The sequence below is a fragment of the Biomphalaria glabrata genome, chromosome 7 (genome assembly GCF_947242115.1).
Source record: "Biomphalaria glabrata chromosome 7, xgBioGlab47.1, whole genome shotgun sequence".
Taxonomy (NCBI): domain Eukaryota; kingdom Metazoa; phylum Mollusca; class Gastropoda; family Planorbidae; genus Biomphalaria; species Biomphalaria glabrata.
The window spans coordinates 770,457-1,011,783 of record NC_074717.1 but is presented as its reverse complement, the minus strand read 5'-3'; the positions used below and the strand labels follow the sequence as shown (position 1 = coordinate 1,011,783).

The 241,327-nt window shown below is 37.7% G+C and overlaps 3 protein-coding genes and 2 long non-coding RNA genes across 7 annotated transcripts; 3 read left to right on the top strand and 2 right to left on the bottom strand.

Moving 5' to 3' along the window:
- Nucleotides 1-5,485: 5,485 nt before the first annotated feature.
- On the bottom strand, nt 5,486-7,328 carry LOC129927473 (uncharacterized). Its single transcript, XR_008779086.1, has 2 exons — nt 6,791-7,328; nt 5,486-5,636 (listed from the first exon to the last, which is right to left on the bottom strand). It is a non-coding gene; the product is annotated as an uncharacterized LOC129927473 (long non-coding RNA).
- Nucleotides 7,329-12,298: 4,970 nt separating this feature from the next.
- LOC106052031 (uncharacterized) lies at nt 12,299-79,851 on the top strand. Its single transcript, XM_056035373.1, has 8 exons — nt 12,299-14,153; nt 36,783-36,884; nt 65,933-66,000; nt 66,818-66,880; nt 67,418-67,548; nt 69,395-69,446; nt 70,913-70,981; nt 73,781-79,851. Exons 1-8 carry the CDS (start codon nt 12,407-12,409, stop codon nt 74,738-74,740), a joined length of 3,192 nt encoding a protein of 1,063 aa, XP_055891348.1. The 5' UTR covers nt 12,299-12,406; the 3' UTR covers nt 74,741-79,851.
- Nucleotides 79,852-80,907: 1,056 nt separating this feature from the next.
- LOC106052030 (TOX high mobility group box family member 4-B-like) lies at nt 80,908-156,857 on the bottom strand. Of its 3 annotated transcripts, XM_056036029.1 has the most exons (11): nt 156,669-156,857; nt 147,497-147,607; nt 133,267-133,389; nt 102,483-102,883; nt 95,925-96,079; nt 95,510-95,645; nt 94,356-94,436; nt 92,333-92,444; nt 89,471-89,742; nt 84,971-85,086; nt 80,908-83,090 (listed from the first exon to the last, which is right to left on the bottom strand). In XM_056036029.1, exons 4-11 carry the CDS (start codon nt 102,858-102,860, stop codon nt 83,030-83,032), a joined length of 1,311 nt encoding a protein of 436 aa, XP_055892004.1. In that variant the 5' UTR covers nt 102,861-102,883; nt 133,267-133,389; nt 147,497-147,607; nt 156,669-156,857; the 3' UTR covers nt 80,908-83,029. The 3 variants fall into 3 exon arrangements, with proteins under 3 accessions (XP_055892004.1, XP_055892005.1, XP_055892006.1); XM_056036030.1 differs by lacking the exon at nt 133,267-133,389; XM_056036031.1 differs by lacking the exons at nt 133,267-133,389; nt 147,497-147,607; nt 156,669-156,857 and adding an exon at nt 117,543-117,962.
- Nucleotides 156,858-159,041: 2,184 nt separating this feature from the next.
- On the top strand, nt 159,042-161,443 carry LOC106076412 (uncharacterized). Its single transcript, XM_056034516.1, has 2 exons — nt 159,042-159,089; nt 159,790-161,443. Exon 2 carries the CDS (start codon nt 159,801-159,803, stop codon nt 160,734-160,736), a length of 936 nt encoding a protein of 311 aa, XP_055890491.1. The 5' UTR covers nt 159,042-159,089; nt 159,790-159,800; the 3' UTR covers nt 160,737-161,443.
- Nucleotides 161,444-161,648: 205 nt separating this feature from the next.
- Nucleotides 161,649-164,771, top strand: LOC106076413 (uncharacterized). Its single transcript, XR_001219370.2, has 3 exons — nt 161,649-162,841; nt 162,976-163,150; nt 163,969-164,771. It is a non-coding gene; the product is annotated as an uncharacterized LOC106076413 (long non-coding RNA).
- Nucleotides 164,772-241,327: the final 76,556 nt, after the last annotated feature.

Here is a 241,327-nt window from a genome sequence, read left to right as displayed (position 1 = left end):
CAGGCAGCCATCCTAATTTAATTTAACATGCAGGACTAGATTGACCTAGGAACACTTTTAGGGCGTAATCATTTTTTTTTTTAAGTATTGTCTGTCATTGATCCTCATAAGCTTTAGGTCATAGTCTCAATTGTTTTTGTTTTTATTGACTTCAGAAGAAACAGTTCGCTTGAAACAATTGAAAGGTGAAAATAAAACATTTCCAGATGTACAAATACAGTCATTGATTTCCATTTACTTATTGTCAAGCGATAGCAAGACTTAACCAGGCTTTGGTAATACTTCACAGTTTTAATTTGAATCTTCACCTATTAAGACTCATGTTGGGGCAATACCAATGACCAGCTCTCTATATTCATATTTGCTGTTAGCCTTAACTCCGCATTCAGAGCAAGCCCCATTCTATTCCTTGCCCAGATTTATTAAATTGTCAATTAAAGACATTTGCAAAAAAATTTTGCAAGACAAAACCCTTTTCAGTAATACTAGTCGGCAAGTGCCACTGATTTTATAACTAGAAACACTTAGATAATGGAACAGAATTGTTAAAACTATATTATTATGAGTGATTGTGATTCTGCAATAAAGGGGAGAGAATTCTCCTTTTTTTTTTCATTTTATTTTATTATGTGTTCACTCCCCTCAAGGTTGTTATTGCATGAAATGTGAATGTATTGGTCTTAAATAGCCTGTGATCTGTAATACTTCTAAATGGATTCAGTATAGCCTCTGGTCTGAAATACTTCTAAATGGATTCATCATAGCCTCTGCTCTGTAATACTTCTAAATGGATTAATCATAGCCTCTGCTCTGTAATACTTCTAAATGGATTCATCATAGCCTCTGGTCTGTAATACTTCTAAATGGATTCATCATAGCCTCAGGTCTGAAACACTTCTAAATGGATTCATCATAGCCTCTGGTCTGTAATACTTCTAAATGGATTCATCATAGCCTCTGGTCTGTAATACTTCTAAATGGATTCATCATAGCCTCTGGTCTGTAATACTTCTAAATGGATTCATCATAGTCTCATCTGTAATACTTCTAAATGGATTCATCATAGTCTCTGATCTGTAATACTTCTAAATGGATTCATCATAGCCTCTGATCTGTAATACTTCTAAATAGATTCATCATAGCCTCTGGTCTGTAATACTTCTAAATGGATTCATCATAGCCTCTGATCTGTAATACTTCTAAATGGATTAATCATAGCCTCTGGTCTGTAATACTTCTAAATGGATTAATCATAGCCTCTGATCTGTAATACTTATACTTCTAAATGGATTAATCATAGCCTCTGATCTGTAATACTTCTAAATGGATTAATCATAGCCTCTGGTCTGTAATACTTCTAAATGGATTAATCATAGCCTCTGATCTGTAACACTTCTAAATGGATTCATCATAGCCTCTGATCTGTAATACTTCTAAATGGACTCATCATAGCCTCTGGTCTGTAATACTTCTAAATGGACTCATCATAGCCTCTGGTCTGTAATACTTCTAAATGGACTCATCATAGCCTCTGGTCTGTAATACTTCTAAATGGACTCATCATAGCCTCTGGTCTGTAATACTTCTAAATGGATTCATCATAGCCTCTGATCTGTAATACTTCTAAATGGACTCATCATAGCCTCTGATCTGTAATACTTCTAAATGGATTCATCATAGCCTCTGATCTGTAATACTTATACTTCTAAATGGATTAATCATAGCCTCTGATCTGTAATACTTCTAAATGGATTAATCATAGCCTCTGGTCTGTAATACTTCTAAATGGATTAATCATAGCCTCTGATCTGTAACACTTCTAAATGGATTCATCATAGCCTCTGATCTGTAATACTTCTAAATGGACTCATCATAGCCTCTGGTCTGTAATACTTCTAAATGGACTCATCATAGCCTCTGGTCTGTAATACTTCTAAATGGACTCATCATAGCCTCTGGTCTGTAATACTTCTAAATGGACTCATCATAGCCTCTGGTCTGTAATACTTCTAAATGGATTCATCATAGCCTCTGGTCTGTAATACTTCTAAATGGATTCGTCTTAAATAGCCTCGGATCTTATAGTTAAAAATATGAACAATAAGGGAGGGGGGGGGGGTAAATGTACTTTTTAAAAAGTCTATGCTACAAAGGAATTTAAGAATCGCAATGGAGTCGATCGATATCAACTAATTAGTGTCGATGTGATATTTATAGATATGAAACCAAACAAGGGCATTAACCCCGGAGAGATAAGATTAATTTAACAAAGGGGCTATAACTTGTATATAAAATCGTTCTTTAAACACTCGATTTTTAAGTTCTACTTTAATATTGCTTTAGATCTTGGAAGACAACATTATTATATCTAGGGGGTATATACCTAGTGTTCTAACATCTTTGGCCACATGTTAACAGTGACGTTAGGCACCCAGCATATTCACCACTGAACTCAGTGGTGTAGCTAGGGTGGGGGGAGAATTTGAAAATCCCCTCGTACCCCCCATTTGAGGGGGGGGGCAAATTAGTATTTTTTTTTTACATTAAATATTAAATATTACGCAAAATGCAGGGGCCCCCAAAGAGGTCAAGGCCCCCAAATGATGGCAAATTCGTATATGTTGCTACGCCCCTGACTGAACGTGAGACGTCTTCAGGAGCAGCTCGCCGGATGCCAACTTTGAAAGGTTAAACCCGAAAAGTTTTAGAAAAGATGGTTAAAATGAAACGCATGTTCTTTACGAGCTACAAAAGTTATAAATAAGAGCTAACATTCCAACAAACCAGCTAAAAAAAAACTCTTATCTTATATAATACAGACGTTACTTCAAAAACGAAGATGATTACGTCCTACATGCGTCATGCATTCAGTCATGCATATGAACCAATGACCTAAATTCTGCCAAGTCACTGGTTTTCCTGGCTAGCTCAGGCAACCCATTCCATGCTCTAATAGCACTAGGGAAGAAGGAGCATTTGTACAAATTTGTCCTAGCATATGGAACGAGGAATGTGCCTGTATCTTATGTTAATGATCGGTTGTTAGCATGCAGCTCCAAATAGCTAGTAGGCTACAACTAAGCCAATGTTGTCTATTATATCCTGAATAAAAGACCTTTAAATATCTTAACAAACTTCTCTTGTGAACAAAACATGTATTACAATATTCAAGTGTTTAACTTGAAATGAGATACAGACCTAATAGTAAAGTTTAAAACTAATATTTAAACAAAATCTAACTCGCTACAAAATGATGTCTTTACTCTATCGCATCTCTGAATCGTCGGCCATCCTGAACAACAATTATGTCAGATCTTTTCATATTTCATCATTCTACGCCACACAGCCACCAACCAATCGCTTAAAGACCAACTGAAGAGGTTTTGGGGTCAGACGCGGAAACCGGTGTTATACTTTTTTTTAGATTCATAATGCTTAAAAAAACATACATACGAAATTTTAGACATATATTCTTTATAATTATTTAGATATAAGCAATTTAATGTGAGTTTTAGGGACTATTAAATTTCACAATCTCGAAGCCATTCGAGATCAGTATTTCCCAGACAACCAAGGTCGATGACGTAGTTTAAGGGAAATTAGGTCAAATTTTTCAGTTTATGGCTTAGCGTATTTCCCTATTCCTTTTTACAGGAATGCTAGTTTCTAAAAACAAAGGCGACTAAAACACGCCAATTTATAAAAAGTGGATGTTAGAGTTGGGGAAATTAGGTCAAATCACGCAATTTATGGCTTTGCATGTTAGATCTACTGTTTGTCGGCTTATTCTTGATCTAGTCAAGCGAACAGCGTTTCAGCCCAAGCAGTTTCGCGAGCCTCAGTTCACATGTTTCGTTATAGTCAAGTTACGCAATTTATGGCTTATGTTACTGCTTCAGGCTTATTCTAGTTCTAGATCTACTGCTTTTGATCAAGAGCAGAGTTCTTTTCTCAGATCATTAATGATGTACGAAGTAGATCTAAATTTAGATCTAAATCCAATTAGATGAAGTCTAGATCTAGTAATAGTAGTATTGGATATTTAGAGATAAGACCTATCTATTTAGACTGATCCGATCGAGGTGCTGGGCCTAGACCTAGAAAAACAAAGTTTAAAATTATATACTCTACCTATACACTTAATAGTGATTATTAACCTATAGTCGTCCCTAAATAGGCCCAATATGGGAAAAAAACAATTATTACAATGTGAATGTTGAGCTCATTCAATGTAGTTATTGTAGTATACGATTATATTTAGTTTGAATCTAGAGTCACGCACAACCCCGTACAACACTAGGCAAATAGCTTTAACTTAAACCATAACTTAGACTTAAAAGTAGTCTGATTTAGATCTACTAGTAAAAAAAAGTACTAGATCTAAATTTCTAAAAACTAATCTATAAGGCAAAAATTAGACCTAGATCTACCAATTCTATAATATTATTAATATACGAAATATGGATTTTATTACACTCTTATTTAAATATATTCGTACTGTATATTCGGGCCTATATACTTACATAGTTCTATAAATATATATCTAAAAATTAAAGAGTTTTTATTTATCTCACGCTTGACTCATTTGTTGATTGGAATAGAATCATTAGATTATTAGATAGTTAAGTTAGCAAGTTAATCTGTAACTGTAGGTAACAAAGTTTTAAATTGTGTTTAGACTATAAATGAAAGAGATTATCCTACTGGAGAAGGAGTTGTCGTTTTTTTCTTTTCTCTGGGAAGTCAGGGAAGTGGAAAATAAATTATAGTATCAATATAATGTTAAGTAATGCATATAGGCTACTGTTAATGTAATTATGCAACTCATTTTATTAAATTTTAGTAACCCAATTATTGCCAGTTAATCACTGAATATATATATTTTTTTTATTGTTATTAAAAAATGCAGAGCTATTCATAATTTAAAGTGTTTAATAAATATGGCTGGCAGTCGAGTCGAAAGATTAATGAGAAATGCAGCCCCAGCTGCAAACTAGATATTTAGCCGCGTCCAGCGAAGACATAACCATATTCAGCTGGTGGTCAATTTAAATGTTCTTTACGATGTCTACGTCTTCCCTCATCAGTGGATTTTCTTTTGGCCTCTAATATGTATTCCACGTAGCAATTTCTAATAAATAGCATCATTCGAAGAATGAGATCCAACTTATTTTTTAAAAATGTAACCCCTTTACAGATCAAGTCATCATTGCAATGGACATTCAGATCTGCATTAACATAAAAAATGATCAAAATTTGAATAGGTTTCGAAACGCAGAAAGTTGTGTGGTTTGCATTCCGAACTGTCTTCTCTGTGGTCTCAGGTTCAAACATTGACCACTGCCATTAACTAACATTCTGCTGGAGTTTTGGGCTATGACTTAATAATATTAAATCCTGATTCGAAACTTTGTCTAAACCTACCAAGTGAAAAGGAACATACTAAAATAATGTTGTGTGTATAATGAAGAACTCTATTAAAATGTGATTTTGTATTTACATTTATTGGTATTTATTATATAAAATAAAATTGTAGAATGTTTCTGTGATTTGTTTCACAGGAAATATTGTATTTCCAAAATGATGAAAGATCCATCTAGTAAACTTGTCTGTATGCCACATGTCATATATGTTTTCTGTAAAATAGATTTTAAAAAATTTATTTATTAACATTTATACTTAATTATGTATACATATATAGAACTAGTGGTTATATATATATATATATATATATATATATATATATATATATATATATATATATATATATATATATATATATATATATTATATATGTTATACTGATTATCTGATCTAACATCAACATCTAACTCTTATTGTTCTTAATAATAATAAATTACTCTACTCTAGGTCTAGGCAATCTAATATATATAAGACCAGGGCCGGTCTTAAGCCATATATATAATATGCCATAGGTTGCAAAGTTCGTAAAGTAAAGTTAATTTGATCGTAATCTTGTACTTAGTAAAGATTTAATAAAATTCAAAGTCGAATTTTTTTAAAATACGAAATCTTAATTTTCACTTATTATTATCCTTATTCCCACCCAGACTAGGCCCCGCGCAATCAGTTTCACATAGGGCCCCGCAATCGTTAGGACTGGCCCTGTTTAAGTTTAAGACTTAAAGAAATGTCACATGTGTTTAGTAAAAATCTGTATTTTATAATACCAATATAAATGAAGACTTATTATTTTTTTAGATCTAAAGTTTAGCCTTATTAATAAGTATAGTAAGGGCTAGTAAAGAGTATAAATATATTCTATATAGTCAATATAGATTTAGCTTAGGCTTTAGGTTTAGTCCTTGACTATTATAATATTATATTTATATCTATGAATAATCTTTATGCTATTGCTAGGACACTACTCACTAGGTCTTACTATTACAGAACAGAGATATACAAATTCAAGCATTAAAAAATGTTGGCGACTGGGCTTAGACTTAACATAGAGGCTAGTCTAGATTACTCTAGATCTACTTAAATTAGTTAAATCTACTAGTTTATAAACTATTACTAGTACTACTAGTAGTATTACTACAATTAGTACAATAATACAAGTCAAGTATTTATAAACTAGATCTAGTGAGTGACTAGTAAAAGTGTTAGAAGGCCTAGCTAGAATTAGAGATATAGAAAATAATAGATAGATCTAACCAATCTAACCATTTAGTTTTGTTATAATAACAATTATAATAGACTAATAGTATACTATTAGTATACTAGTACTATTAGACTTAGTATAGTCTAAGTATACTGTATAGTATACCTAGACCTAGTCCTAGATGATCTACTAGTACTTGATGATACTAGAGACTACTACTAGCTAGAGAGTAGAGTAGACTAGATCTATAGATCTAGATAGAAAAAATAGATCAAAACTGACAAAACTAGTGACTAGTCCTATTATAATCTATCTATAATTATATTAATTCAATAGTCTGCTCTAGAATATATTTTGAAAAAGTAGAAGAGTTCTCTTCAGGGCATTTTGGTGCATCCCATGATAAGTATCATTTAAAATTGTTGGACAGCTAGATTTAGATAAGTTTATCATCTGAATCGCTATCAATAACGTATCCAGCCATGTCTATTTTTATTTACATTTTCTCAGTCCATTACAATACGTCACTTCCGGTTTCGGCCATTGAAGCTAATTTTCAAATCTCGTTATTTTTTACACTTTCAAATTACTTTTTCTAATATAAATACGCTTTTCTAAAATCTCAAATTTTTAGGAACTAACTTTGATGCTATCTACTATCTAAATCAATCGCTATCTCAATTTCGAAAAAAACCTCTTCAGTTGGTCTTTAAGCTACACTCACCATCACCTAGAAACACACACACACACACACACATCATAACTAGTATATTGATTCATTCTATCTAGGGGAAGGGGGATGGATGTAACTTCAAATCGCAGAGACAGATAAGTGGATGGGCTTTGGAAACTATCCAGAAAAGTATAGTAGCCGGGGGGGGGGGGAGAGGGGGCATGTGGACACTGGAAATGACAGTTTATTTATTTTTTTTAAACTTTGACATTAAAAATTCGTTTGACTTTTTCTTTTTTTTTTTTTCTAATCTTTTTTTTTTCTCTTTCATTGAAGATTTCCATTTTCGACATTACAAGCAATTTGGTGAATCCGGTTTTCAGAATGCGGAAGTATTGAAAAGCGAAATTAGTAATACTAGTCGACCGGCGGCGTAGCATACGCCGCTATTTTGCGGGGCCGGCCATAGGCCACAGCAACCTATCCGATCGCAGTGGGCCCCACACTTTCATGGGACCCGAATCAGGACAAAGGGGGATGGGAGCGGGCAAGGTTTGATTAATTTTTAAACGGCAGTCTAGCGCGCAGGCAGCCATCCGTAGTGTGAACGCTGCTCTTGTGTTTTCTCGTGGACTATCCGCAGAAATAAGAGAGTAATTTTACTCTATGTAGCAGTCCGACCTGTTGAGGGAAGAAGAGAATTATATATATAGATAGTTATCATAGTTTACAATATCCTATGGTTACAGTTATATGCATATAAAGACCCATTTTTCCATTCACTATAACCCTTTATACTTTATAGTAACTTTATAGTAACCCACTTCATAATAATAATACAATAGCCACTCATGAGCGAGTTGGCCAGACCGCGGTTGTAAGTAAAGGCGTATCATCATTGACTGGAATGTGTCCAACACCCCCCCCCCTCCCCACCACCTTGGAATGCCGGTCCACATTTTTTATTGCCCCCCCCCCCCTCCCCCTCCGTTCCTCTATACAGTAACGCCCTACCCCGCCTCCTAGCACTTAACAGCTTGTCACCCGGCATTCCGATGTCTTCTTATTACAAAGAAACTGACCGTCACTTGGCGCGCGAACGGACCCTGGGGGGAACGCAAGAGCGCTCACCGGTGGGGGGAGAGGAGGGAGTGGCGCGGCTTTTCTTTTGTCTCGGATATTTTTCCCGTTTGAATTTTATTCCCACGATTTCAAGTAGTCTGCAGGGCAGAGAAAAAAAAAAGAGCAGGGTTTATTTGGGGAGAAAGGGAACAAAGAAGGGCAGGGGAGGTCTGTCATGTGACGGGGAGAACAATGTGAAAAATATTTCTGTTTTAAGGTAAAGAATGTTAGAAATGGAAAGGATGCCTATCGCATCAGATAATCCCCCATTAAAGAAACATCAAACAAAGTAGGCCAATAAACAACATATATATATCAAAAAAGAAGATGATTACGTCCTACGCGTCATGCATTTTAGTCATGCATATTAACCAATGACGTAAATTCTGCCAAGCCACTGGTTTTCCTGGCTAGCTCAGGCAACCCATTCCATGCTCCAATAGCACTAGGGAAGAAGGAGCACTTGTACAAATTTGTCCTAGCATATGGAACGAGGAATGTGCCTCTTTTGTTTTTGCCGGTAATTGCGATTCTATGTAAAATGTTTGTCAAATGGTTTACATGTTTCGGATGTTCCTTCAGAGCTGAAGATAGTTTACTTCCTAGTCCAAACCTCCCGCAGGACGACGGGGGAGGGGAGCGGGCAGGGTTTGAACTCTCGACCGTCGATAAATCCGAACGACAGCCCAGCGCGCAAACCGCACGACCAGGCAGCCATGTAGTATATATTATATATATTTTTTTTTCAATTTTAGGCCTAAATGTCTATAAATATTCCATGAGAGTAAATGAAAAGTGCATTGTATAAGTTGTCCAGTGTTTCTCATGAATACATTAGGGCACATTTTTTAACGGTTGAAAGTACACTTTTGCTGTAATATTCAAAAAGACTTGTTTTTTCTAAAAATCAATGAATGAAATAGTTACTAATTTACAGTCACTATAACATAAACCAAAAGATTGAAGCAAACATTTGAACTTAAAAAAAAAAAACAGGTCAAAAACGCACCATAAGATAGTAGGAGTTTTGAGCCAATTGATCGTTACATAAGGAGATAAAGCAGACTTACTTGGTCATTTTAGTTTCATGTTCCTGTTTGATTAGCAAAAAATGTTCTTTTAATATACCCTAATGCCACAGGGGATTTGAGGGGATGGGTTTTTAATCATTGCTGTGGATTTGGGGACGGGAGTGTTAGCTTATCTTATCAAATACAGACGTTAATTTAAAATAAAAATGATGATTACATCAACTAGATCAAGATCTATATCAAATTATAAATTGTTTCATAAAAGAGTTTTTGTTGGTCGCCTTCAGTTAAAGGACGACGTTACAACAGTTCATCTTATCATCTTATTAAAAATCAGCTATTCTGGGGAATGCGCGTTCACTTGTAATATTTATATAAGACTCGCATATCTCAAATATACATGTACCGGCATGCATAATTGACATAATACTATTATCAACGTGAATTCAAGAGGCCGTCTGCATCACTCACTTCCGCCAGTGTATTTCTCTATCCCATACTTCCCCGCGGCCATTGTACCCCCACCTTGTGATGCGTAGCATGAGACATAACTGAAGTAGGCCGTAGCCAGGCACAGCAGCATTTGCAAAACGCAAAACAATCTGGAAAAACAAAGACATAGTCCTCGACATTAAAATCAGACAGATGCGCTTCCTGGTCTTGGCCACATTTTCATATGCTTGCGAATCTTGGACGCTGACTGCAGAACTAGAGAGGAGGATCCTAGCAATGGTATTAGATACAAAGCACAAACGAAGAAATTAGAAACAGGATTAATACAGCCATTGGACCCCAGGATGACCTGCTAACTACTGTCAAGAAACGCAAACTTAAACTTTATAGCGTGATCACTAGGTCCTCGGGGCTAACATAGACCTTCCTTCAGGGAACAGTATCAGGAAAAAGAAGAAGAAGCAGACAGAAAAAGCGATGGGAAAACAACACCGAAGAATTGACGGGCCTGTCATTGAAAGAGATTCTATCCAATGCAAAAGACAGCGGAGAGGAGATATACTGTCAACAGATCACGTGTGGCGCCCAACGGTTCAATAGACTAAGGGATAGGTAGTGACATTGATGTTCCTAGCTGATTCGTGCTATAATTGGACTTGGGAAGAAGTACTTGTATGAATTTGTTTCAGCTTACGGAATAAGAAATGTGTTATCAGCCTTTATCTAGAGATCCTTCTGAGTATTTTATTAGGTTGATTTTTAAGTTATTGTTCAATTTTTAATGTATTTTTATTACAAGGCCTAGGCCTATTTTGAATTTCATTTTTCTGTCCTGGAGTGTCTCCAAGTTTAGTAATTTTACTTGAGTTAAATGTGAATATTCATTTTTTTAAAATAAATCCCACGGCTCTATTTTGCGTCTGTTAGAGTTTCTTTGTTTTGTTGAGTTGAGGGGGACCCAAACAGATGACGCACATTCTAGTATTGGTCTAACCAAAGTTAAACAGCGTTTTAGTTTTATGTTCCTATTTGATTTGCAGAAGAAAAATAAAGTTCTTTTAGTAAACCATAATGCCACAGGGGTTGGGTTTTTAATCATTGCCGTGGATTTGGGGACGGGGAGTGTTACTGAAAATATATAAAGATATACCATATTTAAAAGTGGATTGAGAAAGATTATTCTGTTATCTTATATATTACTAACAGTGGCGTTGCTAGGGATTTGGAGGCCCGGGGGCTTGACATCTTTAGGAGCCCCTGCATTTTTGACATGCGACATCATGACATGAGATAAAGGCGTATTATTTAATATAAAAACAAATTTCTGACACTCATTTTGGGACCCCCTCTCAATTGGAGTCCCGGGAGGATTTTCGAATTTGGACCCTCCCTCCCCCCCCCCTTGATACGACACTGATTACAGACGTTTCTTCGTTATGCAACTGCTTTTCCATTGATAGGACTACATTATTTTGTCGGTTATTAGTTTTAGCCGATGGCTTATATTAGCGAAAACGATACATTTCGAAATTCAAGCTAGGCTCAGATTTTGTAAATGAAAATTTCATTTTAACATCAATTGTCTTTTGAAACGCACTAATGTAATGGAATTGAGATGCTACAGAAGGATCCTTTGTATTACATTCACAGGCCGCATCACAAACCAAGAGTTTAGAGACAGGGCTACTGCAGCGATTCCACCCCATGATGACCTGCTAACTATTGTAAAAAGAAAATAACGCTAGAGCAAACTCGTACAAGTGCTCCTTCTTCCCTAGTGCCATTAGAGAATGGAATGGGTTGCCTGAATCAGCCAAGAAAACCAACGACTAAGCATAGCTTAAGTCATTGATTAGCATGCATGACTAGATTAACATTAAATGTTTAGGACGTAGGTAGGCCTACATAATTATCTTCTTTTTTGAAGTAACGTCTGTATTATATAAGATATGATATTATACTTTGAAAAAAATCTCTGCAACAAAATCTAGATCTATTTGGATCTAAATTCGATCTAAACTTGATTTTTTTTTCTTTTATCGCTAGCCAGATTCCACGTTAAGATTTTAAATAAGCCGCCTGTAGATCTAGATCTAGCTACTGTTGTATTTAGATCTAGTAAAGTTCCCCTTTCAGACCTTACGCTCTATAGGCCTGATGATGTAAATAGATCTAGACTGGGGGATACAAAATTTCCCTTTAATGTTGTTTGGAAAGATGTTTTCTTTTACGCTTGTGTGAATATGAAAAGAAACCCATCAAAGCCCCCTTTCCCCCGTTTCCTGGAGTTTTGTTTTGGTTTGCTTATCAAGGGAACTATATTTAGTCCCGCGCGCGCGGGCTGTGTGAAGCGGCTTGCACCTGCGCTGAGAAATGCGAACGGCATATCGCTACGCCGCCGTTCCATTGTGGTCGACGCGAAGGGGTTTTATTGACGACCTGTGTAGTTATTTACGGAATTCAACTTGTGGTCTCTATAATCTGAGGCCCCTGTCGAGGGTTATGGCACTCTACACTGGCGAGGCTAAGAAAGATGTTAATGTTTTCAGGGAAGGAAACCATGTTTATAGTATAACAAGTTTTAGCAGTTCTGGGAGTAGTTCTAGTGTTCAAAGTGGCAGCCCTGCTAGTCAGAGCCAACAGTGGCACGATGTGAAAATTAATGTTCTGAGTTCGAAGCTTGTGGATAATAATTCTTCGGCCAATGGTTTTTCGAATCCAGTAGGCGGGGCTAACGGTGGTTATCAGAATCATTCCGATAACGCACAGCATAAACACGGATTGTACTCGCCTGGATTTCAAGAACAAAGGATTACACATTCTCCTCATCAGGTAAGGGGTGAAGGTGAGACAACACACAGCGGAAACATGCACAGCACCGATCAGCGTGCTACCTTTGTGAGTAGCATCAACGTCAGGGATTCGAAGCCTCCGCCTATACCCCCCTCCATGTTTGGCGGGCATATGGGGCTGACCATCTCCACCGGGTCACCCGTTCACCACCAGTCTGTGTCTTGGCAGGGCGGCGGGAAGACGATGCCCCCCATGGGCGTGTCCATGGCTCCACCGTCGCCGGATATAAATCTATTGATCGGGAGCTCGCGCTACCCCGGCTCGAAGACCACATTAATTAACCCCACCGCGCGAAGCAGCAGCCCAGGGCAATCACAACAGATCAATGTGCCTGTTCAATATCAGACTGTCTACCATCACGGTCTGACGTCAGCGAATGGAAGCTCGAATTACTCAAGTCCTCGCTCGAGCATCGGTAGCGGGGATTCCAAGAGTTCGAGTCCTCGTACTAGCTTAACCAACCCGGCTTTGTACGAGCAGAAATTCGGTAGCCCTAGGTCAAGCCTGGCTCTAGTCAGCCCTCGCTCCAGCTGGAATTCGACTGGATTTGACTCCAAGCATTCTAGTCCCAGAACTAGTCTGTCCGGGCCACAAGATAGGATATCTGTTCAGCGTATTGTCAGCAGCCTGGATAATGATGTTTTTCGATCACACGCACACGGGCCCCAGTCACAGTCCTCCGTTCTGAGCCTGGGCCCCCGTGCAGTGCCTTTACTTGACAACAGGTTCAACGAGGCTGCGCCGCCTCACATCTACACCGATCCTCGCCAGAGGACCCTGCCCCCGCAGGCCTCTATAAGTGTTCACACATCCACGTACGCCACCAGCGTCAACGGTAATGGCATAATGCAGAACGGAGGTCCTCAAATGGTGGTGTCGTCCACCCCCGGCACATCTGTCTCTTACATCAGCACAAGCTCGGCCGTGAACTCGGGACCACCGTCTATCCCTGCGAGGGTGCCACTGAACTACAATGGCTCACCGACACACCAGAATTCAGACGCAGAGAAGGCCATCGCTGCTCTTACCCAACAACTGGAACGTGACATGAGCATCTCCGGCACCACGGCCAAGAAGAATCCGGACTCCCCGGGGCCTCAGATGGAGCCCCCTCCACCCTACCACGGCCCTCACGACGTTCAAACATCAGTCAAACATCTCAACCAGAATCAGCCACAGAAATCAAATGTCAAACTGGTGGCCCCAGTTCAGGGCATCCAAGTTCAGCCGGGGCCCTCCAGGAGTGCATCAGCCTTGTCCCCTGGCTTGAAGTCGCAGTTGGCGTTTCAGGTGACCCCACCCAAAAACAAGGGTCCCTCCGACGCTGAAAGGAAATTAGCCGCCCTCACACAGCAACTAGAAGAAGAAATGGATATAGCTGCCGGTGATTACTTTGGTAAGTTATTCCACACAGATCTAGTTACATCTAGGTTATTTATCATTACATGTTTATGTTAAATAGCTTTGGTAAGGAATTTTGAGTTGTTATATAAGTCATCCAATATAGTTACGTTTGGTCTATAAATAGACGTGTAAATAAGATCCCTCACATTAAGGTCACGTGATAGCCATCTTTCCAGAGATTAATTTAAATATGTCACAATACAACTTCCCCTTTTATTAGAAAAAAATAATAATTCAGTAATACTATGCTAGCATGGGGGCGCGGTGGCTGAGTGGTTAAGCGCTTGGCTTCCGAACGTGGGAATGGGGCTCTCAGGTTCAAATCTAGGTGGAATTTTTAATTTCGGGATTTTTAGGTCGCCCCCATTGAGTCCAACCAACTCTAATGGGTACCTGATTTTAGTTGGGGACAGTAAAGGTGATGTGCTGGTCACATGACACCCTGCTCGTTAACCGCTGTCCAAAGAAACGATGACCTTAACATCATCTGCCCTATAGACAGCATTCTTTAACAGCATAGTCTGAAATCGCATAGTCTGAAACAGCATAGTCTGAAATCGCATAGTCTGAAACAGCATAGTCTGAAACCGCATAGTCTGAAACAGCATAGTCTGAAACCGCATAGTCTGAAATCGCATAGTCTGAAACCGCATAGTCTGAAACAGCATAGTCTGAAACCGCATAGTCTGAAATCGCATAGTCTGAAACAGCATAGTCTGAAACAGCATAGTCTGAAACAGCATAGTCTGAAATCGCATAGTCTGAAACAGCATAGTCTGAAACAGCATAGCCTGAAACAGCATAGCCTGAAACAGCATAGCCTGAAACAGCATAGCCTGAAACAGCATAGCCTGAAACAGCATAGTCTGAAACAGCATAGTCTGAAACAGCATAGTCTGAAATCGCATAGTCTGAAACAGCATAGTCTGAAACAGCATAGTCTGAAACAGCATAGTCTGAAACAGCATAGTCTGAAACAGCATAGCCTGAAAGGGGAACTCTGTTCTTGTAAATATATAAAAAAAAAAGCTAGGACTTAGGATTAAAAAAAAAGAATAATCTGTTATGGTTTTTCTTTAGCACTAATGTATTCATTGTTGCGTTATTTCTGCTAGACATGTCTCCACCTTTCTTCGTGCACATAACAACTTGCTTCTATTACTTCTCGCTTATTACATAAGTGTGTAAGTGTAATCACTCTACGTTGATAAATGTGTAAGTGTAATCACTTCACTTTGATAGTGTGTAAGTGTAATCACTTCACTTTGATAGTGTGTAAGTGTAATCACTTCACGCTGATAGTGTGTAAGTGTAATCACTTCACGTTGATAGTGTGTAAGTGTAATCACTTCACTTTGATAGTGTGTAAGTGTAATCGCTTCATTTTGATAATTCGTGTAAATTTCGTATCAATAAAAAGACACATTTGGAAACACTTGAAATTATTTTTTAAATCTCCCGCTTCTTGTAGTTATGTGTAAGTGTAATCGCTTCATTTTGATAATTCGTGTAAATTTCGTATCAATAAAAAGACACATTTGGAAACACTTGAAATCAGTGCCAGAGTTTTATAAGTGGAGGCCCCTCTCATCTTCAAGCCTCAATATAAATACTATTACATGTATTAATAATTCTAGAAGCTTGTCATATGCGTGAAGAAATTAAGTATTTGTTAATTTAACCACCTCATTTCTCTAATTTTCTTATATTTAAATTGTTTGTTTCGTAAAAAAAATAAATTCTTAAAAAAATATGCACTATCGTAAATCCGGCCTTGTTCTGCCAGCTGCTTTTAGGTGTACAATTTATTTTTTTAAAGTGTATTTGGTCCTCTCATTAAAGTCTAAATAAGCAACCATCACATTAATCGTGTGAGCAACCATCACATTAATCGTGTGGGCAACCATCACATTAATCGTGTGGGCAACCATCACATTAATCGTGTGAGCAACCATCACATTAATCGTGTGGGCAACCATCACATTAATCGTTTGAGCAACCATCACATTAATCGTGTGAGCAACCATCACATTAATCGTGTGAGCAACCATCACATTAATCGTGTGAGCAACCATCACATTAATCGTGTGAGCAACCATCACATTAATCGTGTGAGCAACCATCACATTAATCGTGTGAGCAACCATCACATTAATCGTGTGAGCAACCATCACATTAATCGTGTGAGCAACCATCACATTAATCGTGTGAGTACATTAACCTCTGACCCTGTACACATCTTGAAGGAACATCTATTTTGGTTGACACTGCCCGTCATGTCTTTGTGTACTGATCAATTATCAATCAATGTTCACACCAGAACCCTTTCATCCGCGTTTTCTTTTCACATAGCTAGAAAGAGACATTTGTCTTTTTTAAGTTTAACTGTGGACCTTTTGTTATAGCCGTCTGACTTGTTGTACAGTGTGTTTACGGTAATCTGAACAAATACCATTGGGCCAGGACGAAATGTTTACTGTTTCTTAATGACGTCTGCTGCATGACTCTATGGATCTATATATTGTTAGAAGTACTGCTTTACACGATGTAAACAAATCCCTTTCACTCCGCCTCCCCTTCGCGTCAGCCTCTCCTCCCCACCCCCACCCCCCTCTCTCCCGTTTCTCCGTCGTCTGCTTTTTCCTTTTCATCATCGACTCCTGTGTTCTAGGTCAATGGTAGCAGACGTGGGCAGCCCGCGCGTGTTCACGGGAATCGTTAGGCTGGGCAGAGGCGTGGGGGGGGGGGGGGGGTAAGAAGGAAAAAAAAAGGGGGGGGGCTGTTGTGTGCTGTCTGTACTGCACATTTGCAGTTATGGATGGACCAAATGTGACCCAATATTCAACGGAAAGGAGGTCACGGTGGAAAAATTCACAAAGCAGGATGTTCTTTTTATTTAACGATAAAATGTCAGCTGTACGTTTACATCTCTTGTTCTAGGTGTAGACAAAATCTAAAATAAAAAAATTATTGAACTATTTCTAACTTTTATCGAGAATGAATATTTTGAGAATGATAATAAATCTGTCTAAAACTAGGAAATATTCTCCAGTATTTATAATTGGTGAAGACAAAATTTAAAATAAAAACTTTTATTGAACTATTTCTAACTTTCATCGAGAATGTATATTTTGAGAATGAAAATAAATCTGTCTGAAAAGAATAATTTCGGGCATCCATATAAATGGTGAAGACAAAAATTTAAAATAAAAACTTTTGTTGAACTATTTCTAACTTTTATCGAAAATGAATATTTTAAAAATAAATCTGATTTAACAAAAAAAAAAAAGTCTATAGATTTTTTTTCTCCCTTTTCCTAGGCTATTCTTATTAAGCCTAAGCCTACAAGTGGATGAAATAATTGATAGTAGATTCTAACAATTTAATTTGAACAGCTCACGTGACCAACATAGCTCATGACTAGATTGAGACATGGAAACGATTAGGACGTAATTATCTTCTCTTTTGAAAACACGTCTTGCAATTGATAAGTTAAGTTAATGTAGGCTTAATGTGCTAATTACTCATGTATATATATATATATATATATATATATATATATATATATATATATATATATATATATATATATATATATATATATATATATATATATATATATATATGGCTTGTCTTCGAGTCCGAAGATTAGTGAGGAATACGGTATTTCCCGTGGCTGCGCAGCCCCTGCTGTGACCTACATATTTTGCCACACCGGAGCAAGCATAACCATTACACATGTATACCATCGAATACGAGTTTTAATGGGAGAGAGTGTAATTAACAACGCTGTGACCAGCACAAATGTCTGCAATGGAATCATAGAACAAAATCATCACGGCAACCAGGGGACGTTTCTTTCTCTCTCTGAGCGAACGTACTGGAAGGTTTCTTTGTGACAAAGGTCGATGCACTGCATTACGCTGGCTCTTCGCCTTTTTTTTTTTTTGTTGTAACTCGTCGGCTTCCTCGATCTGGTATAAACTTTGTCACATGTAAATTATGAGTGAGTCTGGTGTGAATGTACACTTTGATTTCATATAGTTATAATGTTTTTTGTTTGGTGTAATGCACAAATTGTAAGACAAATTTCCTTACGGATAATAAAGATTATTATTATTATTATTATTATTATTATTATTATTATTATTATTATTATCACTAAGTTTGAAGATATTTCTTTTTACAAAGCTTATATCAACTCACTCTGTCTGTCTGTCTGGTAAAAAGTATGTACACGTTATGTCTGTCACGCCCCAATCGCGGATCAAGTTGAAATTTTGCACAACTGTTTATTGTTTCTGACAAGAATCGATAAAAAAAAATTAGAACAGATTAGTTAATATTGGTAATTAATTATTTTGTTTGGTATCAAACAAGAAAAAATAAATTGTACTTGACAGACGTGGTTGTATACGTTGAGTTAATCCCCTTGAGAAGGCTTGAGCCCTCGAGTTCTAATGGACCTCATTGACCAATCGTAAACAAACATTTAGTCACGTGATAATATTGATAAACAACGAAAAAAAAAACCTGTCACGTGATAGCCACTGTGTATTAAAATTAGATCGTAATTTGTATAGAAGAGTTAGAGAATCACGTGGCTAAATGTTGTTTGTTTACGATTGGTGAAAGAGGTCCATTCAAGTCATACACGTTTTTTTTTTCAATGCATTTAAAAATCGATCACGCCATCATTGACACAGATATCCCTTTCCCTCTCCCTCCCAGTTTCTCAATTAGTCTAGACAAATGGTAGGATCATAGCGTACTGAGAAAGCTAAAAAACATGAAATTGTGCAAAACAAAACAAAAAATTGGTTAGTCTAGATCTATTACAAATTTAATTACATGACTGATCCAAACTAATTAATACAATTACACTTAACTCTTTCTCTCCGTAATTATTTTTCTCGTTTCGATAGTATCATTCGTTTTGCTCATTTATATTTCACTATCCTGTTATGATTAAACTTCAATAACTTTTTTGATTGTTATCAGAATATGTTATATTTGGTATTGAATTATAGGAGAATGCATGCTCCATTTACACAACACAAATTACCTTTTTAAAATTCAATTTAGTTTAATGGGGGTCAAATCAACGTTGGCATCGTTACTTAGGAGAGAAAGAGTTAATATTAGCTTTGTTTTTAAAAAGGTATGTTTATGTTTTTCTTGCTTTTGTGATGTCCTTGTAAACTGTCTCTAAAAGTTACACTAGTTCATTAAGCCTTACAATTATGAAATTCGAACATCAATCACGGATGATAACTTTAATCATCTTCGGCTGGTCACGTGGTTGTTTCATAGGCTAAGAATGTAGTTCTGGTCACAGCAGACGAACATTCTCTCCCTGCCTAGTAAGAGAGGTCACACCAAAAAGAGTGATGTCATCAGGTGATTATTAGGATGCAATCTAAAAATAGATCGCCGCCTTATCGATCACTCTTTTGAGACATCCGTCTGACACGCTCGGTGTTTACCCAGAATATACCGCCCAAACAGTGTTGGTATGTCGTCTGCAAATAGCGAGGGACCGTTATCGCCATTCGAATATCGCTTACAGGCTCGGGTTACGCTGGTGTCGGTGACAGAACTCGTGAAAGTTTTGAAACAGTTAAAACCTAAAATGACTTGTGCTAAAAATAGTTTCGGGAAAACGAAGATTTCCGGACGAGGTTACTAATGGCGCCGCTAGGAGTTTTCATTGGGGAGGGTGGGGGTGTGTTGACGTCATCCTGTGTTGCAGACGATAAAGACCATTAAAAGGAAGCTTTGTTAACATCATCCCATGCTTTGTAAACTAGCGCGTCTTCCACTTCATGACACTGTAGTAGTCGCAAATATTGTTAGTATTTAAATTGATCATATATTTGATGCTATTATACTAGCATGCTTGGAGGCGGGTGGCTGAGTGGTAAAGCGCTTGGCTTCCGAACAGTGGGCCCCGGGTTCGAATCCTGGTGAAGACTGGGATTTTTACCTTCGGGATCTTTGGGTCGCCTCCCTGAGTCCGCCAAGCTCTAAATGGTACCTGACATTAGTCGGGGAAATGTAAAAGCTGTTGGTCGTTGTGCTGGCCACATGACACCCTCGTTAACTGTTGGCCACAGAAACAGATGACCTTTATATCATCTGCCCCGCTGACCAGAGAGTCTGAAAAGGGCACTTTATTCGGTGCACGCTGGTCCAGTTTCTTTTATGGACATATGAGGGGGGGGTATACCACATGAGAGGCTTCCGTGCTGACTTGAGGTGCTTATCAAATACAACCTAACTCCTCGAGTCTTAAATTATAGATTCGTGGTCCACATCGAGACTAAGACTAAGACTGCTGTTTGTGGTGATTACAAGGACCTATTTTTTTATATTATTATTTTTTTTACAATACTTCAAGCCAGAACTTCATGGATGAACCTGGTGTCACCTGGACACGGATCTTAAAACAACGGCCCAAACGATTTTCCTATAAATTTAGCAGTGGATGTATATTGCCGAGAAAAGAATTATTAGCTAGTTGGCCACTCTGGGAAAACTCAAGTTTGGCCAATATAATTTTTCAAATAAAAAAAAAAAAAAAAAATTTGGCTAGAAAAAAACTAGGTCTAGATCTAGATTCAACATCGGCTTTGAAATGAATATGACGTTCTTGGAAGGCCTATCAGGTTTGGGAATTTGCATTATTGATTCAATACATTAATGTTCAGGAGAATTTCGCGCATCGTCTAGATCAGCGGTTCTCAACCTTTTAAGCTCGGCGACCCCTTTTTACAATCCCCCATTCTGCCGCGACCCCCCCCCTCCTCACACAAACACAGCAATAGAAAAATAGACAATAACAATCCATATTTTCGATGGTCTTAGGCGACCCCTGGTAAATCGTCAATCGACCCCCAAGGGGGGTCGCGACCCACAGGTTGAGAACCCCTGGTCTAGATCTAAGAGCCTATCATTGGACTATTCTAAAGTGTCGTATATCTATCTATACACACCAGGATTTTTTTCTCAAAGTGAGGGAGGGGGGAAGAGAGACAGGGTAAAAATGACCCATTGATTTTTAATCTAACATTTACTAATTATTAAGAGAAAAACCCTAACTCTATAAGCTGTATAAAGGAGGTAGTGTCTTTAAAAAAAAAAGTATTTGTGATGTTTTCTTGTTTCAATTTTAAACGAAAACGACACTCTACTTTAACTCTTTCTCTCCTAATCGACGATACCATCGTTGATTTGACCTCCATTAATTTAAATTCTATGCCAAAAAAAAACATTTTCTGATAACAAACAACAAAGCGTTTGAAGCTTAATCATTACAGTGGAGTGAAATAGACATAAGCAAAATGAAGAATTCCATCGAAGTGTGGAAAAAATAATAACGGAGAGAAAGAGTTAACAAAACAGACACAACACAAAGAAGTTGATTGAGTGACAGACGTCTTGATCTGATTCCACGATTCCCTAGTCAACGGGTAGCGCGGAGACAGTCTGACAGAATGGGGGACGAACGAGTTTTTTTTTGTACCGCTCGGTTCGAGCCTTGGTGGACAGAAGCCGCTCACTTCGCGACAACTTGACGTAGGTATAGTGAGGCGGATGTCCTCTAAGATTGTTCCCCCTTTTTGCTGAGACATTTTTGTTTTAAAAAATCGTTTAACTATGGCAGTAGTATGTGTGTGTGTGAAACTGGAACAGACACAAATTAGAGCAGTGAGATTCATAACAAACGAATATTCACATTTGACTAGAGTAACACCTTTAGTAAAATCACTAAATTTAGAAAGCCTTCAGGATAGAAGACTTAAAAGTAAAGTAGCAATTATACATAAAACACTGAACCATAATCTTCAAATACAAAACCAAAACCTAATAAAATACTCTGAAAGACACAAAGATAAAAGCACATTCCTCGTTCCATATGCTAGGACAAATTTGTACAAATGCTCTTTCTTCCCTAGTGCTATTAGAGCATGGAATGGGTTGCCTGAGCTAGCCAGGAAAACCAGTGACTTGGCAGAATTTAGGTCATTGGTTAATATGCATGACAAAATGCATGACGCGTAGGACGTAATCATTTTCTTTTTTTAAGTAACGTCTGTATCATATAAGATAAGATAAATCTCTTATCAGAGTAATGGGTCGTCTCCCACTTACATCTAACGTTTGTAACAAGTTGGACATGTATCGGATTGTTCTGACCAGTTGAAGAAAATCTACTTCTTAGTCCAGACCTCCCGCGGGGCGTCGGGGAAGGGAAAGCGGACACGGTTCAAACCCAGGACACATCGAGACGACGTCTAGCGCGCATACCGCACGACCAGGCAGCCATCGTGAAAGTAGGTCACACAGTAAATTATTAGCTTGGCGATTATGCATCTGTTAATTTAAAAAAAACAAAAAACTACGGATTTTTTGTTTAGCTAGAAACACGCCTACTAACGCGGGTTTGGGGGGGGGGGTATCGGCAGCCGCTGACCTTCGACTTCTTGATGTGTTGGAGAAATCCCCCGGTGGTCAGACATTCCATGCGTTCCACCCTCCTCCCCCCGTTCTCCGTGCATTGTGAGATGATCCCTGAGAAAACGAAAAGTAGTCCTGTTTGGCCAGCGTGTCCAGAACACACACACACACACTCTCACAAACTAGAGCAGCACATGTCGGACTTAGGGACTGATTTGGGGAGAGGGGGGGTGTATGTCAACGGTTTGTGGAAAAGGGAGGGGGGGGGTCGAGCAACGAGTGTTGCCCAAATATGGCGGCATGATTTCATTTTTTTTGTAAAGTCTTAAAAGCTAATAAAAATAATAATAATATTCATCTTTATTGTCCGTGAGGAAATTTGTCTTACAATTTGTACATTACACCAAACAGAACATAGTAACTATTAAAAAATATGTACATTCACACCTGACTCACTCATACTTTACATACGAAAAAACGTTAAATATCAAATTGTTGCTATTTAATGATTTGATTGCCATGGGAACAAATGAGTGTTTGTGTCTTTGATATCGGTGTCTTGTATCTCTTTTGTGATGTAAAATCACAAAATCCTGACCCAAAGGGTGATTTCTTATTTCTAGAATCTTTTTTGCTTTTTTATGGATGTTTGTCTCAAACAACTGCCCATATGGGGTTTTTTTTTTTTTTACCAATGACTTAACCAGCAGCATTTAGGATTCTCTGGAGTTAATTTTTATTTTTAATGCTCAGATTGCCATACCAGGCAGTCATATTGAAACTTAAAATATTGCAGATATGAGCGTGATAAAACATAGCCAAAGCCTTTTCACTAACATTGAACGAGGACAGTCTTCTCAGTAATCGTAATCATTGCTGCCCTTTTTTGCTGATATAATAAGTATTTGCAGTAAAATTTTGTTTATTGTCTAGGATAGATGTTATGTCTAGTTAACTTGATGTCATTAAATACAAGGCTGGCGTGGAACAAATCGTCTGTTATTCTATAGTAAACTGCCGCTAAAGAAATGCGCAGAGAGCGAAAGATTACCGCCATGAGGACTTCGGCTTTGTCTAGGCGTGTGTTGTTACATTGCGTATAAAATATAAATTCACTTATTGTCGGGACGCTTTTTTTGAAATCACGACTGCCTTGCTAGAGAGGTTCTCAGTTTGCTTTTTTTCCTTGCCTGACTGTCAATGCAATTTTTTTTTAAAGTAGGTCCACCTTTGCTAGTGAGAAGTGGCTAGCGCTCTGTGACTATCTTTTCGATTATTTCTGCTGTATCGCCTGAGTCGTAGGCTGCTAGAATCTAAACATTGATCAGATGTGGGCAATGATATGTATTTTATTACTCCCTAATCCAAAAAGACAACGCTTTATTTAATAATTATTATCGTGTATGTATTGGTTATTTTCTTGGTGACTTATTTCCAGCATATAACCGATGATTTGGTGATAAGTTTTATTATCCGAAAAGACATTTGTTTTTCAGCTATATGTTTTACAGAACAAAGCAGCAACATTCAATATCTAAAAATAACACAGTAATGCTTGCAATACAATCATACATCACAGACATTTCAAAGTGGAATTTTTTTTTAAATTCGTCTTTTTACTTTATAATTAATCGCTAAAGAAGCGAAACTGTTTTTTTTTTTTTTTTTAATGTTGTATTATTAAATTATCATCCCGATGGTTAAAAAGACTCAAATCTTTATTTAGAAACATTTTTTTGTGGTTTAACAACTTTTTGAACTTTTTATTTCCGAGACAAAATGAACTCTTATCTCTTCAAAATCCATGGGCACATCAACCTGCGATGCCAGGTGAACGGGAAATTCCTCTAGAGAAAAGGGGGCCCCCACAGCCACATGTAAAATGTGTAAGGCGTTTTTTTTTTTCGGACTGATGGAGGCCAACAAGGGGAAAAAAAGGGGGCAGTGGAGGTAAAATAAATTTGTCGTCAAGTTTCTTCTTTTTTGTTTTTCTTTTTCGCGTGTGTGTGTGTGGGGGGGGGGTATTTATATTTCTATGCTAACAATTCTTCCCCCCTCCCCTTTTTTAAAATGTTTTTTTAACCGCCCCACTCCCCACTGTGTGATACATGTTTCTGTCCAAAATGACACAATCTAGGCCACCCTCCGTAAAATTAGGCCAATTGTAACATCTCGCCCACCATTGTGGCCATTTTTTTTTTAAAAAGCAAACCACGTGATTCAACGGTCTGCCTCCCTTGCGAACTGCGGATGTCATTTATTTCCATTTCGTGACATCACTACAATCTGTCACCTGGGTAGCGTGTGGACAGATTTATTACTTTTTATCTTGCCCTCTGTCATTGGCTATCCTTTAGAAATGTTTCTTGTCGTTCTTGAATTCAAATCTCAATTTTTATCTTTTGTTTGTTGATCCCAAAGATTTAAGTCACACATTACGATTACAGACACTGGAAATCTTTTCTTACCTCGGTTATTAAATTCATATTATTTTATTGCCAAATTAAATGGGACTCCCTCCCGCTTTCCTCCCGTTATAATGTTTTGTGATACTGTTTAACGATGTATTTCTGGTATTTGTTAATTTGAATATTTAATCTAATATCTCGAAGAAAGTTGAATCTTTCTGTGAGACTCTGGAAGCGAGACCATTCGTTACAGAAGGCCTGAACACTGACCTGCAACGTCACAACCTGTGGGCATTTTAGACCAATAGTTCGTCGCCAGGTCATTCGGACCCGTGACACCTATTTTCGATCCTTGCGGAGAAAGCTGGATGACATATTCTTTAGTTAGTCACGAGTGTTTTTAACTTGTCTGGAGTCCATTTGTCTAGCTTAACTCTATTTGACCAGTTTCATATCTCTTGACCTGTCTCATTTTTTTTTTTAAATATTCCAGTTCTTTTTTTTTTCTTTGTATTGAATCCGTATGCGAGAATCTGCCATCTTTATTGCTTTAAATATTTCATTTTTAGAACAAATCTGGTACAATATATTGATAGTGATGGTCCCCCCTCACGGGTACGATGGGACAGCAGAGGCATAAGGGTGGCTCCCACGTGGTGCTTGAGCTTCCGGCCCTACATGAAAGGAGGTGCGGAAGAACGTGCAACATGCCAAGACGGGTGTGAATAAATGAATCACTTAGTCAACGGGGGCCTCCGTTTGATCGTCTTATGAGCTGAGCCGAAGGCTCTTCGAGCTCAAAGTTTAAAAAAAAAAACTGTTTGGACGCCAAACAGTAAAAAGAAAACAACAAACCTATGAGAACACAGTTCTGTTTGAGAGAGACCCGAGTCAATGCCTATATAAAGCATTGCTGTTTCCAATGCCTTTGGCCCCCGACGCATGCTTGGCTGCACATGGCCGAAGGCCGAGGACACCGGGAGCCTCCGCCATTTTCCTTCGTTATACCAAGCTAACCGTGGGGGATTCGCCATTTATGTAACGGTCCCTTTGAGGAACAGCGCATGGATGTGTGACAGGTTTGTGGGGACTTTTTTACAACTCCGCCCGTGCAAGAGGTGGACTCTCATCTACCCGTGGGCATCCCCACGGGAGTTATGTTTCGCCATTCATTTAGCCTAGTTGCCCCCTCAAACAACCGTTTCCACCCGGGTGCCACGGTGAGGCAGAACAGCGTACCCGGGGACGGAGCCTCCTGACAGAGTGATCGGTGAAGAGCCAATTTCTCATCCTGGCCACGAGATAAAAGCCTTTCTCGGGTCACATGGCTCATAAAAGGGGCGTGCTTGCCTCGAACCATTTGGACATCTGAACCAGGTACAATATATTCATTGTATCGTGTTACAAAGCACCTACTCATAGGTACCGGTAAAAACAAACACAAAAAAAAGACGAGTTGTTTTGTAGCTGATGTCATGTTGTTGATGTTGCAGTGTAGCAATAACAGTACAGACTGCTACCCGGAAGACTCCAGTAACTCTCAGGTCTGTTCGTCACGCCCCAGCGCCCCCACTCCATGTCTCGAGTCACTGCTAAGTTTAGTTTCCTCCTCGCCCGCCCCCCTTTTCCTTGTTCATCTTTACCAAAAGTATACTCAGCCCGTTACCACGTTAAGCGTGGCTTGATTTTTTTTTTCCCGATGGAACTGGAAGTTATCTTGTAATGACATCGCAACACTCGACTCGATTCATTTCAAACTCGACCTTCAAGTTTTCCTTTAGCCTCTTAATTTTTTTCCACGCACCCCGCTCCCCAAGAAAACATAACAAATGTAAACGACCCCCCCCCCCCCCAGTAGAGCTTTGAACTAAGGCTGCCGTTATTCTGAACACGATTTAATAAGAAAAAAAGTGAGATAAATTAACTCAGGTCTGTCTGTATTAAACTCGATTCTGTCGGTTGTGAGACTATTAGCTTATTATTAACTCTTTCTTTCCGTAATTGGACCTCATTCACCAATGGACCTCATTCACCAATGGACCTCATTCACCAATGGACCTCATTCACCAATGGACCTCATTCACCAATCGTAAACAAACAACATTTTGCCGCGTGGTTCTCTATCTCTTCTATACAAATTACGATCTAATTTTAATACACAGTGGCTGTCACGTGACAGTTTTTTCCCCCGTAGTTTTATCAATGTGATCACGTGACTAAACGTTGTTTGTTTACGATTGGTGAATGAGGTCCATTGTTTTCCACGTTCCGATTCATTTTGTTCATTTGTGTTTCACTACCACAGCGGTTCTCAACCTTTTAAGCTCGGCGACCCCCTTTTCAATCCCCCACTCTGCCGAGACCCCCCACCCCCCACGCACACACACACACAGCAAAAGAGGAATAGACTAAAACAATAAACTTTTTCGATGGTCCTTGGCGACCGCTGGCAAATCGTCAATCGACCCCCCCAAGGGGGATCGCGACCCACAGGTTGAGAACCCCTGCACTCCCCTGTTAGGATTAAACTTCAATAACTTTTTCGTTTGTGAATCAGGAAATGTTATATTAGGTGTAGAGTTATAGAAATGTTATATTAGGTGTAGAGTTATAGAAATGTTATATTTGGTGTAGAGTTATAGAAATGTTATATTAGGTGTAGAGTTATAGAAATGTTATATTAGGTGTAGAGTTATAGAAATGTTATATTAGGTGTAGAGTTATAGAAATGTTATATTAGGTATAGAGTTATAGAAATGTTATATTAGGTGTAGAGTTATAGAAATGTTATATTAGGTGTAGAGTTATAGAAATGTTATATTAGGTGTAGAGTTATAGAAGTGTTATATTAGGTGTAGAGTTATAGAAGTGTTATATTAGGTGTAGAGTTATAGAAATGTTATATTAGGTGTAGAGTTATAGAAATGTTATATTAGGTGTAGAGTTATAGAAGTGTTATATTAGGTGTAGAGTTATAGAAATGTTATATTAGGTGTAGAGTTATAGAAGTGTTATATTAGGTGTAGAGTTATAGAAGTGTTATATTAGGTATAGAGTTATAGAAATGTTATATTAGTTGTAGAGTTATAGAAATGTTATATTAGGTGTAGAGTTATAGAAGTGTTATATTAGGTGTAGAGTTATAGAAATGTTATATTAGGTGTAGAGTTATAGAAATGTTATATTAGGTGTAGAGTTATAGAAGAATGCGTGCTCTTTTTATAGAACACAAGCTCGTCAACCGTCTTTCTCCATTCCTCTCTGTCTTCTGCCTTAGTTAGAAACCTCTTTCAATGGCAGGCCCGTCCATTCTTATAAAATACAGACGTTACTTAAAAAAAAAAATGATTATGTCCTACGAGTCATGCATCTAGTTATGCATGTGAACCAATGACTAAAATTCGGCCAAGTCATTGGTTTTCCTGGCTGGCTCAGGCAACCCATTTTCATGCACTAGGGAAGAAGGAGCATTTGTACAAAATTTGTCTTAGCATATGTCCTAGCATCTATAAAGGGACATCTACAACACTTGTCCGTTGTTTTAACTCTTTCTCTCCAGACTGAGGATGCCAACGTTGATTTGTCCAACACTCCGCTGTTCTATCGAAAACAAAATTTGCATAACGAAACTCCATTTCACTTCAAGGCTAGCGCTCTGTGGCTCATATGATTTAAAACTAAATCTCTTCCCATGGTTAATTAGGGTGCCTTGTGCCCTGAACAACTACCCTCCTCCCATTTAGGGAGGTAATTTAAACGTCCCAATGAAGGCGCGGTGGCTGAGTTGTAAAGCGCTTTTCTTCCGAACCGCGGGTCTCTGGTTCGATTCCCGGTGAAGACTGGAATTTTTACTTTCGAGATCTTTAGGGCGCTTCTGGGTACCTGACATTAGTTGGGGAAAAGTAAAAGCGGTTGGTCATTGTGCTGGCCACATGACACCCTCGTTAACCGTGGGCCACAGAAACGGATGACCCATAGACCACAAGGAAGGTCTGAAAGGGGAAACTTTACCTAAACGTCCTGATAATAATGTCAGCCATCACGAAGACTCGAACTCTCGTGGTTGGTCCAGAAGCTGATCGCTCTACCACTTGGCCACCTAGCCCTGTTACCTGTAATGTGTTATGTGACGAGCGTCCAGGCGTGGTGAGATCATCGCCTGGTCTGTAACATTGCGTCCTGACAAATCACTTTCAAAACTTCGCATCACGTGATCCTCCAGCCCAGCCTCGTTTTCATGTCCCACTTGATACTTTTTTTTTATACTCCCCCCCCCCGGACCAAAACGGCCTCCATATAAACACGACAAAACTAGCCTCTGTACTGTTAGCATATTTAAGTGTCGAAGATGTTTTTTTTTGTGTGTGTGAATAGGTGCAAGATTCGAACCGAATCAAATCTTGGTCGTAGTTTTGACAACCCCTAGATTATGTGGCTGAGAGCCTTAAACCGCTTGGCTATCTATCAAAGGGGTTTGGCTACCCCTAGAGAGCTCGAGATCGACACCCGACTCGATCAGAGTTGTGTTTACTAAGTGCCTAAAGGCAGTACGGAAAACCTTCTCCCTGATACCCCCTCTCAGGTCCACAAAAGAGATTAGACTATATCGCTCTGAGTTTACTATAAGCATGAAAGTTGCGCTACATAGAAGCAATTTAAAAAAATTACGACTATTCAGTCATTAGTAGCGACATTGAAATATTTTCTTTCAAACCAATATTCTACCAACTTTTTCAACATAGTTTTTTATTATGTTCAGAGTCTATCAGGTGTAACAGTAGCTTTTTAGAAAAATCTTTAAAATTTTTTTTTAACAGTAGCTCCTTGGAACTATTCTAATTTTCACCGTATTTACTTCGCTTTCTCTCGATAAACTTGGTACCTGAGTGCTGCTATTGTATGTTACATGTCATGTTTTTGTTACATGTCATGTTATCGTTACGTCATATTTTGTTACGTCATGTTTTGTTACGTCATAATTTGTTATGCCATATTGTTGTCACGTCATATCTTGTCACGTCATATCTTGTTACGTCATGTCTTGTTTCGTCATATCTTGTTACGTCATATCTTGTTACATCATATCTTGTTACGTCATGTTTTTGTTACGTCATTTTTGTTATATGTCATGTTTATTCACAAGTTCAGATGAAAAAGATCACCCAAGTCAGTGATACCCAACCTCCAGTACGTAGGCCATATCCAGCCCTTCGAAACTTAAGCCCCATAGTGTTTACTAAAGCGTCCAGGACTCTGCCTCATAGGGTTCGACTTTTGTTGTTGTTGCTGTGCAGTGATCCATGACATATCGGAAATGTACACGTCGAAAAATGTTGAAGATTCCCGACTTGCGTAAACACCAGCGCATTCAAGGGGCCGCATCGATATGGTCCGCGCTCTTCTCATGTTTTCCGGTGCCATTCTTACTGTTGCCATATTGTCCGTGATCCTGCCACTTCAAGTAAAGCGATTGAAATCTAGTTAAAGTCACAGTGTGACGACCCCACCCCCCTTCCTCCTTAATGTTTTAAATGACTATAAGATGACACATCGCCAGCACACAGCCCCCCCCCCCCAAAAAAAAAAAAAAAACTGGTGTCGCAACGACTCAGCTTAGAGCCGCGGGCGATGTCAACATGAACATGGGACTAATCCCACAACGTTATTGTGCGTCCCTACGCCGCTCCTCCTTGTTTTAAAACGTCTAATTATGACACAGTAAATAGGGGCGAGAGTTACGCCTAGGTCTGAACACATTCATGTTGCTGTCGGGATACAAAAAGGAATGAAAATTTTAGTACAAATAACAATACGATTAAGAATCGGTTATAAATAAACTGGTGAATATGAGATCAGTTTTATGTAAATTGTGGCTACCTTTTTTCATTCACACTTACTTTGTTTAAATTTTATCTAGTGGCTATCTTTCCCTTCCGCACGTTAACATAACTCAATCAATGAGTTAAAGCGATCAGACTTGATCAATGAGTTGAACAGACCAGACTTAATCAATGTGTTAAACTGACCAGACTTAGTCGTTGAGTTGATTTAACCAGGCTTGATCAATTAGTTATAACTGACCAGACTATACATATGAGTGAAATAGATTAGGCTTCGGTAGATAGTGAAGAGTTTAATAATGAAAGTTTGGTGGGGGTATTAAACGCAACTGAAGAAAGATTTGTAGAACACGAAGATTAACTCATTCCATCCATACCAAATCTTTGAATCTAGGTCAATAGGTCAGGGTTAGCAGACGTGGCTTTTCAAATCTACGATGTCATTATTAGATTTACAAGTTGATTAGTTGATTACTTTTCTTAGGACTTCTGTATCCATCAGGGCCGGCCTTAGGCTGATTTTACCGATTGCTCCAAAATTGGGCCCCGCGCCTGGCATGGGCCCCGCAAATTACATTTAGCATATCACTGTCAGTCATGGCTCTTGTCACAGGCTTTTAAAGATATAGGACTTTTAGGGTTAACATATTTAGGGTTATCGTACGATTTACGCAACTTTAATTAACCCACTGGCGCCTAGTGCTTTTATTGCTTCCAATGCATGTTGTGGGGGCGCGGTGGCCAAGTGGTTAAGAGCTTAGCTTCCAAACCTGGGGTCCTGAGTTCGAATCTTGGTGAAAACTGGTATTTTGAAATTTGATTTTTAGTGTGCCTCTGAGTCCACCCAACTCTATTTGGTACTTGACTGAGGAAAGTAAAGGTGGTAGGTCGTTGTGCTGGCCACATGACACTCTGGCAAAAGAAACAGATGACCTTAACACTATTTGCCCTATAGACCGCATAGCCCGAAAGGGGCACTTTACTACTTTACTATGCATGTTGAATAATATATGTTGATATAATGATCTAATTTATAGTAAAAGTAAAGTAAAACTGGCAACAGGGAAGTTTGAAGGGAAGTTGGGAAGCGTGGTCTAGAGGCTAAGTACGTTTGAATTTGGCTTGTCTTGGCTATGAAGGGGGCTCGAGGTTCGACACCCGACTCGGGCAGAGTTGTGTTTACTGAGCGCCTAAAGGCAGCACGGAAAACCTGCTCCTAGGTACCCCCTCCCCCCACAGATGAGATTGGACCAAAGCGCTCTGAGCATGCTATAAGCATGAAAGTAGCGCTATATAAAAGCCATAATTTATTTATAATTTAATAGTCGTTATTGTAAAAAAAAATATTAGAAGAGCATCCATTAATTAAATTGGGCTTTTCAATTTGTAAGACCGGCCCTGCTATCCACTTCATTTTGTCCAGTTCATGTATTTAAAAAAAAATTGTTAGATTACATATTCCGTTGACAGTTGTATCTAGCTGGGAGGACTTGTCAACTTCTTGTCATGCTTGTCAAGAGGGGCATGTTGGCTTTTAGTTTGATTTTCAAAGCTGACCTTTTTTTTAAAAAATTTGTATTCACGTCTGCTTTTCTATCACGTGACGAAGGTTTTCTCGACGCGTAGCTTAAGTGTTATCTCCCATATAGTCTATATTTTTAAACAATTGTTGCTGTTTATTTTAGTCGGTATTTTTTGTTTTTTTAATGTCAAAGATAAATCATAGCTTTTTATGTAGTTTTGTTGGGAAATGGGTGACCATAATGTAGAAGAAAAATCAAAAGCATACTTTTAAACCATATCCTCTGGACACACGCAAGTCGTCGTTATGATAGGTCTATTTATGTACTATGAAGTCATTTGCTATTTATTAATCGATCTCGTTCTGAATATAAACCCAGATTTCCGGCAATTTCGTTACCAGATTAACTTAAATATACTACAATAATTTGGTTATTTACATTAAGTTGCAATCATGTTGTGATAGGTCTATTTATGTACTATGAAGTCGTTTGCTATTTATTAATCAGTCTCATTCTGAATATAAACCCAGATTTCCGGCAATTTCGTTACCAGATTAACTTAAATATACTACAATAGTTTGGTTATTTACATTAAGTTGCAATCATGTTTACATCTCTCTCTCTCTCTCTCTCTCTCTCTCTCTCTCATTTTTTCGGTTTGATGGATTTTGGAAGGGGGTGAGGTATGTTGAAACAATAATTCGAATGTCTTCGAGTCTGAAGATTAAGAAAGAAGGCAGCATTTCACGAGGCTGTGAACCTACATTTTTTGAACAAATCTGACGCAGACGTGGCCATTGTCTGCCGGGGATGGAGTTTAAAGTTTTTCTTTGCGAAGCTCTGTGAACGGGAGAAGCAGACGACAAATAAGAAGTTTTTTTAAAAAAAGGGGGGGGGGAGGGAGGTTAACGGTCTATAAATAAATCTAGTATCCCTGGAGGCGACGCCTCTTTTTTTTTTTTCTCGAGTTGGGGAATTTATTTTTTTTTTGGCAAGCTGAACAGGCCGAAGGAATGACGCCATCTCGTGATTCTACTCTCTAAACATCTGGTTGTGATTGTAACAATGGCTTCCGCGCAATTTCCGAAACAATACATACAGCAGCCACGGTATGTATGTAGGTCAACGAGATATTTTTAATTCGTTCACTATATAAAGCTATTTATACTGATAGGCCGGGCCGGATTTACACTCGATAAGGCCGTAAGCTATTTGTATTCAACATTAGGCAATTTTTCTTCAAAATTTATAGTAACTATCCTTAAGAGAGATTTTTCACAGAACTGTGGGCATAATGCTCTAGCTTATGATACTGTAGGTAAATCCAGCACTGCTAATTGGGAAAAAAATGGATAAGAATTCTGTAAATTCAATATCTTAAAAACAACAAGTTATCTTCAGTTTAAGAATAAATAATACGAAAAGTAAAATAATAATTCCCATATTCCCGAGATTTTTTTTTACATCAGATATATAAATATTTGATTTAGATATTAGTCTTGCAAGAAAATGATTGGAATGTGTTCTTGTGTGTGCATGGTAGCGAATCAAACAGCAAGAGAAAATTTTACTTCGGTTATTCGTTATTAACGATATTATAGAGTCTAGAGTTCGGCCTAGATATCGACTTCTAGAATCTATAACTATATTTTAGTACATATAGGTTATATCGTGATACACAACTTTTTGAATTCTGGGAACTAGTTTACAACAGGAACATTTTGTTTAGAATAAATTGTTCCTTTTCTTTCTCTCTCTCTCTTTTTTTTCTCTCTCTCTATCTTTCAATTTCTCTTTCTTTCTTTCTTTTTTTTCTCCTTCTCTCTCTCTTTTTCTTCCTCTCCTTCTCTCTATCTTTCAATTTCTTTTTCTTTATTTCTCTCTTTTTTTCTCTCCTTCTCTCTCTCTCTCTTTCTCTCTTTCTCTCTCTCTCATATTCTTTCATTCGTGTTTATTCAGCACTTGTTTTAAAAACACACTTTCCAATCATACAACGATAATGATTTCAATTCCAAGTCATTTGGTCAGGGCGTTGACTTGTTCATAGTGTGATATGGCCAGGGTGGAGACATTAGTTATCATCAGTGATAATTCGAACAGACAGACTGATTTGATAAATCAATAATGCAGCGTCATAGGCCTACTGATCAGGAATTTGAACTACAGCGGAATAAGTCGCTGAACGCTAAATAAAATACATGAATGACGTCATATTAGATTTAAACGAAATTCCGGCTTGACCCCCACAGTAACATCTTTTTTTATCACAAACTGAATTTGCTGAGCACTGTGTGGAACCTGAATGCTTCGATAGTTTATTATTATTATTATAGCTTTTATATAGCGCTACTTTCATGCTTATAGCATGCTCAGAGCGCTTTTGGTCCAATCTCATTTGTGGACCGGTTTGGGGGGGGGGGTATCTAGGAGTTGGTTTTCCGTGCTGCCTTTAGGTGCTCAGTAAACACAACTCTGCCCGAGTCGAGTGTCGAACCTCGAGCCCCCTTCTAGGTAGCCAAGCGCACTTGGCCTCTCGACCACGCTTCCCACCATGTATGGTCAGTTTATGGTCATATAGTGAACACTCTGGTTTGGCTGTTGTAAATTTAAAAAAATAGAACCAACTTAAAGGGAAACTCCGATGGTTTTGACGCTAAATCTTTATATGTGTTTTGATTTACACATAATGAATATATTGTTCTTTTTTATATTTGCAATCATACTTTAGTAATTGATGTTTTTCTGACGTAATTTTCTTGCGTTTCCAAAATGGTCAGGTTTTCACCGGGTGTGATGTCAACCAAACCTATTAATTTAATCTAATGACTTACTGTATAACGGAAAACCATATAGTAAAGTTTACATTATCGTAAAAGAAATATATCTTCGTCTATGCAGTTAGATCTAGTTCTTGTAAGCAAAAAAAAAAAAAAAAATGCATGTTAAAAGAAGATTTACATGCTTGACTAACCACGGGAGTGTGTATTTTCTGGTTATATATTAAAAATATTTCTGGAAATAAATTGTACTTGACTGAGGTGGTGGTATTACTCCCCTTTATCGTCTGAGTCTTAGTGAGCACAAACCTGAAAACTAGGACGAGACTATAGAAACAATCTTCCATGTTCACAAGCTTTCCTATAGCAGAGTGTTACCCCCCTTTTTTAAAAAAAAAATAATGCTTTTTTTTTATTGTAAATCTGGAATCTAAATATATGACAAATTTAATTAATTACATGACTTATCCAAACTAATTGATACAAGTACGTTCAATATATGTTTGTATTTAATTATTTTCTTGTTCTTTAGTTGTGAATCTGGCCTCTTTTGAAAACAGTCATTACAGCTTTACATTATGTAAATATGCTTAATCTCCTCAGAACTGTGGGTCAGACACATCCTCTTTCATACTTTTACTTGTAATTTAATAATTTCTTAGAAAAAGCGCTCCACGAGATGAACCAGTGTTTTAACGGGTGAAGGAGGCCATGAATAATTTCTTAACATAATTTTAAAACAATAAATTAGTTTCAGTGTGTTTTTGAGTGAGTGTTTTTATCTCAAGCCCTCACTCTAGTGGAGTTTAATGATGATGATGATGATCTCAAGACTTTTGAACCAATTGCATACAATATTGCCCTAGGCTACAAAAATTAATCCCCTTTGTTACTAAGTATCATAAGTCAATGTTCTGCACCCAGAGTTACATCCCCTAATATGATGACGTAATGGAAGATGATGTCAAAGTGAGACAAAAGACATCATGAATGATAGTCGCCATTTTTTTAAATTTAAGTTTTATAAAAAAAAAAAAAAAAAAGGAAGATATTTTCAATTTGTAGCTACGCTGTTTGAATTTTTCCTGTTTGTGGTTTAAATATATTCTATATTATAATCAAACTATCACCGTAGTCCGACAGCATAGATAATAATATAATTATATAATTAATCATTACTTTTTATGTGTTTTACCTTTGTAAATTTAAAATCACCAGCATTATTTTTATTTGTTTGAGGCGCGGTGGCTGAGTGGTAAAGCGCTTGGCTATCGAACCGTGGGACCTGGGTTCGAATCTCGGTGAAGACTGGAATCTTGAATTTCAGGACGCCCCTGAGTTCACCCAGCTCTAATGGGTACCTGACATTAGTTGTGGAAAGTGAAGGCGGTTGGTCGGTGTGCTGGCCACATGGTACCCTCGTTAGCCGTGGGCCATAGAAACAGATGGCCTTTACATCATCTGGCCATATAGATTGCATGGTCTGAAAAGGAAAACCTACCTTATTGTATTTGTAGTGGGTCTAAATATAGCGCGTGTGACATGTTGTCCAGAGTGTGTTTACTGTTAGCGGCTAACGGATCGTGTAAACCATTTTCTTGTTTCATTTCCAGGTCAGTGTGTCACGTGTGGAGAAAAGGTGACCGGAACCAATGAGGCGTGTCAGGCCATGGGGAATCTCTACCACACCAAGTGTTTCGTCTGCTGCTCGTGTGGTGAGTACATTCCCTTTACTTTGACCTATCCCTTAGTCTGCTGGACCGTTGGGGCACCACGCCAGATTCGTAGACCGCCCTTCTCCATTCCTCTCTGTCCTTTGCCTTAGTTAGAGCCTCATTCAATGGCATTCTTTATGTTGTCCTCCCATCGCTTTCTCTGTCTGCCTCTTCTTCTTTTTCCTGGTACTGTTCCCTATAGGAAGGTCTTAGCGAGTCCGAAAATCTTGTTATATGGCAATAGAGTTTTAGCTTGTTTTTTTTTTTTTTTGTTTTTTTTACGATAGTTAGCAGGTCATCATGGGGTCCAATCGTTGCGGTAACCCTGTCTCTAATCTCTTGGTTTGGGATGCGGTCTTTGAATGTGATACCTAGGATCCTTCTGTAGCATCTCAATTCCATTGTTTCGATTCTCCTCTCTAGCTCTGCAGTCAGCGTCCAAGACTCACAAGCATTACTTGGACATTACTAGGAGCCCCCCCCCCCCACACACACACAGTGGTACATTTCTCTCTCTCTTTTGACCTAACTCTTATTGACTAAGAGCAGTGTTTTAGTTCAGATAAGTCACTGTCCAATATATGCATGACATAATTGCCAAGCGATCAGTGTTACCTTCCTCTCTCTTCTAACTGACCTAACTCTGATTGACTAAGAGCAGTGGTTTTAGTTCAGATAAGTCACTGGCCACAATACATGCATGACACAATTTGACAAGCGATAAGTGATGGGGAACTATTTGAGCCCATGGTACAATCTGATAGTGGACGCCAGGGGGACGGTATTCATGGATTGAAGAAAATTTTGCAGATAAGGGAACGTGGCTTTGGTATGTGTAGGTCTATGTAGATCTAAACCAGACCATGCGTTATCGAAGTCCCTAACACTTGCCTGCAACGTCACAACCTGTGGGCAGTTTAGACCTATAGCTCGTTACTACGCCGCACTGACCTGTGCTTTACCGCTCACCCACCGCGCCTCAATGCATGCTTTAAATATAAGTATTATTATTCATTAGTATTATTATTCATAAGTATTATTATTCATAAGTATTATCATTCATAAGTATTATTATTCATAAGTATTATTATTCATAAGTATTATTATTCATAGTTATTATCATTCATAAGTAATATCATTCATAAGTATTATTATTCATAAGTATTATTATTCATAAGTATTATTATTCATAAGTATTATTATTCATAAGTATTATTATTCATAAGTATTATCATTCATAAGTATTATCATTCATAAGTATTATTATTCATAAGTGGATCTTTTTTAAATCTTGCAAATAAAGTGTTGGGGGCCTCCACAAAAGTCCTGCCTCTGGGCCTCAACATCCTTAAGTCCGGCCCTGTATAAATCCGTCCAACGATATTTGTCGCCCTGTTCCAGTGTAATGAAGGCCAATGGAATACGAATTCTACAGTGAAGCATTCCTCTTAAATCGACTGTGGGAGATAGTATTGTACTTTCAGTACTATGTATACTATTGATAGAGAGAGAGAGAGAGAGAAAGAGGGAGAGAAAGAGAGAGAAAGAGAGAGAAAGAGAGAGGGAGAGAAAGAGTGAGAGAAAGAGAGACAGAGAGAGACAGAGAGAAAGAGAGAGAAAGAGAGAGAAAGAGGGAGAGAAAGAGAGAGGGAAAGAGAGAAAGAGAGAGAGAGAAAGAGTGAGAGAAAGAGAGAGAGAGAAAGAGAGAGAAAGAGAGAGAAAGAGTGAGATAAAAGGAGAGAGAGAGAAAGAGTGAGAGAGAGAGAGTGAAAGAGAGAAAGAGAGAGAGAGAGAAAGAGTGAGAGAAAGAGAAAGAGAAAGAATGAGAGAGAGAAAGAGAGAGAGAAAGAGAGAGAGAGAGAAAGAGTGAGAGAGAGAGAGTGAAAGAGAGAAAGAGAGAGAGAGAAAGAGTGAGAGAAAGAGAAAGAATGTGAGAGAGAGAAAGAGAGAGAGAGAGAATCGAAGACACTTCGGTACCATTTGATAGATTTCGCGAGCCTATTGCTGAACCTATTGCCGAACCTATTTCCTGTACCTATTTCCTGAGCCTAATCCACTCCCTCTAGCGACTCGTGTGTTTGTAGTTTGTGCTCCTCGCTAGTCACAGATTTGTCTACCTGTGAGGTGGATGAAAGAGCAGCCTCACGTCTAATACTCTTTGAATGCTAACATCTTACACACTCTCTCTTTCTTTCTTGCTTACCCTGTACGCCCCTCCCTTTACCCCGTACCACTCTCTCCGTTTATTTCTTCACTCACTTTCCTCAGCCCTCCTCCTCTCTCTCTTCGTCTTAATCTGTTTTATGGCTATAAGTTTCTCCCCATTTCTACCTCTTTCTTTCTTCCTCCTTATCACTTTCTTTCACTCTTCCCTCCTGCTTCTCTCTCTCTCATTCTTCCTCTCTCTTCCTATCTCTTTTTCTTTCTGTCTCTCTTTCTCGTTCTCTCTCTTTCTCTCCCTCTTTCTCTCCCCCTCTTTCTCTCTCCCTCTTTCTCTCTCTTTCTCTTTTTCTCCTCTTTCTCTATCTCTTTCTTTCTTTTTCTCTCTTTCTTTCTCTCTCTTTCTCTCTCTCTCTCTTTCTCTCTCCCTCTTTCTCTCTCCCTTTTTCTCTCTCCCTCTTTCTCTCCCTTTCTCTTTTTCTCCTCGTTCTCTCTCTCTCTTTCTCTCTCTCTTTCTCTTTCTCTCTTTCTTTCTCTCTCTCTTTCTCCTCTCTCTTTCTCTCTCTTTCTCCTCTCTCTTTCTCTCTCTTTCTCTCTCTCTTTCTCTCCTTCTCTTTCTCTCTCTCTTTCTCCTTTTCCCCTCTTTCTCTCCCTCTTTCTCTCTCGCTCTCATTTTCCTCCCCACCTTTTCCTACCTATCAAGTCGAGTGTGAGCAGTAATTCCACCTGCAGTGAGTACGTTACAGTTTGTTGAATGCCAAGAGGTGGCCCCCAAACATACGCCGCCCCCCCCCCTCTCTCCCAGCTCACGTGCTAATCTTGTTGACTCAACAAAATGGTTCTTCTTGGACAAAAAATGTAGTCCTCTCTTATGTATCACTACGCCTCACCGATTTACACCACTTCCCTTGCTATTGCCTCTATTACTGCCCCACATCAAGCTCTCTACAGTAGTGACGCACAAACTACGGCCCGTGTGTCATATCCGGCCCTGGGTCATATCCGTGACCATGTGGTATCCGGTCCTTTGAAACGTCAGTCAACCATGTATTATGAACAAAAAAAAGTTTCATTGAGCTTGGCGGTGATGAGGCCTGTGCTACGTGTGTCGGAAATGTAGGCTATTTAACCTTTAACCCCGGCCGGAAGAAGGTTGGACGCTTCAGTTCTACTCTCTAGTAACAACTCTAGTTAATCAAAGGCCACCTATGAGAAGCACTAGACCGAACATGCTCGTCTGAATCGAGATCATCGATACAGAAGGCCTGAGCACTAACCTGAAACGTCACAACCTGTGGGCAGTTCAGACCTATAGCTCGTTGCCACGTCACAGGTCTGTGCGACGAGCTATTGGTCTAAGCTACCCACAGGTTGTGCGTGACGCTGCAGATCAGAGTTCAGGCCTTCTATATTATCTATAACGATTGGTCTCTCGTCTGAATAGGCTCTTCTCCACAACTTCCTGTTTGACAGCCTGAGCTAAGCTTCCTTGTGGCGTCACTTGCCAACGACTTCATTTGTTCCACCCGAAAGTCCTAACGCATTTCACGTTTCTGCAAATGTAGTGGTCCTTAGAGCATGTTTTTTTTTTCTATCCCGAGTGACTGGGCTTTTGTTTAGGGTCACGGTTATCACTACGGGATGACGTGGCGGGGTCACATCATGTTTGACACGATATGGGCGTGATCGATAGACTCCCAGACTAGATCTAGTAAGTACAGTGCGTGATATGCTCGACCTGACCGAGAGGAATGGGGGCTCAGAGATAAGGCGTTCTAACGCTGTTTGCAAATGACCTCATACAATCACTGGATTCGAACCCGACTCCTGAAACGTCTGTTCCTTCTTTCTTAAACGTCCAATGTCAATGTCTTTCCTCTTTTCCCCATATTTCTTCTTTTTCCCGCCTAAATTTGAACTCATTTGTATTGAGAGATATAAAAAAGGATTCATTTTAATCAGTGGCGTAGCTGGGAATTAGCCATCATTTTGGGGGCCCTTAGGGGGGCTTGACCTCTTTGTGGGCCCCTGCATTTTGCTTAATATTTAATATTTGATGTAAAAAAACACTCATTTGGGGGCCCCCCTCAAGTAGCTTCCCTGGGGGGATTTTCAAATTCTCCCCCTCCCTTCCCCACCCTAGCTTCGCCTCTGATTTTAATGTAAGAAAATTATGTACTATTATGAAGAAAATTATGTAAGAAAAAAAGCAATTAATATTGGTTCCAGTCTTGTAGACTTGGTAAGCGGTCTCGTCTGTTAGTGAAAGTTGCTGACGCTCCTGTTACCATGGTTACTAAAAGGGGTCGTCACCTCAACTCATCTTCGTTTTAAAGAACTCACCTGGTTAGAAAGCGGTAGGGTTAACCTTGAACTTGACCCACTTTTCAGGGCTTCGGCGCGATAGAGGATAACAGCGAAATGGAAAGGGGAGAGAGAGAGAGAGAGAGAAAAGGTTTAAAGATTTACGAGAGAAAATGAAAGTTATTTGTTCTCTCCCCTTTTCTACTAGTCTATCTTTACGACAGACAGTAATGATTGAAACACTTTGTCTGGGCCTGGTCTGGGATGAAGTCTTCTGCTACAAAGTAGGGCGGTTTTTGTGTGTGTGTGTGTGTGTGTCGGAATCTATGTGATTTGGTTCTCTTTTAATTCCTTCATCACTTCTTTCTCGATGTTTCCTTCATTGCGTCTTTGTCACTGTCTCTCTCTCTCTCTCCATCTCTCTATATCTCTTTGCTTTCTTTGCTCTATCTCTCAGATTACGGCTTGATCTCTCTCTCTCTTTCCTTCTCTCTCTCTCTCCATCTCTCTATATTTCTTTGCTTTCTTCTCTATCTCTCAGATTACGGCTTGATCTCTCTCTCTCTTTCCTTCTCTCTCTCTCTCTCTCCATCTCTCTATATCTCTTTGCTTTCTTCTCTATCTCTCAGTTGACGGCTTGCTCTCTCTCTCTCTCTCTCTCTCTTTGGTCTCTCTCTCTCTCTCTCTCTCTTGGTTTCTCCATTTTTCTCTTCATCACTCGACATCTCTTTGTTTGTCTCTCTGTCTCTCGGCTGACGGCTCAATCTCTCTTACTCTTCTCTAGCCTTCTCTTTGTTTAAAAAAGAAGCTTCTCTCAACTAACTCTTGTCTGACGGATACACATTCTGAACACGTTAGTTCTCAAGTTGGAACTTTGCACAATTATTCATTGTCGAAGACAACACATGACTCAATAAAAAAAAAAAAAATTAGCCATATAGTTAATTAAATAGTGGTAATAAATCATTTAAAAAAAAAGAAAATATATCTTACAGCATTTAGAGCTGTGGCTGTAAATATGGAGTTATTCCCCTTAGCTAAGCTTTCTATTTAAAAGTATTCTGTTTGTTATTATCTGTGTACCCAATCAGCCAAATACTCACAGACACGCTTTCTGTCGTCTCCTCCAGCTTTTAGAATGATATTTTACAATGATTCGAGATATATTTGAACGTTTGTCTGGTCGTGTGGTCAGCGCTTTGGGCTGTCGTCTCAATGGTTTTTGGATTCGAACCCTGCCCGCAGCGAGAGGCGCAGCTAGGAATTTTTCCATCATTTGGGGGCCCGGGGGCTTGACCTCGTTGTGGGCCCCTGCATTTTGCGTAATATTTAACCTTTAATGTAAAAAAATTATCCCCCCTCTCTCCCCCACCCTAGCCACGCCACTGCCCGCAGCTATCCCCCCCCCCCGCCATCCTGAGGACAATTAAGGCTAGGTTGTAATAATCTTCAATTATGTAGGAATATTCGAAACATGTTTTTTTTTAATGAGTTATAATATTAAATATCACTGATGTAACCCCTGTACTATAATAGAAAGTATAAATAGAAAGTATGTATATATATATATATATATATATATATATATATATATATATATATATATATATATATATATATATATATATATATATATATATATATATATTCATGTTTAAAATGCCGGATATATATCCAGCTCAATGTATTCGGCCTTGCAATACGTGCTAATAAGTTGAACAGTTTTCGGGTCGTTGTCGGGTCAGCCCAGATACCGAGCAGTAGAGAATGTCGCCGTAAACATCACGTGATCATTTTGTAGTCCCTCCATTGAAAAAACAAAAGTGCCTGTCGATTTGAGTTTGGCTGTTTATGCGACATTGTTTGGTATAGGGATACCCATTCTCGATAGTTGTACACTTTGGTGATATGCCGCCATGTGCTAATGATTATTTCTTAACCTCCATTTTGACGGGTATATGACTAGTATTAATACTAACCATCGCTCTATAGAGAATTCTCATAAGTAGGCCTACGTTAAATGCAGTTACCTTCTCTTTGCTTACATTTCTGATGTTTTTAATATCCAGTTTACATTCTTTAGGTTTAGGCCAGTGTTTCTCAAAATGTGTTCCGCGGAACTTTATAGTGTTAGTTCCGCGGAACTTTAGTGTTCCGCGAGGCATTAATAGGTGTTCCACGAACTACTGAAATAATTAACTAGTAGGCCACTACCTGAATTAATCTCTCTAAAAAAAAACAAGCAAAGTGTTCCGCTAAATACTCAGAATGTGCGAAGTGTTCCGTTAGAGAAACTGTTTGGGAAGCGTTGGTTCAGGCGAATACAGTAGAAATAGAAAAAGAAGAGAGATTGATATGGCGAAATGTCGGGGGCAATATAATAGAAAATCATGATTTGGAAGCAAATATGCTAAATAAACAACGCCAAGGGCGCCATATTGAAACTTCACCGTTGCCAACTAAAAAATAAGAATTGCTTTGTGCTACAACGAAAAGAGCTAGAAGTTGGATTCTGATGTGCTGGAAAGTGCTAAAAATATTTTTTGTTATCTATATGCTTTAGAAATACATGGCTGTGTTGCAAACCGGATACACCACTTATGAAAATCTACCTGGGACATTTAAAACGATGATATGAAGTGACCAGGTCCAATTAGATCAGCGGTTCTCAACCTTTTAAGCTCGGCGACCCCTTTTTACAATCCCCTCACTCTGACGCGACCCCCCCCCCACACACACACATACAGCAATAGAAGAGTAGACAATAACAGTCCATATTTTCGATGGTCTTAGGCGACCCCTGGCAAATCGTCAATCGACCCCCAAGGGGGTCGCGACCCACAGGTTGAGAACCCCTGATTTAGATGCTAAGTAACTACTTTTATAGGTTGCATTTGAATCCGGGATACAAGCTCGTACTTAATAAGGTCAGTGTAAAGTGACCACTTCTCCGGCCTGGTGAGCACCCCTGGTATCCGCTCAAGAGTCTGTTGACCCAGGTCATTGTTAGATTTAGTGCTGACCCTTCACCTACACGTCTGCGCTGGAATGTCACTATGCGAACCGTCTCATATAGATCTGTGTCGTGCCAGCACCAAAAAAAAAATCAAGGCGCCATTTCATCGTTGCTAGGCAACCAGCATACAATTAATATACAATGAAATATAGTATCACTTTTCAGAAGATTACCTCCCTTGCACAAGTCACGCAACTTAAAGTTGCTGTATCGTGTCATTATGTCTGAATGCCTTTACGATTATAATACTACAAACTAAGAGACAGTATAATACTACAAACTAGGAGGCAGTATAATACTACAAACTAGGAGGCAGTATAATACTACACGCTAGGAGGCAGTATAATACTACAAACTAGGAGGCAGTATAATACTACACGCTAGGAGACAGTATAATACTACAAGCTAGGAGACAGTATAGTACTACAAACTAGGAGACAGTATAATACTACAAACTAGGAGGCAGTATAATACTACAAACTAGGAGACAGTATAATACTACAAACTAGGAGGCAGTATAATACTACAAACTAGGAGGCAGTATAATACTACACGCTAGGAGACAGTATAATACTACAAACTAGGAGGCAGTATAATACTACAAACTAGGAGGCAGTATAATACTACACGCTAGGAGACAGTATAATACTACAAACTAGGAGGCAGTATAATACTACAAACTAGGAGGCAGTATAATACTACAAACTAGGAGACAGTATAATACTACACACTAGGAGACAGTATAATACTACAAACTAGGAGGCAGTATAATACTACAAACTAGGAGGCAGTATAATACTACGAGCTAGGAGGCAGTATAATACTACAAGCTAGGAGACAGTATAATACTACAAACTAGGAGGCAGTATAAAACTACAAACTAGGAGGCAGTATAATACTTCAAACTAGGAGGCAGTATAATACTACAAACTAGGAGGCAGTATAATACTACAAACTAGGAGGCAGTATAATACTACAAGCTAGGAGACAGTATAATACTACAAACTAGGAGACAGTATAATACTACAAACTAGGAGGCAGTATAATACTACACACTAGGAGACAGTATAATACTACAAACTAGGAGGCAGTATAATACTACGAGCTAGGAGGCAGTATAATACTACAAACTAGGAGGCAGTATAATACTACAAACTAGGAGGCAGTATAATACTACAAACTAGGAGGCAGTATAATACTACAAACTAGGAGGCAGTATAATACTACACACTAGGAGGCAGTATAATACTACAAACTAGGAGACAGTATAATACTACACACTAGGAGACAGTATAATACTACAAACTAGGAGACAGTATAATACCACAAACTAGGAGGCAGTATAATACTACAAACCAAGAGACAGTATAATACTATATATAATATATATATAATACCCCATTAGAAGGCAAGTATTAACTGAAGTAATGGCAATCGTTCTTCTGGATAGCGAATCCCTGGCTGTCTATAACCCCGTGGACACCCCTGCCCCCCCCCCCCCCCGTGCTGTTGACGGTCGTTGGCTTGTAGCACCAAACTTCTGGCACTAAACTAACTTGTAAAACTGGAAATAACTTGAATGACTTCTTTGTGAGCAATATCAGTTATTACATTTGTTACGATATAAACACAATCAACTTGACATGAAATAAATGTACTAGACTTTAGTCATATTATAAAACAGTATTGTGAACAAATTCTAAATCACTTCAAAAAACACGTCTTTTCACTGAGGCGTTCTGAAATCGTCTCTCCTACCTAAGTCCGCTGACGACAATGCCGCATTTCTTGCATCATTCACACTGCGTGGATTATCTCTTCCCACCATCACCATAGAAACACACACACACTCTATAACATCCCGGATTCCATCGCTTGTCTTAGAAAAAAAAAAGGAAAACAACTTAAAACCGAAATTACTCTTTTATTTCGCTGCTCGACTCAATTCTTGCGATCTCTGTAAATCATAAAGCTATAAAAGATTTCGACTGGCCCCAATGACTTGGTTCCGCTTGGCCAATTGACATGGTTTTCCTCTGATTAGATATTGTTATAGAGAGCTGGGGTTTTCATAGGTACGTGATCTGATGTAATTACGTGTTTGCGGGGACAATGGCAGGTACAGAGGGTTGGAGAGTATATCTCGTGATTGGAAGCAGTTACTCGTTTTCCAGGGAGGAAACTCGTTCACCTTATAGATTGAAGTCTGTCCCCTGTTACATATTTTTGTACAGCCAAATAAGTAGGATACAGTATTTTATGTAGACCACTTATGTCGAAAATACTTATATGCAAAGAATGTTCGATTTAAAGAATGTGTTATCATTATAGGTTTCCGAGAGAGAGGGAGGAAGAGAGAGAGGGAGGGAGAGAGAGGGGGGTGAGGGAGAGAGAGAGAAGGGGGAGAGAGGGGGGAGAGAGAGGGATAGAGATAGGGGGGAGGGTGAGAGAGAGACATAAGGAGAGAGAGAGAGAGAGGTGGAGGGAGGGAGAGGGAGAGAGAGATATTAATGAAAGGCCGTTTGTAAGAGGGACTGTGTCCAGTATGAACAGATCCAGACAGGGAGGAAGAATCTCGAGCAGTGTCTGGGTGTCGGGTTCTGTTATGTGTTAGAACGTTAGTTTGTTCTTTGAATCGATTCCCTGGGACCAGCTTTTTTTTTTTGGCGGGGGGAGGGGGTATCTAAAAACTGACTCATGTGATTCTTTGTTCTCTAGAGGAGAAAATTTTTCGAAGGAGTTAGCGGGCATGTTGTTGGCTTGAATTGATTGCTGCCTGGTCATGCGGTTTGCGCGCTGGACTGTCGTTCCGATTTATCGACGGTTCAAACCCTGCCCACTCCCATCCCCCGTCGTCCTGCGGGAGGTTTGGACTAGGAAGTAAACTATCCTTCAACTCTGAAGGAACATCCGAAACGAATTTAGGAAATTTAGGCACCGGATATTTAGGCACCGCGTATTTACGGATATTTAGGCACCGGATATTTAGGCACCCGGAAATTTAGGCACCCGGATATTTAGGCACCCGGAAATTTAGGCACCCGGAAATTTAGGCACCGGATAATTAGGCACTTTTTGACAAGGCGGAAAATTAGGCACCGGATAATTAGGCACTCTTTAATTAGCGACCTTAATTTTGAAAGTAGTTTTAAAATGTTAAGTATATGTTATCCTTAGGCTATGGGCTATCGGTGACGTTATCAAAAAAAATAGCAACCATAACGATTCTAACTAAAGAAAAGCTGCCAAAATGGGGAAAATGACAATCATGAGAATGTGTGGAAACAAATGACTCCTGAGTCATTATATAATATAGACATCACAGCATTCAGGGGAGGGGAGGTAGAGATGATTCTCCGCTCATTGCTTCCGTCCATCACCAACCCCTACGGTTGACTGGTGAGTTTTTTTAAATTGATGATTATGCAAATTGTGTAAATATTTAGTTACTAATGTAAATACTTAGGATTAAAAAGTATTATAAAATATTTTTATTATGTTGGGGAGTGTTGGTGATAAATATAATCGCAATCGCCCTCTGCTTGTGGAAAAAGGAGGGGTCGTACTCTTAAAATGGGATGGGCTGGCCGGGGGGGGGGGCGCACACACTCTCACTTAAATGAGAGGATTTCTCGCAGGTAGATGTAAACTTAGTCGTAAAAGTAACGTAGTGAATCTGAAGGCTACACACTGGACTAAAGGGTATGGAAACACAAAGGTGTTAAAATGGAAGTCTGGGGATTATATTTTAGAGGCCTTCCAAAAACTTTGGTAGACACATTTCTGTTAAAACCATCATAATAATAAGAACAGTAATAAAAATAATAATATATATAAGGGAAATGAAGATAGTTAAATTTGATTGGCAGTTTTGAAAGTTAGGGAAACGAGTGTTTTTTTTTTTTTTTTTGTTGTTTTTTTAATATGTGTGTGTGTGTGTTTAATAATGAGTGTATGAAACCTTTTTTGTCGTTTTTTTTTTCATTCTGAAGAAAAAAATAATTGTATAAGGTAGGCCTACTGAATACAAAAGGAATGGAGGAATCATACCTTCTCGAAAATTGTAGTAAATTTATTTGGTTTATGATAGAGAAGGCGGGGTTAAATTGGAACATCAACAATCTTCTATAAGCAGAATAAGTATTAATAAGAGACCAATATTCCAAAAAAAAAATGATATTTACATTTTTAACTCATCTGTCTTCTCCATAAACTTTTTTTTTTAATTTTCAAAACATTATATTTTATCGTAATTTCTAGCCGTTTTGCGATTTCCATTGCTATTTAAATAAATATTATATTACATAAATCTACATATTATATCAATAAAAGTTAATGACCACATTTGAAGGACGTAACACACCTATACACTCCCACAATAGATCTTCCTAAAGGGGTTACCCATTAACAATATAAAAGAAGTAGTGTTGATAATAGAAATTAATGCTATTATAAAATATGTATACTACTTTAGTTTATCAACATATTTAATTCCTATAAGTAACGCGCGCAAATCCACCCTGCTCATTTCCATTCCCACTATAAGAAGACAATTTTCTCCAGACTTCCATTTTAGCAGTTATGTTCAATGCTGTACCCTGCCCTGTACTCCAGTGTGTAGCCTTGAGACTCATTGCGTCATTTTCACGACCTAGTTCAACATCTACCCGCCACAAATCCTCTCCTTTAGTGGGAGTGCGTAGAGGGGGAAGGGCTAAGGTCAGGAAGCAATGAGAAGAAAATCAACTCTACCTCCCCTTCCCTGAATCCTGTGAGGTCTATATTTTATAATGACTAATAAATCCGGAGTCATTTTTTCCACACTTTCTCACGATTGTCATTTTTTTCCTCGTTTTGTCAGTTTTTCTTTTATATCATGAAAATTCAGTTAGAATCGTTATGGTTGCTATTTTTTTGATAACGTCACCAATAGCCCATAGCCTAAGGAAACATATACGTTAACATTTTAAAACTACTTTCAAAATTAAGGTCGCTAATTAAAGAGTGCCTAATTATCCGGTGCCTAATTTTCCGCCTTGTCAAAAAGTGCCTAATTATCCGGTGCCTAAATTTCCGGGTGCCTAATTATCCGGGTGCCTAAATTTCCGGGTGCCTAAATATCCGGGTGCCTAAATTTCCGGGTGCCTAAATTTCCGGTGCCTAAATATCCGGTGCCTAATTATCCGGTGCCTAAATTTCCAGATACCATCCGAAACATGTAAAACATTTTACAAACAATTTAAACTCCACACTTAGTTCTGGATCTAGATTTAGATTTTGTACATGAATTTTTATCTTATCATATCTTTATATAATACAGACGTTACTTCAAAAACGAAGATGATTACGTCCTACGCGTCATGCATTTAGTCATGCATATTAACCAATTACTTAAATTCTGTCAAGTCACTGATTTTCCTGGCTAGCTCATTCAACCCATTCCATGCTCTAATAGCACTAGGGAAGAAGGAGTATTTGTACAAATTTGTCCTAGCATATGGGACGAGGGTTTTATAAAACACTCACCGTGTTCACAACGCTGACTGAACACATCGACCACTCGCTGCTGCTATTGTAGTGCGTGCGTGTGTGCGTGTTTCAGTGTGTGCGAAATTTGAGACCTTTCTTCTTTCCAACATAGTAGGCTAGTCATTTCTTGTCAAGTTGTAATCCTTTGCCCCGTTGACAGAAATGTGATTATTTTTTGTTATCTAGCTCAGTGATGTCCAACCCAGGACTCGCGGGTCATATCTAGCCTGTACGCGGTGTGTCGGATATTTAGTTGACATGGCCAAAAAATTCGACCTAGAATTTTTTTTTTTTTACATTTGAATAACATGGAACTCTGAACATCTCGGAAAATCTCGGAAAATCTCGGGCTTTGTTATTTCAAGGTTAGGTCTCCTTAGATAATTATACACTTTATTTCTCCCACACGCTTTATCGGATCAAGTTGAAACTTTAAAACAATTATTTATTGTACCTAACAAATCATGAATAAATTTAAAAAAAATTAACCAATGGACCTCATTCACCAATCGTAAACAAACAACATTTAGTCACGTGATCTTATTGATAAAACAACGGGAAAAACTGTCACGTGACAACCATCATGAATTAAACATGAGATCGTAAATTATATAGAAGAGATAGAGCACCACGTGGCTAAATGTTGTTTGTTTACGATTGGTGAATGAGGTCCATTAGTCAATAAACGTTTGGTTATTAATTAATTTGTTTGATATCGAATAGGGGAAAAATCTTTTACATCATTGAGAATTATAGTTGTAAGTGCGGAGTTCTTCCCCTTAGATAAGCTTTAAAAAAAAGTTTTTTAAATATATATTTATTGACTGTTTATCTATTTTGTAGTAACAGTGCACTATTCTTGTCATGCCAATATATTCTGAGGTTTTGTTCTCTGTTGTCAGCATTGACGCTAGTCACCACGAACGGCGAAAGAGGGAGATAACTCTTAATCTACTCCCAAGATAAACCAAGTGCCAGTTATAAATTCGAAATCAAGGGAGACAAGTTTATCTCTTTGTCTTTACGTAATCGCTAGAGTGGAGGGACTTTTGACAGATCTTGACAGAGGAAAAGTCGGGTCGCGTTATGCTGGGTCTAGGCTGAGCTTGGGTCCGCGTCGACCCGGGGAGGGGGGGGAGAGGGGCGGGGTAACTGAGGCACAGGGTGGGGAGGGGATGAAAGTGGTGTAAAGTTGACGGTGTGTGTTTGTGTGTATCTGTATGTGTGTGTGTATCGATGCTAGAGGCGAGCGCTGATCAAATGTGCTCCCTCTACTCTAGACCTAGATTGACTTGATGTTGTGGGAAAAACTGGCAGCAGTATGTAATGTTAAAACAATAACAACAACATATCATACTTGGACACTGGATTCCCCGGTCATTTCATCCCCGGTCATTTCATCTTTGGTCATTTCATTCTCTGGTCATTTCATTCCCGGTCATTTCATCTTTGGTCATTTCATTATTCTCTGGTCATTTCATCATATGGTCATTTTATCTTTGGTCATTTCATTCTCTGGTCATTTCATCATATGGTCATTTCATTTTTGGACATTTCATTCTCTGGTCATTTCATCATATGGTAATTTCATCTTTTGTCATTTCATTCTCTGGTCATTTCATCCCCGGTCATTTCATCTTTTGTCATTTCATTCTCTGGTCATTTCATCCCCGGTCATTTCATCTTTGGTCATTTCATTCTCTGGTCATTTCATCCCCGGTCATTTCATCTTTGGTCATTTCATTCTCTGATCATTTCATCATATGGTCATTTCATCTTTGGTCATTTCATTCTCTGGTCATTTCATCCTACAGTCATTTCATCTTTGGTCATTTCATTCTCTGGTCATTTCATCCCCGGTCATTTCATCTTTGGTCATTTCATTCTCTGGTCATTTCCATATATAGATATAGATATAGAGCTACTGTAAAATTTGTTTTTGCGTGTTAATTGAAATCGATACGGCTATTGCTAGTAGGTACAGAAGACGATCCATTGATTTGTATTGCTGTACATCATTTGTAGCTTCTTGGCCAGTGTTGCGTATTTCTTGAAGTTAGCGTTTATTAGAATAAATCAAAGGCTATATCAGATACCAAGGGCTTGCAACAATGTAAGGGGCGCAAGAGAAGGAATAACATATCAAAATGAATTTTACTGTTATGGAGTGTGTGTTTGCGTGTGTGTGTTTCCATGGTGACGGACAATGTTCGCGATTGGCTGTGAATGATGCACGAGAAACGCCATTGTCTTCTGCGATCTTAATCAGAACAGACAACTTCAGAACGTGAGACTGAAATAAGTGTTTATTGTCATCTTCTTCTTCCTCATCGTCCTCATTATTGTATTGGAGCTAGGGTATATGATGCCCAGTGCGGCAGACCCTGGTGATGCCCTTTAAAAAAATTCGAAAAGACTTTTTTCCAAACTAAGGTTTGTTCAATGTTAGTGTATTGCTTATACACAAAAAGCAATTTGAAAAATAAAAACAAAACAAATAAATGTTATGTGCTTTATTGCTATCAATAATTTTTATTACATTTTTTTTTCACGTCAGCTCTTGTTAAACGTACTAAATTTACAAATTATTGAGTCGTGAATCTGAGTTTGATGCCCCGCCCCTCACATCTTGATGCCCCGTGCGGCAATATATAATATATGCGGCCCTATGCTTCCCTGGGAGTGCACAGAATTAAGTCAGTCACATCAATATGCACACTTGTTGTACCAATTGTAAAACGATTTAGACAATGTTTATTACTAGCACGACTTGTAGATCTAGTTTTTGAAATTTACATTTTCAAATAATCAGATAACGAAACAAATAAAAAGCGCAAGTGAATGGAATTCTTTCTCTGGCAGAACTCTAGGATACAAACGTCTGCACCACTAGAAGTTAGGAAAAAAAAACCCAGTTAATTTCCAAGCTAAATCTTTAGATCTATATCGTCGCAGACACACAAAGGTGTACTCTCGACCCCATGAGACATTGAAGAAAAATTCCTGTCTTTGTGTATTCGTGCGTGTGTGTGCTTGTGTGTGTGTGTGTGTGGACCAGAAGAAAGAGTTGCCTTGTTGAGATGGAAGGTTAAATGAATTGTTTCTTAAGTGCTAGTCACGTGATCCGCTCTTTCCTCTCTAAAGTGTATGTGTGTGTGTGTGTGTGTGTTTTCTAAGTTTAATCGTTCCGGTGTGTGTGTTGACCTTAATGCGAATGTTTTTCAGATCAGTCCCAATGTTTGTGAAAGTCACTCTCTTACAGTCACTTCCTCAAAGTCACTCTCCTAAAGTCCCCTCCTCAAAGTCACTCTCCTAAAGTCACTACTTGAAGTCACTCTCCTAAAGTCACCTCCTGAAGTCACTCTCCTAAAGTCACTTCCTCAAAGTCACTCTCCTAAAGTCACCTCCTGAAGTCACGCTCCTAAAGTCACTTCCTCAAAGTCACTCTCCTAAAGTCACTTCCTCAAAGTTACTCTCCTAAAGTCACTTCCTCTAAGTCACTCTTCTAAAGTGACTTCCTCAAAGTCACTCTCCTTAAGTCACTTCCTGAAGTCACTCTCCTAAAGTCACTTCCTGAAGTCACTCTCCTAAAGTCACCTCCTGAAGTCACGCTCCTAAAGTCACTTCCTCAAAGTCACTCTCCTAAAGTCACTTCCTCAAAGTCACTCTCCTAAAGTCACTTCCTGAAGTCACTCTCCTATAGTCACTGCCTTGAAGTCATTCTGTTAAAGTCACTCTGTTACTATCACTTTGACACAATCGCTCTCTTAAAGCCAGACCTATCGTCACACTAGGCCTGTGCACAGACCTTTGATGTGGCAACCTGTGGTCAGTGGAGACCAATAGCTCGTTGCCACGTCACAGGTCAGTGGTCAGGACTACTATGACGATTGGTCTCGCTTAAATCCATTGTTTTAAAGTCACGTATTTAAAGTCATGTATTTAAATTCATGTATTTAAAGGCACGTATTTAAAGTCATGTATTTAAAGTCGTGTATTTAAAGTCACGTATTTAAAGTCACGTATTTAAAGTCACGTATTTAAAGTCATGTATTTAAAGTCATGTATTTAAAGTCATGTATTTAAAGTCATGTATTTAAAGTCACTCTGATAAAGTCACCTCTCCTCACCATTGTTATGTTCTTTAAAAAAAAATCTAGACGCGACGTTTCTGCGTACCAGTCCAGACGTCCACTGTGCTTGGTCAACCCCTGGGGCTGGTTGCAAGATTTTAGTAAATTTAAAGACAACCCTCTAGAACAGGGGTTCTCAACCTGTGGGTCGCAACCCCCTTGGGGGTCGATTGACGATTTGCCAGGGGTCGCCAAAGACCATCAAAAATAAGGATTGTTATTGTCTATTCTTCTATTGCTTGTGGATGGGGGTCGCCGCAGAGTGGGGATTGTAAAAAAGGGTCGCCGAGCTTAAAAGGTTGAGAACCGCTGCTCTAGAAGGAAAGGAAAACTGGGCAGAGGTGCTGGAACTAGATCTAGTAGACAATCAATTTGATTAAAAATATCATATTTAGTGTATGGTTTTAAGCAGGCGATTTTGGGTCAACAGTTCTAAGCAGACGAATTGATATAGGCAAATCGTAACAAGCAATTTGAAAAAAAGCAATTAGGAAGCAGGTGGTTTGAAAGTATGAAACAGGCAGTTTGAAGCAGGCGATTTGAAGCAGTCTGTAGTTCTGTCTTCCAAACAGACTTGGCTTTCCCGCTTCATTAAACTTTTAAATTGAGCCTTATTATTTCACATGCAATCATTGTCATTGGTTTCTGATAATAGATCTAGCCTACATTGATTGCTCAAACAACGCTCGATTATGGCAGCTAACTGTTTAGCAACACGCTAACTTCTGCTAGATTTAGATCTACAAGGCTTCCGCTCGATTCCAGATCTGTTCTCTAGTCATCGGGGTTATTCCGAATCTCTGACATACTTTAAACCAAGTCACGTGGTTAATGTCTTGTACATGACAACAATGACAATATCTTCGTGTGGTAATCTAGATCTAGTGCTAGCCTAGATCTAGTAGATCTACTAAATAACCATACCGATTAGCCAATCATTGTAACATACTTTTGATTACTTATAGATGTCTAGATCTACACTATTTTCATATTTCAAATGACAGTGAAACCAATGAGGCCATTAAATTATAACCACTACCACGTGACATAGAAATACGGAACTAGGCCAGTGGGGGCGGGACAGCGTTGCTAAAGGAGGAGCGGAATGCAAAACCAGGTGGGGAAAAAAATGCGGGATAAAGGTGCAGAAAGGATACTAAAAGTCAGGACAGTTTCCACGCGGGGGTAAAAAAAAAAGGGGGGGTGGGGGAGGAACATACGGTGTTAGGACCGAGGATCTAGTGGGTGTGAAGAAAGGGAGTTCAAAGTTGGGAGGGGCGGGGCATGAGAGGTCATAGCGTTGATTTAGTAGCGTTAAGTAAAGCATAGTGTTGTTTTTTTTTCCTACTATCAATAACATAAAAAAAAAAAGCTTACAAATAGACAACCGTGTCGACACTAGATAGATTACGTCACCAGGGGGTTAGAGCTAAAGCTAGAATCTTAAGAATGTAGCTCTACATCTAAATTGGACCGTCCGGTGTATATATTATCATAAATGTGTTCGAATTTGTCTACGTTACAATATTGACTAGAGTCTAGTACAGGGGTTCTCAACCTGTGGGTCGCGACCCCCTTGGGGGTCGATTGACGATTTGCCAGGGGTCGCCTAAGAAAATCGAAAATATGGATTGTTATTGTCTACCCTACAATTCTGTATTTGTGTATTTGGGGGGGGGGGGGGGGGCGCGGCAGAGTGGGGCATTGTAAAAAGGGGTCGCCGAGCTTAAAAGGTTGAGAACCGCTGGGACTCTAGTCTATTGTAGCTAGGAGACTTGAACCGGACCCGCCCGCCTTTTTTATGCGCCAATATGTGTTGCAGATGATAGTAACCCTAGCGTTACTTTACAACGAAACTTAACTTCTGTCTCTCTCTCTTCTCTCTCTCTCTCTCTATATATATATATATATATATATATAGAGAGAGAGAGAGAGAGAGGAGAGAGAGAGAGAGTTGGTTACAGATTATTGAGGTAGACTTTAAGTTGAGCTATTCTCTAGAGAGAGAGAGATAGAGAATAGCTCAATAATCTCTAACCAACTACATGTCATCAAAGTCCGTCCATCTACTCCAGTGCGTCTCTACACTTAACTAAGTGTCTCTAGACTAAACTGTCTAAGTAAGTCTTACATATTCAAGGACATACAATCTACACACTTTATAAACAGACAAGCCGTGTCTCAATTTCGGGAAATGGTTCTCTACAGTTCAAACAGACGAGGCGTCAATGGAGAACATTCTGTTGGAGAGTCCTGTTGGGGTTTTCAAATCGTGATGTCATCCCTGGCCCACCAAGACAGTTCTAGTCACGTGACACGTCCTGTTCGAAGTTGTTACATTTCTCACTTCTGATGGAAAGTTCAAGGCCAACCTGATTTAAAAAAAAATATATTATTACATTCCTACGTTTTATTCGAATTATTGCAAGGCTTAATGGCAACTCGTCATCTTATGGTGTCTTTGAGATGGTGCATGTCGGGCCGGATTTAGGCGGCCTATGTTTTACGTACCTCAAGGCCATTTGTACGAGTCATACCACAGCCTGGTCATGCACTTTAGATACAATACAATAGACACGAAACGAATGATAAACACTTTCGTGTGACCCAGTGATTCCCAAACTTTTTTCGTTAACGGAACACTTCGCACGTTCTGAGTATTTAGAGGAACACTTTGCATATTTTTTTAGAGAGATTAAGTCACGTCATGGCCTACTAGTTAATTATTCCAGTAGTTCATGGAACACCTATTCAGGCCTCGAGGAACACTATGGTTCCTCGGAACACAGTTTGAGAAACACTGTGGTGATCAATAGGTTTATCCGTAAAATATTCAGCGCTTAACTTTCCTTTTGTGTCTGAGAAAGGTTTTAATGAATGGTTTGAACATGGAAAGCTTCGTTTAGTTACACTGATAAATAAACAAAAATAGCTAGGCATCTTCCTTTCACCTTGGTAACATGTAATTATACAAAATGGTAAATGATAGTGTCATGTGGCCAGCACAACGACCAACATTTTCGCCAAAAACTACCAGACAATTAGTAGACTTGGGTAGATCCAAAGGCGTGAAAAAAAAAAATCCTAAGTTTCAAACCCCAGCCTTCAGGTGGATTCCATCTCGAGACTTCCCTGTTAGATAAACGTGACCACCAAAATTTTTGTTTTTACAAAAAAAAAAAAAAAAGCAACTACAACAACGAAAGAACAATGTAAAAGTTGACCAGCGTAAATTGAACTCTAAAGTTGACCAGCGTAAATTGAACTCTAAAGTTGACCAGCGTAAATTGAACTCTAAAGTTGACCAGCGTCAATTGAACTGTAAAGTTGGTCAGCGTCAATTAAAATGTAAAGTTGGTCAGCGTAAATTGAACTGTAAAGTTGGTCAGCGTAAATTAAAATGTAAAGTTGGTCAGCGTAAATTAAAATGTAAAGTTGGTCAGCGTAAATTGAACTGTAAAGTTGGTCAGCGTAAATTAAAATGTAAAGTTGGTCAGCGTAAATTGAACTGCAAAGTTGATCAGCGTAAATTAAAATGTAAAGTTGGTCAGCGTAAATTGAACTGTAAAGTTGGTCAGCGTAAATTAAAATGTAAAGTTGGTCAGCGTAAATTGAACTGTAAAGTTGGTCAGCGTAAATTAAAATGTAAAGTTGGTCAGCGTAAATTAAAATGTAAAGTTGGTCAGCGTAAATTGAACTGTAAAGTTGGTCAGCGTAAATTAAAATGTAAAGTTGGTCAGCGTAAATTGAACTGCAAAGTTGATCAGCGTAAATTAAAATGTAAAGTTGGTCAGCGTAAATTGAACTGTAAAGTTGGTCAGCGTAAATTAAAATGTAAAGTTGGTCAGCGTAAATTGAACTGTAAAGTTGGTCAGCGTAAATTAAAATGTAAAGTTGGTCAGCGTAAATTGAACTGCAAAGTTGATCAGCGTAAATTAAAATGTGAAGTTGGTCAGCGTAAATTGAACTGTAAAGTTGGTCAGCGTAAATTAAAATGTAAAGTTGGTCAGCGTAAATTGAACTGTAAAGTTGGTCAGCGTAAATTAAAATGTAAAGTTGGTCAGCGTAAATTAAAATGTAAAGTTGGTCAGCGTAAATTGAACTGTAAAGTTGGTCAGCGTAAATTAAAATGTAAAGTTGGTCAGCGTAAATTGAACTGCAAAGTTGATCAGCGTAAATTAAAATGTAAAGTTGGTCAGCGTAAATTGAACTGTAAAGTTGGTCAGCGTAAATTAAAATGTAAAGTTGGTCAGCGTAAATTGAACTGTAAAGTTGGTCAGCGTAAATTAAAATGTAAAGTTGGTCAGCGTAAATTAAAATGTAAAGTTGGTCAGCGTAAATTGAACTGTAAAGTTGGTCAGCGTAAATTCAAATGTAAAGTTGGTCAGCGTAAATTGAACTGCAAAGTTGATCAGCGTAAATTAAAATGTAAAGTTGGTCAGCGTAAATTGAACTGTAAAGTTGGTCAGCGTAAATTAAAATGTAAAGTTGGTCAGCGTAAATTGAACTGTAAAGTTGGTCAGCGTAAATTAAAATGTAAAGTTGGTCAGCGTAAATTGAACTGCAAAGTTGATCAGCGTAAATTAAAATGTGAAGTTGGTCAGCGTAAATTGAACTGTAAAGTTGGTCAGCGTAAATTAAAATGTAAAGTTGGTCAGCGTAAATTGAACTGTAAAGTTGGTCAGCGTAAATTAAAATGTAAAGTTGGTCAGCGTAAATTAAAATGTAAAGTTGGTCAGCGTAAATTGAACTGTAAAGTTGGTCAGCGTAAATTAAAATGTAAAGTTGGTCAGCGTAAATTGAACTGCAAAGTTGATCAGCGTAAATTAAAATGTGAAGTTGGTCAGCGTAAATTGAACTGTAAAGTTGGTCAGCGTAAATTAAAATGTAAATTTGGTCAGCGTAAATTGAACTGTAAAGTTGGTCAGCGTAAATTAAAATGTAAAGTTGGTCAGCGTAAATTAAAATGTAAAGTTGGTCAGCGTAAATTGAACTGTAAAGTTGGTCAGCGTAAATTAAAATGTAAAGTTGGTCAGCGTAAATTGAACTGCAAAGTTGATCAGCGTAAATTAAAATGTAAAGTTGGTCAGCGTAAATTGAACTGTAAAGTTGGTCAGCGTAAATTAAAATGTAAAGTTGGTCAGCGTAAATTGAACTGTAAAGTTGGTCAGCGTAAATTAAAATGTAAAGTTGGTCAGCGTAAATTGAACTGCAAAGTTGATCAGCGTAAATTAAAATGTAAAGTTGGTCAGCGTAAATTGAACTGCAAAGTTGATCAGCGTAACATAATAATAATAAATAATAATTTTAATAATAATAATTTTTTTTTTAGAAAGCGCTGTTAACACAAACAAAATGTAGGCTCAAGGAGCTGTGATAACATTACAAACATAAACATGAGAGCCAAAATGATAAACTAATCTGAAAAAGTTTTGAACCAAAAAGTTGATCAACATGAAGTGAACTGTAAAGTTGATCAGTTGATTTAAAGTGGATTTGTGTAAAGTGAATTTTAAAGTTGATCAGCCTAAATTAAAATGTAAAGTTGACCAGCGTAAATTGAACTGTAAAGTTGGTCAACGTAAATTAAAGTGTAAAGTTAACCAGCGTAAATTGAACTGTAAAGTTGGTCAATGAAAATGTAAAGTTGACCAGCTTAAATTGAACTGTAAAGTTAATCAACGTAAAGTAAAATTGTAAAAGTGGACTGTAAAGGTGAATGTGACAAGTCTCTTTACTCTCGAAGCTCTGACTCCAAACGTGTGACTATGTCGGTACCCAGTTCACCTGTGGCTGCTACGTGTCAGACCGTATCCTGTTTTGTGGCCAAGTGACTACAGACTCAAGTGCTTCTAAGGCTGACTCACCTTTCTCGTCCGTCATACACGCTGATTGTGCGTACATGGGGGAGTTGTGGTGGGGGGGTGGTGGGGATAGTTTTTAATTCACCGAGGCATTGGAGCACGTAGTGGCATATCCAAGGAAAAAACAACAACGCGGGTGACCTAATGGTCACGTATCATTTGTAGGCTCTATAAGTACTTTCAACGATCACCTAACTGTGCAATATAAGAATTGTTATTATAAAATGACCGTGAAAGAGTATTTGTAGCAGCCTGTTTTCGTAGGTCAGTGCGATGAAGAATTCTGGTACTAAGATCTGCTAACACGAGAGCATCCTGGGGGTGGTTACAATGCCAATCAGTGGCGTAACTAGTAATTTGCTCTTGGGGGGGGGGGGCTCTGCATTTTTTGCGTAATATTTCATATTTTAATTAAAAAAAACACTCATTCGCCCCCCTCTCAAGTGAGGCCCGGGGGATTTTCAAATTCTCTCCCCCACTCCCCCCACCGTAGCTACGCCTCTGATGCCAGTATGACATAGGTTTAAATACAAATGGTCTTCGTCTGTGCTCTTTGTTCCGTAAGACTAAGTCTGCTTTTATGATCGTGATCGAAAATTTGTTGTAATTACAAGGACTTTTTTTTTCCTTTTTTTTTTTTTTTTTTTTGCAGACGATATATTTCTCCTTGGCGCGCTCTCAAATAACGTAGACCTTATCACTGTTAGGTCAATGAAATAAATAACATAAAAAATATCCAAAGATATATATTTTTGTTTCACTAATAAATAAACACAAATAAAAGGAATGATCAAAATTATGTTTCACAAAGCGAAAGGACGAAACTCTGAGAAAAGGGAGAGGATTCGGAAGTAGTTCAAGGGAGAGAATATAGGCCTACAAATACTCAAAACATTTCACTTCAAAAAAAAAATTAGTGCTGGATAACTGACTGATTACAATACTACAACAGAGCTTAATAAAATACACAGAAAGAGCTAAAGATAAAGGCACATTTCTTATTCCATATGCTTGGACAAACTCGTACAAGTGCTCCTTTTTCCGAAGTGCAATTAGAGCATTTAATTGGTTGTCTGAATCAGCCAGGAGAACCAATGACTTAGCAGAGTTTTAGTATCAAATTAACATGCATGACAAGATTGACACGTTGATTAGTATAGAAAGTAATTATCTTCTCTTTTGAAGTAACGTCGGTAATTTATAAGATAAGAATACAAGAAAGGCTAAAAAAATAATTTAAAAATTCATAATTTATTTGATAAAAGATCGTGTTAATGTTTTGTTAACCTAACATCTAAGTTTTACAAAGTTTATATCAGCTCACTCTGTCTGTCTGTCTGTCCGGGCAAAAGTTTGTACGCGTTATTTCTCAGACACCCAATCTTGGATCAAACTGGAACTTCGCAGTATTATTTCTGTTACCTGACAACACAACAATCAATTAAAACAACAACAATTAGTTAATTAACTATTGGTAATAAATTACTTTGTTTGGTATCTCAAACAAGGGAATGAAATAGTTCTTGACTGAAGGGGTGATATAAGTTGAATTAGTCCCCCCTTTATATTAGGCTGCCGTCTTAGGCTTAGCGAACACAAACATGAAATGAAAACAAATAACTCTACAATCTTCCATGTTCATAGACATCTTCGCTAGCAGAGCGGTTACCGTGTTGGCCTTGAGCAGCCTGAGAAGGCTTTAGCTCAGAAGTTCGAATTCAGGTCGTTCCTTTATCTTTTTTATATATTGATAGTCTAGATCAGCGGTTCTCAACCTTTAAAGCTCGGCGACCCCTTTTTACAATTTCCCACTCTGCCGCTACCACCCCACCCCCACACACACAGCAATAGAAGAGTATAGACAATACTAATCCAATATTTTCGATGGTCTTAGGCGACCCATGGCAAATGGTCAATCGACCCCCAAGGGGGTCGCGACCCACAGGTTGAGAACCCCTGGTCTAGATCTATCACAAATTTAGTTACATGATTGATCCAAACTCATTGATACAAGTACGCTTAATATAAGCTTTGTTTTAAAAAAAAAAGTTAAAACATGTCTTCCTGGTGTGGTCTCGTGATCATTAAAATAAAATATCAATAATCCTAATCATTGTTTCTCCAAGGTAATCGGCAATTAACAAAACCTGAACAGAAAATCCGAAAGAACTTTAAATAAATTGTAAACAGTCAAAACCAAAAGTTGAGTGTATTATTTTTTTTACAAAGGGGAATAACACTTTGAAACTCACTTCTGCTGCCATAGTGTTGATTGATAGCTCCTGTAGCCTCAAGGCTACCCGCACGACGTAATGTAATTTCATTCTAAAAGCCATCTCTATTAAGTAGATTCCCACAAAACTTGATGTCTCTGTTCAAGGTCTTAGGGAGACGGGAAACCTGGGGACTTTTACAGGGGCCGGGAATACAGTGGCGTTGATAAAGACAAGCTTTTTGTAACTGTTAATGGGGCGATCGGCTCCTCACAGAAAGCTTTTTTTATGTTTTTCGTCCCCCATATCTTATGAATCTCTTCGTAAGGTTTTAACTCTTTCTACCCTAACTGACGATACCAACGTTGATTCCACCAGAATGTGGTAAATAATTATGGAGAGAAAGAGTTAAGATTCAAATGCTAAATCACGAGTCACCGTGTGATCGCGTCACCAAAATTCTCCACAACAAAATAAAACGAGATCACACATTTCCATCTTAAAGGACTTTTCGAGTTTCTTGTACTGTACAAGCGTGTCACCTCTACTAGAGACACTACGGTTCGGGAATCGGGAATACCCGATAGTACTCGGGCTAAGGGTAATGTCGTCTGCAAGAAAGGAAAATGTGTTTAGAAAAAAAAAACAACAGAGAACGAAGAAAATGGGAAGGGGGGGGGGGGTAACTAACCACTGGGGCACTTAGTAAGTTCTAAATAAAAATGGAATTTATGACTCATGCCTTAAAAATTATACCTGGTTAAAAGATTTAAGGGTTGAACGACTGGTAACATGGGGAGGCGAGGGGGGGGGGTGTCGAGTTGGCAGCAGAGTTTGTGTGGAGGTGAAAGTTCAAGGAGATATGCCTTTTGGGGCCTTTGTGCTACAATAGTCGCCTATGTTTTTTTTTTGTTGTGATAAGTGTGTTGACATTTTGAGCACAGCGATTTTTTTTTTTAAAGTGTTGGACGTTTGCTTTGGATAGACACGTTAGTATTTCAGGGGCGGATAACGCGACTAAAAAAAAAGTCGGACCTTGATCGAAATTGGATCTATTTTGGTTATTATTATTATAAACACGAACTAATATTCATTCTCTGGCACTGCCAGGGTCGAGCTTCCTAAGTGGGAAACAAAATTTAATGTAGTCGCTTTAACAGTGTTCCCTGAGAAATCTTCTGGTGACGTGGCGGGTCTGCAGCAATGCCGCCCTCGGACACAGCGAGAGCCAGGACTCGATTTAGACTTGATATGGCCTTTAAGCCAGTGATGCCCAACATAAATCGACCTTCGGGCCATTTTTATTCCCGACACTGGTGTCGCGGGCCACATAAACGAAATGGTATAAAAACGAAATGAAATTGGCCCTAAACTATTTGATTAGAAATCCATGGATCTAGTTATTGTAGTACTCACATTCATTTTTTCATGCGTCAGAAAACGGTTTCATTTCTCTACTAAAATTATGACCAACGACTCATTTTCATAAATTCTCATTAATCTTCCAATGTCTTGACGAAGTTTAACAATGTTTTAATTCGCGACTCATGCCAAGAATGACGTCAAATTTGTTTTATAATGCCGTTTATTTGTTGTTCTTCTTTAAAACAGCCACACTTTATTTACTAATCAAATAAGTTGGCTTATTATCATGTTCCACATAGAAATAAAGGTCCTTTCTCTTTTGGGGTGGGGGGGGGGGTAGATTCTACATCAAGTGTCCCATTTCATAAACACACAAATGTTAAAGGTCATGGTACCAATCAATCGGAGAAAAATTGAGGACCCTAGCGTAGGTAAAGAGATATTTTTCAATTTTAGGGGGGAGGGGTAAGCGGATTTTTACACTTTTTTACTTAGACATTTCGGCGGGCCGGATGGAACCACGTCGCGGGCCGGATTTGGCCCGCGGGCCGTTTTTTTTTTTGGGCATCATTGCCTTAAGCTATTTGAGATATGGGGCCCCTTGTATTCAACATAAGGCAATATTTTCCTTTGTTTTTTTTTTTATACAAAACAATATTGGGGAGGGGCAAGGCAAGTATAGCTTTTTTTTTTTTTTTTTTTTTTTTTTTTACCTATATGTAAATCCAGGACTGGGAATAGCCAGGGTTTGAGAGGGCCAATTCCATACATAAGTTTTGGTTCAAGTTACTTCGTGACACGTGACTTAACCCCTAGTTACCCAGCTGATAGCGCCACCTGTGTCAGGCTCCGTGTCACTGCAGTCACTAGTAGTCACTGGCCATCTGTCAGAGGGCCCTGGTTGTCACACTTGTCAAATAGTTGCCTGCATCTGTAGCTCCTAAGTTCGTTGACACAACAGTTTAGAGAGACTAGGGTCATTGAATGCTGCCGTCTGTTGACCCTAGCCTTCGACAGCGCTGATGTTAGTATTGTTGCAGCCTTTGTGACAGCCGCCATGTGAGCGGTATTACTACGTCAGTAATTCTGTAACATGTGTTATTAGAGTGTGTGTTTTTTTTTTTTTGTTGTTGTTGTGATTACAGTCACCGATCATCTCTATAGCCCCACCAACTAAGTTACTGACAGGTATCAACTTCCTTTCCAATTATCAGGCGACCTTAAGATTGTAATCTTATTTTCAAAATATCATGCAGACGTGATGTGACGTCATATGTAGATCAGCACAAAGTAATCGATAATAAGATTTGAAATAGCGTATATTGTCAGAAGTTATGAATTACAGAATACAGACGTACCTTCAAAAGTGAAAATAATTGGGTTCATTTGCTTATACTTTTGTTAATCTAGTCATACATGTTAATCAATGACTTAAACTCTGCCAAGTTGTTGGTTTTCCTGGCTGATTCAGACAATCCAATCCATGCTCTAATCGCAATAGTAGGGAAAAAGGAGCACTTGTAAGAATTTGTATTTTATAGGCCATATCATATGGAATTATTTTTTGGCTTTATTATTTATTTATTTGGCGGCATCCGAGAGACCCTCCGTTGTGCCCCTGTACTTAATAATCTAGAACTGCAAAGCGGCAGACGTGACTTATGAACATCGAACGAAATAAAGTTAACACCCAGCGCCAATGTTTCTATGACCGTTGAATTTCAGTCTCTGGATTCACAGCTCATGAATTAAATGACTTGTTAGATAGACCTGTTGCCTGATAGATAGACCAACAGACCAACCTGATAGATAGACCAACCTGATAGATATTTCTTTAGCCTGATAGATAGATCTAGACCTGAAACTGTTAGATAGAACTATAGCCTGATAGACCTGTAGCCTGACAGACTTGTAGCCCGAAAGACCTGCAACCTGATAGATATATCTGTAGCCTGATAGATTGATCTGTATAACCTGAATAACTATAAGGGTGACATCAACTAGACTATGCTGGTATCCCCAAAGACTCCACCAGTATTTCTTCACTACTTTTGGACTTGCGTTGTTGAGAATCAGCAGAAAGAAAAAAAAAACAACTTTCTGTTTGATGAGACATTCTTGAGAGTATTAGACCCCCACCCCCCCTCTGTAACTGTCTAAAGTGTGTTGTAGCTTTCTCTGGAGGGGAGGGAGGGGGTCTACTTATGGCCGGCCTTGACGGCCCCCATCACCAAGTTAAAAAGTGTAGGCCTACAAACAATACTAAATGTGTCGAACAGTTGAAGGTCCGATAAATTCCTTGAGATTTTTTTTTTTTTTTGCTTAAATGCTGACATTGAACTTGATCGCACGTTGTCAGTAAGCGTCCTGTATTAGTGAGGTAATCAACACAGTTTGTTGAAAAACAAACGGATGTATAAACCCAGACTTGAGTTCAACTTTTTTTGGTTTTGTTTCATTGCAGGTCGAACATTGCGAGGGAAAGCTTTTTATAATGTCCATGGGCGTGTCTATTGTGAGGAAGATTATCTGGTGAGTCTAACTACTAAACATACCTCTGTCTGTCCTTTTCTCTCTCTCATGCTCTTTTCTGTCTTCCTCTCTCTCACTTTTCCTTTCTCTCTTTATTTCTCCCTTCCCTCTCTTTCTCGTTTCCTTTCTCTTGTTCTCTCTTTCTTTCTCTCTTTCTCTTTTCTTTCATTTTTCTATCGTTCTTTCTTTCTCTCACTTTCCCTCTTATTCTCACTGTCTATCTCTTTTTCTTTCTCTCTCTCATTCTATTTCTTTCTCGCTATTTCTCTCCCTTTAATTGTTCTTTTTCTCTTTCTTTCTGTCTTTCTCCCTCATTTGTATCTCTTTCTGTTTCTGTAAGTACTAGACATATTTCTGTCTGTCTGTCTCTCTTTCTCACTCTCTTTTTATTTTTTTTAAAAATCTTTCCCTCTCTTTTCCTTTCTCTCTTTCTCGCATTCTATCTCTTTCTCCCTTACTCTTATTCTCTATATGTCTCTCTCTTTCTTTCTCTCTTTTTTTTATATCTTTCTTTATCTCTTTATTTCTCTCTCTCTCATTGTCTCTTTCGTTCTTTTTCTTTCCTTTTTCTCTCTCTTTCTCTCGCTCATTCTCTTTTTCTCTTTGTCTGTCTGCGTCTGTCTCTTTCTGTCTGTCTCTCTCTCACTGTGTCAGTGTGTTTATTAGTTTGTTTATTGTCTCTCTCCTGTTTTGTAAGAAGGAGTATTTGTTTTGTCTTCATGTCCCTTTGTCTGTCAATTTAGTTCTTGAGGCATGTGAATGTTTTTTTTTTAACCATTCTGTTCCTCACATGAATTTTTTGTTTTCTACTTCAAAGTATTCTGGTTTCCAACAAACAGCTGAGAAGTGTGTTGTCTGCGGTCACCTCATCATGGAAATGGTAAGTACTTGGCGGATAAATTCTTACATAAGAAACAATTTCATTTAAGGATATATGATAGCTACATCTGTCTGCAACATTGAATGGCAATGAAAATGAAGAGGACTGATAGGAATATGATTTGTTAAGAAGGATCACATTATTACAATTGGTGTCAGAAGTCAACAGGAGTTGTTAAAAATGAAACTCTTTTTGTTTTGATCACTCTCATGGTCTATGTAATTGTACACAAACAAGGACTTAAAGGTTCAATAACTATTATGTATGAGTTGTCTGAATCTGATCTAGTTTGATTAAGAGTAGGTCTAAATTTCTTTGCCCTAGTCTTTATATATATGCCCCATCCTCCCTAATTGTTTACAACTGACTTTATAAATATTTTGAATTCTTGTTATTTTTTTGGTTTCTAATATATATATATATAATTGCTATATGCTATAAAAAGCTTCTCAAGATAGGAAATATCTTTATTGATAACAAATACTAATGAACTTCTTGAGTTATTTGAATAATTTCTACTTTTAACTACTTTATCAGATTCTTCAGGCTATGGGAAAATCTTACCACCCTGGCTGTTTTCGCTGTTATGTCTGCAATGAGTGCTTGGATGGTGTCCCTTTTACAATAGATGTTGACAACAAAATCTACTGTGTGACTGACTACCACAGGTAACTTAGAACTCCATAACATTAAGTTTTGGGCTGACTACCACAGGTAACTTAGAACTCCATAACATTAAGTTTTGGGCTGACTACCACAGGTAACTTAGAACTCCATAACATTAAGTTTTGGGCTGACTACCACAGGTAACTTAGAACTCCATAACATTAAGTTTTGAGCTGACTACCACAGGTAACTTAGAACTCCATAACATTAAGTTTTGAGCTGACTACCACAGGTAACTTAGAACTCCATAACATTAAGTTTTGGGCTGACTACCACAGGTAACTTAGAACTCCATAACATTAAGTTTTGGGCTGACTACCACAGGTAACTTAGAACTCCATAACATTAAGTTTTGGGCTGACTACCACAGGTAACTTAGAACTCCATAACATTAAGTTTTGAGCTGACTACCACAGGTAACTTAGAACTCCATAACATTAAGTTTTGAGCTGACTACCACAGGTAACTTAGAACTCCATAACATTAAGTTTTGGGCTGACTACCACAGGTAACTTAGAACTCCATAACATTAAGTTTTGGGCTGACTACCACAGGTAACTTAGAACTCCATAACATTAAGTTTTGAGCTGACTACCACAGGTAACTTAGAACTCCATAACATTAAGTTTTGGGCTGACTACCACAGGTAACTTAGAACTCCATAACATTAAGTTTTGGGCTGACTACCACAGGTAACTTAGAACTCCATAACATTAACTCTTTCTCTCCTAACTGACGATACCAGCGTTGATTCCACCAGAATGTGGTAAATAATTACGGAGAGAAAGAGTTAAGTTTTGGATTGACTACCACAGGTAACTTTGATCTCCATAACATTAAGTTTTGGGCTGACTACCTCAGGTAACTTAAAACTCAATAACATTTAGTTTTGGGTTGACTACAACAGGTAAAATAGAGCTCATAACATTTAGTTCTGTTTTGACTGATCACTATAGAATTTAGAAAATTCTCTGTAGCTTTGGAGTTTTACACAGGAATTTAAGGATGCACCAGAAGAGAGCATGCTATTAATCTAATGTACAAACTAACATTAACTTTCAATACAAAATATATCTCACAAAAACGTAACACTTCAGCGTGGTCGAGAGGCCAAGTGTGCTTGAACTTGGCTTGGCTACCTAGAAGGGGGCTCGAGGTTCGACACCTGACTCGGGCAGAGTTGTGTTTACTGAGTGCATAAAGGCAGCACGGAAAACCAACTCCTAGATACCCCCTCCCCCCACTGGTCCACAAAAGAGATTGGACCAAAAGCTCTCTGAGCATGCTATAAGCATGAAAGTAGCGCTATATAAAAGCTATAATAATAATAATATTTCTTATTTTTAATTAGGCAATTTATTGTTGTGTCTTACGGAAATGTTGCTTACTTTCTTGAAGACCTATGAAACAAGAATTCAGAAACTATTTTTTTTTCTTTTACCTTTTCAGGTTAAAATAAGTGCCTAATTTTATAAGCCATTCATAAATACATGCACGTAGCTCGCAATTATTGCTGTAACAAATCATCCAGAAAATTAATCTGTTGGATTTTGTTTAGTGTAACATTTTCCAGTCAATTTTTATGCTTTATTAGTGCTGGATTAGCCTATAGTAATGAAAGCCATAGCTTAGGGTCCCTAAGAAACCCTGCTACTGTGCAGATAATGCACCTATGTCACCAAACAGGCCAGGAAATTATGTGAATAATGCATAGATGTAACAAAAATTCTTTAACACATTTTAAACTTGAAGACGAATTTTTTGTTAAGATTTTGATTTTGGTTTTATGAATTATTTTTTTTAAAAGTTAATAAAAGAAGAAGTCAATGTGTGCTTGTTTTATTTCAGAGTATATGCTCCAAAGTGTGCAGCGTGTGGTCAAGCTATAACCCCAGTTGATGTAAGTAGATTGTACAGCCCCACTCTTCATCTAGACTTTAAAGATCAAGTTTTAGATTCCGATCTTTTTTTTTTTTTTACATTGCATTGTTGCCGTATTAAATTTTAGTTTTACATTGTTAAAATCATTGACATTTTTTTACTATCATTATATTTTTTTAGTATCATTGACATTTTTTTAGTATCATTATATTTTTTTAGTATCATTGACATTTTTTAGCATCATTCTATTTTTAGTATCATTGACATTTTTAGTATCATTTTTTAGTATCATTGACATTTTTAGTATCATGGACATTTTTTTAGTATCATTATATTTTTTTAGTATCATTGACATTTTTTAGTATCATTGACATTTTTTTAGTATCATTAACATTTTTAGTATCATTGACATTTTTTAGTATCATTGACATTTTTAAAGTATCATTGACATTTTTAAAGTATCATTGACAATTTTTTTTAGTATCATTGACATTTTTAGTATCATTATATTTTAGTATCATTATATTTTTTAGTATCATTAACATTTTTAGTATCATTGACATTTTTTTTAGTATCATTGACATTTTTAAAGTATCATTGACATTTTTAAAGTATCATTGACATTTTTTTAGTATCATTGACATTTTTAGTATCATTATATTTTAGTATCATTATATTTTTTAGTATCATTGACATTTTTAGTATCATTGACATTTTTAGTATCATTATATTTTTTAGTATCATTGTCATTTTTTTAGTATCATTGACATTTTTTTAGTATCATTGACATTTTTTAGTATCATTATATTTTTTTTAGTATCATTGACATTTTTTAGTATCATTATATTTTTCCTTAATGAAAGAGAGAAATCCTTTTAGAACATTCTGAAAAAGTTTGAAACAGTCTTTGAACTCTACATTCAGACTTTGAGTTTAAACAGTCTTTGAACTAAACAGTCAGACTTTGAGTTTAAGCAGTCTTTGAACTCAGATTTTGAGCTTATAGAAAATGTAATTTGTAGGAAATTTAAGCAGTAAAATAATTTTGCAAGGCTACACATGATTCTATGGGGCATGGTGGCTAAGTGGTAAGTGCTTGTCTTCTGAAATGAAAGGTCCCAGGTTTGAATCCTGGTTAAGGCTAATATTTAATTCCGGAATTTTTCGGACTACCCTACTCTAAAAGGTACCTTGCTAAGGTTGGGGAAAGTAAAGGTGGTTTGTCTTGGCTGGCCACGGGACCACCTTGTTAACTTGGCCATAGAAACAGGTGAACTTTACATCATCTTCCCTATAAGTGGAAAAAAAATTTTTTAAAGAGGTACTTTTTACACATGATTCTTACAGAAATTTTCAATCCAAATCTTGACTAACATCATCAACTGTCAAAAACATTTTGAATATTGCTGGAAATAATGTTTGTTTATTTGAATCTTGAACTTTTCGAATCCATATTTTTAATTTTTCTTTTTCTGTTTGTATCAGGGGACAGAAGAAACTGTAAGGGTTGTCTCCATGGATAAAGATTTCCACGTGGATTGCTACCATTGTGAGGTCTGTAGAACAGCTTCTTTTTCTAACGTTGTTAAATGCTTCAGGCTAAGGAAAATATACATTTCTATGTGTTTTCTTAGTACATGTATTTTTAATTCAATAGTAGAAGTGGGATATATAATATCTCACAGAATTAAGGTATTTTGTTATATATATATTGAGTTCCAGTGTTGATTCATAAAAAAAATATAATTTTTGTTGTTGCTTATATTGTCAAAAATGTTTTAAATATATTTTTAAATTTTGTAATTTAATATTGCTGTGAGATTTTTTAGATTTTTAATTTTCAAAGTGAATATAATTCCTTGTAATATTTAAACTTTACAGACAGCCTCAAGTCGGTAAATAGCAGAAGTGAAGTAAGACAGTTGGAGTCATCTCCCCCTTAGAAGTTTATTTTTAGTTAATTAGCATGTCCTACTAAAGAACTAAGTCTTGTATCTTGGACCTTGCCTCATGTTTTCAGCACAACTCTAAAAGTAGCTTATTAATTGCTTGCTACCTAATTAGTTGACTAGCTTCACTAGTGATTAAACTACTGTCAACTCTTTTTCTAAATATGATTCGAAATATTTTGGTGATTTAGTACAGTAAGCATTCAGTTTCTTTCAGTGGATATTTTGTCAGTTGAAATGTGGATAATATCAACATTTCTTGGATATCTTTAGAGAAATTACTGCCTGGAGCTTAATGTTTTTTTTTTAAATTTGACATGGAGGGGGGAGGGGTGTTCATTTTTTCATGTTAACATTTCTTGTAAGATTAGGAAGCTCTTTCAGAAATAAAGATTAGAGTGTCCTAGTCCAGGAGGCGCAGTGGCTGAGCGGTCCGGGGTTTGAATCCTGGTGATGACTCGGATTTTTAATTTCGGGATCTTCAGGTGCCTCTTGAGTCTACCCAGCTCTAATGGGTACCTGACATTAGTTGGGAAAAGTTAAAGGGGGTTTGGTCATATCACTGGCCACATGACACCCCTTGTTAACTGTGGGCCACAGAAACAGATGACCTTTACATCATCTGCCCCATAGACCAAAAGGTCTGAAAGGGGGACTTGTCCTAGTTCAAACCTCCCGTAGGGTGGCATTGAATGGTGCCAGGCAAGGTTCGACCATTGACCTAACAGTCTGGAGCACATACCAGGCCTTCTTGTTTTGATGCTTCATACAACATAAATGTCTGAAACACGTTTGGCTGGGGAAGGTAGTCTGCATTTCCAATTCTTGACATAATGTTGATGATCTGGTACATGGACTCGATGGTTTATTTTTCTTTTTTTCCACCAGGAGCTTGAGGAATGTCTTTATAACTTTCTAGAAGGAATGTCTTTATAACTTTCTAGAAGGAATGTCTTTAGAACTTTCTAGAAGGAATGTCTTTAGAACTTTCTAGAATGAATGTCTTTAGAACTTTCTAAAAGGAATGTCTTTATAACTTTCTATAAGGAATGTCTTTATATAACTTTCTATAAGGAATGTCTTTATAACTTTCAAGAAGGAATGTCTTTATAACTTTCTAGAAGGAATGTCTTTATAACTTTCTAGAAGGAATGTCTTTAGAACTTTCTAGAAGGAATGTCTTTAGAACTTTCTAAAAGGAATGTCTTTAGAACTTTCTAGAAGGAATGTTTGAAGATTGAAATAAACTTTTTCAACAGCATCATCTTTTAATGTGTTCATGAGCGATTTGAAAAGCTCAATTAGCCTACACTCACCTACGCGTATTCATGGGTATAGTTGTCTTCAGGGGTATAGTTGTCTTCAGTCAGGGGTATAGTTGTCTTCAGGGGTATAGTTGTCTTCAGGGGTATGGTTAACAATCTTTATGCTCATTAAATGTCTTACAAAGAATAATTTTGGTAATGCTGTGACTCTTGAGAGTGCTGTTTTCATCCATCTATTCATTGTTTGCACCTCTCCCCCCCCCCTTTTGTTTGCTTTCTATCAAATTATTTTGTTCTCCTTGGCTTATTCTTTGGTTTGTGAATTTTTAACTCTTAAGCTCTTATCTTTTTTTTCTCCCTTGAAGTTTCTTGTCAATCAGCTCTGAGTTGTCTTGACTTGATTGATCCTTTTTCTGATTGGTTTGGAAAAAATATTTTTCTCATAAAGAGTTAATGAAAGCTTTGTACTGAATGCTTCTTTTCATTTTGTTTGACAAGTCTTTTAGATGCATTTTTTTTTAGTTCAATTGCTAATAAATTTTTTTTTCAATAACCTTTGCCATGTTAGTGTGACAGCTATTTCTGAATTGTCTCCAAAAGTTGAAGAGTCTAATTAAATTGACATGACATATTTTTTTGTTTGTTTGTTTGTTTGGTGCAAGTTTTTAATCAAGTTAATTTTTAACTTCCTTTCAGCCAGAAGAGTCAGACTGAATTTTAAAAAGTTAATCTATATGTTATGTTATTGCTGTCATTGCCAGACCAATTTAATCCAATCCAACTAAATGTGTCTAGATTTCATGTTTTAACCAAATCAACATTAAAAAGTGTTTATAAATATTTAATAACTTATAAAACTAACAGCTTAATGTTCTCCGTGAATATTTGAGACGGTTGATGTCGAGTGTCCACAACATGGAATGTGTACAATTATGTCATTTAAGCTTGTTATGTTTGCTTGTCTGTGCGTTGTTTTACATTCTTTAACTACCAGTACTCTCATGCTAATCATAAGGCAAAAGTAATTGAGCTCTTTTAAATGCGAAATAAATTATGTTCTCAACTTGAAAGCTTAACACTAAAGTTATTTCTTCTTTCTGTAAAACGAAGTTAATAAAAAATTTTTTTTTTCTTTCAAGGATTGTGGGCTGCAGTTGACGGATGAGGCGGATAAAAGATGTTATCCACTGGATGGTCACTTGTTTTGCCACAGTTGTCACATTGCTCGTCTGAATGCCCAGTACCCCAACGAGAGTTTCTACATGGATCCACTCACCTTTAACATTCACAACCGCGGGGAAATGCGTCGAGGAAGCGATGCCAGTTCTGAGTCCCATCCTTTGACTCACCAGTATTCAGCCGTGCCCATGCATGCGGGCATCAGTACACTGCCCCCTTTAGTTTTGGGCCAGGTAGGAGGAAATAATGGCCACGCTGGGGGCCAAGTGTACAGTGGTGGCCAAGTGTACGGTGGTGGCCAAGGATATAATGGACTTCACAATGGACTGCCTAATAACCACAATGGCTCAATGATCAACGGTGATGCGGGAATGTCTATGAATGGATACACCAGAGGCAGAGCGAGTATTGGAAGCAGCCATAGCAGTGGTGGCAGTCAGAGTAGCTTCCCGGGGAGTCCCATCCACGGCAACACCCCTGCGGGTATCTCCTACGCTCATAACTCACAACAGTATCCAAGATCTGGGGATGGTCCATCAAGAGCCCCTCCCCCGCCCCCTTACTCTGGAGGAACAGCGGGTAGTGCATCTGGAAGCAGCAACCACAGCAGCCCAGCTCACAGGTCCAACGAAAACTACGCCTACCTCCTCCAACACAGCAACTTGTCCAGCCCTGCTCACAGCGTTTTCTCAAGCATGGATAATTCCAACAGCCGAGGGGGCTACGTGAACTCTACCCATCACGGCCACTTTCAATCTGGGGCGCAGGCCTACAACGGGGGCTCAAAGTACGGCCCGCCGTTATCTCCACAGCTTGGGCCCCCACCTCCTCTTCCTCAGCGGCCAGCGTCACACTTTTCGTCTTCAGGGAGCCAGCCTCCGTCATTACCCCACAAGTCCTATCATATAACAGATCTTTAATTTATGAGACCAGAAGAAGCTCACTATGGAGTCCAGCATCTCAGCACATTTTGTTTTTATTCTGTTGTGTCATGGATAATCTAGTTCTTAATAGATTGTGTATTCATATGTGTGTGGGTACTGCTTCTCTCTTATGTGTACATTGACTAACTCTTGATGTTATTAAACCACTAGTTTGTTATAAATATAAGTAATATTGTCGCCTGCAAAACAAACATCTCTAAAAAGCTAAATTATTTAAATAATAATTGTGCGTTTTTTGTTTGGTTTTAACTAGTTGACTATGAAAACTTTGTAATTTAAATGATGAATTTGTTTAAATAAAGCTTATTGTTTAGTGTATTTAGTTATCCAAACTAACCATTAGAATTGGTTGATATTGTTTGAAACATTTAATAAGCTTTATAGCATGTAAGATATAAATGATGTTTTTGTTAGCTAGGTATTTCTTTGCAAAATGTTTGTTACAAGGGGAAGTGAAAAAGATTTAGAATAAATAATTTTGTTCATTGAGTGACATTTGATAGTAAACAATGCCTTGTCTGTACATGTAGAACCAAGACTAGCCTAATAAATTGACTTTTAAAAGACTCTAACCAGCTCCCAGGGTTAACAAAAATTAGTTATTGAATTCAGCAATTATCTAGAATGTTACATCTGTTAATTGGAAACCAGTCAGTGCCTCTATGTTTATGTTCAATAGTTGTGGTCTCAGAATGGCTGCCTGGTCGTGTGGAATACACTCAAACAGTTGTCATGATAGTTCCTGGTTTGAAACCTGCCAACTGACATCCCCAGGGCTTGGATTAGGATGTAATAATCTTCATATGGCTAGGATGCAATAACCTTTTTTAGGGCCTAGGATGCTGTTTTAGTTTCTGAAGAAATATTTGAAACTTTCAAGATTAATCCAGCACCAATTTTAGATTCAACTCTCTAGCTTGATAGATCATTGGTAGACTTAGTTCATCCTCAGTCTTAATATCAAGTCATATGTAGCTAGATTTAGCTTTTTGACTTGTACAATGTCCAAAGAAACCAACTGAATGCAAAGTAGTTTTATTTTGAAACCCATTATAAATGTGTACAGTTCTAAATGACTTGATTCAACAGAGTCCTGTTCATGGCATTCTGTCTCGTCTTATCAGCAGACCATATCTCCTTGCATTCTTTGTATTGTATATAATAAATTTAATATAATTTTATGTTCATATCATTAAGACATATCATCAAGACATTAAGACATATACCATCAAGACATACCATTCAAACATAGACATAAATTTTATTAAATTAAAGAAAATGTAAACATAATATCATCCAATGGTGAGTGAATGGTGTGAATGATTCACTACTGTATAGATGTCGCCTCATTGACATAGTGACACATGACATAGTGAGATGCTTTTGTCAGTTTAAGAGGCTGTACTGAGTGTAGAGGAGTTCTACTGTAGTTGCTAGAAATAAGTTGATTGTGAATGTAACTAGACTAGTCTGTAATACTTCAATATATCAGCAGATTTGTCCACAACAAAACAAATCAATAAAATTCTTATCTTTACACTTACTTCTCATGCGTGTAAATAACTTCATAATTCAGACATTGATTTGTAGCATCTAGTTAAACTAAGAGCTTAAAAATCAAATCAATAATAATCTTTTTTTTTTAAAAGGTACATCTATCTAATATATTAAGCAGAAAGTAAAGTGTATGCATGTATGTGTGGCCCGGCTAAAAATCAAAACCGTTTGACTTATCATAATAGTGTTCATATAATGTAATGTAGCTTGAAGTTTGATAATAAGAAATATTCCTGTTTCGTGCATCATTAGTTTTATAATTAAATTGATTGTGGAAAGTTCACTCCAACTTTGATAGTAATAAATGATCAGTAATCAGTTATTGAGACCGATTGTTTGGTAAAGCACTTGGCTTCTGAACTGAGGGTCTTGTGTTCCAATCTGAATGAAGTGCAGTAATTTTAAGGGAGCTGATTTTTCTGCTGATCACCTGACACATTTGTCATCTATCAACCTCAACAGCCTTTTATTTCACATCTACTTTCAGGCTTTGTAATGGAAACTTAACCATTCTGTGAATGTTCTGTAAAATGTGTTTTTGGTAAACACTATATCCAATGAGTTGATCAATCATCAAAACAGGTGAAGTTCCCCTTTTGTGATCTCTAAGGCAGATGATGTAAATTTCTCCTGTTTCTATGGCCAACAGTTATCATGTGCCCAGCACTGCCTTTACTATCCCTATGAAACGTCAGGTACTCATTCAAGTAGGGTGGTCTCAGAGGCACCCTTAAAATCCCGAACTTCAAAATTCCATCTTCACCAAAATTTGAACCCGTTACGCCTCGGTTCTGAAGCCTACCACCTCACCACTCATTCACCTCACTCGACATTTCACATGAACTTTTTAGGTTTTTAAAAGGTCGTTGTACCATTCTGTTGAGGTAGTCTATGTGTTATTAGTAAAGACTAAAGACTATAAAAAAAATGAGTTGATCATTCAATGACTTGTACTTCAAAACATGTAAACATAGGGTTTATTTATTCACTCTCAACCCCTCTTTTCATTGTATATATACAGTTTTCATTTTTGTAGAGCTCAGAATATTTGCATTTATCACACAACGATCTGTATCGAGTTTAGTTTGTTTTAAGTTTGCCAGTTAGATTCATTTATTTATTTTGTTAACAAGTTCTCTGCGTGTACTAGCAACACAGTTTGACAATATTCATTTGTACATACAGAAAATTGTACAAATGTTGTTGGTTTGTTGTAGGCTTCTTGTTGAATGAAAGATTTTTATTTGACTATTAATATTTGTTGGGAAACTTAAATAAACATGATTTGAGTCAAGAGAAACGATGCTCCAAGAATGTTTAGATATCTATTTGTTTGTAATAACTAAGTCAATCAAACCACTTTATCAATCAAACAGGTTATGCTAATCAAACCAATCATGTCTAGCGATAAATCTAGATCTGTTTACATCTGTCATTGTTTTTTAAAATATTTTGTTTCCTTAAAATCATTAATCTAATTCTTGTTTCAAAGACCTGGTCGAGTCACATTCTTGTTTTTAATATTTCCATCTTTTCTCATTTCATTGTGTACTGGGAAAAACAATGGGTTTTATTATTGACTAGAATCTAGTAGCTTATGCATTATGTCTACAAATGTCACACCAAAGAATGGGATTAAAAAACAAACAATCTAGATTTCTATGATTTTAAACTGTTTCAACTGATATATGATGTCTTGGCCTCATTGGTTAGACTATTGCATGAGTGAAAACATGTGAATAAATTGGTATTATAGTGAAAACTAGATATAGTCTAGATACACGCTTGGTCTTCCTGGTGAGAATTAGCCAATAATTATATTTGTTATCGCCCTTGCATTACTGACTTAATCATACATTTTATTAATTATCTCTCTTGTAGTTCTGGCTTGGCCACCAAGTCTATTAGTGTTTTTTCCCTTGTGATGTATGCTGAAACTTGTTAAGGAAAGAAGTAGACAATTGGATAACTTGGTATTGTTTTCTGTTGGGATGATTCATGTCTTGATGCCTCACAGTTATAGGGGACAAGTCCCTGAGATGGCCTAAACTGACACGCCCTTGACATGGCTGATAACTGGCAAATCCCTAAGGTGGCTTAGAACTGACAAACCATGGCCTAAAGCTGACAAGTCACTGACATAGCCTAAAATTGACAAGACAAGTTTTCTTAGCATAATTCTAAGATTAGTTTTGAAATTTTATCTTGCATGTCTTCTTTTGATATGAAAAATACAATACCATACCAATACCATATCCATACCAATACCAAATCTTAACTTATTCATGGATGATTGCAAGCTAGAATGAATTGCTGATATTCTGGATATTATCTGAATATATAGATGTTCAACTCTACTCTATTGTAAGAAAGCCTGAGTTGTCAACAGAAGTGCAATGGCTGAGTGGTAAAGCGCTTGGTTTCCGAATCCCCAGGTTCGAATTCTAATGATGACTAAGATTTTTATTTCAGGATCTTATGGCGCCTCTGAGTCCACCCAGCTCTATAGTTTCCTGGCATTAGTTGGGGAAAGGTCAAGTTGGTTGGTCATTGTGCTGGCCACATGACGCCTTTGTTAACCATGGGTCACAGAAACAGATGACCTTTACATCGTCTGCCCTATAGACCACATTGTCTGAAAGGGGAAGTTTACTTCTGAGTTGTCAACACTGAACCTGTGTGACTGTCTTCCCAGAGTATCAAGACTTGTTAGAGAAGGATTATAATTAATCAAACTCCAAAAAGAATCAAAGTTTTGGCCTGTAAATTTTTCATTTTTACTGTACATTAGTTGTTCATCAGGGCTAAAATGAAAGTTTCATTTCAACTTTTCCTATCATAGACTTCTTGTTAGTTCACAAATATACAAATCAAAGTTTTGGCCTGTACATTTTTCATTTTTACTGTACATTAGTTGTTCATCACGGCTAGAATGAAAGTTTCATTTTGACTTTTCCTATCATAGACTTCTTGCTAGTTCACAAATATACAAATCAAAGTCTTGTCTAATATTTTGTCAAGCCTTTTTTTTCTGAAGGTTATTTACTTGAGAGCCTAAGATTCCCGAGACCAATTGTCATCGAAAGCTTGAACACTGACCTGCAACGTCCCGACGTGGCAACAAGCTATTAGTCTAAACTGCCCACAGGTTGCACAGAGTTGCTGGTCAGTGTTCAAGCCTTCTATAACGGATGATCTCGGTCTAACCATTATGTTGATTTCATTTCTCCTGCACATTTATGTTTGTTTATAACACTGACAAATTTTATATTTGTGCTTCATTGCGTGTGTTTATCGAATTGTTAGCCATTCCTTTCTTTAGTAGAAGTTGATTTATTCCCCTTGTATTTATGGCAGACGTCGTGTAGACTTTGATCAATCATATTATTGTCTCATAAATATATATTTCTATTTTAATTTAAATGTGATTATTTTATGTTTTATTTTTGGGTTTTGTTTTCCTGTTTTGATGATGTAAATATTTCATTTATTTTTCTAAGAATCAATACATTGCTGTTGGTCAAAAGTTCTGGATTTTGTTCATTGTTTTTGATATTGACTAATTTTAGCATCCCCTGTAAGGTTCAGCTGTTAGGAGTTGTGTATTGTCTGTCCATCCTCATCGTCCCAAAATCGAAACAATATATTAGCAAGAATGAAAATTATACATTGCCAATTACCTCATTACGGAAAGGGAAAGAATAGTAAGTTTTAGTATTTGTCAAATGAATGATTGATTTTAAAATGGTTAAAAAGTGTTTGAATTTGTTTTTAAAACCCATACATGTATTTTACTTAACAAACAACACATAATTTATACCAGTATGCAGCTTAGAATTTTGTGTACAACTGTCCTTCGGGTGCTGCCCATGAGTTTATCTTTTTTTTTTTTTTATAATTTACTCTCTAAAAAAAATGTTAAAAACGTAGAAAAAATAGCTCAAATAAGATAAACAAACAATTCAAAAAGAAATTTTTTAAAGTCATAAAAATATGTTTATTGATGAGATTTTACAAAATTTCTTTTATTACAGAAAAAAAAAATGTTTTGGAAAGGTAAACACTTCATGTCACTACACAGCAACTCCCCCCCCCTTTTCCTCCCCAGGTGAAACAGACTTAGACTGTTCATGTTCTGCAAATACACAGATAGCTCTTAGAACTGGTGGTCCTCAGTTGTAACATTATTGTTAGAGCTGACAAGACTCAGGAATAAATGGGTCTCTTTCAAAGACTTGAACCCAGGAACTTAAGCTCAACAACCCCAGTGCTCTACCACTTAAGCCACCACATAAAGCGTAACTCGCTCATCATTGAAAATTCGAACCTTTCAAAACCACTGGAACCTACACAGTGGAATACAAAGTCAAACATAAAACTAGTTCAATGATATGATTCCATTCTGTTCTATTTGAATAGAGTCCTAGAATCTCGAAGCTAATCCTCAATATGTTTTGCATTAGAACAAGTTAGTTTTATAAGCCAAAAAATAGTATTTGTAATAAAGATCAACAATAGCAATAGCCATTGTATACTCTACGATTGCGTTGCCAGGATAAAACAATGTTTTAAACCAACTGCTTCACTTGAAAAAAAAAAATGTTTGTATTTATACACCCAAGCAAAACAGTCCAACATGTCATAAAATAATTCCATACCATCATTATGTACTTGAGTCCTAGACATAGTGTATAAAGTAAACAAATCCTGGTGACATTGTAAATGATAATGATGTTGACAACTTTGTACACATTTATGTTCCATTCAAACTGACTTTTAGTTTAGACTCTTATTGCACCTCTAAAAAAAACAAAGTAAAATGACATTAGTCGATACAAGTTTATGAAATCTTTAAGGAACAGATAGCTGATAATCTCATCATTAGGAAATAAAATCTTGCATTGACATCTCCATGCAGTTTCAGACTAAATGGTATCAATGTTAATTTCAATTTAGTACCAGATAATAATAGAGAATGATAAAATATACAGCCTCAAATACAGTGTCGAGATCTTAATTGTTTAACATAATGAAGTATCTATTATGAATAATCTATTTAAAAAAAAGTTCCTGTTGTACAAAGCCATTATGTTTTATGGATGGTCTAATAAGATATGGTGGCCCATGAAATAACAAAAATGAGCTGCACATGTTTCAAGTGAAAACAGATTATGAAAATCTGATGAAGAATCAGGAGAAAAGTTAAGTGCCAGAATTCATGTTCACATGTTGGTCATCAATTTCTGAGTCAATAGAGAGAAACAAAAGCCTGACCAGAATTCCTTCTAATTTATCTGCACAAAGTCAAAAATAATTTCAAATAAGCATTTAATATTGTGCGATTCAATGAAATCCTTGTTTCACAGTGATTCTTGTGAGAAAACAAGTTTGCTAATTTTTGTAGCAATTTCTAAATAGAAACAATTTCTATTTAGTCTGAACTAATTCTTGATGTAGTTTAGTGTCTGAACTAATTCTTGATGTTATAATTCCCAGTGAGACTTGTTTACCTCAAATATTGAGATGTGACGACCATTATCTCTGCAGGAAATCATTACAAGTTATGAAAAACATACACACTCTTTGGACACATACAGACCCATGAAGGAATGTTCTAGATCATACCTCACTAGTATCAAAACATTTGTCATGAATTGTGACATAGAAAATTGACAAAGTGAAAAGCAGCACACAGATTCTTTGTTCATCTCCAGTATTAACTCTTTCTCTCCTAACTGACGATACCAACCTAGAGTCCACAAGTATGTGGTAAATAATTACGGAGAGAAAGAGTTAATAAACTGAACCATGAAGGTCAAGGTCAACTACAAATCATCAGAACAAAACAAAAAAAAAACCAGACTTGAAGTCACAAATCCATTAAATTGGTTCAAAACCAAATGTTAACCTTTAAGACAGCCAATGGTTAATGTTTTGGTTAATAGTTTAACCACATCTATCTTTCAGAGCTGAGACAAGAAACAAAGCATTTACAGTTTGTAAACATTAACATTCATGTCATTAATAAATACACTAATGACTACATTGAGTGTGTGTACAAAGTTGTGTGTGTATAAACTATGTCCACAAAATCTGAAGGTTTAACACATTCTACACACACACACAAATATTTTAAAAATACATTACAACTAAATAATGAAAAGAATGGCATGTTTTGCTAGTAATGTTTTGCTTATAATGCCTGACAAAACAATTCCTGCAATAACATGAAGTGAATGAATTTTTTTTTAATGGTAGTACATATCATAGTGTACTAAATGTGTTTATTTGTTCATTCTCTTCAGAGTTATTACTTCAGATCAGTTTGTTTCTACCAGATTCAATGGAACCTCTATATAAACTGAATCTGTTTGTCTAATAAAAAAGACAAAATTGTTAGGAAACTTTTCAAAGTCACAAGAACAACAAGAACTATAAAGATGTCCTACAAAATGGCTTGTAAACAACCAATTCTCCTTACAAAACTTTCCCTTCTCAGCCTAAGAACAACAAACTTAAAACAAGATATACATAAACAAATTTCATTAGAATCATACAAGAAAAAAAAAACCCAGAAAAAAACCAATACAGAATCTGTAAGTTTATGAAAGAAAAAAACTTTTGTAATTTCTTTCATTAGTTCCTTCATTGTTTTTTTTTTTTTTGTTACCAGTGGGTCTGAACTTCTTGACTGTTGAGTTTCTCGAGCTACTTCACTGGGTAGGAGTTTGTGTCTGTTCTGGATGCAACCCATTTGGTGAATATATCTCTGCCGAATAGAACACAAAATATTATTTATTAATATTATCATTATTAGTACTGATTTTTTAAAAATAAAAGAGAAAAATGTATGCGCAAAGATATGAACTTTATTTGAAAAATAAAACAAGATTTACAAAAAAAAAACATTAAATACATTTGAATGTTAGCCATGACAAAGATTCTACAGTAGATGTGAATCAAAATTTCAAACAAGAAGTTTTTACATTTGTAGCTGACTGATATTAATCAACAGATCATCTGTCGTCATCGAGAAGTACAAAGAAGTCTAATTCATAAAGCGCTGGTTGTGAGTGTGTAAGTGTTTTGTGTGTGAATGCTGTTCGTATTTGCATCTATATTGTTATTGTTACAGAAGTTAAGCTGCGGTGGTCAATTGTAGTCAAACTGAATTTCTATTTGATTGGACCAATAAAAACGATCTTATCTTATCTTAATGACTACACAAATTGATTCTATTCAATACAGTGACCAGTGATTTCATCACTTCCACCCAAAACCTCCTTTAGACCTATACAATGTACCGGTACTTAACTTTTCAAACATAATTAAATCATAATTAAACTAAGAAATGTATACTTATGAAACTAAATTCCCATCTTTACAAAATTTAAAACTGATAATGGTGAATTAGTTTTATTTAAATGTTTTTTATTTAGAAATTTCAATCATCATTCTGTTCGGGAGGCGCGGTGGCTGAGTGGTAAATCGCTTGGCTTCTGAACTGGGGGTCCCGGATTTGAATTCTGTTTTATTTTGGGATCTTTGGGGGCCTATGAGTCCACTTGGGGAAAGTTGGGGAAAAGTTAAGGCGGGTGGCCCTTGTGCTGGCCACATGACACCCTCGTAAACCATAGGCCACAGAAACAGATGACCTTTACATCATCTGCCTTAAGGATGACAAGGTCTGAAAGGGGAACTGGACTTTTTTACTTAATGTATTCACTGCTAAAAAATACCAAACAAACAAGTACATAATTTTGAAAAAAAAAAAAAAATCAGTTTTTTTTTTTAAAAACTTTCTTTGAACCCAGAATGACCTTTTCTTTTTTTTAAAATGAATTTTAAAAGCATCTCTAAGGCAATTGAATATTTGCTTGTGAATCTTGGGCACTGACTGCAGAGCTAGAGAGGAGGATCCTAACAATGGAATTGAGATGCTACAGAAAGATGCTAGGTATCACATAGAAAAACCACATCACAGATGAAGAGACTGGAGACAGAATGAGTACAGCGATTGGACCCTACGAAGATCTGCGAACTACTGTAAAAAAAAAACACAAACTAAAACTCAATGGCCATATCACAAGGCTAGCAAAAACCTTCCTTTAGGGAACAGTACTAGGGAAAGGAAGAAGAGGCAGACAGAGAAAGTGATGGGAAGACAACATAAAATAAAATGGAAAGTGGTAGTGGTTCTATCCAAGGCAAAAGACAGAGAGGAATGGAGAAAGACAGTCAACAGATCTTGTGTGGATCCCCAACAGACTAAGGGATAGGTGAAGGTAAAGATAAAGCGTGGTCGAGAGGCCAAGTGCGCTTGAACTTGGCTTGTCTTGGCTACCTAGAGGGGGGCTCCAGGTTCGACACCCCACTCGGGCAGAGTTGCGTTTACTGAGCGCCTAACCTAAAGGCAGCACGGAAAACCAACTCCTAGATACCCCCTCCCCCCCACTGGTTCACAAATGAGATTGGACCAAAGCGCTCTGAGCATGCTATAAGCATGAAAGTAGCGCTATATAAAAGCTATAATAATAATAATAAAACCTGAAGACACATTTCAAATAATGTTTTTAGGCACCTATGGAGGTAACTAGGACTACAGAGACTACAAAAAGTTTGGCTCAATAATAACAAGACATTCTGTACCTGCAGTGAGAGATGACGCAATCGTTACTACAATATTCAGCGTCCCAGGAAGGACTTTCTTTGGCGTAGTTCCCACATCCACTCCGCACACACGAGGGATAGGTCATCTCCATTTCCTGTCAATATCAATCAAGATACGTTATAGTCACTCAACTCCATAATATGGCCATTAGAAAAATAATACACAGAAACTATTTCTTTCACTTTACACAAACAGGGAGGTAATCTGAAGTCACATTTCAATCCTAGATGTAAAGTTGTGAATAGAATTTAACTCAGTCAAGGTATGCTTTATGTTAAGCACTTAGTTTAGTTTAGAGAGCACTTTAGTAGATGGCCTCTAAACATGACACTTTAGTAACGCCACAGTTAGTGGGTGTAAGATAATGGGCTTGAAACATGACACTTTAGAGACATCACAGTTAGTGGGTTTAAGATAATTCATGTAGACTTTTTGTTATGTTACATGTAGACTCATTGTAGTGACTGACTGGACTGTGGCCCATTCTGTAATAAAGTTTGTCATTGTGTTATATCAAGTTTGGACTTAGTGATGATTCAGTATCAACCCTTTAAGATGATGTATGTACCATGTTATTACTTGCATCTAAAATTCCCCCTGAACAGCACACCCAAGCATCTAGGCTTCTGATCAAAGGTACTGTAGAAATATGTTAACTTCATCAATACATTTGATTATTGTAGAAATTCTAGTCAAGTTGTTTTTTTTCGTTTTTATTTCAAGAATTAAAAATCCCATGGGGCAGCTTCTTCTCCACCCCCTTCTTCCTATCATCTAATGAAATTAAAGCGCACCGGTAATTATCTTCTTTTTTGAACTTAGGTCTGTAATATATAACATAAGAAGAAAGAAAGCTTATCCTCTAGCTTATCCCACTGGCGGATCCAGGGGGGGGGGGCGGTAGGGGCGATCGCCCCCCCCACTCGGCCGACCCCCCCCCCCCCCCCCCCCCCCCCGAAGGGGGGGGGGGGGCGGACGAACTTTAGTATAGGATTCACACAATTTGTATACGAATTTATTACTTATGTTAAAAATATATACTAATTATTTATATTTCAACCTATTTTTTAGATTATTTCGCCCCCCCCTCTAGTATGTTGGCCGATTTGGTGGGGTCGGGAGGGGGCGATGGTATCAATCCCGCCCCCCCCTTAACTTTCGAGTGGGGGGGCGGTCCAATTTATTGGTAGAAATCACAGCCTGCTAACAAAATCAATTAAATATCTATATCCTTGTAACTTGTTATTGATATTTTAACCGATCTTTATATTATGTCGTTCCCTGTTTGCCGATTGGTGGTGGGGGGGGGGGGACGAATACCTCTTCTGCCCTTCCCACCTAAACCCTTTGAGTGGGGGGGGGGGGGGGCGGTCCGTTTTTATTGAGAAATCATAGTTTGTGAACAAAATTAGTTGAATTAATATATAAATTTTATATTATGTCGCTCCCTTTCTGGTATTTTGGCTGATTCGGTGGGGTGAGGGGGGGGGGGGCGATTGCAAGTACTGCCCTCCCCACTCTAGCCCTCTGAGTGCTGGGGGGGGGCGGTCCTATTTTTGTGGAGAATCATAGTTTGTGAATAAAATTAGTTGAATATCTATATAATATAAACTACGTATTGATATGTGAACCCATTGTATATTATGTCGTACCATACTCTAATCTCAAATTGTATCATTAGAAAATTTAAATGAAAAAGGGTTGTACCAGGTGGGAGGGGCGATACATGCAATCGCATTTCCCCCATCGGACAAATCAATACTTTTTCTTTTTGTATTATAGTTAAGAAATTACAAAATTAAAAAAATCTGTCACTAATATAATTTATATATACTATAAATTAAATTCTTATATCGAGTCGCCCCATACCTATTCTTTAATGCCAAATGCAATCTTTAGCAGAAATTAGTAAAGGAGCGAGGATTAATCGTTTTCACTCTACCGCCATTCCCATTTCCAGACAGAGTTTTTGTAATTTCACATGAAGTTATCATAAGTATTTTAAGAAAGACTTTGCATTGGAAAAGTTAGAATTCAAACGAAATTTTTCAGTATAAGAGTCATGATTGAGATGAGTTCTAGACTCAAATAACATTTTCATAGTCGCCTTTTCCCAACCTTTACTCAATCTGATATTTTTCTAGCTAAATAAATTTGGGACTATAACTCACAATTTATGCTAGAGTTTTCTTGAATACTATTTATCGAATAAGTTTTTTTTCGGCGGCGATCCTCAAAGCAAAAATCTAAATACGTGGGGTATCCTATCTTTTCAAGGAACAAATCGGTTTTATTTGCAATGTATTTTGGGTCTATAAATTCAAATTAGAATATTTTTCAAGTACAACATTATTCGAAAGGTTGTTTTTTAATAGTATGAATAATGAGCTTCAGGTCAGGAGAATGCGTTTCTGCAGTGAAGAATGCAAGAAAACGCTTTTGGCGTCGGGGCTTCGCCCCGAACTCCATTTATGAGTAATGAGTTGTAGATGTCAGGAGAATACGTTTCTGCAGAGAAGAATGCAAGAAAACGCATTTGGCGTCGGGGCTTCGCCCCGAACTTCATTTATGGGTAATGAGTTGTAGATGTCAGGAGAATGCGTTTCTGCAATGAAGAATGCAAGAAAACGCTTTTGGCGTCGGGGCTTCGCCCCGAACTCCATTTATGAATAATGAGCTGTACTTGTCAGGAGAATGCGTTTCTGCAGTGAAAAAAGCAAGAAAACGCTTTTGGCATCGGGGCTTCGCCCCGAACTCCATTGATGAATAATGAGCTGTACTTGTCAGGAGAATGCGTTTCTGCAGTGAAAAAAGCAAGAAAACGCTTTTGGCGTCGGGGCTTCGCCCTGAACTACATTGTGAAGAATGAGCTGTACTTGTCAGGAGAATGCGTATCTGCAGTCAAAAAAGCAAGAAAACGCTTATGGCGTCGGGGCTTCGCCCCGAACTCCATTGATGAATAATGAGCTGTACTTGTCAGGAGAATGCGTTTCTGCAGTGAAAAAAGCAAGAAAACGCTTATGGCGTCGGGGCTTCGCCCCGAACTTCACCAGAGAACCTTATAGCGCTGCCCCAGTTGTTTTGGTTTTCGCCGAAGGTTGAGAAATGCTGCTTTTTTTATTCTCATATTTATATATATATATATATAAATATATATGTGTGTGCGTGTGTGCGTGCGTTTGTGTGTGTGTGTGTGTGCGCGCGCGCGCGTGCTGCTCTATTTTGTGTCTGTTCCAGTATCTTAATGTTTGAGTCCCAAACAGAGGATGCATATTCTATTATTGTCCTAACCAAGGTTTAACAACATTTTAGTTTTATGTTCTCATTTGATTTATAGAAATTTCTTTTAATAAACCCTAATGCTTTGTTTGATTTTTTGATAGTTTCATCAATATGGGGATTCCATGACAGTTTTTCATTTATTATAACACCTAGGTATTTTGCGTTTTTAGTCTGTGTTTACCATGAATAAGATAAGTGAAGTTTATTTCTTTTAGTTTTTTTGTTACTCTTAATAACTGACATTTTTTTTTAGGTGGAAAGCTATGCTCCAATTTGATTCCCATTTCTGTAATTCATCTAATTCTCTTTGTAAAATTTCCGTATCTTGTGTTGTTTTTATTGTTCTATATATTATGCAATCGTCTGCAAATAATCTGACTTTTGTTCCTGAAGTAATGCAATTTGGTAAATCGTTTATGTAAATTAAAAATAGTAGTGGACCTAAGACTGTTCCTGGAGGTACACCTGAGTTTGCAGTTATTGGTGTTGATTTAGAGTCCTCAGTCTGGATTTTCCACCAAATTCCACAAATGGATAATAATGATTATTATTATTAAGTTAGAGGGTTGAGTTTCCTTAAAGAGAAACAAAATTCATTGTAGTCCCTTTATCAGTGGCCACTGGGGAATTTTCTGCTGATGTGGCAGGTCTGCAGCAGTACTGCCCTCTGACAGGCCACGAGAATCTTCTTAGGAATGTTAGGGAACTTGAAGGTATCTATGAGGTCAGTTGTCATTGTCCCCTCCGTTGATATAACCAAATAGATAGATTGTTATTTTAGATAATAACTTCCATTAATGCTTAATCTCCAAGCCTAGGTTCCCATATTTTCAATTTTTTTCAATTACAGTTATTCTAATATTCTGAGACAGCGGTATGATGATTATCAATAAACAGCAGATCAGGGTGATTAAAATCTACCTTTTAATTATTATTATTAAATATTTTTCAACAAGAGTTAACAAAAAATCTTTGTCAATCATTGCCCTCTGTGAGTATATAGAACTGGGTACTTAACAATGTCATTTCTATAGCGTCACTCACTTTGTGAGTGGAAAAAAGTAGGTCATTTCAAGGAGCTTTGAAAACACAAACAGAAATAGAATAATGAATAAGACACGACAAAATCAACATTGAACATTTTTTTGTACTTAAAATATAGATGAAGAAAAAAAATGAACAACTTATCCACTAACCCCTGTGTCGGCGTATCCATACATATTGTTGTCCATCACAGGCTGCTGGTAACTGTTGGGCCCCGTCCCGTGTGGAGGGCTGCTGTAGGCCTGGGCAGGGGGAGATCCCTGCTGCATCATGGGCGAGGGCTGCTGCTGCAGGGGCGGTGAGGGTGACCCCTGCTGAGCCATGACCATCTGGTGCTGAGGAAAGTGTTGCTGCTGCAGAATGTGGTGGGGCATCATCTGCGAGGCCTGGGGCATCATCTGACTAGAAGCTGGAATGTTGGTAGCTGTTTGGAATTAAAAACAAAATGACCTATTTCATACACAATAAATGTCAATAATGGTCAATATTAGTGAAAACATTTATCTATTCTTTGACACACTTAAAAACCTTTTTTACACCAATATACAATTCTTTATTCCAGTGTTTCCCAAACTGCGTTTCACATAACACAAGGGTTCCGCGAGGCATGAATAGGTGTTCTGCGAGGCATGAATAGGTGTTCCGCGAGGCATGAATAGGTGTTCCATGAGGCATGAATAGGTGTTCTGTGAGGCATGAATAGGTGTTCCATGAGGCATGAATAGGTGTTCTGTGAGGCATGAATAGGTGTTCCACGAGGCATGAATAGGTGTTCCATGAGACATGAATAGGTGTTCAGCGAGGCATGAATAGGTGTTCCACAAGGCATGAATAGGTGTTCCGCGAGGCATGAATAGGTGTTCTGTGAGGCATGAATAGGTGTTCCGCGAGGCATGAATAGGTGTTCCGCGAGGCATGAATAGGTGTTCCATGAGACATGAATAGGTGTTCCGCGAGGCATGAATAGGTGTTCCATGAGGCATGAATAGGTGTTCCACGAGGCATGAATAGGTGTTCCATGAGGCATGAATAGGTGTTCCACGAGGCATGAATAGGTGTTCCGTGAGGCATGAATAGGTGTTCCACGAGGCATGAATAGGTGTTCCATGACGCATGAATAGTTGTTCCACAAGGCATGAATAGGTGTTCCATGAGGCATGAATAGGTGTTCCATGAGGCATGAATAGGTGTTCCATGAGGCATGAATAGGTGTTCCATGACGCATGAATAGGTATTCCACAAGGCATGAATAGGTGTTCCATGAGGCATGAATAGGTGTTCCATGAGGCATGAATAGGTGTTCCACGAGGCATGAATAGGTGTTCTGTGAGGCATGAATAGGTGTTCTGTGAGGCATGAATAGGTGTTCCGTGAGACATGAATAGGTGTTCCATGACGCATGAATAGGTGTTCCACAAGGCATGAATAGGTGTTCCATGAGGCATGAATAGGTGTTCTGTGAGGCATGAATAGGTGTTCTGTGAGGCATGAATAGGTGTTCCATGAGGCATGAATAGGTGTTCCACAAGGCATGAATAGGTGTTCCATGAGGCATGAATAGGTGTTCCATGAGGCATGAATAGGTGTTCCACGAGGCATGAATAGGTGTTCCGTGAGACATGAATAGGTGTTCCATGATGCATGAATAGGTGTTCCATGACGCATGAATAGGTGTTCCACAAGGCATGAATAGGTGTTCCATGAGGCATGAATAGGTGTTCTGTGAGGCATGAATAGGTGTTCTGTGAGGCATGAATAGGTGTTCTGTGAGGCATGAATAGGTGTTCCATGAGGCATGAATAGGTGTTCCATGAGGCATGAATAGGTGTTCTGTGAGGCATGAATAGGTGTTCTGTGAGGCATGAATAGGTGTTCTGTGAGGCATGAATAGGTGTTCCATGAGGCATGAATAGGTGTTCTGTGAGGCATGAATAGGTGTTCTGTGAGGCATGAATAGGTGTTCTGTGAGGCATGAATAGGTGTTCTGTGAGGCATGAATAGGTGTTCTGTGAGGCATGAATAGGTGTTCCATGAGGCATGAATAGGTGTTCCCCGAGGCATGAATAGGTGTTCCACAAACTTATGGATCAATTCACTAGTAAGCCTATGGGAGAATTTATTTCACAGGAAATGCACATCAAAAAAATTGATTGTATTAGCTCATCTCGGCAACGAAAAAAAAATCTATAACAACACACTATGAACTTTGAACTGCTCTGGATTTCACTCTAATTTGAAACAAAGACAGGCCTAAAAGATCAGCCATTAAATGATTTCTGGTCGAGTTTGTCCAAGAGTGGCCTACCACAATAGTTTAAAACAAAATATTCATATTCTACTTCCGTTTCCTAAAATCTATTTGTGTGAAGCAGCATTTTTGTATTATGTTGAAACAAAAGACAAAGTATAGTATCAGGTTTGACACTACTACAGATAATGGAGCTCAACTTATCAATACCGTGCCTGATACCAAGCAGTTATGGTCTTCAACGACTCAATGCCATGATCACCATCAAAGTGATTGAACCCTAATTTTTCTAATGCTTATGTCAGTCTTTTATCAGTCGTACTCTTGAAAATAAATAATAATGCTAAATTTAGAAAAGGGTTTAATTATTATTATTTTGTGTTTAAACAAATAGTGTTTCCACTAAGTGAGGTTGTGACAGAGCGTCGCATGAGGTTTGCGGGACATGTTCTGCGACAAAATGAATTACGCACACCAAGAGTTGCGACGACACGGAGGCCAATACAAGGAAAGCGCAAACAGGGACGTCCTCGTATTACCTGGCGCCACACCTTCATGGAGAACCTCAGAGCAGTGGACACCAGGTGGGAGGAGGCTTCAGACATTGCCAATGACAGACCTTTGTGGAGACAGCTTGCCGCCCAATGCGCCGAACAGCAAACCTAAGTCTAAATTAAGTGTTCCCCTCAATTCTCAAAATGTGTAAAGTGTTCTGTTAAAGAAAAAGTTTGGGGACCACTGGTCTAATTTAATACATTGACCTCACCTGGTTGTGTTACAGGACCTCCTGGGTGCATCCCTTGAGACATGGCCCCGTTAGACTGATGGCTCATCACCGATGATGGAGAAGACGACCCCTCAGATTCATCCGCGGCAGACTGAGTCAATGAAATAATGAAATAAAATACTTGCAATAATAATGGCTTGAAATTACAGCCCCTACTAATTCCTCAATATTTTGTTGTCACATTGTGTGTAGTCGCAGAATGAACTCTTTATGTTGTGTCTGTTGTATTTATGTGTATTTTTCTGTTGTGTTGTCTTTATATGAGAAAAGAGTCCTTGTAATCACAACAAAATTTCCGTAGGATCAATAAAGCAGTCTTAGTCTTAGTCTTAAAACTAAATTTGGCTCCTTGGTGTATGGTTTGATTTAGTTAGAGTAGGAATGTTTTTCCAATCAGAGATAGGTAGTTTGAGCCGTGCGGTGTTATTTACTATTTTTGTTTTGGAATTGATCTGATGATCCACATGGATTACCATGACTCAGTGATGGAAACAAGTCTTTCAAAACATTTTAGGAAGCCTGCTGAGTGAACCCAAAGAGAGAGCCATCAAATATTTTGAAACTATAAATTCAATTATTATATTAAATTGAATGTAGTTATAAAACAAATGTTGTTTTGAGTATATGGGAAAAAAATAATGCACAGTGCTTGTGCTTTACTATCTATCCATCCATCCCAGTGGCGCTACAGAGGGCTCTGGCCTGCTTCAACACATTCAGATCACTCCTGGGCCTTTCATCTCCACCCCCCTAACCCCAAGCTGTTGCAACTTGTGCTATACTTAATATACAAAAAATGTGCACGCAAGACAATTTGTAACCTATTTAAATGGAGAACATAAGGACTGCTTTTCTTCTTTTTGCAATTGAGAGTCTAAACTTTGTAGCTGGTTTTAACCAGTCTGGACATGTTAGAATTGTGATTTCAGGACATGGTAACTTCTCTCTTAAACAACCCGAATAAAAATGTTTGATTTGAAGACAAAAATGAGTTTCGAGGAAATTTGAGAAATTCCTAAAATTTTAGGAAAATTCCCAATCACTGTGTCATGTACATATATTCAACAGTTCAATAAATTGTTCATTCAAATGAGTTGAGTCACCTTGGAGAGTGCACTAAAATGCTCCACTATTAGATGTTATAGTGTTCCTGTCGTCAAAAGACTGAACTAGGGCTTGGAGTTGCTCGCCAGCGATCCATACCCTAGAGTAAGCATTCTAGTCTAGAAAAATTGTCTTTTAATAATCCTAAATCTGGATCAGTATCACCAATTTTCTTGAACTTAATAGATTTATACATCTGTGTAACTAGAGGATTTTTTTTTTCAACAAGGATGGGGAGGGTGGGGGTAATTTTTTTTCTTCCATCTTTCATTTGTTAGTTATTGAAAATGAAGTAAATCACTCTTTACTAAAATCCTCCACTTCAAAAAGGAGGAATTTATTTTTTAACTTGTTTTTATTGTAGATTTTAGCTTGTTTACTTTTTTAAAGTCTAGAGTTGAAGTATTTTGTAAAGTCTTATTCCAACTGTCTCTGTCCAGAGCAAATTTTTCCCAAATTTAATTCCACATTGTATTATTCTAAGCCATGTGATCATTAAATCTAATCCAATTTGGCCACTATTTATAGCTCTATAACCTTCACCTATTCCCTCTAAATGAATGAAGAAAAAAAAGTAAAGTTCCCCTTTCAGACCTTGTGGTCTATAGGGCAGATGATGTAAAGGTCATCTGTTTCTGTGGCCTACGGTTAACAAGGGTATCATGTGGTCAGCACAACGACCAACCGCTTTTACTTTTCCCTAACTAATGTCAGGTACCCATTAAAGCTGGGTGGACTCAGAGGCACCCAAGATCCCGAAATTAAAAATCCCAGTCGTCACCAAGATTCGAACCCCTGTTCATAAGCCAAGCGCTTTACCGCTCAGCCACTGCGCCTCCCAAATGAATGAAGAACCTCTACAAAAAACGTTAAAAGAACTCAAGAAAAACAAATGTACCTGTGATACTTGACTTGCCCGATAGGCTGCCAACTGTTTCAAATATTGTTTTTTAGCCGTCTCAGTTTTCTTTTTGTAAACCTAGCATAAAAAAAATTTAATGAAACAAATATTTTCACTTAAATACAAATGTATGATGTAAAGGATTCTGCCTAAATTTTTAAAATCTTAATTTCAGCATATCAATTAAAAAACTATTTAAAAAAAAATTAGCCTCTAAGTCAGGGGTTCTCAACCCTGTGGATCGCAACTTCTTTCGGGAGGGTCGAATGACCATTTGCCAGGGGTCGCCTTAGACCCTTGGATTTTTTTTTGTGGCTATTTTTGAACTGAAGTTTTTTTTTTTGTTTTGTTTTTAACTTGCTGTAACAAGCACATTTGTACCATGCTTGGTATTCATTTATATTTGTAATTATGAAGGAAAGAGACATTACTTAGATTACATTATTATCACACTAATTATGAAACGATGGTCAAGCATCAATAAAATTAACTAATAAGTGGGGGCAACAAATGCATCATTTGTAATGAAGTTCTCTCTGCCATATGTACGAGGCAGAACAAACCTCCAGGTTTTGCGGATAAAGACATCCAATACCGGTATTTTAGTTTTGAAGGCTGATAACGTCATGAAATCCAGTCTTTACTCAGGTGGCAAGTAGCATAATTAAAACATAGCAGCCCTTGAATCTTTTTATTTGGTGGCTCTATGAATTGCCAGATCCATGAATCATCACACCATTACCAAGAGTTAATATTGCCAGCAGCCAAAGACATTGCTCAAGTTACGATTGGAGTCGAATTCTTTACTAAATTTAGTACAATTTCATTATCTAATGAGACTTTTCGCAGGAAAAAATTATTGACATGTCTGCTGATATTATCAATCAGGTAATTCAGGAAATATGATATGTTATCCATTTCCAATATTAAGCATCCAGATTTGATAAATCCACAGACGTAAATTGTTCACAATTACTATTTTTCTTGAGATATATACATAATAGAGATTATTAAGATTTTCTATGCAAACTTCTTCGAATGAAATGAACGAAAATTTATGGTTGGGGGTCGCCGCCAAGTGAAAAATTGTATTAGGGGGGTCGCGGAGCTACGAAGGTTGAGAACCGCAGCTCTTAAGTACTATGACTTACATCTTTATGTTCAGGGTCCAACTGGTCCCACATTGAGGCTACAATCTTTGAGACTTCTCCAAAACTAGCGTTAGGATTGTGTCCCTTGATAGTGGCCTGGGTGTCTCTGAAGAACAACGCATAGGCTGAGACAGGTCTGAGGGAAAAAATCTTTGTGATTAATAAAACAAAAAATAGAACATACATTTTAGAAGAAGAAAAAACTGTCTAGAAATGAAATAATATTTCTATATAATGACAACAAGATAAATAAATAATACCAAACCTTTTCAAAATAGCTTTATCTCAAACAGGACAGTGAGAATAAACATCCTAACATCACTAACCCATTTAAGTATGTATATATTTTGTATAAATTATGCAGTAGGTCTATCATGCAATATGTTCAACAGTACGTCTAAAAACAACAACTAACTTTTGAGGTTCATTCGGATCCTTCTTCTTTTTCTTTTTGGCGGCTTTCGTTTTCTTGGTCCCTGATATTGGGCTGCTCTCCAGGGAGGTGGAATCTATGACTTGACCAGACGGTGACCCGGCCACTGCCCCTGCATTCAGTCCCCTTTTGGCCAGCTGTGAAAAAACATTCAGAAAAACTCAGCACCAAAAAACATAATAACCAGATACAACCTTCTTGGAATAGATTTTCAGAACATATTAATAACAGGTGAGATTCAGTAGCTCGGGAAGGCTGAATCACACAACGTCCAGAAGACATGCACAGAAGACGGAAAGAAAACTTAAATAGAGTGCCAGCGGACAACGGCTTTGTCTGCACAAAATGTAGGAAAATAAGCAGGTCGCAACTGGGTCTACGTCGAAGATTTGGACCTCATTCACCAATCGTAAACAAACAACATTTAGCCACGTGGTGCTCTATCTCTTCTATATAATTTTACGATCTCATGTTTAATTCATGATGGTTGTCACGTGACAGTTTTTTTTTTCGTTGTTTTATCAATAAGATCACGTGACTAAATGTTGTTTGTTTACGATTGGTGAATGAGGTCCATTGCCATTAGAGACAGAAACTAAATGGAAGTAAACAGCCAAATTAAATTTATTGAGAAAATTTTTTAAACAAAGTAAAAAACATGTTGTCTAAATTGCATGTGATTTTTAGAAACTTATAATACTGTTGTAAACCTGGTGGTGACACTGATGGGGGTAGTGCTGTGTGTTTTTTTAGCCTAACCAAATTGCCACAGTCCAGCGCAGGACGAGCGGTCAACCGTGACCAGTGACAGTACAGGCCAGTTCGGCAAGGACCAGTGTCGTAAATATTACGCACGCAAGTCACGGCGAAAGTGATCCACTGGAGTGGTCAAGAAGGTTCGAGTAGGCCAGTAGAGACCCTATATAAGAGCAAGTGTGTTTGAGTCAAGACTTTTCCACGACACTTCACGTTACCTCGCAATGTGACCAGTACGAGGCGAAGTTAGAAACGGCACGGTGTGTGAAGTCAGGCGGACCAAGGCTAGGTTTTTGAACAGTCATTGTAATGTTGTTGCCAATTGCCATGTATTTGAAATTAAACTGTTACTTTGGAGACTTTGGAGCCCTGAGTTCTGAGGTTCTTTAAGTTCGTTGTGTCGTGTGGTGCAATTTGAAGAGAGCCTGGGGGGTCTATTAAAGTTTTCTTTTAGTCTTCTGCACCTGTCTTCAACAAGTTTTTTTTTTGGGGGGGGGGGGAGGTCTCAAATGTAGAGAGGTAACTGCTTTTTTTCCTTGGGGATGACTCAATATCATGTAGGTTTTGTGAAACACTCTAAGGCAGGGGTTCTCAACCTGGGGGTCGATTGACGATTTGCCAGGGTCGTCTTAGACCATCGAAACTATGGATTGTTATTGTCTACTCTTCCAGTGCTGTATCTGTGTATCGGGAGGAGAGGGGTCGCCGCAGAGTGGGGGATTGTAAAAAGGGGTCGCCGAGCATAAAAGGTTGAGAACCGCTGCTCTAAGGCATCCAGCATGCACTGGGTATTTATAGAAAAATGAACAAAATACTTTTATCTGCCTTCTTAATATAATAAAAGCATTTGTTGAACTACATTAATATGAAGTGAAACAATGTTCTGGTTTAGATACAAGTTAAAGTTCCTCTTTTAGATCTTAAGGTCAACTGTTTCTTTGGCCAATGGTTAACGAGCAGGGTGTCATGTGGCCAGTACAATGACCAACTGTCTTTACTTTGTCCAAGACCCATTAGAGTTGGATGGACTCAGGGGCGCCTTAAAACTCCCAAATTTGAAATCCCAGTCTTCGACGAGATTTGAACCCAGGACCCTCAGGTTCAGAAGTCAAGCGCTTAACCATTCAGCCACAGTGCCCCCAGTTTAGATACAAGGGAGACAACTTTTGTCAGCCTTGTCTCCCGTTTCATCTTATTCTGTGTATGGGAAGAAAAAACATGAGCCAACTAGATTAGATTAGATCTACAAATGAGGAGATTCGGATCAGGATCACAATGGCGATTGGGCCCCATGATGACCAGCTGACCACTGTCAAAAAGACAAACTAAAACTTTAATGGCCATATCAAAATGTCTTCAGAGCTCGCAACAAAGAAAAAACAAACAAACAACTTCCTACTGGGAACAGTACCAGAAAAAAAAGGAGAAGAGGTAGACAGAATGCGATGGGAAGACATCAAAGAGTGGACATAGGAATGGAGGAAACAGCTGACAGATCACGTGTGATGCCCCAACAGTTTAACAGACTAGGCATAGCCTTGATTAGTCCCCCCCCCTTTTTTTTTCCACTTTAAAAAAAAATCCCTACAATTATCGCATAGATATTAAAAATTAAACTGCTTTTCCACCAATGCATCTCTGCTTAACTTCTGATATTCTATCTCAAGAAATTCAAAGGCGGTTAAAAAAAAAAGGGGGGGGGGGGAATCAACACCTCTGTTGAAAAGACGTCTTTCAAACGTGTCTTTCATTTAAAACTCAATTCCACCACGACATGTGTTGAATAGCAGACGACAGCGAGTAGCGGTCAAAAATAAAGTCCCCAATAGGTGTCGCTCACGTGAGCAGCAAAACAGCGCGTGCAGTTGACAAAAATAGACTTCCGATTGCCTTCCAGTGTGGGTGCTGCACCCGCAGCTATCTAAGCAGACGATATCCTTGATTACGGTCAATGCAACCTCCATGGAACATTCAAGAAAACTTCCCCGCGCGCACGTGCACACACACCTTCAAGTTTGTTCGGCGCTGACAAGAAATGGCAAACTCCAAGAGCGATGCCACATTTTCATGTTCGGCCAAGCGTGACAATGAAAACGCGAGGGAAGTACAGACTCAGGCGCGTGTCACGCACGAGGCGACTTCTCACGCGCCGACATCGAGAGGTCGCTAAAGCACCTTCCTCTCCGTGCTGCCGGCTCTGACTCCCCACCCCACCCCCATCCCTCACCTCGCTTCCACACACGGCTAAGAAAAATTGCACAGAAACACTAGAAGAAAAAAAAATTTCCTCATTTTTTTCCGCTCAGCAGCTGTTGCCAAAGTGACCTTTCCGTGACCTCTCCGCGCGAGGTGAAAACAAAAGGTTTTGGCGATCACGTAACAGACGACGTATGACGAAGTCTTCCGGTCTAAAAAACAACAACAGAAGCGCTGACAAAAAAAAAAAGGGGCGATCACCCAACTTCTCTACAAGCCTAAGTCTTCTAGTATTGGTAGTCTATTGAATCCATTTTCTACAAAGGTTTGAGTCAAGAACTTTCCAGACTCGCTCGCGAACATATTCAGTGCACCTCGGGCAAAAAATGATAGTAAAAAAAAATGGGGGTGAGGGAGTGTAAATAACTTGACAATACTTGGAGTGGAACGATACCCAGCCAATGACTTGTCACTTGTCTACCTTACTGTTGCAAGTATCGATACTCGATGCAGTGCTTACAGTTCGTTGTTAATAAAAACAAAAAAAAAAAAAAAATTTATTCAGCTTAGTACTGACCTAATATGCGATAGGAAGGAAAGTTATGATATGCGTCGGACTCTGCAGGCCTTGTATCTCAAAGAAATAATAAGCTAGTTTGCAATATTGAGTTTTCGTTTTTTGAATGTTTCTTTGGAAACTTTGATGGTTTTCTAATTTGGGTTATTGACATTTAAATTGTGCGAAAAAATAGTTTTAATAGTAAACATTGTACCATTTTTTTATGCTTAGAAACATTTACATTTAATAATTTAGACAAGAAATTATTGAGATCTCAAAAACAAAAAAAAAAAGGGGGGGGGGGGTCTTTGTGATTTTGTTTTTAGGTTAGGCATAAGTCACTTCCCTCAACAATACTGAAAGTGAATCTAGATCTAACCAATCGTATTACTTCATACTTCATTCTTCCAGTGTCTGTTAGCTGTGATAGTCACTGGTACATTTATAAAGATCTAAAAGCATTAGGATAACCAATTTGAGAAAAAAAAGTTACATATTAATCCACACGCCTCCCTGTCCCAAAAAGTAAATAGATCGTGTGTCTGACTCATTCGAACAAACTGGTCAGTGTAAGGCTAGCCTAGGCTACGTGTAGTCGGTCGGTCATGACAAGACTCGATAGTGTTTGTTGTGTGTTGAGTGGTCAGGCGAGAAAATACACACTGCCGTGGTGAGTCAAGCATCTAAATCTCCTTTAACACGCATTTTTTCTTTGCTTACAAGATCCTAGAACTAACTGCTTAAAAGAAGATCTATTTCTTTGACGAGAATGTAAACTTTAATGTATGGCTTTGCGTTATGCAGTAAGTCAATACTATTTTGTTTAAAAATGCGGGTAGACACTTTTCTGAAGAATTTAATCCAAGGGGAAAAAAAAACAACAACATATAACTACATCCATCCATGCAACTCTGTTAGTAACACACATCTTTTATAAATAGGTGGTTCCGAAACGTATAGTAGATACCATCATACCAGTCAGTACTACTGAGCTCTAGGTCTACATCTACTATCTACAATCATTTAGATCTCAAAGCATTATAATAACTAACTCTAGGGGGAAAACATTTTTATTCACATCCCTCCCTGCTGAAAATGTAAATAGGATGATAGTCCGACTAATGTTAACAGCCTGGTCACATATGTATATATATATGTAGGATACACATTTGGGCTATTCTGAAGTCACATAGAGACCCAGTAAAAATCTGACCGTTTTGGATGCGCAGAAAAATTACGTCAGAAAAACATTAATTAATAAGTAAATATAAAAAAATTAAATAAAAAGAATACAATATTCCTTATCTGTAATTTAAAACACATATTATATCAAAATATTTTCAAAACCATCGGAGTTTCCCTTTAAGAGGGCCTATAAAACCAAATGTTAGATTGGTTTTGTCTGCCGGTCACATTTAGAGCGCAAAATCTAAAAATCGCTTTTATAAATCTTATTTCAACATCTCCTGAATTAGAGCATATTTTTAAAAACCAAATTAACATGCAAAAATATTCTTATATGCACACACCATTTTTAAAACTTTAAAATATTCTAGTTTTACAATTATATAGTTATTAGTTTTGTAATGAATCTATGATAATAGGAAACTATTTCTGCTGTTACATATTTGATATATCTAGATAATTAGTAACTGTAAAATAGTCAATTATGTAAGTGTAGGTACATAAGCTACATATGGTTAGTAGAGAACGGAAACTTTTTTTAAAAAGTATGTATGTATATTATATGCACAAGCCTAAAAAGCTTTTTTTTTTAAAGTAAGTATGTATATTATATGCACAAGCATGAGGACCTTTCCTCTCTATGAAGAATGGAACCACAACGTTTACATTGCATTGTCCCAGCAAGGGTGCTAAACATCAAAACTACATTGTTTTGCTTTCATTTCTTAGTGTAAAATTTTATCAGACCAGCCTCTACAGAGCATCGAAAGACGCTATGGATATCAAAGAATACTGTGTTGTTTATTTTTCAAACAGTTACTTTGGCTGATAGGCTATATCTTGCTAATACATCTGATCCCGATTTTTTGGCTAACTACACCCTGTAACACCCCAATCGCTACAGAGACGGCAAACTTCGAACACATCTGGCCGGCCAATCCCTTATGACGGCGTTGGACCCGACTCCAACTGGACTCCCAATGCATGATACGTGGCAAAATTAAGATTGGCGCCTACACTTTGTGTTCACCAGCAGGAAAGATGACCAATGTCCGTGGAGAGAGCCTGCCGCCGTATACTGCGCCTAAGTTTTGGCGCTTAATCAAAGGGCATTTTGAATAATAATATATTTTTGTGTAATAATAGTAATAATATGTAATAATAATAATAATAATAATAACGAACTTAAATGTAAAGTCTATTGGTATAGCACGGTTAATTCTATGAATAGAAAGAACACAGCTACATTGCATTTAAGCTGGTACAGCTGTGACCGCCGGGTGCTAAGTACATACAGCTAAATATGCACGACAGTGCGATGTTAAAAACTTTACAAGTACTGAAGGGAAGTTATAACTTTACAAGTACTGAAGGGAAGTTATAACTTTACAAGTACTGAAGGGAAGTTATAACTTTACAAGTACTGAAGGGAGGTTATAACTTTACAAGTACTGAAGGGAAGTTATAACTTTACAAGTACTGAAGGGAAGCTATAGTTTTACAAGTACTGAAGAGAAGTTATAACTTTATAAGACCTGAAGAAAAGTTATAACTTTACAAGTACTGAAGGAAAATTATAACTTTACAAGTACTGAAGGGAAGTTATAACTTTACAAGTACTGAAGAGAAGTTATAACTTTACAAGTACTGAAGGGAAGTTATAACTTTACAAGTACTGAATAGAAGTTATAACTTTACAAGTACTGAAGGGAAATTATAATTTTACAAATACTGAAGAGAAGTCATAACTTTACAAGTACTAAGAGAAGTTATAACTTTACAAGTACTGAAGAGAATTTAAAATTTTACAAGTACTGAAGGGAAGTAATACTCTTAGCACCTACCTGAGCCAAGGGAAGGTCATCCGAGTCCTCGCTGCTGGACGTCCCGGGCGGACTGTTGGAAGGAGGTGGGAAATAGGAAGCCTGCTGCTGCCCCACGGCGAGACCGGACATGGCGTGCCCACTGGGGCTTGGTACCTCCGGGTAATGCTGCTGCTGCTGCTGTGCGGTGGCGGAGAATATCTGGCCGGGGTTGAACAGCGAGTGGTTGAAAGCAGCGTTGGGGCTGACGCTGTTGGAAAAGCTGATGTCGGGCACGTCAAAGTTCTGTGGCGGGAAGATGGGGGCCAGGGCGTCACCACTACCTGTCATTGGGTTCATGCCGGGCTGGGACAAGGAGGCAAAGCTAGGGGCTTGTCCACTATTTCCTTGGTCCGCCATGGTCAACTCTGAGTAAATGAACTCTGTAAATAATAGACAAATGACGCGTTAGTGCAGTGTAAATATTAAGATATGAGTTAGTATAACAACGGCCAAATGTTGTCCATTTATTTAGAGTAGATGTCATTTAACAAAAGTATACCTAGATCTACTCAGACTTAATGACTTAATGGTTCCGACAATCTCAGAACCGAGCTCTCCAGCCATACGACAAAGTTCGACACAAAAGTACAGAGATCTTACTCTATAGCTAACTTATTCGCTAGGAAACACAAATAAAAATGGCGCCATTTGTTTCACTTCTTTCCAATAACTTATTTTTAAAAATTAATTCCATAATTAACTAAGTGAGCTTTCTGAAATGTAATAAAAATTTGTGACAATTCGTCTCGTTAGGAGAATGAACATTTTGTGACAACAAATGTTTCCAATTTTTTTGTGGGTTTTTACTTTTGACGAAAAAAAAATGCCAAAAAAAAAATCCACCGACCGGCAGTGGTGAACAGCTGACCGAGAACAGCACATTAACTTTCCTTAGCACAGTCTGGAAAAGAGCTGAAAGCTCAGCAGCAAAAGACTGGCTAGGAGAAGAACCCAACCGACTTATATCAGCTATTGTCTTCTTCATTGTCTTGGCATTAGAGGACATGAAAAGACATTATTGCCAACATGTTTGAGGGAACTGTAACTTTTTTTTGGTAGCTCTCCATATAGTTTTTGTTCCATAGGGCGGGGGGGGGGGCAGTGAATTGCTCGGACTTGAGGGAACTGTAACTCTTCTTCTTCATTGTCTTGGCATTAGAGGACATGAAAAGACACTATTGCCAACATGTTTGAGGGAACTGTAACTCTTCTTTGTTCTCATTTATATGTCGCAGTGTTCTGGCGACTAATTCTATATCTGAGATGAGCGGTGCGGTTGTTTCCAGATCTGGTAGCTCTCCATAGTGCGGGCGCGCGGGGGGGGGGGGGGAGGCAGTGACTTGCTCGGACTTCTCGATGCACATTCTCTTATGATGCTCAACAAGGGCAGATCTCACTAGCCTCTATTCGACACGCTGTGCCCCCGCGCTGCGGGGAAGAAGAAGAAACCGTGTCTCGTATTCTGTTTGACTGCCCCAGACTTGCTGATCTCCGTCTCGACAGGTCAGGGAAACCAAACAATTATCGACCTGTATGGACAGGGCCGGACTTAGGGCACTGCAACCTATGCAGTCGCAGTGGGCCCCGCACTTTCATTGGCCCCGCGCTAAGTCTTGGTGTAGCTTATTAAATTAAAACATTAAAACTTATATATATAATAGCAGGTTTTCCGCGGCTTCCTGATTTTCCAGGGGCTCTTGGAAATCTCCTGTAATTTTAAAATATACCAAACAGTCCTTGAAATCTCCTGAAAACTCATAAAAATCTCCTGAAAAAATAGACAAAAGCTTCATTTTGGGGTGCCAATTTTACGCGAGATAAAAAAAAAACGACACTGTAAAAACGAATGTATTTTCTAATTACAAAATCTTCATTTTGACCTTATGCTTATCCCTACCCAGACTGGGCCCCACGCAATCCGTTTCGCATAGGGCCCCGCAATAGCTAGAGCCGGCCCTGTGTATGGAGACATACATGCACTACGCAAAACAGCAAGGGTTTTTGTCCAGGGCTTTTGCAGGCTTCGAGCCCCACAAGCCCACAAACCAAATGGAGTTTGATGATGTTGATGAGGAAACCCTATTTTTAGCTTCCAGAGCACGTGTGGTCTCATTCACTGTGTTCAGAATTATGATAATCAAGTCTGAGAAACCTAACGTATGGCTTTATCAAACTACTAGAGGAACAAAGTGATTGAATACAATATTCAGGCAACGCAATATATATATATATTTGTTCCATATATAGATATATAAATATATAAAGTAGAAAGTAAGGCGTATGTATGCATGTATGTAGGTCCTTGCATAGAAATCAAAACCATTTCACCGATCTTGATAAAACTTGGCAGAAATGTTCCTTGGGTACCAACTTAGACCGTAGTGTATGTATTGTAGCCCTAAAACAAACTTAAGACCCTCAAAAAAAAAGGTTGACCAGCTCTATGAAAGCAATATAACTTCATCGATCTAGGCCATGTTTATATGAGAAAAGATCGAAAGGGTCTAGATCTAGATCTAATTTAAAGAACTACACTTTGCGCAGATAGTTTTTACTTTGACACATGAAAATACAAAAGACAGTCTAGTCATTTCATTACGTATAGTATGTATATATATATATATATATATATATATATATATATATATATATATATATATATATATATATATATATATATATATATATATATATATAAAGGCGTGTCTTTGAGTCTGAAGATTAGTTAGGAATGCAGTATTTCCCGTGGCTGCGCAGCCCCAGAGATTAATCAAAGAGATCAAAAGATCAACCTAAGATATCAACTAAAAGATCAACTGAAGAGAGTTGGGCGATACTGAAGAGAGTTGGGCAATTCTGAAGAGAGTTGGGCAATACTGAAGAAAGTTGGGCAATACTGAAGAGAGTTGAGAAATACTGAAGAGAGTTGGGCAATACTGAAGAGAGTTGTCAATACTGAAGAGAGTTGGGCAATACTGAAGAGAGTTGAGAAATACTGAAGAGAGTTAGGCAATACTGAAGAGAGTTGTCAATAATGAAGAGAGTTGGGCAATACTGAAGAGAGTTAGGCAATACTGAAGAGAGTTGTCAATAATGAAGAGTGTTGGGCAAATTTTGTCCCCCGAAGCTTTGTTCAAGTTATATAGCTATGGATTTAACTATAAAATTTTCACTACCGCGAGATAACCATCACATTTGAGATAATAAAATGGTGGTTCAAATAAATCAGTTTAACAAAGTACAGTGCATCCGAACTTGCAGAATGTAGATGAATTTTCTACAGCTGACCAAATAGGAACACTTGTTGCAAGGTTAAATTGATTTTCTCCAAAGTTTTCAGGAATCCATAGACCTAGATGTTTATACCGGTACTAGTTGACTGATCAATAAATGAAGTGAAAAAAAAGTGTTTATCCAAAAAAAAAAAAGCAGTCACGACTCAAGAGATCTATTTGTTGACTCTGCTAGTAACTATAGGTTCTGATACTTTCAAATTATCTACCGCGTCAGAAATGATAACTCATTATTAGAAATGGGGACATAATTACTCCCCTTGGCAAACACAACTCTTAATTGTGCGTCTATTAATACCTCATAATTATTAGAATCAGTTTTTGGTATACACAAGAACTCTCTAGTAACCAAAAATAGATAAACCTCACAAGTCTTCTATTTAAACTTGCCAATGATCAGGTCACGCGGTAGACTAGTCTACATATTGTATATTCTATATCAATCAAGATTCTATATCTAGTTCTATACCAAGATCTATACCTAGACTTAGATCTTGAATCTAGATTTAGATCTAAAACTAGGTCTAGATCTAGCTAGATCTATGTCTAGTTTCTATAACAAATAATTTTTATCTGCGAGGGGAAAGTCTTGTAGCCATTTGTACACAATTGTGTCTTAAAGTAGGTCAAGAATGATATTTTTTTCATGTTGCCAATTTATCTAATTTTGTTAGAAGATAAATCTTTTTTAGTTTCTCTTTATTACATATAACATGTTATTAATTTTGAATGTATGGATAAAGTTAATAATTATTATTTTAAAAAATATAAGTGTACGCTAAATGAATATAGTACTTGGAACCGTGTTCGAATCCTGGTAAAGACTCTAGGTGGACCACTTCGGGGGCCGATTTTGAGTTTGTCTTTGTAACCTTGTTTGTATTGTCATCACATTTCTTCATATCGCTTTGTCTTCTTTCTTTTTTTCAACTCTTACTTTTTCAACTTAAAGAGTAAACAAAGAGCAGATTACTGTGGTTAAACTTTTGGTGGGGAAATCTTCAATTTGGCTTCTTTCGCAGTGTCACCGAAAAAAAAAAGCCGTTTATTCCCGCCCCGCTTAAAGTACCATTGGTCAATCCCTTACCACCTGCTTTAATTAAAGATGAGCTATACCAAGTTTTATGACCGTTCTTAGATTAATAATAAAGATTAGCCTCCGGCAAGGGAAATCGACCTCCGAGATGGCAGCTCCAGGGGAGACATGACAGTTTAAGAATATTTTAATAATTTAAATATTATACTGGGAATCTACCTGAGATTAATGCCCCCCCCCTTTTTTTTTTAAAAACCCTCCTCTACCAGATTAATGCCTCCCCCTCCTTGAACCATCCTCTCCCCATGCACGGACGGACAATGGCGAGAGACGGCTATCAAAATATTTTATCGTCAGGTGAAACACAAACGCAGATTCAGTCTTCTTCCCGCTTCACTGAGGACGGCGGTCTCGCCTGCCACCTGGCGGTGACAAGCATAGATTCAATCAAGGGCAGACAACTTCGTTGTCGTCTGCATTCAAACGCGCCCCCAGTTTTTTATAGTGTGGCTAAAATAACGATAATGAATAAATGAGCCTTTTTTTTTTAAGGCTTCCATTTTTATTCGCGAAAGGAAAAGAGAAATCTTAATTAGCCAGATTAATTTTGAGAGCGGCTGAATGCGTTGAGCGCGGAAAGAGTTAAACCTACATCGAATTGAAGACATTATAATTACAGTCCTGAAATACCTATCGCTACAAACGATTTAGCAGTGTAAGGGCTTGGGGATACTGGCAGAAGAGAAACTAAAGGAAGAAGAGCGATAGGATGCAATGTAAACAAAGAGAAACCAAGAGAAACAAGAACAAATATTTTAAAATAATTTTAAAGACAATTCTTCTTTATGTCCATGTTGTAGAGCCATAATTTTGCTCTTAATAACTAACAAATGTTAAGATAAAAATTTTTTTTTCAACTGTCAGATTTCTAGGTAAATCGTTACAGCCGTTTTCGAGAACCGTGTCCATGTTGAATTTGTTTCCACGAATGTGCGGCCTGAGTAGAGGAATTGTTATAATATATCTTCTAATTGTATCAATCGCAGGTAAAATTTGCTTTATACTGTTACGTATTTCTGAGTCTTCTGGTTAAATGTACTAGTAGGCACACAAATAAAAACACTGCAAAGAACTTGACGACTCAAGTTTCAGCATCATATAACTTTATTGACTATTAACTCTAACAATTCGTGACTGAAACATGTAGCGTAGAAGACTGTACAATATCTGTTTACAGTTAGCTATACTTCGTTGCAATTCATCTCTTCTCAACTTGCATCGAGCCGTATTCCACTGAACAGACCACCGACACACTTCCCAGTGTCGCTCCAGCTCTCCTAAAGCTGAACCAAGTCGTACTCAAGTCTGCCGAATCAGAGCCGCACACGTCTTACATCGACTGTATCGGCTCAAGTCCACTGTAGTTCGCTGTGTAGACTTTTAACGACTTCTTCTTCTTGAAACTGTCAGGTAGAGTTGAACCTTCGGCTCTTGGAACTCCAGGCCAGCAAAATGAACAAGAGCTCCCTCTCACTGGCCTGAAAAAGAACAGTGTACACTGTTCTGTCTAGCGGGTGGGTCAGACTAGTGGCAAGAGGCCGCGTACACTAAGACCCCCGCCATTTTCCTTTTCTATACCAGGCTTACCGTGCGGGACACGCCGTTTATGTAACGGCCCCTTGAGGAACAGCGCCTGGATTGTGACAAGGTTGTGGGTGCCCACTCCAGTTAACTTTACCCTAGTTAACTTGCATCGAGTCGAACACATCTCTCTTCTACTGTCTCGCACAGTAGACAACAGTAACGACGACTCTAAACTCTACCGACGACTCTTACCTACCACTCACTTTTCACATTAACTTTCTGGCTTATATAGAGTCCCTAATCGCTTCTCCAAAGTTGCATAAACACTGCTAGTATCTTCTGGAACAACACGTGAGGACACGTCACATCCTGTCTTTGTTTATACATGTACATTCCAGAGAACACTCGCTCCTGTGTTATCTCGCCGGGGTCACACGTTAACCTCTTCCTGTCACTGGTCATTTGTAACAATACTGTCAACTAGATTTAGATTATGAATTAGCATTGTAAGGGAAATCACAGTCCTTGTGTCCATCCCTAGAGTACTTGCATTAGTTATAGGACTCAAGTTAGATTTAGTTCAAAATACCATTTTTTTTATCTACTATAATTATTGATTTCACCTATAAAGTTAAAATTTGTCTATATCAGGGGTTCTCAACCTGTGGGTCGCGACCCTCTTGGGGGTCGATTGACCATTTTTTTTAATCTACTATAATTATTGATTTCACCTATAAAGTTAAAATTTGTCTATATCAGGGGTTCTCAACCTGTGGGTCGCGACCCTCTTGGGGGTCGATTGACCATTTGCCAGGGGTCGCTTAAGACAATCGAAAATATGGATTATTATTGTCTACTCTTCCATTGCTGTATGTGTGTGTGTGTGTGGGGGGGGGGGTCGCGGCAGAGTTTGGGATTGTAAAAAGGGTTCGCCGAGCTTAAAAGGTTGAGAACCGCTGGTCTATATTTAATACAAATCGTGTAGGCCTATAACATCTTTCACAAAAAGGCTATTCAAGTATATTTCAAGTTAAAATATAAATGAGCCTACAGCAGTTTGGTTGTCTACCCAGCAGTTTGGTTGTCTACCCAGCAGTTTGGTTGCCTAACCAGCAGTTTGATTGTCTACCCAGCAGTTTGGTTGCCTACCCAGCAGTTTGATTGTCTACCCAGCAGTTTGGTTGCCTACCCAGCAGTTTGGTTGCCTACCCAGCAGTTCGGTGCTACAAGTCAACGATAGTCCACACCACTCCCAACACTTGTGCAAGATTGTTTTTTAAACGATTGATCATCAGCTTTCAATTTTCTACAAAGGACCTCATTCACCAATCGTAAACAAACAACATTTAGCCACGTGATTCTATCTATCTTCTATACAAATTACGTAACCCATAAAGGCTGTCACGTGATACCTATTTTTTCATTGTTTTATCAATATTATGACGTGGCTAAATGTGTTTATTTACGATTGGTGAATGAGGTCCATGAAGATTTAAACAAAATAATAAAAACATGAAAACATTGAAGATTGGTCCAAGAGTAAGACTCTTAGCAAGCAAAGGTTCGACCCAATAGATCACAGAAGATTAGGGCGGAATCACAGACATAAATAAATATAGACTGGAAAAAGGAAGTAGCTTCATGTAACTTGAAAACATGTATATCTATTGTATTCGGATTTCCAAGAGTATGAAAAGTTGCTTGATCTTCATTCTTAGAGATTAAACAAAACTATTGCAATACTTATATAGGTTTTGGCTGAAATAGATGAGATGAATACTTCACTTTTATACTTCTCATAAATGCTGTATAATAAAGTACACAAAATTGCAAGTCACAAATTTTCATTTCATAAAACTCTTTAATCGGCCAGCATAGACATAAATAAATATAGACTGGCCGATAATAGAGTTTTATGAAACGAAAATTTGTGACTTGCAATTTTGTGTATTTTATTTTTGTCTAGGAGTTTTGTTTAATCTCTAAGACTGAAGATCATGCAATTTTTCAATTTTTCAGAATTCGGAAATCCGAATAAAATAGATATACATGTTTTCAAGTTACATGAAGTTATTTCCTTTTTCCAGTCTATATTTATTGATGTCTATGTCGGCCAGTCTATATTTATTGATGTCTATGGGTGGAACACAAACATGCAACACATGCACAGTAAACTCAGGGGAACCCCCAGGTGGCCCTGACACCACCCTCTAGGGCACATTTAAGACATTAGTGATTTTTGACCGTAGTACAATTTTTTTTTTTCCGCAACAAAGTTTTCTGATCACGTGACTCGAGCCCAGACATAAACAATTACAATTAATGAAATAACCAACACCGAAAAATATCTTACAGATAAATTGTAAAAAAAATATTACATGCGAAGAAAAAATAAATAAAGATGTGAATAAACGTTCATAAAGAGAATATATATTGTTTCGGCTGGAGAGAACATTGAAATAGTCCAAGATTTTAAGTAGCTCGCCAGTCTTAGATTAAAACTAAAAGACTGTAATTACCAAAACAAAAGTAGAACAAATGTTAAGATAACTAAGAAATATGCCCTTCTTTTGAGTTGGAGAAAAAGTCTAGTCACTGTTTTTAGCATGCTCACGTCTGCAGTATTTTAAATTCTAAATCTCTGGCTGGTTTAGCAATCGGACCATTTAGAATGACAGGAATAAAGTCGTAAGATCATTGGAAACACATAAACCCCCACGTGGATACTTCTTCAAGAGAAAAAGAAATTCTTGGAAATCTCAAAAAGATTTTGAAAAAAATGTAAAAAAAAAACCAACAACTTCTCTGTGTCAAGATTTTAATATTCTACCATCACGGGGAAGAAACCAGTACCGGACACCGATCGGTTGACAAGCGTCATTGGAGGAGACCATTAGTTTAATTGGAAGCAAAACAGAACCCCCAGTTGAACAGTGTCCCCTTCGAAATTTAATTACTATTAAGAGATAAGATAATTTTTATTGATCCAATCAAATGGAAATTTAGTTTGACTACAACTGACAAACCTCAGCGTAACTACTGTGCACTAACAATATAGATGCACATTCACACACGAAAACACATACACAGCCACAACCAGCGCTTTGTGAATCGGACTTTTATGTACTTCAGATGATCTTGTAACTCTCTGACCGAAAGTGGGATGAAGAAGGTTTTAAATCTTTCTGTTTTAGTCCTAATGGAAAGGAGACGACCACCTCGTTCAGATCTTATGGTGGTTTAATGTGTGCAGAATCGTGAGTGTTTTGGAAAGGCATATTTCATGAAAAAGATCTTCAAGAGATGGTAGCTGTGTTCGAGTGATATGCGATGCTTTTTTTAATTAGTCTATTTAGTCTAAGTCTTTGTGCCAGTGAGGTATTACCATACCAGCAGGTGATGGCAAAGTTAATTAGACTGCTGATGGTTGCTGTATAGAAAAATTTATTTATTGTTTTGTCGATGTTAGAAGCCATTTTTTTTTAATGATGTAAAAAGCAAGTGTTTGTAGTGTAACTGAGTTGTTTATTTTCTGCGTGTGTCCAGCGTGTAAGAAGGTCAAGTCCAGTGTGTGTGTGTTCATGGTACTTAATGTCACGTGAGACGTGTTTGTGTTCGTTCACTGTCTACTGTAGCCTTGTTCAATAAAACCATGATATTGGTATTTTAGTAGAGTTTGTTCATTACAGTGTTACAGCAAGAGTGTTTCATGATTGTACATTTCATTGGTTTATTTTGTTGTGTGTGTGTGTAAGCGCTTAAGTAAAACAAATCCCCCCTCTCCAAAGATAATATATTATATTGTTACGAATCTCACTATCCAGGCTCTCTGCAAATTGCACCAAACGACACCACCAACTTAAAGAACTTGACAACTCTGGGCTTGAAAATAACGTAATAGTTTAATGTCAATAAATAACAGCCAATACTGTACAATTGGCAGCACGTAACACAAGACTGTACAAATATCTCTCCGCCGTATCAACTCTCTGCACTGGTCTCTTCTGTCTCGTTTCGGACTTGTACTGAGCCGTCGTAACGAACTGTAGATCGGGAAGTTGTGACTCACTCGTCTCTGATACCTTCGCTCTTTATATAGGGTCCCTGCTGGTCTTCTAGAACCGGACAGAACGTCGCTCGACCATTCTGGGTGGTCATATGACTACATCCCTCGTGACACTCTTGAGCTCTGTTCACGACGCCGATCCTTCACGAACCATCATGTTGATACTCGTCTCGGCCGATCGTCGTAACTCGTCACGGTTGACCGCTCGTCTAGTGCTGGCCTGGGGCGATTTGCGTCGGCTGACTACACACACACACCACTACCCCACCATCTGTGCCACCACCAGGTCTATAACAGTATTATAGGCTGAGACCCCTGCTAAGAGTAACTTTCGACCGGCGTTCGCAATGGCATCGCTGTTTGAAGTGCGGTCTTGCCACCTTATGTCCAGGATGGAGCGCAAGCATCTTCGGTGAAAGCGATTAGTAACTTTCTGTATAGTACCCATTGTCTCAGATCCATAGAGAAGGGTTGAGAGAGCCACTGCTTGGTAGACACTGATTTTTGTAGGCAGGCGGAGCGGTTTATCCCGCCAAACTCTCTCGCCTGGAGGCGTCCAAAAGCGCCACTGGCCCTTGGTCAGACGGTTATCTACTTCCCGTGAAAGCGATGCGTCAATTGAAACTGTGCTTCATAGGTATGTGAAGTGGTCAACCATGGTAAGGGACATTTACTAGCAGACAACGTAATAGACCTCATTCACCAATGGACCTCATTCCCCAATGGACCTCATTCACCAATGGACCTCATTCCCCAATGGACCTCATTCACCAATGGACCTCATTCACCAATCGTAAACAAACAACATTTAGCCACGTGGTGCTCTATCTCTTCTATAGAATTTACGATCTCATGTTTAATTCATGATGGTTGTCACGTGACAGTTTTTTTCCCCCCATTGTTTTATCAATAAGATCACGTGACTAAATGTTGTTTGTTTACGATTGGTGAATGAGGTCCATTGCTCTACAAATTCTTCCCCCTTTTATAAGCAAAAAAAAAAAAAAAAAATCTTTTCAACTTACTACTATAAACGTTAATTTCGACCAATGAAAACACACGTTTCTAATACTATGAACGTTGATTTCGACCAATGAAAACACACGTCTCTAAAACAATTTACCTTCATCGACATTGGGACTTGAACCATCAAACCACATTTCCACTCCAATACAAAAACCTATTTGACCTTTACTGAAAGGAGGGAGTGGTGGGGAGAGAGGGGGATGGGGGTCAAGTTTTTTTTTTTATTTAGTGCTGAGAGGAGGAGGAGGAGGAGGAGGAGGAGGAGGAGGAGGGAAAGTTAAACTTTTCATTGGAAGTCAAGTATTGGTACATCTCTCAGATTTAATATCAACGGAGCAAGTGACTGCCAGGACCCAAAAACACTTAAATAAAAGAAAAAGTTTCCCCCTTTCAGGCATTGCAATCTATAGGGCATATGATGTATAGGTCATCTGTTTCTGTCGCCCACGGTTAACAAGGGTGTCATGTGGCCAGCACATAGATCAACCGCAACTAATATCAGTTGCCCATTAGAGTACTCAAAAGCGCCATAAGTATCTCGAAATAAAAAAAACACCAAAAAACTCCCAGTCTTCATCAGGATTCGAAACCGGGACCCCCAGGTTCGGAAGCCATACGCTTTACCACTCAGCCATCCTAAACACTGAGTGAAGAATATTTTTACAAGCCAAGAGACAAACGAACTAATTGTTTTATTGAACAAGCTCTTGTCACCTGACATGTCATATGTCAAGACACGTCACGCGTGATGACATGTCAACTTGTTTTCTTTCAGGCAAAATTGTTTTTTTTTTATTTTTATTTTTGTGGGTAGTTCTACTCTTAAATCTTTCTCTCCTAACTGACGATACCAGTGTTGATTCCACCAGAATGTGGTAAATAATTACGTAGAGAAAGAGTTAAATCTTTTCGGGTGTCACTAACACATATATCACGAAGAAGTCCCCTTCGTGATAGTCTCTCTAAATATTTATGCATAAACCAGGTCAAAGGTTACCATTCAGTAAGTTTCTCTTAGCTTCATTAAATATCCACTCGCACTATTTAATATATAACGATATAATTTGTATCATACGATGTTCTACGAGGCCCATCGAAACATCTACCCACAATGCACAATGGAAACATCTACCCACAATGCACAACGGAAACATCTACCCACAATGCACAACGGAGTAACAGACGATAGCTGCCAGTGGTCTTGACATTTTTGTGTGAGACGATGCGGTCAGTGACACGCGTCAGAAAGTAGTTGGCCGCCCCTGGATTTTAATAACTCCGTTTGTAGATATTAAATCACTCCCCCCCCCTTTTATTTTACCCAGGCGTCCAGCAGACGAGAGTGTAGAGCAGACATGAGCATACAGAAACGAACAACATGTTGGGCACTCTTTATGAGTCCTAAGGGACGGAATCGTGTCAATATCAACACATCTCAAAAGGTCACCCCGCTACACACACACACGAGCCGAACACTTGCCGTTGCGAAAGGAGTATGGTGTGTGTGCGGCACCTAACAGACAAAACTGCTACACAATAATTCTCTCAAACTTTTAGAGGTGTTATTGAAAACAAATGTGCTCAATCGAGACCAAGCTTGACGCTGACCTGAACTTTGACCTGTAACGTCACAACCTGTGGGCAGTTTAGACCAATAGCTCGTTGCCACATCGAACAGACTTGTACAGGCTGGTCGCTAGAGATGTGGTAGATAATGGACTTCATTCACCAATCGTAAACAAACAACATTTAGCCACGTGGTGCTCTATCTCTTCTATATAATTTATGTCATATCTCATGTTTAATTCATGGTGGTTGTCACGTGACAGTTTTTTCCGTTGTTTTATCAATAAGATCACGTGACTAAATGTTGTTTGTTTACGATTGGTGAATGAGGTCCATTGAAACGGCTAGTTACTTTTACCAAGAATAACTTTTACGCAGTTTTTGAAAGGCATGTGTTATATCACACTCAGAGATGCTCAAAAATATGTCCGTGCACTTCAGAGAAATGTCTTAGCCTAGAAATCCAAGCTCGTTATGAAGAGTACTTGACTTAATCCTGTGCACTCCCAGGGGAGCATGGGGCCGCATCCACACCTCTCCGCCTAACTCGGTTCTGAGCAGCTTTCTTCATCTGCTCCCATGTCATTCCAGTACCCTCAGCTTCACTGATGACTGACCTCTTCCAGGTTTGCTTGGGTCTGCCCACTTTCCTCTTTCCTTGTGGGTATGAAGAGTAACTTGTGAGATATCGTCCCAAGTACTTCCAAAGCTCGTTTTCAGGTCAACAAGAACGTTTATGTCACGTGGACAAATCTGACGCTCTGTTATTAACAAGCCCCAAACGCAGTAATCCATGACATTGAAGTCTGGACTTTTGGAGCCTGTTCTTCATGATTAATCTGACCGTCAATTTTTTTTATTTTTTTTTTTGTTGCTTTTCTTCCGACCGCATTGTATAATAAAAAGTCTATAAACACAACAAACTTAATCTTTTAGGCCTGTCAAGTTTAAATCTTTTTTTTTTTTAAATAAAGGTTCGCTCGAGAATGAGATATTCTAGCTCACCATTAGTAAAAATAAAAATCAACAACAAACTGTTAGACTATAACATCAACACTATGTGTTCCGTTCTTGTGGGTAGTTCATCTCGAACTTTTATTTATATAACTGTGGATGTTTGTAATAAAAATGGTTTTATACGTTTCGCATGTTCTTTCAGATTTCAAAGATAATTATATAATTATATCTACACCCAGGCCCAGTGTTTCCCAAACTGTGTTCCGCGGAACCCTGCATAGGTGTTCCACGAACTACTGTAATACTGAACTAGTAGGCCACCACGGCAATTAAGCTCTCTAAAACAAATTAGCAAAGTGCTCCGCTAAATACTCCGAATGGGCGAAGTGTTCCCTTAAGGAAAACGTTTGGGAACCACTGGCCTAGCCCAAACTTCCGGCAGGACGACGGGGTATAGTGGTGGGCCAGGCTCGAACGCGGGACCATCAAATGACAGTCAAAAGAGCTAATGGTATGATACGAAAGTTTGTTTCCCCTTGATATCATTACATCTCTTTAGTATGTGTAAACCAGTAATGACACATTTCATCAAGGCTAGTCAAGATCTAATAGTACTACTACTATTACTATTATTTGCTGCGGGCTCATATCTTGTGTGACTTCACGTCTATTTCATTAACTGCTCCACATTAGCCACAGAACATTACAGTTAGCGATGTTAACTTGATAAAGAATTTTACTGGTGGCAAATGACACATTTATTCATAACATTCTTAACCGTATTCATAACAAGGAAGTCTGCCTAGTCCTCTTCAACATCGCTACTTATCTGTCATAGTTACATACTCATTTCTGCGTTATCGCCATATTGTTCCTCTTGTTCGCCTAAGTCTACTACGTCATTTGTCTGTCTTACTACGTCACTACTTTTACCGTCGCTAAAAAACAATACACAATATATTTATCTACCGAAACTAACCTACTCTCTAAACTAGTACATAACATTTATAATGAAGAGGTTGTCATACATGCAATTGTGCTATGTTATAAATCCGACTCCAGGCTACATGTGAACAGTGAAAAAGAAACCACCTATACCAATGGAAACAGCTAACACTTTATCTTCTTATCTTATATAATACAGACGTTACTTCAAAAAAGAAGATGATTACGTCCTACGCGTCATGCATTCAGTCATGCATATTAACCAATGACTTAAAATTCTGCCAAGTCACTGGTTTTCCTGGCTAGCTCAGGCAACCCATTCCATGCTCTAATAGCACTAGGGAAGGAGCACTTGTACAAATTTGTCCTAGCATATGGAACGAGGAATGTGCCTTTATCTTTGTGTCTTTCTGAGTATTTTATTAAAGCAATTTTAAGGCAATTGGGGTATGCACTAAAAACAGAGCGCGTGACTGATAGATTCTATAGATCTTCATGTAGCGTGAGTTACAGTGAATCTCAGATATCAATCAACAAACAGGTGTAAAGTTTATTTAAATACTCACAAGTTTAATGTCCCATGGGATCGTATCACTTGAAATGTAAGATCTCGATACGAAATCCTAACTTGAGATAACAATGTAATAGTGAGATAGCACTGTATCAAGTTCGTATCGATGGTTAGTGGCCAAAAGAAGCTCACATATTTACACAACTAAATATATCTTGTGGTCTAAATCCTTTCCAGTCAAGACACTTTCGCTAGACAAAAGTTGGAGTCACTCCACTGAAGACTTAATATTCAACTAGATCTTGAGATCTATGAGCGGACTCTGCAAATCCCAGATGAGAGGAGATGAATGAAGTAGCTTACAGATCTCAATTTGATAAAATCTTACTATCCATGTACGGAAACTCCAGAGATGGTTCTACGATAGCTCAGTGCCACCAACAGATGCTGTTCAAGGGAGACGAGTGAGCGCCCACGGCTCTCTTTATCAACTTATTCTCTCCCCTGCTTCGCCCCCCCCCCCCTTCCCCCCGGTACACTTCTATGGGACAATGCCGAGTCGCCGCCGCGCGCGCCTCATAAAAACAGTGCGCGACACAGCGCGTGCACCAATCAGATTGTCCGGGAACAAAAGACGGAAAGGGGAGAAAAAATGTTTGACAAACAGTTTTTTTTTCCCCCTCTCTTCCGAATGTACTTCTTTAGATTTATGTTGCAGTTGTGTTAATAGGACCTCCTCCCACTGACGACCCTGTTCCACACATACTGTATTCGTTTGTTTATTTTGCTGTTCCGGGCAGGAAAACATACAAAATGCTGTTTCCCAAACCAAGCCCACATGTAGCTGATCTAACAACGAACCGTAGGTTATGTCGTTAAATGTAAATTAAAGATGCAAGGTCATTAGGGTCGTATTTACTTTGCGCGCATAGGGACAAAACAATAATCTCAAACACAATTTTTACACGAAACAAAAGCCTATTAGAGATTATTATCTGGAAAACTATGGACAGCTCACTTTTGGGTGTATCATGTTTTACAGAAGCAAGAAAATGTCGATAAACAATATCTGTTCACAAATATATATTTGTGACACTTTTTTTAGCATTGCACAATCAAATTGTCAAAGCTCTTCGGTTGGGAGATCAGTTGAATTAAAGGGAAACTCTGATGTTTTTAGCGGCCCCCGTAAGGGGAAAAAGCCGCTATTAGGTTTGTGCAAAATGTCCGTCTGTCCGTCTGTCACACTCAGATCTCGAAAACTAGAAGAGATATGAAAAATATTATTTCATCATTAAATGCGGCTTGAAAAGTTTAGGTGCAACGGCTACTTTTGGTTTTCTAAAAGCAAACCGTTTAAATTATAAAATTAATTATGCAAGCGATTTTTTCATAAAAATACACCAATTCTAAAACAATTACGTAAATGTAAGGGAGGCAATGTTACAATATGCTAACAAAGATGAACAATTTTTGTGTATTTTCAGTATCACTAAGTCAAATATATTTTTAAAATGTACAGGAAATGTTTACAACAAATATAAATAATAGTTAACGATGTTTTTTCTGGTCAACTAGCTGCTAAAATTAAAAGAAAACATTTCTGTTTGTTTATAAAGGCTAATAATGCATTTTGTATGTAAATATCACGCACATTTTTTTTAATGGACTTTTTATGCAGCGATTTTCGTGCAGTAGCGTAACGTCGCTACATGACCAGGTGCTAAACCAATTCCTTAAACTTTTTTAAAAAATCAGATTTTATTTATTTTTTCTTTAGTGCCGCCATCCGAATAAAAGAAGATTATTTTTGTGCGTTTTGTCTGTTGGTCGGTCTGTCCGTCACGATTAGATTAAAAGAACTCTAAAAGCTATTGAAAATCTGATTTACACTTTAATGTTCCTCCCGTAACAATTCAATAGTTTTAAGTATCTAAAAATTGATTGTTCCGGATTTTTTTTGTGCAAAACTAATCAACCCCAACAAATGTTTGTTTGCTCTTCTAATTTATATTACATTCAATTTCCATGCTTAAACGTTGCAAAAACACATTATCAATAATATGTTGTTCCGTTTTTTATGTAAATAGCATATTAATGCTAAATCAAAATCTCTATACTGACTTATATTTCATTAAGTGTAAAAATGTTTCGGATATTGTTTTATAAAACATGAATTATGCCTAATGGTTGTTTGAAATCGCATAATTTACTAATATTATACTTATATTATTTGACAATGCGTCACTATAATTTGGTTATCAATATCAAATTGTTCCGTATTTTCATCTTTAAACAAATTTTAAAAATATCGACAATAGGTTGTTCAGGGCTTTAAAAAAAAGTAATTTACTAGAATTGATTACTGAAAATTACTTTTTAGACATTTAATTTTTTTGCTAAAACATAACATAGAAGTTTTGTAATCGATAAAGAAAGTTCCGGATTTTGTTTCTTATAAATCGTCGCCAGAAATTTCCGAATTTATTTAAAAATCTACTAACGCCAAATAATTGTTTGAACTCCCTCTTCTAATTAATAAACAAATAATCTTCTCATTTACGAAATAATGTTTTTACGGATTTTTATGAAAAATATTTTAACTAACTACTCTCTTACAGTACATTTAACTTTCTACCTAAAACATTAAAAAATCTAATTATCGTTAATATTATGTTCCGATTTTTAAGGAAAACAGAATCCAAACACCAAAGTAAGGTATGAAAATCTCTCCACATGGCTGTAGTACATCTAATTTTTATACGAGACCATCCAAAAAATGTAATTAACGGTATTTCATTTATCTGAAATTCTCTTTTTCTTTTACTATTTATACAAACATCCAGAACAATCTATTATATAAACTTTTCAATTGTGTTCATACCTAAAAATTATTGCGATGTTTTGAAACGTAGAATAAAGGTTAATCAATTTTTAATAACTTTTAGTTGTTGTTATTTTTTTATATCAAGATGACGGACAGACCGACTGACAGACAAAACGCAAAAACAATGCGGCTTTGATCCTTTTTAAATAAATTCTATTAGAACTCAGTGCACCAATGTCTATGAACCCTCGTTAAATATCTCGTGTAAATAAAGACATTTTTTTTTATGGTACCGGTACTAGCCTATTGTGAGGTAATGGAATTTTTTTCTTTGACGTCATATGAATGGACTCTTTAAATGTAATGTTAAAAGAACGCACTCGGTGCACCAATGTCTATTAACCCTCGAAAAATTGCTTGTATTAATAAAAACATATTTTAGTCTAACTAAGCCGTGTGACGTAGTGTTTTTTTTTCCTTTGACGTCATATGGAATGAATTCTTTAAATGAAATGCTAAAAGAACGCACTCGGTGCACCAATGTCTATGAACACTCGATAAATGGCTCGTATCGATGAAGGCGATTTTTAGTCTAGCTAGGCCGTGTGACGTAGTGTTTTTTTTTCCTCTGACGTTATATGGAATTAATTCTTCAAATGAAAAAAGAACTCGGTATAGTAATGTTTATTAAGCCTCGTTATGTGACTCGCGTTTAAAAAAGGAATGATATCTTGATTTAGATCTAATCTAGATTTTTTAAACTAGATCTAGATTTTTATTACAGTATATCTATATCTGGATTTATATTCTAATTAAAATTATTTTAGAGTCTATATCTAGAATTTGTAGATCTAGTTTAGACTAAAATAGACTAGATTAAGATGTAGAATTTCAATTTCTAAACTTAAAGTGTAAAAAAAAAGTGTAGATTTTCATTTCCAAACGTTTTGATCAATATTGTAATGTTTTAATATACTAAAACTAATCTACTATTTTTTTTATTTAATTTAAATTTACGGCAAATGAATCTTTGAAACATTATTACTTTTGACCATCGGATGGCTGCCTGGTCGTGCGGTTTTCGCGCTAGACTGTCGTTCAGATTTATGGATGGTCCAGGGTTCAAACCCTGCCCGCTCCCATCCCCCGTCGTCCTGCAGGAGGTTTGGACTAGGAAGTAATTATCTTGAACTCTGAAGGAACATCCGAAACATGTAAAACATTTTACATCAAAATTAAATCACTTCTTGAATATTATTTGCGAATATGCAGATCCGACAGGGATCCGACTTCGACGGGGGCCGCCTCTCAGTTTGTGTAACACAAACTCTCTTTGTAATCTTTTTTTTTTTTTTGAGTTATTGACATATTTAAATTCTGCGTAAAAAGTTGTAATAGTAAACAGTTTACCATTTTGTATTTAAATGCTTTGAAACATTTATATTTAATAAATTAGACAGTAAATTCTCGACATCTAAAAAAAAACGGGGTTCTATGAGATTTTGTTTTAAGCTAGTTCATACGTCACTTCCATCAGTCACTTCCATCAACAATACTGAAAGAGAAACTAGATTTGACCAATCGTATCACTTCATTCTTACAGTAGCTGTTACGCTTAGTGACGGCCTAGTCCAGAGCTATGATACAGTTATATATATATGTATATACATGTATAGATAGATCTAAAAGCATTCGGATAATCAACTCGAGAAAAAGAGTTAACATTTTCATCTAAGCCTCTCCCTGTCCCAAGAAGTAAATGGATCGGGTGTCTGAGCGATTCGAACAAACTGGTCAGTGTAAGGCTAGTCGAGACTACGTGTAGTCGGTCATGACAAGACGACCAAGCGATAGTGTTTGTTGTGTGTTGAGTGGTCCGGCGAGAAAATACGGACTGCCGTGGTTAGTCAAGCATGTGAATCTACTTTTAATACGCATTTTTTCTTTGCTTACAAGATCCTAGATCTAACTGCATAGACAAAGATATATTTCTTTTACGAGAATGTAAACTTTGCTGTATGGCCTGCTGTTATACAATAAGTCAATAGATTAAAACACCTTTGTGACGTCACATAGAAACCCGGTGAAAGTCTGACTGTTTTGGATGCGCAGGAAAATTACGTCGGAAAAACATCAATTACTAAGTTATTATTGCAAAGAAAAAAAAAAGAATCATATATTCATTATCTGTAAATCAAAACACATATTATATCAAAAATTGTCAAAACCATCGGAGTTTCCCTTTAAAATGTATTGTAGTTGGCAACACTGGAGTTCAATGGATAGAACGTGACGCAAGGGGGAGGGGCGGTGCAGACAATCTCATCCATCAGCAAAAAAAAAAATCTAATACTAAGTATAAATATATCAATTAGCTTGGATCGTCAAGTAATTAAATTTGTAATAGATTTAGAGTAATTTAGACTAACAATAATAAATCTGTGCGCTTAGAAATGTGTACCAATGTTTTTGTTTAGCGCAATGTTAAGCTATTAGCTTTGATACTATCACTTATCTGGATCAGCTGGGAAACGAAGAGTGGGGGGGGGGGGAAGGGGGGGTATCCCTGTTAATGTTACCGTGATCGCTTTTTAAATGCATTTTTAACAAAGTTGTACGACTTGATTTCAAATTTAGGGCTCAAGCCTCCTCGGTGGGACTAATTCAACTTATACCACTACATTTGTCAAGTACAATCTCTATCCCTTGTTCGATAACAAACAACATACTTAAATAAAAATAGTTAATTAATTAATTTGGCTATTAGCTGCCTACGAAAGGGGAAAAGAAGCTATTAGTTTTGTTTGAAATGTCTGTCCGTCCGTCCGTCCCATTTAGATCTCGTAAACTAGAAACGATATTGAAAATCCGACATCATGATATTTTAGACCTTTCAAGGTTCTGATGCGCGGCAACTTTTTTCTTTTCTGAAAACGAAAAATTTAATTTTTAAAATCAACTATGCAAGCAGTTTTTTTTTTAATAAAAAATACGCCTTTTTTTTTTTTACAACTATTCAATATCAATAGTAACAAACACAGGGGGCTATTTAGTAAGGGAGATATTTTTTTTTTTTACCTTTACCTATCCCTTAGTCTTTTGGACAGTAGGGGCACCAAGCAAGACTCGTCGACCGTCTTTCTCCATTACTCCCTGACTTTTGCCTTGGGATTACTATTTACCATATTTTTTAACACATTTATGCAAACGGTTTTAATTTTTTTTTTTTTTTTGTTAAATTGAATATCCAAGTTATGTAAGTTGTCATACTAACTACTACATTTACAAAAAAAGGTTACAATTTTTTTTTCAAAGAGAAGAAATCTAACATGCATATAAGTGGAACATAATTTAAAACAACTATTAATATGTAAATTTTCATATTATTAAGTGAACTGCAGGGCTCTCTTATAAAACAGACAGAGTGAGTTGATATAAGCTTTATACAAATGGTCAATTTAAAAAAACAAAAAAAAATTTAGTGAGTTAATGAAACTTTTCCTATCCTGAACTAGCAGACGCAAACACAGGCTCTCTCTCAGCCGAGTGTGTTCAGACATTGCCCTACACTGGTGTAAACAAACACACCCAAATGCAGGTGCAATGCTTTGTACGCTCCAATGGACTGGATCACGTGACCAGGCAGTGACACATTGACACGGCTACGCGACGTCTGCGTCTGTGTGAGCGCTATATAACGGGACGGTGTGACGCAGGGGGAGAGATAAAGAGGCTAGAAAGCACAAGAGAGAAGGAGAGAGGGTGGGGGGGGGGTGAGTTCAAAGGTCTCCTAGACGAGTGCTTTGTCACGGCTGACTGGTTGCGAGAGAGGGGCGGAAGAGGGGGGCCACTGTGTCGCCCCTCTGGAACCACCTGTCCCTGCATGCTGTGTCAAGCTAGTATGATGTCACAGTACACGGACCCACACGCAGGGCCAACATGTAACAACAGAAGACTAAAACAAATCAGGGACTCTGGCTGCTGGCTCGTCATTTAAGAGAAATCACGAAATGAACACAAACAAAGGCATCTCTCTTAGGGTCCATATTGACAATTCAACACTACATTTTAAGCAAGCGTCAGTACAAGAAATTTTTGAGTTCTACAAAAGACAACCCTTATAAGCAGGGACACGAAACCGCGTAACATTGTTTCAGTTTTAGGCGTTTTTCCCCCTATCGTATCTTAAAGTAAATATATCCGATTACAATACAAAATGGTACCGTTAGAATGGTTATTTTGAGTCATTTAATTATACATTTAAGAGGGCGCGGTGGCTGAGTGGTTAAGCGCTCGGCTTTCAAACCTGGGGTCCTGGGTTCGAATCTAGGCGAAGACTGGGATTTTGAATTTCGGGATTTTTAGGGCGCCCCTGAGTCCACCCAACTCTAATGGGTACCTGACTCTAGTTGGGGAAAGTAAAGGCTGTTGGTCGTTGTGCTGGTCACATAGCATCCTGCTTGTTAACCGTTGGCCATAGAAACAGATGACCTTACTCTGCCCCACAGATCGCAAGATCTGAGAGGAAAACTTTACTATTTGCTTTACTACTACATATAGGCACGACATGGCCTAAATTGTGCCGATGTGCCTAAAATCAAAATCAAATCAAATCAACTACTACATATAACGTTTGTTATGTTGGTTCAGAAATAAGAGTAATTATCATTAACGCCTATTAATAGTGTATGGAGTAATCGTGATTGCGGCTGTGATCGTTTAATACCTTGTTTGTTTATTCGTAGAATGGGTATCTCAACCCATGAATATTTTTTTAAACATGTGTATTTTATAGAAAAATGAGCGAGCTTTACAATGGTATCAATAACTAATAGATTAACATTGTTTTAATATAAATGCATTTTTAAAAAAATGAAAAAAAAAATTGAATTGCTTTACGATAAAGACACGTAATGTTTATTTAATGTCACCATTGAAAAGATTGTCCATTTTTTTTAAAGCGTGTTTACATTTTATTTAAAAAAAAACCCTGACACGATTCCCTTTTTAAACCGAACAAGACGCATACAATAGATTTCGCCAGCGTGCGTAGTCTGCTGGAATGAACCAAAATGCTCCTTAGAAACACACGACATAACAAACGAATATTCACATTTGACTAGAGTAACACCTTTAGTAAAATCACTAAATTTAGAAAGCCTTCAGGACAGAAGACTCAAAAGTAAAGTAGCAATTATACATAAAGCACTGAACCATAATCTTCAAATACAAAAACAAAATTTAATAAAATACTCAGAAAGACACAAAGATATAGTTACATTCCTAGTCCCATATGATAGGACAAATTTGTACAAGTACTCCTTCTTCCCTAGTGCTATTAGAGCATGGAATGGGTTGCCTGAGCTAGCAAGGAAAACCAGTGACTTGGAAGAATTTAAGTCATTGGTTAATATGCATGACTAAATGCATGACGCGTAGGACGTAATCATCTTCTTTTTTGAAGTAACGTCTGTATTATATAAGATAAGATAAGATAAGAAAGACTTGACATAGAAACATCCTTTTTTATTAAAGTAACTACGTACAAGTTGTCAGACTAATGTCGGACATAGCTCAATAAGATGTTCAACATTAGATGCTTTTTTCATGTTCTTTTATTCTAAATTTAAAAAAAAATTAATATCGCTAGGTTAATGATATGTTAATGTGTAACAAATCTGTAAGTATTTTTTGATGTTAAGGGGTCATGTCTTCGAAAGTAAACCCAATTTAAAAAAATAATAAAATTATGTAAAAGTGATTGATACAAAGTAAAGAGGAGGGTTTACAGTGTAAGTGTAATAAATGTATAGAAAGTCATCACATTCAGTCAAATTAATTAAAATATAAGAATAAATTATATTTAATATATAATTCATATAGTTTATATATACTTAAATATAGATGAGAGTCTGAACACAGACCTGTGACGTGGCGACCTATGGTTAGGGTCTGACGATTAGACTAGTTTCATGGCAACGAGCTTTTGGTCAACAGGTTGCGAGGTCGCAGGTCAGTGTATACGTAAGTACTGACGAGATATACAAGTTTCTCAAATCGCAACATAAACCATTCAACAGTCCTTGTAAGCCAGATAGTCCGATGTGTTTATCATTATTGGTATTGGTACTGCTTGTCCTGAATATGGCAAAATATGTAGGTCACAGCTGGGGCTGCGAAGCCACGGGAAATACTGCACTCCTCACCAATCTTCGGACCCGAAGACAAGCCTTATTATTATCGGTACTGTAATGTACCAGTTGCATCATTATTACTTTTCTTTAGTTTTCATTTTGACTATTTTTGATTATGCTATTTGTATATGGTATTGTTAATTTTTGTAATGCCTGCTTTTATATCACTTGTGCTTGGTGGCAGACCAAAGAGGCCTACAGATGATAACGTGTTAAAACAGTTAATTGTTGAGGCCTGCTGTAACGACTGGTCTTGGTCTGCGTCGCTGGGCTACATGAAAGAGAAATGGTTTGGGGGGGGGGGGGGGCTTGAGTTTTGGGTCCACTGTATAAGCCAGTGATGAACAACCTAATTCGGCCCGCGGGCCACATGAACGAAAAGTTATAAAATGAAATGAAATTGTTCTGAAACTATTTTCGGTAGAAACCTATGGATTTTGATACTTCATTAATTGGTTATTTGACAATTATATATTTTTTTACGTGTTACACACAATCTTTATCGCTTTACTTAAATGTGAGCAACACCGGCTCATGTTGTGGTCTCTTTTTTGATAAATATTTCCATGGATCCTCCAATATCTAAGCATAGTTTAACCAATTTTTTATTCGCGGCTCAAACCAAGAATGCCAACATATTAATTTTATAATGCCGTTTTTTCATGTTGTTGTTTTATCAAACAGCCAGACACTTTCTTTCTAAAATAAATATGTTGGCTTATGATCATGTTCATAAACACACACATGTTAAAGATCATGATACCAATCCATCAGAGAAAAGGTGGGGGCCCAAACGTTTGGAAGGTAGATTTCTACACTTAGTGCCGACGTGGCGGCGGGCCGGATGGAACCACGTCGCGGGCCGGATATGGCCCGCGGGCCGTAGTCTGGGCATCACTGGTATAAGCTACAAGGAAATTTATAATAGAAATTTAGCTCGGGGCTGAGTTGTGTTTGCCGAGACACGGAAACCTCCCAGATACCCTCAACCCTGCGTGCACACACACACACACAGATACACTACACGTATCGAGCCAGGGCGCACAGAACATATTGCAACTATGTCAATAAACTGCCCCCATTACTGCTCAGAACAATAATAAAAACATAGAAACCGATTGTATCCTCCCATGTCCGTTGTCCGCCCCCAGCGTTGGTAACACGCTACTGTCAGTGACGGAAGAACTCGATATGAGAATAAAGTGGGGAGGGGAGGAGGAGCTGGGAATCCTAGGCCGGAGAGCAATTAATTTTCCGGCCTGAAATTAGTTTTCATCGCGACGTTTTGAATGATGGAATAATACAGAGTGATCAAGAGAACGACACATGGAAGTAAGAGTAAAAAAGGGGGAAGGGGGGTTGTGTTGGGGCAGTGGCGTAGCGTGTGTTTTATTTTCGCTCTGGGCTGTATTTAACCCCCCCCCTCCCAATGTAAGCTGCCCCAAATCTTAACTGTCTCGTTTTTACACACTTCTCTCTCTCGTCGTACTTCAGTCACCGTGACATAAAGTTACGCCGTAATGACTCGTGTGTCTTTTGACTAATGCAAAAAAAAAAAAAAAAAAAAACAACAAGCGAACAAAAAAAAAAAAAAACTGTCAGATAAATGTTAAATAAACAGGGGCCGTAACTCCAACAAAGTCGGAGTCGCCCTTCTTTGCAGAGCGGCTGCAATTGCGTTCCTCCTAGGTCCAAATATTGCAACAAAGTACATCTGTGATGTAACATGCCGCAGAGACATCCTCTAGGATTTGATCTCAAACCACTCGTTCTACACGCCCAAACATCCAAACACATCGTTTACTGATCTTACAAGACACTGTCACATCCGGACCTGCTAGTTTTTTTGGGAGCCTGCAATTAGTAGACATCGGTGCACTATATTTCATATTACATATTTAAAGATACTGATGTGACCTAGTGCTGCACACAGCCATCCAAGATAGTGCAGAAGGTGTGCTCTAGGCTAGTGCACAGCTCTGGACTTGACTTGGTACGGACGTTAACGTGGAAGAAACGACGAAGTGCCGACCAAGTCTAGGCTAGCTCAGGCAACCCATTCCATGCTCTAATAGCACTAGGGAAGAAGGAGCATTTGTACACATTTGTACATTTTGTACACTCATATTAAGGACTGTAGCTCGCTATAAATAACAACGAGGATTTTCATAGCCAGACATAACAAAAAAAAAAACAACTAACAACAGCTGTGGTCTAACGAGAGATGTGTACTTCTAATTTCTCTTAATGCGAGACAATGATTTGGTGTCATTCAAATATTCACTTGTACTTTCTGTACATGTTAGCACACTCGTTGTCTCAGTTGAACCGAATATCTGTACATGTTAGCACACTCGTTGTCTCATTTAAAATTAAATTATAGCTTTTATATAGCGCTACTTTCATGTTTATAGCATGCTCAGAGCGCTTTGGTCCAATCTTATTTGTGGACCAGTTTGGGTGGGGGGGGGGGGAATCGGGAAGAAGGATTTTCCGTGCTGCCTTTATGCGTTTAGTAAACACAACTCTACTCGAGTCGAGGGGGGGGGTCGAACTTTGAGCCCCCTTCATAGGTAGCCAAGCCAAGCTAAGTTCAAGCGTATTTAGCCTCTCGTCCACGCGTCCCACACGCGTTGAACCGAATATCTGTACAAGTTAGCACACTCTTTGTCTCAGTTGAATCGAATATCTGTACAAGTTAGCACACTCTGTACTGAATATCTGTACGCTAGCTTAGCCTTTATCATCTTCCGTATAACACCGCGATGACCAACTGGTGACATCACTCTTTACCATCTCTGCAAACACCATAACGCGGGTACGGGCCTAGCCTCCACGCCGGGGCTGCAAAGTCCACACTCCACACAGCGCCCCTTCCCTCCCTCGCTCTCTCCAACACACACACACACGACAGATGTTCCAGCCTGTATCGACCCGTCCAGTAGCCCCAACGACATAAAATGGTCATCAAAATCAGAATAGCGCCAGGGTACAAAATGGACCGGACGGGCCAGAAATGAAAGAGGTCCATCATAAAACGGGGAACGACGGCGACATAGATCTCTTGTGTCACTCTGAACTGGATTAGTTCAAGTCGGAATGTTTAGACAAGCTCCGCACTGTCCCCCCACTCCTCTCGTAACGCTTCAGCCTACATTAGAAATACGATCAAATTTACTGTCTAAATAAACATGAAACTTACAACGAACTAGATTCACTATCTAGAAATACACAAGGGGAGGGGGGGGGGGCGCTAGGGTGCTTAAAAAATTTAGTTACTGTTATTTGGGATTGGATATTTTGTTATTAAGTCATTTTTTTTAAAATTACTTTTGTATAGCGCACCCTATCATGCCGTGGGATGCCCAGAGCGCCGTGGTCCAATTTCTTTTTTGTGGATATCTTAAAGATATCTAGATCTAGACTATTTTCATATTGAAACGACAAATGGAATCATAAGAGACCATAAATGTAAACAACACTATCACGTGACACAAAAGAACGATGGAATAGCCCCCATCAAAGGTTCGCTCCATAAGCCAGCGACGTTCAGACCAGCCTTGATATTTACGTCAAGAAAAATATATTAGAACAGTATCATCATAATTAAATGATTAGTAAACCGGCATTTCGTTGCCCGCCTATTAAGTCTAATTGCTTTTATTATAACGAGCTAGATACACTGATCTGACAAGCTGCCGTGTTGCTATATCGGAATCTGGATACAGTGTCCCCCTGGCTGGTGTCGACAGAGACGTGGGCCCAAAAACGTCATCTTGTCACGATTCAACTTTTGAGTTCTCGTCATTACGGACGTAACTTGATGACGTCTGATTCTATGACGTCTCCATTTTCACCATTTAGCCATTTACTTGATAGTATCATTTTCAGGAGAAAAGGGGGCGGGGGTCTAATTATTGTCGAGCGCCGTCAAAAAAGGTAGAAAAAAAGGGGGGGGGCGCTCTGTTTAATATGTATAATGCAACTTTTGGGGAACAACAAACGCAATTCAATAGCGCCCCCAGGATGTATTTTTTATGTAATTAAATCACCTAATTAGTGCAAATTAAGAGACAAGTGTCAAAAATACGTCTACTAGCAGACCCATGCAGCCAGCGAAGTGACCTGAAGTTTTACAGATAACATGACCTCACTCATGTCATTAATTAATTGATGGAGCCGAACCACTAATACGTAAACATCCGTATATATCAAAGTTGAAGGACTCTTTTTTTTTACAGCACAATTTAACTGAAAACGGTCAGAAGCTATAGCTCCATATAAAAGGTACTTCCTTGTGAGGAGTGAGGCACGACCTTAACGCTGTCATTGCAAATATTCGTGTGAGTTTTTACTGTAACTATGAGGAAAGGGGGGCGGGTGTTTTTGGTTGTGTAGGCGAAGAGTCTGATGAAACCACAAACTGGTCTGCAGTCACTTGATTAAAAACAAGAAACCGGAAGATGAGGAGGCGACTAGCAAAGACGTGAGACGGGAAAAGACTTGCATTTTTAGTGAGCTGTACCTTGTTTAAATTATCATTTTAAATGCATTTCTCCATACACCTATTACAAGTTGAATCTAAAAGATATTTAAAAATAAAAGTTTCACACTGTTTTTCCGTCATCAATGTTTGTGTATCCCAACGACCAACCGCCTTTACTTTTCCCCAACTAATGTCAGGTACCCATCAGAGCTGGGTGGACACTGGGGCGCCCTAAAGATCCCGAAATGAAAAAAAAAAAATCCAGTCTTCACCAGGATTCGAACACGGGACCCTCCGGTACGGAAGCCAGGCGCTTTACCACTTAACCTCCAGAAATAAATATACAAGAGCAGAGAGTTACTAGGACCATAGATGATATGTATTGCGGCACATTTCTTTTGTGTGTGTGTGTGTTAGTCGTGCATTTTCTCTCTGGTCGGAAAGAGTTAACAACCCCCCCCCCCGAGGAGCCGCTGTGCACTGACGATTGTCCATTTCGACCATTATGAAAGATAGAACGACATCTTCTCATCTCGAGTGTCTCCAAAACACATCAACGAGGCGGGGAGGGGCTTGGACGTCAATCTCTGTGTGTGTGTGTGCGCGTGTGCGGGCGTGTGTGTGTATGTATGTATGTGTGTGTGTAGATGGCAGATGTGCCTGTGAGTGTGTGTGTCTGTGAACGTGTGTGATGTGTGTCCTGTGAGTGTGTGTGTCTGTGAACGTGTGTAGATGTGTCCTGTGAGTGTGTGTGTCTGTGAACGTGTGTGATGTGTGTCCTGTGAGTGTGTGTGTCCTGTGAACGTTTGTAGATGTGTCCTGTGAGTGTGTGTCCTGTGAACGTTTGTAGATGTGTCCTGTGAGTGTGTGTGTCCTGTGAACGTTTGTAGATGTGTCCTGTAAGTGTGTGTGTCTGTGAACGTGTGTGATGTGTGTCCTGTGAGTGTGTGTGTCTGTGAACGTGTGTAGATGTGTCCTGTGAGTGTGTGTGTGTCTGTGAACGTGTGTGATGTGTGTCCTGTGAGTGTGTGTGTCTGTGAACGTGTGTAGATGTGTCCTGTGAGTGTGTGTGTCTGTGAACGTGTGTGATGTGTGTCCTGTGAGTGTGTGTGTCTGTGAACGTGTGTAGATGTGTCCTGTGAGTGTGTGTCTGTGAACGTGTGTGATGTGTGTCCTGTGAGTGTGTGTGTCTGTGAACGTGTGTAGATGTGTCCTGTGAGTGTGTGTGTCTGTGAACGTGTGTGATGTGTGTCCTGTGAGTGTGTGTGTGTCTGTGAACGTGTGTAGATGTGTCCTGTGAGTGTGTGTGTCTGTGAACGTGTGTGATGTGTGTCCTGTGAGTGTGTGTGTCTGTGAACGTGTGTAGATGTGTCCTGTGAGTGTGTGTGTCCTGTGAACGTTTGTAGATGTGTCCTGTGAGTGTGTGTGTCCTGTGAACGTTTGTAGATGTGTCCTGTGAGTGTGTGTGTCCTGTGAACGTTTGTAGATGTGTCCTGTAAGTGTGTGTGTCTGTGAACGTGTGTGATGTGTGTCCTGTGAGTGTGTCTAACAGGGGCGTGAACCACGATGAGCCATTCTCCCAGATTGAACGATACCCTAGAGTAGTGACGAACGCAGCAGAAAAAATGGGGGGGAGATAAATAAACAAATAAAGTAAAATAAAAAAAAAAGAATACAATAACACCATGGTAACAAGGATGTAAGACGATCTAAGCAATTCATTTGGATGGGGACATTATTGGGATATTATTCTAGACAAGGAATGATTCATCAATGCAAAAGTTGGGGGGGGGGGGTGTCGGTTAGAAGTGGTGTGTGTGCGTGTTGGGGGGGGGTTAATACACACTGGTAATAAAATTAGTATTGGAGAGAGAGAGACAGAGAGAGACAGATAGAGAGACATTGGAACGCTGTGAAGAGAGAGAGAGAGAAAGAGATTGGAACGCTGTGAAGAGAGAGAGGGGAAGACGGAGAAAGAGATGTAGAAAGAGGAGAAGAAGAGGAGGCAGGTGTAGAAGAGAAGAGCAATCACGGACAAGAGAAACAATATACTAGAGAATGGTGTTGGGGAGTGGGATGGGCTTGGCGTATGAAAGTATGAAGGAGAACGTGAAATGAAGGGCAGTAAACAAAATGACTGAGACAGACAGACAGACAGACAGAATGGGAGAGAGAAAGATAGATATAGATAAATCTATTACAGTGTATAGTAAGAATAAGAGTGAGAGAGAAAGATGGAGTGTAAGGAGACGAATGCTGGTTTTTACAATACCTCTATTCAAGTCACAACTTCATAGAGGGAGGAGCTTGGACGCTGATCTTTAACGATTTTTTTCCAGGAATTTAACAGCTGATGTATACAGCACCGTCGACGCTGAGGTCACGAAGTATATCGCTGCAAAAAAAAAAAAAAAAGAAAGAAATTCTAGCTCGTTGGCCACAAGGGGAAAACTGTAGTTTGACGTCATGATTTTTCAAATTAAAAAATGAAAGAAAATTCACATTTTGGCTAGAGATCTAGACATAGATCTAGATCCAACATTTGGTTTTGAAAGGACTACGCGTTCTTAAAATGACTATCGCTTTCGGTAATTTCCGAATGCAAGGCTTCTCTGACTCAACTAATGTCAAGGTAAATTTTGCGCGTCGTCTACTAAGTCTAGATCTAAATGCGCATCAATGGAATATTTTAAAGGGTATTAGTTTAAGAGGTCAGATACCTACACCGGCCGCCACCATGTTGTTTTTAAACACATTGATACTCCCTTATCTATACTGAACTTTTAATATTTTTTTAAGAGAGTTTTTTTTTTTGGTCTTATAAAGTGTACTAGATCTATACATTCGCTAAACCAGGATTCTTTCTCGGGGAGAAAGGGCAGGTAAAAGGAAATATTCCTTTTTATGGTTTTTTAATCAAGCATTAATTAATTTTTAAGAGAAAAACAATCGCTCTATAAGTTGCGTAAAGGAGGCAGGGCCTATTGTCTTTTTTTTTTTTTTAAGTATTTAAAATGTTTTTCTTGTTTGGTAGACAGCAAATGAAAATTCGTTGAAGGGTGAATGGACTGGGTCGAACACTTCTAAATGTGTCGAAATGTGAACGGGTTATGTGATGTTATGAACTGTTGCTCAAACCCGTTGAAACGCAGGCCGAGACTTTCTGTGATGTTGACGCATGTAAGCGCTACGGTCTCTAGGTTTAAACCTAAACTACAACTTATGGCTTATCTTATTTAAAAAACAACAACAACAAGATCTAGATATATTTGGGTTGTTTGTTGAACTCGTTCGAATGGGTCAAGATGACCCGCTCTACAAAACCGGACAAGTTGGTCCGATGTTCTACTTTGCCGGCACTGGAAAATCATCTTTTCGAAACAAACTCAACGCTCACAAGAAAAATAAAACGCAGTAGAACTAGATATAAATGTTCCCGATTCGCTGATATCGAATAGCCCACAATCCGCCCCCCCCCCACACACATATGTATATACACACACACGCTGATTCATTCTGCAAAAGGAGAGCCCGTGCTATTACACCAATTATCACTGTCGCCATGACACAAAAATCCTAAAGTTGATTTAATGGTCCAATCAGACGCTTGGACCGATTACCGACCTTACTTCCGGAAGCTGTCAGCGCCAACGGTTCTGGAAGCTTTAAAGCAGCGGTTCTCAACCTTTTAAGCTTCGTGACCCCTTTTTACAATCCCCCACACAGCCGCGACCCCCTCCCCCCCCCCCCCCGCACACACAGCAATAGAAGAGTAGACAAAATATAATCCATATTTTCGATGGTCTTAGGCGACCCCTGGCAAATCGTCAATCGACCCCCCAAGGGGGTCGCGAACCACAGGTTGAGAACCCCTGCTTTAAAGAAACCTGAGCTTTTCATAGAAACTTTACACAACCTAAGTTTAGATCAAATCATTAAAAAGCCAACTAGATTAAACAACACATTAGATCTCTTCTTAACCAACAGACCTGGATTAGTAGTTGATTATGATATTATCCCTGGTCTATCAGACCATGAGATCATAAAAATACACAGTCAGATAAAAGCAGTAGCCAATACAAAACCCAAAAGAAAAATATTACTCTGGAATAAATGTAACCTAACACAACTACACCAAGCTGCATTAAACTTTCAACAAACATTCTTATTAGAAAAAGACATTAACCAACCAGTCGATGACCTCTGGAATTTCATTAAAAACCATCTTAAAAGCATTATAGAAAATCATATACCAACTAAATACACATCAAACAAAATAAATAAATGCTGGTTTAATAATAGACTAAAGAAGCTTTGTAAACAGAAGGAAAACCTATATAGAAAATTTAAAGAAACTAATGCAGAAAGAGTTTACAAAAAGTATATAAAAATTAAACACTTAACCCAAAAAGTAAGCAGACAGCTGCAGAGTGAATACATAAACAATGTAATATCTAAAGATAACAACAAAAACCTATGGTCATACATTAAATCTAAGAAAATGGAAACAACAGGCGTAGCGCCATTAAAAGATGAACATAACATAATACATAATGATAATGAAACTAAAGCAAACATTCTAAACAAATACTTTGCATCAGCATTCTCAGCCCCAGGAGACAAAGACATATTACTGAATTTGAACCAAGTAGACAACATAGAAGATATAGTAGTACAAGAAAATGGAATTCAAAAATTATTAGCCAACACTAAACCAAATAAAGCTTCTGGACCTGATGGTATTCCAGCTAGATTACTCAAAGAACTAAGTAATGAGCTAGCCCCAGTGTTCAAAATACTCTTTCAGGCTTCACTTAACCAGGGCAGAGTACCAAAGGACTGGAAAGAAGCTAATGTCACCCCCCTATTTAAAAAAGGAGAAAAATCTGACCCAGGAAACTACAGACCAGTATCACTTACCAGCATCACATGTAAAATCCTAGAACACATAATATGTAGCAACATCATAAACCACTTAGACAAACATAATGTCTTCACACCATACCAACATGGCTTTAGGAAATATAGATCATGTGAAACACAACTAATAGGACTAATTGATGATTTTTCAAAAGGTTTAGATAATAGTGAACAAATAGATGCTATCTTACTAGATTTTTCTAAGGCTTTTGACAAAGTTCACCACCATAGTTTGCTTAAAAAATTAAAATATTTCGGCATTAATGGTCCACTGCATCAGTGGATTAAAGACTTTCTGATAGGGAGAGAACAAACTGTAATAATAAATGGTTCTAAATCAACACCGATAACAGTAAACTCAGGTGTACCTCAAGGAACAGTCTTGGGTCCACTACTATTTTTAATTTACATAAATGATTTACCAAATTGCATTACTTCAGGAACAAAAGTCAGATTATTTGCAGACGATTGCATAATATATAGAACAATAAAAACAACACAAGACACAGATATTTTACAAAGAGAATTAGATGAATTACAGAAATGGGAATCAAATTGGAGCATGTCTTTCCACCCAGAAAAATGTCAGTTGTTAAGAGTAACAAAAAAACTAAAACAAATTAATTCCACTTATCTTATTCATGGCAAACCAGTAACACAGACTAAAAACGCAAAATACTTAGGTGTTATAATAAATGAAAAACTGTCATGGAATCCACATATTGATGAAACTACAAAAAATCAAACAAAGCATTAGGATTTATTAAAAGAAATTTCTATAAATCAAATAAGAACATAAAACTAAAATGTTATTTAACCTTGGTTAGGCCAATAATAGAATATGCATCCTCTGTTTGGGACCCCTCAACTCAAGAAAACATTAAGAAACTAGAACAGACACAAAATAGAGCAGTGCGATTCATAACAAACGAATATTCACATTTGACTAGAGTAACACCTTTAGTAAAATCACTAAATTTAGAAAGCCTTCAGGACAGAAGGCTCAAAAGTAAAGTAGCAATAATACATAAAACACTGAACCATAATCTTCAAATACAAAAACAAAATTTAATAAAATACTCTGAAAGACACAAAGATAAAGGCACATTCCTCGTCCCATATGCTAGGACAAATTTGTACAAATACTCCTTCTTCCCTAGTGCTATTAGAGCATGGAATGTGTTGCCTGAGCTAGCCAGGAAAACCAGTGACTTGGCAGAATTTAAGTCATTGGTTAATATGCATGACTAAATGCATGACGCGTAGGACGTAATCATCTTCTTTTTTGAAGTAACGTCTGTATTATATAAGATAAGAAGAACCTACTCGACATTGTGGGAAAAAACCCCTCCCCTTATTACCACGGTGGGCAAATACCATCAGTTTGAGAAACATTGCCTTACATTGACCAGCACTGTAAATACAAAATATGACCGTGTGGACATTTCGCTAAGGTTTAAGATCGAAAGGAAACACCCAGTCTCGGTTTACAGATCGAAAGGAAACTTCCAGTTTCTAGACTTTAAATATAATGATTTTAATTAAATTAACAACATTCTAAATCCACAATTCATTTCGCTTTCAATGAGTGTTATTATCATAAACCGTGTAATAAATACTTCACAGTACAACGACTTTCTTTTTACTGATTTCACATTACTTGGTGTAAACGCCATTTCCCCCCCCCCCCCGTCACTGCCCTATATAGCTCCCAACTTTGAAGATGCGGGACGACCAATAAAAAACGACGTCCCCAGTGAGGTCACTTCTCCAATGTCAAGGCCCTGTCATAATTAATGTTTTATTGCTGCCAATTGATTTTTTTAAAAATGGGAACGGGGTGAGAGGGCGGTCGTAAGAAACACAAAATGAAACGGGGAACAAGAAAAAGCAACAGAGAAAAAAAGGTTCTTAAAAGACGAACATGATTTGACATCAATGTTGCTGAGAGCTTTCAAAAAGGCTACATTTCTGGTAATCTAAAAGGCGGAATCAGGAGGTCTTATGTGAGAAAGACAATCAGAGGCGTGGATCAGCAATATTTTTGTCGGTGGGTATATGTGCTGGATGAGACGCAGCGATGTTTTGATTCCTGTGATATTTTTTTTTTCTTTCTGTAATTCAAGTATTGACGGTGTAGCTGTGTGTGTTTGTGTGTGAAATGTGTGAGAGTGTGACTAGTTAGTACACAATTCGACATAAAAAGATGGGGGGGGGAGGGAAGAAGTGTTTGTGTGTGGGGGAGGAGGTTCAGATGATGCAGAAATAATGATAACTGTCAGCAGACGACATCTGATCCTCCATTTGCTTGAAATAGTTTGAAGATATCACGTCCGTATGAGCCTTGCTCTACCCGAATAGTGTGACTGTTTTAGTCTAGAATTCTTGGTCATTCAGTTCCAAAAACATCGTTGACTTTTGAATGGCTGGATGCACAAATATAGGCTAGTGAACATTCCCAACTGTGACGTATGAGTTGGGGGTGAGGAGGGTGAATACAATTGTGTATTTCTAAAAACTACGTTTAGTTTCCCCCAACATCCGAGCGTAGCCGGAGATATATTTATATATATATATTTTACATTGGTGAAGAAACAGAAACCTACGTTGGAGAATTCGAGAATAAGTTGAAATGAACGTATTATTATCTGCAAATAAAATTACTAATAAGAATATAACAATATAATTCTATTTCAAAACCAATCGACCTTAGAAATAGCTTAATACACAACTTAAAACTTATTTTCTTCCCATGTATTTATACACTCTGTAAAATTACGTTCCCTAATGGTTAAAAAACAACAACGGAAGAATCTTTGCTTACTTTTGAGTTTTTCGAGCTATTTTTAGTACTTCCGAAATTGGTGAGTGTGTTCTAGCAATGTAAACAATGTGTTTGTCGTTTAAACAATCTGAACAACATTGAGACGATCACGTCCGTACAATGAACTGACAATCAAATCTTACAAGAGATCTATCAGAATAGGCAAATGTATTCGTATTGCCATATCAGAATAGGCAAATGTATTCGTATTGCCATATCAGAATAGGCAAATGTATTCGTATTGCCATATCAGAATAGGCAAATGTATTCGTATTGCCATATCAGAATAGGCAAATGTATTCGTATTGCCATGTCAGAATAGGCAAATGTATTCGTATTGCCATGTCAGAATAGGCAAATGTATTCGTATTGCCATATCAGAATAGGCAAATGTATTTGTATTGCCATATCAGAATAGGCAAATGTATTCGTATTGCCATGTCAGAATAGGCAAATGTATTCGTATTGCCATGTCAGAAAAGGCAAATGTAGTCGTATTGCCATGTCAGAAAAGGCAAATGTAGTCGTATTGCCATATCAGAATAGGCAAATGTATTCGTATTGCCATATCAGAATAGGCAAATGTATTCGTATTGCCATATCAGAATAGGCAAATGTATTCGTATTGCCATATCAGAATAGGCAAATGTATTCGTATTGCCATATCAGAATAGGCAAATGTATTCGTATTGCCATATCAGAATAGGCAAATGTATTCGTATTGCCATATCAGAATAGGCAAATGTATTCGTATTGCCATGTCAGAATAGGCAAATGTAGTCGTATTGCCATGTCAGAAAAGGCAAATGTAGTCGTATTGCCATGTCAGAAAAGGCAAATGTAGTCGTATTGCCATGTCAGAAAAGGCAAATGTAGTCGTATTGCCATGTCAGAAAAGGCAAATGTAGTCGTATTGCCATGTCAGAAAAGGCAAATGTAGTCGTATTGCCATGTCAGAAAAGGCAATAAAGAAGGTCAACGATTACGTCACACTGAAAACTCACAATGAATACGTCACACCTAAGAACTGCGATGATTACGTCACACCTAAGAACTGCGATGATTACGTCACAGCTAAGAACTACAATGATTACGTCACACTGAAAAACTCACAATGAATACGTCACACCTAAGACCTACGAAGATTACACCACGACTAAGAACTACGGTGATTATCCCATAGTGAAGGACTAATTGCTGACTAGCTCGATGGAATGACCTAACAAGTCCAAACTAAAACTGACTTACATGTTGAAGATAGAAGTAATGCTAAGATAACGATATCAAAGCCATGCTAAGATAAGGATGAAAGAACTACGAGCAAAAAGTTGTGTGTACAAATACCTATACTTTGCCTCTACTCTAAAACTAGTCACGTGATAACTACATCTCCACCCCCCCCCCCAAAAAAAAAAAACTTTGCGAGTTCTGCTATCGATACAGTCTCATCTAGTCGCACCAGTAAAGCCACACCTCAGTCGGGTAAATCAGCTCTCACGGACATGGATAGGACGTGGGTAAGGGAGTTAATCTGGCACAGTCTAGCCGACTGTTCCAAGCGCTAACTCCCCGACCTCCTCCTATTCAAAGGCAAGCAATACAAACGGATGACAAACAGAAAGGCAGACCAACGGACGCCCGCGGATGGGCGACTACCGCGTAAATGGAAAAAAAAAAAAAAGAATTGTATTAATGGAAAAATACGTGTTTGTTCAGGGGCGATAAACCAGGGGGGGGGGGGCGCCATGACACCGTCAGACGTGTTAAAAGTAAATACATGTCCGGTGGACGTTTTGTTGACTCGTTATTAAAATGGTAATCAACATCGCGAATATAAAACGTCCTAGCTGACGATACCCGATACCAGTGCAAGGGGGAGTATCGCGGGGCGGTAACACAAAAGCATATTCGATACCGTTATTGATTCCAGGTAGTAACGCCAAAGGGGGGACTACTTTCATAGGTGAAACCGTGTTAGCTAGCGCCCGCCGAGCTACTAAAAAAAAAAAGTTTCATGTGTCACATTAAAAAGTCATTGTCACACTGACAAGGAGAACTATCTTATAAAATACAGACGTTACCATTATCTTATAAAATACAGACGTTACAATTATCTTATAAAATACAGATGTCACTTCGAAAACCTGATTGCGCCCTACGCGTGTACCCACGGTGTAACCACTGGAGGCATCATTGACTCGTGGAGATGCAAACCATTCGCGATATGAAATCAACATTTCTATCACTATTAATAGCAAGTTGACGTCATCCGGGGCAGATTTTTTTCAGCTTCTTTGTTTTGTTTCAACACTAAAGATGTGTTATCTAGATCACATTTCTTTTTAACACTAAAGATGTGTTATCTAGATCACCTTTCTTTTCAACACTAAAGATGTGTATCTAGATCACCTTTCATTTTAACACTAAAGATGTGTATCTAGATCACCTTTCATTTCAACACTAAAGATGTGTATCTAGATCACCTTTCTTTTCAACACTAAAGATGTGTTATCTAGATCACCTTTCATTTTAACACTAAAGATGTGTTATCTAGATCACCTTTCTTTTCAACACTAAAGATGTGTATCTAGATCACCTTTCATTTTAACACTAAAGATGTGTATCTAGATCACCTTTCATTTCAACACTAAAGATGTGTATCTAGATCACCTTTCTTTTCAACACTAAAGATGTGTATCTAGATCACCTTTCTATTTAACACTAAAGATGTGTATCTAGATCACCTTTCTTTTCAACACTAAAGATGTGTTATCTAGATCACCTTTCATTTTAACACTAAAGATGTGTTATCTAGATCACCTTTCTTTTCAACACTAAAGATGTGTATCTAGATCACCTTTCATTTTAACACTAAAGATGTGTATCTAGATCACCTTTCATTTCAACACTAAAGATGTGTATCTAGATCACCTTTCTTTTCAACACTAAAGATGTGTATCTAGATCACCTTTCTATTTAACACTAAAGATGTGTATCTAGATCACCTTTCTTTTCAACACTAAAGATGTGTATCTAGATCACCTTCCCTTTTAACACTAAAGATGTGTATCTGGATCACTTTTCTTTTTAACACTAAAGATGTGTATCTAGATCACCTTCCCTTTTAACACTAAAGATGTGTATCTAGATCACTTTTCTTTTTAACACTAAAGATGTGTGTCTAGATCACTTTTCTTTTTAACACTAAAGATGTGTATCTAGATCACCTTTCGTTGGAACAAAATGTTTAGTACCTTCCGTTGCCTGGCTCTCGTACATAAAGGTAATATCGTTTCTTACTTATATTATTATTATATTATTATAAGCTACTATCATGCTATTATAGCATGCTCAGAGCGCTTTTGGTCCAATCTCATTTGTGTACCAGTTGGGGGGGGGGGGGTATCTAGGAGTTGGTTTTGCGTGCTGCCTTTAGGCGCTCAGTAAACCCAACTCTGCCCGAGTCGGGTGTCGAACCTCGAGCCCCCTTCTAGGTAGCCAAGCCAAGCCAAGTTTAAGCGCACTTGGCCTCTCGACCACGCTTCCCACTTATAGGTACATAATAGTACATATACACATGCCCTGCTGTATTCCTTTTCAATATTGTATCCACTATCAATGCTTCTGGATTTGTATCCCCCTTACACACACCAATTTTTATCATTTAATTCTCCCCCCCCCCACACACACACACAAGTTCTGCGTAAATCTAGTAAATCAAATAGTCAAACTGTGATTAAATACTTCCATTAGCGAACCCTCCCCCTCCCCCCCCCCCGCCCGCCTCTCTTATTCTTTGTTTAACATTCCTTTCCCGCGTGTACATTGTCTCCATCTGTCAAACACACACACGCATTTCATTTGACAAGCAATTACGATAAAATATTGATACCTGGGATGACGTCATGGACTACCAGCGCCCCCCCCCCTCTCCCTCTCTCTCTTTACAGAGTCCTCGCCCTTTCACACCCGCTACCATTAAAGTCAGTATTCGTTTCGGAGCCGGTTGGTACATTTTCAACATTGATATTTAGGACGCGGCCGTTAAGTCCGGAGAAAAAGGAACCCCAAAGGGAGGTAACCCAACCTGACAAGCCCGCAGTCACAGTTATAGTTTATGTATTCATTTTTTATTATTCTTTTTAGGTGACCAATCATTGGACCGCATTCAATAACTGCAAGTGCGCATGCGTAAATGCGATACACAAAATGAATGCTAATAAATATAAAGATTTATAAAGAAGATGACAAAAATGTGTGTGTGTGTGTGAGAGAGAGAGAGAGTGTGTGAGAGAGAGAGAGAGACAGAGAGAGAGAGAGAGAGAGAGAGAGAGAGAGAGAGAGAGAGATAGAGTATTATGAACTAAGATACTACAGCAGAGAAACCTAACACAAGGCTTCATTAAGCTAAACAACACATGAACTGACTAAAGTTATTCAGACAGCACCACACCACATCAGTGTTGTGAACACATTCTCATAAAGTAACAGCAACACTATCGCTTCCACTACGGGGTATTACGAAAGTTCAGACTGATAAACAGAAAAGAAAGAATAAAAGATAGATGCTTCCCTTAAGACTTCATCAAAATATACTTCAACCTAAACAAGTGCTTGCTAACAATGAACCCATCTCCAGAATCAGCATTAAAGCCATGGAATGGGATAATTAATGGCCGATACATATCAAGTGATTCATCCCTTAGGCCAGAGGTTCTCAAACACTCACAGTTCAGGGACCCCCTTACAAGCTATCCGAGGAGCCCCCCTCAGCCACTCCCTTCGCATTGCCAACAATCCCCCTGCTGATTTGTATCGATGACAATGTGAAACCCCACGCGTTTCTTTGAGTTCACTATGATTGGTTACAAGATGATGCTTCAGTTTAGCAGGCTTCAAACTCTTATGCAATAACGTATTGAGACGCATGATACACTGTGGCTGATCGCTGTTGCATTTGTGCGGTAGAAATCCGAAATTGCAAATATTCAGGAGCAATAGATTGGCTTGTAAAATAAGTAAATTTGATATTCATTCGCAAGATGAGATGTGTTTCGGAAACTGTCATTAATCAGTGTTGTTTTGCCAAGCTGCGTCGACAATAGTCATACAGTTGGTAGTAGACACATTGAATAGAAGTGCGCGGCTGAATATTAGTGAAATCAACCCATCAGATCGACTCAGGACCGGACACAACAGAATGCGACAACACATGTTCCGGAAGCTCAAAATTGGAACCAGTGAAATCTGCCCATGTGGAGTATCACCAGAAAATGCCGACCACGTCCTCCAACACTGCTCTCTCTACCAAGAGGCCCGTATAAGACATTGGCCCCAAATCACCCCAATAGAAAGAAAATTATATGGAGAGCTCCCTGATTTGGAAACCACTGCGCAGTTCATCTTATGTATTGGTCTAGTCATATGAACACTCCAACATAACAATGAGAACGATGAAGAAGAGGAAGAAACCCATCAGATTTAATTGGCCTTTTAGCGAAGAAGCTATTATAATAGTATACAATTTTCATCCTTCTGTTGACACCTACGGTCATCTCAATTATCCTGGGGGGGGGGGGTGTCCGCGGACCACAGTTGCTTGAGAACCATTACCTTCGGCTATTGAAATGTGAAACACTCTAAGCATGAATCTCACACCCCGTGTAAATTTATTTGTTTAAATGCGCCCCCTAAGATTATGACACACCACCCTTTTTCTGAAACTCCTTACCCCCCCCCCCCTTTTTTTTTCTAACATCTACCTAAGCCTTTACTCAAAAAGACAGAATCACTAATTAACAATTGATAGATGAATTAAAACTACTTCACTACTTCATGAATAAATCCACAATAACACACCATATTTACCGATTCCTACTTCAATTACTTCCCTTTGTCTATCCATTAATTTAAGCCATACGCTATCACAGACGGAGGCGAAGAAAAAAAAATATATATTAAAAAGTCCGAGAATATTTGATTAGACCCCAACATTATAACCTACTTATTACCATAAAGAAGAAAGATAAACCAGGCAGATATCGTTGATTAAATCTTGACCAGTTTTCACTGTTCTATACCGGCAATTCATCAGACGACAATGGAAGCAGACTACAGGGGGAGAGAAGTAGCACATCCGCTTTTGATTGTTATCGTAAAAAAAAAAAAAATTCGCTGGTAATCGTTTTTTTTTTTTTTCGCAAAGCAAAAAATCTTTGTATAATTCATTCATTGAATAATTTTACGTCTGTACTAAAAAGCTGTACATAAAAAAAATATTTAAGACTAGCTTTTGACAATAATTTAATGATGATATGGTGCCTGTATAATAGCTGTGTTTTTATTTCCCTTCATGCCATCCCGCTGTGTTCAATTACCTGGCAACGTTCAGATTTGAAAACAACTCTCACAGACCAATGGTTAAGAATTAGAATCAAACTCAACAACCTTGAGGCTAGGTGCCAAATTCGCTATCATTATGCAAAGTGCAACCAAAATACCTCTCTAAACAAATGTTTAATGGTCCTTGGATTATTAATGCATTGGTTTATTAGGCCAAGCGTGAGTCACGAGACTCACGTCACAACCTGTACGCCATTGGTCACTTTCGATTCTAACACTATTGCAAACTTTGTTTTCTCCTATATAAATCTCAAAATCGTGTGATGTATGAGAACAAGGCCGGGCTTAGGTAATTGAAGTAACTACCGTGACCCCAAATTAGATAGAAAAAAAAAACCCAGAACAATACGCAATAAATTATAGACCCGTTCTGTATTTATATTATAAATTAACAAATAAGTTAAAACGTCGACAGCAATTACGTGCATTATGGACGATTCATGATCACCAGACTAGAAATAACATTTCGACATTTCACCACAAGGAGTCTAACAAATAGATTCAAACAGTCACGAATAAACTATGAGTCATAGTAGAGGCTTAGAGCAAGGCTAGTACTAGTAGACAAAGTGTATGGTCTGTATGGAGTTCCGCTATGTTTGAGATTTGATACATGTTTTGCAATATTTTCTTTTAAAAAAAATAATTCTTTGAGTCCTATGTGAGGCCCAGACCCATCGGAGGTCCTAGGCGGCTGCCTAGTTTGCCTATGCCTAAGGCCGACGCTGTTGAAAGGAGGGGAGAGCACAAGAGAAGAATCCAGACGCAGTTGTCTATCTTTTTTTTTTATTTCCCCACTTGTTATAAAACATAAATAATAATAATAAGCACTGCATTCTTTGATTCCTATGTGAGGTCCCCATCAATCGGAGGTCCTAGGCGGCTGCCTAGTTTGCCTATGCCTAAGGCTGACGCTGTTGAGAGGAGGGGAGAGCACAAGAGAAGAATCCAGACGCAGTTGTCTATCTTTTTTATTTTATTTCCCCACCTGTTATAAAACATAAATAATAATAATAAGCACTGCAAAACTGTTGTGTATTACAGCGGACTGTGTAGCATCAGATAGCGGCGTTCTTATTTTCTAAGAAAATCCAAATTGACTACAGGTGGACAATGGTTATGTCTAAGCTGGTTGTGGCAAAATATGCAGGTCATACATGAGTTGCGTTGCTATGTGAAATACTGCACTCCTCATTAATCTTCGGACTCAAGTGGTAAAGCTTTTTTTTTAAAGCTGGATCTGATATGGCAGGACCATGTATTGTCCAAGAGTCCAGCAAGCATAACTTCAACCCCCTCTCCCCTTATTGAGAACCCTTACATTCCATAAATTAATGTAAATATGAAGTCGCTGGTAAGCCAGAATGATAGGGGGGGGGGAGGAAAGTGTCAAAATTATATGCATGCACATTAGAAGCTTTCATGAAACAAGGAATCATGAAGTAAATAAGGCAACAGTAGAGAGAATGCATGGTTAGAATACACAAAACAATTGGTGTCGAAAGGTATACTGATTATAAATTGTTCTGTTAAAAATAATAATTCTTTAGTTTAAGACATTACAAATATAATTGTTGGCATTCATGGATTACACAAGCAAGAGAATTGGACCATGATAAAAAAAAAAAAAAAAGAAAAAAGCACACAAAAAAAAACTAACAAACAACAAAATAAGAAATCAATAAAAAAAATTAGAAAAGCATAGAAATAAGTATCCATGAAAAAATTATTAATGGAAGCCAATTTTAATTTACAACACCATGTAGACAAAGCAATAAAGTTGTTATTGCTTTTAATGGAAAATTATGCCCAGAAATAGTGTACATTAAATAATATATTTTGGGGGGAAAGATGGAAATGTGTCGTGACCTCTGAAGACTAAGGTCTTAATTTTCATGTATGTGTTCACTAAACCTCAGACAACAACCTATAAAAGGAACTAATTCAACTTATAGCCCCACTTCAATCAGGTAAAATTTCTTTCCCTTGTTTGAGACACCAAACTAAATAATTAGTCAATAGTTAATTAAATAACTGGTTAATTTTTTTTTTAATTGAGTCAGCTAAAAGAAACAATCCTGTAAAATTTCATCTTGATCCAAGATTGGGTGTGGGAGAAATACGGTGTGTAAACATTTTACCAGACTGACTGAGTTGATATAAGCTTTGTAAAAAGAAATGAGAAATGGTATGAGTTGTTATGAATATTTCAATAATGTGGAAGGTAAACTACTTCCACCCTGTTGTCTGCTTGATTTATGATATTTCTAATCTTAACAATGTTTGATGACACTCATTAAAAGACCCTAATTAATATTCCTGGTGGTTGTAAGATTTAAAGACTACAACTACTGACCTCCAACTGTGAGATGGTCACTTCTTGTAGATAATCCAGGAAATAAGAAATCTACTCTTTGTGTATTTCTTCAAGAAACTTCAGAAAATTGTAATCTGTCGTTGATAGATCCTGTAATGTGGATAAAGCACAAAAATATATTACGATATAAATATTTTACAATAAAAAAAAAAGTTAAATCTCAAAATAGTAATAATACTCTTACAAGTCGCAAATGTTTCTTCAAGAAAAAACTTGCATTTGAGCTGAAACGTCTGGAGAGAAGCATGATTGGACCAAAAGCGCTCTGAGCATGCTATAAGCATGAAAGTAGCACTATATAAAAGCTATAATTATTATAATTATTATGTATAAGGGGGGGGGGGGGGGATTTTAATATCTAACAATAACTTTTCTAGTCTATTGCAACTTCATCTAACTATTGCACACTTTCATCACTTTCACACTGTCATCCTAAATCATAACAACAAACTTACAAATGTCAAAAACAGATTCTACATTCACATATAGTTTCAGCAGTGACTGATACTCTTCTCTGAAACAACATAATCAGAGTAGCAGCCATAAGATTTGAAAATGACTTTTTTTTGTAAACAATAAAATATTTCAGAGTAGTTTGACAGCCCTGCTAGTAACCTCACGTTAAAATACTCTGACATGTTCCTCCTCTCTTGATATGATTAAATTTGACTACACCAAATGGACTTTATACTTTTGAGTGGAGGGAAGAAGCACAAATAAGCTTGTGTCAATTTAAAGGACCAATGTTACCGTTACATTTCTGAAAGCCTGCATCCAACAAACCAATCCCCCCTTCCCTTTGAGTGCTTAAGTCAACATGTCAAGCTGTGGACATTTGCACAAAAAATTCTTTTCAAGTTAATATTAAAATATGTCCCAGCGGTAAAAAAAAACTGATCCAATTAATCTTCTTGTCATCATGGTGAATCTCCAGACTTTTAAGTAATCAGCACTCATCGGGATAAAACAACAGAGCCTAATCAATCTGTGTCAACACCATCTCTTGCAGAAAAGCCAATTTGAAATGCTTTTAATGCAGCAATGTCCAACAGAACATCATTTTGATAGTGGGAATGCTATTTCCTGACCATTTCTATTATTTCATTAGCAGAGTTGCTAGGGTTTGGACTGAGCTTTAAGTGATGGCCTGTCAATTAGGTCGCTCAACTCAAATTATTTATGTCAGGGCATTTTTTCCGCCTAATTATCTCATTGAATAATTTTGGATGTTAACGTTAAAATGTAATGATCTTTAAATTTGAATCATTTTAAACAAGTTACTTTTAATGCCGTTACATTTGTTTAAAAGCACTTGGTGACTCAGGGCTGCCAAATGGTCTGGATTCTGAATCTTGATGGTGGTTAAAGATTTTGAATCTGCATTTCAGGAATTCAGTTCGCCAAGTGAGTTAGAAGTCGGTAAATGTACTGATTTAATGACACTTTTGTTAACTCTTGCTACAGAAATTAGTAAACTTATGAAACTTATGACACATTTGCTACCTGTGGCTACAGAAATTAGTAAACTTATGACACATTTGCTAACTCTTGCTACAGAACTCAAAAGACTTTAAAACACTTTTATTGACTACAGAATTCAGTAGACTTGTGACACATTTGTTAACACTTTCTATAGAACTCAGAAGACTTATGACACTTTTTCTAACTTTTGCTACATAACTCAAAAGACTTTATGACACTCACTCTTTCTACAGAAATCAGAAGACTTTACTCCAGATACAAATCTCTTGGTTTTAAAACTTTTGTTATGGTTATATTTAAACAATAAAAGCAAGCTATGTCTTTCAAAAAGAGTTATGTCTTTATACAAAAGTTATAGTTTATGCCTAAAGGAACAAAGACCCAAACTCTTATAAGAAACAATTAGCACTTGGTATCACTTCATTTGTTGAAGTCAGTAAATATGAGAACTGTATAACTACATGATATTTTATACATGTCTTGTACTTCTTATCTTATCTTATATAATACAGACGTTACTTCAAAAAAGAAGATGATTACGTCCTACGCGTCATGCATATTAACCAATGACTTCAATTCTGCCAAGTCACTGGTTTTCCTGGCTAGCTCAGGCAACCCATTCCATGTTCTAATAGCACTAAGGAAGAAGGAGCATTTGTACAAATTTGTCCTTGCACATGGAATTAGGAATGTGCTTTTATCTTTGTCTTTCTAAGTATTTTATTAGATTTTGTTTTTGTATTTGAATATTATGGTTCTGTGTTTTATGTATAATTGCTACATTGCATCAATTATACAACCTATTAAATTTGAAATTAAATGTTTTCTTAGTTAACCAAAATGTTTTCTCAGTTAACCACAATGTTTTCTTAGTTAACCAAAATGTTTTCCTAGTTAACCAAAATGTTTTCTTAGTTAACCAAAATGTTTTCTTTGTTAACCGAAATGTTTTCTAGTTAACCGAAATGTTTTCTTAGCCCCGAAATGATAAAATTAGGAAGGGAAAAAATTTTGTCAATCCAAAAGTTTCAGGTTAAAATTTTGGTGATTCTGAAAGTTTTTACTCCGGAAAGATATTTATTATACAGGCCAAAACATGTTTTTCGACTATTCAATGAGAATAAATTGTTTGCTGCTATAACTAAGGTGTAGCTCCTATCAAAAAAAAAAGTATAATTTATGCAAATGAGCTTAAAGTTGTAATTAATCTAATGAAAGGAATTATTGCCCCTTGCTGATGCTGTGGCATGGGAGAATCCTTTGAAAGAGCCAGCAGGCATTAATCACACTTATTGATCCAGCCATTCAGTGCACCTGGCAAGGCCATCCAGGTGTTGTACTGAAATATTGATTGGTGTATTTTGACTAACAAACTAGTTCCAGAAGTCTGATTGACATAAAATTTTTTTAGAGAAACAGTTTCAACCATTAGCGGACAGAAACTAATGGTTAGCTGATTGACTGCAAGGTAATTAATTATTATTTTTTTATTCCGAGACAAAAAAAGAAACAAGAACAATGCCAAAATAAAAACCTAGAAGCTATGGTCTCCAAACCTATGTTCTTCTGCCTAGTGAAAATGAAAGGGGAAACTTCAAAAACTGTTTAAATGATGAGAACTTGCTGTGTCTTCTAGTTACAACCCAAGTACAGAAGTTCATAAAGGACAACGATAAATAGAAAATTCTACATTTTAAAGAGAGTGTCTGAGAGAGCTGAAGAGCACCACAGACTCAAAAGTACTCAAGGCAGCTTTTACATTTAAAATTGAACCACAGACTCAAAAGTACTCAAGGCAGCTTTTACATTTAAAATTGAACCACAGACTCAAAAGTACTCAAGGCAGCTTTTACATTTAAAATTGAACCAGACTCAAAAGTACTCAAGGCAGCTTTTACATTTAAAATTGAACCACAGACTCAAATGTACTTAAGGCAGCTTTTACATTTAAAATTGAACCACAGACTCAAAATACTCATGGCAGTTTTTACATTTAAAATTGAACCACAGACTCAAAAGTACTCAAGGCAGTTTTTACATTTAAAATTGAACCACAGACTCAAATGTACTCAAGGCAGCTTTTACATTTAAAATTGAACCACAGACTCAAAAGTACTCAAGGCAGTTTTTACATTTAAAATTGAACCACAGACTCAAAAGTACTCATGGCAGTTTTTACATTTAAAATTGAACCACAGACTCAAAAGTACTCATGGCAGTTTTTACATTTAAAATTGAACCACAGACTCAAAAGTACTCAAGGCAGTTTTTACATTTAAAATTAAACCACAGACTCAAAAGTACTCAAGGCAGCTTTTACATTTAAAATTGAACCAGACTCAAAAGTACTCAAGGCAGCTTTTACATTTAAAATTGAACCACAGACTCAAAAGTACTCAAGGCAGCTTTTACATTTAAAATTGAACCACAGACTCAAATGTACTCAAGGCAGCTTTTACATTTAAAATTGAACCACAGACTCAAAAGTACTCAAGGCAGCTTTTACATTTAAAATTGAACCACAGACTCAAAATACTCATGGCAGTTTTTACATTTAAAATTGAACCACAGACTCAAAAGTACTCAAGGCAGTTTTTACATTTAAAATTGAACCACAGACTCAAATGTACTCAAGGCAGCTTTTACATTTAAAATTGAACCACAGACTCAAAAGTACTCAAGGCAGTTTTTACATTTAAAATTGAACCACAGACTCAAAAGTACTCATGGCAGTTTTTACATTTAAAATTGAACCACAGACTCAAAAGTACTCAAGGCAGTTTTTACATTTAAAATTAAACCACAGACTCAAAAGTACTCAAGGCAGTTTTTACATTTAAAATTGAACCACATTTTGTTTTTTAAGTGCATCACAGACTCAAAGTACTCATGGCAGTTGCTTTGTTTTTAAGTGCACCGGACTGAAAGAACAGTACTCATTGCATTTTCTATGTTCTTAAGTGCATCACACACTCATAAGTACTCATAGCAGTTGCTGCATTTTTAAGTGCACAACAGATTCACAGTACTCATTGCAGTTTCTATTAGTTAAATGCAACTGAGACTCAAATCACTCATGAACATTGATGTATTGCTTTTTTAATTGCACCATGAATTTGAGAGTTAACCAGTCTCTGCCAGTCTGGCCATCTTTATCTCAAAAGGCATCCATTTATCAGACGAAGATAAAATTAGGATGATGAAAGCAAAGTTTGTTTAAACCAAGCAGTTTATCATTACAAAACGATGCATGCAAAGCCAGTTTGGTGATGAGCATAAGGATTGCAATACTATCAAGGCATGTTGGAGTCGTCTCAAGGAAAACATTTCAACATGAATGTAAGAATGTCACTACAATTTTTTAGGGCCAGCAACACAAGCAAGCAAGCTTAAAATATATGGCCATATTTAAAGATCCACTGGGCTCGCAAAGACCTTCCTTCAGGGAACAGTACCAGGAAAAAGAAGAAGAAGCAGACAGAGAAAGCGATGGGAGGACAACATAAAAGAAAGGACGGGCCTGCCATTGATAAAGGTTTTAAACAAGGCAAAAGACAGGGAGGAATGGAGAAAGACGGTCGACTAAGGGATAGATAAAGGTAAACACAAGCAAAAAAATAACTGTAAATTGTTTTTCTCGGGCTAAAGTTTTCAGCATCCTAAGGCTTGTATTATGAATATGTGAACAAAAAAATGGATGGCATCGTTTGAGACAGATGAATGTTTTAATATATTAAAAAGACACTACATTTGAAGCAAACAGTATCTAAAAGAAAAAAGTATTGATGTCAACCATGTTCAATTATTGGACCAGTACTGCTATTTGAAAACATTTGCTGGACCAAAAGATAAGTTTCTTCATGAATAGTGGTGTGCGCTTATACAAAGCATTATAGAAAATCATATACCAACTAAATACACATCAAACAAAATAAATAAATGCTGGTTTAATAATAGACTAAAGAAGCTTTGTAAACAGAAGGAAAACCTATATAGAAAATTTAAAGAAACTAATGCAGAAAGAGTTTACAAAAAGTATATAAAAATTAAACACTTAACCCAAAAAGTAAGCAGACAGCTGCAGAGTGAATACATAAACAATGTAATATCTAAAGATAACAACAAAAACCTATGGTCATACATTAAGTCTAAGAAAATGGAAACAACAGGCGTAGCGCCATTAAAAGATGAACATAACATAATACATAATGATAATGAAACTAAAGCAAACATTCTAAACAAATACTTTGCATCAGCATTCTCAGCCCCAGGAGACAAAGACATATTACTGAATTTGAACCAAGTAGACAACATAGAAGATATAGTAGTACAAGAAAATGGAATTCAAAAACTATTAGCCAACACCAAACCAAATAAAGCTTCTGGACCTGATGGTATTCCAGCTAGATTACTCAAAGAACTAAGTAATGAGCTAGCCCCAGTGTTCAAAATACTCTTTCAGGCTTCACTTAACCAGGGCAGAGTACCAAAGGACTGGAAAGAAGCTAATGTCACCCCCCTATTTAAAAAAGGAGAAAAATCTGACCCAGGAAACTACAGACCAGTATCACTTACCAGCATCACATGTAAAATCCTAGAACACATAATATGTAGTAACATCATAAACCACTTAGACAAACATAATGTCCTCACACCATACCAACATGGCTTTAGGAAATATAGATCATGTGAAACACAACTAATAGGACTAATTGATGATTTTTCAAAAGGTTTAGATAATAGTGAACAAATAGATGCTATCTTACTAGATTTTTCTAAGGCTTTTGACAAAGTTCACCACCATAGTTTGCTTATAAAATTAAAATATTTCGGCATTAATGGTCCACTGCATCAGTGGATTAAAGACTTTCTGATAGGGAGAGAACAAACTGTAATAATAAATGGTTCTAAATCAACACTGATAACAGTAAACTCAGGTGTACCTCAAGGAACAGTCTTGAGTCCACTACTATTTTTAATTTACATAAATGATTTACCAAATTGCATTACTTCAGGAACAAAAGTCAGATTATTTGCAGACGATTGCATAATATATAGAACAATAAAAACAACACAAGACACAGATATTTTACAAAGAGCATTTGATGAATTACAGAAATGGGAATCAAATTGGAGCATGTCTTTCCACCCAGAAAAATGTCAGTTGTTAAGAGTAACAAAAAAAACTAAAACAAATTAATTCCACTTATCTTATTCATGGCAAACCAGTAACACAGACTAAAAACGCATGGAATCCACATATTGATGAAACTACAAAAAAATCAAACAAAGCATTAGGATTTATTAAAAGAAATTTCTATAAATCAAATAAGAACATAAAACTAAAATGTTATTTAACCTTGGTTAGGCCAATAATAGAATATGCATCCTCTGTTTGGGACCCCTCAACTCAAGAAAACATTAAGAAACTAGAACAGACACAAAATAGAGCAGTGCGATTCATAACAAACGAATATTCACATTTGACTAGAGTAACACCTTTAGTAAAATCACTAAATTTAGAAAGCCTTCAGGACAGAAGGCTCAAAAGTAAAGTAGCAATCATACATAAAACACTGAACCATAATCTTCAAATACAAAAACAAAATTTAATAAAATACTCTGAAAGACACAAAGATAAAGGCACATTCCTCGTCCCATATGCTAGGACAAATTTGTACAAATACTCCTTCTTCCCTAGTGCTATTAGAGCATGGAATGGGTTGCCTGAGCTAGCCAGGAAAACCAGTGACTTGGCAGAATTTAAGTCATCGGTTAATATGCATGACTAAATGCATGACGCGTAGGACGTAATCATCTTCTTTTTTGAAGTAACGTCTGTATTATATAAGATAAGAAGATAAAGTTGTTATAATGAGACTTGTTACTCAGAGCTCATCAAAGTCAGTACATTTCCCTGTTGTATTTTGGGGAATAAAGCCTACAAGCAAGCGTTAGGGGTGGAGTTAAGAAGATGATTTGGAAGAAAGCAAGATTGAGATTTAGTTGTGGAGGAAATTTCATAGAGATAGGACGTATTTTAGTTTTGAGTTTTAACTTGCAGTGACAAGTCTTGTATTTTATTAGATCTAGTATTAATCTGAATATATTTTATTATTGAGCTTTGAAAGAAGTTATTCATGTTATATTATGTACATACTATATATATTTTTGTGATTCTAAGTTCTGTATTTGATTTGAAAAAGGATCTTAGTTTATTGAATCTCTAGAACATATTTAGATCTAAATATATATCTACAGAATCCTCGGCATCACAGTTACAATATATTAGCACCCTTGATGAATTTCAGCAAAGACCAACAACGAATTCAACTAACAAGAGAGAAACATAATAAAATGTGACATCTGGTTCTTTAACTGTGATACCCTTACAGAACGCATGTGTTCAGATTTGGTGATTAGCACAGCAGAGGCAAAGCTAGGGTGAGGGGAGGGAGGATTTGAGAAACCACTGGGGTCCCCATTTCAGGGAGGGGCCCCCAAATGATTTTTTTTTACATTAAATATTATGCAAAATGCAGGGGCCCTAAAGAGGTCAAGCCCCCGTGCCCCCAATTGATGGCAAATTCCTAGCTACGCCACTGTAGCGCAGAACCTCAAAGACGTGTTAGCCACAAGATGTCAGAGGACAAAGGTGAAGACTCTGTATAAAACACACAAGAAAGAGCTAAGGATGGAAATGTATTCTTCATTGGACGGGATCGTTCAAGAAATAATAACCTGATATGAGCAATATCATGAACTTTTGTCCCCATCCCAACTAGTGAATCCTCAGATCGAACTCAATCTCAATAGTGCTCATGACAGCATTGACAAAAACTAATTTCATCTGGAGCGAAAGAGACTTCAATGGTTTGACCTTTAGAAGCATTTGAACTTCTGAGATACTAAGTTTTAATTTTAAAAAATGTTGGCTAGATGATTCAGTTGTAAATATTGTCTCCCCCCCTCCCCCCCCCCCCATATTTCTGACACTTGTGGTAAGTGAGATTCTGTGCGAGAAAAGTTTTTTCAGACTCAAACTGATCTTTACTTAATGGAAATCAACGCTAAAAAAAACGCAACACACTAATTTGGCAATTGTTGGGGAAAAAATAGATTTCCAATTTTGCCAGCAAGAAAGGGGCTCAGATTTTTGTAGTATCTTGTTAATACTTTAACTTTAACAATAAATACACATTAAGTAGAAAAAAAAAATCATTTCACTGTTTTATTACATTTTTTTAGAGGGAGGGCATCATGAGGAGCTTAGTTTAGAAGTTTTGATTTAGAATAGTCTACTAGAGTCTAGATCTAGACTAGAATCACTAGATCTATAGAATTATTATAGATCTAAGATCTACTATAAATTATATAAAGTAAAGTATAATATATTATAGAAGTACATTTATTACAAATTAAGTAACATTAACATTTTATCATGATCAGTTCAAATGATTAGAAAATAGATGAATTAGATTTTATTAGATTAGATCTAGACATCTAGTCCTAGTTAATTAGTCATTATTAGTCACTTATTAGTTATTAGTTACGTAATATTACTATATTAGTAATTATTATTATATTAATATTAAATATTTAATTTAAGTTTAAGTAAGTTAGTTAAGTAATAAGTCATAAGTAAGTCCTTTGTTAAGTTAGTACTTACATTTAACGTTAAAAATAAAATAGTTTTGCATCTAGATTTTAGATCTAGAGATCTATACCACATCTAGACTGCTAACTAGAATTCTACTAATGCTATAAAATAGATCTAGAACTAGAGTAGAGTCTAGAGAAGATCTCTAGAGATTCAAAAAAGGAAAGTCTGAAAAAAAAAAGACAGTCGGTCTCAATTTAAGATTTGTTTACTTACTAGATCTATCGATCGAGCATTGTTTCCAAGTTTTTAATTCACTAAATGTGTTCCTAAACGTGGAATGGGGAAATTAGGGGGAAAAAACACTGTATCTAGCTAGATCTAGACTTCTAGACTAGATTTAGATCTAGATTCTAGTCTATTTCTGTGTTTCAAACACTAGCAAACTATTTAACAATTTCATGAATTTGGTCTTTCGACTACTTTTTAATCCACAGCCAGCGTCTTATATGTGATCGATTTAAAAAAATTTATTTTTATTATTGTTTTGTTAAGTTCGACGTAAATCTTTTCTTTTATAATATAAATCTAGTTTCTTGATATTTTAATTAAAGGATTCTAGTTTATATGTGATCTCAAGACATTACTTTCAATACGATTAATATTAATTAATTACGATTTAAAAGCTGGGTAGGGTAAACTAGATTTAGCGTTGAGTCAAACCAGTGAATGTAAGTTATTTGAGTTATAAGGTAGAGTAGCCCAGTAGCAGTAGCTTCTCAGTCTCAGGCAAATATAGATCTAGTTATTATATTATTATTTAATTATAGGGAATGTAGCGAAACTATGTAACTATGTTACTATCTAATCTATCTATCATACTAGCCTAGTACTACGTAACTAGATCTATGGCCTATAGTCTATAGATGCCACAGGCACAGCCTATGGCTATTGACTTGTGCATTATCCATTTTTTTACATGGAGTCAAAAGTGCATTGGCATATTGGTATAAAAAAAAACGTCACTTTTGTCTTTTGTTTGTCTCTTGCAGTCTTGGGAAGAATGGACCTCATTCACCAATCGTAAACAAACAACATTCAGACACGTGGTGCTCTATCTCTTCTATTTCTATATAATTTACGATCTCATGTTTAATTCATGATGGTTGTCACGTGACAGTTTTTTTCCATTGTTTTATCAATAAGACCACGAAGAATGAAGTAGGTCACGGGTAAAGGGTATATTTTTGGTATGCCAATGAATAGCTCAACAAAACCTAGATCTATAATTCTATATAAATTATACTTATCATGACTTATGCTTCTTATTAGGCAGGGAAATGCATGCAATTAATTGTTTAATCTGTCCCTTGCTATCTAAACATGAAAAATGAGGTTAAATACCCCAGCAGTATTTGAATACTGTCTATCTCGGCTTCGGAAAAAATGGAACACTATTTTAATGTTGAAAAATACACATCAAAGGGATATAACTCAAAGAACAAAAATATTTAAATTATTATTTTTTAATTGTTATTTTTCAAACTAATGTAATACAAACTGTAGATAAATTATAATGTTTTACTATGTGAATCAGCTATTTGTGGTATATCATAAATGTACAAATTAAACAAAAAAAAAGATTTACATTATATTTATATGCACAAATTGTACACATTTTAAAATCATTATGATGTTGATGTTAAGGTCATCTGTTTTTTTGGCCAACTGTTCGGCAACAGGGTGTCATATTGCCAGCTCAATGACTACATTTCTCAACTTATGTCAGGTCCTCATTAGAGTTTGGTGGACTCGAGAGCATCCTAAAAATCCTGAAATTCAAAATCCCAATCATCACTGAGATTTGAATTTAAGACCCCCTCAGTTCAAAAGCTTAATGCTTTACCACTCAGCCATTACGGTCCCAGCACTTTAGTAAACATACCTCAATACTTGTCAAGTGATGTATACTTAACTAATTAATATTGGAAGTCTGTTGACAAGTAATCAATCTCCTAGAGTTCTGCATTTATTTACAAGCTTACCTAAAAAAATATTATTTTAACATTTAATTGTTTAAAAAAAAAAACATATTCAATACAAACTATGGTCACTCTTGATGGCCTTTGTTTATTAGGCTGGTTGGCAGATCATTGGATACTTTCTTTGAGCTTTTGAAATAAAAAAGAAATTATTTGAATAAGAATTTCAGAATCAAGTTAAAGTAGATCTACTCGAAATGTATTCATGTTAATTATTTTTGGATCAGGTTTCTTGCATATTTTCTGTTTTCAAGTGAATCATTGATCTGTTTTAAATCTAATATTTCTCTCTAGATCTCTTTGGTTGTTTTTAAAGAAGCGACAACACTTTGTATTGTCTTCAAATCAACATAGTTTATGGTGATACATGATACCATTGAGTTTGTCAAGTTTTATTAAGATCTACATCTCGAAATAGATCTGTAAAACTTCTTGCACTGACAGACAAGTGAGTAATTTTTTTTATATTTACAAACATAATTAAGGCTGTAATTAATACATATTATTGTTGAAAACATTAAGAAACTAAAACAGACACAAAATAGAGCAGTGAGATTCATAACAAACGAATATTCACATTGGATTAGAGTAACATGTTTAATAAACTCATTAGAGACCCTTCAGAATAGGAGGCTTAAAAGTAAAGTAGCATTTATACTAAAACACTAAACCATAATCTTCTAAAACAAAACCTAATAAAATTCCTTGTTCCATATGTTAGGACAAATTCATACAAGAGCTCCTTTTTCCCTAGTGCTATTTTAGCGTGGAATGGGTTGCCTGAGTCAGTCAATTTAAATCAATAAATCACTTAACCATAATCTTCTAAAACAAAACCTAGTAGAATACCCACATGCTAGGACGAATTCATACATGCATACATACATTCATACAAGTGCTCCTTCTTCCCTAGTACTATTCGAGTATGGAATGGGTTGCCTGAGTCAATCAGGAAAATCAATGAGTTTAAGTCATTCATTAACATGCCTGACTAGATTAACAAAGGGACATGGTTAGGACGTAATCTTCTTCTTTGAAGTAAAGCATGTATTTTATAAGCTAAGAAGATAAGATGTATTATTATGAATTGATAATTTATTATTCTATTTATACATTTTTTTTTATCATATAAATTTAAACATTTTCAGCTGCAGACATCATGCCTAAGAAAGTCAAGAGGTGTATGCCAATTAAAACAGAGGAAACAAAAATCTTTAAGTTCCTCAAGAAACATTATAGTGATTTCCCCCAATCAGAATCTGATGGCACACCTACTAATAAACTATGCCTTAAAGGCCACGTCCTGCTTGTTTACTTACAAAACCAATCTTCACCAGCAATTACTGTTCGGCAAGTCAGTTCGCTCTTCGGAATCACAGTTACAAAACTGCATATTTTGGAACTCGTTCGCAACTTAAATAAATATAAATCAAATCTTTCAAAAAATTTACCGTTAATAAATCAACTTTGTAGTGAAATTTTTCGCCCATTGCCTACCGCAACAGCCTCTAATCCAGACAGTACTATAAATAATGCAACTTCAGTTCCGCAAACCTTAACTGCAGAAGTACCTAGTGCAAGTTCAAATAGTTCCATAGATGGTGATGACATGGCTCCAAGATCACTGATCCCACCGACAGAAGAATCAAGTGCGTGTTCATATATTCTCAGAGGAAATGTTAAGATGACCCCAAGGGAGAAAACATTGAAAAGACGCCTCTCTTTGCTATCCCAGTTTAGAAGGGACGAAAAATGTAAATACAGAAAAACAGTCGCAGATTTAAAATCCAAATCTAATTTTCAGCCAAAATTGATCAAAACTCTAAAGCGAACCATCAGACGCCAACGTGTAAGGATTACAGCGTTGAAAAATGAAATAAAAGAATTTCGTGTTGAAGCCAGGGTGAAACAGTGCGCCAAAATGAAACTTTTATATTTGAAAGAGAGAAAAAAGAATCAAGAGCTTTTAAAGCAATTAAAGAAAAGTCATTCACAAAAAGAGGTAGCAGAAAGAGATGAACTTATTCACTTTCTTCAAAATGAAAAACTTCTCCTGGAAGAGAGATTAGAAGAATTAGAAGAGGACAAAAATTAGCTCTAAGAAAAACACTAGAAACTAATGAAAGTTGACTTTGATTATATTCGATCGTTTATTTCACTGAGTTCCCACATCTGGTGTTCTTCCCATTATTAAGACATTTTGTGTTATAAAGGAGAGCTCAAGTTTCTTATTCTTTGGTTTTGACTCTACATTGAGTGGTGGGCCAGCTCAGGACTATGAGAAACACATTAGCCTGTCAATCCATTGACAATCTTATTTCCACAACGCCGAATTACACAAATCTTTGCTCCAGATAATAGCTGACACTACTAACACTCTTATCAGCCATGCAGCACTATTGCTATAACGAATAAGTCAGTCATGGGACAAGAGATAGTGAAATGAGTCTCCCAGCAGTTCTTTTGTAAGTGGGTTCATGAGGACACAGAAGTCTTGGTAGACAGAAGTGGTCACATTTAGAGGGTGACCGAATAAACTGTGATATGGAAAGGAAGATCATAAAGGCTTTATTTTCTATGCAGCATGGGTCTCTGAGCTGAGTTTCTTTGTATTCTCTTCAACCTGTGAGGGAGCTCACGTCAACTCCATTCATTTCATAGGGTTACCAGATGCCTGTGAGGCACTGTGGCTGAGCGGTAAAGCGCTCGGCTTCCAAACCGGGGACCAGGGTTTGAATCCTGGTGAAGACTGGGATTTTTAATTTCGGGATCTTCGGGCGCCTCTGAGTCCACCCAGCTCAAATGGGCACCTGACATTAGTTGGGGAAAAGTAAAGGCAGTTGGTCGTTGTGCTGGCCACATGAAACCCTTGTTAACCGCAGGCCACAGAAACAGATGACCTTAACATCATCTGCCCTATAGACCACAAGGTCTGAAAGGGGAATTTTACTTTTGTTTTTCTTTTTTTTTTTTTACCAGATGCCTGCCCTCCCAATGTAGGATAAAAAGGAGGACAAAGCTTTACAAAGGAGGACAAAGCTTTACAAAGGAGGACAAAGCTTTACAAAGGAAGACAAAGCTTTACAAAGGAGGACAAAGCTTTACAAAGGAGGACAAAGCTTTACAAAGGAGGACAAAGCTTTACAAAGGAGGACAAAGCTTTACAAAGGAGGACAAAAAAAAAGAGTGAGACAAAAGTTAAGTTTAAATTTGGAAGACTAACAATGTTATTGATGAAATAAATCATAGGCTGTAAAACTGTAATATTAAACATTAATATTTCTCCGACCGATGTACTGTGGGCATGACAATGCTTCATTCATAAGTGAACTACCAGAATGTAGGAAGCCAGGAGAATGATTGAATTTGATTGCTTGATAATAAGTCATACAGTAAACAATGAAGTAAACGTCCGACTTTATTACATTTCAGGCCAATATCTACGTGACGCAATCTTTTAGTAATTCATTACATCAGTTAAGTAGTGGTGAGGATAAGGCCTACGAGAAACTCATTAGCCTATCAACCTATTAACAATCTGGCAAAAGTGTACTGTAATTCTTACAAGGCTGATTTACACAAGTGGTGGGACTAGATAACGGCTGACACCTAACACCTTTCCTAATGGATCTTGGGCTAACCATGCGTCAATATTGCTGATAAGCGAATCAAGGGACAACAATTTGTTAACAATTTTTTTGTCAGTAAATAACGAGGATCCATCGAAGAGCTCTCCTCCCCATGTGGAACTGCTCATAATATCTTTCCTTTCTTCCTCACTACCCGGCACCTGTTGGGTTCTAGAACTTGAAGACGCTGGATGTTGTTTTTCCAAGCTCATCATCTCTGTTTATGGACGTTTCCAAAGTGTCACGCTGAAATTTATTGTGGCCTCTTTGTCGTCAGATCAAGCAATTACTTGTACTTTAGCACATCAGTTCTATCAACTGCTTATTATAAGATGTTACAAGATTAAGTCCTGACTTTGAGAAAGCTATCAGATCCAGTTTCAATCTAATCAAATGTTACAAGATTAAGTCCTGACTTTGAGAAAGCTATCAGATCCAGTTTCAATCTAATCAAATGTTACAAGATCAAGTCCTGACTTTGAGAAAGCTATCAGATCCAGTTTCAATCTAATCAAATTTTATAAGATCAAGTCCTGATTTTGAGGAAGTTCTCAGTCAGTACTGTTATTCTGTAAGTATTTTTTTTTTAAGTTTTTCATTACTATCATTATACTTAATTTAAAAAATTTGATTGAATGTGTTCCTGCATTCTCCTTGGTGTGTTCAACCTTTGAACTTTTTATTTTCCATATTTGGGATGTGTAGGTGAGAGGGCAAAAACCACTTGGTTACATAACATGAGGGCTTGAGTTTGAATCCCAACTCTAGCAAAGTTGTGTTTGATGAACATCTAAAGTCAGCATGGAAACCTTCTCCCAGATACCCACTTCCCCCACTGGACAACAAAAGAGATTGGACCAGACTGCTATAAGCAGGAAAGGTCAGTTATATTAAGGTAATTAGAAAAAAAAACAACTTTTAATAATAATAATAATGATCTTTATTATCATTTAAGGAAATTTGTCTTACAATGTGTGCATCATACAAAACAAAACATGATAACTATAAAGAAAAACCAAAATATACATTTGAGCATATCCTGGTCCTTGCTTTAAGAACTTCTCATTACACATTTTTCAAGAAAGCGTTTTCGTATTTTTCAAGGATCTACTTTTTCACCTGGCAATGTCTGTGCTTCATTTTACTTGATATTTGTATGAGCCTCATGCTCTTAGAAACTTTCCATAGACTTACCTCCCCTACCCATTAACACATAGCACAAATAAGTTTTTTTCTAAAGTAGTGACTGGTAGCATCCATTGTCTTGAACAGGAAGTGCATTTAAGAAATGAGGTTGACTTAGTCATTCCGTCTTTTTTCGGGAGTGACACAGCAATTCATTTCGGAATATTTTTTAAGGAATAAGTGTGTGAATACTTTTGTATCTTTAGGGCTGTTTAATAATAGTAAACCACCTGCCTCCTCCTGAAAGAAAAAAAAAATACCGTACAGAAAATGCCTGTAACATAAGAAACATAAAAAGTTAACGAACAATTATCAAGTCACTGATATTCATTTGTTTAGTTTCTTGTCAGCTCAATGTGTACATCACTTGGACAATGTTTATTTTATTATCCGTTAGTTGTCATTGCACTAGCCAAAAATAATTTTCATTTAATTGTTTATTTTATTATCTGTAAAGTTTTCAGCGCACTAGCCAAAAATAATTTTCTTTTATCGTATTTGTTTGTGTTTCAGATCAAATGGATTTTTGGAAATTAGGCTTCAATGAAAACAGATACAATTGTTGTTAAGATTGATGAATTTTCAGGGTCAGTGACATGAAGACCACTGGATACTTAAAGGTGTTGAAATACTTTCATTGAAAAATATCGTCTGTGTCAGTGACATGAAGGCCACTGGATACTTAAAGGTGTTGAAATACATTCACAAACAATACTCTCTAGTAGAAGTGCCTGATCACTCAGAGGAGACTTTGAATATATAGTATCTGACAATGAGCTGCTTACTCTGATACAGCAAATATAAACAAAGGTGTCTGCAGCCATTCTTTAGTAGTACATCAAGAACAACCTCATTGATCTAAACCACAGTGATACCATCCCCTCAAAAATTGAGAATCTATGGATGAGAGCTGAAGGTAAATAAAAGTTTTTTTGTTTTATTTCAAGATGATTGTGTACTATTACTGTTGTATTTCTTCTCTTGCCATTGTTTTGGCTGGTGTAGACGATGTTTCATATTAACTATTATAATGTATTATAATGTTTAATATACTTGAGAAAACTGCTTCTAGAACAGCTTGATATAAACTGGCAGTCATTATGTACACTAAATCTATGCTAGATGTTATCTCGGTTGAACTCTTCTTTCCTTGAAGTCACTTACTCTCTAGCCCTTGACAGTGATATAAAAATAGGACTGAAATCTTTTAGAGTAATGTCCCCCTGTCAAACCTTGCGATCTACAGGACAGATGATGTTAAGGTCATCTGTTTCTTTGAAAAATGGTTCACTAGCAGGGTGTCATGGCCAGCACAACCACCAACCCCCTTTTTATTTCCCCCCCCCCCCCCCCCAACTAAATTCAGGTACTCATTAGAGTTTGTTGGACTCGGAGGGTGCCCTAAAAAATCCAGAAATTCAAAAATCCAAGTCTTCACCAAGATTTAAACCCAGGTTCGGAAGCCAAGCGCTTAACCACCCAGAAACCACTGTGTGACATAATGGGGAACTATTTTTGATTACTTGTAAAGTTAGGAGTGATTCCCCTTATGTAGTTTATAAAAGGCCTTGCAAACTATGCTTAGTTGCCACTTGCTCCTGAGTTACCAGCTTGACCACTTGACCGGTGTTGTGAATAGTATTTTTTTCCTGTTAGTGGTCGTGTGTCATGGGGTACTCGGAGAAGTGTGCCCTGCTCTGGAGATCTTTGGGCTGAGTGTATCTTTAGTATTATTGTATTTTATATAATGTATTTATATCCTTTATGGCCATTTAATTGCAATTCTGATGTAGTATCCAATTCCCTATCAGGTCTGTCTGCATTGACTGTAATGTACATTTTCTTTGGTTTTGATGAGAAATGAATTAGTTCTTCTGGTATATAGTGTAATCTCCCCTTACTTTTTCTTCAGCATGATAGTATTTTGGAGATGCGCTGGCTGAGTGGTTAATAGCGTCGCTTCCAAACCGGAGAATCCCAGTTTCGAATCCTGGTGAACACTGGGATTTTAAATTTCAGAATCTTTAGGCCGCCACTGCATACACACAGCTGTAATGGGTACCTGACATTAGTCGAGGAAATGTAAAGGCAGTTGGTCGTTGTGCTGGCCACATGACACCCTCGTTAACTGTGGGCCACAGAAAGAGATGGCCTTTACATCATCTGGTCTAGAGACTGGATGGTGCGTTGTTTCTACACCTAGAACAACTGGTAAATGCAGAAAAAAAGAATCAACATCTTCCTCTGGATTTGCTGCTGGAAAGGCTTCTCATGTCTGTTGTAACATTTTAGTTTCTTGTGTAAAGGCTTTCATTGTACTGGGTGGAGTATAAAAGGTCAGAGTTTGGTCAAGCTGTGTTCTCCGTTAGTCTGTGTTATTTACGAAACTGAAACGTCATCTTTTAAGCCACAAATTATTTTGTCTAAGAAAGAGCAAGTTTGAAATTGGAATGCTCATATAAACTTTAATAGCAGCCACACATTCAGCCATTGTTTTGTTTCATTGACTCTGTCTGTTATCGATTCGAATCCCTTCATAGTTTTTGTTATTATTTGTTCACTAAATAAGTTACTAAACAAGTTACCCCTGTACCCAAATTCAGCATACTTGAATTTGTAAGTCTGGGACAGCTAAGTATTGCAACATTTTTCTGATGAAATATTTTCAATTAAGTAAACAGCTAGCCTTAGTTAATGATTCTGTTCCTTTCATGCAAATGTGCAAATTTTTTAAAATATCGATACATCAATAATTTACGTTTTGGGATGCTATGATTGTTGTACCTAATAAAATTGTATGAAATTTCATGTCTGAATTTTAATATTTTTTTAAAGATAAAATGTGAATAAATACATTTCTTTTTTTTTTTAGTTTTAACTGCATGATAACAAAAGTTGAATTCGACAATTTTTTGTATAGGGTTCTGTTCAATAAAACAACGAATGATATAAATATATAAACAAATGTTCTTGTTTCATAGTTCATGCATTCTTTAAATTAGCAAGAAAACAAAGCTGGAACAGATACAAAATAGAGTAGTGAGATTCATAACAAACGAATATTCACATTTGACTAGAGTAACACTTTAGTAAAATCACTTAAGTTAGATAGCCTTCAGGAGAGAAGACTCAGAGTAAAGTATAATAGCAATTATACATTATTATACATAATTATACACTGAACCATAATCTTCAAAAATAAAACCTAATGAAATACTCAGAAAGATAAAGGCACATTCCTTGTTCTATATGCTAAGACAAATGTGCACAAATGCTCCTTGCCTATTGCTACTAGAGCATGGAATGGGTTGCCTGAGTCAGCCTTGAAAACCAGTGACTTGGCAGAATGTAAGACATTGATTAACATGCATGACTAGATTGACCTAATCATCTTCTATTTTGAAGTCTGTATTTCATAAGCTAAGATAAATTCTAGTCTGCATTACTTATCTATGGATCTTCCTGTATATAGGCCAAATGAAAGTATTTGGATAACCAATCCTAGAAAAAAAAAGTAACGTCCTCCACACCCCTCCCTGCCCTAAACACAGACTGTATCAATAAGAACGTCACTGTTGGACTGCAAACCAATAGCGAGTGTCGGACTGGCATGGTCAAGACAGACGTAGTGTGTAGATGACATGATGACCGAGATCTCTGTGACCCGTGAGATCGAGTCGGTGTTGTGTCGACGTGACATGAAACTAGTTCCCTTGTTTAACAGGTTTCGAAACTCAAGAGCAGTACGGAAAGACAAAAGGCATAGCCCTCGGCACCAAAATCAGACTGATGCGCTCTCTGGTCATGGTCACATTTTTATATGCTAGCAAGTCTTTGACGCTGACTACAGAGCTAGAGAGGAGGATCCTAGCAATGGAATTGAGATGCTACGGAAGGATTATAGGTACGGTATCACATTAAGAGACCGCATCACAAACGAAGAGATTAGAGACAAGGTTTTTACAGCGATTGGACAGCAAGATGACCAGCTAACTATTGTTTAAAAAAAAACAACCCGCAAACTAAAACTCTTTGGCCAGTGGCGTAGCAAGGTACCAGTGGGCCCCCCTCTCTCAATAGAATGGATTGTGTGTGTGGCAAAACAATGGAGTAATCTGAATGTATCCGGTACCAAAAAAAAATTCCAATACAAGAAGCGTGCTTTTTTTTTAATTTTGGTGGATAGTATCGTCATTACATTTGATTCAGTGATAGTGTCTCAAAAGTCAATGTCTGTACAACATAGACATCAATAAATATAGACTGGCCGAAGGAAGTAACTTCATGCAACTTGAAAACATGTATATCTATTGTATTCGGATTTCCGAATTATGAAAAGTTGCATGATCTTCATTCTTAGAGATTAAACAAAACACTAGTGAATACTTATATAGGTTATGGCTGAAATAGATATGAATACTTAACTTTTATACTGCTAATAAATGCTGTATAATAAAGTACACAAAATTGCAAGTTACAAATTTTTGTTTCATAAAACTGTTTAATCGGCCAGTCTATATTTATTTATGTCTATGCTGTACAGCTTCTTAACATAATTAAACGACTTAAATTTGTTTCCCATGAACAAAAAAATGTTTTATAAGTTCTATTTTTTTTTATTATACACATTTACATTACAAAAATACTAAAACTATTTATCCAACATTTATTTACTAAAATGTTTCTGGCCTTTCAAGAAACAAAGGTAGAAACTAATGGAACTATTTCTAAATTTTCCAACAGTTATCGGCCTTTGACAATGACTTTTCGGTAGATTATTTTCGTGGTACAATGTTATAGAGAACTCAATGGACATTTAAAAATTTTATTTAAAGTAAGTAGAAAATTATCAAAACATATATAAATTCTATTTTAGCACTTCATATTATAAATATAAAAAAAAAATAATTGTTTATATTATCTATCTTTTTAAAACACAGAAATAAAATGTTAAGCTTGTATTTTTTGAATAAAAAACATTTTTTGTCATTGTATATCTTCGTTATGTAATTTTGAAGAAATTCAAATATCGAATGTACTATTATTCTCTACTATTTTTTCAAAATGGCGCTGCACTGTGGCGACATGCAATTTGTGATTTCATTATTCATTATTATTTCTTTGCTGGATGTATATTGAATGTTCTTTTGTAATTAGTTATGCAGATGAAGACTTCTGTTTTCAAGGTGGGCTCCACAATGAGTATTTACATCAAACGTTTTACTAGATCTAGACTTGTTCAACTTTGGTTATTTGGTTAGAAATAAAAGAAGAAAAATGGCGACCCAAGATGGCCGATCTAGTACTAGATCTATCCATTATAGTAAAGATCAACTCCTCGAACTTCGTTCAAAGAGGAAGCCTCTTCCACCATGTTATGCACATATAGATTGTCTCTACCCTTCCTCTATCAGTACAAGGAAAAGAGGGAAAAAAGGAGGACTACGGCAAAGACTGAGAAGAAGAGGTTTTCGCCCACCACTTCCTACGATTATTCTAGCTAACGTCCGCTCAATAAGAAACAAAGTGGATGAGATATGTGCCCATGTACGCTACGACCACGTTTTTAGGGAAAGTTGTCTATTGGCATTTACTGAGACATGGTTAGAGGAGGATGACAACGACAACCTGATTGCTATTGATGGTTTCTCTTTCGTGAGATCTGACAGAACGGCTGAGTCTAAGAAGAAGAAAGGTGTGGGGCTTTGTGTGTACATCAACCTCAAATACTGTACCAACTACACGGTTAAAAAGAGAATGTGCTGTCCGGATCTAGAATTACTGGCGCTCTCATTGAGACCTTTTTATTTGCCACGAGACTTTGGTGTTATTTACATAGTCCTGGTTTATGTTCCGCCTACAGCCAAGACGGAAGTTGCAGCTGCAATCATCGCTGACGTAGTGCATGAGTTTCAGACAAGGTCACCGGACGCACCAGTAGTTATACTGGGTGATTTTAATAAATGCACCTTGAAGGTTGACCTACCCACCTTCTATCAACACATCTCATGTCCGACAAGAGAGAACAGAACTCTGGACTTATGTTACTGTAACATCAAAGGAGCATTCACATCTCGTGAAAGGCCACCACTAGGATCATCGGATCACAAAACAATACAACTGCTGCCTACCTACCGTACGAAACTTAAAGAAGGAAAAATCATTCAAAAAAACGTACAAGAATGGACTCAAGACAATATTCTCAAACTACAGGGATGTCTAGACTGCACTGACTGGAATTTATTTAAAGAGACCACTTCAAATCTGGAAGAATGGGTCGACGCAGTGACAAATTACATCCAATTCTGTGAAAACATGTGCGTCAGTACTAAGAGCATCAAGATATACCCCAACAATAAACCATGGGTCACTGCAAAAATAAAACGGGAAATAATCAAAAAGAAAAGAGCATTTATGAGTGGCGATGGACAGACAAGGAAAATTGCTCAACGGAATCTCAACGTCGTTCTTGAGGAAGGGAGGAGAAACTACCGCACCAAGCTGGAAGACTCAATTAATACAAGTGACATGAGACAGGCTTGGGGCATCATGAACAAAATGGCAGGAGCACAAGTCAAAATTAAAAATAATCTTGCTACAAGAGACGAAAAAACATTAGCCAACGAGTTAAATGATTTCTATTGTCGCTTCGACACGAAAGATTTTAATTATCTAAGACTCAAAGCCCTTGAGGATGTCAATGTTAACAACTGTTTAGAATTAGCGATTACTAAAGAGCAAGTTTGTAACATTTTCAAAAACGTCAACCCAATGAAAGCTGGTGGGCCTGATGGAATAAAAGGGCGAATCTTAAAAGAATGTGCTGAACAACTAGCTGAACCTTTCCAAGATATTTTTTCTACTTCATTACTAAACCATGAGATACCACCTGTGTGGAAGTCATCTATAATTGTACCTGTGCCAAAGGTTTCCAAACCGAAGGAAATGAATGACTATAGACCTGTTTCACTTACTTCCATTGTGTCTAAATGTTTAGAAAAATTGGTTAAAATGTTTCTTCTGAATGATCTTTGTAATAAGTTAGACCCTTTACAATTTGCTTACCAAAAGGGTAAAGGTGTAGACGATGCCATTCTAAATATTCTAAACTGTGTGTACAAACATCTGGACTTACCGAACACTTATGTAAGATTGTTCTTTATTGATTTCTCATCAGCTTTTAACACTATACAACTTCATTTACTCATTGAAAAGATGAAAGCGTTGCAGATTAGTCCATACATAATACTGTGGGCTAATGAATTTTTGACCCAGAGAGCTCAGAGGGTTAGGGTAAACAATGTTATATCTAATGAACGCATAGTTAACACAGGGGCTCCCCAGGGGGCTGTGACATCGCCATTGTGGTTCATTTTGTACACCAATGACTTTCAATCCGACAGTTCTTGTTGCTCGTTCACAAAATTCGCTGATGCGGCTCTTCTTGCCCTGCTCTCAGAGAGCTCAGACGTAAATGAGTATTTCAAAGAAATAGAACACATTGAAAAATATTGTAAAGATAATTTTTTATTATTAAATGTAAAAAAAACCAAAGAAATGATAATCGACTTTCGTAGGGACAAGAAGGAATATGATATTGTTTCTGTAGCTGGAGAGACTATTGAAATTGTGCAAACCTTTAAATACCTTGGTACTATCCTAGACAATAAACTAAATTTTACTGCAAATACTGATTATATCAGCAAAAAAGGGCAGCAAAGATTACGATTACTAAGAAAACTGTCCTCGTTTAATGTTAGCGAAAAGGCCTTGGCTATGTTTTATCACGCTCATATCTGCAATATTTTAAGTTTCAATATCTCTGCCTGGTATGGCAATCTGAGCATTAAAAAAAAAAATTAACTTAATAGAATCCTAAATGCTGCTGGCAAAATCATTGGCAAAAAACAAACCCCATTGGGGCAGTTGTTTGAGACAAACATCTCAAAAAAAGCTAACAAGATCCTCGAAATAAAGAATCACCCTTTGTGTCAGGATTTTGTGATTTTACCATCACAAAAGAGATACAAGACACCGATAGCAAAGACAAACAGACACAAACACTCTTTTGTTCCCCTGGCAATCAAATCATTAAATAAGAACAATCTGGTATAAACTTTGTCACATGTAAATTATGAGTGAGTCTGGTGTGAATGTACACTTTGGTTTCTTATAGTTATAATGTTTTTTGTTTGTTGTAATGCACAAATTGTAAGACAAATTTCCTTACGGATAATAAAGATTATTATTATTATTATTATTATTATTATTATTATTATTATTATTATTATTATTATTATTATTATTATTTGTGCTGAAAATAGAAATATTGAATTAAAAAACAAACACTAAAATCTATTTAATGAAAAAAAAAAGGTGGACATGAACCTGAAAGATATTGCCAGTCTCGGAATGGTTCTGCTGCAAACGAGCGAAATTTTTAACAGAGAGCGACTTTAAAGGGAGAGAACAATGAATTTAGTTAAAGCGAAAATTAAAATATACGGTAACAAGAAGACATAAGGATCCCTTGTTACACAAATCTTGTATGCGGCCCCCTTGGGTCAGTCCTATTTGTCGATGTCGATTTCATTTTACATACAAAATTAAATATTCAGTAAGCCAAAAAGTAGTGGCTGCATCTAATTTTGAGAATAATGACGATATTTAAAAAATCGAATTGTACAGCACACACTGCAAACAAGCAAAGACCGGAAGTTAACTGCTTTTTTCTTTTTTAAATCTTTTTAAAAGAATACTTGATGTAAGGCATTGATGCCCAAAATACGGCCCGCGGGCCAGATCCGGCCCGCGACGTGGTTCCATCCGGCCCGCCGAAATGTCGGCACAAAGTGTAGACAATCCTATAAAAAAAAAACAGGATGACTTATGTATCTTTATCTACGTTAGGGCTCTAGATTTCTCTTTAATTGATTGGTACCATGACCTTTAATATTAGTGTGTTTATGAAATGAGACTCTACCAGACAAAGAGAACGGATCTTAACAATTTTTTTTTTTGTGGATAATAAGCCAACATATTTGATTTGTAAAGAAAGTGTTTCAAAAAAAAAGGACAACATATAAAAGTTTGAGCCGCGAATAAAAAGATTGTTAAACTACGCATAGAGATGTTAAACTACGCATAGAGATGTTAAACTACACATAGAGATGTTAAACTACACATAGAGATGTTAAACTACACATAGAGATGTTAAACTACGCATAGAGATTACATTATCGATGGAAATATTTACCAAAAAGCGACAAGAAAATGAGTCGGCGTCAAAGCTAGCTACAACGTTGCTCTTATTAATAAGTACAGGAATTAAGCCATTTTCTGACGCGTGGAAAAAAAAATCACTTCGGATATACCTTAATGTAAGCACTAGCTCCACGGGTTTCTAATCAAATAGTTTCAAATTCAGGTCAATTTCATTTCGTTTTTTTTTTTTTTTTACATTTTCGTTCATGTGGCCCGCGACACGAGTGTCAGAAATTAAAGTGGCCCACAGGTCGAATTAGGTTGGGCATCACTGATGTAAGGTATAAAATGATGTTTTCAGGACACTGAAAGTACCCGCTGCACCTGTTTCCATATTATTTATATATATATATATTTGGGGGATCCTAACGCCTTAGTAAAAATAAAACATCCCCAAATAGAACAAACATATTAGCAGCTCCCTAATGAGGAAACCATACGGGATACGTGCCCAGCCCAGCGTAACAGTCAGACCATAAGAAGTCCCTCTATACCAGTGATGCCCAACTTAACTCAATCTGCGGGCCATCTCAATTTTATGTATTAGTGTCGCGGGCCACATTATGGAAAAAGATATAAAAACCTAATGAAATTATTATATTTCAAGTCGAGGATCTAGTAAAGTAAAGTTCCCCTTTCAGACCTTGTGGTCTATAGGGCAGATGATGTAAAGGCCATCTATTTCTGTGGCCTACGTTTAACAAGGGTGTCATGTGGCCAGCACAGCGACCAACCGCCTTTACTTTTTCCCAAACTAATGTCAGATTCCCATTAGAGCTGGGTGGACTCAGAGGCGCCCGAAGATCCCGAAATTAAAAATCCCAGTCTTCACCAGGATTCGAACCCCGGTCCCCGGTTCGGAAGCCAAGCGCTTTACCGCTCAACCACCGCGCGAGGATCTAGTACTTACATTTAATTTTTTGGATATTTGAATATTCTCATTACCCTTCAAAAAGTGACGTAAGTTCTGTTTATATTTAATTGTTCTTGTGCTGTTGTTTTAAACAGCCAGACTTTCTTTATAAAAACAAGCATGTTGGCTAGCATCATGTTCTATAAAATAGTAAAGATCCGTTCACTTTTCCTAATAGAGTCTATAGTCCCATTTCATGAACGCACAAATGTCAAATGCCTGGAAAGTAATCCATTAGGAAAAAGTGAGGACCTTAATGTAGGTAAAGATACATTTTGAACATTTTCTTTTTAGGGGGGGACGGGTAAAAAGGGGGGGGGGGGAGGTTTCCAATATTTTGTGCCGACGTTTTGGCGGGCCGGATGGAAGCACGTAGTGGGCCGGATCTGGCACGCGGGCTTTAGTTAAAGGTCTGCCAAGTAAACTATTGCAGTACAAGGGAAATAGCTTCAATAATTGAAATATAGGATTTCTGCACGAGTTGCCGCCCTTATATTAATGATAAAGAAAGAGAAAAAGAATAGGAAAACTAGAAATTGTATTGTTAAATATTATTCAATTATATCATCATGCTTAAATGAAAATTAGTACATTAAAGAAAGTGATAATTTTACATTGTTCAGTAATTGAAAGTGAATAGTGTAACGGTTAATCAACCTGCATTCCATTTACTACTTACTTCTTATAAGGCTTTATTGGTCAACCGAAAAGTCAATCGGCATTTTATATAAATCCATAACTAAAATTGCTAATGGTCTTAGAATAGTAAAAGTAGATAAGAGTCGCCTTACACATTTATGTTAATTATACAAACGTTTAATGAAGCAAAGTTATTTGAAAAAAAAACAACAACACAGGGGAAATAATCATAAGATGTGACATAAGTAAATATGCGGTTGTCTTTCTTACACTATACCATTTATATTTGGCGTTCTGTATTTATAACCAATAACGCCTAATACCTACGTGAAGCTAGGTGCTATGTTGATGACTGATGACTGCATGGTACATATGCATATACAGATTATTGTTATTTATACATATGTCGCTGTTAGGTGGACTAGTCCAGTCGGCAGTTCCATGGTTCATGCCCTTATCAAGACTGTCAACTGTTTCGCTGTATTTAACTCTTTCTCTCCTGATTAACGATAACATCGCTGATTTGACCCCATTAAATTAAGTTTATTTTTAGTTTTATAAACTACTATTTAAGTTGTATAAAAATAGCATGCATTCTCCTATAATTCTTTACCAAAGGTAACATTTTGTGATTACAAACAAAAATATTAGTGAAGTTTAATCATAACAGGGTAGAATGTAGAAATGTGAAATATGAACGATTCTGTCAGAATGTGGACAAATAATTGCGGAGATAAAGAGTTAATTCGCTATTTTCTTAGAATGAAAATAAGATCCCTAGTTCTGAATAACATAATTGTTTTTTTTTTTTTTTTTTACTATTTCTCTATTCAGCTTGCACATTCATCTGCAAAATCAGATGGAAACGAATTGAAAAGAATAGAGCCTGGACACGGATCTTAAAAACGGCTCAAACGATTTTCTTAGAAATTTCACAGTTGATGTCTATCTTTTGGAAAAGGAATTACTATGTTATTACTTAACTTGTCGACCCACGGCGTAGCATACGCCGTTATTTTGCAGGGCCGGCCTTAGGCTCGTATATGACCGCAGTGTGCCCCGCACTTTCAAAGGACCCACGCTAATTCTAGGTGTAAATTATTAAATTAAACAATTTTATAACATAACATAATTTCCGCAGCCTCCTGATTTACCAGGAGCTTCTTGAAATCTCCTGAAATTGCAAAATGTACGAAAAAGTCATGGAAATATCCGGAAATTATTAAAATATTTTGAAAACTAAAAAAAAATAAATGCAGAAATAAGAGAGTGATCTTTCCTTTACTTCTTCTTCTCGTCCAAATTCTTGAGGGAAGAAGAGAATTATATATTTATATAGATAGTTGAACCAAACTGTCCGTTCTAGAATTGTGAAAACATAAAATGTCTAGAGGACTAAGAAAATCTTTCCGAATGTGCTATTCATAAATTAGTGTTCATGGACATTTTGCGCACAATCTTCTAAGTCTATATCTATAAGCCCCTTCATTCATTTGGCCTCCTTCAGTCGTAGAACGACTATGGTTCATCTCAGAGCACACTTCCTCGTGTTGATGTGGAGCCCTATTTTGGAGAGACACTCCCGTCCACAGATAGCGCAGGTTAAGGTGGCTTTTGCTTCGGTGGTAGAGGAGCTGGCCGTTTTTTCGGATTGTACGTTTTTCTTCCTGAGCTGAGACCCATGTACTTTCACTGTCCATAGCTTTCTTGGTCACTTTCTTGGCCCCTTCATTAGAATATTATAAATTTCTAGTAGATTTATACATTCAGGATTTTTTCTCTGTAGGGTTAGGGTGAATGGGCGGGGTACAAAATTTTCCATTTAAAAAAAAATCTAACATTTATTATTAAGAGCAAAATAATCGCTCTGTCTGTTTGTCTGGTAGAAGGTCTGTAGGCCTACACGTTATGTCTCCCACACCGAATTTCGGATGAAGCTGAATTTCACACCATTATTTCTTTTACCTGACAAAACAAGAATTATTTTTTTTTAAAGTGAACCAATAAATTAGTTTGTTTGGTATCTCAAATAAGGGAGGTAAGCGATACTTGACTGAAGTGTTTGGTATATGCTGAATTAGTCCCCTTTATATTAGGCTGCCGTCTCAGGTTATTGAAACCCAAACATGAAATAGAAACAGTAATGTTTACATTCTCGTAAAAGAAATATATCTTCGTCTAAGGCAGGGGTTCTCAACATGTGGGTCGCTATCCCCTTGGGGGTCGATTGACGATTTGCCAGGGGTCACCTAAGACCATCGAAAAAATGTATTGTTTTTGTTTATTCTTCTATTGCTGTGGGGGGGGGGTCGCAGCAGAGTGGGGGATTGTTAAAAGGGGTCGCCGAGCATAAAAGGCTGAGAACCGCTGGTCTAAGCAGTTAGATCTAGGATCTTGTAAGAAAAGAAAAAAATGCGTGTTGAAAGAAGATTTACATGCTTGACTAACCACGGCAGTGTGTATCTTCTCGCCTGACCACTCAACACACAACAAACACTATCACATGGTTGTCTTGTCATGACCGACTACACGTAGTCTAGACTAGCTTTACACTGACCAGTTTGTTCGAATCAGTCAGACCTGCAATCTATTTACTTCTTGGGACAGGGAGGGGCTTAGATGAAAATGTTACTTTTTTTTTTTTCGAGTTGGTTGTCCTAATGGTTTTAAATCTATCTTTCTATATATAACTGTACCATATCGCTAGACTAGGCCGTCACTAAGACTTACAGCTACTGTAAGAATGAAGCGATACGATTGGTCAAATCTACTTTCCCTTTCAGTATTGATGTATGCCTAACCTAAAAACAAAATATCAAAGAACCCCGTTTTTTTTTTTGTTTTGTTTTTTTTGTGATGTCAAAAATTTACTGTCAAATTTATTAAATATGAATGTTTCTAAGCATTTAAATACAAAATGGTCAAATGTTTACTATTACAACTTTTTACGCAGAATTTAAATATGTCAATAACTCAAATTTGAAAAACCATCGGAGTTTCCCATTAACTATACAATTTTCCGTGTTCATGGACTCTTCTTATCTTATATAGTACAGACGTTACTTCAAAAAAGAAGATGATTACGTCCTACGCTTCATGCATTCAGTCATGCATATTAACCAATGACTAAATTCTTCCAAGTCACTGGTTTTCCCGGCTAGCTCAGGCAACCCATTCCATGCTCTAATAGCACTAGGGAAGAAGGAGTATTTGTACATATTTGTCCTAGCATATGGGATGATGAATGTGCCTTTATCTTTGTGTCTTTCAGAGTATTTTATTAAATTTTGTCTTTTTATTTGAAGATTATGGTTCAGTGTTTTATGTATTATTGCTACTTTACTTTCAAGTCTTCTTCGCTAGTAAAGTGGTTAACGCGTTGACTTAAGTAACCTGAGATGGCTTAAGCCTACAAGTTCGAATTCAGGTCGTTCCCTAATTTTTTAAAATACATTTATACAAAATACATTTATTATTTTATAAATGTTTTTTTTTTTAATTGTTAGTCTAGATTAAAACAAATTTAATTACATGATTGATCCAAACTAATGGATAAAAGCACGCTAAATATAAGCTTTTTTAAAAAGCATTTTTTAAATTTTAAATTAATTTAATTTTCTTGTTAATGTTTTTCATGTTTCCTGTTCCTGGTGAGTTCACAAACTCGGATCCAGGAAACCTTGACGCGTACATTCTTTGCGGGTCAATCCTATGTTGTTACTCCGAGACATCTTCCAAGACATCTTCCAAGAAATCTTCCAAGACATCTTCCAAGACATCTTCCAAGGCATCTTCCAAAACATCTTCCAAGACATCTTCCAAGGCATCTTCCAAAACATCTTCCAAGACATCTTCCAAAACATCTTCCAAGACATCTTCCAAGGCATTTTCCAAGACATCTTCCAAAACATCTTCCAAGGCATCTTCCAAGACATCTTCCAAGGTATCTTCCAAGGCATCTTTCAAGACATCTTCCAAGACATCTTCCAAGAATCTTTCAAAGCATCTTCCAAGAAAGCTTCCAAAAAATCTTCCAAGACGTGCCGATGTGCCTAAACTCAAAACTCAAACTCCAAGACATCTTCCAAGGCATCCTCGTTGCTGATTTTATCGCCTTACTTTCAGAATGCGTCTTAAACAAAATGATCAGATTAACCTAACAGTTTACATTGTATATTGTGTTTCTAGTATACAAGCAGGATTGGATTTAAGGGAGGGCATGCGAGCTACAACCCCCGGGCTCTCCACAAGATCGATTTTAAATAATCGAATTTCGACGGTTCAGAAACCTTTTTTTTTTTCAAACATCTCAATTAATAAATTAAGTTATTAATTATTAGTATTTTATTTATATATGTATTTATTTATACAAGTTAGACAATAGTCTATAAATCTTGCAGTTGGCAACACTGTTGTGGTTAAGAGGTGTCCAATTGTAACGTTCTCATAATATATAAGTGCAGCTCAGACAGTACGTCATTCCAGGGCCTTACCCTCAACAACTTCAAAATTATACATTTTTGATGCAAAAATATGAATATAAAATTTATTTTTCTTAAGATTAGTTTCAATTTACAATTACTGTGTTTCTTCATCTAGTAAAATATGGCATGCTCTTAGCTATTAGTATTATTATTGTTACAATTCTCTCTGTTTCCGTATCAGGCTTTCTGTAAACACTGCTCAGCACTAACACCCAAAACGACACAATTGGCAACACAGTAACTACTACAAATGTTACACTGTACATCAGCGTACTGCCGTACTAAACTCTACTGTCTCTCTATCTCATCCTGGACTCGTACTGCTTATCTTATCTTATATAATACAGACGTTACTTCAAAAAAGAAGATGATTACGTCCTACGCGTCATGCATTTAGTCATGCATATAATAATAATAATAATAATAATAATCTTTATTATCCGTAAGGAAATTTGTCTTACAATTTGTGCATTACACCAAACAAAAAACATTATAACTATAAGAAACCAAAGTGTACATTCACACCAGACTCACTCATAATTTACATGTTTGCCATGAATAAGATAAGTGGAATTAATTGTTTTAGTTTTTTTTTTTACTTCATTCGTGGACTCACTTCACCCAGGACTGACTTCGTAGTAGACATACAGGACTGGTCTCCTCGCTGTCCTGTACTGAACTGCCTTACACACTCTGTCTCTGGTCTACGAAGGCTTTCGATCACATGACCATAATACGGGTCATATTAGCGTGTACCAGTACTGTCCCTTGTCCAATGACACAGCTGACTGTCATGCAGCACGGGACGTTGATTGTGTTGCGTGTGTCAGTTGGTCATAAACAAAATTAACTCTATCGCTCCTCCAATACAGTTTATATTATTTTAAAATTTCGAGTTGTCTTTTCCTGTCTGTGCTCCTCTTGGTTATTTTTAGATTTCCTTGGGGTGATTCTTTTAGTCTCTTTTCTAGTCTGTCACGTGATTGCTGTTTAGGTTTCTTTTCTTCTTCTTCCGCTTCAGCGATATTTGGTCGTATGTAAGTACTTTAACTATGACAGGGGCGTAGGTCGGAGTTTTCCATCATTTGGGGGCCCGGGGGTTGACCTCTTTGGAGGCCTCTGCATTTTGCGTAATATGTAATATTTAATGTAAAAAAACCCCACTCATTTGGGGGCCTCCCTCAAGTGGGGGCCAGAGGGGATTTTCAAATTCTCACTCCTCATTCCCCAACCCTGGCTACGCTTCTGGTTTATGATACCTTTACTTGCAATCTAGAAAATCTTCCTTTACTTTTTCATTTCTGGTTTTCTTTTAACGGCTTCTTTTTATATGTTGGTCGTTGTGGCCGCGAGAAGATTTCCTGAAGGGAGTCTTAGGCAGGGGTGGTCTGGGTATCAAAACCGGCCCGGGCATTTCTAAACCATCCGGCCCATAAATTGTATATTATAAGATGGACATCCAGTTCTAGGTCTACCTGTCCTCATAGTCATTATGTTAAATTTGATAATGCATCGATTAAATGTACACATGCTTACAGTGAACACTATGTCCTTATAAGGAATAAAGGCTTTATGTTGCTTTTTAATCGTAAAGTGTATAGGCCCTAAAAAGATGAAGCTCTACCGATGTAGGCTATTACATTATTTCGGAAATAAACGATTTTTAAGAAAATACTTCGCTCAGAGGCCCCTTCCCATGAAAAAGGAATACTATGAAAAATTTAACAATTTAATAGTGGCATCCATGCGGCCTTTATCTTATAAAATACAGACGTGATTTAAAAAAAGAAGATACTTACTGTGGTCCTACCGGCCCATTTGGATACTGGCCCCGCGGGCATTTGCCCGAATGCCCATATAGCCAGTTCGCCCCTGGTCTTAGGCCTAAGACTCATGTTCGTCTCCAGAGAATGTTGACCAGGTCCTTCAAAGCTGCATTCTATATCAAGAGACCAGAACAAGACTCTGGCCCCAAAACCTTCCTATAGAACAAAAACTATACCGAGAACTGCCTGATCTGGAAACCAATGCGCAGTTCATCTCAGATATAGGATCTGAACCCTTCGACATGTAAAATGAGAACGAAGAAGTCTCCTTAAGAACCTATTTGTCAAGGTGCATAACTGATTCAGTGTTCAGTCTCCTTAAGTACCTATATGTCAAGGTGCATAACTGATTCAGTGTTCGTTCTTTAAGGAAACACTGGGTTTTTTCCCCTTGAGACTTCGTGTTATTGTGAATGGTGATTTTTCCCTCTAATCAACTCTAGTGTCACTATGATAACATTATAATTTCTAACTCGCACCGATAACTGGCCCAGTCTCTTCTACACACACACACGCACACACACACACACTCACATACCCACTTAGACCATATGACCTAATTACGAGGTGGAGTGTCATAGTGACCTGTGTGATAAATCGAAACATTAGTACATTCAATTATACAAGACAGTGTACATTTTACTCTTTTTTTTTAAAGGAAACCTCTGTCAGGGCCGATCTTAGGCCACTGCAACCTAGGCGGCCGCAGTGGGCCCTCTCACTTTCATAGACCTCGCGCTAATTCTAGTTGTATATTATTAATTACATTATTAAATCAAACCATTATAACTTACATTACAGGCTTCACTCCGCCTCCTGGTTCTCCACAAGCTCATAAAAATCTCCTGAAATCATAAAAATCTCCTGAAATCATAAAAATCTCCTGAAATCATAAAAATCTCCTGAAATCATAAAAATCTCCTGAAATCATAAAAATCTCCTGAAAATATGGACACAATTGTCATATTAGGGTGTCATTACTCGAGGTCAACAATTCTCGAAGATAGCTTGAACCATTTGGTAATTCTTGCTGCTAAGCGTGATCTATGTAGGAAACAGAATTTTTATGTTTTAGGCCTACTGTGTGACTTCGCTACATGCAAGGCTCGTAAAGTAGTTCTGTACGTAGTAAAGAATGAATAAAATGCAATTACGAATTTATTTTCTTATACAAAATCTTAATTTTTACTTATTATCCTTCTCCCTACTCAGACTGGGACCCGCGCAATCCGTTTCGCATAGTGCCCCGCAATTGTTAGGGCCGGCCCTGTATATATACACATCTCTTTTCTTTGCCTCGTTTGTGAACTTTCTTTTTTTTTTCCTTTTTGGGGGATTTTTTTTTACTAATTCAATTTTTTTTTCTAAATCATTTTTTTTCTAAATCATTTTTTTTCTAATTCAAATTTTTTTTTCTAATTCAATTTTTTTTTCTAATTCAAATTTTTTTCCTAATTCAATTTTTTTTCTTATTCAATTCTTTTTTTACACTTTATAATAACTTACTTATAATGAAATGTATTAAATGCGTCTGACGATTCACTGAAAATCTTGTGTTGCAATTCTAATATGATTAACAGTGAAAAGATTTTATTAAAAATATTTTTTATGCAACACATTTTTTTTTAACTTTATTTTCCAAAAGATACATTACAAAAAAAAAACGAATTTTATGATATCAAAACAAGAAATGTAAAAATAATTGTTCAGAAATTGTTCATAGTTCTTGCGTTCATTTGCTTGTCCTTTTTCCTGCCTTAGACGCGTGACAGTCCGCATACAACCCACATGGGCTTACATCTCACACGAAACGCATTATCTTTGAAGCTTTGAAAGTCAATGTCTTTATTTACTAGTAAAGTCCAACAGTTCTGGGACACACACACACACACACACACATATTTTATTCCAACTAGTCCCCAGTACAAATAAAGCTCCACGAGCCTCTCCAACCGGCGCCTTCGACATACGATCAGAAACAATGGTCGCTGACCTACTACGTCACAAACCAGCCTTACGGCCTGGGGTCACGGAGGTCACGCTCCAACCTGCTTTGCTATGTAACACCTCCAATAGGTCAAACCCTTAACTTACAAAAATTACAGCAATACTAATAATAAAATTATAATTCAAAAGCACAGATAAACTACATAACTATTGAGACCATCAGAGACGGAAAAATGTTACAAGGATTAGCGTAACAGCAAACAAAGGATAACTAACCAAGAGTAAAGGTAAATACACACCATTATTTACACCCTAATACATGCACGGCCATACCCACATACCAAACCTTGATATATACACACAATCATCTTAAATATATACACACAATCATCTTAGATATATACACACAATAATCTTAGATATATGCACACAATCATCTTAGATATATGCACACAATCATCTTAAATATATCCACACAATCATCTTAGATATATACACACAATCATCTTAGATATATACACGCAATCATCTTAGATATATACACACAATCATCTTAGATATATACACACAATCATCTTAGATATATCCACACAATCATCTTAAATATATACACACAATCATCTTAGATATATCCACACAATCATCTTAGATATATCCACACAATCATTTTAAATATATATACACAATCATCTTAGATATATCCACATAATCATCTTAGATATATCCACACAATCATCTTAGATATATGCACACAATCATCTTAGATATATGCACACAATCATCTTAGATATATACACACAATCATCTTAGATATATCCACACAATCATCTTAGATATATGCACACAATTATCTTAGATATATCCACACAATCATCTTAGATATATGCACACAATCATCTTAGATATGTCCACACAATCATCTTAGATATATGCACACAATCATCTTAGATATATACACACAATCATCTTAGATATATACACACAATTATCTTAGATATATGCACACAATCATCTTAGATATGTCCACACAATCATCTTAGAGATATACACACAATCATCTTAGATATATACACACAATCATCTTAGATATGTCCACACAATCATCTTAGATATATACACACAATCATCTTAGATATATACACACAATCATCTTAGATATATACACACAATCATCTTAGATATATACACACAATTATCTTAGATATGTCCACACAATCATCATAGATATATGCACACAATCATCTTAGAGATATACACACAATCATCTTAGATATATCCACACAATCATCTTAGTTATATCCACACAATCATCTTAGATAAATACACACAATTATCTTAGATATATACACACAATCATCTTAGATATATACACACAATCATCTTAGATATATACACACAATCATCTTAGATATATCCACACAATCATCTTAGATATATACACACAATTATCTTAGATATATGCACACAATCATCTTAGATATATCTACACAATCATCTTAGATATATACACACAATCATCTTAGATATATCCACACAATCATCTTAGATATATCTACACAATCATCTTAGATACATACACACAATCATCTTAGATATATCCACACAATCATCTTAGATATATACATACAATCATCTTAGATATATACACACTATCATCTTAGATATATACACACAATTATCTTAGATATATACACACAATCATCTTAGATATATGCACACAATCATCTTAGATATATGCACACATTCATCTTAGATATATACACACAATCATCTTAGATATATCTACACAATCATCTTAGATACATACACACAATCATCTTAGATACATACACACAATCATCTTAGATATATCCACACAATCATCTTAGATATATACATACAATCATCTTAGATATATACACACTATCATCTTAGATATATACACACAATTATCTTAGATATATACACACAATCATCTTAGATATATGCACACAATCATCTTAGATATATCCACACAATCATCTTAGATATATACATACAATCATCTTAGATATATACACACTATCATCTTAGATATATACACACAATTATCTTAGATATATACACACAATCATCTTAGATATATGCACACAATCATCTTAGATATATCTACACAATCATCTTAGATACATACACACAATCATCTTAGATATATACACACAATCATCTTAGATATATACACACAATCATCTTAGATATATACACACAATCATCTTAGATATATACACACAATTATCTTAGATATATACACACAATCATCTTAGATATATCCACACAATCATCTTAGATATATGCACACAATCATCTTAGATATATACACACAATTATCTTAGATATATACACACAATCATCTTAGATATATACACACAATCATTTTAGATATATACACACAATTATCTTAGATATGTCCACACAATCATCTTAGAACCTCAGAATTAGCGCTATGTAATTTTAGCTTTGTCAGCATAGGAATCCTTGGGCCTTAGGCCTCTTTTCTTTGCCTCTTTTTTGGGCTTTTTTTAAATTATAAGTTCTCACATTAGCACAAATATTAAATTATACAGAATTAAAATTAAACTTTGAAATATGAGTAATCCATACTTAATTTCGTAATTAAAATTGTGAATCTGCATAAATAGTAGATAGAAAGTTCAAGATTTATTAAAACAAACAAAACTTGATCTGTCTTGTGAAAGTGTGTGAATGCGCAGAATATCCAATGACTCGGAACAAATAATTTGTTATCTTTAAACCACGTAATATTGTAGTAGATCTAGTATACCTGTTTTGGAATATTTTTCATTGTTTGTCAATCTGCAATGACGGAAGGACAATGACACTCTAAACCTAGAAACGATGAAATGAAATGGTTTTGATGCAAAGCTACTTGCAAAAATAAGAGAGATTGATGCTAATTTTAAATTTGTTCCTTTTCAGTGCATCATTCACCAAGAAACATTCTGCGCACAGCAATTACAGTTCCAGCATGTCATAAGACCAGTTTCACTCGCTCTCAATTTTATTCGTTCCCTTTGTTTAAAATTCGCGCCAATTTTTTATGTTTCTGTATGACATTGGACACGAATTTGTGTTCTCTACTACACAGAAGTCCGCTGGCTTTCATGTCATAAAGTATTGAAGAGATTTGTTGTACTGCTTGAGGAAATTGTATTGTTTTTGAACATGAAAGGTGAACCTGTTGAACATTTCCAAACTGACGAATGTGTTCAGGATTTGGCATTTGCAGTTGACCTCACTGGTCACCTGCAAGACTTGAATTTGAAACTTCAAAGTAAAGACAAAATTGTCACAACTGCGTGTGATCATGTGAAGTGCTTTCAAGCAAAGTAACGACTGTAGATAAACCAATTATGAAGAGAAAACCTTGTTCACTTCTCAATGTGTCAGGAACTAAAAAGATTAAATACGACTACAGCATTTGGTAAATATGTCTCACACCTTGAATCACTAGCGGATCCAGAACTTTGGAGTGGGGGGGGGGCGATTTTTTTCCAAACCCTAATCCTAACGCCGAGTAAACCCTAACCCTATACATAAACGTGCGTACAGCATATATATATATATATATATTAGATTAGTGTGTGGTGCGACATAATATACAATGGGTTCACGTAGTTTATATTATATACATATTCAACTAATTTTGTTCACATACAATGATTTCTCCATAAAAATAGGACCGCCCCCCCACTCAGAGGGCTAGAGTGGGGAGGGCAGTACATGCAATCGCTCCCCTCCCCCACCCCACGAATCGACAAAACTACCTGAAGGAGAGCGACATAATATAAAATTTATATATTAATTCAACTAATTTTGTTCACAAACTATGATTTCTCCGAAAAGTAGGACCGCCCCCCCCCCACTCAAAGGTTTTAGATGGGAAGGGCAGTAGAGGTATTCGATCCCCACCCCATCGGCCAAGAGGGGAACGACATAATATACAGATCGGTTAAAGTACCAACAACAAGTTTTAATCATATAGATATTCAATTGATTCTGTTAGCAAGCTGTGATTTCTACATATAAATTAGACCGCCCCCCCCACTCGAAAGTTTAGGGGGGGGGGTCGGCCGAGTGGGGGGGGGGATCCCCCATACCCCCCCCCCCCCCCTGGATCCGCCAGTGCCTTGAATCGTTAGTAGATGCTTTTCAATGACCGTTTTCGTGACTTCGTTTCATACGAGCAAGAATTTTCGTTGTTTGTATCTCCATTCTCATTTGTATCCCCTGAACGGTCCGTTGATTTGCGGAAATTTTTCGCCAGAATTCTAGCTATGTTTGCAAGCATTGATCTCTGTGAGCAGTTCTTTTTCATAATGAAAGCTACAAAGGCACCTCACCGTTCGAGATTATCTCATCAAAATTTGTCACAAGTGATGAAAGTGTCAATTTTTAAACAAACTTCAACATGAAATTAATAAACGTGTATCCCAGAAAAGTTATCTAGTATCAGGATAAAGAAAATAGTGCGTAATCATAGTAATTTTTAAATATAAAAAATTGTACTACAAATTTGGCTACCTAAGGGACAGGTTTAATTAATGTATTCTTAACTATAGTGTTTCTAATTTACATAAAATTAGTAGACTGTTTTGCAACTGATTTTTCGCTGCGGCCCTTCAGGTCATAGTAAAATTTTTATGTGGCCCATACACCTTAATGAGTTTGACATGCCTGGTTAACACATTAGAAAGGATGATATAGTTGTGATAGTCAAATACAGATGCTAGAAGATCATTTTTTCTTCCTTTTGGTGACATGTCGAAACGTTATTTCTAGTCTGGTAATCATGAATTGTCTATGGCCGATGCTTCTGCTATTGGAGATAAATGAATTTAACGTATTTGTTGATTTAGATATAGATACAGGAAGGGTTTTAATTTATTGCATATTTTTCTTCACTTAAGGCAACATAATTCACTTCGCCTAAGGCCTCACTATTCGCATCGCTTAAGGTCTCACTATTCACATCGCCTAAGGTCTCACTATTCGCATCGCCTAGGGCCTCCAATCGCCTAACCCGACCCCTGCAATTTCATTAAAAAGATTTTTTCCCCATTGATTTGTTTTAAATATCTTTGTACTTGATTTTAATATTTTGAATATGTTACACCTATGCTTTCTTTATGTCAAAGTTATTGTTTTGTTATACTTTTAATACCAAAAAAAAAAGAGTGTTTTAGAATTGTCCATAAACTTTTGGTCAAAAACTTAAGTCTTATTTCTCCATCTATAAGTCTGTATTTAAAATATACACAGATTATAAATGACCATTTAAAGATCATTGTCTGAAAAAAACAACTGCTCATCTTGAATTTGTATCTTTATCTGGCCCCTCCTTTCTCTTCATCTCTGGCCGTCTGTCTTTCCAGTTCTCTCATCACCCCCTCTCTCACACCATTTATAAGACTTACACAAATGAGCCCCGATAAAGCGTGACACCGTGGCTTAAAGAGAGACCCCCTCAGTAAGCAGCCTTCTCTAAATTTGGTCTATCTCTCACTAAAAGTCTGGCCATAACCGTCATGTTGACAAGTTGGCTTTTAGTGGCCAGCTTGCAAATGATGGTGCTAAAGAGATCTCGGCCAGATAAACAGAACAAGTTCTCGGCTATTCAAGAACGATAAATAAAACGCGATCTGCCGGCAAAAGTTCTCAAGAGTTAATTGTCCCTGTCGCGTAGATCCAAGCCAGATAACTCCGCATCTTCACAATTTGTCACTTGCATTCATGAATAGCATTACCGGGATGAATGGTGGATTCATTGGACATCATTTGGGTAGCTTCCCTTTGTTAGGAGATGCTTTAAGAAACTGCATTATCTCCCGTGATATGTAAGTTTTTTGTTTTTTTTCAGGTCTGACTTTGCATGTTACAACTTTATATTTTAAGAAGACAATGTTACAACTTGATATGTTAAGAAGACAATGTTACCACTTGATATGTTAAGAAGACAATGTTACAACTTGATATGTTAAGAAGACAATGTTACAACTTGATATTTTAAGAAGACAATGTTACGACTTCATATTTTAAGAAGACAATGTTACAACTTGATATGTTAAGAAGACAATGTTACAACTTGATATGTTAAGAAGAGAATGTTACCACTTGATATGTTAAGAAGACAATGTTACAACTTGATATGTTAAGAAGACAATGTTACCACTTGATATGTTAAGAAGACAATGTTACAACTTGATATGTTAAGAAGAGAATGTTACCACTTGATATGTTAAGAAGACAATGTTACAATTTGATATTTTAAGAAGACAATGTTACAACTTGATATTTTAAGAAGACAATGTTACAACTTGATATTTTAAGAAGAGAATGTTACCACTTGATATGTTAAGAAGACAATGTTACCACTTGATATTTTAAGAAGAGAATGTTACCACTTGATATTTTAAGAAGGCAATATTACCACTTGATATTTTAAGAAGAGAATGTTACCACTTGATATTATTTTAAGAAGAGAATGTTGCCACTTGATATGTTAAGAAGAGAATGTTACCACTTGATATTTTAAGAAGGCAATGTTACCACTTGATATTTTAAGAAGACAATGTTACAACTTGATATTTTAAGAAAAGAATGTTACAACTTGATATTTTAAAAAACCAATGTTACAACTTGATATTTTTAAGAAGAGAATGTTACCACTTGATATTTTAAGAAGACAATGTTACAACTTGATATTTTAAGAAGAGAATGTTACCACTTGATATTTTAAGAAGAGAATGTTGCCACTTGATATGTTAAGAAGAGAATGTTACCACTTGATATTTTAAGAATGCAATGTTACCACTTGATATTTTAAGAAGACAATGTTACAACTTGATATGTTAAGAAGAGAATGTTACCACTTGATATTTAAAAAAAAAAAACAATGTTACAACTTGATATTTTTAAGAAGAGAATGTTACCACTTGATATTTTAAGAAGAGAATATTACCACTTGATATGTTAAGAAGAGAATGTTACCACTTGATATTTTAAGAATGCAATGTTACCACTTGATATTTTAAGAAGAGAATGATACCACTTGATATTTTAAGAAGACAATGTTGCCACTTGATATTTTAAGAAGACAATGTTACCACTTGGTATTTTAAGAAGAGAATGTTACCACTTCAAGTATCCATTTATTTTCAGAAGCGGTGCATTTCATAATGCCTGAACATGATATTATTGAGCGAAAAGAGGATATAATTTATGGCTAGATATTATTTAAGAAGAGAATGTTACCACTTGATTTTCTATTAGCAGTATATGTTCTGTGGAAAGTTTCTTTTACTAGTTTATGCTCTAAACAGGGTTCCTTTTAACAGTTGATGCTGCAATAACAGTTTAGGTTACCAGTTGATTCTATGGAATATATGTTTTTTTGATTACCAGTTCACGTTCTCCAAGCATTGCACGTTTCATGTACAGTATTTAAAAAAAAAGTTTCTACAATCATTTTATGTTCTAAGAAAAGTTTATGTTACCAGTTGATGCTCCAAGATCAGTTTTTTGTTTTGTTTTGCAGATGATGTTATAAAATACATTGTTGCTATTAACAATTGATGTTTAAGGACAATTTATGTTACCATTTGATGTTATAAGATAAAAGATTTCTATTGCTTGTGGACTCTTGTGTTGTCAGGTAAAAGAAATGATTGTGCAAAATTTCAGATTAATCCGAGATTGGGTGTGGGAGAAATAATGTGTACAAACTTTATGACAGACAGACAGAGGGAATTGATACAGGCTTTTTAAAAACGGTATATGTTGAATTCTCTAAGAAAAGTTTCTGTTACCAGTTCATGTAGTATCGTAGCATTTAATCTTTGTGTGGTGCACCATGTTTCATTAATCAGCCACTCCATGCACCCTCCCATACGCCACAGATCAGATTCACTCACCATAGTAGGGCTGTCTTACAATAAGCCCCCCCCCCCCAGCCCCGACTCCACCTCCGTCTCGCCCCCACGTTGTGCTAGCACGTGACAGTAAGGAAGGGATTTAAAATTATAATCCAATATCTTTTATCTTGGGCACGAGCTCCCAGTACAGGAAACAGACAAGCAATAATGCTACATGGGTGAAAGGGCGCTGAAGTGGGGCGCCACATGGGAAAATTTTTTTTTTACGTAACCATGGTCAGTGATTGTATACATGTATACTGTCTTCCCTACACTTTGGCTCCCCCGATGCGGCGCCTTCGACATACTAATGCTAACACGCAGTCAGGCTCCTGGTTACGATAAAAAACAATGGTCGCTGACCTACTACGTCACGAACCAGTCTTACGGCCTGGGGTCACGGAGGTCACGCCCGAGGTGGCTTTAGGGGGTGTCCGGGGGCGACCGCCCCGAGAAAAAGGGGATCTTTTATCACCGTCAGCCGATCGTGGCCCTCATTTGACACTCGCCAATGGCCCCGCGCACTGCTAGGGCCGCCTCTGTTGGAGACACATCTGATCTTATGTCTGTCTTATTGTCTGTCACTCTCCTTTGCTGTTTCAGTCCGGTGCGTACGTCACATAAAAAAGCACAGTATATATATATAAATTCTACACCCCTTTTGAATGAACACATATAGCTATTAGTTCAATAAAATGAATACCCTTCAAGGCAAATCTTAATATTTTATTGGAAGATTGATCTGCTAGTAAAAACATACAGGCCGCTGTCTTTAAGCTGTCAAGTAGGACAACTCAGATACCAAGAATAGTCCGGTTTCAATTCTTAATATAAGTATCGATTCTGTCTATTTTGTCTTCGATGCTACGTCTGCTTAGGCTTGCATAGTTTAATACGCAAGTTTATCAAACCCAGTAGTCGACTCCGCTATTCTCTCAGTCTCCGCGTATCCCTATTACATACTGGCTAGATCAAGGCAATTCGTTATAGCAGGCTTCAACGCTGAACTGTGACGTCATAAACTGTGGGCAGTGGAAACGCTCGTTGCAACGTCGTACAAGGTTGCCAAGTTGCAGGGCAGTTTTCTCAGGCCTTCTATGACGTTTGCAATAAGAGGCAACTGTGTCTCATGTTTCTGTTTGACTAGCCCCAGACTTGCTGATCTCCGTCTCGACAGGTCAGTGGCCTACGGTTAACGAGGGTGTCATGTGGCCAGCACAACGGCCAACCGCCTTTACTTATCCCCAAGGCACCCATTAGAGCTGGGCGGACTCCGATGCATCCAAAGATCCCGAAATTAAAAATCCCAGTCTTCACCAGGATTCGAACCCGGGACCCCGCGGTTATGAAGCCAAACGCTTTACCGCTCAGCCAGCGCGCCTCCCTCGACAAATCAGGGAAACCAAAAATTCTCGACCTGTATGGTGACGCGTACGCACTACGCAAGACAGCAGGGTTTCTGTCCAGGGCTTTTACAGGAATGGATTAAAACCTCTCAAGCCCACAACCAAAATAAGGTTTGATATCTTCTTTCCTTGTTCTCATTGTTATGTTGGAGCATTTAGATGACTAGACCAATACATGAGATGAATTGCGCAGTGGTTTCCAAAATCAGGGAGCTCTCCATATAGTTTTCTTTCTATAGGATTGTTTTGGGGCCAGTGTCTTGTTCGGGCCTCTGGACAAAGAAAGGAATCTGATGATGATAATGGTGATGACTGGTCTCGTCTAGATTCAGTGACAGCTTGTTACTCTACAAAGGTTTCGCTTGACCTAAAGTTTCAGACTGATTGCGGACAAAGAAAGGTTAAAATGAAATACTTACCAAGTGACCCAAACTAAACCATACTTTCCCAGTGTCTTGATTTGCTTGGCCCGACATGTTTCTCTCGATGAAGATTACCAGATTGAAGACTCTCGGTGCAAAGGACCAGATGCTACATCTCTGCACACTCCTCTTTTCAGATGTTTCTTCTTTTCAGATCACGAAACTTCCCTTTCAATATCAATCCCCCCCCTTTCCATCCCATTACCCCTTCGCCTCGCATAGCATCCCAGCATCCACCAGTGTTGCCGTCCACAGTCCACACACACATAAATATAAGACATAATCGGATTAAGTCAAGACATCGATCTGAGACTAGACCTTGCACGTAGGCCGGTGTCACGACCAAAACCTTTAAGGCGCGTTCACACGAGTCTCAGTTGGACAGGTCATTACGGAAGTGTGGCTCTATAGAATTTGATGATCATAATAGAAGCTAAAAAGAAAAGACTTTATACGAATGCAAGACGCGAAGACAAAGCAACATTTCTTACTCTATATGCTAGGACAGAGAGGCGCGGTGGCTGAGTGGTAACGCGCTTGGCTTCCCAACCGACAGTATTTGAATGAATCTTATAATATTGTACGATTGTCATATTTATAAAACTAAATTTTCTTTAATTACTAATGATTAATGGTAGTGCAATAGTCAGTAGAACTAAACCATTTTCGGTCCGGGTAGGGGGGGGAGAGTACATATATATATATTTACCTACCCTGCAACACATGTCATTGGCCGAATACAAAAAACAAGCATATTATATAAGGAAAAGAACCACACAATTACTGTAATATACCCCAACATCGCAAGACTTACCTCCCTTTTTCTATATAAAACAAAATTAATTAGTTACCACTAATTAATAGTAATTGACTAATTGTTGTTGTTTTTAAATTGATTCATGTATCGTCATCAACAATTAATAATTTTGCAATGTTTCAGCTTGATCCGAGAATGGGAAGTGGGAGAAAAAAAAACGTGTACAAGATTTCACCCAGACAGACAGATCTTTGTGAAAAAAAAAAAAAAAAAAGTTGAGTTCGTTAAGCAGGGTGGGCATTCATTTAGAACAGTGTTTCTCAAACTTTTTTGTCTGGCGGCACAGTAAAAAAACTAAAAAAAATTCGCGGCACACCAAGAAGAGCAACAGTTATTTTATAATAAAAAGGAAAAAAGTATTTTACCTGTTTTCAATTATTACATTTAATTTGAAGGGTTTGCCTGGTTTTTTTTTTTAGAGCAAATGCGATCTCATTGAGGCTCCAGAGTCGACAAACAAACTCGTATTTCATCGTCTATTGTAAGAAGTCTCTCTCTTTTCTTAGACTTGATTTCAGTCAGTGCTGAAAATCCAAACTCACAAAACCATGAAGATGCAAATGGAAGAATTATTTTGATTGCTTTTAAACTGATTGCAGGATATAACTTGTTGATTGAAATCTAAAACACATCCAGGCTTTTCTCGGCAAAACTTGACTTAAGAACTGCATCGTTTTTTAAATCAATGAGCTGCTCTGCTTCTTCAGTTGTCAGATTTGTAGCTTCATTGTTTCCAAATGGATAACTGACCCATCCATATTCATTACTTCCAAATGTTGGAAAGTAATGCTGCAATGCTGACTGCAAGTGTGTCAAAGTGTCCAGAATTTCGGGGGTGATTTCTTTATTTGAAGTACATTCATAGTAAGTAGGAAAGCAGTCGAAGACTCCTTTCTAGATCTTACTTTGCCACAAAGACAATTTTTCACCAAATGACTTCAGTTTTGAGGATGCAGTGATGATGGTTTCCGATGGTCCTTGAAGACTTAAATTCAATGAATTTAATTTGTCAAATAAATCAGAGAGAAATGTCACCTTAACCCACCAGATCTCGTCATGAATAGAAAATCCAAAGTCTTTTTTGTTTTGAGCCTCCAAGAATGAAATCAGCTCAGCCTTGAGTTGGACGACATGCTTTAAAACTTTTCCCCTGGAGAGCCAACGAACGTTGGTGTGATACAGGAGACATTTGTAGTCTGAATCCATCGCTTCACAAAGCTCTGAGAAAAGTCAGGATGCAAGCGGTCGAGATTTGATGAAGTTTACAACTTCAATCACTTGATCCAGAGCAGACATCAAATCTTTCGGTAAAGATTTGAAGGCAAGAGCTTCTCTGTGGATCATGCAGTGAACAACTAATACATTTGGATTTTCTTGACGCACAAGAGTGACGAATCCCTTTCTATTTCCCTGCATGGAAGGACAGCCATCGGTGCAAACGCTGACACAGTTTTTCCACTGTAGTTTGAAGAGCAAAATGTTTTCGTTCACCACTTTAAAAATATCTTCGCCTTTGGTCGTAGTTGGTAAGTCTTTTCAAAATAAGAATTCGTTGACACATTTTTCATCCTTTATGAACCGAATAAAAGCTAGCAGCTGGGCTTTGCCGCTAACGTCAGCGGATTCATCAACTTGAAGAGACCACAGCAGAGACACTTCATCGTCAGTCACGTCGAAGTGTTCGCAGATTTGATCTTGTAAATCTGACGATAAGTCTTCAATTCTGCGCGAGATATTATCATTTGACAAAGGAACTTTTTTAACTTTTTCGGCGGCATCGGGTCCAAGGATAGTTTCAACAACTATTGCTAAAGCTGGTGCAATGATTGATTCAGCCTCTGTGTGTGCTTTCTTGCGTTTTTGTTAATAACTGAGCAACCTTATAACTTGCAATCAATTCCTGTTTTCTGGCAGCTTTAGGTACTTTGTAAGTTTCTTAGCTTGTTTATTTTGTTGAGCCCTGATGTTTTCAACGTATTTTTTTCGGTTGCGCTTTTATAGCTGGATATTTTGTTTCCAAGTGTCTCTTCAATTTGCTTGGAACAAGCGCCTCATTCGACAGAATTGCATTGCAGATCAGACAGAATGGCAATGGAGCATCTTCAGTTCCTGAAGATATGAAACCATATCCGATGTAATCTTCTTTGTACCTTCGTTTGGTTGCTTGCTTTTCATTTAACACTTTCGCAGTTTCATTCTTGCTAACGTATTTCTCCATGGATAACAATGAATAAGGCTTAGTGATAACTTGTTATTATTAGCATACACCTAAAAAATTTACATGAAACGCATCGCTTATTATTATCGTTACCAATTCAAGAACTGCTGTGCGTCTGCTAAGGCGGCCTACATTTGAGTCATTATAATAATATATGTATAGTTAAAAAATTCCATAACCTGAATAAATAACTGCCCTTTCCGTCGTAATGGAGCGATCCACTACTATTACTGGTCATTGCAAGTGGAGATGTCATCGCAACGTAAAATAAAAATTGAATAGTAGGCAGACCTGTGTAACGCCTGCACGTGTGGCGTTCTGAAAATCCCGCGGCACACCTGCAAATCTTCGGCGGCACACTAGTGTGCCGCGGCACACAGTTTGAGAAACACTGATTTAGAAGGCCGGATTGTAGGCGTCCCGTGACATGTCCCGCATGACGTAGTTGGCGTATCACTGGATTAAATGTTAGAAAATTAAAAGTTTGATTTGAGATTACTATCCGTCGCCGCTTTCTTTGGACAGTACATTAGATCTAGCCTGCTAGTAGATACAATAACTTCTATACTCTTCCCTCGTGTGCCTTTAGATTACAGCGGTTCTCTACCTTTTAGGCTCGGCGACCCCTTTTTTACAATCCCCCACTCTGCCGCGACGCCCCCCCCCAACACACACATACAGCAATAGAAGAATAGACAATAACAATCCATATTTTTGACGGTCTTTGGCGACCCCCTAGCAAATCGTCAATCGACCCCCATGAGGGTCGCGATTCACAGGTTGAGAACCCCTGCTTTAGAATGACATAATAAACATTCTGGTCAAATTAATATAGATTTTGTAAAATAAAAAAGTTAGTCCGTTATTTACAGGAATGAATTGAGTTGCTGAAAATGGCTTTATGTTCAACCGCCCAAACCCCAGAAACGATTCAGTGTGAACGCGCCCTGAGAGCTGCAATCTAAAGTGTTTTCTTCACTTGCCTACCGTATCGTACCAACCAAGCAACAGGTTTTAGCCCAGCGTCTGCATTCCAGCAAGAAAGGATTTGACTTACAATAGATTTATTTAAAAAAAAACAAAAAACTATGAAGTTTCATATTGGTCATTTGTCAGAAATTTATTTTATCAAGGCACCAACGGGAAATGACGTCATTATGGGGATGTTCCTGCTGGATTTTTAGTTAGTAAGTGGCCAGGATTTTTACCTCAACCCTGACCAAAGCTCAAATATTAATCTTACTTAATAATCTATAGGTAGCCTATTAAGGTAAACAGGCATAAGGACAACCAGAGGAGGACAAAAGAAGGACAAAGACTTACAAAGGAGGACATAAAAAAAAAATTCAAAGTAAACTTTAAAAACAAGATCTAGGACAGGGGTTCTCAACTTGTGGGTCACGACCCCTTTGGGGGTCGATTGACGATTTGCCAGGGGTCGCCCAAGACCATCAAAAATAAGGATTGTTTTTGTCTTTTCTTCTATTGCTGTATGGGGGAGGGGTCGCGACAGAGTGTGGGATTCTCGCCGAGCTTAAAAGGTTGAGAACCGCTGATCTAGGATGACACTGTATTTAATGAAACATTTCAGTAAATCAAAGGCTGTAGAACTTGACTATATTTAGTAGCGTAATTCTTAGACACAACTTTTCCCAGTGGTACATCATTAGCACAAACGTACTTTTGGAACTTCATGCATGGCATTTTTTGTTCAGATTTTACATTGTGAGAAAAGTGCATCTCACTGGAGGATGTATTTCCCTCTATTGAATAGCAAAAAAAAACGCATGGTTGTCTTACTGATGTCTATTGGTGAGTTTGTACGATTAATCTAAAAGAAAAGGTAAGGTAAAGTTTCCCTTTCAGACCTTGCAATCTATGGGGTAGATGATGTTAAGGTCATCTGTTTCTTTGGCCCACGGTTTAAGAGCAGGATGTCATGTGGCCAGCACAACGACCAACCGCCTTTACTTCACCCAACTAAAGCCAGGCACTCTTAAGAGTTTGGTGGACTCAGGGGCGCCCTAAAAAACCCGAAATTTAAAATCCCAGTTTTCACAGAGATTCAATCCCAGGAATCCAGGTTCGGAAACCAATCGCTTAGTCACTCAGCCACCTTGCCCCCTAATCCAGAAGATAGAAAGAATAAAACCGATTGATAGATTATATTCAATTGCTGTGAAAATTTGGACATTTTTATACTTAAAGCCAATGGCTATCGAACGAAAGGACAGTAGTATAAAAAAGGGGGACATGGCCTCCTTTTGAGAGACGTCTAGTAACCCTAAAAAGCATGCAATATTTGGAAAATGTAATCTTATCTGAAGTTCTATCTCTTATTTTCTACTATTTCCAATGCATATTTTGTTATGAATGTTATAGTTTCGAAATGTGGAGGCCTCTTTAAGCCTGAGGCTCTGTGAGGCTGCGTAGTCTTTTTTAGTAAATCTGGCACTGGGTAGTACCTACATTAAGTCAAATAAATTGTACGGTACAAGGAAGATTCTGTTTTAACTTGACTTATACCTTTAAGTTGACTTATACCTTAAACTTGACTTATACTTTCAACTTGACTTATAATTTTAACTTGACTTATACTTTTAACTTGACTTATACCTTTAACTTGACTTATACTTTACTTTTAACTTGACTTATACCTTTAACTTGACTTATTCCTTTAACTTGACTTATACTTTACTTTTAACTTGACTTATACTTTTTAACTTGACTTATACTTTTCACTTGACTTATATTTTACTTTCAACTTGACTTATACTTTTAACTTGACTTATACTTTCAACTTGACTTATACTTTTAACTTGACTTATACTTTCAACTTGACTTATACATTTAACTTGACTTATACTTTTAACTTGACTTATACTTTTAACTTGACTTATACTTTTAACTTGACTTATACTTTCAACTTGACTTATACTTTTAACTTGACTTATACTTTTAACTTGACTTATACCTTTAACTTGACTTATACCTTTAACTTGACTTATACTTTACTTTTAACTTGACTTATACTTTTAACTTGACTTATACTTTTCACTTGACTTATACTTTACTTTTAACTTGACTTATACTTTCAACTTGACTTATAATTTTAACTTGACATACTTTTAACTTGACTTATACCTTTAACTTGAATTATACTTTACTTTTAACTTGAATTATACTTTACTTTTAACTTGAATTATACCTTTAACTTGACTTATACCTTTAACTTGACTTATACTTTACTTTTAACTTGACTTATACTTTTTAACTTGACTTATACTTTTCACTTGACTTATATTTTACTTTTAACTTGACTTATACTTTCAACTTGACTTATACTTTTAACTTGACATACTTTCAACTTGACTTATACTTTTAACTTGACTTATACTTTCAACTTGACTTATACCTTTAACTTGACTTATACTTTTAACTTGACTTATACTTTTAACTTGACTTATACTTTCAACTTGACTTATACTTTTAACTTGACTTATACCTTTAACTTGACTTATACCTTTAACTTGACTTATACTTTACTTTTAACTTCACTTATACTTTTAACTTGACTTATACTTTTCACTTGACTTATATTTTAATTTTAACTTGACTTATACTTTCAACTTGACTTATACTTTACTTTTAACTTGACTTATACTTTCAACTTGACTTATACTTTTAACTTGACTTATACTTTTAACTTGACTTATACCTTTAACTTGACTTATACCTTTAACTTGACTTATACTTTACTTTTAACTTGACTTATACCTTTAACTTGACTTATACCTTTAACTTGACTTATACTTTACTTTTAACTTGACTTATACTTTCAACTTGACTTATACTTTTAACTTGACTTATACTTTACTTTTAACTTGACTTATACTTTTAACTTGACTTATACTTTTCACACCTCTTCACAAATGAAGATTTTTACTAAGACCAGTGGCGTAGCATCCATAGCGTGAAGGGTTCAATGAACCCGGGCCCACAAGCAATAGGGGCCCACAGCTATGGCATAGCAACCATGGCGCGAAGGAGCTCATTACGCTTGGGTCCTACGTCCTATAGGTCTCGCAGTACTGGTGTGATATTTACTTGGGTAGCAGGCAGTGGTTACGTCCTATAGTCCTCGCAGTACTGGTGTGATATGTACTTGTATAGCAGGCAGTGGTTACGTCCTATAATCCTTGCAGTACTGGTGTGATATGTACTTGTGTAGCAGGCAGTGGTTACGTCCTATAGTTCTCGCAGTAATGGTGTGATATTTACTTGGGTAGCAGGCAGTGGTTACGTCCTATAGTCCTCGCAGTACTGGTGTGATATGTACTTGTATAGCAGGCAGTGGTTACGTCCTATAATCCTTGCAGTACTGGTGTGATATGTACTTGTGTAGCAGGCAGTGGTTACGTCCTATAATCCTTGCAGCACTAGTGTGATATTTACTTGTATAGCAGACAGTGGTTACGTCGTATACATCTACACTAATCTAGTCTCTGGCCATCACCTAAATTAAAATTTAACCTAACACTAATAGTCCAATATTTAAACTACATGCTTACATATTACTTCCTAATGTGTCTTAAAACGAATAGATATTAATTAATAATATCGTTTTATCTCGTGCTTCTAAGAATGTGCGCTTATAATACTGTCTCTAATTCAGTCACAAGAAGCACTGGCACTTGATTTCCAACATCAATTCGGTCCAACACCGTGTTTATGCCATCTCCCATTTAGCTCGAGCCTGTCACACAAGTCCTGGGTTGGATCCCCAATACTAAATGAAATATAGATGTCAAATTTTTTCTTGGAGGTTCAGCAAGTGCCTATTTAAATTATTCCGATAGCGGATTCCCAGAGGTGGTTGATTTTGAAACCAATACGATGCCAATGCCCATACATTCTCATCGTATGACCTCAAAACCATCCATTCAAAGTTTGTTTGTTTCTTTTTCTTGTGGTGGTGATTTTGAAACCAATACGTTGCAATGCCCACACATTCACATCGTATGACCTTAAAACCATCCATTCGAATAACTTATTTGTTTTTTAAAAGGTACGATCGTTACATTGGAATGTCTTTGCATTTAGATTACTCATTTTTGTCACACACTAAAGTTGTCTTATTGGCTGGAGGGGGGCCCACCAAGATGTTCTTGAACCCGGGCCCACGGGTACCTTGCTACGCCACTGACTAAAACTACGACTAAGACTTAGACTAAAACAAAGACTAAGACTGCTTTATTGATTCTTATGGAAATTTGTTGTGATTACGAGGACTCTCTTCTCATATTAAGACAACTCAACAGAAAAATACACATAAATACAACAGACACAACATGAAGAGTACATTCAGTGACTACACATAGTCATCTTGGTCCTTTTCATGTTTCTTGATCAACGAGTGGCGTTGATAGAGTCTGACCGAGTGAGGTACGAACGAGTTTTTGTACCGCTCCGTTCTTGTCTTGATTAACAGTAGTCGCCCACTTCGCAACGACTTAATGTAGTTATAATGGTGCGGGTGGCTGTTGTCTTCCAAGATTTTTCCGATTTTTCTTAAGACATTTTTGTTCATAAAATTTATATAAATACGTACTAGTCGTGGTCTCCTGATAAATTGCAGAGGACGATGGCTAGCAGGACTCGAACCTGGAACCATCGTGACGATAGCCAGAGGCGCATACCAACGATTGATCACGGACCATCTCACCCAGACCACAACCCTGAAGAAAGTGTTGAGACGCGGTCACGTGATGTGACTTCTGATAGGATGACGTGTACGAAAGATTGGATGACGTGGAGCGCAGCTGAGAAGATTGCGTCAGACAGTGAATACCCACATCTCAATATGACTTACTGTGATTGCGTCAGACAGTGAATACCCACATCTCAATATGACTTACTGTGATTGCGTCAGACAGTGAATACCCACATCTCAATATGACTTACTGTGATTGCGTCAGACAGTGAATACCCACATCTCAATATGACTTACTGTGATTGCGTCAGACAGTGAATACCCACATCTCAATATGACTTACTGTGATTGCGTCAGACAGTGAATACCCACATCTCAATATGACTTACTGTGATTGCGTCAGACAGTGAATACCCACATCTCAATATGACTTACTGTGATTGCGTCAGACAGTGAATACCCACATCTCAATATGACTTACTGTGATTGCGTCAGACAGTGAATACCCACATCTCAATATGACTTACTGTGATTGCGTCAGACAGTGAATACCCACATCTCAATATGACTTACTGTGATTGCGTCAGACAGTGAATACCCACATCTCAATATGACTTACTGTGATTGCGTCAGACAGTGAATACCCACATCTCAATATGACTTACTGTGATTGCGTCAGACAGTGAATACCCACATCTCAATATGACTTACTGTGATTGCGTCAGACAGTGAATACCCACATCTCAATATGACTTACTGTGATTGCGTCAGACAGTGAATACCCACATCTCAATATGACTTACTGTGATTGCGTCAGACAGTGAATACCCACATCTCAATATGACTTACTGTGATTGCGTCAGACAGTGAATACCCACATCTCAATATGACTTACTGTGATTGCGTCAGACAGTGAATACCCACATCTCAATATGACTTACTGTGATTGCGTCAGACAGTGAATACCCACATCTCAATATGACTTACTGTGATTGCGTCAGACAGTGAATACCCACATCTCAATATGACTTACTGTGATTGCGTCAGACAGTGAATACCCACATCTCAATATGACTTACTGTGATTGCGTCAGACAGTGAATACCCACATCTCAATATGACTTACTGTGATTGCGTCAGACAGTGAATACCCACATCTCAATATGACTTACTGTGATTGCGTCAGACAGTGAATGCCCACATCTCAATATGACTTACTGTGATTGCGTCAGACAGTGAATACCCACATCTCAATATGACTTACTGTGATTGCGTCAGACAGTGAATACCCACATCTCAATGTGACATACTGTGATTGCGTCAGACAGTGAATACCCACATCTCAATATGACTTACTGTGATTGCGTCAGACAGTGAATACCCACATCTCAATATGACTTACTGTGCGTCCTGAATGTTTCGTCAAAATAGGACTCTACATGGCTCCTTCTGTCTCGGAAGACAATGGATGCGCCCAGATGAGTCCCTGGCTTTGGTTACGTCTTGAGACGTGGCAGAATCTGGAGTGGCTGATCAAGCCAATTCTGGAGCGGCAGAGTTTGCCACAGTTCGTGCATGTATATGTATCTGTCCTAGGGCAGCTTTCCTCTTTTTTCTCTTGGCTGATCCAGCTTCGTTTCTTTTGCACTCGGCGAAGTTCGTACCAGCACGCACAGTCTGTCTCCATGCTGTCCGGTCTTGGGCTATCTCCTCCCACATACTTTGGTCGATGCCCGTGGTTCTCATGTCTCGCTTGCAGACATCTCTGTAGGTTAGTCTTGGATGGCCCTTGGGTCTGACTCCCTCTGTAATCTCAGTGTATAGGAAGTCTTTAGGGATTCTTCCATCTGGCATGCGAGTGGCATGACCGATTCTTCTCTGTTGAAGGAGAGCATAGATGCTGTGCATATTGGCCCGTTTCAAAACTTCCTGGTTGGTGACATAATCCCTACAGCCGCCCATATAAGCTTCTCTCCAGTTAGTACGCTATATAGGTTTTCCAAAGCTCAGTCTAGAAAAATGAGAAAAAAAAAAAGAAAAGTTCTCCAACCTTCCGATACAGGAAAGCAATTATCTTTGCTTACTTTTTGAAATATTTTATGATGAGATTTGAAATTTCTAGACTCTAAATGTATCAATAGACTTTCTGTTTACAATTCTCTTGGGACCCAGACGCGCACAGAACGTAACACTTACTTAAATTAATATTTTTAATATATATATATATTGCTTTAAAAATGATTTAATAACATTTTGCACTTTCCGTGTTCCGTAGATGAAGAAGAAACTGCAACAGTCTTCACTTGTCGGCAACAGGTGCTGCAGAAGGGATAGAGATTAAGCCGTTATGCGGATGTAAAGAAGTTTTTGATTGGCTACGTATTGATTCCTTAGCCTCTAACCCAATAGACACTCTATTGATCCCAGATTTTGGTTGTATAGCTGTCTCATGGCTGTTAAGCTGGGAAATCTGTTCTTTCTGCGATTTCAAAATAAAACGAATATAGATTTAGACACGACTTCTATTGGTGGATGGATTTTTTTCGTTTCGGAGTATCTAACCACCTAGCTGCGGACCAAGAATTTTTATCTGTGGCAAGAGTATTACCTATGAAAAAAGTCACAAGGAATTAAAGATTTATTTTTTTTCTAAATACAGTCTTTCAAGAAACATTCATTAAAAAATAATTAGACTTTAAGCATTTAGCGATTATTAAACAATAGTTAAACAATCATTTAAGAGATAAGATAAGATAACTTTATTGATCCAAACAAATGGAAATTCATTTTGACTACAATTGACAACCTCAGCGTAACTCCTGTACAATAACAAAATAGATGCACGATATAGATGCACATACGAACAACATTAACACACGAAAAACACATAGACACTCATAACCAGCGCTTTATAAATAGACTTCTATGTACTTCTCGATGATGACAGAATGTTAATTTTTAATGTTGGTCATCCAGGGTCTATTATTACTGAATGTTTTTAATTTTCTTCTTTGATATCATTATGTTTTCACAGAACTGGATGCACGAATTAACAGTTGTGTTATGTTCATCTGTCTGGGCAGTTGTTTACAAACATGTCCCAATCTGTTTGCTCCAGACAACTTTGTAGCTGTAAAACAGCGTCATCAGACCGTGACTGGATGGACTGTACCTCGGGTTTTGTTGTTTTTAAAACCGGTTTGTACGCGGGTGTAAGATGGATCATTGTGTGGTCCGACTCTCCGAGGGGAAATGACGATCGAGATATGTAGGCCATTTTTATGTTGCTATAACACATGTCCAAGGTTTTATCGTGCCTTGTGGGACAATTAAGACTATAAGTTGGCAAGTGTTGAGCTAACGAAAGATGATTGGAATCTCCCATAACTAGTCTCGATCTGGTAAAGAGCTATTGCTATTAGCAATCATCGATTAGATACTCTCTGGAGAAAAATGCGGCACTCATTAAACAATCATCAGACAATCCTCAGATGTAAGTGAAGGCACTCAGTCATTGTGCTGGCCACTCAATAATTACCTACACAGAAAGGTTTTTCAATCGACCTCATTCACCAATCGTAAACAAACAACATTTTGTCACGTGATCTTATTGATAAAACAACGAAAAAAAAAACTGTCACGTGACAACCATCATGAATTAAACACGAGATCGTAAAATTATATAGAAGAGAGAGAGCACCACGTGGCTAAATGTTGTTTGTTTACGATTGGTGAATGAGGTCCGTTGCATGGTCAGTATGATGATAGAATGCGTTGTAGCCAGCCACACCACTAGACCAAACAGCAACCCTTTTGTCACAAATCACTGACCCATATCAACATCACATTCATTCACTGACCGAGACCATATTTGTTCTAGAAGGCATCAACCCTGACCAGCAACGTCGCAGCCCGTGAGCAATTAAGACCAATAGGCTCTTTACCAAGTCGTACAAACCTTTGACGTGGCAACGAGCTATTGGTCTAACCTGCCCACATGTTGTGACGTTGCAGATCAGTGTATAGGCCTTCTGTGACGATTGGTCTCGCACTAACTGACCCATATAAACATGATACTTCTCACCAATCCCGACCCATAACAGCAACCTAATCTTCACAAGTCACTGACTGAAGTAAACATCCTATTCTACATAGCAGCGTTACGAAGAATCCATACGTAAAGCTACAACGATTTCTGTGACACCGAGATTTATGTTTAAAAAAACCAAACCCATCAAAAGAAGTTTGCAGGCAAGTGTAATCTAGGATAAAAAAAAAAGAAAAAAAAAAGCGTGCATTGTTTGTTAAAGGCCTCCGCGCGGTGTTGATTCTTGGCAATCTGTCTAGTGTAGATCTGACTGGAAGTAACGCTGAACTCAACTACTTCAGTAACACCGGCGAAAGGCCGAAACAATCAAATATGTAGTCGACGCTGATATATTGTTCTACAAATATGTTTAATACTCAAGAAGGGAATCGTCCGATGTCAGTTATGTCGTACTCAAGTCTACTACTCTACAAGAAGCGTCTTCCTTTTAGCGTCACTTAGAGCGTTCTTATTTTTTAAAGATCTGTCACGTCACTTGTCGCTAATTAAAACTTTCCCCTTATTCCCGAAACAAATAACTAATTCCTAATCATGTCATAACAGTTATCACTATTTAATCGGGGGAAAAAAAGTGTCCCATATAGATTTTAGGGAACCGGAGTAAAATCCGAATTTTTTAAATCTTGGCCGGAAGTTCTCTGACACTGGGTGACGTCAATTAGAATATACTTTCACTCTGCTGTTTCAGTTTGACTACATCGAGACCAATAGCCATAGAAGGCCTGAACACTGAGCTGCAACGTCACAACATGTGGGCAGGTTAGACCAATAGCTCGTTGCCACCTCACAGGCTGCTTTAACCCTAACTACAACTTTACTACGTCACATAAAACACTGAACCATATAATCTTCAAATACAAAAACAAAATTTAATAAAATACTCTGAAAGACACAAAGATAAAGGCACAATCCTCGTCCCATATGCTAGGACAAATTTGTACAAATACTCCTTCTTCCCTAGTGCTATTAGAGCATGGAATGGGTTGCCTGAGCTAGCCAGGAAAACCAGTGACTTGGCAGAATTTTAGTCATTGGTTAATATGCATGACTAAATGCATGACGCGTAGGACGTAATCATCTTCTTTTTTGAAGTAACGTCTGTATTATATAAGATAAGATAAGACTTTCTGTTGACCATTGGAGTTCCATGAAAAATGCGCAAGAGCTCTAAGAAATCTACAACATTGATAATTGATTGCTTCTAGTTGAGTATTAAGGTATCGTCTCATAAATTAGCGGTTCTTTAATTACGTAAAAAATGTGAAAGTATTTAGTTTAGAGACGCACCATAGTAGACGGATTTTGAACGCGACTTTTAGTGACGTCACGCAGGGCCGGTCCTAGCAATTGCGGGGCCCTATGCGAAACTGATTGCGCGGGGCCTAGTCTGTGTGGGAATAAGGATAATAAGTGAAAATTAAGATTTTGTATAAGAAAAAATCGACTAAGTTAAATATTGCGGTTTCTACTTTACGAACCTTGTAACCAATGGCATATTTATATGCTAGTGACTATAAAAGTAAATAAAGTATTGGAACTTCCGATTAAGGTATAAATTCGCCCGATTATTACATGAAAGGTGACGATGCCTTTTTTCCTTTTATCACGCGTAGGATTGGCGTTTTCCGCAATGAATGACACCCACAAATGACAATTTTGTCTATTTTTCTGGAGATTTTAAAGAGTTTTCTGGAGATTTTAATACATTCAGGAGATTTCCAGGAGTTTTTCGTATATATTTTGCAATTTAATATTTACACCCTGAATTAGCGCGGGGGCCTATGAAAGCGCGGGGCCCACTGCGACCGCATAGGTTGCAGTGGCCTAAGACCGGTCCTGACGTCACGGATAGTGGGGGTTTTAGTGTTTTTAACTTTAGGTGACTACATCGTTTAGTGACAGAGTCAATTGTGACCCATTAGGGCAGGGGTTCTCAACCTGTGAGTCGCGACCCCTTTGTGGGTCGATTGACCAATTGCCAGGGGTCGCCTAAGACCATCGAAACTATGGATTGCTATTGTTTATTCTTCTATTGCTGAATGTGTGTGTGTGTGGGGGGGGGTCGCGGCAGAGTGGGAGTTTGTAACCAGGTGTCACCGAATCTAAAAGGTTGAGAACCGCTGCACTAGGCATTCAAGCTAATGTTCTATTTAAGGCCGAACTAAAGGAAGGGCAGGAGGGGGGCTACAGCCCAGTGGGGATCCACAAAAATAGGGGCCTTCATTTATGTGAAAATATATTCCAAAATTGACGGGTCAGAAATTCTAAGTTTTGTTGGGTTTTTTTTTGGTCAACGTTTAAGGGAATTTTAAGGCTGGCAAAAAAAAATGTGATTAAGGAGTGTATGCTTGTAGCATGCTTGGAATAAATAAATATAGCTCCAGCTCCGGATAAACGACAGCGTGTCTACCAAGCGGCTTACCCTCCACAAACTCATAAATTTACACTTTTCAAACAAAAATATGCATATTAAATTAAGGGGAAATTAAATTTACAAGAAAGTGTTAAGAGATTGGCGCGTTTAGTCTAGGTACCTCTCTCCATATGGATTCTCTTCATGCTCAAAAGTTTGGACATGTAAGAAGAAGTAAAGGAAAGATCACTCTTTTATTTCTGCAAGTCGGACGAACTAGAGTGACCCTACGAGAAAAAAAAGAGGGGTAGTATTCACAAAATAGCAGACAACCAAAAAGTCTTGGAAAGATTACTCTTTTTTTATTTCTACCCCACGTAGTTTTAGCGGTCTGCGAAAAAAAAAGGAGGGAGAGGGGGAGAACAAGTAATCTACTCTGTATTTACCCGTCACTAAATAGCAGGGCATACATACATACATACATACATACGCCTTACTTTATATATTATACACATATATATATATATATATATATATATATATATATATATATATATATATATATATATATATATATATATAGGTCTGTGTCGCTAATGCACTCTCAAGTAAAAAACAACAACAAAGAATGTAATGAAACGAAATTAGATATAGATGTTTTGTTTTATGAAAGTAAACATTCCTCATTTTTCTTATTCATTCATTCAAGAATTCATTTTTTAACTTTCCTGTTCCACCATACCCCCCTGTCTACACACCGGTTTCTCAAATGTCCTTGCAGATGTTGCCCAAATCTCCAACCTGTTTCACTTGCTAAAAGAAAGTACGCAAACACCTCGATCGATCACACGAATCAATGACGTCAAAAGACCAGCCGTTTAATCTCTATAATTAGCAACAATCACAGACTTCATTGTGGTGTTCTATAAATAGACCATAGTACTGTACAATTTAAGGGATGCAACTCAATATGATAAAGAAAACAATAATAATAATAATTTAAGAAAAACTGAGATAGAAAAACAAAGAAAATATGGGAACCTAGGCTTGGAGATTAAGCGTCTATGGAAATTGTCCAAAATAACAATATACCCCATTGCTATATCAACTGAGGGGATAATAACAACTGACCTCACAGACACCTTCAAGGCCCTTAACATTCCTAGGAACATCTTCGTTGCCTGTCAGAGGGCGGTACTGCTGCAGACCTGCCACATCACCAGAAAATTCCTCAGTGGAAACTGTTAAAGGGACTACGATGAATTTTGTTTCTCTTTAGCGAAACTCGACCCTGGCAGCGCCAGAGAATGACTACTCGTTCATTTCTAACATAATAATAATAATAATAATAATAATCTTTATTGTCCGTATGGGAATTTGTCTTACAATTTGTGTATTACACCAAACAAAAAACATTATAACTATAAGAAACCAAAGTGTACATTGACAACTGCCTACAATTTTCAGTAAAAACGTACACCTTAAAAATATAAATTTTTCTTTGACATGATTTTGTGTCTTCAGGAGACTTGACAGAGCGACTGTAATCCGTGGCGAAGGCCCAAGTTCGCAACCTGTTAAAATTACACACCAAGAGACAGCACAGCTCTAGGAAAGGGGAAAGGAATCTATGAATTAGCAGACGAGTTTTTAATAACGCAATAGTAAAAGTAGAATCTTATCTTATCTTATATAATACAGACGTTACTTCAAAAAAGAAGATGATTACGTCCTACGCGTCATGATTAGTTAGGCCAGGTTCACATCTAACTTCACCTTCAGTTTCACCTATCCCTTGGTCTGCTGGACCTTTGGGGTCAACAATCTTTCTCCATTCTTCTCTGTCATTTGCCTTTGATAGAATGTTATTCTGATATTATTTCTGAAAATATTGAAACCTACCTTTTTACCTACCTGGGTGGGCCACTTCGGGGGAGGGGTTCGATTTGGAGTTTGTGTTTCCACACAAACTCTCTGTGTAACCTTGTTTTTTTTTTGTTTTTTTTTGTATGCATATCTGATCCGCATTTTTATTTCTTAATAAAAAGAAACCGCTTGTGTCAGTTTTACGAAATAGAATACTGAATAAAAAAAAATGCAGGTACACAATTTTAAGAGGGGCGCCATTAGCTATGTAGTTGAGCTTGTCACCATAATTATCTCCCCCCATGCGCCCCCTCCTCTACTTTCACCTCCCACGTGACACACAGACCGCAACATTTGAACAAAAGCAGCTCACATAGCAGACGAAGAGTTGAAACTGTTCCAGTGCTCGCCCTTTGTGTACTCTCAAAGTCTCTTCCATTTCTTCCCGCGTGGGGGCGCTGCTAAGTCGGCTAGCCTTCCATTCGTCAGAGGAAATAAAAAATTACAATTCTCTTTTGTACATTCGAGCTCATTTTCAATGTGACTATACCGTCTGTTACACGAAATTAAAAAAGAGTTTAGGCCCTTTAGTAGGAGGAAGGGAGGGGGTCGAAATGTTTGAAGGACAACCTCATTGAAAATGTGCAACTTGAGAGCAGACGTGAAACATTTGTTTCGAAATCTTATTCCATGTTTTTAACCAGCGTTTCCCAGATTTTTTTCCTTAATGGAACACTTCGCACAATCGGATTATTTTGCTTATTTTTAGGTTTAGATTTTTTTTCTAATATTTTTTTTTAGAATAATTAAACCGTATTCTGAATCGAAGTGTTTTTTTTTTCAAGTATTAAACTTTAAAAAATTGTTGTAATGATATAATATAATATATATGGTGTTGTAGTTACATGATGATGTAGTTCCACGATGTTGTAGTTCCTCGGTGATGTAGTTCCTCGGTGATGTAGTTCCTCGGTGTTGTAGTTCCACGATGTTGTAGTTCCTCGGTGATGTAGTTCCTCGGTGTTGTAGTTCCTCGGTGATGTAGTTCCTTGGTGATGTAGTTCCATGATGTTGTAGTTCCTCGGTGATGTAGTTCCTCGGTGATGTAGTTCCATGATGTTGTAGTTCCTCGGTGATGTAGTTTCTCGGTGATGTAGTTCCTCGGTGATGTAGTTCCTCGGTGTTGTAGTTCCACGATGTTGTAGTTCCTCGGTGATGTAGTTCCTCGGTGATGTAGTTCCTCGGTGTTGTAGTTCCTCGGTGTTGTAGTTCCTCGGTGATGTAGTTCCTCGGTGATGTAGTTCCATGGTGTTGTAGTTCCACAGTGCTGTAGTTCCACGGTGCTGTAGTTCCAAGGTGCTGTAGTTCCATGGTGTTGTAGTTCCACGGTGCTGTAGTTCCACGGTGCTGTAGTTCCATGATGTTGTAGTTCCACGGTGATGTAGTTCCACGGTGCTGTAGTTCCACGGTGTTGTAGTTCCACGGTGCTGTAGTTCCATGGTGTTGTAGTTCCACGGTGCTGTAGTTCCACGGTGCTGTAGTTCCATGGTGTTGTAGTTCCACGGTGCTGTAGTTCCACGGTGCTGTAGTTCCATGGTGTTGTAGTTCCACGGTGCTGTAGTTCCACGGTGCTGTAGTTCCATGGTGTTGTAGTTCCACGGTGCTGTAGTTCCACGGTGCTGTAGTTCCATGGTGTTGTAGTTCCACGGTGCTGTAGTTCCACGGTGCTGTAGTTCCATGGTGTTGTAGTTCCACGGTGCTGTAGTTCCACGGTGATGTAGTTCCACGGTGCTGTAGTTCCACGGTGTTGTAGTTCCACGGTGCTGTAGTTCCACGGTGCTGTAGTTCCACGGTGCTGTAGTTCCACGGTGATGTAGTTCCACGGTGCTGTAGTTCCACGGTGTTGTAGTTCCACGGTGCTGTAGTTCCACGGTGTTGTAGTTCCACGGTGCTGTAGTTCCACGTTGATGTAGTTCCACGGTGCTGTAGTTCCAAGGTGCTGTAGTTCCAAGGTGTTGTAGTTTCACGGTGCTGTAGTTCCTCGGTGCTGTAGTTCCTTGGTGATGTAGCTCCTCGGTGCTGTAGTTCCATGGTGCTGTAGTTCCACGGTGTTGTAGTTCCACGGTGCTGTAGTTCCGTTCCATGGTGCTGTAGTTCAATGGTGTTGTAGTTCCATGGTCTTGTAGTTCCACGGTGCTGTAGTTCCGTTCCATGGTGCTGTAGTTCAATGGTGTTGTAGTTCCATGGTCTTGTAGTTCCACGGTGCTGTAGTTCCGTTCCACGGTGCTGTAGTTCAATGGTGTTGTAGTTCCATGGTCTTGTAGTTCCATGGTGTTCTAGTTCCCCGATGTTGTAGAAGTGGTCGAATATTCGATTGCGAAAATCCAAACCTACAAGAAAGCTACAGAGGGAGAATTGTAGTAAAAATAAAAAGAGAAAAAAAATAATTAAAATTTACATCCAGTTCTTTCAACAAATCCTTTAATTTATGCATAAAAAAAGAGGATTTTCATTGGTACACGTGACAGGCGACGAACAAATGCTCGTGACAAGCGCGTGAGCTGGGGTTACTTTGTTATTGTCTGTGAAAATAGCCAGGCATGGGGAGGGGGGTGTAAGGAATGTCCGGACGAAGGTATCGGAGTTTCCTAGAATCTTTAAATCGACACGAGCGGTAATTTGATCGGGCGATTAACCCCAAATGTATTTGCCTGTTGGCTTAGGGGTCGCTGATAGAGGGGCTGGACAACTGGACACACGGGTATTGTCCGTCCCCCCCCCCTGGTCATCCTGGCTGGTCAGACGTCGGATCGACGAGATCCTGGACCAAACAAAAGTGGGTCAACAAGATGTTCAGCAAAGTAATAGCAAGGACACGCGTGATTGTTTCTAATACTCCGCGCCCTCCCCCTCTTCCACACGCCTTACCAGCAGTGGTGGGAGGGGGGTGATTTTGGTAAGTTGGATGGGCGGGGGAGGGGGGATATTGTTTCAGTTGAAATAGAAACTGAACTTTACGCATGTCTTTACACCAACAAGGTCCAGAAGAGACTAAAAAAAGAACATTAGATACATCCTCCTCACTGAGGACACGTAACAGTGAGTGCTCTGTACTGTTTCTCAGACCTTGATATGACTTTTTGTGAAGAGGCCAATGGGCCTCATTCCCCAATCGTAAACAAACACAACATTTTTGCCACGTGATTCTCTATCTCTTCTATACAAAATTACGATCTAATTTTTAATACACAGTGGCTGTCACGTGACAGTTTTTTTTCCCCGTTGTTTAATCAATAAGATCACGTGACTAAATGTTGTTTGTTTACGATTGGTGAATGAGGCCCATTCTAGTTTTGTTATTCCCTGACTTTTTGATCAAGGGACTGGTATTGTCAGCACTACAATTGTTGGTTAACGAACAATTACAATGATTAAAAATACTTAACGCATGTCAACGCATGTCAACAGAATGTAAATAATCATAGAACCTCCTTTCTCCTTACAAACTGTTCTATAAATAGACATTACTTACGGGCAAAATATAATGTGTAGGATTGGTATGAATAAAAAAAGTAACTGTCAAGGGCAACCATATTGTTTTTGATTGGTTTAAATGTTTCGCATTTTCCTTCATAATTATCTTATCTTTTTTTTTCTTATAAAATACAGAAGTTACTTCAAAAAAAAAAAGATTACGCCCTACGTGCCATGCATCTAGTCATTCATGTCAACCAATGACTTAAATTCTGGTTTTTCCTGGCTGACTTAAGCAACCTAATCCATGCTCTAATAGCACTAGAATTGAATATTATTTCTGATGTTGACGGTCGTTGACTTCTAGCACCAAACTGCTGGTAGACAGCTAAACTAGTTTTTCCTGGCTGACTCAAGCAACCTATTCCATTCTCTAATACAGCGGTTCTCAACCTTTTAAGCTCGGCGACCCCTTTTTACAATCCCCCACTCTGCCGCGACCCCCCCCCCCCCAAACACACACATACAGAAATAGAAGAGTAGACAATAACAATCCATATTTTCGATGGTCTTAGGCGACCCCTGGCAAATCGTCTATCGACCCCCAAGGGGGTCGCGACCCACACGTTGAGAACCCCTGCTTTAATAGAACTAGAATTGAATATTATTTCTGGTGTTGACGGTCGCTGACTTGTAGTACCAAACTGCTGGTAGACAGCTAAACCACTGTAGGCGTAATGTATCTTAACTAATAAAACGTGAAACAACTTGAGTCACTTCTTGGTGACAGAAAAACAAATATAAGGTGTATTATTATGACCCTATTGGCGGCGCGAAAGGGTTAACTGTAGGTTCAGCTGACATACGTGAACTCAGGCGATGGACAAGGGACAGTACTACGGTTACACGCCAATATGACCAATGTTATGGTCATGTGATTGAAAGCCTGCGTGGGCTAGAGACACAGTGTGTAAGAAAGCGGCAGTTCAAGACCGGAGACCGGGACTGTTAGTCGACCATGAAGTCGGTCCTGGTGCAGTCCTCCAGTGAAACGGACGAGTCCAGGAAGAGACGGAAGAGTTTATGAGTTTAGTACAGTGATATACGGTCTAACTTTGTAGTAGTTGATTGTGTTGCCAATTGTGTCATATTGGCTGTTTGATTTGACCCTTATTAAAGTACCAGATTATTTGGAGCCTTGTTGTCAAGTTCTTGATTTGTTGATGTGTTGTGTTGTGTTTAGCAGTGTTTACAGAAGGCCTGATTAGGAGAGAATCGTAACACTATAGACAAAATCAAGTTGATATGAGATAAAAATCAACGTACTAGAATTTAGCAATACAATTTTTTAAAAACAAAATCCCTACAAAATCACTACAGTAACACAGCCTTGCAATCTCCCGTTCTGGAGTCGTCTGTCCTAATATCAAGTGACGACAATGCCACATATCTTGCATCATTCATAACCAATGGCTAACTTCTTCCCACCGTCGCCATAGAAACACACAGTGACACACTCACACACACACACACACACATACTCCATGACAATTACATCCTCGCAAAGCCTCCAGCAGGACAGCGAGGGATGGAAGCGGGTAAGGCTGGAATTTTCGAACCTGAGACGACAGTCCAAATGGGCATACCACACGACCAGGCAGCCATCCGTGTAGGGCCGGCATTAGGCATTGGCAAACTAGGCAGCCGCCTAGGGCCTCCGATTGATGGGAACCTAGCAGGGGACTCAGAGAATTTAATTTTTAAAAATTTTTTTTTTGGATAAAAAAAAAATGTGAAACTTGGATCAAATCTCAAAACATAGCGAAACTCTAAGGCTCTACGTCTGCTAGCCTCGTTCTCAAATATAGAGAAACTCTATGGCTCTACGTCTGCTAGCCTCGTTCTCAAATATAGAGAAACTCTATGGCTCTACGTCTGCTAGCCTCGTTCTCAAATATAGAGAAACTCTATGGCTCTACGTCTGCTAGCCTCGTTCTCAAATATAGAGAAACTCTAAGGCTCTACGTCTGCTAGCCTCGTTCTCAAATATAGAGAAACTCTATGGCTCTACGTCTGCTAGCCTCGTTCTCAAATATAGAGAAACTCTATGGCTCTACGTCTGCTAGCCTCGTTCTCAAATATAGAGAAACTCTAAGGCTCTACGTCTGCTAGCCTCGTTCTCAAATATAGAGAAACTCTATGGCTCTACGTCTGCTAGCCTCGTTCTCAAATATAGAGAAACTCTATGGCTCTACGTCTGCTAGCCTCGTTCTCAAACATAGCGAAACTCTATGGCTCTAGGTCTGCTAGCCTTGTTCTCAAACATAGCGAAACTCTACGGATCTAGGTCTGCTAGCCTCGTTCTCAAACATAGCGAAAATCTATGGCTCTAGGTCTACTAGCCTCGTTCTCAAAACATAGCTGAACTCTATGGCTCTAGGTCTACTAGCCTTGTTCTCAAACATAACGGAACTCTATGGCTATATGTCTACTAGCCTCGTTCTCAAACATAACGAAACTCTATAGCTCTAGGTCTACTAGCCTATCTCTAAGCATCTATTATGATTCAAGGTTTATACAAATTTTTTTTTAGATCTACTTGTTAGTCTTATATAGGTTAGACGACTTTTGTTTCTTCTTTTTGGTCAAATGTCAAAACGTTATTTCTGATCTGGTGATCACGAGTCGTCCACGAAGTACCCTCGATATATCAGTGCTACATGAATTTGATGTATTAATTATTTAAATTTATAGATACAGTACGGTTTATTATTCATTGCGTATTTTTTAGTCTTAATTTTTTTTTCATTTGGGGCCACCCTATTCACTTCGACTAGGGCCTCCCTATTTGCGTCGCCTAGGGCCTCAAAATTACATAAGGCCGACCCTGATCCGTGATTGAAACTTGGTCACAGAAAATACTAAAAATAACAAAGTTCTAAAGTTCTCTCGGGTCTTTAACTTGTATAATGTGCATAGGGCAAAGAGCTATTATCTTCTAATTAAGTAGGCCCTTAATTCAAATTATGGAAACCAATTATTAGTTTATCAACCAAACTTTTTTTTTTTAATTGGTTAAAATGATGCAAAGGTAATGACCCTCGGATATCTGGTAGTGCTCATCATTTAGGAATATCTGGTAGATAAATTGGCTGAAGCAGGTTCAATCAGTAACATCCAACTCTACTACCTGGTGTATCTTAGAGATAGCCAAAAGACTCTTAAACCAAACAGGTGCATTAGTCACTGTGCAGCGAGCTTATGCTACTGATAAGCTATCTCTCTTTCTCTCCATTTCTCTCCTAGGTGTAAATCCGTGGTATTAACCAAAAGAAGCACCCCTTCTTTCCATCATCATGTCTCCCGGATGGGGGCTGGGGGGTGGGGGGGGGGGGGCGAGACGTCCAAGTGAGTCAAAGTGTGTTGACGTGCCTAACAGTTCGGACCCTCTCATTCAATACGCGCCCCCCCCCCCCCCCCCCATGATTACCTCCCTTTAACACTTCAGCTCAATATTTATTACCAAACAAAATTTATCTCCCTTGATGGTCAGAGTAATAGGAAAGTGAGAGCGGGTGGTAAAGCTGCGCAGTTTCTCACTGGATTTATATGTACAATAAAGGTTCGAATCCAGATTTTTTTTATTGAAGCTTCTGTGCGACCGGAAGTGGAGTCTTCCCAGGTTTGATCACTATCAGAGCCCCCACACGACGGTACTGGAAAATTGTAATTGCTGTAGCCTGCTAGTAACTGGAGACGCAAAAATGATAGTCTTATGTCATATTTGTACGTGACATTAAAAGTCGAATGTCATATCTCTATGTCACATTGATGGTCGTATGTCATATTTCTATGAGACAATTAAATTATGTCATTTTTCTACGTGACCATTATAGCCGTATGCCCTATTTCTACGTGACAATAAAAGTAGTATGCCATATTTCTACGTGACAATAAATGTAGTATGTCATATTTCTACGTGACAATAAAAGTAGTATGTCATATTTCTACGTGACAATAAAAGTACTATGCCATATTTCTACGTGACAATAAAAATAATATGTCATATTTCAACGTGACATTGAAGGTAGTATGTCATATATCTGCATGACAAAGTTGACGTATGCAAAATTTCTATATGACAACGAATTTCGTATGCCATATCTCTACGTGACTTTGATGGTCGCATACCGTGTCTCTACGTGACCAATTTGTCGCATGTCATATTTCTGCGTGACAATAATAATCATATTTTGTTTGTATTTTTATTGTACTTAAAAAAAAAAAAATTACTGATTTTTTTAAAACTCGTATTTCCGAGAATTCATTTTAGAAATGTGATGCGGGGCGGGGAGAGGAAATAGCGTGTGTATGTGATTATGCATTGGCGAAGATGTGTGTGTGGGCGTACATCCGACCCCCCCCCCCTTTCCTTCCACGTGAAGCCAATAACTGCACCTGAAGTACCTGCACCTGCAGTCCTGTACCTGCGTCGTGTGGATTACACCTGTCCTGTTATGTTGGCGGAGAGAGAGATTCACGCCCTGGGTGTTAGAGAATGGAGTTGGAGGTCTTAGAAGTAGGCCGTTGGGGGGGGGGGGGCAAGGAAGTAGTAAAGACCCACACTCGCAGGAGAGACAGACACACACACCAACAGGACAAACCCAAATACAGATGAGAGAAAGAGAGAGAGAGAGAGAGAGAGAGAGAGAGACGAGAGAGATGACAGCGAGTCAATAGAAGGATATAAAAGAAAATGTTAATAGCTGGTATTTTTGGTTGAGCGAAGAAATTCAAATGATAAATTTGAGGTCTGAACCAGTGGCGTAGCTAGGGTGGGTGGAGGAGGGGGGGGAGAATTCGAAAATCCCCCCGGGCCCCCACTTGAGAGAGGACCCCCAAATGAGTGGGTTTTTTTACATTAAATGTTAAATATTACGCACAATGCAGGGGCCCCAAAAGAGATCTAGCCGATCTAGCCCCCGGTGCCCCCAAATGATGGTGAATTCCTAGCTACGCCCCTGGTCTGAACCTTCGTTTAGTTTGTTTGTTACTTGGTCGAACAGTCGCGTTTGAGTCGTACATTCGAGGTGTTTTCAACAGTTCAAAACTTATATTACCAAACTTCTGGTAGACAATTGAACTGCATCAGTCGTGTTATAGTTTAACTTATAAAACTTTAAATAGCTTGACTAACTTCATTGTGAACAAAACTAAATATAACTTATATTACAATATAGACAAAATTAACTTGGGGTAAAAAGAAATAAACTTTTTTTTAAAAAACCAATCTGACTCTTTATATTAAAAAAAAAAAAAACAAAAAAAAAAAAAAAAACACGTCGTTACACTCTGGCTTCATGGAGTCGTCTGGCGCACTTAACACAGCTTACGACTGTGCCGCTTGTCTTGCATCATTCTCACTGCATAACTACCAACCAATCGCTAACTTTTTCTCACCATGGAAACACACACACACACACACTCACATTCTCCATGTTTATGTGTAAGGAGCGTTGCATACACAAACAACTTCTCACTCACAGAGCTCAGTCTGCAGACAAGCTCAGTATTATAAGATGGCGACCTATCAAATGAACAAACTACACAAGATTATTGTTTTTATAAATAAATACGATTTATTAGTATATAAGGTTTTATCTAATGCTTTCTCAACCATTAAAAACCAGCCATAATACTGACTTGGAGAGTCACTAAAACAAATATGGAAAAGCTCCAGACCTTTGTTAACAGATGCCTATGCCGGATATTAGGAATTAGGTGGCCAGAAAAGATAACTGCTATCGATTTGTGGGAGAGAACTAGACAAAAGCCCATAGCCCAAGACATCACAAAACGAAAATGGAGCTGGATAGGACACACCCTGCGAAAACCAGCTACCAATGTTGCAAGGCAGGCACTTGACTGGAACCCACAAGGAAAGAGGAAAGTGGGCAGACCCAAGCAAACCTGGAAGAGGTCAGTCATCAGTGAAGCTGAGGGTACTGGAATGACATGGGAGCAGATGAAGAAAGCTGCTCAGAACCGAATTAGGTGGAGAGGTGTGGTTGCGGCTCTATGCTCCCCTGGGAGTGCACAGGATTATGTAAGTCAAGTCAATACTGACTTGTAAACAAATTATTAGAATGTAGTTTATGGTAATTCCCGGTAGGCTATTTAAAGAAAATGATGCAAATGTGTTGTTGTTGTTTTCACTTAGGGGCGGGGCTTAGAGACCCGAAAATGATGAGCAAAAATGAGTCAATCGCGACAGGTAATAGATTTGTTTTAAAAGTAGACAATAAAATCGATTAACATCCCATATTTAAAATCACATATCAAGAATTTTTAAACAACTCTGTACATAAATGTTTAGTTTTATTTTGTTTAAAAAGTATTTGAGGCTTGGATTAAAATGTGTTTTTAATTTGACGTCATAGAAACGACTGAATGTGAGATTGTCCTAGCTCTCTGGACTAGAACACAGCCTTGCTACAACAACCTTGCTACAACAGCCTTGTTACAACAGCCTTGTTACAACAGCCTTGCTACAACAGCCTTGTTACAACAGCCTTATTACAACAGCCTTGTTACAACCTTGTTACAACAGCCTTGCTACAACAGCCTTGTTACAACCTTGTTACAACAGCCTTGTTACAACAGCCTTGCTACAACAGCCTTGTTACAACAGCCTTGTTACAACAGCCTTAATACAACATCCTTGTTACAACAGCCTCGCTACAACAGCCTTGTTACAACAACCTTGTTACAACAGCCTTGCTACAACAGCCATGCTACACCAGCCTTGACTTATTGTTTGAATGCTATTAATTAATTTTCAAATCACTCCTTTCGTTCTATGTCTGTCGTCAGGACACAGGCCAGCCACTGCTGGACTGGTCAAGCCAATTCTCTCTACAAGATAATTCTGTTATTTAAAGTCTGTCCAGGACTTGGACATAAGGGCATCTCAGCGACAGTAATTATGTATCACCTCATTAGAGCATGTGTACAGATGGTCAATGCCTGGCCTGTTAGTGGTCAGCTTCCTATTGTGTATGCTACAGGTTCATTATTACATTGTTTCTCATGCGAAAATGTTTTGGGCGGCCTCAACAAAAGGGAGTGTGGAACTGGATTGATTTCATTGATATGATAGAATGTCTTTCCTATACGAGCTGCGGAGGCGGCCTCATGAGATCGCCACTGGGGCAAGCGCTCCAGGCCTCGAGCCTTGGGGTGATGGACAGCGATACAGATTGGGTGTATGTTGTTTTGCCGATATTATGAAGGCATTAGGCAATTCAGTCTGTCTTATAAAGTAAGCTTTAAATATGGTCTCCCAAATTTGAATAATGCCATAACTTTTCTAAAGGAAGAAATAGATGGTCTGATTGTGTCATATATCGAGAATTATCTCTAACACACCAACACACACACACAAAATCCAAATGTAAAAGAAAATACTTAAAAAGTAAACCTTAAACAAGGGAAAGAACCGCACAAATGATATGTAAGATTTATCTCCCTTTATTCTATATAATAAAACTAAATTAATTACCATTAATTAATTAATAATGGCAATGGAATTGAGATGCTACAGAAGGATTCTAAGTATCAAATTTAAAGACAACATAAAATCATTATAGACAGGATTACTGCAGCGATTGGACCTCATGATGACCTGCTAACTAGAGTAAAAAAAAAAAGAAAAGCAAACTAAAACTCTTTGGCCATATTACAAGTTCCTCGGGGCTCGCAAAGACCTTCCTTCAGGGAACAGTACCAGGAAAAAAAAAGAAGAGGCAGACAGAGAAAGCGACCGGAAAACAACATAAAAGAATGGACGGCCTGCCATTGAAAGAGTTTCTATCCAATGCAAAAGACCGAGAGGAAGACGGTCGACAGATCTTGCATGGTGCCCCAACGGTCCAACAGACTAAGGGATAGGGAATAGATGAAGGTGAATGGGAATTCCCTATTTAGTTATTTTTTGTTGGAATCATGTGTTGTCATCGACAATAAATAATTACGCACATTTTCATTTTGATCAGAGAATGGGAAGTGGGAGAAATGACGTGTACCAGATTCGTACCAGACAGACAGATTGAGTTAAATATGGTTTGTAAAAACATGCAGGCCTCCCACCTTACGATGGATCTTTAATCTTACTTTCCCGTAATACTTTCACCAGGGAAGAATATACATACATGTCTTAAACCCCCCCCCCCCACACACACACACACTCATATCCAGTGAATATATACAAGCCATAGACATAAATAAATATAGACTGGCCGATTAATGAGTTTTGTGAAACGAAAATTTGTGACTTGCAATTTTGTGTACTTTATTATACAGCATTTATGAGCAGTATAAAAGTTAAGTATTCATATCTTTTTCAGCCACACACCTATATATATATTGTAAATAAGGAGGCAGTGTAGTTTTGTTTAATCTCTAAGAATGAAGATCATGCAATTTGTCATAATTCGGAAATCCGAATACAATAGATATACATGTTTTCAAGTTACATGAAGTTACTTCCTTCGGCCAGTCTATATTTATTTATGTCTATGATACAAGGACACAAACTAGATCTAAACTTCTTATAAACAAGAGTTACACTAGTCTCAATTCATTTGAACAGATGATACAAAATTGGCCAATCAAAAAGCAAAGAAACTATTTTGTTCGTAGTAAGATTTTTATTTAGACTCCGCGAGAGTTCTTCCATTTAAAAAAAAAAAAAGGAGTGAATGACGTCATGAGTATCGGTGTTGACCAATTACAAGATAATCGGTTTTATCGTTTGCAGGAACACAAGGGAGTATCGATCGGAGCGTTTTTGGCAGAAGGTCCGATTACACTACAGAGATAGCCAGGCGATCTGCATTAAACCTTGCGCAAAGAGACTGGCTTCTCTTGCTCAGGAGGCGGGGTGGTGAGGAAGGTTAATGAAGGCTCCAGAGGCGTAATAAGCATGGAGCGAAGGGGTGCATTTCGACCCAACTTATGTCAGGTAATCATTTGAGCTGGGTGGACCCAGAGCCGCTCTAAAAATCCCGAAATTAAAAATCCCAGTCCTCATCAGGATTCGAACTTCCGGACCCCTCGGTTCGGAAGCAAAGCACTTAACCATTTAGCCACCGCACTTCAATAAGACTATATAAAATATCGGAGTCGTCTTATGTTGTATGTTAATCTCTTAACTCATTCTCTCCTAATAGACGATGCCAACGTTGATTTGACCCCCCATTAAACTAAATTGATTTTTTGAATTCATAAACTTTAATTTGTGTTGTGCAAAAAGAGAATGTATTCTCCTATAATGCAATACCAACTATAACATTATCTGATAACAAACAAAAAAGTTATTGAAGTTTAACCCTAACAGGAGAGTGAAATACACATGAGCAATACTATCGAAACGAGAAAAATATTTACGGAAAGAGTTAATGTGTACATAGGATTAAACCTCACAGAAGCACGGAGAGTATATTGGCATGTGTGGCTAGTGTTACGCAGTAAAGTCAATAAAGACCTTTTTTATTAAAGATAAGGTGATGGCAATCCTGTTTAGGGGCTTGCTAACATTTAAAGTGGCCCATTCGGCAATCCCACCGGGCCATTTAACCACTGGCCCACCGGGCATATGCCTAATGCCCATAATACCAATCCGCTCCTGCTGGCTAGCCAAACCTAAATTATTATTTTATTTTTTTCTTAAGTTATAACTATGATTATCATTGATTCTTGATTATAATATGATTATGATTATGGTAGACAAGTCAAAAGCCAGAGTTTTCCCAGTGTGGCCAAGGTGCTAGTATATTTCCCTACTGTCAAATTTCTAAGAAAATCGATCGAGGTCCGTTTCTTCTTATCTTATCTTATATAATACAGACGTTACTTCAAAAAAAGAAGATGATTACGTCCTACGCGTCATGCATTCAGTCATGCATATTAACCAATGACCTAAATTCTGCCAAGTCACTGGTTTTCCTGGCTAGCTCAGGCAACCCATTCCATGCTCTAATAGCACTAGGGAAGAAGGAGCATTTGTACAAATTTGTCCTAGCATATGAGTTGAAGAATGTTTCCAGGATTTTCCCCACCTTTTGTCCATTCAGGTTTTCCCCAGAAGTTTCCACGAAGTTACAAGTTGAATAGAGGTATTGTAAAAAAAAAATAGTCTTTGTTATCACAACAAATTTCCAATAAGGATCAATAAAGCAGGCTTATCCAAGTAGGTAATTTTGGTGTAAATAAAAAAAAATATTGTTTTAATGTGTGTTGTGTTTTGCTATGTTAGTCAAACATTAAAAAAAAACGATTTAAAAAAAATATTTTTTTTTAAATCCCTCCTCCCCCCCCCCTCCAATCCTTTAACCACTCCTCAGTGGTCGCGTGGTTAGGAGCTCTTTCCGATTCGCGGATTCAATTCCATGTGGAGACATTTTCTGTGTGGTTTACCTCTGATCTTATGCAGCTTAGAAAGATGTTTGGCATCAGATGAAAAAAAAATTAACTCATTGTACTTTCCACACAACACCCTCCTTAACAATTGACACAGAAACATTTGGACAATTGACTGACCTTAGATCTAGAATACGTGACCAATGCATTCCCACTTAACTTCAATAAAAGCAGGAGCAGTCATTAAATTATATCACACGTTTTTGGTCTACATCTTGCAAAAAAAACCTGGCCACAAGTACATACAAAATGCAATGTCTACAATAATTCAGTCGTCACCGGAAAGCTCCTGGCCAGGTTGGGTCTGGCTACAATTGAAGGATTGTACCAACACCAGGTTCAGTGACATCAACCTGTAAATCTGTTAGTGTGAACACAGGTGGGGGCGCCAGAAAGGGAAGACATTTTTTTTTTATGATGATGTGATGACATGGTGTGTGCGTGTGTCTGTGCGTGCTGAAATCAAATATGGTGAAAATTTTAATGTTGAAAAAAAAAAGGGAATTAATCTGATTCTTTTGGGCGCCTCCTTTCCACGACACGCCTTTATCCGAATACAGCAGTGATTCCCAAAGTGGTCTATATAGACCCCCAGGGGTCTACGAGACCAAAAAGTTTGGGAACTACTGGAATACCCCCCCACACACACACACACGGTTTTATATTTGTTTTGATTTGTTTTTTAGTTTAAATTTTAAAAATAGAGACATGATCCCTCCTTAAGATGCACAAGTGTAAGTGAAAGCTATTTAATCTATGCTCTTAACGCCTGTAAGTTGCCCCATAGATCGCAAGGTCTGAAAGGGGAAACTTTACTTCTATTTATGGAGCCCAGTAAACAAATGGACATAATTTGTTTCAACAAAATTTTCTTGTGTGTTTAAGTAAGGTGTCTACGTATTGGCTTTCCATTACTTTGATTTGTGGTTTATTTCATGTAGGCACTAAGACTAAGACTAAGACTGCTGTATTGATCCTTTTGGAAATTTGTTGTGATTACAAAGACTCTTTTCTCATATAAAGACAACACAACAGAAACATACACATAAATAGAACAGACACAACATAAAGAGTTCATTTAGCAACTACACACAGTCATCTTGATGCAAAAGTCTGACCGAATAAGGTATGAACGAGTTTTGTACCGCGCTGTTCTTGTCTTGATTAACAGTAGTCGCCCACTTCGCGACGACTTGACGTAGTTATTATGGAGCGGGTGACTGTTGTCTTTTAAGATTTTCCCGATTTTTCTTAGACAAATCTGTTCAAATAGTTCCTTTAAATATGGTAATGTTGTGCGTGTGATTTTTTGTTGCCCTTTTAATAATGTTTTCTAGGCGGCGCAACTGTTTAGATGAAGCGTTGCCTTGCCAACAAGTTATTCCGTATGTTAGCAGATTTTGTATAGTCGCGCCGTAAAAATTATCTCGGATCTTCTTGTTTAGTTTAAAGCTATTGAGTTTATAAAGGAAAAATAGTCGCTGGGCCATTTTCTTTGTCCGAGTTCTAATGTGGTCTTCCCATGTGAGCTTGTTATTAATGGTGACGACTTGATATTTATATGATTTTACTTGTTCTATCAATGTAGTCTTTATCTGAAGTTCGTGTATCATCTCTTTTATTTTTCTGAAATCTATTATAAGTTCTTTAGTTTTTTGTGACATTCAGTTCTAGAAAGTTGTCAGTGCATAAGTTTGTAAACTCTTCCATCGTGCTTCGATACTGAGTTTCGTCTCCTGAAATAAGACCGACTATGGCAGTATCCCAGGACATGTTAAGCCTTGGCTATCTTGGTCCTAATAAGCTTAGATTATCTTGACCATTGGCCTAAACGTTGAATTTCTTTTTAAAAATTAAATGGGTCTAATAAAAAACAGGTCTTTAATTTATATTCACAAAGCTCCATACCATATTAAAGTCGAAATAGCGATTGCCCGGCACCAAGTGGATAAAGAAGAGAGTAGAAAGCAGGAGGCAACCAAAGGAGGGGAATCTAGCGGTAGTAGTGGTCGTTTGTTTAATGGTCATCAAATCGGATCCTAATGTGTCCCATGATATGACCAGACACAGTGCGCCCTGAACCTCATAGCCGACACTCGAGATCTCTGACCACCCTGCGCTAAATTGAAGCAGATGGGTTTGGTGTATCACGTGTCTTGTCTTGTGGATCACGTGATCTGACGAGAGTGTCATGGCGACGTCCGCTCCCTGTTTGGGGTGTATTGATATGCCGGTGCCTGCGGTAGGCGGTCCGAGATGCAGAGAAAATTCTAAGGAGAATCTGTGAATCTGTGGGCTAGTGAAGAAACTTGAGAGAGTGGTTTGGGAACAGTGTAGTGTGGGAAATGTGTGGAGTAGTGTGAGGGTTGTGTGTGGAGTAGTGTGAGGAACATGTGGGTGTAGTGTGAGGAACATGTGGGGGTAGTATGAGGAACATCTGCGAAGTGTGGTGAGGAACAGTGCGAGAAAACTTATGGAGTAGAGTGAGAAACATGTGTAGACTTGAGTGAGGAACATATGTGGGGTAATGTGAAGAACATATGTGGGGTAGCGTGAGGAAACTATTTAGGGTAGTGTGAGGAACAAATGTGGGGTAGTGTGAGGAACATATGTGTAGTGTGAGGAACAAATGTGGGGTAGTGTGAGGAACATTTGTGGCGTAGTGTGAGGAACATATGTGGGGTAGTGTGAGGAACAAATGTGGCGTAGTGTGAGGAACAAGTGTGGGGTAGTGTGAGGAACACGTGTGAGGTAGTGTGAGGAACATGTGTGAATTATTGTGGGGAACATGTGTGGTGTAGCTTAAGAGACTGGTGGGGTATGGTGAGGAACATGTGTGGGGAAAAGTGAGGAACATGTGTGAATTATTGTGGGGAACGTGTGTGGAGCTTTCCTGTTCCTATAATCCCAAAATTCAAAATTCAGGCCTATCTGCAACTGACCAAACCTACCCATGCCTCGTATGCGGCCGGCCTTTGAAAGCGAGGATTGGACTTTACAGCCATCTTCGAGCCCATAGGAAATGAAAAAATGTGCTCATCTTCGATCACGAAGGAGGATCTATATATTGGCCTCATAATTGTGTTGAATATGCCTAATCTTGGTGGTGGTGCTTATTTCGCTGGGTCCTCAGTTGTAAGATAAGATAAGATAAGATAAGATACTTTTTATTGGTCCAATCAAATGGAAATTCAGTTTGACTACAATTGACCACCTCAGCGTTAATACTGTAACAATAACAATATAGATGCAAATACGAACAACATTCACACACGAAACACATACACACTCACAACTAGCGCTTTAGGAATTAGACACCTTATTTCGCTGGGTCCTCAGGTGGAAGGCTGCTCGAGCTTTACCAATGCACCATTTGGGTTAGAAAGAGAAATGTAAATTATTCTTGTCGACTTCAATGGAACAAGCTATTCGTTTTGTAGAGAGAGAATAGCTGTTTGACTTTTGTCTGTCAATTTGGTTACAACTTTTATGGAACTCGATAAGATTAAAGATACAAAACCATCACCAGACCTGTCACTTGTAGTCTTATTTGCAAGCAAATCTTGGATGCTGACAAAAAAGACAAAGAAAATCTGCTAAATACTTGGGAAAGAGAAATATCCTCAGAAAAAATTATGGTGCCATACATGAGGAAACCGGATGGAGCATTTGCACCTACCAAGAAATATACCAGCTATGTGAAGCCCCCCCCCCCCCCCCATAGTGACGGAAATAAAATGGAACAGATTACGTTGGGGCAGGTCACCTTGAAAGATTATCAGAGAACAGAGGAGCAAAGATTGGTCCCCGGCAAAAACCAAAATGCTGGTGCCCCAAAGGAAGACCACGAGTACGGTGGCTCAATGGTGTAGAGGCAGATTTACAACTGCTAAAAGTCCGGGCCTGGAGACGTAAAGTACAGATGGAGAGATGTGCTGAAGCAGGTCAGGGCCCTCAATGGGCTTTAGCGTCACTGGAATGGATGGATAGATAACATTAAAGAATAATAAATATTTCAAACAATTTTAACCAGCCGATATTAATAGCGAAACTGGTATAAAACATTCATTTATTTCAATAAATATATGCTCATTGTACCTTACCTAATTAAAAACAATATTTCAAGACCCAAATATTTTTTAATAATCTGTCGGTTTCTTATACACAAAAAGAATCATCCAAGTGATAAACTAATATAGATCCTGATATGATAGGATCTAATAATTTAATAAGTCTCGTGACTACCTCGGCCCGCACGGCCGTGTCCGTTTGTATAGATAGGGACAATTTAGTCCGTTTTGTGGGTAGAGGTCTTTTTTTTTTTCTCTCTATTTACACATTTCAGAATGTTTCTGCTACATTATTAGAGAAATCTCAAACAGCAATTCTCTTATACAAAACAAGCACTTTGGTTTGTTATAGTTATAATGTTTTTTGTTTGGTATAATGCACAAATTGTAAAACAAATTTCTATACGGACAATAAAGATTATTATTATTTGTATTATTATTATTATTTTACTTTTTACTTCTATGCAGTTTTTTTGTGAATCTACTAATTGTTGAATAATAATAATAGGGGCCTAATAATAATGCATAAAATGTGGAAATGTGGATGAGTCAATGGAACACATAATGGCAGGATGTTCAGCCTTATCAGAACCTGCCTACCTAGGTCGCCATAACCAAGTTGCAAAGCTAATACGCCAGCACTTGGCGTTCACACATAATTTAATCCTTATAACAAATACTCGCCACAAAAGGTTCTCTAGTCTACGGATCATCTGCTGTACTGGGATAGGCCTATTTTGACAGACAAAATGGTAGATTTAAATCGCCCTGATCTGCTATTCATTGAAAAAAAAAAAGCCGCTATCATTATTGACATCGCCGTACCACTATCTCATAATTTAAGAAAAACTGATAAAAAACAGACAACGAAAATATAGGAACCTTAGGCTTGGAGATTAAGCGTTTACGGACGTTATCTAAAATAAAAAAAATTAAACACCATTGTTATATCAACCGAGGGGATAATAACAACCGACCTCACAGATACCTTTTAGGTCCTTAACATTGCTAGGAACATTCTCGTTGCCTGTCAGAGGTCGGTACTGCTTCAGACCTGCCACATCACTAGAAAATTCCTCAATAGAAACTGCTAAAGGGACTGCAATAAATTTTGTTTTTCTTTAATAAAAGTCGACCCTGGCAGTGCCAGAAATGAGTACTCGTTCGTCTCTAACATAATAATAATAATAATAATTATTATTATTATTATTATTATTATTACCAATAAGGAAATTAGTCTCACAGTTTGTGCCTTACACCAAACATCGTAACTATAGAAAACCAAATTATACATTCACGCCAGACCATAAAAACAACAACAACAACAACAACAAAACAACAACAACAAAAAAAAACAAGATTACAAAGAGGGTTTGTGTTATCACACAAACTCAGAGGCGGCCCCCATCAAATTCACCATTGGATGAGAAATATATTCAAGTCATATTCTTGTTTTGATCGTTTAAAGAAATTTTAAAAATTTGGCGTTATTTTTCACATAAAAGCAAACAGTGCAACACGTCGTCTTTGATAAGACTTTTCTAACTCTTATGAAATAAGTAGAGTAGCGTTAAGCGATCACCTAAGATCACCATGGAAACCTCCCGAAACAGTGTCGATGGCACCTAGCGCGGTAGCTCAGGGTGTCACCCCTCTCCATCAACTTTCTTGAAATATATTCCAATGAGCACTATTGCTAGTTATTTTTTTTTAACCAATACAGTGAGCTGATTACCTACTGTTATGACACGGTTACTGTGTGTGGTCAACCGTGACACACGGTCAACTGTAAGGTATCGGAGAGTTAGGAGACATGAAGAGAGGAAGTTATCTAGTGGAGTTGGTTACCTGTATATAATGTTTGCCGTTTATATATGTTATGTTCAAATTCACAATTAAAAGGCACTTTAAACGTAAAGGGGCTTGTTTCTTCGCACCTACTTTTATTGATTTTTACTCCAATGTAAAATCCCAATGTTTATTACTTTTTTTTATATGTTATTGCAAATTTTACAATATTATTTAATTAAAAGTATAAACAGACTTAACATCATATGAACATGTTTCTTCTGTTATACTTCAAATGGTATAACGTTGTGCTGATCATAATCGCTCTATCTAGATCTCGATCTAGAATCGAGACTAGTCTAGTAGCTAGATCTAGACTAGATTTAGGTCTAGACTAAATAGACACTAGATTAAGATCCAGAACTAAATCAATTAGAATCTAGATCTACTAGAGCTAGATCTAGGTCAATATTATGATCAGGATTTGTAGGCCTACTAGTGGGTTATAGTGCACTTATGCTGTTCGTATCAGATTCACTTCTTGGTGTGATACCTAAAGGTAGATAGATATCTTGTGGTCTATAGGGCAGATGATGTAAAGGTCATCTGTTTCTGTGGCCTACGGTTAACGTGGGTGTCATGTGGCCAGCACAACGACCAACCTTTACTTTTCCCCATTAGAGATGGGTGGACTCCCGAAATTAAAAATCCCAGTCTTCACCAGGATTCGAACCCCGGACCCCGGTACGGAAGCCAAGCGCTTTACCGCTCAGCCACCTCGCCTCGATGTGATACTACTGCTTACATAACAAATAAATCTGCACCCCTAAGCTATTAGAAGATAAACTATTTCCTTAATGGATTATAAATGTAAATTTTGTTCAAATTGTTTAATACAATTAAATCTAAATCTAGATCTATGCCTGGCCTCTATTTATTGTAATTTAGATTGTTGTCAAGTGTATAGCCGAATGACGATGTGTGAAGAGCGGCTAAAAGGACGAAATCAAAAACAGCGACCCGTCTGTGCGCATTCATTGCCTTCCGAGACAAAAGGAGCCATATATAGTGGGAATCTGAAGCGTTTTCGGTCAATATCCATCCATCCATCCATCCAAGTGGCGCTACAGCCCATGGAGGGCTCTGGCCTGCTTCAAAACAACTTTCCATTGAGATCTCTCCTGGGCCTTTCGTCTCCACGCCCTAACCCCAAGCTGATGCAGAACTGCTTCCACATCATCAATCCATCGCATTCGGGGTCTGCCTTTCGTTCAATATGTATTGTTTTAATTCATTCATAAGTTGGGGCGGAGGGGGAAACTATGATTCGTTAATAACATGATTATTGATATCAATAACAATAACAGATATCATTTTTTTTAAAGTTTAAAATTAAACAGATAGTTAACTTTTGACAGATAGCTCCGAAGCGTAGGCCTATAGATCCTATAACCTGACCTACTAAGATCTAGATATACATCGACTACACTTACAGTTATAATCTCAGAGCCATCCACACCCCTCCCCTCTCTGCCCTAAACAAAACTTGCTAGAACACTGAACATTGGGTAGTGTGCGTCGGATAGGTCAGATGGTCAAATGGTCAGGTGGTCAGATAGGCTTAGTGTAATCGTTAGGATGGATTCCTACTAAAGGTCAGTCATGGACCAAGGGCTCTTCACCCCAAGTCCGGTCTCAAAGTTCCAGAATGGTAGCGTCCAGTTCTACAACTGGGTCGTGCCACATCAAGACCAATCGTTACAGAGGGCCCCAAACCTGACCTTCTACGTCGCAACCTGTGGGCAGTTTAGACCAATGGTCGTGACGTCGGACCTATGACGTGGTAACGGGCTGTTTTGTCTAAACTGCCCACAGGTAGCAACGTCGCAGGTCAGTGTTGAGCTCTTCTATGACGATTGGTCTTGGCCACATACGCAGTTTAGACCAATGGCCGTGACGTCGGATCTGTGACTGCTCACAGGTTGCGAAGGTAAGGTTTGAGACTCTCTGTAAAGATTGGTCTTGCCACATACGCCAGTGCACCAGAGTAGTGTACTAAAATCTCTAGACTCCTTGCTCTTTTGAGCCTACAATTTTTATTTACCGCCTTAAAACTGCTCCCCCCCCCCCATGCTATTAAGTATTTTACAACTTAATTGGAAAAAAAAAGGGGGGGGGCATTTTCTTGGGGGCGCGTGCTTACCTCAGCTACCTGCCCGCACCTGCCGGCACAAACGTCTGTAACACGCTTTTAAGTAAGCTCTAAAACCACGTGACCGCCACGCGCTACCCGCTGGAACGTGCAGAGCGCGAGCTTTCAAAAAAAATATGTCATGCTTGGGTGAATGTAACCAACCAACACACACACACACACACACGCAGACACCATTCTTTACACCCTTAATCACCACAACTACCCCGCGCTTAATAAATTGTTCTACACCCCCCCCCCTTATTATTTAAGGTCCTAGACTTCGACTGCAAAAGGTAGCGATATAAACAAGCCAAGGGAGTTAAGAATCGGGGAAAGCCATTGAAAATAAGAAACATGTCCCAGTTGCTCTTTTGTGTACACACAAATACACACACACACCCATACACACATAAGTTAAGTTTTCGGAGGACCCCATTACTTATCTGGGTTGGAAAAAAAAAATGGCTTCTAGTTCAGGTTAGAATAATGTGCGCTACAACAATAGTGTCAATAGTGGCAAGTGACTCTATTTTTTTAAACGATGGCAACAGATGTAGAATTTTGTTTTAAATTAACGCCAATTTGGCTAATCAGCGTCGTTTGAGGACTAGGAAACGAGTGGCCAGATTTAGTCAGATTCTCAAGTATAAAAAAAACAAATATTTTAAAACAATACAAAGAGGCCAGGAGAGAGAAAAAAATTTAAAAGGTGGTGGTAGGTGGATTAAATACGAACTAGCAAAATAGAAAAAAAATCCTTTAAAAGAAAAGCTTACCTAAGGAAAAAAAACAACTCCACACTTACAATTATATCTCTCAATGATGTAGAAGTTTTCCCCCTTTTATTCGATATCAAACAAAATTATTGATTAAAAATTATTAATTGACTATTGGTTAATTGTAAATGAATTCGTGTTTTTGCTAGGGGACAATTAATAATTGTTTAATGTTTCAACTTGAGAGGAGAATGGGCTTGGGAGACATTACGTTTTCAACTATCTATCAACGATCTCTCCTAATCAGATCCTCTGTAAACACTTCTTAACACAACACAGCACATCTAACACATCAAGAACTTGACAAGGCTCCAAATAATCTGGTGCCTTAATAATGGTCAACTAAAACAGCCAAAATGACACAATTGGCAATACATCAACACTAAAAATGCTATACTGTACATCACCGTACTAAACTAATAAACTCTACTGTCTCTATCTCTTCCTGGACTCGTACATTCACTTCAGGACTCTACCAGGACCGACTTCATGGCAGACTAACTGTCCCGGTCTCCTCGCTGTCCTGTCTTGAACTGCACTGCCTTACACACTCATTGTCTCTGGTCCACGCAGGCTTATGATGACCATAACCCGGGTTATATTCACTTGCAACGGTCATACCAGTACTGTCCCTTGCCCTTCGACATAGCGCGCTAAACTGTCTTTCTGGCCTGTGTCACATAAGTCAGCTGATCAGACACTGTTAACCCTATCGCGTTACAACAATATTTATCCGTGTCTGTGAATACTGTAGGATTCGTTTCCCTTGTTGGTATGAAACAAATCTATTAATTACCAGTGATTAAATGACTACTTAGTTAATTTTTCTTATTGATTCGTGTTTTGTCCCTGCCAATGAACAATTGCTCAAAGTTTGAAAATCCGAGTAGGTTTGTGGGAGAAATAACTTGTACACACTTTTTACCAGACAGACAGACAAACAGAGTGAGTTAATATACGTTTTGTAAATAGAGAAAGTGGAGGAAGTAGCAAGACATATAATAAGAGAAAGAGAACAATAAAGAGAAAGCAAGAGAGAGGAAGTATAGGACTGAAATTTTAAAAAACCTAGAAAAAATTGAAAGTGAACCACTAAAAAAACCCAATACATTTCAAAACATGGTATTTTAAAAACTCAAGCCAACGAACACATAAACTATAAAAATAACTTGAATATTTACAATAATATGATGCTTTTGTAGAGAGACAATAGTGGTCATTATCACAGCAGTATTGGTCGAAAATAATTGTGTTTTAGAAGAAATAAGGAAATCTCCTCTAATTGTATTAGTCGACAATATATTTGTATATGTCTTATCATCTTATCTATAACAGACGTTACTTAATGAAGATAATTACGTCCTACGCATGTGTCAATCCAGTCATGCATGTTAATAAATGACGTAAACTCTGCTAAGTCGTTGGTTTTCCTGGCTGGTTCAGACAAACCCATTCCATTCTCTAAAGGCACTAGGGAAGAAGGAGCACTTGTACGAATTTGTTCAAGCGTATGGAATAAGAAGTGTGTCTCTTTGTGTCTGAGGATTTTATTAGGTTTAGTTGGGTTTTTTTAAGTTATCGTTTAGTGTTTTATGTTTTATAGCTACTTTAATTTTTATTTTTCTATCCTGAAGTGTCTCTAAGATTAGTAATTTTACTAATGGTGTTAATGTAATCAAATTAAAATTTTCGTTGGTTATAAATCTCAATGCTCTATTTTGTATTTATTCCAGTTTATTTGTTTTCTTGAGTTGAAGTATCCCAAACAGAGGGTGCATATTCTATTATTGGCCTAACTAGAGTAGCAACCAAAAGTACAACATTGGTAACAGCTGATCAAATAATAAATAGAATAATAATAATAATATGTAAAATCTAAGAGTATATTATTATATCTTATGGTGAAAATACTAGATGAAATTTTAAATATTTGTCTTTCATAATGCTAGCTTTTGTCTTCCGCCACTTGTGACGTTGACCACACGCTGGCCATCGAAATGGTCAAGACATTTATCATCAATAACTTTGTCGTCAGCATTGGCATATCGCCACGATCTTCTTTTCAATATTTACTTGGAGTGAAAAAAGAACATGAAAAATTGCAATATAATGATCTAAATTTGAAAAGGATAGTTCTTGTCTATGAGTAGTCTCCCTTGTATCTATTTTTACTTTCATTCTGGGTTTTTATTTTGATTTTTTCCCCCTGTTTATCCCTAGCTCTTGTCGCGTGTTAACAATAACAAAGTTCCATTATCTCTACATTCTGGTATCTTTGTTTTTTTGACTGGACCCGGGTCAACCGGACAACAAAGTCCGTAGCGCGGTGGTATTGTCCTTAACTGACCTCTCCACTTCAATACCTCGTCCAGTGTCCAAAAGGAGGCCACGGAGATCTTCTCTATCACACTCCCAGCTGGCTGACCGCGGGACAATGGCCAGTTGACACATTACACTGTCAACACCACCCCATGAAAAACACGAACTGTTGCTGAAGGCTGGAGGGCGGCCTACTTTCTGGACGTCCATTTGTCTGTAGGTATTGTCCAGTCGTCCTTGCTTTTTTTTTTTTGAGGTCAACGTGAAGCGAGACTCTATCTCCACCCCCTAACTTTGATCAAATGTCTTTGAATGACCATCGAAATTACTGACCATCCACCCACTGGACCCTCCTTCAGAAAGAAGTCTGAACTTCAGTCAAGATTACTGTAAACATCTATTTTTTTTCATACACCTTAACAAATAAATGATGCTAAGTCATTTTTTTTAAAGTCTATAATAGTAACTCTTTTTACAAAGCTTATTGAGAATAGACCTCATCACCAAAAAAACAACAAAGAAAACTCATTAGCAAAAAGAGAATAGACCTCATCACCAAAAAAACAACAAAGAAAACTCATTAGCAAAAAGAGAATAGACCTCATAGCCAAAAATAACAACTCATTAGCAAAAAGAGAATAGACCTCATCGCCAAAAAAAAACAACTCATTAGCAAAAAGAGAATAGACCTCATCGCCAAAAAAACAAACTCATTAGCAAAAAGAGAATAGACCTCATCGACAAAAAAAACAAAAAAAAACTCATTAGCAAAAAGAGAATACACATCATCGCCAAAAAAAAACAAAAACTCATTAGCAAAATGAGAATACACATCATCGCCAAAAAAAAAAAAAAAACTCAGTAGCAAAAAGAGAATAGACCACATCGCCAAAAAAAACAACAAACTCAGTAGCAAAAAGAGAATAGACCACATCGCCAAAAAAAACAACAAACTCAGTAGCAAAAAGAGAATAGACCTCATCGCCAAAAAAAACAACAAACTCAGTAGCAAAAAGAGAATAGACCTCATCGCCAAAAAAAAAATCATTAGCTAAAAGAGAATACACATCATTGCCAAAAAAAAAAAAAAAAACTCATTAGCAAAAAGAGAATACACATCATTGCCAAAAAAAAACAAAACTCATTAGCTAAAAGAGAATACACATCATCGCCAAAAAAAAAATCATTAGCTAAAAGAGAATACACATCATTGCGAAAAAACAACAAAAAACTCATTAGCAAAAAGAGAATACACATCATTGCCAAAAAAAACAACAAAAAACTCATTAGCAAAAAGAGAATAGACCACATCGCCAAAAAAAACAACCTCATTAGCAAAAATCAAGATAGAAAGGGGGGGGGGAATTAGACACAATTTGATTACAAAAGGATAGTTTAAAAGTTGGCCTATCTTTCAAATAAAACATTTTCGATGTTTGAATATTCATATTGAGTACCCACGAAAAAATAAGAAGTTTTACAGTAAAACTTTGAGATATTTAACTCCCCTGAACCAAGGTGTCTAAATCCAGACATGGTGTAAAAGTGTGCCAGCCACGGGGCAGTTAGCCTTTCTTCTCTTGTTAAGAGTGGACAAGGTCAGCATATTATGAGTGGACTTTGTCCCATCACTGGCTATCATTTTTCAGTTAATTTTCTTGGACACTAGATTTGGCTTTTTTTTTTTTTGCCCCCTTCACATGTCGGACTTTGACTTCTGCTCCGAGCTGGACACGCGACATGACCAGGTTTTTTAAATTTTGAAATGTAAAAAAAAATATTTCAAAAAATAGGGAACTTAATTGAATGAAATTTTGGGGTTTGTTTATTAAGGATACTTGGTTGTGTGTGTGTGTATATTGGCACCCACCGCCACAGCCCCCGAAACGTCCATTCTTCTTAGTATGTGCCTCTATGTGTGTGTGTGTGTGTGTATAGTTCTTTTATTAAATAATTATTTTCTTTTTTAAAAGTTCACAGTTTGGCTTTAAATTTTTGAGACTGGCCAGGTGCTGTTGTGTATTTAACAGTTATCTTTGTATCTTGTAATATACAAGCATTTATGTTATCATTTATAAGATAATCATGTTCATGTGAGACAGTGTATGTCTTAATTTTTTTTACTGACAACACTGACCAGCCGGACCATGGCCCAGCACTGACTAACACTACATTCTAAGCGGACCATGGCCCAACACTGAACAATGCTATTCTGACCAACACTACATTGTAGGCGGACCATGGCCCAACACTGACCAATTCTACACTGACCAACACTACATTCTAAGCGGACCATGGCCAAACACTGACCAATGCTACTCTGACCAACACTACATTCTAAGCGGACCATGGCCCAACACTGACCAATGCTACTCTGACCAACACTACATTCTAAGCGGACCATGGCCCAACACTGACCAATGCTACACTGACCAACACTATATTGCAGCAAAAGTTTAGAATATGTATCTTTTGTTTCGGATCCCTCCGTTAAAAAAAAACAAACAACAATAGTGTAATACATTTAGATTTCATCACAGTTTGTTTCTCATCTTTGTTGATCACATATTTAAAACATTTCAAACTTAATTCAAGTCTAGCCTAATTTAAATAATATCTATTATATTCATCTCACGTTTGTGAATTATACTCTCTAAACTTCAGACAAAATGTGTCTAATGAAGAGGTCATCTTTGTAACTTGACGTTGGCTGCAGAATACACTGTTAGGCACTTAGCTAATACAGCGACGCAATGTAGTTGACGGACTTTGAACGCGACATTTCGTGACGTCACAGAGAGTGGGTTTGGGCTTGTTGATCTCAATGTTATTCAGTTGGTGTTATGACTTTTAAGTTCCAGGTGACACAACATCGTATTACTGACCGAGACTCGACTGTGGCTTTTACCTATTAAACTTCGTTCGAAGTTATTCAACGGCCTGGACTTAGTTCTTCGCCTGTTCTTGTGATAGTGTTTTTAGTTCTTCGCCTGCTCTTGTGATAGTGTTTTTAGTTCTTCGCCTGTTCTTGTGATAGTGTTTTTAGTTCTTCGTCTGCTCTTGTGATAGTGTTTTTAGTTCTTCGTCTGCTCTTGTGAAAGTGTTTTTAGTTCTTCGTCTGCTCTTGTGAAAGTGTTTTTAGTTCTTCGTCTGCTCTTGTGATAGTGTTTTTAGTTCTTCGTCTGCTCTTGTGATAGTGTTTCTTTTTTTTTTTGTCTTCTTTGTTTGTTAGTTCGTGATTGCAAGTACTACACCCGTACAAGACACTCAAACATCTTCTGAGTAACCTGTTGAAGCTAGACAGCCATTTACAACTTCAAGACAAACCTATGACAACACACACTCACACACACACACACAAACACATAATGCAATACACTAGATAAGTAAAGAAATAAAAAAGTTTTAGAAGCCTTTTCAGAACTTGAATCTATAGGGCTTAGGATGTACAGGTCATATGGCAGACGGTCGTGATGTGGTCAGCACAACCACCAACCGACTTTGCTTTCTCCAACTAATGTCGAATACCCATTAGAAATGAGTTGTATGCCACTAAAAAGCCAATAAAATAAAAAAAAAACTTTTCTAAGGTAAAGAACCTCAAAAATCATTGTCATATATCTCAATACTACAGGAATGCTCTCCCTTTTTCTATATAATCAGTTACTACTGATAGATTAACTAATTTGTAATTTTTTTTTATTAATTGGTGTTTTGTCATGGACTATGAATAATTGTGAAAAGTTTCAACTCGATTAGAAAACATGGAATGGGAGAAAATTCGTGTTAAACCGTACTAAGGGGGAAAATTCCATATATATAGCCACATCTCTCAATAAGTAGCATTTATTTTACTTATTCGATCCCGCACAAAATAATAAATTACCAATAATTTGTTTATTTTTTTTTTTTGTTTAATTTTTTTTATTGATTCGTGCCTGGTCGGGTACAATGAATAATTGTTTAAAGTTTTAAGCTTGCTCTGAGAATGAGTGTTGGAGAAATAACATGTACGAATATTGTACCAGGCACAGTGAGTTGATAAAGCTTTGTATAAATATTCAATAAATTCTTTGTAGTCTTCTTTAAGATATTTGATAAACTTCACACACAAAATTATTAGTTCTGTTCTACTTTGTACTACATTTATAGATCCCGAGTTTCTTACTGTATGTTAAATAGCAATAATCTACATAACAGTGCGGTACCGTGACTCCAGCCAGTTAAAAAAAAATCAATGCTACAAACATCTGTCTCACCACTGACCAACACTACACTGCTACTGGACCATGGCCCAAGATGCACCAGCACTACACTGCTAGTTGACGATGGCCTAAGACTGACCAACACTACATTTCAGCCGGACCATGGTCCAACTCTGAACAACACTACACTGCTGCTGGACTATGGCCCAACACTGACCAACACTCTCCAGCCGGACCATGGCCCAACACTGACCAACACACTCCAGCTGGACCATGGCCCAACACTGACCAACACACTCCAGCAGGACCATGGCCCAACACTGACCAACACTACACTGCCCCAGTAAGACACTATATTATAGTTAAGTTGGACACTGCAAGACTGTATTTAAAGCATAGTTGGACCTCTATACGACTGTATAAGTTGGGCGCCACAAAAGTATATATATTCTTGCTAATTGGACTTTGTTGCAAGGGTGTCTTTGAAGAACAGACAACCGTAGGTTGATACTATCAGAGGTGGAAACAGGTTGACAGATACAATACTGCAATGAGGGGGGGGGGGAGGGGGATTCTTGGTCTCCTAACGAGGAGAGATAAAATGGGGAGAGGGGGGAGAGGGGGGGGGGCTCCGATGTTTTGTCCTGACGTCGTTCGCGAGCTTATAGAGAATGGAAGGCGTGACGGAAGTCGATAATGGCTCGGGCATGCGCAGAGCTGGCGGGGCTACCTGGTGGAGTGTTGACACGTGCCGGTACAAAACACCGCCCCCCCCTCCCTTCTCAACGCGCTCGCCAAGGCCACGCTCCTTGTCTCACCTGTCTGGTATTAAGACTTGAACTCAAGTCTGACACTTGCATCACCTGTCTTTGAATCCAGGTAACGAAATGCTCAAAGACACAACGGTGGCGGGAGTAGGGTTGGGGGGGGGGGCGGGGGGGGGTAGAGAGAGAGGTGTAGCCTTCTTGTACAGTGTAGCGGGAGCTCCTTAGGGCGCATACCTTACTTTGCGAGGTAACGTGAGACAAAGGCTTAACTATACTCCTGAATAGGAGTATCCATGGCTTAGCTGTTGGACAACCAATAGACACAATGTTACAAGATCTTTCTCAAAATTATCTTTCAAATCAGGGGCGGAGCCGAGTTTTGGTCGCTGGGGAGGGTCTCAATAGCGAAGCGTGCTAATGGGGTTCGATGACGCAATCAAGTGATCTGCATACAAACAGGATGGCGAAAATAAAATTCGCATGCATTTATTTTTATTTGCTGGTTTTACTCAGAAGCTTAGTAGGTGGCGCTAGTTTCGTAATCTATATTTAAAACAACTTGTCAAAAAATATCTCTGTCACAGATTACATTATAGAATTGTTTGTACATTTCACATTTAAAAGAAATATAAACCCTCGACATGAGCCTCGGGATTTACCCCTCAAATCTAGACACTTGACAGCACGTCAGGATTTACCCAAGAGACGTGATTATGATGGTTCAAATCTATTGGTTGATTTGAAATTAAACAAAGACATTTTTTAAAAGAGTTAGCGCCAGAGAATTGGCGAGAGTAAGAAAGTAACGGGAGTCGATAAAATATTTTCATAGTAGTCAGTCGGTCTTCTAAGAGCTCTGTTTTAAAAGCCTTTGTGATATTTTGTATTGATAGATCTGTAATTTGTACATAAGCTGTACTTACGTTTCATATTTAAATAAAGTTCCAGAGTTGTGTTTTTACAAAGAATCTCTTATTTGCATTCCTAGATCGTCATTTATTCAACTATTTTAATTCAAGTAAAAATCCCCGGCATCACAACACATTGTGACATCCTGTGCATCTGCATGTTGTTACATCTGGCACTCTCCGACAAATAAAAGTTCATGGACAACTTTTAACGAAATTTATTCAAGATCTAGGACCAATTTCTAAAACTCTTCAAAGGAACTTCATTCTTATTTAACGGAGGACAGAATTTCTGTGTTTAACAGGTCAGTTGGTTATCGATAATTCTTTTATAAAGAGTTACGTCTAACTCACGAAATCTATTATTATATGCATATGGCAAAAGGAATAAGACCAATATACATAATAACTGGCATTATAAAAAAGACCAGTAAAGCAAATAACTGGCAATATAAAAGACCAGTAAAGCAAATAACTGGCAATAAAAAAGACCAGTAAAGCAAATAACTGGCAATATAAAAGACCAGTAAATCAAATAACTGGCATTATAAAAAAAGACCAGTAAATCAAATAACTGGCATTATAAAGAAGACCAGTAAATAATCATTTGTCCAGCACAAAGTAAACAGAAGACCAGATTTAACCAACTGTTAAACCAGAAAAAAAAAGTACTCGGCTCAATAAATCTATATATTCAATCATACGACTCCAGTAACTACAAGTTTACTGTCAAGCATTATTAGCAAATTGAGGCTTCAAGAACTTTGTCACTATATTATTATTATATCTGAGATAAAGCCAAAATCCAGATATTGAACATTTTGCTCCAATACAAGAAACTAACAAAAAAAAAAAAAAGTAAATATGGCTTCCGGTTCTAGAACACAACGATTCTTCGAATTGATAGAATTAGCCAAACAAAAGCGAATTTCAAAGCCAGACCAGTGGGCAGAGAAACAAGAAGAGAA

What these genes read in the sequence shown, in the direction of transcription:
- LOC106052031 (XM_056035373.1), top strand. Translation starts at nt 12,407, where the DNA reads ATGGCACTCTACACTGGCGAGGCTAAGAAAGATGTTAATGTTTTCAGG. An exon ending in AGCTGCCGGTGATTACTTTG is followed by an intron (nt 14,154 to 36,782) that starts GTAAGTTATTCC and finishes TTTCATTTCCAG; the next exon opens with GTCAGTGTGTCACGTGTGGA. An exon ending in TGTGTGACTGACTACCACAG is followed by an intron (nt 67,549 to 69,394) that starts GTAACTTAGAAC and finishes GTTTTATTTCAG; the next exon opens with AGTATATGCTCCAAAGTGTG.
- LOC106052030 (XM_056036029.1), bottom strand. Translation starts at nt 102,860, where the DNA reads ATGGCGGACCAAGGAAATAGTGGACAAGCCCCTAGCTTTGCCTCCTTG. An exon ending in ATGACCTTCCCTTGGCTCAG is followed by an intron (nt 96,080 to 102,482) that starts GTAGGTGCTAAG and finishes GTTTTTTCACAG; the next exon opens with CTGGCCAAAAGGGGACTGAA. An exon ending in AGGTCCTGTAACACAACCAG is followed by an intron (nt 89,743 to 92,332) that starts GTGAGGTCAATG and finishes AATTCCAAACAG; the next exon opens with CTACCAACATTCCAGCTTCT.
- LOC106076412 (XM_056034516.1), top strand. Translation starts at nt 159,801, where the DNA reads ATGCCTAAGAAAGTCAAGAGGTGTATGCCAATTAAAACAGAGGAAACA.